At 42.3% G+C, this 252,643-nt stretch overlaps 1 protein-coding gene and 2 long non-coding RNA genes across 9 annotated transcripts; 2 read left to right on the top strand and 1 right to left on the bottom strand.

The window, feature by feature from the left end:
* The first annotated feature begins 66,215 nt into the window (after positions 1-66,215).
* On the top strand, positions 66,216-67,211 carry LOC309544594. Its single transcript, XR_014224857.1, has 2 exons — positions 66,216-67,061; positions 67,096-67,211. It is a non-coding gene; the product is annotated as an uncharacterized lncRNA (long non-coding RNA).
* A 4,597-nt stretch (positions 67,212-71,808) lies between these two features.
* RBM47 (RNA binding motif protein 47) lies at positions 71,809-245,007 on the bottom strand. 7 transcript variants are annotated; one of them, XM_082256127.1, is made up of 6 exons: positions 244,442-245,007; positions 173,531-173,727; positions 87,870-89,032; positions 78,084-78,290; positions 76,849-77,036; positions 71,809-72,916 (listed from the first exon to the last, which is right to left on the bottom strand). In XM_082256127.1, exons 3-6 carry the CDS (start codon positions 88,999-89,001, stop codon positions 72,677-72,679), a joined length of 1,767 nt encoding a protein of 588 aa, XP_082112253.1. In that variant the 5' UTR covers positions 89,002-89,032; positions 173,531-173,727; positions 244,442-245,007; the 3' UTR covers positions 71,809-72,676. The 7 variants fall into 7 exon arrangements, with proteins under 7 accessions (XP_082112253.1, XP_082112254.1, XP_082112252.1 ...); XM_082256128.1 differs by lacking the exon at positions 244,442-245,007 and adding an exon at positions 187,019-187,066; XM_082256126.1 differs by lacking the exons at positions 173,531-173,727; positions 244,442-245,007 and adding exons at positions 152,339-152,433; positions 152,524-152,774 and having other exon boundaries at positions 78,084-78,287.
* LOC309554452 lies at positions 118,992-170,437 on the top strand. Its single transcript, XR_014225235.1, has 3 exons — positions 118,992-119,174; positions 165,494-165,628; positions 170,185-170,437. It is a non-coding gene; the product is annotated as an uncharacterized lncRNA (long non-coding RNA).
* Positions 245,008-252,643: the final 7,636 nt, after the last annotated feature.

The raw sequence follows: 252,643 nt of genomic DNA, 5'->3' as shown, positions 1-252,643 counted from the left end.
CCCTGTCTGCCCCTGTTCACAGCTATGGCAGCAGCAGGACACTTGATCAAAGATCAACTGCATGTGTTCATGCAGAGCCACTGATAGGCTAGCTCTTCCTGTGCACAGATAAGTATTACACAGATTGTGGATTTTTCAACACTCCAGCTTCTGTGATTGGCTCATTGCCTTTCGTAAATCTTAAAGTGGAACTTCTCTTTTTTTAAACTCTTTTTTTTTTTTTTTTTTTTTACATTTTTTCAGTTACTTCCTGGTTTCTTTCCTAGGCAAATTATGTCATACATCCCAGGAGTCTTCAGGAGGGGAGGAGGGGTTTTATCAACTAAGCACACGCTCCTGCATGTATGCATGCTTGAGCTAAGTGTAGATAGATTCCAGGAATTAGATGCTACATAAATCATTTGCCCTTACTCAAGATGGACACAGCCAGAAATGCTAGGGGATTGTTTTTTTGAAGTGATTTCTTAACAAATAGAGCATAAAGACATGGATGGATGGGGGGGTTTGCTTTGAATATTAAAAATAATTGAATAGTGTTTTTGGTTTGTAGTGCTCAGATGCAGTGAAGATCCGCTTTAAGTGAGCTCAAGGGCTACAGCACTAGAAATGTAGCTCCTGAGGTTGTATACAAGTTTACCTGGATGTGGAAATTGGACATTGACAATTTCAATGTCTGCTTTGAATGTTCCTCTGTGCCCTCCTCCGTGTTTCTAAAGGTCCCCGCTTAGAACTCTCTACCTGCTTTGCAATGACGCCAGTAAGTCTAGTTCTGGCTAAATAGAAGAATCAGAAGTGATGCTCACCTCCACGAAATGCAAAAATAAAAACATCCTCTGTATCTCTCAAAGCTGGAATAAATTACATTGAATTCTACTTCTGTATCTTCTTTTATTCAACTACCTGTAGATTTTGTTAGCATGCCACTATATTCTTCATACAGACTGGTCCTCAAAATATATGAATCTTGCTTAGAATGACAGGTGAATTTTTGTCTATTACCACACATGTGACTATAGCTAAAGTAAGATTTTAAGTACATGGCCTACCTCAGTATCTGCAAAAGAGAAGCAAGTGGGCATGCGCAATAAAGCCAACAAAAACCTTGCACTGTATACCTCTTACCTGTATGGGATTTGTTTTTTCTCAACAAAATTGTGATTTTACTGTAAAGTTGAATTCTGGGGAAAATAACAAAATTCCCGCTTTTCTACCATTGTGAGGGTTGAATGCCTGTTTATCCCTAAGGTACCAGTAAAAATTACTTTTACTTACCTAATCCCTCCCTTCTGCAGCCTCCCTCCATACAATAAGACCATAACTATTTGCAGATTTTATTGGCTCAGTGGAGAGAGGATTGGGGATACTCAAAAGCAACAACAAACATTCCCTCTGCTCAGTAGTAAATTCTAGTGAATGTATCTCCAGCCCCTCTCATAGGCAAATAACGAACCTTCAAGCCAAGACAATCTGGTTGGGTTTTCTCTACTGTTTATTGTTTTTTATTGGTTGAGCCAGATGGACTTGTGTCTTTTTTCAACCTGACTAACTATGTAACTATATAAGAACATTCCACAAAATAACTGGCATTTCTGCTAATGCCCAGCGGAATCGCAGATTGGCACATAGAAATTTAGGAATGGCCACAAAGATTCATGTGTCAGTGCAAGGCACACACAATGCATGACAGATTCTGGCATCCAGTGGCCCATTTAGGGCCAGCAGCATCAGCCACTAGTTTCTGGATGATCTTCAGCTCCCCCGTGTGTTCCTGAGTTCCTATTCTTCCTATTTTTGGATTTCGAGTTACCAACCCCGCTTGCCTTTCACCTGTCTTGTCTCCATTCCTGGCTTTGACCCTTGGCTTGTTCCAGAGACTTCGCTTTTGCCTGTTGATCAGTGTATGACTCCCTGGCTTGCTCTTCTGACTCTGCTTACTGCCTTACTCCCGGCTGATATTCAGTGCATGACTTCTGGCCTGGCTCTTGTCTCTGCTCTTGGCTATCTCTTCTGCCAAGTCTCACCTGGTACTCCTGAGGGACTCCTGCCCAGTATTGCATCCTGCTCGTCAGCCGCCATCCAGCAGACATCACCTCAGCCTGTTGCAGCTGGCAACCCCTGCTTCTCTGAGCATAGCACTCCCTGTTACCACCTTCAGGGGCGCTCTGCACTTATCCACAAGGGAAGTACTTTCAGCACTTCGACCTCCGACTAGGTACATGACAGCATGCTTTATAGGTATGTTATAGTTAAGATGGCTGTCACCTTTTTTGTGGGAAAAAAACAACAAACATACTCTATGGCTCTATCAAGAGGGACAATTGCCATTTATACCAGCTAGGCAGAGTTAAGAGCAGAAACGACAGTTCCTAGATTTACAAAGACCCAGGAGCCCCCGAATCTTTACAAGCAGCTGACATGGACTTGAACCACATCAATGATGCAATGTAAATGTCCTAGTGAACAATCAAAAGGTATCTGCATTTCAGAGACACGTGATGAGGCCATGGCTATGCTAATGTTTCTGAAAAGCTTCAAGAAGAATTCCAGGTAATGGTATGGGTATTTTTAAACAGCTTTGACTAATGTAACTATGTCTATACTACACCTGTGGGATCCCTCTAGAAGTTGGAAACCATTGTAGTAGGCACCACTATCACAGTGATCCCCACTGGCTTCTGGGTCCATGCCCTGCTGCATTGTGAACACAGGAGACTGGCCATTCAGAAGACATTTTGCATTTTCTGAAAAAGATTGCAAAGCATTCTCTGATTGGACGAGGTGGAGCTCAAAGGACAATTTGCATTCATTAGGAAAATGCAAAGTGATCTCTGAATGACAACGACAAGAGAAGGGCGCACCAACCTTTGCATTACTACTAAAACAGTTAAATAAAATCCAAAAAGGTAGCATACATTGTACTCACAAACGTATGATTATTGCACGCAGGTAAGAAAATTGGGACCAATCGCCTCCAGGACTAACAGAAATCTCCTATGTTGCTGGATGACGTGATGGTGGCATTTGGTTCCAATTTCCTTACATGTGAGCAATTATCATGCGTTTGTGAGTACAATGTATGCTACCTTTTTTGGATTTTATTAAACTGTTTTAGTGGTAATGCACAAGGTTGGTGCCCCCTTCTCTTGTTCTTTTTCAGTGTATTTGGATACCCTTGGTCCTGAGGGGCAGGGGTGGTGTGTACAAAGTCTACTTACCTTCTCCCATACCACTTGAGCGCAGTTGAGACACTGCTTTTGATCTCTGAATGGCAGCTGTGCCAAACGGCAACATCCTGTGTTCACAGTGCATCAGGACAGCCACCTGGCACGGGACTCGGAAGCAAGTGGAAATCACTGCAATAGTGGTGCTGCTACAGTGATGTCCAGCTTCCATGGGGATCTCACATGTATTGTATACTGTAGTTAATTACATTCATCCAAACTAGACCAATATAACCATGTAAAAAATTCCATACCATTAAACTTGGAATCAGTGGTGGCTGGTGCCTGGTAATTCGGTGGCGGCAAACTAATGCACCCTCCCCCTTCCCTGACCGACAGTTGGTCGGTCGGCGACACATCCCCCCCCCCCCCCCCGAATGGCCTTCTTCCTTACCTCCTCCTTCCTCCTGTCCAAGCCGGGGAGTGCTGGATGGCTGAGCCGATGTGCTTCTCCTACAGCGGTGTGTCTTCTGCCTCTTCCTGGCCACTGGCCAGTAAGATCGCTTCTCCTTTTGGCCAATCGGGAAAGGGGTCTCTCAACCCTCTTCCTGATCGGCTGGGAGGAGAGTCAGTGTGACGATATCAAATATTTTTTCGCTATTGTCATACAATTGGGTGGGCTCAGGGCACAGTGCCCTGCTCCCCGAGCCCACCCTTTTTGAAGCCTATTAGAGCCTCTGGCTCTAATCACGTGCTTCAAAAAAAAAAAATAAATAAATCCTCTATTGGAATCCATGCGTCCAGCGCCCTGCATGTAGATGAGGGGGCCGGACGCATGGATAGGGGGAGCGGCGCCCCTGCACCCCCAATGGACGGGCCTCCACTGCTTGGAATTCTATTTTAGATCTGTGTAGAACATGGACTCCTAATGAACTGTGGAGGCACACAGATATTAGCACAGCAGTCTGAAAGCAGCACACAGGGCCTGCTTTACTAAACCATATGTACATATGCTGTTGCATCGAAGTATCCGCAGAGAAGGCCAAAGCGCCAAAGTGTGTGCTTGTGATGCATGTGGACACCACCACACATTCAGGAGCAATATGACATCTGTTAGCTAGCTTGCATGTTCAAGACTGCCTAAAGTACACACTGATAACACTAAAAGGTGAAAAATGCAATAATCCATGACATGAGGAGGGAACCGCAGTACCATAGATGTAACTTAGTGCTGCACATGCATGTAACATAGCGCACATATTTGTAACTTAGTGCAGATATGTAGAACAGCAGGCTCTGATCAGGGAAACGAGTGTTCACAATTTCATGTTCTGCTGCTTGGGAATCGAGGTTTCAGTCTTTCATTTGCGTGAAGTATGGATCTATTGGAACTTTTTGTCTGTGTGGGGCATGCATATTTCATACCTTAGTGAGCCATTTTGTCACTGGCCACATTGTCATTTTTCTTGTGCTTTCATTTTATGGTAGAATCGTAAAACACACTCATCAATGCACCTTATTACAATAGAAGGCATGAAAACAGCATTATTTGAATGTTTGAGGTTGCAATGTATTCTGTAATCATTGAACACAAATGTACACTACAGCAGGTCAATAAGGGGGTGGATATTCATACGTCTGAATGGTCCTATGATCCCACTTTGTAATTCTGGCAAATATCTTCATAGTGACCTGGTACTCGTTGGTTGGCTTCTACTGATCATGTGGAGCAGGGTCACTCTGGCCTTTTGGCTTGGTGAACCTGAGGGTGCCCTGCCCCCGCCAGGAGTCTTGTGCCCTCTTCGGGAGGGGATCATCTGACACAGTCTAAGTGCACATGTGTGTTCACAGGCACTTTTGTGGTTCACTCATAGGCATTTCCAGGGGGTGTGCCAGGTGTGCCTAGGCACACCCTAATCACTACATGCAGTGCCGATTCCCCCTACTGCCCGAGGCTTCCCCCCGTGTTTGCCCCCCCCCCTCTTCTCCTCTCCTTTGGCTACTGCGGGGGATGTTTCAAGATTGAGAGTGGGGGAAGGGGCAAGTAAATATGTAATTTACCGGCCCCTTCCTTTTCTAAATGAGCACAGTGAACACTCTTGTCCACTGTGTCCATTTATAACTGAAGCATAGTAAACAGCACAGAGCACTTCCTATTCATTTACTGCCCAGTGCAGCTGAGACTGCAGAGAAAGGCGTGTGTGTCTGAGCTTTGGAGTGCACATCTTAATGCAATAGGCTGCTCACCTATGGGTTTACTAATGGTATTTTGCTTTCATGTACCGCGCCGCAGGCTTGTAAATAAAAATATCTTTATAGCGATTTTGTGCGGTTCTTATGCACTTTCTTTCCGTACAATGGCTCATAAGATTGGTTTAGTGTGTTATATTTTCATACACTATGTTAAAATCTTTTTTCCCTCAGCTTGTTCTTTTTTACTTTTCCATTATTCGGGCCTGCAAGCAAAGGAAAGATATTACTAAGAAGAAGGTCATAACATTCAAGGCTTATTCTGGGGATGTTATTGTTGTTTAACTAGGAATAGTTGCCGACTATTATGTGGCTGCACATCTCTGAGATTGCGACCCTTATTTTGCAATTTGCAATTATGGGCATTTTAAAGTACTGTTTAACTAGCTGCCTTGCAAATACATTTCCTCTTCCTGGTTTTATGGGATAGATTTATTGCAGAGAGACTGGCAGATAATCAAACTCTTGCTGGTAAACACTACATTTACATTTTAGCTGCAAGCTGAAACAAAAACACATTGGCATGCTGTAGATGGGAACCTGGATCCACTAACATTGTTGGCATGCAGTGCCCCCTAGTGGCATTAATGTGCACTGCTCCTTGTGGCTGTATATGAGAAAGGGGAAAGAGAAGTCAACATGAGACAGCTGTGACAGAAGCAGGACTATATATTTTATTTACCCTAAACTGGCATAATCTACTATGCATGTGATATTTTGGATTGCAGAGTTACTTTTTCCACTATAGGTGTAACCAATTTAATTGCTGAGTTATTTGTTTCAAGAGGGCTCATTTTTAAGTTTGGTCTAAAATGTGTGGCCGAATCCAACATTTTAGGTGGCAGGTATATTATAATTGTGATGCAGCATCGGCTCAACTAAAATTTCTCAATTTATGGATTATGGGGTTGGTGCCCCTAGGCAATGGTAAAGTGTATATGAACCCAAAAGCAAAAATGTAATATACTGAAACCTACAATCCTTGGATGCAGTGGCTGCATTTGTTTCATTTTTTAGGGCTTTTATTTCTTTTTTGCTTTATTTTCACCCGGTAATACAGCTAGTTAGTCTGTTTTTTTAAAACTTTCTTCACTGGACCAAGTTGTCCAACAAAAGTGGTAGTTATAGGAATGAGACAAACCATTTAACACTGACAGGAGCAAAGGAACAAAAACAGTTTCTGTAACTGCTTAAGGGTCCTTTCACACGGGCTTTCCGCCCCGCAGATTTAGTTTTGCTCAGTGGGGATAGATCCACCAATCCCCACTGAGCAGGCGGATGACAGGTCCATCTCCACTCTGTGTGCAGAGACAGAACTGTCAGACCCCCGCTCTCTTCTATGGAAGATCAGATGAAAACAGACCGCCGTCCTCCAGACGGATGGCAAATAGGGTTTCCAACCGTCTGGATTTCATGAAAAGACAACTGGAGTTAGGCTTTAACAACTTCAGCTCCGAAAGGTTTTACGCCCTTTCCTGTCCAGGACAATTTTTGCAATACGGCACCACCTGTTACTTTAGCTGACAATTGGACGCTCATGGGAGACTCTACATACATAAAATTGATGTCCTTTTTTTCCCTACAAATAGAGTTTTCTTTTGGTGGTATTCGATCACCCCTGCGGTTTTTATTTTTTTGCGCTACAAACAAAAAAAGACAGACAATTTTGAAAAAAAAATCCCAATATTTTTTACTTTCTGCTATAAAACACATCCAATAAAAAAAGTGTAAAAAAAAAATCGAATTTCTTCATCAGTTTAGGCCAATATGTATTCTGCTACATGTTTTTGGTAAAAAAGAAATCCAAATAAGCGTATATTGATTGGTTTGCACAAAAGTTATAGCGACTACAATCTGTGGGATAGATTTATGGAATTTTTATTTTTTCTAAATAGTTTTTACTAGTAATGGTGGTGATCAGGGATTTTTAGTGAGACTTCAACATTGTGGAGGACAAATCTGACACTTTTTGAGGACCAGTGACACCAATACAATGATCAGTGCTAAGAAAATGCACTGTCACTGTATTAATGACACTGGCAGGGAAGGGGTTAGCATCAGGGGCCATCAAAGGGTTAAATGTGTTTCCTGGGAGTGCATTCTTACTATGTGGGGAATGGCTGCATTGCAGGAAGACAGAGATCGGTGTTCCTGCTTTGCAGAAACACAGGATCTCTGTCTTTCATACTAGAAGAACGGCGATCTGCCTTGTTTGTGATTAAGGGCCGCCCAGCCACAGTATATGTATGTGAGGCCACCCCTAAGTGGTTAAAGTGGAAGTAAACTTCCATCTCAGTCTTTTACCTATAGGTGAGCCTATAATAGGCTTACCTATGATAACCTTATGATAAGTTGATTGTGAAGAGTATTGCACTTGAGGTATTGCACTTGAAGTGCAATACTTTTCATAATAAACTTATCATAAGGTTAACATAAGGTTTTACAGTATGGAGCTGTTCATTTACTTTCTATGTGGATTACCTGCTATAAAGCGGACTGATATATAAGGAACGGATTGGAGGGTTTATGGTGGATCTGGTTCTTCTGTGGTCCTCCTCCTTTTTCGTTTGGTTATTCCATGAGGAATTGATTCATCTTTATGAGTCCAGAGGAGAGTTCTTTTTGGCGTGTTTGGCCCTGTAGGGTCTATCCTTCTGGTAAGCGGCCATTGTGTGCAGTGATGGATACACAAGTCGATGGTGGAAGAATTTTTGTCACAGATTTTTTGTCACTTAAAATATTTTTGTCACCAATTTGTTTTTAATTTTTGAACTTTTTCATATCAACTCACTTGATTTTTTTATCATAATTTATAAACTTAAATATAATTTGGTGTTATCACTATACTTTTGATTTTTAAGGTTACTCAGGTCAATATCATAATTTTTAGAGCAGCTTTTTTCTATTTTAAACATATTTGGTGATATCACACTGTAAGTTGCAGCTGCTTGTATGGTATAGCGCAGTTAGATGTATTTTTTAATATAATAGGGCTTTCCTATAGGTAGTGTAAAAATCTCCTAAATGTGCATAGTTTAGGAAATATTTACTGTACATGCAGCCAGTGACATCACTGGCATATGCGCTCTGAAGGAATGACCAGCCCTGTGCTGTAAATGTCATTGCGGCTCTGGCCAATCACAGAGTCACCAGAGAGACCTTGAAGCAAGACAGGTGAAGATGGTAGCACCTGCAGCTCTGACATCTCGGCGCTGGAAAGGCTTCGTTTTAAGGTAAGTTGAACATTATGTGCTAGTAAAAAAAGAAAAGATCCAGCGGTTTACAGCCACTTTCATTTTTTAGTCACTTATGTAAAGTTCTTTCAAATCAGTATAGTAGTCCATCTGACACTTCTGTCTCCAAAGAGAGCTGCTGTCCAAGAGTGTCCCTGTTGTGCCTTCATAGATAGAGGAGACGACCACAGGCCGAAATTGTGTTACTGGCTGGATCACCAGATGAAAATAAAGGGAAAAAGAGGGATGCTGAATTTCTCACCTTTCAGATCCCCTTGGGTTACCGATAGCAACTGCATGCAAAATCTTAACACTTTACTTTCTGGCTCAGTCAATGAACAGTCTAGGGGTTGTTGTTTTTGTTGTTTGATTTTATATTGGGGTGGGAGAAGGGATGAGTGGGATACTCCAACACTTGAACTATTCACAAGGCTGAGGACTTCTGTCTGAGAATGCGGCAAGGCCGCAGCTTCATCCTGCCACTAGAAGAATCTGAGGTAACCTTCTTGAGCACTTATCTTCAGGATACACCCCCTTTCTATCCACCAGCTGACACCCGTCCTCTGACTACTCTACTTTGGAGTGGTCCCCTTCCTGATCAGGTCCTTAGACACGATCCCCTGTACTCACGATATTGCTTTCCAGGTTCTCCAGTGTCTCAACTCCTCCTAGTCAGCTCTTCTGTACCTCTGGGTTCGGCTCCTCACTTCTGGCTCACCAGGCCGACTGCCTGTGACCATACACCAACCACTGCAGAAGAGGAGGCAGCCCCCACCCTCCTTCAGGGACTCTTTTTTACCAACCAAAGACCCTGAGCACATGGGGGTCTGGCTTTTATACCACACCCCACAATGCACCAAGACAACAGTCTGTGCTAATCACTGGGGCTGTATCAAAGCCTGTGTACTCATTGGTCAGGCTTCCTCCACTGTCCAATGTGCCTCCTCATTGGACCAGTGGGGACACTCCCCCAGACCAGATGAATCGCACATTGAGCAGACCTAACTCACAGATCCTGCTAAGCAGAGAGAATATAGAATTTACTTGCTGCTCCTCTGATAGGCAGACAAAGCCAAAAACTATAGTCACTCTCTAGCACCTATCTAGGAGGGTGGTACAAACAGATAACTAAAGCAATCACTACTTCTAAGGACTGGTAAGCTACAATAGGTTACATTTTAGTTTTTTCGGTTTAGATATTCTTTAACCTTTTCCATTTGAGCGGCCATAACACATTTTAAAGGTATCTATAACCGTTAGATGACCCTCACTCACTCTTAACAGCAGTAGTATGAAAATGACTGGGATGACCAGGTACCATCTGCCTGGCAGCTGATAGGAAGGCATTGCTGGTGACAGAAGTTTGTCTGCTGACCTGGTTTATCTCAGCTAGTAGATTATTTGTATCCTGAGATAAGATCAGGTAAATAAATTAGCACCTGGATTTCCTGTGATTATATGAGAAAAGTATTATATGTGTGGATGACTTTAGTTTGACCATAGACACAAAGCAAACTTGTCCCCAACCAAGCCATTTCATTTCTTAAATAATGCAAAAAAAAAAAAAAAAAACATAAGCAGCAGATGATATTTAGTAACAGTTATATTTTTAAAAAACAATGATTAGATTTAAATATATAGGAAGCTGTATATCATTTTCAATAAAACATTAGCTTGACCTGCCCATAACACTTCACCAGTGACATCACCTATCCTTGAGGCTTTCTATGACAAGGGTGAGAAATGAAGTGGCTTGGTATGCAGGAAGGGACTTTTACTAGACAAGATTTGCATATTTTGACATACCGTTTTTAATGACAGTAACCTCTGTTTATAGATTTTTTTCATGCGCTGACTTTAAATGATAAGTATGTGACATATGGGTTTTAAAACTGAGGCATGATGAGCAGGAATGATACAGCTACCCTAAAACTGGGTATACATAGACCAAAAATTGTCTACTTCAGCAGCAACTGGCCGACTTCTGGTTTGTGTGTACTGCTGTCTGTTCAACAGAAGCAGATCTGTTGAATAGTCCTGCTGGAAAAACAGCATGCGATCAGAGCTTGCAGCCAATGGCTGCAAATGCTGATCTGTGTATTCTGGCTGGGGGAGGGGGGGGGGGGTTGGAGGACTTTTGAACTTTCCTCCTGCTAGTTTGAAGTCATGTCTCATGTTCTTAACCACTTGCCTACTGGGCTCTTAAACCCCCTTCCTGCCCGGGCCAATTCTCAGTTTTCAGCACTGTCACACTTTGAATGACAATTGGGCGGTCATGCAACACTGTACAAATTACATTTTTATCAATTTTTTCAAACAAATATAGCTTTCTATTGGTGGTAGTTAATCACTACTGGGGTTTTTATTTTTTCTGAACAAACAAAAAAAGACAGAAAATTTAGAAAAAAATAAATAAATATGAAACTTTGCAAACAGGTAATTTTTCTCCTTTATTGATGTGCGCTGATGAGTCGGCACTGATGGGCCCTGATAGGCACTGATAGGCTGCACTGATGGGCACTGATAGGCTGCACTGATGGGCACTAATAGGTGGCACTGATGGGCACTGATAGGTAGCACTGATGGGCAATGATAGGCACTGGTAGGTGACACTAATAGGCAGCACTGATGATGGGGCACTGATAGGTGGCACTGGTGGGCATTGATAGGTGGCACTGGTGGGCATTGATATAGGTGGCACTGATAAGGCAGCACTGATGGGCACTGATGGGTGGCACTGATGGGTGGCACCAATGGGCACTGATGGGCAGCACTGAAGGGCACTGGTAAGTGGCACTGAAGGGCCCTAATAGGGGGCACTGATAGGTGGCACTGATGGGCACTAATAGGTGGCACTGATGGGCATTGATAGGCACTAGTAGGTGACACTAATAGGCAGCACTGAGGATGGGGCACTGATAGGTGGAAGTGGTGGGCATTGATATGTGGCACTGGTGGGCACTGGTAGGTGGCACTGACCTCCACTGGTAGGTGGCGCTGGGGGGCACTGGTAGATGGCACTAGTGGGCACAGATGCTCCTCTTCTCTTTGGGACCAATGTCCCTCTGACAGCAGCCGGCGATCTGCTGATACACGGGAGGACGTATGTGGACGCCCTCCTGGCAATTAAGGTCCACGCTGTAGCCGTTTTTCAGCTATAGAGCAGACGGGAAGAAGATAAAGTGGGAGTATAATAAGGCTTACCTATAGGTACTGTAAATATATCCTAAACGTGTACCATTTAGGAGACATTTACTGTACATGCAGCCGATGATGTCAACGGCACATGCGCTCTGAAGGAATGGGAACTTGGGCTCCTGCGCATGCATGGGAATGACATCATTGCGGTTCCAGCCAGTCATACAGCCAGAGTCCGCGGACCCAGAAGAAAAAACGGATAGAGATGGAAGAGCCTGCAGCCATGACAGCTTAGCGATGCATACTAGCACATTATAACATTACCTTTTAGGATAACAAAAAAATAAAAAAATTGTGTTGTTTACTACCGTTTTAACCTTGACTTTATACTGAAAATACCGCCCTCTTGAACCCTTAGGGCTTGTTCACCCATGTGGGTGAGGGAGTAAAAAAATGTGGCTGGGCCACAGTTTTACTGCCCGCTGACCACCTTCCTTAACCTAAGACAGCGGCTGGAGAGGGTTGTACATATGCTGTGGCAAAAATGATACCTGCTGTCACAATCAGCGGGCAGTATCGCTGCCAAACACAACCCATTCAAGTAAATGGGAAGTACCACAACCACCTTGCAACTATGTGAGGTTTCCAGGACTGGACACCATATTTTAAATGAGGTCTAACTAAAGATCTATATAGGGGAATTGAGACCTCCTTTCTTCTGCTGCTGATCCCTCCAGTGGAAACTAAAGATCTATATAGAGGAATTAGGATCTTCTTCCTCCTGCTGTTGATCCCTCTAGTGATAACTAAAAATCTATATAGGTAAATTAAGACCTCCTTTCTCTTACTGGTGACTCCTCCAGTGATAACTAAAGATCTTTATAGGGAAATCAAAACGTCCTTCTTCCTGCTGCTGATCCCTCTTGTGATAACTAAAAATCTATATTGGGGAATTGAAATCTCCTTCCTCCTACTGGTGCCCCTTTGGTGATAACTAAAGATCTATAAAGGGGAATTGGAATCTCCTTCCTTCTGCTGGTGGTTTATCTAGTGGTAACTAAAGATCTATATAGAGGAATCAGAACCTCCTTCCTGCTGGTGATTCCTCTAATGATAACTAAAGATCTATACAGGAGAATCATGGAAAAGAGGGAATTCCCCTAGGATTGGGACTTTTTAGGCAACAATTGAAATGTCTTAAACAAGTGATAAATATAATAGATATTTTAATGAAAAAATGCACAAAAAAAGAACATTGAACAAGCAAATATATGCATAAAAACAATTGCAAGCACAGGTATGTGTGCAATATAACCAGAGAAAACTCAACCAAAGGACCAGGAGATCCGACGCGTTTCGGGGTTCTTGAGACCCCTTCGTCAGGGATAACACTGATGTCCTGTCTGTAGGTGTTCAAAAAAGCATAATGTATGAAATTCGAACAGATCATATCTGTGATACAGTACATGCATAACATATTTCAGATGATAATATTTTACTTACATGGTTGGTTTACACAAGGGTTTAGAGCTTGCAAGATAAAAACAAGAAGAAAGCTGTGATCCAAATGCCACCGTATGCCTGAAAGGTTTTTTCTTTTCACTTAAGCTGTTATATAGCCATCATAGGATGGAGGTAAGGGGAGGAGAGATGGATTTGTGATCCTCAAAAAACTCCTAATTCAACGCAGCTGGAGTCCAAATGTAGCTTGGCTTAGCGAGACAAGTCAGACATGAGCCTGTCCGTACTACAAAAAAAACCATAAAAGGAAAGGATGTAGGTACCAGAAAGCACTAGATTCCCTCTTTTCCATTATATACCGGGATGTGGCACATGTATTGAGGCTCTCAGCAGGAACACACTTTTACAGGAGAATCAGGACCTCTTTCTTCCTGCTGGTGGTCCCTCCAGTCATTACCAAAGATTTATATAGAGGAATCAGGATCTCCTTCCTGTTGGTGATCCCGCTACTGATAACTAAAGATCTGTTAAGGGTAATCAGGACCTCCTTCTTCCTGCTAGTGATTCTTTGTAATGATAAATAAATATCTATAATAGTGGAATCAAGACCTCCTTTCTCCTGCTCGTTGATCCTTCTATTGATGTACCCCATCAATTAGAGTACATAGAAAAGGACCTTGTACAGAGCTTTGTGATATGCCATTGGTGACTAGTCTTTGTTTGGAATGAAGCCTATTTACAACCACTTTACAATATCTATCCTTTACCACTTGCCGACTGCCGCACGACTATTTACTGCGGCGGTCAGCCCCTCACAGGTAAAGTCACGTAGTACTACGTAGTTTGTCTCTGAGGCTCTAGGGAGCAAGCGCGCCTCCGGAGGAACGCTCCCGCTCGCTCTCGGACCCCCCCGCACGTGTGACCGGCGGACCCGATGTCCGCCGGTCACTCGCGATTGTCGGTTACACCGGGAGAAAGGCAGACGGCTAATGTAAACACAGCCGCTTGTCATTCTCCCCTGTGTAACAGCACAGATCATACGGTCCTGCTATGTAGGACCGTAGATCTCTGCTGTTACACACACAGCCACATCCAATCACAGTTAAAATCACGCCCCTAGGGACACACTTAACCCCTCTCTCTGCAATAAAGTTAACCCCTTCCCTGCCAGTGTCATTTTTACAGTAACAATGCATATATATAGCACTGATTACTGTAGTAATGACACTGGTACCCCCAAAAGTGTCAAAAATGTCAGTCAAGGGTCCGATCTGTCCGCCGCAATGTCGCAGTACCGCAAAAAAATTGCAGATCGCCGCCATTACTCGTTAAAAAAAAAACAATAAAAATGACAAAAATCTTTCCCTTAGTTAGTAAACGCAATAACTTTTGCGCAAACCAATCAAAATGCGCTTTTTGCGATTTTTTTTACCAAACATATGTAGCAGAAAACAAATTGGCCTAAAATGTTAAAAAATTTTGATTTTTACATTTTTTTGGGGGAATTTCATATAAAAAAATGTGAAAAATATTGTTATTTTTGCAAAATTGTAGCTCTTTTTTTGTTTATAGCGCATGATCAAAAAATCACACAGGTGATCAAATACCACCAAAAGAAAGCTCTGTTTATGGGGAAAAAAAGGACGTCAATTTCATTTGGGTACAGCATCGCACGACCGCGCAATTGTCCATTAAAATCACGCAGTGCCGAATTGCAAAATAGGCCCTGGTCAGGAAGGGGGTAAAATCTTCCGGGGCTTAAGTGGTTAAAGCCTAGTACACACTAGTAGTTTTTTTTTCATTCAACCCAGCAGGGCTGAATGAAAAAAAAAAACCTGACATGTACTAATTTTCCGACGTTATTACAGCGATCTCCCCTGCTGTTCTATTGTGTTCTGACAGGGAGATGGCAAGCCGCTCGGCAGACCTTTTTGGGTCATTCCCCTTCTGGGCTTCTGTCGGACCCACTGCAGTACACAAAGGCCAAATGTTGGCTGGTTTCTATTGAATCGGCCGATACTGCCCAACATTCGGCCCATGTGTACTAGGCTTATATTATTGTTATACCACCCAAAGGTTAAGCCCTCTATTGTACAACTTTTAATGAGATGTTTAGTGAACTGTATCAAATGCTATGCTGAAATCCAATAGGCTACTGCATGTCCACAGCACCACCTCGGTCCAAAATGTGTAATATAGTCAATGTGGACTTCTATCTGTTGCGTAACAGCCAAGGGCAGAGTTTTCTAACCCTCCCAATCACTTTTACTTTTTTATTTTGAAGGAATTAGGTATGGTACTTTTTTAATTTTAGATAGAGGTCCTGTAGATATTTTTGCTATTCTATTCATGCCCATATTGGCCAGCAGACATCCCCTTTCAGAAGAGAGCTTGAGTCCCACCCTTATTCCTAATTCCAAATGCCCTTTGGCATAATTACAATTATTCAAAAAAAAAAAAAAAAACACAGCTTAATTAATTTTGATGGGAACTGAACTTGTAGTGACAAGAACAAGACTATACCAACATTGCAGCTAACTGGAAGTTATCATAAATGTCACTTCTTTATTTCTCACGTCATATAAGCAATAAAAAGCAAATAAAAATGCCACAGGAAAAACAATAATCGTAAGCTGTTGACTTGCCAGAAAGAATATTGTTACAGATCATAAAAACAAAATCTAAAGAGGGCAGGAGAGGCATCCGTTGGAAATGTGACTTTCTACTGGAAGATAATGAGATTATACCAGGGTCTACAGGTAAACCAGACACATTTTGAGCCGTGGCTTTACTGTAGAGCAAATCTGTCAAATGAAATGGAAGCAATATAGAAATTGTATTTATATTTTTAAAGCTGAACTCCGGTATGATATGTTAAAAAAAATATAAAAATTGATTCTGTTACAAGTTTATTGGGAAATCAAGAAATCAATGAAAAAAATCAGTATCCCATTAAAAGGTAAGATAACAAAACCACGTTTGGCTAAGATATTAAACTGCAACCCAGAGATTTCCCCTGCAGTATATCTTTCTGGCCAGGGCCGGATTAAGAGCATCATGGGCTTGGTGCTGAGGATTTTGAAGGGCCTTAAGGGCCGTGCCTTGGCATGCACCCAGAGGAGGAAGGGTGCAGCCATGCATGCCTAATTCCACATGGGATGCTGTCTCTGAAGCCCATAAACACATCCATGCATCGGCAACTGTCCCTCCTTGTCCGGCCTTCGTGCTGTGTGGGGAGGTTCTGAGGGAGCTGCCTGGGGAAGCGAGCATAGAAGCCAGACTTCTGTGTTTACAAGTGACAGAAGAGCGGTAACAGTGAATATGGCCAACCTGGGGCCTATATAAAGGTAGGGGCCTGGAGCTGCAGCTCCAATAGCCCCTACGTTAATCTGGCCCTGTTTCTGGCACAAGATGTCCTCAGCCTGATGCCCAGCACTATTCTATGCACTATCTCTGAGCCCAGGTCATCCTGAACCAACCCCAGCCTGTGAATGGACAGTGAAAGGACAGTGATGAGCTCATCTCTCTGTCACTCTGCTCTCTCTTCCTATCAGCATGCCTTTTGTCAGCACATTAACTAATAGGCTTTTTGTACTCCTTCTTCCCCTCACATTCTAGCCATGCTGTACAGGTACTACACAAGGTTGATATCCGGAAAAAAGTTGGTACTTGCACTGTTTGCATTTGAAAAATAAATTTATTGCTGTATTACATATCTGCATTAATGTGTGTATGTTATATCTGCCTAGAACTCAGCTTTGAAGGATAACTATGCAAAGAGCTAAGATCGGAGTATCATCCTGAAGGAAGTCAATGTCCTAAAACAGTGCTGCAGACAACATCTCTGAGCTGAGTATTGCTTTTGTGTACTTGGATGAGAAAATGTATTCAGTAAAATAAAATGGAAGGCCCATTTATCCATGCAGGCCTGCAAGGCAGGTATCATCTATTTCAGGGGTCCCCAAACTGCAGCCCCTTGCTTGCATTTATCCTGCCCTAAGAGCACTATTCCATCAACTGACACCAACAATGGGGCATAATCCCTGTCACTGCCAACTAACAATGGGGCACTATTACTCCCATTGACACCAATGATGGGGCACAATTCCTTTAATTGATGCCAATGATGGGGTATAATTCTTTCCATTGACAGAAGCGATGGGGCACAGTTCCTTCCATTGACAAGAACGATGGGACACGAGCCCTCCCACTGCATGCCAGAACATTTTCTACTTCTATTGGCACTAATCCGGCCCGCTAAAGTCTGAAGGACAGTAAACTGGCCCTTTGTTTAGAAAGTTTGGAGATCCCTGATCTATTCAAAGGATGCCCAAGAAACATTTGATTATTGTGTACTGCAGTTTTCCAGTCCTTAGATGTGGTGGCTGTGTTTGTTTTTGTACAAAGCCCTAGTAAACCATACAATAAAGAATATGTACTGCATATTCAGGTATCTTGGAATAGAAATAATACATTTCGGTACATGTGAAATGCCTGCCACAGCATAGCGTACAGGTTCTTTGCATGACATTACCCACTTGCCGACCACCCCACGAAGATTTACTGCGGCAGAGCGGCTTGGCTGCGAATAATCACGTAGATCTACGTGATTATGTGCACGCGTGTGCCGCCGAAGCCACGCTCCAGCTGTGATTAGGCACAGCGGGAGCCAGGCCGCAGGAGGAGTGGGCTCAATCGCCGCCGGCCTCCCGCAATCTTCAGAGAAACTGACAGGAGAGCGGCCTGCCTATGTAAACAAAGCAGATGGCTCTCCTGTCAGACAGGCACAATAAGATCGTGTGTCTAAGCTAAGCTGAAACACCGCCCCCCCCCCACAGTTAGCAAGCACAATTTAGGAGCACACTTAACCCCTTGATCACCCCCAGTATTAACCCCTTCCCTGCCCGTGTCATTTATACAGTAACAGTGCATATTATTTAGCACTGATCACTGTTTTGATGTCACTGGTCCCCAAAAAGTGTCATTTAGTGTCACATTTCAGACTCGGGAGCGCGCGGTACGTCTTGCACATGCGTAGAAGTAATTGCAGGGGCGTGAGCGCGCATTGTACCTGTTCTTCTTCACTAGTTAGGGGCTTGCAGGTAGTTTGGACATCGTGAAGTTTCCAAGCCCGGTAGAAGGGTATCTTGTGAAAGTGGCGCCAGCAGCTCCAGGTCCTCTGATTTTAAAAGAATATAGTTCTCTGCTTGAGGGTCCAGAATAAAGCATCTTAAAAGATGGGATCCGCTTGTCTGAGGATTTTCAGCATACAAATCTGGGAGTTTGCTACGGACCCCTCTTGTGGATATCCCTACAGCCACTATTGGTATCTACGTTGAAGGGTGAGTGCGACCCCTAGTGGACAATCGGAATACAAGCACTTGAGGTTTTATCACAACCACTTTTCACCCATTTTTCAAGCACAGCTGTCTTTGAGCTATTTTATTCAACTTTTTACCAATAATTATTGATTTTATTACTATTATTATATTATGTCACTTCACGTTAAATACTTTCACCAGCACTTTGTGTTTTTTTAACTTATCCAGCCATAAGTTTTACCTGCACGGTTTTATTGATTCAATACACCTTTGCACTGGCACTTTATTTTGCACATTTTATAGAGTGACACTCCATGGTCTGGACATACCACTGTTTTACCATATATTTATCAGGTAGCGCTGATTCCAACTACTCCCCCCTTTTTTATAATACTTGACCCTAATTCTTAGGGGTTGGCTGCTTCCTACTTTTTAAATAATACTCTCTGGAATAATCCATAGCGCTGGTCCCCTCCTATTCTACTAGTGTCACATTTGTCTGCTGCAATGTCGCAGTCCCGCTAAAAATCGCTGATCACCGCCATTACTAATAAAAACAACAAAAAATAAATAAAAAGTCCAAAAATCTATCCCATAGTTTGTAAATGCTATAACTTTTGCGCAAACCAATTAATATGCGCTTTTTGGGATTTTTTTTACCAAAAATATGTAGCAGAATACAAATTGGCCTAAACTGATAAAAAAAATTAGATTTTTTATAATTTTTTTATTGGGAATGTTTGGGAACAGTGGATTGGAGGAGTCGGTTGACTACTGCTGCAGTAGTGCACTCACTGCAATGATTTTAAATAACTAACTGCAGTCAGTGCAAAACTGGGGAGTCAGTGGACTACTCCTGCAGTAGTACTCACTCACTGCAATCATTTTAAATCACTACTGCACTACTACAGTGACTGCACTGCAGTAGTGATTTAAAATTTTGCAGCAGTGAGTGGCGCACTACTGTAGCAGTAGTCCACTGACTCCAATCCACTGTCTAGCTTTTTTTCTAGCAGTTTTGCACTCATTGCAGCGCAGCCCAGTCAGTGCAAAACTGCTAGAAAAAAGCTAGACAAAAGCTATACAGTGGAATGGATTGGAGTGGAGTGGACACTAGCACTATACTACTACACTTTTAATACTCCCAGTTAAGTAGAACAATATTATAATGCAGAAAGCATAACATTTCAGCATGTTCGCCAGTTAAACGGCTTCTGTTTTTCATAAATTGCTGCCATTTCACTAAAAACTTGCTCACTTGGTACCGAGGAAGGAGGAGCAGAAAGGTATCTTCTAGTATGAGAAGCAAGTCTTTTGTAGCGTGCCTCATTTTCTTTCCACCACTGAAGAGGATTACCACTTCTGTCAATTACTGGTTCCTTCAAATAGAGATTAAGTTCATCACCCAGGCTCATTATTGCAGATTCAGAAGAATCCTCCGCATGAGGCCACAATAAAACACTGAAAATGTCATCAATTCGACCACGATGAAGAAGATTCTCTTCTGTTCGTTGTTGTCTTTTTGGACATTTTTCTGTTTTTGCAGTATGCTGCTCTTTTAGATTATAAAAATGCTGTTCTGGACTTGTGTTTTCGGCAGGAACCTCCTGTTGAATATTTTCTGTCAGCCATTGTTTTGCCTTGGCCAATACAACATCAGATAAAAAAGCATGGTTCTTGTATCGAGGATTCAAAAGACTTGCCAGCACTACATTTTTAATCTCTTCATGCATCTCAAAACATATATCAATCAAAGCCATCTGGCTTGACAGACCATCATTTGAAAGTTGGAGGGTGTTGTGTGCTATGACACTGAGGTCTGACGTATCAGCAAGCCTCATTTCTTTCCGCATGTTTGCTCCGCTGTCTCGAAGGAGCACAAGCATCAATCGGTCTTTGGTGATTCCCCATTCTTCAAGCATGCCTAGAAACATTTCTCTACTGTACTCCCCAGTGTGGGATCCTTGCATCACTTTTGTATTCAAAACCAATTGCCTTTTTGTCCATCCGCTGTCAATGAAGTGGCATGTAAGATTCATAAGTGACTCTGTTTGTTCTCCTCCTGACCAGCAGTCAGTCGTAAATGAGAGTGAGTTGCCAGCATTTTCTGGTTGCAGCATAGCCTTTAATTTCTCAACAACCTTTTGGTGAATCTTTCCCAGCATTTTGGTTCGATAATACTTCTCACTCTTCAGTCTGTACCTTGGCTCAAGTATGGACATCAACCGCTTAAATCCTGAGTCAGACACCATTGTAAATGGCTGGTTATCAGTGACCATCATCTCTGTGATTACTCTGTCCAGCAGTTGGGATCTTCCATCTGAATCTAGACAGTGACACAGGTTTTTTTTCTGAAACATATCTGTTATTGTTGCCTGGCCCTGGGATAGTGGAGGAGGTATTTCAAAATCACATTGATATTCAATTGGTTTTTTATGTGCTGAATGATATAATTCAATATGATGAACTCTTAGATGGGCCCAAAGATTTGACGTATTTTTGTTTTTTGCAGTTACTGATCCCATGCTTATATTGTTTGTGCATGTGTTTCACACTGCTGCTTTTCCTGGCGATGGTTGAGATGAGAAATAGTCCCAGACCACACTTTTACTTTTTCTGTCTTCATCCATCTCCATTGCAGTTTGAAAGAGAAAAAAAGGTTAAAAATATGGTTAAAAAAATGGCAGGCTGCTGGCACCCTGCCATGCTGTGGGTGGTTTGATGGCACCCTGTTGTGGGGTGGCTGGCTGCTGTCATCCTGTTGGGTCGGTGGCTGATGCCTGGCAGTGTGGGTGGCTTACTGGTACCCTGTTGTGGGTCGGTGGCTGATGCCTGGTAGTGTGGGTGGCTTGGTGTCACCCTGTTGTGGGTGGCTGGCTTGGTGTCACCCTGTTGTGGGTGGCTGGCTTGCTGGAACATTGTGGTGGGTGGCTGGCTTGGTGTCACCCTGTTGTGGGTGGCTGGCTTGCTGGAACACTGTTGTGGGTGGCTGGCTTGGTGTCACCCTGTTGTGGGTGGCTGGCTTGCTGGAACACTTTGGTGGGTGGGTGGCTGGCTTGGTGTCACCTTGTGGGTGGCTGGCTTGAACACTGTGGTGGGTGGCTGGCTTGGTGTCACCCTGTTGTGGGGTGGCTGGCTGCTGTCACCCTGTTGTGAGTCGGTGGCTGACGCCTGGCAGTGCGGGTGGCTGACTGGCACCCTGTTGTGGGTCGGTGGCTGATGCCTGGCAGTGTGGATGGCTTGCTGGCACGATGTTGTGGGTCGGTGGCTGACGCCTGGCAGTGTGGGTGGCTTGCTGGCACCCTGTTTTGAGTGGCTGGCTTGGTGTCACCCTGTTGTTGGTGGCTGGCTTGCTGGAACACTGTGGTGGGTGGTTGGCTTGGTGTCACCCTGTTGTTGGTGGCTGGCTTGCTGGAACACTGTGGTGGGTGGCTGGCTTGGTGTCACCCTGTTGTAGGGTGGCTGGCAGCTGTCACCCTGTCGTGGGTTGGTGGCTGACACCTGGCAGTGTGGGTGGCTGGCTGGCACCCTGTTGTGGGTGAGGGGCTGACCCTTGGCAGTCTGGGTGGCTTGCTGGCACCCTGTTGTTGGTCGGTGGCTGACGTCTGGCAGTGTGGGTGGGTGGCTTGCTGGCACCCTGTTGTGGGTGGCTGGCTTGGTGTCACCCTGTTGTGGGTGACTGGCTTGCTGGAACACTGTGGTGGGTGGCTGGCTTGGTGTCACCCTGTGGGTGGCTGGCTTGCTGAAACCCTGTTGTGGGGTGGGTGGCTGGCTGCTTGCACCCTGCTGTGGGATGGGTGGCTGGATGCTGGCCTGGCACCCTGTTGTGGGTCGATGGCTGGCGGCTGGCACCCTGCTGTGGCTGGCTGGCACCCTGTGGTGGATGGCTGGCTGGCACCCTTTGGTGGGTGGCTGGCTGGCACCCTGTGTGGTGGGTGGCTGGCTCGTACAGGCCCAGGGCCTGTGACTGGCTAGCTGGTACAGGCAGGGCCTGTGGCTGGCTGGTACAGGCCTGTGGGTGAGTGGGTGGCTGGCTGGCTGGCTCCGGGCAGCTGTGGGTGGGTGTATGTGGCCGCGGCGGCTGTGTTAAACACACTGTGAACTGTGACTGTACTGTATGAGAATCACTCACTGTCCCACTCCCGACTCGAGTCCAGACTCCAGTATGTGCCACGGTTGCTGTGTTAAACACACTGTGCACCGTGACTGTAGTGTACACTCATTGTCCCGACTCCAGACGAGGCTGAGGGAGTCGACCTAAGAAGGCAGAAGCTGTCCCAGTGCGTGGCGGCACCTGGCGCAACATACGCGATGACGTCACGACAATATCGGCAATATCGGTAATCGCCAGGGCTGATTCCGATATATCAGGGAAAGTGCATATCGGCCCTCGATATTTCGGCCTTGCCGATAATCGGTCGATCCCTAGCGCAGACCTACACCACCATATGCCAGGCCAGGGAGACCCGGATCTCGGAGGTGAGATGCACACAGATTGTGCAGGCCGAGTCGTGGCCGCAAGAAGAGCCAGTAATCCCTGCAGAGGCAGAACGCACCGCTCCTAAAGTGGCAGTGAGAAATCAATGGGCTCCTGAGAGGAAGGCCTCTAGTGTATCCAGTGAGGAAGAGGGCTGGAGCTTTGACATAGGGTCACCCCGTTTCCAATGTCGGTTTGGATCCCTTGAAGAGGGCATCGATGTGTGGAAGTCCGAGGAAGTGACTGAATGGGACTGGGGAACAGAGAGGAGGAGCAGCTCTGCAAGTCCTAGTTCACTCAATGATGAGACCGAGGGGGCTGTCATTCGTAAGCAGTATGCCAGGAACTTGGGGTTCTGTGAAGCCTATGCCACAAGGGCCCCAGATTTATCCCCACCTTTCACCTTAACCTGGGCCCGGGATCAGAATGAAGCCTATGCCAGTCTAATCAAGAGGGGGGAGACCCTATACACACCGCCTGGGAGAGGAGACAGACAGAGACTTCCCAGGTTCTATCGATGCCAGCGCCTGATCCAGAAGAAGGTGGCCTTGCAATACGGGTTTGAATACCCCTACGCTACTCATGAGATTATGGAGGAGATAGAGGGAGGGATGGTGTGATGAAGCGGTTTGGGATTTCCTTTACATCCCCAAACCATGTCGCAACTGTTGTTGTGGGACACCTTCTTATCTGTGAAGGCTAACTGGAACTTGGGGCGGTCCATCCACAAAGATTGTGTGGAAGTTCACCGCCCAAATGTTAGAATTCAGGATTCTGCGGGAAAAACTGTCCGGATTCCTCATCCTGATTACTATTGTTGAGGATGCAGAGTCACTGTTCTTATCAGGAAGGCTGATTCGTTAGGAGGCTAGTTAGCCTGAATGTTACTCGAGATGTGATGTTATAGTAAAAGGGGCTAGAGTGCCTGAAGAGCTTTTCCTGAGTTCAAAGTTGTTGTTAGGGTCGGAAGCCCTATTTCCAAATCCCGTTTCCCTTCTTTCCTTGCAAGAGGAGTTGGGGACTCAACAAAACAACTACCACTGTGCAGTTTTCTATGAGGAAGAGGGCCAACCCTCTAACCCACAAAGACTTCCTGTTCAAAGAACTTTAGTAGACAATTGGCTTTGTGCTACAGCTCGCTGCAAGAAGCCATATCTACTAGATACTCTATCAAGTCAATGGGCCAGGATCAAAAAATGCTGTTAAAGACATTCAGTGGAGAACATGGGCCAGTGGGCCAGGTTGGCTGAAGGATGGAAGAGGATGCCTTACAAAGATACTTTGCTCAAAGGACACTTTGTGAAGATCCTGTCAGGCCAGTGGGCTGGTTGAAAGAAATTTGTGTGAGTTGCTACCTTGGGAATAGTAGGTTGCTCATTGTCTATACAGAGAAGGAGATGCAAGAATGAAGGACCCCTTGAAGAGATTTGCAGAGACTCACAAGTTAGACAAGTTTGCTCAGGCTCCAGCAAAACAGCTTGTCACTAGGGATGATCGAACGGTTCAGGTCGACCATCGGTTCGACCCGAACATTGACTGTTCGAGGTTTGGCCGAATTCCGAACTTTTTGTTGAAAAAGTTCGGAATTCGGCAACCAGAACCGACCAAAATGCAATGGGACAGGAACTGGGCTTTAAAAGCCCGTGATTAGACCAGAACCATCAGTAAAAGCCAATTAAAGGGGGCAGGAGAATGCTAGGAATGTGATTGGAGTGACTAGGGGGTCCAGAGGCCAATCATTAGTGAATACGCCCCCCAGTATATAAGATAGCCCCGCCAAATCTCTACCATTTTAATACAAGGCTGTGGAAGAGAGTGGAAGCAGTTCTGTTACTTCTGCTCTCAAAGTGTCATTTAGCAATTATTAGTGTGAGGAAAGGGATATCTAGTGTAGTTAGGGTGCTATTTTCCACTATAGTTATATTTAATAATCTAGTTTCTGTAGGGAAAGTGTTAAGTGTAAGGGGACCGTAGTGTAGTGTAGGGTTAACTGACTCTGACTGCTATGGCAGGGTGAAAAAACCCTTCCATGTCAGGGTGACCGCTATAGAGAAAAGATCGTTTCTCTTAGAACACTTATAGAACCGGATAGTGGCTTCGCCCCTGTCACTCTGCTTTTTGTTGCAGGCGTTTATAGGGCTTTTTTGAGGACATGTTTGGAGTCAGGCATGACATCTGTACTACTGTGTAGGGGTATATATACACACACACACACGCATGTATGTATATATACACATACACATATATAGGTGTGAAAGTAGCAGAAACCTATGCTTGCGCTAATGAAATAATTAACATCCATATGGCTTCTCTGCTATAACACCTATATATGTGTATGTGTATAAATACATATAAGTGTGTGTGTATATATACCCCTATACAGAATTTCAGATGTTTTGCCTGCCTCCAAAGACCCCCAAAAAATGCCCCAAAAAAACGCCTGCTGCAAAAACACACCTGGGCATTTTTGTAGCTGGCGTTTTTTGGGCATTTTTGGGTGTCTTTGGAGGCAGGCATAACATCTGTACTTCTGTGTAGGGGTATATATACACACACACATGTATGTATATATAGACATACACATATATAGGTGTGAAAGTAGCAGAAACCTATGCTTGCGCTAATGAAATAATTAACACCCATATGGCTTCTCTACTATAACACCTATATATGTGTATGTGTATAAATACATATAAGTGTGTGTGTATATATACCCCTATACAGAATTTCAGATGTTTTGCCTGCCTCCAAAGACCCCCAAAAAATGCCCAAAAAAAACGCCTGCTGCAAAAACACACCTGGGCTTTTTTTGTAGCTGGCATTTTTTTGGGCATTTTTTGGGTGTCTATGGAGGCAGGCATAACATCTGTACTTCTGTGTAGGGGTATATATACATACACACATGTATGTATATATACACATATATAGGTGTGAAAGTAGCAGAAACCTATGCTTGCGCTAATTAAATAATTAACACCCATATGGCTTCTCTGCTATAACACCTATATATGTGTATAAATACATATAAGTGTGTGTGTATATATACCCCTATACAGTAGTTCAGATGTTATGCCTGCCTCCAAAGACCCCTAAAAAATGCCCCAAAAAAACGCCTGCAACAACACACCTGGGCGTTTTTTTTGGCGCAGGCGTTTTTTTGGGCATTTTTTGGGGGTCTTTGGAGGCAGGCAAAACATCTGAATTTCTGTATAGGGGTATATATAAACACACACTTATATGTATTTATACACATACACACATATAGGTGTTATAGGAGCGAAGACATATGCCTGTTAATTATTTCATTAGCGCAAGCATAGGTTTCTGCTACATTCACACCTATATATGTGTATGTGTATATATACAAACATGTGTGTGTGTGTGTGTATATATACCCCTACACAGAAGTACAGATGTTATGCCTGCCTCCAAAGACGCCCAAAAAATGCCCAAAAAAACGACAGCTACAAAAACGCCCAGGTGTGTTTTTGCAGCAGGCGTTTTTTTTGGGCATTTTTTGGGGGTCTTTGGAGGCAGGCAAAACATCTGAAATTCTGTATAGGGGTATATATACACACACACTTATATGTATTTATACACATACACTTATATAGGTGTTATAGCAGAGAAGCCATATGGGTGTTAATTATTTCATTAGCGCAAGCATAGGTTTCTGCTACTTTCACACCTATATATGTGTATGTGTATATAAACATACATGTGTGTGTGTATATATACCCCTACACAGAAGTACAGATGTTATGCCTGCCTCCAAAGACGCCCAAAAAATGCCCAGAATTTCAGATGTTTTGCCTGCCTCCAAAGACGCCCAAAAAATGCCCAAAAAAACGCCAGCTACAAAAACGCCCAGGTGTGTTTTTGCAGCAGGCGTTTTTTTTGGGCATTTTTTGGGGGTCTTTGGAGGCAGGCAAAACATCTGAAATTCTGTATAGGGGTATATATACACACACACTTATATTATACACTTTTTAGGGGCATTTATTGAGGTTTAGGGCTTCAAATGGTGTTTTTTGATTACCGAAGTTCGGGTCCCATTGATTTCAATGGGGTTCTGAAATCCGGGCCGAACTTTCGGGAAGTTCGGGTGTTCTGGTCGAACCGAACTTTTGAAAAGTTCGATCATCCCTACTTGTCTCTAGAAGAAGATGTGTTGCCTCTGTGTTACAGAAGGAGAGGACACTGTAAACACCAGTCGGTGGACTCTGTATTTCTTGGTTCTAAATTTGTGGGTCTGACTATAATAGGAGAGAGAGTCAGTGCCCTGGTATCTGAGAGGGACTGTGCTTTTTATTTAGTCAAAAATATGATTCTCGGTAGGAATCAATGGTGAAATGTTAAATAGTCAGCTTGGCAGGATCTGTTTGTTGTCTATTACAGGTACACAACAGAACATCGATTCAAGCGCGCCCTTAGAGGGCCTGGAGTGATGAAGATCTCTACGGGAATGTCACAGAGATAATGCTGGTGAGAAGGTCGCCTCTGAGGATATATATATATATATATACATATACATGTGTGAATATTTGTACAGAAGAGTCATATATTTTTCCACGTAATTTATTGTATTCACTGGCCACATATGGGGTATGCCCCATGGCCCTGTACTTATGTTACTTCCCTTTCCCCCCTTTTCCAAGTTTGTGGGATACTCCGTAAAAATTTTTGTACAAAGAATTTTTGTAGGGGCGGCTGTGTGGGCATGGCTTATTTTGGAGGGGGGGGGGGGGTAAGTGTAGCACCCTCCTAGGTTGGTTCTAGTGAGATAGTATGGTTTTGAGCTCTGTCTGCTTACCAGAGGGGCTGCAGGTAAATCTATATTGTTCTCAGCCTACCAGGGAGCAGGATCTGTTAGTGAGGTCTGCTCATTGTGCTCAGTATGCGATTCATTCAGTCTAGAGAGTGTTTCACGCTGGTCCAATAGGGTGGCATGTTGGACAGTGGGATGAAACCTGACGAATGGGCGCATAGGCTTTTGATACAGTCCTGATGATGTGCAGAGGGCGGGTCGCCTCAAAGCATGCTGGGATACTGTATAAAAGCCAGGAGCACATGTGCTCGGGGTCTTTCATTGGAGAGCGGAGTCCCGGAGGGAGGGGCGGCTGTTTCCTCCTCTGTAGAGGTGCCATGCGGTCTCAGTAGGTCGTTCCGAGGACCGGAGGAGTGGTCGACAGGAGCTGAACCCAGAGATCCAGGAAAGCTGACTGAGAGGGGAGACATTGGAGATCCTGTTTCTGCAGTATCATGAGTACAGGAACTCGTGTCAAGGAGCCTGACCTGAGGGGGGCCACCCCTGCTCATAGGATAGCCAGTGAATGGTTGTCAACAGAAAGAGGATGCTAGGGATGCTAGGGAAAGTATCCTGAAGATAAGATATTGTTCATCTAGTTGTCTTGTGAGGGAGGATAAAGAAAGCAAGAGACTTAACCTCTTTCATCTAAAGTGGCAGCATGAATTAACAGCCTGGCTGTTCCATGTCTACAAGTGGAGTTGCGAAGATAGAGGTCCTCAGATATTGTGAATAGTTATATTTTTAGTATCCCACTATTCCCTTCTCCTATCCCCATTACAAAATAAAAAAAAAAAAAAAAAAAAAAAACCAAATACCCCTGGACTGTTTATTGAAGTGAGGACCCAAGAGGAATGTAGGAACTGTATTTATTTATAACTGTGTGTTGGTAACCAGGGGAGCCCGCAGAGTCAATACTCAGCAGTCCCTACGTGGGCAGTGCTACACACAGTAACTCAAAAAAGATATTAGTGGGCGTGAGTGGGCTATTCCCATATAATTAGGGGCGGGACAACTCATAAAGTAAGTGTGATCTTGGCGGGAGTACCCAGAAGTCAGGCTAATTAGGGGTGGGGCCACCTAGAAAGTAGGCATTATCTTGGTGGGACCACACTGCCCCATAAATATTGTGTGCTTCCTGATCTGAAAACCATGTAACCAATACATTGTAAATTTATGTAAATAAATACATTGCATTAATCAGCCGCCATGAAAGAAGAGAACCAAAGGCCACCCATAGCGTGAATAGTGCTAATGCCTGGTTCACACCTATGTGTTTTTTGGTTATTTTTGCTTTTTGCAGAATCGCACTACAGTCCATTTAACATGATTTCCTCTGGGACATCTAATCTATGAGACATCTATGCTTTTTTCTGCCGCTACATTTTTGGAAAGGGTCTGGTACTTTTTTTTTAAGGAAAAATAGTGCTTCTTTTGCTTTTTTGGTTCCATAGACACGGAGAAGCTGCAGAAAACCATGTAATGCATTTTTGGCACTATTTTGCCGCAATTTGCTTTTTTTTAATTTGCCCAACACCAAATTGACCCCCCACAAAAGCATAAAAAGGAAATCGTGGCAAAATTGGGTGTGAAAAAATACACAGCAAAATGCACTGTAGAAAGCACCAATCGCAAACTGAATAGATGTGAGCCGAGCCTAAGTGTGTATTTTTCTAAAAAATGTAGAAGGTTACTCACATTTGTAAAATCAAATTCAGTGCATGCAGTAACAGGCAAACACCCGCCGGCTGCTGGCATTTTTTTTTGTTTGTTTTTGGTTGCTATGGGGCACTCATGCATGCTCGATCCCATGCTGACTATGTGCGTCTATTGACATACACAATCATTTAACTTGATTTCCTCTGGGAGATCTATTCTATGAGACATCTATGCTTTTTTCAACCCCTGTGTTTTTGGAAAGGGTCTGGTACTTTTTTTAAGGAAAAATAGTGCTTTTTTTGCTTTTTTGGTTCCATAGACTTTAATGGAGAAGCTGCAGAAAAGCATGTAGTGCATTTTTGGCACTATTTTGCCACAATTTGCTTTTTTTTAAATCTTCCCAACACCAAATTGACCAACCAAAAAAGCATAAAAACTCATGCATACTGGATCCCAAGCCCGACTGTGTGTGTCTATTGACATACACAATGCTGCTCGCCCCCACCCCCTGCTTCCTCCTCACAGTCTTTGAGTCAATGGCTCCTGCTGCTGCCTCCATGTTCAGTTACTAGAGAGCGAGAACAGTGCTGCTGCTCCTAGGCACAGCTTTGGATTGACAACAGGCTAAGGTAAGTATTTAGGGATGCTGGGGGGAGGGGGGGGCGGTAGAACCTGAAAGTTTTTTACAATAATGCAGTAAAAAAAAGTACAATAAAAGGCAAAACTTTTTTTTTTTTTAGATAGCGTGGAGAGTGGTTAGAACACCTGTCAGTTTTTATTTCTGTCTGTGCCCCCGTTAGGAAGATTCACCCTCTCTATTTGTACTATTGACCATTATCATAGAAAGTAAAAATGAAAATCCCAAATTTTGGATTGTCCCCAAAAAAGTAACAGAAGGGAAATATTCCAATGGGGACACTAGTTCTGGTGATCTGCAGGTCCCCAAGGACTTCTCCTAATTTGTAGGGATTTTCTCTCACTTCCTGTTTGGCTATGGGACAGGAAGTAAAGGGAAATTTGTGGGAATTTGTTAAGGAGCCACATTACTTTTCTGCTTTAATCACGTAGTGTTGTACACAAAGTTGTTTTTTTTTTCTGGATAATCACTAAAGCACATCACTTTGAATTTGAGAGACTTTATATTCAGAGACGGAGTCACTTCTACATTTGCACATATTTGTTATTGTCGCATTGGGGACTTTGTTCAAGTTTTTTATGGTCTTGTTTACAGGTTTTTACTATTGATCATATTTTATATATGCACTCATGTTGTGAATGTAATTTGTTGAGCGCACTAGTTTTTCTTTACATGCATTTTATATTGACAAAGATTACTGGTTGGATTGACAAACTGTACGTTTGCAGTTTTCTATAGGAACAAACTATTGAAAACGCATGTTCAGGGTTGAAAAAGTTTAATAAATCAGGCCCAGAGTGTCATCTTCATAAAAGTTTATGCTGTGTGTATTAGACTGTGTTCTGGCAGTTACATTTCAATTGTCACATGTCACTCATAGATATGTAACATTGCAGGACTGATCGGTTAAGCAGGTTTGGCCACTTGCAATAAATGCAAACAGTGATAAATAGTTCAGTGTCATTCCACAAAACAAATAAGTTTCTCTACTCTTTATTGAATGACATATTCTATTCTTGTCACAATGCACATAAAATGACATCTGCCTAATCATGACATTACCCAACAGGTGACATACCATGAACATTGTGCAGTACGATGTCCCAGTATGAGTTAGATCTTGCTCTTCTAGTAGACCCCAGAATATTAGGGAATTAAATCAAATCTGACAGACAACACACACATCCATTCATAGACATGGGAATGTTTGGTTCAGCTATCTTACCTTATTTTATGATGAAACTTTTCAACATTTTCTTTGTTGACATAACAGGTGAAGCGAAACTTGGCAGGAACAACTAGACTGACATGTGAATGCTTCACTTCCCACCTGCTGCCAGCGTGGCAAGGGAAACTCATTTTCTGCAAGCAATTATTTTAATTTATAACAGTATAGTTTGCCTCAAATTATTTTTAATGTGCTGTCTTATTGTTGATCTTATTTAGATAACTACATGTACAGATTTGTAGGAAGAATTCCCAATCTAATGGGTATCCATATGTCAAACAAGACAGACTGTACAGCTGGCTATACACTTACAGATTTCTCTAATTCAGTCTGGCTTAACGAAGGAAAATCAGTCAAATCCCTATCCATGCTAAACAGAATGAATGGAGGGATCTTACCTGCCAGCTATTGTATACAGACAGCAACAACAACTGCAACTGCCTGAATACTCAAACAGTGAATGTATATGATAGGATGCAGTCATAGTTCTGCTGAGAATTTTAACTGATATAAAGTATTACTAAACCCACAACAGTAAAATCAGTCTGTATATGCAGTAAAGCATTCTTGTTATACTCACTGTGGGACCTAAGGGGTAATCCTCTGCATTGTGTAAAAAGGCTGTTTGATCCTGCCTTCCCTGATCCGCTCCTTCTTTTACTGTCCCCAGCCATCTCCTGATAATACAGAGTTCCTTGGGGGCGCTCTGCACATGCTCAGTTTGGTGTGTATTGTTAGAGAGTTTTTTTTTTTCTTGGGAAGGAGCATGTTATCTGCCCAGGGCCAAGCAATACTGTCCAGATAGAGGGCCAGGGATCCTGCAGCCTCATAGGACATCTAACACTGATTGAAAAAAAAAAAAAACAAGTTCCTAGTTTAGTTACCTTTTTTTTGTGTCCACTTCTTCGTTCCCCTGAGGGCACTATTGACAAAGCCCTGGTTGCACAGATGCACCCTAGGAAGGCAACATTTTATGTGCCTTCAGGGAGATCCCATACTAAGCTGTGAGATCTCAGGAGATCCCACAGTATTCTGATACTGCGCTTCAACTAGTGCAAAAGCTGTATAGCATTAGGGTCATTTGCTCTTGTACCTGGGTGCAGCTGTGTGTAAGAAGCAGGGCTGTGTTCTTCTGTCCTAGAAGCTGTGACAGGCTAAGAGGAGCACTAGGCTGCTGTGTACAGAGAGGCTGGAGGAGCGGGTTGTGTACCTCTCTCCCCTCGCTTCCCTCCTGGCAGCATCAGAGCTGTGCAGCTGTTGGCTGTGTGTGTCTGCCCACTTGCTCCTGCCTACCTTCCCCCCTGGCCATAAAGGCTCTGAACCAATCAAAGGGGGGGGGGGGGAACTTGCTATGCTGAAATTAAGAATTTTGGAAACTGTGGTCCTTAAAGGAGCACAGTGAAATGCAAGTAGAAAGTAGAGGAAGGCTTATGGAGCTGTGGACTTTGATACCCAGGATTCTCTGTGGACAAAAGGAGGAGAATCAGAACTTTTCCTGGGTAAATCTAGACCATTCAGATGTGTGGCCATAGCTTGGACTGTGCATTTCGAAATAGCATCCCAGAGCGGTGTGGGGACCAAGAGAGTGCAAACCTATTGCTCGGGTGTCTATGCCCACACCAGAGACCAAGGGCTGAGTCACAAAGTTGCTGGGTTCTTAGTCCAGAGCTGGGGGAGCTGTTGCCGCGTGTGCCTACCCATAAGGGAGAGCCAGTCAAGACTGGATCGTGAGGACCTGAGACTTCTAGGACAGCAGACTGGCAAGTGCATGCAACAGAACATGTTGCATGCCAAGAGTGGTGAGCTGTATTGTCTGCGCTTATCTCTACACTGACACAATTATTATAATCCAGACTGCTCCTTGTTCAGCAGTACATCAGCCATCCATTACACTCTCTTAAAGGGACATATTCACTTGCACAGAATGGCCCCAACAGTAGCCGGCTAATACTTAAAATTAGGCACCAGGTACTTGTAGTAACCGCCAGGGGTAATCCTTTGTCAGTAATGTATACACCCACTCGCTATTGGAGCTGTAATTGTAGTGTACACACAAGGACTGTGCTAGTTGATGCCTCTTGGCACTATGGCTCCTTCCACCACTTGCTACATGATCACTCTATTGTGTATTGATGTAGTGGCCAGTGGGAGAAACCACAGTGCCCAGCAGGGGATGCAATATTCAGCACAAATGGAAGTGACTAATAGTAACAATGCCATAGCTCTTTAAAGCTTATCACACATTACAATCTGATTGTACGATTGTGACATCGGGTCCGCCGGTCACACGCGCCGGCTTCTTCCGGTACGAGCAGGGGCTGGAGCGCGCCTCCGGCGGCGCGCGCTCGCCCCCTATTCGCTCCCAGGCTAGTGACGTACTGGTACGTCACTTTGCCTGGGAGGGGCTGACCGCCGCCGTATATAGTCGGGCGGCGGTCGGCAAGTGGTTAATTGTACAAAGATTGTAGCATGTATAGTGACCCTAAGAAGGTAATGATTTAAATCACCAGCCACTGAAAAAGTAAAAATATAAAATGTATTTTTTTACAGGGTGCCCATATTTGCTTTTTCTTTTTGTGAAGCAATTCTTAAAGAACTGTAGGCTGGGATTTAAGTTTATGTTTTGATACGCAGGAACAATAAAATAAAATAAATTTGTAGGTATATACATAGTAAGTAGAGTAAAGAGAAAAACAGACATTTCATCTGATTTATCGGATTGTTGGGTTGTTCACATAATCAGTCTCACTGTCTCACTGTTTTTTTTTTTTTAAAAGCCCGTAGCGTGTGAAACACACTCAAAAGACTCCACCCGGTGCATAAAAAAGTGCACACACACAAAGTGAGAACACAAAAAGTGCACAGGGTGTGCGAAAACGAATGGTCTTCCCTCCGAAGGGGTAGGACCCAAAACCTCGATCCCCCGGGGCGCAAGACTCCTGACAGGGATTTAAGGTACTTATGGTCAGTCGGCCGAAACCAAACTGACCCCGTTCTTCAGGGGGACTGCCGAAACAGCCCACCCCAAGTACTAAGTGGGGCTCCCCCGAAGGGAGACCCCATGGGAGAGGGCGAACTAAGCCAAAAGGCCATATCCACCCCCTCCCAAGACTCAAGGCAGGGCCCGAGGACCTACACCCTACAAGTCGTGCAAATAAAAGAAAACAAAGGTGATAGTGCAGGTGACGGACTACAAAGAAAAAGAGACAAACAAACAAAAAGTGGGGGAAAGGGGAGTGGGGAAAGTGCAATGGTGCCATGTGAGGAACCAAGGCAGGCCTTCCAGCCGGAATAAAAAATTCCTCTGGTGCAAGCCAAAAGGCCTGTCCCAAGAGGCAGGTGTGAAAAAGGTGTGCATAGTGCAGTGACCAAGGTGCCGAAAAAACTCACAGCGAGCTGCCCCTCACCAGTGAGAAATTAAGGCACCCCTGGGCTGCCACCCCAGGGGCACTTACACTACGGGCTTTTTCAATCTCAGCCCCCGGCCAGACCGAGTGTAGCCTATCCCCACCAGCAGACATCAGAACCTGGACAGCTTAGAAAGAGCTTACCTACAACTGGGGGCAGGCCCACAAGCAAGCCAGATCAAAACCCAGGAGAGAAAGCCCTCCCCTTGCCATCCTGTTCCTCCGCCCATTACATCCAGGAGCAGTTCCACCAGTCCCCCTCAGACCGGCTTTCCTGCCCCCTTCAAACTGGTTAGGACAGTTCAACCCATTCGAATCAGAAGGCGGCTGGCCCCACATGCTTTCCCAGATGACCTACTCCCCATACCTCAATACTTAGAGCGCTCCGGGTTTCGGTCATACTGGTACTAGCTAAGGCCCATACCAACTGATAAGAACAGATACTACACTTGATCTTAGCCAAAAGGCCGAGAAGTCTCACTGTTTGGCTTACATAAGCTGATCTCATTTAGAAGAGAAAGTGTTATGCAGAGAGGAATTTAAAAAGTAAGAAGCAATGTATGGTAAGTGGCTCACTGCTACTTTTCACTGTGACTTATCATCAATGCAACATTGAACATTTTTGTGGATTTTGTTAACCCCCTGTACTAAAAGTTGACATAAAGTCTAAAAACCTAACATTTTTGGAAAAGCTGCTCTAAATGGTACTATTGTTTTACTTTAAACCAGGATTATGCAAACTGTAGCCCTCCAGCTGTTGCAAAACTACAAGTCCCATCATGCTTCTGCCTCTTGGTGTCTTGCTTGTGGCTGTCAGAGTCTTGCTATGCCTCATGGGATTTGTAGTTCTGCAACAGCTGGAGGGCCACAGTTTGCATATCCCTGATTTAAACAGACACAGGGGCATTTTTTTTTAAAAGGAAACCCTTTGTGATGCTGGCCTCTGACCTGAAAATAGTAGTTGTCTGGTCACCCTGACACCGCCAATCTCAATATTTTGGAGGAGATTTACTAAATATGGAGCACTTAGAATCTGGTGCATCTGTGCATGGTAGGCAATCAGCTTCTAATTTCAGCTTGTAAAATTAAAGTGGTTCTAAAGGCTTCTGTGTACAGCGGCCCCCCAGGCCCCTCAATCCTTACCTGAGCTACCTCCTTCACGATAGTCTCTGCTGTGACAGGACTCTCACACCTCATTGGCTGAGACAGCAGTAGGAGCGGATTGACTCCCACTGCTATCAATCACAGCCAGTGAGCCAATGAGGAGAGAGCGGGGGGCCGAAATGCGGCTCTATTTGTCTTATAGATGCATAGAGCAGGGGCTCGGGAGCGAGTGCATAGTGGTGCCCCCAGAGCAAGCAGCACTAATCGAGAGGGAGGAGCCAGGAGAGACCCGAAAAGAAGAGGATCGGAGCTGCTCAGTGCAAAACCACTGCACAGAGCAGGTAAGTATAACATGCTTGTTATTAAAAAAAAAAAAAAAAAAAAACAAAGCTTTAGAATCACTTTAAGCTTTGACAACAAAATCTATGGAGCATTGCAAAAGATTTAGCGCTCTCCAGTTTTGGTTAAAAAAAAAACCTAGCCTGTTACAGGTATACAGATCAAGACTTTTAACTTCTTTGTGACTTTTCAGATCAGCATATTTGTTCCAGGTAAGTGACTAAAAATATTAAAGGCAGTGGATCAGCATAACAGCTAGGTAAGTAGCATTTTAGCAACAGCTTCATTTCTTTACTTTAATCTAGTGCAGTGCTGCTTATGACCACTAGAGGGGACACTTCATAAGCAATGCAGTCAATAAAGTTCAATATAGAAACATAAAGTGATACGGCAGTCTAGTGACTTTTGTGATTACTGGTTCTTTTTATGCAGTGCAAATGGGATAGGACAACGTGAAAAGATTCATACTAGCTATTCACTAGTGCTGTTGTAAATGATATTTAAAAAAGCTGACAACATTTACCTTACCTATGTCAATACCCATACACACAGCTATGTTATTATAAACCATTTCATTGCAAAAGTAACCACATATACGCTTGATTTCTCCCCAGCACAATTCCTCTTACACCATTCCTCTCTTTCAAACAGCAATTACTTCAAATCCCTTCCCCGTGCACATGGTAAATGCTGCTAAGCAATGCATACCAGTTCACTTGGACACCCCACATACCCCCTTAATCAAAGAGTGGTTAACTTGAATTTCCAGGATAGCAGAAATGAAACACCTTATAAGAATTGTACGCAACACACCTATAAAATTTTCTTCCAAATGGGCCTGCTGGACCCACTTCCAGACAACAGCAAAATATCAAGTGGGAGTCTAATCCGCCTAGGAAATATCTGCAGTATGGACAAAGGCCAGGCCTCAGCCACAGAGGAGAGGCTAAGGAAAGTCATGCTGGGCTTTCACTTTAAATTAAAATGGTATTAAACCCAAAACCAAAAATTTGATATATTGCAGCTTACCAATCATTAGATGTGGTGGTTGCATTCGTTTTCTTTTATTTAGGCTATTTTCCCTCTTTTTTTACCTTGTAATCTGGCCAGTAACACACCTCCTGTATTAGAATGCCCCCACTCTGGGTGAAGAAGTACAAGGGCAACTTTGGGCAGCAACACTGGTTAGATGATAGGAAAACATTGGTGCTGTAACGTTCACCCATATCTTCAAAATAGGTTATGTCACACTTTCCCCCGCAGTAGCCGATTGGTACAATGGTTGCTGTTCTGCTACGACTCTGTAAACCGATCTGTCCCGTCTGACACAGTGTTATTATACTACCACACTGTATTAGTGTACACGAAATAGGCCAAAGGCTACTTGATGGTAGATAAAATACAACTGTAATGGCACTTTTCCACTGCAAGTACCGGCTAGTACCGGCTCGGCTCTACTCGGCCCTGCTTGGCCCTGTTTGCTTTTCCACTGCGGTACCGCATGGTATAGGGTCGGAACGGTTCGGTACGGTACGGTATAGGTTTGCTTTTCCACTAAAGTAGTACTTAAGTTAAGTGGGTGGGATAACAACGGGGTGGGTGTGATTCTCTGACCAATCAGTGGCTAGTAGTGACTGCATGCAAAGGATTGTGGGATATGGTACCAGTTTGGTACCTGTTGGAACCACAATCGAGTAGGTACTGTTTTTTCAGAGCCGTACCGTACCGTACCGTTCGGTTCCATGCAGTGGAAAAGCAAACCTATACCGTACCGTACCGAACCGTTCCGACCCTATACCATGCGGTACCGCAGTGGAAAAGCACAAAAGCGTGCCGAGCCGGTACGGTTCTATGCAGTGGAAAAGCGCCATATGAGTATTATAGTAGAGCAAAATAAATACAATGCCCAAAGCAATGAACAGCCAACTAACTATGTTGAACTAAATGGGGTGTATATTAGTCTATAATATGACAACTAGACTAAGCCACAATAGGACTAACGCAATTCAAACTGGTACATACAGTGTTAATAGAGAACAGCATAATCATAAAAAATATAAATATCACAAAGTGCACTTTGCGCATACACCTCTAATAGTGGGTGGGTGTACGCATTCCTACGAGGGCTACCCCTGAAGATGGCTGTAAAGTACCTGGAGCCTGATTAGTAAGTTTAAGCTGGCTAATGTTGGGGCCCATCTGTATGATGGTGCACATGTTATTGTCTCTATAAACTGTATGCAGTGGAAGACTGTAGGTCTGCCAAGTAAATGACACTCTCTATTAACATTAAACTTCAGCAGCAACTTTAGCAGACAGCAATGGGATAAGCACAGCTGGTTCCAGTCACCACTCCTGGTCCGGAATGCTTGGTGATCTGTTGTCCCCAGTGGCTCAGTCCTCACAAGCAGGTCCCCACAAGGATCTGTTCTCGCTGGTGTAGGCACTCACATGGCAACAGGTCTCTCCAGGTCTGGTCTCAGCACAGCGAAAGACCTTCCTGTGGCTCAGTCCTCCAGCCCTCTCAGGATCAGTCTCTCTGAAGGTGAGCACAGACAGGTAGGAGCAGCAGGTCTATACCCCACAGTCCACAACATAAGAGGCTCTCAGTGGCTCAGTCCTCAGCCTCTATGGCAGCATACAGCTCCAGTCCCCACCACGCTCTCCCCCAGTGTAGGCACGCACAGCAACAAGATGCCCAACAGGATCTCACTGTATGCCCAGACCTCTGGTCAACTGCCCAGGAAACTCTACTGCTCTCCTCCCCTGTTTGCAAGGCAGTCTGGGTAGTCAGGTCCACAGTCCCCATTCACTTGCATTGCAGCGCTCCTTGAGAACTAGAAGTCCCATGATCCATTGTGGCCACCCTGTCCAAGAGGAAGGGGGACGGAGTGGCTGTGCTCTCCTTTTTCACATACTCACTGCTGCTGCCAGAAGGGAGAGGTGCAAGTGCGGCATGAAGTAAACAGACACATACAGGCCACAACTGCGCCACTCTACACCACTCTGCTCACACACACCGGTGGTGGGGGGAGGGGGGTGTAAGTGAGTGGGCGCCTCCAGCTGGCATGCACCCTGCTACACTTAAAAATAATTTATTATGCACCAAATAACTCTTTTTGATAATATCTGATAAAACCAAAGGATGGTTTGCCAGACTGTAATGCTTAAAAATACTTAAGCAATCTACTTCTATGTGCTCTGAATTTGGTTTAGTCCCCTCACTGCACAAAGGTAGCATTCTGTGAAAATATTTTTCCATATGCAAACTTCAGTTTTATGCTCTAAAAAACTGTTCTTTTGTTATATTAGGTTGTATAGTGTGTAATGCAGGGGCTATAAAGCAGCCCATACAACAGCGATTATTTTTTGTTAAGCTATCAGGTTGAACAAAAAAAAAACTGACCTAGCATCAGGTGATACACAGACATTAAACAAATCCTCTTAGATACAGTGTACCTGTTTATCTGCAGTAATTTATTCTGTAGATTGTTCTAAAAACACACAGATCAAAGGATTTTTTTTTCAGCTCTATCAGCAGGGAGTGGGGTCTAATGTCTCACAGTGCAGATCTCAGTGTGGGTAACTCTGAGCCCTGATTGGAGGGAAGGGACACACCTCCCTTCGCACAGTACAGAAAGGACATGCACAGCTCTGGCTGTCAATCATGGGCTGTGTGCTGGAGCTCTCCCCCCTGTTACTTTTTATCTTTTGGTGCCCGGAAAAGCTATCAGAGCTGATAGATAACAAAGGAATAAGGTAGCAGACTCAGAACTTTGGACAGAAACAAGCACACAGTATAGAAGGCTGTTCTTTGTTCACATTTCATGTCTGGGGTTTATAAGCACTTTAATAATCATACTGCAGTATTATTACTGATTTCATTTTAGATTAGTCTATCTTGCTCTGTATGTTCTACTGTTTTAAAAGCCTTGTAAATTGCATATAGAGATGTATTGCCGGTTATGAAATGGGGGGGGGGGGGGGGTTGACCCGAATATACAGACAGTGGGCAGTATGTTTCCCTATTGTTTTACAGGTATGTTTCATGTATGTTTATACACTTTCATTTAATACTTTATGTAAAACCCCCTATATGTTCAATGTTCCAGTTATGTTAACCTGAGTGCGCATATAGACAGTGTTTTTCCCTATCTTACAGGGATCCAGACAAGATCACTTAAGACTGAAATGCCTTTAAGCCCACTTATGTGTGGCTGCAGTTGTCTGACTGATGACTGGTCAGGTCTGTGAGGATCAACAATTTGTGCTTAAGAGTGGTGCATAAGATAGTGGGTTATGCATACTCACACAGTTCTGTCACTGTCCACCAGTGTTCTGCCGTAATGTCCGCCTGTGGCCAGTGATTTTTCTACGTCCGGCTGTCTGAATGTTTGTAGTAGGACTGATCTTTCAACTGGCCCCATATAAAGCCTTGTACACACGCAACTAATTTCCGCCGACCGGTCGTCCGTCTTTTGTCCAGAGTGGTGTCTGTTGGTTGGAATGTGCTCTAGACTGCACACAAATTTTCCCACACGACAGAATTCTACTTCAGAAGTGACGTCATGTGTTGGATTGCTTTGTATGTGTTCTTTCATCTCTGAGCATGCCCAGACTTGCTCATAGGATTTTTCCCCATCGAAATCTGTACTGACTGCACGAAAATCGGACGTGTTTTGACGGCAGACAAAAATTTTATAGCCTGCACACCAGGATTTTTTCGGCCGAAAAGTCAGAGTCGGTTGTCAAGAGCACCATACTAACAAGCCGAAAATCGGCAGATCGGTCGTCGGACGAAAATTCCCGAATTCCCGAAAATTCCCGAAATTTCCACTCGTGTGTACGGGCCTTAAGTTTATGGGGTTCTACTGTGCATGCAGAGGAAGCAGGATCCAGATCCAACATTTGGTGACACTGCTGCTGATCTCCTCTAAGTTGCAGTGATCACACATACCAGCAATCAGCTCCCAATAAAGGAAGTCTATCATCCTTAACTTATTTGCAGCTCTCTTCAGTAGATCATGTGACATATAGGAGCCAAATGAATTATTATGGAATATGGATGAGAGACCTCTTGTGCTGAGAGCTGATTAGTAATATCTGCAAAGATCACTGCAGATTAAATGAGATCTGCATCGCTGTCACTAAATGCCAGGTTCACTTTGGGGGTAGTGTAGAGCCTTTGGATGAGCCAAAATGGCGCCAATATCTGGCACATGCATGGCCTTGGAAGAAAGGTAATAATATTGTGTCACTACTACACATGCACACTAGCTTTGATGTTTACATTTTTACTAGCCCTATCTACAACAGCCAAACCCAGCGGGAAGCGCATCTAGAAAGGTATCTGTAGCAGGTTAGTTTGTGTTGCAGCGGGACATTACCTTGTAATTCCTGGCTCCATCGGCTCACACCACCTCCTAGGAGGCCAGTCACATCTTTCTCCAGGACCCCAATCTTTTCTGACTTCATCTTGAGACACTAGACCTTAGCAGCATACTGTCCTCTCTGTGTGGCCACTTTTGCATTGCTGCTGCACAATTCATACCCCAAATTCCATACCCAACCAGCACTCTCTTCACTTTCCACTGCACAAGTTCTTTGTTAGCACCTCTGAAGACAAGGGAGACACATTCCCACTCATTTAAATTTAAAGTCTTCTGATACACAGATCATAACATTGTGATCTTCCAATCTGACACTTACTACAACAGCAACAATGTTACTCAACTCTGGGAGATTCATTACTTGCTATCTAGTACTCATCCATTAACAGACTTTCCAAGTATTCCCAGGTATTGGGAATCCCTGAGGAAATATGGTCCCTTGTCCATGCTACTCCTAGGATTGGGAACACAATTGAGCTCTACCAATCAATGAACAGAACCACTATCCAATTTTTTGGTTGGATATGAGAATCAAATCCCTGAGTAACTAGCGTAACTAAACCCTGAGATTAGGCCAGGTTTACATATGTACAGCTGCATTTGCCAGCATGGGGTCCGGTGCGTTCATGTTAACCGGTTCAGGTGCGAATCAGTTCCAAATTTTTGCCTGAATTCACACCTGAACTGAACCCAAACACGCACAAGACCCTTTTGGAATGTGGACCATGGCCGCCCCTGACTTGTGTGAACCAGCTCCATTGAGAGCCAGTCGCACTCACATGTCATGCAAATTGGATGCGGGGAAACTTACATCCAATTCGCACATATGTGAACCCAGCCAACACATGTCGGGAGTATAACTGTCACATTGGTTGTGCTCTCAACTAAACTGTCAGTCATCAAACTGGTGGTGTCATATCTGATCACGTGTGCAGAATCAAGGCACTTACAAAATCAAACAGAGGCCAAGATGGCAGCTTTCTTGGCTGAAAACAATAGAAGGGTTCAGTTCTGCTTTAAAGTCCGGTCAACAAATCTTTACAAACACGGCACTGATATTTACTTTTTATTCACGCTGTGCCTCTCTGAAACCTTGGAAAGAGGCGACTGATGGGAAATAAATCAGACTCATTCCCTTGTGTGTATACATTTCATTTTGAGCTTTTAAGCTCTGTACACAGGTAGTAAAGAGACATTGGAAAAGCCCCACTTTCTGGCTGCTTGTGAGAATATATTTATATGCAATATTTCTTTACCTGTCTGAAAACACTTGTTTGTAAGTGATATGTGTAAGTTTTTAAGTGGTGGTAACACTATGTGTAAAGCACCTCCACGAGAAGCCATTCTTTTTCTATATTTTTTACACCTGTAAGGGTAAGGCGTGCATTACAGTAGGCAGATGACACCTTCTGTATGTTCCCTAATATCTTGTGGAGCGCCAAGTGTGGGTCACATAGGAGGCCTACCCCAGGGTGGGTTCTTCTGGGCAACAGCAGGCAATGTACAGGGTCATTCATTCAAACAGGGGTTACACTTTGCCCGAAGGCGTGCCACGAACCAAGTGGGGGCTACAGTCATGTAAGAGTCAAACATTTGGGCAGTTCTCCAACTTAGAGATGACCCACTTGTGTGTAGTATTGAATACAGAATTCCTCCAGGAGACGTTGTGCCATACACTTGAACAGGTGTATGTGTTGCACTGGTAGGAACACACAGAGCCTATGCCCAACCCACCAGTCAGCATACCTTTTACTTCACTGCCAGTAACAGAATGGGGTCCCACCAAGCACATAGCATGGACCTCATACGTGCTCACTTAACTCTTGCCTGTACGTACCTAGTTATCAGGCAATAGATCTCTGTAACTCAGATCCGCTTCTGGAGACCAACAGAGAAAGATTGCTAAGAAGGGAGCTGTAACACCAGACCCCCTGGCCACCGAAGGACCTGCACCTAGCCAGGTACCACGCCAACAACTGGTTGTAGTTTAACTCTTTGTTGTTATTATGTTGCGAGAACCTGTAGTATGCTGTTGCATACTCGGGCCACTTAATAAGTGCCAGGACCCCACATGAACCCCTTGAGTAACTTCAGGGCAGGCATTGTGCAGTTTGAACAACTTTTACTTTTAGTTTAGCATGGCATACATAACTTGGCAAATTGTCCTTTTCCTAACTAACGCTAACAGTGGCTGCCCCAGCGTACCTGCATGGGTAAAGTACTTATGGGGGAAGTCTATAACTGCCACGACTCGACTTGAGAAGTCCAAGGGTTGTGTCTATTCCCGAGAGGCCAGTGCTTCGTGGATAAACTACAAGTCTCAGCAAATCCTGCATGTGTCCTGTTCTTTAGCCCACTACCCGAACCTCTGCCTTTTATATATCACAGGACAGAGGCTAAAAAAGCCAGCGAACGTGAGCAGTGAATGTAAAGCAGAATTACCCCTTCCCCTAACCTGGGCAGCCACACTAGGTTGGCAAAAACGACCACAACAACCTGCCTACATACCTATTTACTGTATATTTGTTCTATTTGTGTAATGCTCAAACATGAGAATTATGAGGTTTTATCACGTAGCTTTATTATCCCTCAGTGAAAATGAACAATGTATGTTGCTCAATTAATTCACTTTCTAAACTGTGTGTAAAAAAAAACCCCAAAGAATCATGTTAAGTCCCAGTTCACACTACCGCGACTTGTCAGGCGACTTGGTTGCCTGACAAGTCAAGGTCCATTCAGTGCTATGGGAACCGTTCTAATAGGAGTGACTCAAGGCCCTTCCGACTTAGAAAATAGTTCCTGTACTACTTTTGACAGAAGTTGGAGCGACTTGCATTGACTTCCATTATGTGAAGTCCGTGCAAGTCGCACCAAAGTCGCGGTGCACGACGACGTGTCGCCATATTGTGAACCGACTCTTCTTTTATTGTTTATTTACTATATTTAATTACTATATTTGCTACTGAAATAAAGGTGGTCATAGACGTAAGGCAAGACATAATACAACCATCATGAGGCTTTTGTTTCCATGGTCTCAGGCATATACACTAATTTGGGGGACTTGAACGAGCGTGATTATGCCAATGAAACAGAGAGGAATAGTGCGGAGAGACGGGTGGGGGGACACAATAGTGATGAAGTTTTCAGACCTGTCTGATTTATATTTTCCATTAGGATTGGTTAATCTGCATTGTCTGTTGCTACTCATAGATGGAGTGTGTAAACAAGGAGAACTGATAACACCATAATGGATCTCCATGTGTGCTGAGCTGAATGCTGTACACAAAAGTGAAACTTGCTAGTTTTCACATGCAAGGCTCTCCACCCAAGGCTTTAGACTCTTTTATGTGGCAATGAATCCTGTTTTGTTGTTGTTACATTGCTCTGCAGACAAAAGTTTATCCAACCAGAAATGTCACTAGGGAGAGCCTTCATTTCTATACAGTGTTTGTAGTATTAGATGTCCCCAGCTGGTGGGACTGTGGATGGAATCGCTGTAACGTATCTTCCCTTTAAAGAGAGGGATATGGGGGGACTGCCATCGCCTACCTCCCTCTGAAAGTGCTAGTTGCTTGACTAGTTCTGCTACATTTTGTTTTCAATAAACTGAATCACTGACCTGGAATAAGTATGAAACTCAGGAAAATCAGAATTCTTTACTTGTATGTTTTAAGTTAGTGACTAAGTATTGAAGCAAGAAGCTCAGCATGGCAGCTAGGTATTCAGCATTTGCAAAGTAAAAAGTCAGTAAAGGCAGCTTCAACGTATCTCTCTGGAAAGGTTTGCTTTGACTTAAATCCTATAATGAGAGATATTTGGGGGCTACCAATGCTGACCACCTTGTAAACATACTAGCTAGCTTGCTTTATTCCTTTCTTGAACAATGAACAACCATACATACAGTTAAGTCTGAACTTCTGATCTGCAAACTCAGTGACTGAAATACTGAAGCCACTAGCATTTCCAGAATTTTTAAATCAGTAATGGCAACCTCCATTTTTGGAAAACCTGATGTAGCACCCTCCTCTAGTTAAAGGGATTGTAAAGACAGAAGGCATTCTATGCACTAAGAAAAAAAGCTCTCCGTGTACAGCAACCCCCCTCAGCCCCCCTAATACTTACCTGAGCCCATCTTTATCCAGCGATGTTGCAGGAGTGTCTCAGTTGCCCAGGACTCCCCTCTTCATTGGCTTAGACAGCAGCGCGGCGCGATTGACTCCCGTTGCTGTCAATCAAAGTCAGTCAGCCAATCAGGAGAAAGAGACAGAGGGCAGGGCCGGGTCACATCACCGTGTCTGAATGGAGTCGGCTCGGGTGCTCCCATAGCAAGCTGCTTGCTGTGGGGGCACTCAGTAGGAGGGAGGGTCCAGGAGTACAGAAGAGGGACCTGAGAAGAGGAGGACCTGGGCCACTCTGTGCAACACTAACTGCACGGAGCAGGTAAGTATAACATGTTTATTATATAAAAAAAAAAAAAAAGAAAAAAGACTTTACAATCACTTTAAGCTGCTAGGTTGAATTTAGTTATTGGTTTCACTGTAGTCAGTGGAGCAGCAATTAATTGTTTTTGTCTGGCTAGGTTTCCTAGTTGGGGTGTTTGATTTCTCTCACCTGCTTCTTAAAGAAGTTTCCAGAATATAGGGCAGGGAGACTCAAATGACCAGCATGAATATTTATGATGCTTTAGCCAATCTCTGGAAGGAGGTGTCCAGAACGTGGCTGAGGAGGTGATAAATGTTTAGGTCTTTCCATTTCTTTCCTTTCCAGGGATGGTACCAGTTCTTTTGGGGCTGTTGCCCCTGGGAGAGGGCTACTGAGACAAGAATTGCAGTCTGTATCCCAGCAGAGGCTGGGCTGAAGACCTGGAAGAGATTGCTAATGGAGTTTGCCCGAGGGCACTGTCCTGAAGTAATTGGTCTGCAGAAGCATCTTTTATCTCCCTCACTGGATCTATCTGAGAAAGCTGGGTGACAGACAGCACCTGGGACATTGTGAGTAAGACTGATTTGGGACTGCGGTGGGTGCTTGCTCCAGTACAGATCTTCTACTAAGAAGTGTGTTCTTATATTGATTGCTATTATCATTTTGGAGTATCCTGTGACACTAAGCCCCCTCTCCAGTTTAAGTTTTTCAGCATTAAATTTTAACTACTTCCCATCTGCGTCATTGGAAAATGATGGATGGGCGGGAACCCTATCATTCTGGGAGGCTGTCATATGACATCCTCCCGATAAGGTGCCTCACGAGGACGCTCTGGGCCATGCTCCGTTGCGATCTGTCACCCGCTGCGTCCAGCAGACACAGCAGATGACTGATCTCTACACCGACCTGCTGCCAGTATCATGTGATCGCTGTGACCAATCACAGCAGATCACATGACAGTTGTAAACAGTGAATGGCTTTCCTTTTGTATACAATTATGTTGCTAGCTGTGATTGGTCACAGTGATTACATGGTACAGACAGGGCCAATCACAGCCCATTTGAACTATGTGATTAGCTGTGACAAATCACAACTAATCACAACAATAGACAGTGTCTACACACTGTCATTCAGTAAAAATATTTGCTTATAGCAGTGAAATTCAATGCTATAAGCAAGTATAGTAGCTAAAAAAAAACCCTGATCAACTCCCCAGAGTGGTACAGTGTTACTATGGTAGCACTGTTATGCTCTGGTCACAGTGTGTAAAAAAAAATAAGAAAAAAGGAAACCTATTTTAAAAAATTGGAAAAAAAACAAATGTAGCAGAATACATTTTTGGCCTAAATTCATGAAGAAGGATTTTCCATTTGCAAAATTTTATAACAGAAACATGTTACAAACAGAAATGCGTTTTTTTTAAAAAAAAGTTTGGCCTTTTTTTTATTATTTAGCAAAAAGTAAAAAACCCAGTGGTGATTAAATACCACCAAAAGAAAGCTCTATTTGTGTGAAGAAATGATAGAAATTTTATTTGGGTACAGTGTTGCTTGATCGTGCAATTGTCATTTAAAGTGCGACAGCACTGAAACCTGAAAATTGGCCTGGGCAGGAAAGGGGTAAAAGTGACCAGTATTGAAGACGTTCCCTAGATGGAGCCGTTATTATGAGTGTGTTTCGGACTGTGTGTGGGACTTGCAGCTAATGTACTAGTGTGGAAGACCTGGGCATATTCTCAGCAGCCCCTTCAGGAGTGAGCACTACACCAAGAACAACTTATTTGCAAAGCTATATCATTTTACAGCCAATCCCTTTTACAAAGCTGCCAACAGTCACAGATTCTGTGGAGCAATAACGCAAATTGTAATACTGCATAACAGTATCTGGTACTGGAATTTTCTGCCACTGTTGGGCAGGCTAAGCTCCTGCCAAACAGTTGGCATAGTTCAGGTTTTAATGTCATCTAGGGAGAAGCAGCTGCACAGGGGTGGAGTGTATGCTCAGGCAAGTAACCACTAAACGTCAATGCTGGGGTTTATTTTACTTCCACTGACAGCAGCAATAGGGCTTATTTTTCCTCTCACTGACACCAGCAAGGAGGCTCTTTTCCTTTTCACTAACACTAACAATGGAGCAGTCAGGTCCATAAATATTGGGACATTGACATAATTCTAATCTTTTTGGCTCTATACACCACCACAATGGATTTGAAATGAAACAAACAAGATGTGCTTTAACTGCAGACTTTCAACTTTAATTTGAGGGTATTTACATCCGGTGAAAGGTGTAGAAATTACAACAGTTTGTATATGTGCCTCCCTCTTTTTAAGGGACCAAAAGTAATGGGACAATTGGCTGCTCAGCTGTTCCATTGCCAGGCGTGTGTTATTCCCTCATTATCCAATTTATAAGGAGCAGATAAAAGGCCCAGAGTTCATTTCAAGTGTGCTATTTGCATTTGAAATCTGTTGCTGTCAACTCCCAATATGAGATCCAAAGAGCTGTCACTATCAGTGAAGCAAGCCATCATTAGGCTGAAAAAACAAAACAAACTCATCAGAGAGATAGCAAAAACATTAGGTGTGGTCAACGCACCGGTGAGCTCAGCAACACCAAAAGACCCGGAAGACCATGGAAAACAATTGTGGTGGATGACCGAAGAATTCTTTCCCTGGTGAAGAAAACACCCTTCACAACAGTTGGACAGATCAAGAACACTCTCCAGGAGGTAGGTGTATGTGTGTCAAAGTCAACAATCAAGAGAAGACTTCACCAGAGTGAATACAGAGGGTTCCCCACAAGATGTAAACCATTGGTGAGCCTCAAAAACAGGAAGGCCAGATTAGAGTTTGCCAAACAACCTCTAAAAAAGCCTTCACAGTTCTGGAACATCATCCTATGGACAGATGAGACCAAGATCAACTTATACCAGAGTGATGGGAAGAGAAGAGTATGGAGAAGGAAAGGAACTGCTCTTGGTAAAGAAACAGCAGAACACTGGTCTTCCCAGTGATTAGCTGTGCAGGGCGTGTCAGCCCAAATCTAACCATTGGAGTACAGACAGGTTGTGCTCCCAAGTAAAATACAAAAAGGAAACTGACCACGCTGAGATGAATGTGCTTCCATGCCATGCAGAGTCAGTTTGAAATAGGAAAACAGAGGGACTAGCTGGATCACCAGGTATTTCACACAAGGGAAGCAATGCAAAGAGAACAGGATATATTTTAATACAATTACATGGTACAACGGACATATATCAGTAATATGAAACTTACCATTGAATGCTATAGACCACAAGGCCATCTTCACAATTGATTGGACCCTGGGCAAACATTTTCCTGGACCATCATTACACAGGACCCCTCTCCCATACTACCCCTATCATTACACAGGACTCCTCCCCATACTACCCCCCCCCCATTTTTTACACAGGATCCCCCTCCCACATTAATACACAGAACCCCCTCCCCCATACTACCCCCATTAATGCACAGGGCCCCTTCCCTCACTACCCCCCTTAATACACACGGCCCCCTCCTCCATACTACCAACACTATTACAAAGGGCCCCTCCCCCATACTACCAACACATGACCCCCCCCTCCTCCCTCCACACCCCTGCATTCCCCCTGCCCCAGCGGTCTCACCTTGATGGTGTCCAGAGGATGTCAGGGGAACCCATGGCACACCTTGCCAACCACTCCGGTAAAAAAGATCTTCAGTAGGTTGATGGTTTGCGGCTTGTAAGACATGGAGGGGGAGAGGGGTTGGTGTGGCTCTGCTTGGGACTGACAAGCGCTCTTCCCAGACAAGGTTTACCTTACCAAGCTGACTAATCACCGCACAGTCTGTAGACACAACACCTAAGCCCCCCCCCCAACATTTAATTCCGCTCTCATCTCCTGAGTGATAACCAAATCCATGTATCAACTATTTTGAGCCCCACAACAATTAATGGGTTTGGGGCAGCTTCCTCTTTTGCCCTGCGTTAGCAACAGCCCAGATAGACCAAACATTTTTATTTATTTTTTTTGGCCCTGTAATGAATTTATACATTTTCTCTGTGCTCTAGACTGAAATATAGCAACGCATAACAAAGCATGTGGAAAAGTTGTTTCACAACAAGCCAAAAACTCTACATTTTGGTAATGTCTAGCTTTCACCATGCCCCTATGCCTTTGGCAGGTGGATGATTTTTTTTCACAAACCCTTCAAAACGTTTCTTTTAAATATTTTGAAATGCTGGCAACTATGACTTTAATATATTATAAAATGAGTTACATTTTTGCTTTTGAGCATTTCTCAGAAAAAAAAAAAACAGAAAAAAAACAAGAACAGATCATTGTGGACTGGTTGAGTCATTAAACATGATAACAGCACAAATAAATGTGGGTGTCAGGCAGTTGGACTGTGACTACATGATCATGGTCACTGCAAACCCAGAGATAAGAACAGGTGCAGCTTTTAACAATTCTGTATGTGCAAAGTGCAAACACAGGTGTGGTGTATTTCCTCAAACACCCTATCAGTTTTGACAGTTCCACAATGTCTAAATAAAAGAGTATTTAAGCAACAGTAACCACTATGACTTAACATCAAATAACTTCTCTGAAGCATGGAGTAAACCTCAAAATTCCTCTGATTCTCTGTAAGCAGGACATCTTTGTTTAAAAATGCGATAATGGAACAGACAGGGATTGCCTATAGCAAAAAAAATCACTGTTGCTCTACTTAAGGGCTAATGCACACTATGAGCGGTGGCTGTCAATTTCAGCATTGGATAAAGGCCAGTCACCACAAGGGCACATAAAATAAATGGTTTCTATGTACCCCATTCACACTACACACTACAACATCAGTGTGATGTGCGGTGTAATGCAGATCTGAAAATTGCAGGCATTTTTTTTGCAGCGAGGTGGATGGCATGTCACTGCACTTGCTGTGGATGAAAATGGCGAATCAACTGCTTTTTTACCAGGCCTATGGTGCCCATGTAACCTTACCGTAAGAGAAACTGTCAGCTTCTTCTGCTAACACCTTGGTTTCAGGGGTATTGGCAGTAGATTTATATGTAGGTGTTTGTATGTCGCCCGTCTCAATCTTGCTACCCTAGGCCATGGCCTATCCTGACTATGCAGAAATTCAGTGCTAGAAAAAAGTAAGAAAACCTGCGTTCAATAAATGAAAAACGGAATGAGAAATATCCTAATAGTAGCAGCTCACACAGGTCGATAGATAAAACCCTAAACAATAAAATAAAAGAAAGTGCAGCGCTCATAGAAAAAAATAATTAATTAATTATGAAAATAAAAAAGAATCATATATGAAAAATTGTGCAAGGTGATCAAATCCGTCCCTTAAAAAATGCAAAAATAACAATAATAAATAAAATCATGAAGAGTCCATATAGACATGTGACAAAGTGATAAAAAATCCAAAAGAGTTTCAATATTGAAAAGTTTTAAAGCAGAAAAAAATGTGTAGGAAGCACCACCAGTCCCAGCTTGCGTGAAGGATAATCTCCAAAGGCAACTCCAATATGTGCAAAACACCACACCAAACACTGAAGGGGATGGCAGCTTACCAGAATCAGATGGCCCCGAACTTAATGGGAAAGGCAAAAGCACTAGATAGATATCCCAGGCATGTAGAAACATCAGGACTATTCAGTCGACCAAATCTCCAAAGGGCGTGAGGATTTCGATAGACGTGGATAGAGAAGAATCATAGGTAATACAGTATGGAACAAATTCATTTATTATAAAAAGATTGCACTTACAAAAATCGTAAATAAATAAAAAGCATATATCGTATGTTAGAGTCCGGATGTAAAATCAAGCTGCAGCATACATAAGCAAAGGACTGGCTGGAGTAGCGTGGTGACGCCACGTCTGGTCCCACCCAACGCGTTTCGTCACAGGATTGACATAGTCAGGGGCGTGGCTATCAGACGTGCAACACGCTATTTATACACGAAAGTCAGGGCGGAAGGAGCTGCTCATCACTCCGTCCTGACACTCTATTTGTGGCCATTGATAAATTAACTCCACATTGGAAAGGGTGCAATATGAAAAGAGAAATCTCTCGTATGGAAACGCAATGGATCCACTGTTTAAAATCTTATGTCCCATATGGTTTAAATATAGAGTGGGACGTGAACTGTTTTATAAATAATAGTTGAGATTAGTGCTGTTAATATTTTTTAATATATAAATATATTTTTTTAATATATAGTTTTTACATGTATTTTTCATTCATTTAAATTTTTTCATGTACAATGATTGTATGTATTCCATCCATTGAGGGGGGGGGGGGGCAATTTTTGTCATTATTATTTATCTCCCTTCGATATTAGTTAGTGCTTTGATTGTATGTATTCTATTTATCGAGGGGGAGGTGCCATTTCTTTGTATATGATACTATTATTATTTACCTCCCTTTTGATATTATTCAGTGCCATATAATTTTTTTTGCCACTAGATGGAGCTTTAATACATTGCTTCAGATACTATGATAATAAATATATTGTTTATGGCATCTACTATCATCCTTATAATTCCTATGTTTTAAGTACCATCAGCCTTTTTTGATTTGAAGGCGTTTCCTCTTTTTCCCCCTTTTTTTCATTTAAATGCGGAGGGTTAGGTATATGCGGGACGTGGCATTTCCGGCCTTACGGGACAGAGCGATGAGCAGCTCCTTCCGCCCTGACTATCGTGTATAAATAGCGTGGTGCACGTCTGGTAGCCATGCCCTTGACGATGTCAATCCTGTGACGAAACGCGTTGGGACCAGACGTGACATCTGACATACGATATATGCTTTTTATCTACGATGTTTGTAAGTGCAATCTTTTTAAAAATAAATTAATTTGTTCCATACTGTATTACGCTATGATTCTTCTCTATCCACGTCTATCGGAATCCTCATGCCCTTTGGAGATTTGGTCAATTATATAGTCCTGATGTTTCTACATGTCTGGGATATCTATCTAGCGCTTTTGGCTTTCCCATTAAGTTGAGGACCATCTGATTCTGGTAAGCTGCCATTCTCTTCAGTGTTTGGTGTGGTGTTTTGCACATATCTCTTAGATTGTAAGCTCTAACAAGCAGGGCCCTCTGATTCCTACTGTATTAAAGTGTATTGTATTTGTACTGTCTACCCTCAAGTGGTAAAGCGCTGCGTAAACTGTTGGCGCTATATAAATCCTATATAATAATAATATTGGAGTTGCCTTTGGAGATTATCCTTCACGCATGCTGGGACTGGTGGTGCTCCCTACACATTTTTTTCTGCTTTAAAACTTTTCAATATTGAACTCTTTTGGATTTTTCATCACTTTTGTCACATGTCTTTATTGACTCTTCATGGTTTTATTTTTTATTGTTATTTTTGCATTTTTATGGCACTGATTTGATCACCTTGCACATTTTTTCATAAATGATTAATTTTTTATTTTCATAATGAATTAATTATTTTTTTCTGTGAGCGCTATATGTTCCTTTATTTTATAAATTCAGTGCTGCCGAAGAGTGAGGCTTAAAGTGATTGTAAACATTTGCATTGAAAAACAACCTATTCACTTTAAAATAGAAATGAAAGGCAAAACATGTCTGTATAGATGTAAAAATACACTATAAATACCCTTTTTACCTTTTTTTACGAATGATCGCATTTTCTCTGTTATCAGCTGCATAAGAGCTAGGGGGAGGAGGAGTAGAAGCACACTGAGTTTCCCAGTGAATGGCTGTGCTGTGGGGGGCATGTCAAAACAAGCTGAGTTCCCAGCATAGCTAGAGAACAGGCCACATAATGTTCTCCTGCTTAGTGTGGTCAGTTTTCAAAAGAAAAGGAGAGGGACGGGCAGGAACACCTGGGAGTTCACATAAAGGAACAATACAGAGAGAATAGGATACCTTCTCATACAAGTACATGATACAGCAGCCACAAATCAGGAACATGAAGTGTTGGGGTAACAAACACTTTAAGGTTCCACAATCTAGAAACTAAGTAATTGTCTTCCTTCTAAAGTTGGCCCTACTGTATGTGAGTGTGTGGGGGACAGGGACTTTAGAATGTGAGTTCCTTTCAGTGACGAGGGCTTATGCAAATGGATTACTGTAATATGTTCTGTGAAGTTCTACATATGTCACCACTACTATAAATACAGAGACTAATAAAATATGTTTTTTACGCTATATGATGACAGGTTGTAATCCTTTAAGTATTGTAGCCTTTCCACGGAGCCTGGGAGTGTACATGAATACCAGTGTCATAGGGTTAACCGTATCTTTATTTCAATGTTATCTAAAAGGCACTGTTTTCCCAATGCAATACAGAACAATCCTACCAAGGTGTAAACTTTTATGTCCAGCCACATTCACACTGACAGTACGTGAACAAGTCAGATTTCTCAACTTTTCTGAGAGACGGTAGGCTGGAAAAATACCAGACCTTTACACATGCTTTCTTTTGCACAGTAATCTATATGAGATCATTAAAAAACTGCAGATTACAGAGACCAATTTTAACTACCTGTCACTGGGCCAGATTGGGGCAAATGATTTACAAGTGGAACACTCTAAAAATACATTGTGCAGTCTAAACATTTTAGAACCTATCAGCAAGCTATTTTAAAGAGAGTGCTTCCTTCTTGACTTGCTTACTTCCTATAAATATAAAATTAAAATACAATATCTTTATTTTTTTCATAAAGTACTTATTGATATTTCCTACATATGGTACAGGGTCTCGTAGACAGATAAACGATACTAATGATCTAAGTGGAAAGCAAAGTCATTTCTTGGTAAAGATAGGGGGGATGGGGTGCCTGTTCAGAGATGGTTGTGTTCCTGACCTGTTGGGTTCAGATACATCTGGATTAAACAGTGGCATGCCTCTTTCACAGTCGGACTCATGAGATGTATAAAGGTAGAAAAAAAAAGCACTATAGTTATTTTTTCGAAGAGCCCACTATAGTATTTTATCCAAGACTGGCTGAAGCGTCAGTGAATAAGTAGTCATTGAGGTTTAATGTGGACATCCTAGTTGAGGGATTAGAAGTGTCCCTTTGGGAGGCTAGGGAAAGAGAAGAGGAAGCTTAAAATAAAAGGAGGAAAAAAGAGCAAAAATAGAAGAAGAAAACAAAAATGGGAAGGTGTGATGGAGAGAAAAATATGGGGCGGGGGCTGATGTTGTGGGGGTATGGGCTAATGGGCTAAGGTAGCCTCTTTCAACCAGGGTGCCCAGGGACCCTGGGGTTGCTTGAAGGTTTTTCGGATTTGCCTTGGCAAAATTCCTAAAATTGCCCAAAAATAGTATACAAGCTGGCGCTTAGATGAAGCCTGCCCTAAAGTAACACAAAGCCACGGGTTTTAATTGTGCACCATTACAACCTTCTAGCTGCCAACATCCTAACAACCGATTGCATCATCAGTTGACAGGGAGGATGTAAGTCGCCTGCATAGCATCCTTGTTTGACCCTCCCCAGATCCTCTCTAATAGCCAACCTCAATGCACTGTTTCATTGGGCAACTAGGTGGCAAATGAGGTTTAATGTTGATAAATGTAAATTTATGCACTTGGGGGCTAAGAATATTCATGCATTATACATACTATGGGGAATAGAACTGGGGGAATCCATAGCAGAGAAGGATCTGGGGGTTCTGGTAGATTATAAGCCTAATAATAGCATGCAATGTCAAGCTGCCGTGTTTCAAAGCAAGCAAAGTCCTTTCTTGTATTAACAGAGGCATGGACTCCAGAGAGAGAGAGATATATATATAATTTTGCCCCTGTACAAATCATTAGTAAGATCTCATCTGGAATATGCAGTTCAGTTTGGGCACCAGTTCTTAAAAAGGATATCGGGGAACTGGAGAACGTGCAGAGAAGGGCAGCCAAACTGATAAGAGCTGTGAAAATTTGGAATAGACTCCCTCCAGAGGTGGTTCTGGCCAGCTCATTAGATTGCTATAAAAAAGCCTGGATTCTTTCCTAGGTGTAAATAATATAAAGTGGGTACTAATATTTATAGGTAAAGTTGATCCAGGGAATATCCGATTGCCTCTTGGGGGATCAGGAAGGAATTTTTTTCCCTGCTGTAGCAAATTGGATCATGCTTTGCTGGGGTTTTTCGTCTTCCTCTGGATCAACTGCGGGTATAGGATTGTGTATATGGGATTGTATGGTTGTGTTTCCTTTACTGTTTTTTGTTTTTTATTGGTTGAGCCAGATGGACTTATGTCTTTTTTCAACCTGACTAACTATGTAAAATTAGCTGCGTGTCCTACTTGTATGGATGTTGCTGCATTATGTAAAACTATTAGAATAGTTATTACATTTTAGAATAGTCTGATAATAGGTGTCTTAGGGGATAAGAGTGATTCAAGTAGGGTTAGAGTTCTAGAGAGTAGGTGGTAAGTCCTGGAGTTATTTATACAAAAGTGTATTTGAAAGTAGGACCGCAAGGCTATATCATTGGCTCAGGTGTTGTCGGTTAGGGTAGACCTATTGCAGCAAGCTTCCTCTGTTGAGCTCTGCATTAGATGATGTCATCAGTCAGAGCCCGGTAGATAAGTGAGTAGAGTAAGTCTTCTTTTGCTGCTGGCTCTTTCTTTACAAGAAGCAGCAGTGATCGCTGTCACTGCATCTGGAGACAGCTCAGATCATCACTGCTGGGAGCTGAGACCTGGGGTCATCAAGTAACTATCCACCTTCTAGATCACCTGTGCTGCCCACCCCTACCTCAGCTTTGCTTTTTAATCCTGTGCCTGCTGAAATGCCATTATCACCATAACCTCCACTATTAGGGGTTCCTAATGGAGTTCTGTCCTTTTAAGGTGTCACCCTACCTTTAAATTCCGTGCCCCCCACACCTCCTTTACCCTTCCAGTTGCCTCTATTTCTGAGAAGGGTGGTCATGGTGAAAGCCCTGACATACATCTGTCAGTGCCAGCAAAGTACCACTAAGTGCCAGGGGAGGGTCTATACACCAAGACCTCCCAGCACAATCAGTGCGGCTACAGAAAATCAGCATCGTCACTTTGCACCCCTAACCCCACCTGTTTCATTATATGTGCAAGGGATAGAGGTCTGATCCTGGAAGGAAGTGCTGCTGCTGAGGAGGAAATCCTGCCCGTGTCTGGGCTCTGTGTACACAGCGTGTGAGGGCTGCGGGTGTGGTAGGTGGGCACCAGTGCTGAAACTGGGGGAGTGGGGGGCAGGGGGAAATGTGCTCCAAGGGTAGACTTGAGATGAGAGCTGCCAGGGGGTGTCAGCATCCAGAAATCCAGGAGAGGGTAATGAGGCGGAGAGAGCTGGGACAGCATGGTTACATCTACAGTACAGCCTGGAGGTCAGCAACCTGTCCAAACCTAGAAAGGAGGACCTGCATTTAGTGGAATCGATGGGCTGTATTTTCCTCCTGCAGCAGCTGAAAGTCAGATTCTCCGCTGGCCTTCAGCTGCTGCAGGAGAGAAATGCAGCCCCCGTCACCCCTTCTCTCCAGTTCTTCTTCCTTCTACTGCACAGCCCCCTTGCATTCTCCTGTGGCCCACCCCCAGAGCTCCATGCTCCCCCCTCTTCTTCTGGTTGCTGTGGGAGATTTTGCAGGATGGAGAGTAGGGAAAAGGGCTGGTTAATATGCCATTTATCTGCCCCTTCTATTTGTGAATGAACACAGAGAGTGATTGGTACCAGTTGTTCACTGTGTTCATTCATAACTGAAGTTTGTTTACTATGCTTCAGTTTGTGAATGAACAGAAAGCTGCTCAGCACAGAGCACTTCCCATTTATTCACTGTCCAGAACAGCTGAGGCTGCAGAAAAAGGGACTAGGAATCTGTCCTCAGTCCCTCTCTCTGTCTGTTTAGACCCCTGATATTTCACCAAAGCCCCAACAGGGCTCCTAAAAATTTTTTAAAGAAATTACTAACAAATAATATTGTAAAAAATAATATAATAAATACAAAAAAAAATATTTACACCAACCTCTGCCCTACTGACACCATCATTTTTTTTAAGGGAGGGGGCGAAATGAGTCTCCTGGGTGACTGGTCTAACTTCACCACTGGGGGTCAGAGGGTCAGAGTCAAGCAAAGTGGAAAAGGAGCCACAGATTGTCCTATAACATTTCAAGGTAGCATCTATGTATGGGTGATTACTGTTCAGGCACTGGATGTGGCTGAATTTGAGTCAAGACAACATTTGTAGAGGTTGACCCAGAAATGCTTGTTTAAGACCCAATTTACACTTGCGAATGGGGCTATTGGCCATTCGCCTTAACCATTGCTTTGGGTTTCGAGTGTAGGGACAGAATTCTTTGGTACTTTTTTGCCTGAAAGCTACCATGTCAAAGGCTTTTTTCGGCATTCCTTGACAAATGAAAACCTTTCTTTTTGCATCATTTAGCCTGGAGGTGTACGTTTAGTGCTTTTGACATGTTCACGTGCCTCCCTCTCAGGGACAAGTCCAGCCTGTGCTTGCAGAATGAATGATGCGAGGAGGGCAAGAATATGGTTCACCAGTATCTTGGCAAAGATCTTAAAGTCCACAATATGGGAGAAAGAGAGAAAAGCCTATAGTTAGAGACCAGAGTGTGGTCCTTCCTCCCTTTAGGAAGGAAAGTAAAATGTGTCTCCAGCAAATGTGGGAAAACTAAGTGTTCTGAGAGAAACTTAATTTCTGAGACAAAATGGGGTTAACAGTTTGTTCAAAGTTCCTTATAGTAATGAACTGGAAAGCCATCAGTGCTTGGACTTCATGTGGTTAAGGACTGAATGTATTTTCCCTTCTGTAAATGCAGATTCCAGGAGGCAGGCACTGCTGTCAGTTACGGATTTGGGGCCATGTCGTGAAAAAAATTCTAGAATAAATCTAGAATGAGTTGTCTTGGTTGCAATGTCAAGCTGTCTTTTGTAGGACATCCAAGGTTGTACAGTTGCTTATCGTATGTCTAAAATTGTTTCACAATATTGCATGTTTTGCATGTTTGAGCATTTACATTGTCCTGTCTATCACAAGTTGCTTCCACTTTCGTGGCTGACTCTCTTGATCTTAGCATTCTGGCTAGAAGTCTACAACCCCTATTACTGTGTTTGTAAAATTAATTCTTTCTAGATTTCTCTTTGTCTTTTCCTTGACTTTCTCTTTTTTCCTGGTGAACTTCAACTGAGTTAGTGTGACCTGAGTGATATAAGCTAGATTTTTGTGTTTGATAGAGCAAGGAATTTGCTACAGACCATGCTGGTATGAGCTTCCCATTACATTACAGGCAATGTGTTGGGTGTGTTGTTGCAGGTGTAATCCTTAAAGCGGAGTTCCGGGCACAAAAACGATATTTTTTTTTTGTGCCCCTCCGCTAGTTCGAGATCACCTGAAAAGGAATTGGATAGTTATTTTTTTTTTTTTGTTTACTCACCTTTTAATTGAAGATCGTAAATAATCACCTCAGAGTACTTCCTCCCTCGGAGCCGCGGCTCACCCCGTCACTTCCTGTCTCGCTATGATTCCTGGGAGCTGAACGTCATCGCTCCCAGGAATCAATGCGACGGCACCGTCCCCGCTCGTCACTTCCGGGCGACGCCGCATTCCCCTGCTAAACAGCTTCTGGGCATGCCCAGAAGCTGTTTAGGAATGCGGCGCCGCACCGGAAGTGACGAGAGGGGCCGGTGCAGGCGCATTCTGGGACAAGAAGACGCAGAAGAAGACACAGAAGAGAACCGCGCCAGCTTCAGCTGCCCACAAGAGAGATGGAAACGCTGTGGAAGAAATTTTATAAGTAAGTATTTCTTCTAAAAGGTAAGTGCGAACCGGGACAGATCAGAGGCTAGCCATTGTGGAATGTGCTAGCCCTGACTGTACCGGGGGTATGTCTATTAAAAAATGACTTCTGTGCCCGGAACTCCGCTTTAAGTAAGTTTTGGATCGTTTGCAATTGGATTAGGTCCCTCAATAGAGACGTATTTAAGTCTGGTACAAACAAAGAACTTATCAGACAAATAATCATCATTTTTTTTTTGTATGCTAGTCTCCATATCAAAAATGAAGAGGTTGCTTAAGTTACAAAAATGTTAGTTCGACAGAATAAAATTTTGGAAGTGATGTAATGTATTGTATTGTATTATATTTTTAGACAAAAACTGATTAAACAGTACAGTCTGGTATCGTATGAGAGATTTTCATGCTTGTCCCATCGGATAATTTTGCAGGACCTGTCCTGATCAGCTCTTGAAAGCTGTGTACTAACGGTCAGATTATTGTACATTCATAGGCATGTGCATTCATAGGCGTGTGCAGGGGGTATGCCAGGTATGCCCGGTGACACCCTAATCACCACATGCGGTACTGATTCCCGCTACTGCTCGGGCTTCCTACTTGCCCTGAAGTGCTTCTGGCTTCCTTCCTCTCTCCTCTCCTCTCCCCCAAGACACTATGGGGATGTTTCAGGATGGAAAATGGGGGAAGGGGCTAAATTTGTCATTTACTTGCGCCTTCCTTTTCTAAATAAACACAGTGAATACACTCACCATGTTTACTATGCTTCAGTTTGTGAATGAACAGGAAGCCGCTCAGCACAGAGCACTTCCCCTTCATTCACTGCCCCATGCAGCTGAGGCTGCATAGAAAGGCATGTGTGTTTAGGCTTTGCGGGGCACACCCTAATGCAACAGGCTGTGCACACATATGAAAGCATAACAGTATATTCAAACAAAAAGATAGTACTTCTAGCTGTCAAAATAGCAGTCTAAATCGGTATTTATAAACAACACTGCTCTGATTATACAAAGATACTACAAAGATACAATGTAACATTGTTACATTTTTATCTTTCTGTTTATTCATCTGCAGATCAAAGGGATAAAGTTTAAAATAACAATATATGTATTGTTATCTTTAGTAATGACAAAGGTATTGCAGAATAAACAGGTTCATAGAAGAAATGTAAAAAGTGAACAGGTGTGAGAGGAAAGTGATTAAACAAAGGTAAAAGCAGCACTTTAGGTAGTTCAGACATATACAGTTTTTTTTTTTTTTAATGAAGAGTACTTATTCTTAAAGAGGAAGTAAACCCTCCTCTGACACTTGTACCTATAGGCAGTGGTGGGATTCAAAAATTTTAGTAACCAGTTCCGACTTTCAGTAAAGGTGTCCGATCTGTCCGCCGAAAATGTCGCAGTCCCGCTAAAAATCGCAGATCGCCGCCATTACTAGTAAAAAAAAAAAAAAAGACATAAATCCTTCCCGTAGTTAGTAGACGTGATAATTTTGCGCAAACCAATCAAAATACGCTTATTGCGATTTTTTTTTTTTTTTTAACCAAAAAGATTTAGCAGAAAACAAATTGGCCTAAAATGATAAAAAAATTGATTTGTGTGAGTTTCACCTCAGGGGTCTCATCATCCCCGTCGGGCAGCAGTAGGTCCCCCAGAACCCCCTGTAGGGAAGGAGCTCCTGGTGGGAGATGGCCACGGAGAAGCCTTAAGGTGAGAAGGGGTCCCTGTCTCCAGGGGAGAAGGGGTCCCTGTCTCCAAGGGAGAAGGGGTCCCTGTCTCCAAGGGAGAAGGGGTCCCTGACTCCAGGGGAGAAGGGATCCCTGTCTCCAAGGGAGAAGGGGTCCCTGACTCCAGGGGAGAAGGGGTCCCTGACTCCAGGGGAGAAGGGGTCCCTGTCTCCAAGGGAGAAGGGGTCACTGTCTCCAAGGGAGAAGGGGTCACTGTCTCCAGGGGAGAAGGGGTCACTGTCTCCAGGGGAGAAGGGGTCCCTGACTCCAAGGGAGAAGGGGTCCCTGACTCCAAGGGAGAAGGGGTTCCTGTCTCCAGGGGAGAAGGGGTCCCTGACTCCAAGGGAGAAGGGGTCCCTGACTCCAGGGGAGAAGGGGTCCCTGTCTCCAAGGGAGAAGGGGTCCCTGACTCCAGGGGAGAAGGGGTCCCTTTTCCCAGGTTAGAAGGGGGTCCCTGTCCCCAGGGGAGATAGTGTGGGGTATGGGATGGTGTGTGGGGGATGGGGTCAGCTCACTCACATTTACCAAGCTGCAGGACACTCATCCACAGTCACCGACCTGGGCTTCTTCCAGCAGCAGCATGGGTGGGCAATCAGCTCCGAGGGCGACCTGTGTATGACAGGGGGGAGGAGGGGGGCTAGCCTTGCAGACATCCCTGCTGTGTCCTCCGGCTCTCTTAGTGCACCTGGCTGTGTGCTTCGGGAGCCGACTGGGGGGGGAGGGAGAGGGGGAGTGAGGTCGGGACTCTGGCTGGGGAGGAGAGGAGACTGTGCTGCTTAGTGGAGCAGGAAGGGGGGGGGGACTCAAGACAAGGAGCAGCCAGCGCGGAGGTGAGCAGGAAGCTTTGCTGTCCACCCCCAGAGACGGCTCTTTAATTAGCAACTGCCTATTTAAAGAGCCGTCTCTGCTGCTGCTCTCGGCTTCCACCGGTTCCACGAACTTGTAAAATGTTAGTAACAGGTTCGGTGGAACCGGTGAGAACCCGCCACTGCCTATAGGTAAGCCTATGATAAGGCTTACCTATAGGTACTGTAAATATCTCCTAAACATGTACCGTTTAGGAGATATTTACCTTAGATGCATCCAGTGACGTCACTGGCGCATGCGCTCTGAAGGAACGGCCACTCGTGCCGTTCCTTCAGAGCCCCGTGCCGTGACTGTCGGCTCCCGCATGCGTGCGCGGGAGTGACGTCACCGTGGCTCCGGCCAATCAGATGGCCGGATGCCGCAATCCCGGAAGACGTGCGACTGGACATGTCGCCCGTCATACAGGTGAGTGAGTGGCATGGCGGAGGCTCATTCTAAGGTAAGTATTTCATAATGAGCTAGTATGCGATGCATACTAGCTCATTATGTGTTTCTCTTGCAGGGTGAAAAAGAAAAAAAAAAAAAAAGAGTTTACAACCTCTTTAAGAGCTTATTTCTAACTACAGCAACCTAAAGCAACTATGTAGACATTTTATACTAGTCTGACCTAGGTAAAGTGAGTTATTATTTTTTCTATTATTTTTGTCTAATGGGCCATACACACTATAAGATTTTCTGAAGACTTTTTCCTTTAGATTTACCAAAACCATATAATATGAGGTCAAACAAACACTTTCAATTTGTATGCAATCTGGCAGGCCCTTGCACTACATAGAAAAGGTAAATCTGAAGGAAAAAGTTTTCAGAAAATCTTATAGTGTGTATGGCCCTTAAGACCCCATTAAGGGAATTTCCTGTCTCTGGAAAAAACAGAGATAAGGAAAACTGGTGTCAGCAAAGCACAGAAGGTGATAAAACCACTATTAGAGGTTCTAAGACTTTGTTCACATGGGTGTACACTGTAGTAGGGCTGCGTTTACCTGCGTGGGGATGTACAGGTGTTCTGTGCATCCCCATGCAGGCTGTTCATTCATGTGAATTGGGACACAGCCGCTGTATCCCAATATACATGAATGGGACTGCCCGCAGGGGGTGCATGCAACACCTGTGCGTTCCTGTGCCGGTAAGCATGGTCCTTGCATGGGTGTAAACTGTAGTATGCCCATGTAAACGAGGCATATACCTTCTCTGCTCCACTAAAAAATGTTTGTATTGTTTGGTTGTCTCTATTTGAGATGTAATCCTATTACTTCCTGTCACCAGACCAAATAGTAAAAACTTAGAAGTTCTAAGCATTCCACATTCAACTAAAAACAGCAAAAAAAAATTTTAGTTGAAGTTATGCCCCATACACACGTGCAGATTATCTGAAGACTTTTGTCTGCAGATTTACCTTTTCTATGTAGTGCAAGGGCCAGCCGGATTGCATACAAATTGAAAGTGTTTAGGTTTGACCTCATATTATATGGTTTTGGTAAGTCTGCAGACAAAAGTCTGCAGATAATCTGCACGTGTGTATGGGGCATAAGGCTTCAAGTCTGCCACAGATTATAGGTGTAGCAGGGCTCTACCAGGAAGCAGAGCCTGTATATATATATATATATATATATAGAGAGAGAGAGAGAGAGAGAGCATGTATAGTCACCCCACTGTATTTATACAGTTGCAAACTAAACATAGAGACAAGGCATCTAAAACATTACCAAACACCCTGATAATATTATTTACTGTAACCAAATGGGGTATGTATATAACTAAACAGTAGCAAGTCCATAGGTGTTTCAGCATACCTAAGCCATACGATAAGGTGTGGTGGCTTTCTTTTTGCACTTTCTTTTTCCTTTATTTTCACTTGGTGATCCTGCCAGTATCACGCTAGCTCAGAGTGACAACACTCTCTCACCTTATTGTATATATGGAGGAGCAGCACTGTCACCCTAGGCTGTTCTCATGATTTGGACTACTGGCTTGCTCATCTCTATAACTTGGAGGGGGTGTTCTGGTTCACAGAATCTGGAAAAGAATACTGGAAAGAATACCATTGTTTGAGCTTCCTGTTTAATTCCTGAATTGCATTTAAAATGCACTGCAGTTGCAATCTGCAGCAGGTGTGAATGTTAACCACTTCTGGACCGGAAGATTTTTCCTCTTAATGACCAGGCCATATTTTGCGATTCGGCACTGCATTACTTTAACGGACAATTGAGCGGTCCTGCAACGCTGCACCCAAATAAAATTGATGTCCTTTTCTTCCCACAAATAGAGCTTTCTTTTGGTGGTATTTGATCACCTCTGCGATTTTAATTTTTTGCGCTATAAACAAAAAAAGAGCGACAATTCTGAAAAAAAAAAAAAAAAAAACTATATTTTTCACTTTCTCAAAAAAAAAGAAAATCAATTTTTTTTTAACATTTTAGGCCAATTTGTTTTCTGCTACATATTTTTATAAAAAAAAAAAATCGCAATAAGCGTATTTTGATTGGTTTGCACAAAAGTTATCGCGTCTACTAACTACAGGAAAGATTTATGTCATTTTTATTGGTTTTTTTTTGTTTACTAGTAATGGTGGCAATCTGCGATTTTTAACGGGACTGCAACGTTTTGGCGGACAGATCGGATCTCTAACTGACATTTTTTACACTTTTGGGGGGACCAGTGACATTACTACAGTAATCAGTGCTAAAAATATGCACTGTTACTGTAATAATGACACTGGCAGGAAAGTGGTTAACATTATGGGTGAACAAGGGGTGAAATGTGAGCCTAGGGGAGTGATTCTAACTGGGGGGGGGGGGGGTTCTGAAATGACCATAGAGACATGTGATGCTCTATAGAAGGATCACATTGGCTCTATGATCATTGCAGGGAGATGAACAGTTGGCTGTGTTTACAACAGCTGACCGTTCTTCTCTCTCAGCAGGGAATTTAGCAAAAAGGAGATACCCCCCTAAGTGGGACTATAACGGGCAACCACTCATATGAATAAAATTAACAATTTTTATTGATACAAATAGTGAAAAACATGTTTTTCTTTACATGTTTTTTACTATTTGTATCAATAAATATTGTTAATTGTATCCATATGAGTGGTTGTCCGTTATAGTCCCACTTAGGGGGGTATCTCCTTTTTGCTAAATTTATCTAATGCAGGGATGAGGGCAATCTAACTCCTAGACTCCCATACAGACCCAACCATCTGTATTCCTCTCAGCAGGGAATGATCGTGGGTGTCAGGCGGCAATTGGAGCCGCCTGACACGCGCATCGGCTTCCCCGCTGACGAGCAGGGGTGGGAGAGCGCCGCTGGTGGCGCCCACTCGCTCGCCCCCCCCCCCCTAGCCTCCTGAGAGCGAGTGACGTATACCTACGTCACATTGCCCAGGAGCGGCTGCCTGCCGCAGTATATCTGCGGTGGGCGGTCGTAAAGTGGTTAAAACGCATTGCAGTTGCAATCTGCAGCAGGTGTGAATGTTAGGTTAATGACACCTAAAATGCAGGTCACAAACGCAATGAGATCCAGTTGTGGAACCTTTTTCAAAATAAATGAATGCTACACTTTTGGTGCAGTCAAGTGGTATTCAGCCCATGCAAAATAAATAGGCTCAAATTACCCTGCACTGCACCGCATGTGAATCGCACAGGAATGTGCAGCGCGTGTGCTTCGGGTGTGAAGTAGTGACGTCATTTTTTTTCTTCTGCCAGTCAGCTGACTGAAACCAATGCCAACACCAACCGTCCCCTGCTGTGAAGGATAGCAATAAAAATAACCCACAGAAAAGTCCAGAGTTTAGAATAAAGACAACAATATGCAGTTTTCAATGTTTTATTTTTCTACACTCTAAAAATACATAGCAAATACAGGTATCAAGCTCACACTGAACTTGAAGGGCTTTTTAAAAAACACAACAAACATGGTAATTCAAGAAGGAATAGAAGAAGACTCCTATCAGACAACACATTATGAAGAAAATAAGGCACATAACATTTCCCCATTCCTTCTGTGCATTTGTTCTTATAAAAAATAAGCTCACATTTCAAGTCTCTATACAGCTTTGTGTGTATAAAAATAAAACATAGCAATATGCATGAAATGGATGAAATGGTTTTTAGCGATAAACATTTTGCACATGACTTGAAGAGTAATGCATGAGTTGCATACATTTCATTTTTCAGGTGCGAGCTGTATTATTATTATTTTTTTCTGTGAACGAGATATTGTTGTAGTCAGTTGTTTTGGGGTTTTAGTGTCTTTTCAACAGACATTTTACCAATTTCTTCCACAAGTGTTTCTGATTAGGAGTAACACACAAAATGCCAGTCCTTGTGCAAAATGTGACATTTCCCCATGTTTAGTCATTCATCCTGAGCAGAAGATACTGCAGCAAGCCCAGAGATTGATGACGTAAGCTATAAGGTAGAACATTTTCTATATGCATATAGTTCAAAGTCACTGGCATGGATGATATTGAATGGAAAAGAGATTCATTTTCCCACATTCATTGTGGCTCTTAGGGAACCTGGTTATCCTCATGCATATTGACATTTGATCATGTCTAACATAGCCCACTGCTAGCATGTCTATTTCCGCAATTTTCTAATAGCCACAGTGTGAAGACAGAGGCGGGTGATGAGTGATAGGAGAAGGAAGCAGTTGCTGATTTGTTACCATGCAAATGTTTTATGATCCCTGCTCAGTAAACCAGAACTTCTCATATTTTTAGGGATTCTTCTGTTGTAGAAAAACTGAATGCATTTAGAGTCAGGCATCATTAAATTTAGAGAGTTAGCTCACCTTTTTAGAAGTAAAGAAAGGGAAAAGAAAGAAGAAAAGGAAAAAAAAAGGTGAACTAACACAATACATCCTTGACCCCTCCTCCCCACCGGTCCTCATGGTCCCTCAAGCCCTCCATGGGTGATGAGCTGTCAGTGCCCATGTAGCTGGTGTTCTTCAGGGATTCTTTCTGTAGGGCTTATGGGACAGACCAGAGCAATTATGATTGCTCAAATCGGTCATGTGCCAGTTCTGACCAATTAGAATCACTCTGACCATCCCAGAAGCCCCACAGAAAGAAGAGGAACCGGAGCGGTGATTTCAAATCCCCGGGCTGCTCTACTGACCGCGTGGGCACTGACAGCTCATCACCAGTAGAGGTAAGAACAGTGGGGACCATGAGGGATGGAGAGGGTGTAGGGCAGTGATGGCGAACCTTGGCACCCCAGATGTTTTGGAACTACATTTCCCATGATGCTCATCTACACTGCAGAGTGCATGAGCATCATAGGAAATGTAGTTCCAAAACATCTGGGATGCCAAGGTTCGCCATCACTGGTGTAGGGTGTTAGTTCACCTTTTCACTTTTTTCTGAAAAGGTGAACTAACCCTTTAAGACATTATGTTGGTTGCAAAAAAGAAACTACTATTTCTCTTACTCCAGCTCTTTCATTTTTAACAGCAGGAGGCCCCATGTTAGACCTTCATGGGACCTAAGAATCAGCAGACTCTACTACATAGCACTGTGTCTGCTGCTTTCCCATGAGGGGAATATTGCATTGCAGGTTTATTTGGAGTCATAAAAGATGTCACACATATAAAAAGGTATACTGCTTGGCCATATGCTTTAACAGCACAAACATTCAGCAAAAAGCTGCTAGTGGTGAAAAATAAATAAAATAAAAAAAAAAGGATATTTCTAAAGCAATCAGTATTTTATTTCAAATACAGCATATTGGCACATGATGTGTTATAAAGGAAAACACCTACAAACAAAAAAATGCTGCATTTGCTCAAAATGTTAAAAACATCTTAAATATTGTTCTAAAAGCCTTTAAACAGGCCACAAGAAAACAAAACACTGCAATAAGATAATGACATACTAACATAACAAAACCTATCTTAGAACATTGAAATAAAATGGTTTTACTTCTGCAACTGGCAAAAACATATATTTGAAATAAAACTATAAAGGAATACATATATATACACAAAGTCTATATTGTACGGAAAGAATGGGACAACCCAACTTGCTCAGCAGTCTGTGGTTGATCTCACTCTATTCTCAGACAAAAGGTAAAAGCCACCAACACCCATAGTATGCCATTAAAGAAGCATTATATAAAAGTAAGTAAATAATCCAGGCCAGAGCTCTTGGAGCATAGCTATATACAGCACAGCAGCAGCAAATCATTAAAACACTAAAGCTCTTATGGTGTAGAACAGGAGTCTCCAAACTACGGCCCATGGGTCACACCCGGCTCGCTACAAGATTGTAAGTGGCTCACAGTTAATGTCAGTGGCATATCCACAATGTGCACTGACTGAGGATTAGGGTCAGCAGAGGTTGCCCATGGTCTCCACTTCTGATGTAGGGGGAATTAGTTTGGGATCATGATGTAAGGAGGGACTCTGATGCAAGGGGGATTTTTTTCAGCCCAGGAATATTTGTAAAATATACAATGTGGACTTGGTACTGAAATGTTTGGAAACCCCTGGACCAAGATAACCTGTATCACAACTGCATGTAGGATGTGACTGGTGTGTAGCAGGCAAGGCTTTATGGATAGCTAAGGATCTGAGCAACCCCTGAGTATTGTACTAACAGTAAATGTCACTGAATCTATAATTATTTAATTTATAATAATTATTTTAAGCAGTGAAGTACAAAGTTATTCCCAAGTCTTATTCAAGTCCTCCCAGTAAAGATGCGCAAAGCACTGAAAGCCATAGTAGCCAGTCAGTTGTCACCTTCCTATAGTTATCTTGGGTGCTATATATATATATACTGTATATATATATATATATATATATATATATATATATATATATATATATATATGACTGATCACTGTACTTAGCAGTCCTTTACTGCCGTTTTTAATATTTTTCTCAATTTTAGATTTTAGGTATGGAGGATTTTAAGTGATTAACAGGTTTATAAAAGAATGTTGGCACTAAAAAATGCATCTGTTGCTCATAATACCCAATCAGATTCAAACTTCTCAGGATAGAAGCCTTGAATCTGACCACCTGCCATTACCAATAGAGACACTTTGCTTTTAATAAATGTGTCCAAAAAGAACACTTTTATACATCTACCCAGTGTGTCTACTTGTGAGTCAGTTTCTGCTGTCTCCCTCATTTGTTTCAGTGTTTTACAAAACAAAATACATAGGTAATAAATAGAATTCCTATAAAGCATCAAATTTGTTGAAAAAATTAATCTGCATATCACGCAGAAATGAGTAATCTCCAGTACTTCAGCCTAGGCTGATATACTGCTAATATTCCACCATGCCAGGTTTAAAAAGGTGGTATAAATGCATTAAATTTCCTCTATGAGGTCTAGGGCCTAGCTTAGCTCTTAAGGTTTGTTTACACTTGTTTTAACCCTTTAAAGAGCAATCTACAATGAATGGCTTTTCAGAGGGCATTTGATAAGTGGCGTGGACGCAGTATTACGCCTTCTCGCTCACTGTTTTAACCCCTAAGAGCCGGAATGTGTATATCCCTGTATGATCCCCTTTGCAACTGACGGGTGGTAGAAATTCAGCTCAACCACCTGTTTTTACTGCCACCACTTCCCCAACTGCAAGTGTTTACTAGGTCTTCTACAAGGAATGCATTTGATAAATGTCAATAATGCCCATTTTTCTATAAAATCACAAAACAAATAGATGTCTCTAATATATAGATTTTATGATTGTACTTAAAGGGGTTTGCTGTATTATATATATATATATATATATATATATATAATAATCTATCATTATAATACATAGATATATTATAACGATATAATATGTATCATTATGCATACAGTGGTTTGTTCAAAGGTTCTGCATAATTTGAATTGTGTTAAGCAAGAATCTAGCTATAGATGGCCATAGAAATGAGATGCATTTGGATCTAACAAAATGATCCAACCACCAGAAGACTCTCTAAGAGCCGGTTCACACTACTCCGACTCAAAGTCGCCCCATGAAGGAGCGACTTTTTAGCGCAGACTTTAGCGCGACTTTGAAGAGACTTGAAAAGACTTTGAAGAGACTTAAATGATAGGCGACTTTGTCTGTGGGGAATGCCTGGCTAATCTTTTTCTTCTTCCTGGAAAGTCTGATCACAGTCGCTTGAAAATAGATAAGGATCCGACTTAGAGGCGACTCCCATTGAAGTCTATGTGCACAAGTCGGATAGAGGTCGCCTTGAAGTAGTACAGGAACCTTTTCTGAAGTCGGAGCGACTTCATTAGTGCATATTAGGAGGGCTCTCATTCATTTACATTGAATTTTTAATGACAAGAGACTTGGGGTGACTTGAGGGCACACAAGTCGCGTCCTAAGTCGGAGTAGTGTGAACCGGCTCTTACACGTACAAACATGGATACTTGTATCCTAAAAGTTTGAATGGCTTTGTGCCTTACCTCGAGGGAAGGAACATTTATCAGCCAAACATTTAATCTCAGCCAATAGACATTTGACCTGCCCACCAAGATATGTCAGCCAGACGTATCAACTGAGGTCTGGGGCTTACCACAACCTCCCGAGCGTAGATCTACTACTGCTTAATGTTTAGGCCCAGAAATGCTCTACCGCTGTGTCAATAAATCAAATAGGATATTACAATCAAGTTCATGGTAATCATTAAAAGTGCTGCGCAGTAAGTGCTACACTAATTAAAATATCCAGGGATAAATAAATCCATTCATAAGATATAGAACAACACACATGATAAATCATCATAAGCAGGTGAGTGTCAGTGATCGGAGTACTCCACAGTGGCAGGTACACTGGAATGGATCCCACTGAGGAGGGTCTGCGCTCGGCCATCCGTCATATACACATATACCATCAGTATATTTCCTGCTGGGATAGATTGGTACGCTCAAGCACCAACTGCATGTGAGTGAATCTATGTTTTTTAATAAACGCTGATTTTATCATACGTTATTTGCACCATGGTTTTATGTTTCTCCCCATACGTGAGAGAGCTGCTGGAGCTATATATCTAGCATTGGGAGCTTGGATTAAAAGAGGAACAAAGGAAACCATCAACCCATCACCCTGTGAGGATATACCAGCTCTTTTAGACCAAGCTTAATTGCAAGGTCACATTTAGGCTCCATTCACACTACCGCGACTTGTCAGGCGACTTGTCAGCCTGACAAGTCGCGGTCCCTCGCGGTCCATTGACTGCTACAGGACCCGTTCTAATAGGAGCGACACCAGCCCAAAATTGTGTTGTTATATATCTTATGAATGAATTTATTTATCACTGGATATTTTAATTAGTATAGCACTTAATGCGCAGTACTTTTAATGATTACCATTTGTTTCTCACACTAATTGATTGGGAGTGATTAGTGCAGGCTGCCTTTTTAAGACATAGTAGCTCACAGGATCATTCTTATACAATCAAATTCATATTGTTTATATAACATTTTGTTTTTGTCCCCCAAAAATGGAACATTGAAAATTGATATCCCACAATATCAAACTGCTGCTTGGATACTCCTATCTAATGACCACACAATACTAAGACTACTTCCACTGACAGCATAGAATACCTTTATTTGAAGTTGCTGAAGTTCAATGTAATACAGCCAGGTATTGACAGAGAACCAACCTTCTTAACCTTCTGTGAATTATTCTGCTAATATTCAACAGAGGATCATTAGCCTTAACCTTGCTCAGCTGATATATTTTTGATATAGTGAACAATATACTGTATGATTTATAGGTCATGGCAGAAACTTTATATTCCTAGTTATCCCCAAGATGTTCCAGTACAGCTTTATAAATAAAGTACCTTTCTAAAATCTCTCTATATATATTTATTTTAAATATGGAATATTTACTCTTTATGCTATAGCTGCTCTTGTACTTTTACATACCTATACATTTCAGTTACATTATTATCAAATATACTACATAACATATATATATAGATAAATCTCTAGTGCAGAATGTTCTAAATATATATATATATATAAAAAACAAATAAAATAAAAACACACCTTCATACCAGTAATGTTGCCTATGTTTATATTGTTAGAGACCTAAGCAACCAAACCATATAATATAAATCTACATGGTTAAAGCATAAAAATGCAGAAATGTATAAACAAACCTATGCATCCATCTTAAAAACTGCCTTTAAAAAAAAAAAAAAAGAATTCACATATATAAAATATTCTTCTAAGAATATATCTTTAGGTTCTTTCTTCATAAATATTTAAAAGTTCCTTCAGTAGCCCTTCCAACTCCTCTAGAGATTGTAGTCTTAATAAGTCTGGTAGAAGTCATGCAACGGGACCTGGAAAGCTGCAGTAGGAAAGGCTTGAGGTATATAGCCAGCATATCCTCCATACATTGCTGCTGCAGCAGCTGCATTCTTTTGTAGTGTGGCTAATGTGGCTGTGGTAGGAGCAGCGATGGGTACGTAGCTTGTGCCGTAGATCCCTGCAGCAGGAATCCTTTGCATATTGTGAGCCATGGTATAGACCGGAGTTATTGGGCGACCCTGAAAGACAGATGGGATCATTAAGGAATAAAAAGGAACAGCTCGGTTTATACTGTCTTTAGGAAAGATAGAACAGAAGTATGAATAAACATGACTAAGGTACAACTATCAACAATTACACTATTATTCTCAAGGTGAAAATGAATGATAACTAAAATGCTGTACGTATCTAATTAGTAAGCTTTCCAGCCTACACAAAGGAAAAACATACACATTTTATGCAGGTAATATCTCCAATTGGAAACTAGCCCACAACTCCACTTTTGCAAAACAACACTGCTAATCCCCGAGACAACATCTGAGAAATCTGCTATCATTTTTTTTTTAAACTGACAATCATCATCAACACTTTTTCAAGTTATAAAATAAATTACTTCCGAAGACGTCATATCTCTGACGAAACGCGTCAAGTTGGTACGCACGTTGCCTCGTTCTGAGCAGACTGCTGAACCGCACACAGAGTTCCCACTTCCGGGTACGGCGTACCTCGCGGTTGTCTACACAGCAGCGTCCTATTACACCAGCCGCGAGGCTGAATAGGAGCTCAGAAGTGGCTGGAGGGGAGACTCAGACATTATTTCTTTTGCAACGTTTTGCATTTAATTCCAGTTGGGCATATGTTTGCTGTGACACCTATTGTGTGGTGCTTTGGAGTGAAAAGTTTTTTACCACTGCAGTGTTTTTTATGGATGTTTTTTATGGAAGTTTTTATATACACCGATGTTCGTGTGAGGTGTTAAATAAAGGTTGTTAACCTTCTACACGATGAGGAGCTTCTTTTTTCTTTCATTTTGAGCCTACACCAGCATTTTAAGGATGCCACTCATCTAAAAACCAAAGTTGGAGCGGTGTACAAGTGCAGTTTGATTCTTGTTGGCGTACGCCACAGGAATCCATGCCATCTGGTAAGTGAGCTACCTTACCATCTAGCACTTTGCGGTGAAGCGGAGGGTCGTGATATCAATACACCAGTATTATTTGCACTCAGAAGACTTTACAGCACTATTGCACTTTTCTTTTAAATCAGCAGTATCACAGACTTTTATTGAAGCAATTCACTATCACTTCGTATTTATTATTGCATATCAAATTTTTACTGCACTTTTAATCAGCAGTATCACAGACTTTCATTGAAGCAATTCATTATCACTTTATATTTATTATTGTATATTTTAATGTCGTAATATTTTGGATTTGGTATTATTCATGCACTTATATATGCACTTTTTGATGTTTTTGATGTATTTGAGATATCGCAATATTTCAAAACCACTATAGCACTTTATTAAGTCCTCACAATAACCTAAGGTTAGCGCAGTTTTTCTCTGTTATTTACTTCATAAAATAAATTAACATGCAATGCAAATAAATATGTTGGTCATGGTCAGTTTCTAATTGTGGCAGATGCACACTCATTTAAAACCCTGAAATAAAACGTGTTGCATGCCCAAATGAATACAGTGCCTAGTCCATCTTCCTAACTGAAAAACATAAAAACAGGAGAGTTTGCCAACCTAACCAATTTATTGTTAAAATCAAAAGTTGCACTCAAAATGAGCTGAAGTGGCAATTGGCGTACCAATGACCCTGTTGACCAACAATCCAATTGAGCAGTAGATACACTGGTCAAAATGTGGGGCTTTGATCCATCTACTGTAGACTGTCAGTAAGATGGCTGAGGATTTGTACAATAACAAGTACCACTGGCCATAGTATCTACTGCTTCCTGAGACTCTCAGTCAGCAGAGCTGTTGGTTACAGGATCTGTACATGGGCCTACCATGCAGATTTCTATCAGTTCTTCTTGTGTCCCACCTTCGCAAGATAAAGAGCCCATATGTGCAATAGGACTTAATGCTGACCCCTAAGTAGATCAATCAATCATATACAACCTGGCAACAATCCTCAGGATTTTTACATTTTGTACACTTCAGAATCCTTAAATGTAATTATTGAATTGATGCCTAGCAAGTGAAACCACCTATCAGCTTCTAATATCTTCTGACAGTCTGCTCCTTAGTCCTCAGCTCTGTTCACCTTCGATTTCCAGACTACATCTCCATTCAGATTCTTTATGAAGCAAAGCAGTAACTAGAATTCCCAATGCAGAAAGTTCACTTTGCTTCCAACATGGATTTGAGAATGGTTTTGAAGTGGTTTGTAAGGGGCAGAGTACACTTGCATTTACTGTTGCTTTTGCCATGCATCTATTTTTCCATGACAACATTGTGTGGTTGACTAGCTTTTGAATCCAATGCTCATGTACACGAACCATAAGCTTGGGAGAAACATGAGAAGCCAAATAATGGTTCAAACCACCAGCAACCACTTACAATACAATTTAAGTTTTTAATGAATTTGTAAATTTAAGCCTCACAATAGATTACTAACATCAAAGGAGCTGCCTGTGAATAGATGCTTATTAAAAAGGTAAAAAACAAACAAGAAAAATGTTTAGGGATAGGAGGGGAGGAGGGTTGGAGCGAATGGAAGAGTGCCAAAAGGGTGAAAAATATGGCTTATTTGATAGTCTTAGGCTACATTCACACCTGAGCGTAGCGTTTTTCGCGCGTTTTTTACCGCGATTTTACCGCGATTTTTGCGGCGTTTTTTACCGCGATTTTACCGCGATTTTTGCCGCGATTTTTGTGCAGGCGTTTTTAGATTGAATAGAGATCAATGGAAAACGCCTGTAATCTGCCCAAAAAGAAGCTCATGTACTTTTTTGAGCGTTGGGCGTTTTGTATACAGCTTCAAAACGCTCAGATGTGAACAGGGGCCATTGAAATGAATAGGATTTGTCTTGTTGGGCGTTTTGAGAGCTGATCCTAGAGCAGAAAAACGCCCCAAAAACGCCCCAAAACGCCTACATGTGAACGGAGCCATTAAGTAGAACTGAACTCTCAAAAAAAGAATACTTAATTTCACTGTAAATAAAACAGGATCTTATTTACGGTTAAAAAAAATATAATTTTCCTATTTATTTGTTCCTTTTTTTCTTACCCTGCCCTATGCCCACCCTGTAGACTCTTTTAATTAACTTCTCATAGACATGTGCATTCTTCAGCAGCAGCTGACTGTCACAGTTTCACTGTAGGAATGTGCCAGCACACTGTGGGTTGCATGCCTGCCTGCTTGTACTCTAACTCAGGAGTATAAAAAAAGTGAGACAATACCTCAGCTAGGTATTGTCACCCTAAGAAAAGAAGTGCTTTGGGATCCACCTTACAGCTAGGATCACTTGTTATTATTTAACTGAAAAAAGGAAATCTTTAAAAAAAAAAAAAAAATAATTACTCTTTTTGCTATTACAGGAATACATGCAGCAACCTATTGGTTTTATTCGTATATATATATCAGTGGCGGATAATCTACATGCGGGGCGCCGGACGCATGGAGTTCAATGGGGCTTTTTTTTTTTTAGCCATGTGATTAGAGCCAGAGGCACTAAAAGGCTAAAAAAAAGGGTGGGCACGGGGTGCAGTGCCCACCCAGTTGTGTAACAATTGCGAATGAAAATTCGCTATTGTCACATGGATCCTCCTCCTGGCCAATCAAGTTTCCCGATTGGCCGAAATTTGAAGCTATGTCATTGGGCATGGAGGAGGAGGGAGGAGACGCTGAAGACTGAAAAAGGAAGAAGCCGAAGTTGCCCCCGCCACCGCCGCACTTGTCCAGATGTCGCGTCCAGGCAGGGTGAGTGAGCAGGGGGGGGGGTCCTGCTGGGGTCCGGGGGGTGTATGGCGCGCGGCCTGATGTGGTCCTTGGGGGGGGGGTGTATGTTGCGGTCCATCTGCCGCCCCCCCCAGCCCATGGAGCACCAGTCGCCACTGATATATATATATATATATATATATATATTACACACACATATCTATATACATATTTACACACACTTATATAAATAGATATACTACAATAATACCACTTACCTGAAATGGTGGAGGTGTTGACACTGAAGGAATGACAGCTGCTGCAGTGGCAGCGCTCACTGGATCCCCCTGCACAGTGATGGGATTAATCATGTGTTCCATGCCATGGATTTTCCCCTCTTCAATTAGCTTGGCAGCTGAGGCCTGAAACATGGAGTACGGACTACTACCAATCGTTGGAATGGCAACTGAAATACACAAAAATTGGTCAGCAACAGCAGTCTTTTATTTAAACAAAATGTAAGACTTCATAACTGAGTATAATAAAAACTGAACTTTTACCTACACCCAGGAGAAGGTATTAATTTACCGATTAAGAAATTGGTTCACAAAGTGACAGCCTTTATTGTGTACAGACTACCGTCACCATAAAAACACTGCACATCTCACATGTCCCTATGCTGAGACAACTTATTGTTATATTGTGTTAGTTTTAGCAGATGAAAAGGCATGAACACGTGATTTGGGAAGTAATAATCAAATAACACAGCATGATTGATGAATCTCAGTTACAAAGATGACAATATATTCAGAATGTCAATGACACAATCTGGGCTGATTGAAGTAGCAGTTTGGCTGTATGTGTGTTGAATGGCATGGAATGGGGAGTTCACTAGTAGCAGGTAAACGTTTCACACAGAAGTGTTTTAAATTTAGAATATTGCCTTTTTCCTTCATGGTGAGGAATACAGTGGGCCTCATCAATAAAGTATTAAATAAAAATGGTCTCTGTTGCCAAGCCTTACTGATGAAAGTCAGATACTATTAGCTAAAATCTAAACTCTTTGAATTCCGTTGTCATGATTCCGGTATCAAGATAATCTTTCAACTTGTGAAAAATTGCTAATTGCATATATTAGGGGCCACACATGGAGAGCCCAGTGTGTACATCACTTGTGTTTAGTAGCCCAGTAATCATTAGGTCTACGCGTCTACGCGAGTAGTTGATACATCTCCTAAGAACTCATTAGCCACAAGTATATATTTTTTATTTATTAAAGTTACTTATAGGGGGCATCTTCTGATCTACAAAACATTTTCTAGAACAATGAATAAAGTTTTGTGAAAGGTGCATTACGATAAAATGCTCAACAATGCACTGGAGGGCCATTTATTAACATGGAGTAAGCATTATAAAGGAGCTATTACTCAGCTTTTATAAACCTCCCACCAGTATATTGCCTCTGATAAAATGTAGTCACCAGTTAGGGTTGAGTTTAGAATTTCAGACTAACCTGTACCGGGCTTAAGAGCAACTGGATTGACCGCTGGTAATTCCAGGTTGGGTACAAGTTCAAAGCCTTTTTCTTGCAGTTTACCCTTCCCTTCATGATATCTGCTATAAATGCCGCGGCCGGCCGAATATCCCCCCAGGTACGTGCCCCTGGGACCGGGGGCTCTGTTGCCAGCTGCGCCTCTCCCTCTGCCTCTTATGCTGCCTGCTTGTAATATCAACACAATACAATCAGAAATCACAGAAGATCACCACTAAAGCCTTTATAAAGTACATAGTGGGAAATGAAATTGAACTTCCATTTTGGTAAATGACATACCAATCAGCACTGAGATTCAAACACATCTCTGACCTGACTTAAACATAAGTAAAAAGAATTTCTCACTTTTAGACCACCTAGCTGCTGGCAATATGTTTTAATAATAGATTGACTAAAAGAAATATTACAGGTCAATAACAAAGCTTTCAGGCATATCATCTCCAAAATGGAAGCACAAAATATGAGAAAATCTGTTTCAGTGTAAGGTTTCAAGGGAAACTTCAGCTAAAATACAAGTTATAGACTTTATCTGGAGGCACATTGTTAGGGATTATCTACTATGAATGGATCGGTTGGGTGAAGAGAGGTGAGAATAGTCTACAACTTAGTATAACCACCTCACGCTGAAAAATCTTTGATATCATGTCAGAATGTAATGTTCTAATGCTTGATTATTTCTCCATGCCAACTGGTTCAAACTGTTTGGTAGGTTGAAAAACTTTGCTTAAAATACCATCATTATCCAAATCACCAATTTATGTGTAATTTGATGGTATTCTTCCAATGATCAGACCCCTGAAGGGCCACGTGTGCTTGGACATGGCTTTTGTAAATCATGGACAGTTCTTGAAGTTACCCTGTCAATGATTTGGGTCAACCCACACACTTTCTGGGTTTCCCTACTGCTCCTTCAATGGGATAGGTTAGCTTCCTGACAAAAAGGAAGGATCCAGAGGTAGAAGCAGGTTTGGTAATTAACAATTCTACATCTGTGCATCTACTGATAGCTTAACCTCTGCTTATTCATTTTTTTTTCCATTTGAATTGTTCAGGTGTAAAACAGGTTAACTGTAAAACTGTCCTAATTTTAAATATTAAAATGGTGCAGGTATGCCATTATCCCACCAACACTTAAAGAATATGTAAACCCAGAATTTCTTATTCCTGATATTTGTTTGTTGTACTATGTACTAGTATGAAAACAGTATCCTGTTCTCTTTGTAAAAATTCTGCCTTCCTATTTAAAGAGAAGTTTGTTCTTTTTTTGTTCAAAAACCATACTTGCCCACTGGCTGCATCTATCACCCACCGGCTCTAAGCCAGCTCTCTGCTTTGCCCTCTGCACTCGCTGAGGCGCGGGACTGTGGGGGAGGAGTGACTGGCTTAGGCTCTCGGTGGTATGCTAAGAGGCTGAGCCAGGTACAGGTCTGGGGTTGTGGGCAGATCCAGCCCAAGTCTGAATCAGCTCTATGGCATCAGCCGACAGAGGGCTTCAGCCCGATGTCTGCTGTAAACGGGTCTCAGAAGTGCACTCCTGTGATCCACAAGAGAAGTACAGCCAAACGAGCTTTGGCTGCACTTCTCCTTTAAAAACTGACCGCACTAGACATGAGAGCACAGCATGGTCAGTTCTCTAGCTGTGCTGGGAACTGAGCCTGCTCTTCTCCAATGACCAGACTTGTCCTAACAACACCCCCCCCCCTTATACCATGCACAGCCATCCACTGTAAAGACCATTGTGCTGCTGTTTTTCCTCTCCTAGTTATACAGCTGAGAACAGAGGGTATGTGATCACTTCTAAAAAAAAGGGGAAAAACAAATATTTTTTATGATTTTATATCTATGTTTTTGTACTTTATTTCTATTTCATAAACGGAATGAGTTCTTTTACAAGCTGAGGGTTTACATATACTTTAAGGATTTCACAGATAGGAGTATGAGCATTAGCTCAGCACACAAATTGGCTATGATATAATTTGGAATTGAATTTAGGGCATAGTTATTACATTCTGTCATAAACAAGTAATTCCATTTATTCTTGTGTTAGTTACAATGTGCGCTCCAGTTGAAGAAAATCTTGTATTTTAGCGATTGTGATTTATGAGTAGTACAGAAGCGTGATGTAAAAGGGACATGCTATGTACAACAAATCAGGGCAGATCCAATGACATGTCAGCAGTAAAGCTGCCAGGTAGTCAGGTGACAAACATATACTGATAAGAGATAAACGAAGTGCACTGTGACCAATAGCAGAATGGAATAATTAGTGTGACCTTGGGTGAGTTTCTTTTATCTTTTGTCGTCACACATGATGAGGAGGCCATGACATTTTGTACTATGCACTCTATGCACCTTTTTAGCCGCCTTAAGAGCAAAGAAAAATGTAAAATGTACTCCTGATACAAGTTCACTGCTTATATAAGGAGAGTCAGTTCTAATTTCCAAGGAAGATAATATTAAATACACGGTCTGCCTTGATAGCTGGGTGGCCACTGGTATGGATTACTAAAGTAGGGAGGCAAAGCCTTCCACAACTAGCTGTGAACAAGCTGGATTTATGAGAATTCCAATTCATTTAACAAAGTGCCACATACAGGACCAATCAGATAACACATTCTTTCTTTAAATTGCACTTAATCAGAAACAAAATGGCTGCCATTTGGCAACAATGATAATTCCTTCTGAAGCTTTGCTAAAATAAGTTCATTGTCTAATAGAAGTGTTTCACTAAGGTTGCCTGCCGTGCTTGGATGCGGCTTGCCGTGGGACGGGCGATTTAGACATCTACACAGATCCACCCATGGGATGGACCATCTGGGAACCCTTTGGTCCCACTGTGTACCTATAGGATTCAAAGCTAGGACCCCTGGAGGCCCTTTAGTGTGGACCCCCATGAGTCTCTCATGCTGGCCCTGCCCCTGATGGCTCTCGGGGTCATTTGGTGTCCACCAATACCTGTAAAGTGCTGATTTATTTCAACTTTTTAACTCAGAATAGATCCCCACAGCCTTATACCCTTTGAACTGAATTTGATGAGAAAATATACAAACGTGAATGGTTGCATCTCCTCTTCATCACCCCTGAGGAAGGGCGTGGTCCCGAAATGCGTAGGGTGTTCAGGAGAACTGGTGCATTACACTGTATTTCCTTTGGAAGGTTCAATATAAATGGCTATGAGACGTATATGTTTTTATAAACAGTGTTTGTGATGTTGAAATATGTTATATCTTTTTATATACTCAATAAACCAAGTCATTTTTATATGGAATGGTGTCTGAGTTGCCGTTTCAAAGTCCCAATCCAAGGGGGATATTTTTGGCTTTGATACATATAGGGATGATGGTAACCAACACCAGGTTCCAGCATTTATGGGAAACTTAGGAGTTCATTAAGGCTGGGTTCACATCAGAAATGTGCGCGCTTTTTGTTGTATGCATGATTTTTTGGATGCTCTATTTAGGCTAAATTAAATGAAAGAATAGGAGTCAATACATCAAAAATGCAGCATGTTTAATGTTTCCCCAAAGCACTACAATGAAATTTGTTGATTTGAAGCTTTATAAAATGCCTCAAAAGGCAAAGCAATGGTTCATTGCTGGTTTCAGCATTGAATGCAACCATTAACCTCTTCAGGTCCGGAAGGTTTACCCCCCCCCCCCCCCCTTCATGACCAGGCCATTTTTTTGTGATACGGCACTTATTTTAACTGACAATTGTGCGGTCGTGCAAAGCTGTACCCCCCAAAAAAAATTTATATCCTTTTTTTACCCCACAAATAGAGCTTTCTTTTGGTGGTATTTGATCACCTAAGCGTTTTTTATTTTTTGCGCTATAAACAAAAAAAACCCGACAATTTTGAAAAATAAAAGCAATGTTTTTTACTTTCTGCTATAAAACATATCCAGTAAAAAAAAATTCTTTCTAAATTTAGGCCAAAATGTCTTCTGCTACATGTTTTTGGTAAAAAAAAAAATCCCAAAAAGCTTATATTGATTGGTTTGCGCAAAAGTTATTGCATCTACAAACTACGGGATATATTTATGGCATTTTTATTTATTTTATTTTTTACTAGTAATGGCGGGGATTAGAGACTTATAGCAGGACTGCGGACAAATAGGACACTAACTGCACTTTTGACACTTTTTTTGGAACCAGTGACACTAATACAGCGATCAGTGCTAAACATTTGCGCTGTTACTGTACTAATGACACTGGCTGGGAAGGGATTAACATCAGAGGCATTTAAAAGGTTAACTGTGTGCCAAACCTGTGTTTGGTTACAGTGTGGGAGGTGCTTGTACTATGGGAAGGTAGAGATGTGTGTTCCTGCTTTGCAGAGACACAGGATCAATGCCTTCCCTACTGATAATGGCAGTCTCCCTTGTTTACATAGGCAGACCACCATTCTGCTTGTGTTCCGAATGATCGGCAGTTCCAAGTGGACAGCTAGTCCACCGGACCTGCTGATTGTCTTCCAGCCTATGCGTGCCACAGCTCCGGAAGTGCAGGATCATGTACTGGGTACATGATCCTGCGCAGGAGGCTTATACTGTATATGTATAGTATATGGTCTGCAAGCAGTTAAATTGTATGAGGTTTACCTTCCAAGCAATACACCCAGAGAAGCCCTTTTACAAAGAACAAAGTAAATGCAAAGCAAGCCAGATTCCTTTCCTGAAACATGACATCTGGCTGATAGTTATTAGCTACTGCTACATTTTTACTCTATTCTTTCTGCTTCAGTATTTTCAGATTTAGATATCCTTATCCCTTTATCCTTCTCTCCACTGTACAACCTTCTCACTGGGCTGGGCATGCTTTACCTCATGAATGTAGGCCACAAAAAGTCACATCAAGTGCTCATGGCTCGGTTTCAAAAAACATACCCACAGGGAACATTGTGTGACAAATCTGTCTATACTGAATACCATTTTATTATTTTTATAAGGTTGCTGGCAGTTATAAATTTGCTGCTACTATTTGGCTAAACATTGGCAGTATGCAATGGTGTTCAACCTACCGGGACATTTCATATACAAAAAGACGTAATGTTTTACCTCCCTTGTAAATGTGGGTCTGAAAAACATGTATTTATATATAACTGTAAACCATAAAAAGAATGCATAAGGGACTGCAAGTTAAAAGAAAGTCATAGTTATTAGTTAAAAAGCAGTGTAAAGCTTCATGTACATGGGGCGTTTGAAAACCTCTCCTGAGCGCTGGAACTTGATAGCTAGTAACTGACGTTCGTTTTGCTGCATTTACATGCCGTGTTTATGCGCGCTTAGCGGCGTTTGTATTTTGGAAGCATTTTTATATTGTAAAATGGTCAGAAATGTATCCCCATTGAAAACACCTATAAAAGAAGCGCTTATAAATGTGAGTTACCGCGTTTAAATGCGTTTGCACGCTGTTACAAGCATTTGGCGTTTCGCATGCCAATAAACTTCCCTCTGAACGCATTTTTTTTTGCTTTAAAAAAAAAAAAAAAATGCCACTAAACTCAAATGCCTCTAAATTACTTTCAATGTCTCAGTGTACATGGACAGATATGATAACATAGAGGAGAGTTCAGGGGCTGCTGAAAAAAAAAGCCCAACTGCCCTTAAACCTCCATTTATCAGTAGCAGTCTACATGAGGCCTCAGCCTCGGTTCACATATGTGCGAGTGCGGGGTTCGCATGTAATGTCGGAGCGCACTGCTCCTTCATCACATGCGATCGGCTTTGCGGTGCGAGTTTAGCCATACACTTTGTATGGCTAAATTCCCAACGCTCCCGCAGCAAACACGCACAGGGACCCTTTTTGGCAGCCGCATCAGGATCGGATCGCACAGCGGTTCACACTTGTGCGATCCGATCCTGTGCGAACTGCAAGATCGCACTGCGATATGCGATCAAACTGGGGGTGTCGTTAAGATTACATTGACACCCCCAGCATATCGCATATGGCAGTGTGAACTGCTGAGGGTGCGTGTGCGATGCGGGAACAGGCTGCGGATTCGCAGCCTTCCCGCATCGCAGAAGTGTGAACCGGACCTTAAACAGGAACCAACACAACAGTTGGTATTACTCAATAGATAAATATGAAAAGATGCCTTGGACTGTATGCCTGAGGCATATTAAAGTGCACCAGATGTAGCCTAAAAGAATACAATAGTGCAGCAGAACAGGAAACAAGCTGTTCTTGCAAGAATTTAGGTTAGTCTTCAAATTCATTGTTTTGTATGCATAGGGTCCCATTGAGCTTTCCTATTTGTTGCTCTGATTAGGAATGAGCAGCTAAATTCTGTGGTTTCTGGCTTTGGCCCACCCTCTCTCGTTCTTTACTATGAGTTTATCACTATAATGAAAGGTGACTTTGGCTATCCACCAAAGAATCTGTGTTCATATTTGCATTCTATTGTAAATCTAGCACAATAGGCCTGATGCGCAGGCACCAGGAGTAGCCAATGGTGGGTAAAGTGAATATATAGCTAAAACTTTTAGGCTGGGTTCACACTATTGTGAATTGGATGTGGGTTTCCCTGCATTCAATTCGCATGTCAGGAGATTGTGACCGGCTCTCTTTGGAGCCGATTCAATATCCCTGTGAGTAGATCATGCCACAGTGGCTCTGAGGAAGAGATCCCAATGAGACTATGGACACCTGTATGGACTACTTCTGATACTCAAGTTCCATGAGTCTGATGTGATTGATTTTCACCTGCATTTGTGAGTAGCCATTTTTATGTTTTAATAATAAAACCTATATTGAGGATAATGCGCTAGGTCGGTGCGCCCTTTTTTGTGTTTTTGTTTGTAGTATTGTTGGACTGCCCCAGTCCTTTAGGGCAGCAAGACCTTAGCCATCCGAGACGCCATTTATAAAGTCCAGTCGGAAAAGCAGTTGGGGAGGCCTCGTTTTCTGAGCGCAGGAGAAAGGTGGTTCATTTACCACATTTTGTTTGGTCCCGTGCGTCATCTGGTCTGTTTCAGGTCCAAATTCAGCCAAAAATTGGGACAGAAATGTGACCTGAAACGGTGAACATGGACACACAGGACGCCTGCTGTGAGCCGCTCTGTGCGGCAGTGTAAACCCAGCCTTAGAGAGGGGAAGGAGTAAGCTAGCCATAGATGGCTCGATGGGCCCTGCTGAACTGGTCGAGATTCTAACTATGTATGGGTAGGCTTATTGCACCCAACTTGATCTACAATGTCGGATCTTTAGGATGTGATTATTTCCTGCAGCTATAGACACTAACAATAATCACTGTGTTCTCCCGACTCCCTATGTCCCCCTGCTGGGAAAACATAACAGCTGATGGGGGAGGGATTTCCCCATCAATACTATGTTGATGGGGGAATACTTAGATTTATTGGTTGCAGGAAAGAAAATGGCGCCATCTATGTTCTGCCTTAGAGCCTCTGTCAAGTTTCCGTTGATTTTTGTGTCCCCTCTTTGTGCAACAGATTCTGTAGGCCACCAATATAAACATGCAATAGCTACAGATACAATCGGAAATGTATAATGCTCTTTTAGTAGAATAAATAATGATTAATTGTGTAGGTCTGCTTTGGCCCTATACACAGGTCATTTGTAAGCAGATGAGGTCATATAGTTTAGTACAAATGAGAACTGCCCTATGTATGAGGAATGTTGGACCACAGAATGTGCAGGTCCTCTAAATCAGGGTTTCTCAACCTTTTTTACAGTCAAGGCACCCTTTAAAATTATGGACAGTCTCAAGGCACCCTTTAAAATTATGAACCCTCTCAAGGCACCCCATTTTAAAATGTAAAAAACTATTCTAATAGATTTACATAATGGGACAGCATCAACCCAGCACGGAGGACAGCCATTGTTAGAGGTGATTTATTCTTTCAAAGCAAATACACTTTTGCACACTAGTACTGACTAGTATTCCAGTATTTTTATCCTCTCCCTCACTCAGCCAATGTGACTCCAGTGTTGACTGGGAGGTGGGATCAAACAAGGAAGCTGTGCAGGCGATCAACACTCTTCTTATCAATACTGATGACATCACTGGTTGTTAGGATGCCGGTAGCTAAAAAGTTATAAAGTCGCACAATAGAAACTGTGGCTTTCTTTAACTAAAAGGCAGGCTTGATCCACCTGCTGGCTTGTATACTTTTTTTTAGGCAATTTTTTTGGTATTTTGCCAAGGCACCCCTGAAGAAACCTCCAGGCACCCCAGTGTGCCTGGCCAACCTGGTTCAAAAAGGATGCTCCAAATAACACATTTTTATTCATTTACATCATATATCCAGCTTGTTTACCAGGAGTTACAAGTTGCATCTAACTATGTCCATCTTTTATTGACATCACAGAGCACTTCATAAGTAATTTAACCTCTTGTTGTAAACTACAATGGGGATGAAATGGCTTATTGTAATCAAATGGAAGTAACATGTTATAATGTAAATCAATGTGCTTGCTAAAGAATATTCAAGGCTGTACAAACATTCTGGAGATTTATATTCTTCTCTTAGATTTGAGATGATCCTTACAAATTTGCAGAAGGAAAGAGGGAAAGAATAGTTAAAGGATAACATTCTGTAGTAACATCATCATCCAGCACACAGATACAGCAAAGAAGTATATTGCCCATCATGCTTAGCCATGTTCTGGAGAAACAGCCAGTACATGGCTCAAGCTGCACAAAGCAGAGGTGTAGAACATTTTTAAAATTCTTGTTCATCATTACAATGAGCAATTGAAGTTACAAGTCAAACTCAGCTGCTGAACTGTTTATGCGTCTATTTTCAAAGGCATGTGTGGTCTGGGAAATTTCAGTTTTTGATTGTGATTTTTAAAGGAATTCTTTACTTAAAGAAATTTGAAAACTGCCATTGTTGGCTTGTTCGTCTAAAAATTCAAATCTGCTGGCTTTCATGCTGATCCAATTGCAGTCACTGAATGGGAACTAATATGGAGATCAGGAACTTGACCTCACTCTGATTTTATTGGCCACATATTTGCACCAGGTTAGTGATTTAGAAGTTCCGAAGACAGAAGATCTCCATAATTTTCTTTGCATGGTTTTCTCTTTGAGTCTCGTGTCCGGTACTAACTAATCCCCCACCTTTCTCATTATATGGCTGCCATAAGGAAGTTAGATTGTGGAAGAGTTTGATGCAAAGATCTGAGGTTCTTAATGGCAGTTGAATGTGCCATGAATTGAAGAAACAAATACAAACCAACTATTACCTCCCTGCACTCTTCCTACACATTAGTATATGTATTTAAACAGTAGAGAGCTTATATAAAATTTAAAAAAATGATAATATTGTGTACTACAAAAAATGACAGCTTGAATCTCATTTGTTTTCCCCACTTACAAATAATTCTTCCAAATGAAACCCGGTGCAACTGTAAAATAACCCACAGCAAAATCAGTTTTGATTTTCAGTACTGTTTAAATACATTTACTGATGCATTACCAGATTGTTTTTATCTCTCAGTGGCTGAAATAGGAGAATCGCCCAACTAAAAAAAGAAAAGCAAGAGATCACTGGCTATGGAGAGATGCCAGAGCTTGGCACTTAAGCATGGAGTTCTCCTTACTGGGTTTCCTTAGTGACATAAAGTTGCTGAAATTCATACAGTACTAAAAATTCAGTTTCTGGTACATATAGCTGTTTATCATGCGTTTTAATAAAAGGGATCAAAAGGAAGTTACCTAATTTCTCAAATAATAACTTAAAAGTTAGATAAAGGAGAAACACTTTTGTTACATTTACCAACCTTTCACAAAGTAATCTCTGTTTGGACCAATCAAGGCATTGTATGGGTATCCATAATAGGCTAATGTGTATGGATCACATGAGTAAACATAATTGGGCTGAGTGACTTCCGTGGCAGTAGGCGTGGGGGTTGTTCCTTTAGCAGCTTTCTGGTATCGTGTGTACTGTTCCTTATCTACTGGTTTAGCTAACGTGACTTCTACGCAAGAGCCTTCCAGTTCAGTCCCATTAAGGTTCCTCATGGCCTGCACTGCATCATCTCGACTGGTAAAATGCACAAAGGCATAATCCCGTATTTTCTTAACCCGTTCCACACATCCAGGATTGTATTGGCCAAACACCTTTTTAATTGTATCCTCAGATGTTTCAATCATAAGGTTCCGCACATAAAGGATTTTGACAGTTTCCATCACATCTTCATCAACATCAATTTCTGGTTCTGCCCAGTCAACAGCAATCTGATGGCCCCATAGCTGGATTCTTCCAGGCATCAATTTCCTTCTGGCCATGGCAGCTGCTCGGTGGCTTTCATATTCTACAAAGGCAAAGCCTCTATTTTTCATCTTATCAGCAGCACTGGCATAGACAATAACATCTAAAACTCCTTCAGTTACTTTAGAGATTTCTTCTAGAATCTCTTCTCTTTTCTTCATCTTTGGAATCCCGCCAATAAAAAGTCGACAGTTATCTACACTGCAACAAACACCTAAGAGCCTTCCAGGCCTGATTTCATAATTATTAAGTTCTCGAACTGCCCTCTTGGCTTCATGTTTCTGTGTGTACATGACAAAAGCATATCCCCGATTCTTTCCATCAAAGTCCATCATCAGGCGCATTTCATAGATACGACCTACACTTTCAAAGACTGGAACAAGCTCATCCTCATAGACGTCACGGGGTATTTTGCCAATGAAAACCTCACAGCCACGTGGGGGGTGAAGCCCTTCCCACCCTGGTGGTGGACCTCCATATTTTCTTTGTCCATTTTCCTGAACCATCACATAACCTGTACGTTCCATAAGTGCAATGAGAGCAGCCTCATTTGGTGAACCGACAACTCCCTCTGTGATCTTTGAGGTTGACATGTTAGAAGAATCGTTACTCATCATTGCAATGGAATCCTCTGCTGTCATTATGCCAAAGTCATGCAATACTTGCTGAAACCTTTTTAAAATAAAAACAGAGAATAAATAAATTAATCAAGGATACTGCTACATAATAAAAACACAGCTTTTGGTATAAATAATTTCTTGCTGCTAAACAGATTTCTGGAGAAAATTAGTCATATAAAAACTTGGCTAAAACAGAACTACAAGAAAAATATATATGAAGAAAGAGCAATACAGTGCGGAAACCAAGAGACACTCCTTATCATGTAGCAGCTTGCACCATAACAGACAGAAATCGTTTACACAATAGATTTTATCTGAAATCAGAAAACTTAAAATGAACTTCATTTATTACAATTAAAGAATCGTTAAAGATAAAGGATGCAGTACATAAGATATTAAAAATATTTACAATACATGTGAATCCCACACACAAACACAAGTTTCCATACTTTATAATAAGTAGAAGCATTTGATATTTTAGTAATAATAAAAGTGTGTAAAAGTAATAACCACTTCACATTATTAGTCATTACAGAATGTGCTAATGTAAGTACTAAGGTACTATTGGATACTCACACAGAAAAGATGGATAGATGAATGGAACATACTGTATTTGTTTACATAAATATTTAAATACATACAGTATCTCACAAAAGTGAGTACACCCCTCACATTTTTGTAAATATTTTATTTGACCTTTTCATGTGACTACACTGAAGAAATTATACTTTGCTACAATGTATAGTGCGTGTACAACTTCTCGAACAGTGTAATTTGCTGTCCCCTAAAAATAACTCAACACACAGCCATTAATGTCTAAACCGCTGGCAACAAAAGTGAGTACACCCCTAGGTAGAAATGTCCAAATTGTCCTCGAAAGTGTCAATATTTTGGGTGGCCACCATTATTTTCAAGCACTGCCTTAACCCTCTTGGGCATGGAGTTCATCAGAGCTTCCCAGGTTGCCACTGGAGTCCACTCCTCCATGAGAACATGGAGCTGGTGGATGTTAGAGACCTTGCGCTCCTCCACCTTCTATTTGAGGATGTCCCACAGATGCTCAATAGGGTTTAGGTCTGGAGACATGCTTGGCCAGTCCATCACCTTTACCCTCAGCTTCTTTAGCAAGGCAGTGGTCATCTTGGAGGTGTGTTTGGGGTCGTTGGAATACTGGCCTGTGGCCCAGTCTCCAAAGGGAGGGGATCAGTACAGTACAGGATGCCCCCCCTCCCCGGCTTACTCACCCACCTGCATGCCCAATGGCATGGCTTCTCCTTTCGGCCAATTGGGAAACGGGACTCTGAACCCGCTTCCTGATTGGCCAGGAGGTGGATCTGTCAGACAATAGCGAATGCTCTGCACCCCAAGCCCACCCTTATTTTTAGCCTATTAGAGCCTCTGGCTCTAATCACATGGCTAAAAAAAAAGCCCCATTGAAGTCCATGCGTCCGGCGCCCCGCGTGTAGATTAGGGGGCCGGACGCAAGGATAGGGGGGGCGACGCCCTTGTGCCCCATATGCACCAGCCGCCACTGATGCAACAATGAAAAAGCTCCTGTGTCCTGATTTTGAGTTCTTTATTGGTTATGCAACTTGCAAGTAGTTGGTTTCTTGCTGCCCTGGAGTATATCCTTATCATGAAGAGCTCAAATAATTACTAAATTCCATTATATCTTTTTATTCAGTAATGCACACTTAACTGCAGAATGAAGGTTAGGTCTGAGCCTTTGAATTGCATGGTTTAGAAGTAATTACTGATTAGGTGAAGGACGTCACCATATTACACTGTGATTTGTACTCTTGGAGTGCTTTAGCAGACGCAGTATTTAGATAAAGGTTGCCGTACAAACAGAGTTTTTTTCAAGTTTAGCTTGTTCTCACCCACCTAGCACTGAAAGTTCTTAGCCACAGTTCCTAATTTTTTTAGTGCCTCCATTTATGACTATATGGGACTCTTATAAACAGGGTTTTTTTTTTTTTTACATAAAGGTTTGTTTTTCTTATAAGCATTAGGGTTCTATTGTATTGGAAATAGTAGAAAAACAATAAATCCTGTCTGTTTTTTTGGTGCCCATTTTCCATTGGAAATTCCTTTTCACCTCCTGTCCTGGAGCTTCAACGTGACGTGATAGGAAAGATCCTCAAAATGGAGAGATTTTCCCTCTTAAGACTGTTGTCACCAGAAAACGTGTTTATATTAGAGGATTTCCCCTAACCTCTTGTCTTTGTGACTGTGTAAAATTATATATTGCCCATCATTTTTTTGTTCTAGTTACAATGGTCACCAGAGTGTAAAGGCCCGTACACACTTGACGGAAATCGGACAAAATATCCTCCGATTTTTCTCTCTCTTGCTCAGCGTTCATAACCGTTTTTAGTTGACAGTGCATAAATGTTCACGAAATTTCTTTTCTTTTTTTGGGACATTTGTTCCTAGACTTCCGGGTCAACTTCAGATCATGCGCGGTTTTTAGTATCCGATTTTTCACGTACGTACTGCATACACATTAAACCAAAATTGGTCGTCTGGGGACGGACGATAAAAATTTTGGTGTTTGTCCCTCCGTTTTTTTTTCATTGAAAATGTCGGCATCAGCTGCTGAAAGTTGGGTACACATTACCCGAAAATCGTACGATTTTACCTCGGACGGGAATTTTCAGCAGATTTTCTACTAGTGTGTACCCACTTAACTGGGATTACAGCTGAGACAAAAAAATTATAGGAAATCTCCCAGGACACAGCCATAAAAACTGACAGAAGTTCTAATCCTTCCCTACTTTATCCAAAATTAGGAAAATAATGCTTTGGCCACACACGCACGCAAACACACACTTTCTATCCCATATTTTGACCAATTCTTGTTGCAGAATCAATGAAAGTTATTTAAAGCAGAACTTTACTCATAACAACTTGATAGAAACAATGTTCTTTAACAGGGAACACGCATTCCACATTAATAATTATGCTACCGAAATTAGTGGGTGTTGTAAGATGCTTCTAGCGTGGCTCTTGGTGCTTCTTCTTGATGGAGGCTGCAATTTTGCTGAAGCCCAAAGTCCCTGAGCAGCAATAAATCTTTAGGCTGTCAGCAGATTGGCCTCTAGTGGCTCTGATTTTCAGCACAATGTCACAGTGTATTAAGGGATATTGAACACTATAGGCACCTATTTTTAAAGTTTTACATAGCTATACCTGCAAAACAGGCCAGCCTGAAGTAATCTAGCAGGACTTAATTTTCTGACTAAAGTTCCACTTTAATGTGGTCATGGTATTCACAGCCCAATTGTTGCCTCAAAAAAAAAATCAGGTTTTAAGGCTTTGGGTGAAAAGTTTCAGATGTGTCATAAAAATGTGACACTACTCTTGATAAAAAAAAAAGGGATCAATGACTTCTCACTAATGCAAAGTTAGATTAGGAAAGAAATAGTAGAAAGTACTTTATACCTGCTTGCTGCAGTTTGTTTTTTTCTATCCATTACAGAAAATGTAAAGGTTGGGATAAATGCTTAAAGTTGGACTTCAGATAATTATACATATAAGATAACAGGCACCATGATATGGCCATTTGTAGCCAGCATGGGTAACAATCTCATGTTGATGAAGTTAGTTGCACACCAACCATCAAAGAGATTACTGTTAATCTGACAGTTACTGCTTCCCTGTAGGATTAGTGGCACCGGTAACAACAGCCTGCTCCCTCTCTCCTCTTTATGGGCTTAAAGAGAAGGTCCAGCCCCCCACGAAAAAATTAAAAGTCAGAAGCTACACATACTATAGCTGCTGACTGTTAATATTAAGACGCTTTAATGTCCTGGAATCCAGCTATGTCGGCACCCCAGCCGATGTTTCCATCGGCTCTCAGGTGCTGCTGCTGCCATCATTGCCTGTAAGGGAAACTGGCAGCGAAGCCTTGCGGCTTCACAGCCCGTTCCCTACTGCGCATGTGCAAAGCGTGCTGCGCTTTCTGAATGGCCTGGCGGCGGAGGAAGGAGGAGGGGGCTGAACTTCTGAGTGATCTCGCCACGGTGAGGACTCCCGGAAGTGGGGATGGGTACCTGTCAAAAGCAAGTACCCGCTCCCCCCTACCCCCCAAAAGGTGCCGGGGGGGGGGGGGCAGCTAGATAGAACATGGACATAAATTTGCTCTCTCTTTCAGGGCTGGTTCAAACAATCACATTTTATGTGCGCTACAATGTAGCATCACAGCGTGCTACAAAACACATGAAAACCAGTTGCCACTATTATCTATGAAGTACTTCACATCAGTGTGCTGTGTTCAGGGGAGGACTGGGCCAGGGGGCAGAGGGGAAATTGTCCCCCGGGCTGCTCTGATGCCCCATAAAAAAGGCTGCACCGCTTCTGCCACAGACACGCCTAAAGGATTTCTGATGAAGGGAAGTAAAAAGTCCCCACTGCTGACCTACTGAGTGTGGGATGAAGACAAGGACAGAGCACAGGCCTCTAAAAGACCCCAAACCCCTCCTCTGCTCTGCACTCAAAAACATTCAAAATGCCAAGTTTGGCTGTTTTGAATGCTGGAAGTTTTTTTAATTTGGCGCCGCCAGTACCCGGAAGTGATGTCATGTCATGACATCACTTCCGGGTACTCGGCGCCGAATTAAAAAAAATGGAGACCCGGTCAGAGCTGACTGCGGCTTTGATTGTGTCTTCTCTTCGGCGGCCCTGCAGGTAGGATGCCCGGGTCTCCCGGTGGGACGGTTGGTCTCCCGTCCGCCTTCCGCGGACGCGAGACGCGGAAGGCGACGGGAGCGGGGGGCGGGGGGGACGTCCCCTTTTACTCCTTGGAATGACAGCCGAGCGGCTTCTCAGCCGCATCGGCTGTCATTACACATGACAGCCGACTGTCGGCTATGGATGCCTGTACCGGGTGGCTCTAGCTGCAGGCATCACTCCGCTACAGCACTTTCCCAAAATATCGGCAATATCGGTAAATCCAAAGGCCGATTCTGATATATCAGGGAAAGTGCATATCGGCCAACGATATATCGGTGTTGCAGATAATCGGTCAATCACTAGTTAAAAGCCTACAAAAAGCAGATATAACATCTTCCATAGCATTATATTTTATTGCAACACACTAAAAACACAATCTGGAGGAAAATGCATGTATGCTTTCCAAGGTGATGGTGTGAATGGGTCCCCTAATGAGTTAGGGGATGGCACTCTGATATAAGGGGATTGATCACTGCAAATTGGCTGGGGACAACAACTTGATTTTGTGGAATGATTTTAATGGTTATTTAGGATAAGACTGGTTGGGAACAATATTTAGCAGAAAATAAATGACTTTCTTTTTTAAGTCTTGGAATCTAATTAAGTGCTGATAGCAACAACTGCTCTTTCTATTCCTCCATTTTTAGCTGTATGTTCTTGTCTGAAGCCTACTATGTTCTATGCCTGAAGTCTATACCTGTATTTCTCAGTAGTGTAAAGGCTGTTTTTCTTTCACCTGCACTATATTCGTCTTTGTTACCATATGTACTGTTTAGGTGAGACTCCACAATCTCCTTGATCTTGATTACTATACAAATAAATGCAGCAGGTTTGGATCACAGGTAGACTGTTGACAGACAGGTTCTACAAGCTTGAGGGCACAATTACTTTTTTAATTTGGTTATTTAAAAAAGGTTGTCATGGTGAGTGCCACATCACCCAAGCCCAGCTCAAAAGAAGGTGAACTTCCAAAGTTAGTAAAACATAATTGCAGCTCTTTGCTTCAGCAGGAATAGAGAATGTGCCAACAGTTTCCACCAATTTAGAATTTTGTCATGACACGAATAAAGTCAGCGAACTGCAGCATTAAAAAAGTTGTTTTTTTTTTTCTTTAAATGTGAGAAGATCTAGTGGACTGACTTGTTTAAATGGAATATCAACTCCTGATGTCCAGCCTGTATCTCCCCAATGGGAGCTCAGACCTCCACCTATAATGCCCTTGCATCTTTGATTGACAGTGACTCTCTCCACCGTGCTCTAACAGGTGCATGCTCCTGTACAGAAAACTGTGAGCTATAACCTCTGTAATGTGCATGGCTGCCAGCCCCAACTCCAAAAAACACTGCAAGCCAGCATGTTAAGTTATAAATAGAAAAATAGATAATATTTAACTTAAGGGGTCTGTTACACTGTAAAGTATTGCATATTAATTATTATTACATATTTACATTTCCTAGGTAAATCACTAGGTCTCTTTTCACATGTTTACCAGGCTAACCTTAGCTGCTTTGCTAATAAAAAAAAGCTTTTTGTTAACAGAACTCAAAAATCAAGCTCAAGTTGAATCTTCGTATTATTATCCTGTGACTTTCAAAGCTTTATTAATCAATTTGTTTTTAGGTGATTATGATGCTTGAAATGTCATTTTAATGCAGTGGATGTAACTTGCAAGTGATAATGTAACTTGATCAATCAGGCCTTTAGGACAGCCATAGATGGTTTGAATCCTGGAACCAGCCGAGATTTGAACAGTATATGGGCAGCCTAAATGTACCCAAGTTGATTGATCAATCAAATGATTGCTGTAAAGCTAACTTACTAAAGCTTACTAAACCCAGGACCCTGCATTCAAAGTGTCTGGTCTCCCACAGTACACAGAAATGTTTTAGTAAATATAGATTGCTAACTATCTTTTCTCATCAGCAATTAGAGCAGCCTCATGACTTCTATAAGTATCCAGCAGAGCAGGACCCTTGCCCTCTGTCTGGGCAGTGCTGATTGGCCCTGTGGTGATCACATTCACTCTCCAAAGAAAAAGAAAAACCCTCTAGCACATCAAACTGAGCATGTGGAGCTTGTCCCCTAGCCTCTGTTCTATCAGGAGATGGTTTGAGGACTGTGGAAGAAGGGGAGGATCAGAGAATCAGAGAAGACAGTATCAAACAGACTTTTTACACAATGCAGTTCCACAGTGGGTATATCAAGCATGCTTTATTGCATATACAGACTGATGTTACTGTTGTGGGTTTAATAACACCTTAAGGCTCATTACTACATGTGGCAGCCCATGCTGCCCCTCATAAAAGCACTTCATAGTTTGACTGGCTGTTTTACCTTCAAAAGCTGGCACAACCATGCCCCAATCGCATTCATTGCATGCAGTCGTGGTGTGCAGCCACATTCATCACCAAACGTGACAGGGGGCATCATTTTGCCACAGCAGCAATGATCTGCAACCCCTCCGGCAGCTGTGTTGGTAAAACCAATCCTGAACCAACTATTTTTACCGCCCCCGATCAAACTATAGTAGTATTAGGACATTCTGTGGAATAAGGAACTAGTAATGTAATTCTGACCTCTGTTTCTTTCAGCTTTCACCTTGCAATTTGTACAATAAAACTAAGCTCCAGTTTTGGTTAAAGTTGTATATTTTGCAGCCTAGAGGTGCAGACGCGAGGCATTCTTTTTTGGTCAGCTTTGTAAAGTGGGAAATTGTGATATGTGACTCACTGCTGAATGTACAGTATGTATGATGAATATGCATTGATGCTGTTTGCCCCACATTCCATCTTGTTGCCAAACAGAGTACTGTTGCCTATATACACAGGCAATCTACCTGTGTATATAGACTACAAGGCTAATCTACATTTATGCTTGTTTTTCTTTACTTCTTAACCATAAAATGACCTCATTTATTTGACAATAAGAGTTTCAGAAGCAAACACCATTAAGAGTCGAATCCTCCATCCTCTCCACCCAGAGGCAAAAAGTACCAGGTTAGACTGGATTTTCCTAACCAACTCGGAAGTGGGATAGTAATGCAGACTGTCAAATTAAAGGACCCGCTACTTTACACTTCAAACGTTATATACTAGGAATAATTAAGGGTAACAAATGCAGCAAGAGAGATAGATAAGAATAGACACAAGATGTATACCTAATAAGAATACATGTAATACCCGAAATTCATCAATAATGACTGACCTGACTGGTCTTATGTCCACATCAAACGTTCATACAACAGGTTTAAAGCCTGATTACAGCAATTTTTTCTTTTACTTTTAGAAAAAATGGGAAAGAATTAATATTCTGAAAGGTCTTTATTTCTGTCTGCGACCCGCGCTGCAGAGATTTACCCTCACTTCCTGTCCCCGTGACACTAGTACAATTATTAGGGAGAGAGATTGTCACCAAGAAAGGAAGGCACAGGCAGCAAGACGAATATTGTCAGAGGCAGACAGTTATTCTTTTTTCGTTCAGCCAACTAACAGTTTCTTCCATCCACACAAAGTCAAAGGAAAAACCCCCCCTGTCGGGACATTGCGGACTGGCTACAGCCGCTGACCAACCAAAGTTTTCCGGCATGCCCCTTTAACAGAAGGCGATCGAATGATCTGTTTCTATCTAGAAGGACAGCAACACACTGATTGAAATTCAGCTGGCCACTGCTGAACCGGCTACATTTCAATCAGTGTATGGCCAGCTTTATGCTTTGTGTCCCCAATGGAGAGATTTGCCATGACTGCCTGTCCTGATCTCAGTAAGGACACACACACCAAATAAAAAGGCTCTAACCCTTCCCTGCTGTATCCAATAGTTAAGCATTTTTTTTTTGTTCAATAAGTTTTATTAGTAAAAGAAACAATAGTAAAGCATTTTAACCAGAGCTGGGCTTTTTTAAATATTAACTTTCAATTATATGTGTTTCATTATCTCTTGAACAATGAATGCCATTTTATTGCAGATAGTAACCTGTATACTTCAAGAATCCAATCAACCAAAATTGTATTAAGAGGCCAACGTTCAAGCAGGAAGGATGGATATAATATATATAGAGCTGTAAGCTTTGAGCATGAATGTATGATGTCAAAATTACCTGTGTAGTTAAAGCTTAGTATCATACTTCAAACTAAACCCAAGGATATGTCAAATGCACAACATATATATATATATATATATATATATATATATATATATATATATATATACTGTACATACATATATATATATATATATATATATATATACACACACATATATATATATATATATACATACACATATATATATATATATATATATACACATACACACACGCACAATAAGACACGCAACACAATATAAATATCATCTAAAATAACATTTTTATAGTTGGATCATGACCTAATTCTAGCCATACACATTAAAATTGTTCTTAAAGTCTAGGCTGTATCTTATTTTTATACCATGCGTAATGTCAAGATATAAAACACATCATATAAAGTATGTGTATAAGCTTACCAACTACTACTTAGGCCTGTACAGTAACAACACTTCATACAATTTTTTTTTTTTTTTATTAAATTACATCTTAGGTGACCTATTACATTTCTGAGATTTCGGAACAACTAAAAGAGAAGTATGGGTTTTGTTTTTATTTAAGAATCATACTTACCTAGGTGAATGCAGCATCGCCTGTTCCCTGGCACCTCTAACACTGAGAACTGAGTGATTGAACACCTCCGATCGCTCAGTTCTCACAGCTCCCTGAGCAGAGAGCTGGTGACTGTTGGTTCTCATAGCTCTCTGAGCAGAGAGCTGGTGACTGTTGGTTCTCACAGCTTCCTGAGCAGAGAGCTGGTGACTGTTGGTTCTCACAGCTTCCTGAGCAGAGAGCTGGTGACTGTTGGTTCTCACAGCTTCCTGAGCAGAGAGCTGGTGACTGTTGGTTCTCACAGCTTCCTGAGAAGAGAGCTGGTGACTGTTGGTTCTCACAGCTTCCTGAGCAGAGAGCTGGTAACTGTTGGTTCTCACAGCTTCCTGAGCAGAGAGCTGGTGACTGTTGGTTCTCACAGCTTCCTGAGAAGAGAGCTGGTGACTGTTGGTTCTCACAGCTCCCTGAGCAGAGAGCTGGTGACTGTTGGTTCTCATAGCTCTCTGAGCAGAGAGCTGGTGACTGTTGGTTCTCACAGCTTCCTGAGCAGAGAGCTGGTAACTGTTGGTTCTCACAGCTTCCTGAGCAGAGAGCTGGTGACTGTTGGTTCTCACAGCTTCCTGAGCAGAGAGCTGGTGACTGTTGGTTCTCACAGCTTCCTGAGAAGAGAGCTGGTGACTGTTGGTTCTCACAGCTTCCTGAGAAGAGAGCTGGTGACTGTTGGTTCTCACAGCTTCCTGAGCAGAGAGCTGGTGACTGTTGGTTCTCCCAGCTTCCTGAGCGGGGAGCTGGTGACTGTTGGTTCTCACAGCTTCCTGAGCAGGGAGCTGGTGACTGTTGGTTCTCACAGCTTCCTGAGCAGAGAGCTGGTGACTGTTGGTTCTCACAGCTCCCTGAGCAGAGAGCTGGTGACTGTTGGTTCTCACAGCTTCCTGAGAAGAGAGCTGGTGACTGTTGGTTCTCACAGCTTCCTGAGCGGGGAGCTGGTGACTGTTGGTTCTCACAGCTCCCTGAGCAGAGAGCTGGTGACTGTTGGTTCTCACAGCTTCCTGAGCAGAGAGCTGGTGACTGTTGGTTCTCACAGCTCCCTGAGAAGAGAGCTGGTGACTGTTGGTTCTCACAGCTCCCTGAGAAGAGAGCTGGTGACTGTTGGTTCTCACAGCTCCCTGAGCGGGGAGCGGATGACTGTTGTTTCTCATAGCTCCCAGGTAGCAAATGATCTCAGCTCCAGGAAAATTTTAAAACTACACATCAAAATTCCCTACCCTCATCACTTCCAGTGATCACAGCAGTGTGTGCAATGCCTATACATCCCTGTACATATACAGTCATAGCAATGGAAGACTGTTGTCCTCCATTTAATCAGGACAACAGTCCTCCATTGCTATGACTGTATATGTACAGGGATGTATAGGCATTGCACACACTGTAGGGAATTTTGACGGGTAGTTTTAAAATTTTCCTGGAGCCGAGATCATTTGCTACCTGGGCATGCACACTGGGACGCAGCAACAGCTGATGAACAACGAGCCTGCAACGGAAGTGACGAGGGTAGGGATATCGGAAGGGGTAGGGAAATCTGACGCAACACCGGCTCATCTCTAGCGGAAACTTTACTGATCATACAAGTTCTCCTAGACTATTTGTTTGCTTTGTCCTGAAGTCTGTGGGTTGGGGATGTTGGTAGTTGTATATAGACACTCTATCCCCTACTGCTGCTGCCTCTAACAGCCAGATAGGTAATCTGTCTTCCTAAAGCTGGGTACACACTATACAACTTTTGTTGTTCAATGTCCTTTAGATTTACCTTCAACTATGTAGTGTAAGGGCCTGCCTGATTGCATACAAAATGAAAATGTTTAGGTTTGACCTCATATTATATGGTTTTGGTAAATCTAAAGGAAAAATCTAAGGAAAAATGTATAGTGTATATCCAGCTTAAGTCTTTAGGAACCTTTGGAAGTTTATACAATAAAACTGCAATATTTAAACCTAGCATAAAGTCTGGCAGCTAGCAAAACTTGTTCAGGAAGCATTAGTTGACTATTTTATGCACAAAGGCTAAAACTATACTTTTACATTTTTTTTAATTTTAGTTTATAATTTTAAGTCATCAGCTTGACCTTTTGCAGCTTTAATGTCCCCTTAGGAGCATGAAAAGTATTTAAAAAAATGATGGCATTTTGTTTGCAGAATATAATCCCCCCCCCCCCCCCCCCATTCATACGCTCACTCCTGACCTTTCCCCACAGGCCTCTCTGTAGAAACCAGGGCTGCTTTTGAAGTTACTGATTAATCCAAGGTACCAATGAGTGACTTGTAGAAATCAAGCATTTAACCAGCAGCTGATTTTAGCATTGGGTGGGGGGAAGGGGGTGCCAATCTTCATATCTGGATTTCTGTCACATCGGCAGAACTGAGCTGCAAAGTGCAGCAATTCAGGACTGACCTCTGATCTAAAATGTTTGTACAACCCTTTATAGGAATTGTGAAATGAAGGTTTTACAGTGATTGTTAAGGAATATAGCTAGCATGAACATTCACTAACCTCTGCACAGGGTTAATGTAATAAAATGATTCCAATGTTTAACTAGGGTGTAGGGTGAAGCAGGAAGAACTTTGCACCTAGCATACTTTGGTTAAATTTATAACATGTAATCATACTTGTTTAAAGGGTACAATAATACTAAATTGAGAATAATATGACCTGTAACAGATACCTAACTGGCTAATGTGCGAAAACTGTTTTAACCCGTTCAAATGCTGCCCACACAATACTGTGAAAAGTCTGCATGTACAGCACTGAAATGATTTAGAACAGAAGTATGCCCGAAGATGTTTTGGGTCATACTTCTCTTCTGGGTCACAGGAGTTCTCTTACTTTTGTTCTGCTGTGACCCAGAATCACAGCCGATCCAGGCTCTGGAAGGGTCCCAACCATATTGTCAGGATCCATCCAGCTGCCTAATTGACAGCTGGCTCCAGCTCTCGGCATGGCTAACACCTGAAGCAAGCTGCGTCCGCTCCTCTCCAGTGAGCGCTGGAGGGGCATAGCACAGAGCAGTGACTGACAGTTTGATAAAACAAAGATTATTCAATTGTTGGAACACTTTTTTATCAAACAATAACATCTACCAGTGGTCACTTAACCACTTAAGGACCGCCCCGCCGCAGATTTACTGCGGCAGGCAGCCCCTCCTGCGCGAACTGCCGTAACTGTACGTCGGTCTCGCGCCAGCAGCTAGGGGCGAGCGCGCACCACCGCCAGCACACTCCAGCCCCCACTCGGCAGCGGGGACTCCGATGCATGGGGCCGGCGACTCCGATTGCCGCTGGGATCCCGCGATCGTTCCCCGCTGCGAGAGAAGGACGGTCTGCTGTTGTAAACAAAGCTGACCGTTCTTCTCTCTGGAATGATCACAGAGTGCCTGTGATCCTTCTATGTAGGATCACAGATCTCTGTGATCATTTCAAAAGCCCAACCCCCATACAGTTAGAAACACTCCCCTAGGCTTACATTTAACCCCTTGATCGCCCACTGGATTAACCCCTTCCCTGCCAGTGTCATTATTACAGTAACTGTGCATATTGTTAGCACTGATTACTGTAGTAATGTCACTGGTCCCCCCAAAAGTGTCAAAAATGTCAGTTAGGGGTCCGATCTGTCTGCCGCAATGTTGCAGTCCTGCTAAAAATTGCAGATCGCCGCCATTACTAGTAAAAGAAAATAAATAAAAATGACTTAAATCTTTCCCGTAGTTAGTAAAACCAATCAAAATACGCTTATTGCGATTTTTTTTACCAAAAATATGTAGCAGAAAACAAAGTGGCCTAAAATGTTAAAAAAACTTTTATTTTTACTTTTTTTTTTTTTTGGGAATGTTATATAGCAGAATGTGAAAAACATTGTTTTTTTTTTTCAGCATTGTCACTATTTTTAGGTTTATAGCGCAAAAAATAAAAATTGCAGAGGTGATCAACTACCCCCAAAAGAAAGCTCTATTTGTGGGAAAAGAAGTACATCAATTGTATTTGGGAACAGTGTTACGCGACCGCGCAATTGTCGGTTAAATTAATGCAGTGCCGTATCGCAAAAAATGGCCTTGTCATTAAGGGGGCAAATTCTTCCGGTCCAGAAGTGGTTAAAGCCTGGTACACACTGGCTGAATATCAACCGGTATTGGCCAGTTCAACAGAAACCAGCCGATATTTAGCCCATGTGTACAGCAACCTGTCCGATAGAAGCTGGCCAAATATCCATGCTGGAAAAACAGCTACCAATAAGCACCTGATCAGTGTTTGCAGCCAATGGCTGCGAGGGATGAACGGTGTGTTCAGTCAGGGAGGTACTGTCAGAACACAATAGCTCATCGGGAGGATCGCTGTACTAACACTGTATAGTTAGTACAGCGTGCACCTCGCTAGCTCCTCAGTTACTTTTTTCATTCAGCCCGCTGGGTTGAACAAAAAATTGCCTGTATGTACCAGGCTTTAGTAATGACAAACCACTATCAAATATTTGTGACAATCTAATTTACTTTAAATTCTTAGCAAATCACCATTGACAATAAAGAAGATAAAATCTTCACCTCCAGTGTAGTGAAGACATCACCAGGTGGTCAGAATTTCTGCAGATTGACCGAGAGAATACTAAGGCCCTTCAACATGGAGACAGCTGCCAGGTCAATAAGCTCTGCTCTCCTGCTCCTCCCAACTGAGGCACCGTTGGTGAGGATACCCAACACAGTTAGAAGGCAATAGCAAGGTGTCAGTGGAGGTGGACAGAGATGTTGAACACAGGAAGTGGTTAATATCTGCATCTCACAATGTTCCAGTTTTTGAGGTTTTTGGGGAGCTCTGCACAAACTTAAAGCGATTACAAAGTCTATTTTTTTTTTTTTTTTTAAATAACAAACATGTTATACTTACCTTCTTTATGCAGTTGGTTTTGCACAGGGCAGCCCGAATCCTCCTTTTCTTGGGTTCCTCTTAGTTGCTTCCTAGCCCCTTCCTCATGACGAGCTTGCTTGCTATGGGGCACCTGAGCCGAGCTGCAGCTCGGTGTGTCCATTCAGACATGGAGCTGTGGTTCGGCCCCATTCCCTCTCTCTCCTGATTGGCTAACTTACTTTGATTGGCAGCTGCAGGAGGCAATGGCCATAGATAAAACATTTTTTTTCGCTCAGCCAGAGGGCTGAAAGGAAAAAAAACACACCGATTTCTCCATCCACATAATCAAGGTGGATAGAGGAATCCTCCTGCTGGGACACTGTATTCTGACAATGGGAACTCTCCGATCTAGAAAAAGGTTCCAACAAGTCTGTTCGACAGAAGTCAGTCAATTGTTACATTGACTTCTGTGGACCAAGAGTGGCCACACATGGATCGGAATTCAGCCAGTCCTTGGTGCCTGAATTTAGATCTATCTTTGGACAACTTTAGTTTGACAGTGCCTGAAGCAAATTAACTACTAATTAAAAAATAGAACTTAAGTCTAGACACTCAGGCCAAATGTTGGGGGACATTGGCTGGTTCAATAAAAACCAGCCAACATTTGGCCCATGTGTATGGCAGGTGGTCCGACAGAAGCTGGACGAGCATGCTGGAAAATCAGCAGCCTACTGGCCCCCGGCCAATAGCTGAGAGCGCTGACCAGAGTGTTCTAGCAGGGCCATCCCCATCAGAACACAGTAGAACAGTAGGGGAGATCACTGTACTAGCATTGGATTGTTAGTACAGTGGTTCCAATCGTAGCTGTCAGGTTTTTTTTCCAGTTCAAAACTAGTGGTGTATACTAGGCTTTAGCCAATACCCTTATCCCCTAGAGAATGCTGCTGTTTTGTATAAATAAACTATCATCCTCAGCTTTTCTATTGGAAAATGTATGTAACAGATGACAATCAGCTAAGCGGGTCACATGTATGAAATCATATCAGTTAAACAGAATTATGTAACAATTGTACCACGTCGTGGACAGTCATATCAGAACACCACAGGAGACGTTTCAATGATCCTCTGAGAAGACATCTGCTGTTTAAAACAAGGTGAAACTGGTGTCACCCTGCTTATAATGCAGGCTGGAACCAGAATGTACTACATAATGGATGCTCATGTCTGCTTACAGTGATTGTAAAATCTCTTTTTTATTTCTTATAAAAATAACAAACATAATATACTTACCTCCTCTGTGCAGTTGGTTTTGCACAGAGTGGCCTGGATCCTCCTCTTCACATGGTCACAGCTGCCTGTGTCCATTCAGACATGGAGCCCTAACCTGGCCCTGCCCCCTAACACTCCTGATTGGTTACCTGACTTTGATTGACAGCAGCAGCAGCCAATGACGCCGCTGCTGTGTCTCAGCCAGTCAGGAGGGGGAATCTCGGATGACACTCGTGGACATCTCTGGACAGAGAGGGGCCTCAGGTAAATGCTAGAGGGGCTGCTGCACGCAGAAGGCTTTTTATCCCAATGCATAGAATGCATTAAGATAAATAACCTTCTGACTTTACAACCCCTTTAAGGGTTTCAGAGTGAGTACTCTATGCACCTTCTTAAAATTCTGATTTTTTTTTTAACCCAAAGGATTTGATTTACTATGGCTGGAGAGTGCACAATCTGGTGCAGCTCTGGGGAGAAGCCAATCAGCTTCCAGGTTTTATTGTCAAAGCTTTAGGCCCCTTTCACACATACGGTCCGTTCAGTTCATCAGTTCAGTCACGTCAAAATGTATCAGTTTTTCATCCGTTTTTCATCCATTTTTCATCCGTTTTTCATCCGTTTTTCGTCAGTTGTCATCCGTTTTTCATCCGTTTTTCGTCAGTTGTTATCCGTTTTTCATCCGTTTTTCATCCGTTGTCATCCATTTTTCATCTGTTTTCATCCGTTGTCATCAGTTTTCATCTGTTTTTCATCAGTTTTCATCTGTTTTTCATCAGTTTTCATCCGTGGTCATCTGTTTTCATCCGTGGTCATCTGTTTTCATCCGTTGTCATCAGTTTTCATCCGTTGTCATCAGTTTTCATCCGTTTTTCATCAGTTTTCATCCGTTGTCATCAGTTTTCATCCGTTGTCATCAGTTTTCATCCGTTGTCATCAGTTTTCATCCGTTTTTCATCCGTTGTCATCCGTTTTTCGTCCGATACGTTTTTTTTGACAGATGAAAAATAGGGCATTCATCCGTTCAAAAAAAACGGACATTGACGGAAGAGTATGAAAACGGATGTTAATGGATGATCATCCGTTGTCATCCGTTTTTATATAGAGATACATTGATGTCCGTTTTTCATCCGTCAACGGATGGATGACAAACGTACAGCATGTGTGAAAGGGGCCTTACTTAATACACTGAAGTTAGAAGCTGATTGGCTACCATGCACAGCTGTTCCAAATTTTGCACTCTCTAGTTTTAGTAAATCAACCCCAGAGTGTATAGTTGCACAAAACTGTAGTAAATATTAGATGCAGTAGCAGTTGATGTTGTAGCCATCAATGCCACCCCCTAGACACTGATTCTTTGAAGAGTGCAGACAAGGGGTTGGTGCAGGAAAAAAGTCAAATTAAACTGTTCTTGTATGACCTAAAATGTTTCCTGAGGCTCAAACTGCTAATGGTCAGGTGCCAATATCCAGTATGTGCCAGCTAGGCACATGTGTGAGGACAGCACAGCTTCCACCATTCCTAGCAGAACAGTCTTCAAAAATAAAAATGTCCAACCTGCTGTGAAGTTGAAAGAGTGAGACGACAACAAACAACTAACAGTCTAGAAGGGCAGAGTCAGGGGAGCCATATAATGGGATTTGACTTGAGAACAATTCATACATTGTCCCACTTAACCCCTTGAATGAAAACAGGTATAGGAGCTCTCTACGAACACGAGCCCTCCTACCAGTAACCCTACAGAAAATCTCAGACTGTTTACCACTGAATGGATTTAATCAAATGAAGGCAGAATTGAAACTAATTAGAAGATTAGAACGTTTACTCCACCTCAGATTAGACAGCCCTCTTATCAGCTTCATTATCTTATCTGTCATAAAGTGCAACAGCATGTAAAAACAACGCCAAAGACAAACATGTCTCACGAGTTACAGGTACCTGGCTAACCTGTTCCACCAAACTGCTTTTTCTATTCATACCTAGGTGGTCATTTGGGAAAAACCTGAGAAAAATGCAGATGTAGACCACAATAACCTACACATACCAAACTAGTGATTCTGTAAAATATCACAACACTTGTTCACGATGCACTACACAGGGAAATGTGTACTTATATAACAATTTTGGATTTTCTACTAAATTAACAATGAATGAATTGCAGTCAGTTTCCTGGGGTGTCCATTTTTGATGTTGTGTCAATGACTACAGCAAAAGCCCAGTCTCAGAATGAGTTGTTGACCAGATAGTATACAAATTTTTATTTTTGGATTGTGATTATTTCCTCTAAAATAAGTATTATTAAAAAGTTCTTGCTGCTCCTCCTTTTTCCATAATTTTAATGAAGAACATTTGGCCAAAATTGTGGTGCCTGAAGGTGAAGAAATCAAGCACACAAACGTCCCTCCCAAATGTATCATCACCTATGGATTTAGTAAATAATGCAATTTAGCATATTTCTTGGGCTCAAGACACCCATTATTTGGATGCAAACACTTTGTGAATTACAATAAATGATAATAATAAAATAAGAAATAAATTCCCTGAGGCTCTGCTCACACCTGAGCGTTTTTCAGCTCGTAAAACGCTCATCTCTGAAGTCCCAAAACGCCCAACAAGCAAAATCCCATTCATTTCAATGGCCCCTGTTCACATATGAGCATTTTGCCGCCTGAAGGAAAACGCTTGAAGCTCAAAAAGTACATGAGCTTCTTTTTTGACAGATAACAAGCGTTTTTGTTAGATGTCAATGCCTGCCTTCAAACACCTGCAAAAAACGCCTAAAAAAACACCTGAAAAAATGCCCAAAAAAACGCCCAAAACCAATACGCTCAGGTGTGAATGGAGCCTGATTGCGCTGTGCCAGCACCATCATGTTTAGGCAGCCCATTCACATCAATGCAATTCAGCACAGTGCAATTTTGGAAAAGTATTCCAGCACGATTTTGGCCCCATATACAAACGTTATCCAAAATAAAAAAACATTAAAAAGAACATTTACTTCTTGGGACATACACCAAGTACAGATTTCTAAGGAAAGTATACACTGCACATTCAGCACCTGCTAAATTACAGAACACCTGTCTCTTTCATTATCCCTGGCTATTAGCATTTTACCTGCCTAGCAACTTACCAATCAATTACAGAAACTAAGATAATAAAGTCAGTTTCAGTAACCTTTATGCATAATGGTTTCTAAAAATAATGTATGTAACAATGTTGCTATGCTTTATGTAATGTTAACCTATATTAGGAAAGGCTTTTATATCACAGCAAAAAAAAAAAAATCTATTCTCTTGATAGGTTAAAAACCACAAGAGACTATACATATAAATTAAATTGCAACACTATCATAACTTCAATATAAATTAAATTGCAACACAATCATAACTTCAAGTTCTGGTTGTACAGCACCTGTAGAACTACAAGTCCCAGCTTGCACTGAATATGTTGGCTCACATAGTGCCACCACCACTACCAGGGATCTGCACATTGGTTGATCATAGATAATGGTGTCTTTACAGCATCAGCACAGAGAAAATACCACAGTAAGACATGGAAAATTGCAGTGTCCCTTCCCTTTAGATTGTAAGCTCACATGAGCAGGTCCCCCTAACCTTCTTATCATTATCTGTATTGTAAAGCATTGCACACCCTGTTGACACCATAAAAATCCTGTTTAGTAACAATACTGTGAAATGAAAAATAGTTTACACGTAAAACATTTTCTTAAAAATACGTCTGGATACGGTCTACTAAAATTTGTAAAAAAATTGTTCAAAGTTGTAAATAAATGACAAAACGTTAATTAACATTCCATGTTAAAACAACAACAGTAATAATGTATCTCACTATATCTGTATCAATACTATTAAAACCATACATAAATGCCAATCTTCCGTTAAGTCAAAATTAAATCTAGGGTAAAAAAAATACCCCACTGCCAATAATAACAAAAACAACAACATCAGTTAAAAAGTTAAAATTGAAGGCTGTAGTGAAGGAAGCGGTTTTGTAAAGCAACACACCTTCTAATGTACAAAGCATTCCCATACCTCTCAAGCCTTGCTGACAGGTCGGTAGTACAATGCACCTTTGGTGGAGGACTCACTGGCAGTCACAAGGTCTGTGGCTCATGCATATGTTTATTGGGCAGCAGCAAAGGATCATTTACATTCCTTGGAAGGTATTTGCTCAGGGCACCTGTAATTAGCCTGTGTGGGTGGAGCTGATAGGGAGGGGGCAGGCTTAACGTTTCTTATTAGCAGTACACTTCAAAAGCACATTAAACATTATCAGGGACATAAGGTTTTGGTCTTGGAATTTAAGTAGAAAAAAGTAAATCACATCGCGGGCATGAAATTTCACAGTTTGGGATTTCGTATACATATTGCCCTTTAAAGGCAGAATAATAAGTGGCCATTACGGAGTGATTTAGGTACAAACAACTTCGCCCTAGAACAAGGCGTTGTGCAAACAGTGTTACCTAGCAGATTAGATAAAGTGCAGGATTGCTTGGCAGTACAGTGATCTGATAAAGAATGGAGAGAACTGGGAAATGGAAGAAAAAAAAATGAATTTGGACTACGAAAAGAGTATCCAAAGCTATTTCTCGTGTGCTGAAATCTAAGGTATATTCAATGTCAGTTCTTCCTCTAATATTTTCATACTGAAGACTTTCTGGCAAGGATGGACAACTATAATATTTGCAAAATCACATTGCATTACAAAATACAGCCATAAAGAGAAGGAGGTCAATATTGGCACCTGCTAGCACCAAAGGCTAAGAGACCTCGGGGAGCCAAAGGTACCAGTTTATTGAGCCCTCTGCAGATAACGTGCCCTCAGTGGGATCAGACTGTTAATGTATGAATGATTACCCTTGCAAGTTTTTATTGTTACACCCGATACTGACCTTTACTAGCTATAGGAACATCATTTCTAATGTGGGACCAAAAACAAGTGATAAGTATACACAGGCATCTCCTTGACCTCTAACCTATCCATTTCACTTGACTTATAGGCTCCATTCACACATAGCGATTTATTAGAGTTTTTCCAAGTGTTTTTGTAGCTTTTTTACAAGCATTCAGGCATTTTTGTTTAGCCAAAAGAAAGCACTAGGCAGGGGAGAGGGAGAGGAAATTAGGGGTAGACATGTACAATTCGGATTGGCCGAAAAATGACTAAAGACCGATTCCGATTCCAATTTTGTTTGAAGAATAGCTGGTTGTCAAAAGAGATGTATGGGTTTTTTTTTTAAATTTACACTTACCCAGGTGGATGCAGCCTCGGTCCGATGCTGCATCTGTCTCCTGGCATCTCTACACTGAGAACCGGGCGATTGAACATCGCTGATCGCTTGGTTCTGACAGCTTCATTAGCAGAGTCTCACAGCTCTCACAGCTCCATGTCAGTCAGCAGCTCTCTGCTCTTCTCCCTCCTCTCTCACTGGAGCACTGAGCTGTGGAGGGGGCAGGAGCGGCCGGCTCAGGCTCTCAGCGGCTCGCTGAGAGGCTGAGTAAGGTGTCAGTCCAGGTATCTAGGTGGATCCAGACTCTGTGGTCATGCTGATGCCGAGCCTGGACCGACTCTGTGATGTCAGCAGAGAGCGGACTTCAGCTGACTTTTCTGCTGAAAACAGGTCACAGGAGTGCAAAATGAACTGCACTCCTGTGATCCATAGGATAAGTAAAGACAAACAAGCTTTGGCTGTACTTCTCCTTTAAGCATTGGGCGGGCAAGCTAGCCGCCGCATCCTTAAGAACCGATGACAGGTGAATGTAAAAAAAAAAAAAACAAAAGCCACCTTGCCTCAAAGCACCCCCCATGTTGAGAGTATGTGGCCCGCTATGGTTCATGAGGGGGGGTCACTCGCTCGCCCCCTCCCCTTTCCTGGCCTGCCAAACTGCATGCTCGAAAAAGTGTATGGTCTGGTATGGATTTTAGGGGACCCAATGCCATTTTGTCTGTAACCGCATGTGTGAATTAGGCCTTAAACACTTTTTTGGATATTGAGTACATATGGAATATGCATGATTGATTCAAGTTGGACTTCTCAACACATAGTATTGGATGCACTTCTATTCAGTGGTGTCACTAGGGTTGGTGTCACCTGGTGCGGTGAAACATGGTGTCAACCCCCATCTCCCTTTGGGCTCTCTCCCATATTAACCCCCCCCCCCCCCACGAGCTCTCTCCTGTTTCAACCCCTCCATCAGGCTCTCTCCTGTCTCACCCCTCTCACCCCCAATGGGCTCTCTCCTGTCTAGTTTTGGGGCAGTCTGTGCTCTGTCACAAATAGGGGTGACACGATCGTGGTCAGATATCACATCCTACTTGATAGTGTCACCCCTGTGGCAGGTATCGCCTGGGTTTGGCCTGAACCACTTGCAACCTCATAGCAACTCCACTGCTTTTACTTAGATTATAGTAATATAGTAATTATAGTAATAGTAATTAAGTACAGTTTGGGATATTGAAGGTGGGCAGAGCCACTGTTTTATGATATTTATGCTTGTTATTATTATTATACAGGATTTATATAGTGTCAACAGTTTGCGCTTTACAGAATGAAGGCAGACAGTACAGTTACTGTACAATTTGGTACAAGAGGAATCAGAGGGCCCTGATCTCATTATTGCATGTCATTCATTTTTGCACATTGCCTTTGATGCACCTTTATTTGGAATATTCAGGGTATTAGTTTATTATAGGTTGCATTATTGCATACATAGTTTATATTATTTTTATGCACATTAATGCATATTTCAGGAGTTTTTTGTCCACATTTTATTGGAAGGTACATTTGATTGTTGATTGCGCTGCACTTTCTGGGGAATATTATTACTGTTTATGCGAGAATGCATATCAGGCCATTATTTAACACTGTGTAGGTTGTAGGAGTTTTGTTTTTGGTTAGGTGGTAACACGAAAAAATATTTGACATTTTCAAGTGGGATGTTGAGCATTGGCAGCCTTCATGGTTTTCCCATTATGGGTTTCCTTTTCCCTTATACCCCCCAATACTTGACCCTAACCTAAAACTAGCAACTACCCCTTCTTAAAGCCAGAGGTGTTTCCTGGACTTCCTCAACACGTGATCACTATGATTGGCTGTCACAAAGATCACGTAATCAGGAGCCCATCCTACCATCTATTGATTGCGAACAGTGACTAGGAACTCTTGGTGACAGCGTGACCACAGTGCTAGGGGCTCTGAGTGAACGCACTACCAGCAAAAAACAGAGACATCAGCTGTACCTAAATAGTATGTGGCAGCTCGCCGTTCTGCCATGCTGCTATATAAATGCACATGGTTGACAGCAACAAGTCAAAGGGCTAAATCACAGAAAAATGTGCATGTATGGCAGATATGTACTGCTTTTTTTTTGTTATTTTATTTTATTTCTTTTAGATTTGCTTTTACATTGTAATACTTCTATTTCGTAGGATAATGAACAATGAATGGGCAAGATAGTGCCTGTATACATTATGGCAGCTGCTGCTCTCCTTTTTTTACCCTAGTTTATCTAATACCATTTATGAACTAGAAAATGGTTGATCAAATGCTGCTTGTATATTGTACACAAATCCATTGCATGTACTGTAACATAAAATAAACAGAAGACCTAATCTCATAGAGGGTGGGAAGAACACTGGCTGTCTATAATAAAAGCTAATCAGTACATAACAACGGTGTGGTCCTTAGACACGCTTAGGCAAAGTAAACAGCACACCTACACAAAACAGCAAAAGAGAGATGAGAAAAAAAGAAATCCTAACTGAAACTCTCACTGCCAGGCTGCAATTTGTCAGTTCAGCGGGCAGAGCAGCCAACCAGCGGGAGAAAGGAAAAGAGGTGTGACCCTAATATGATTGATAGCTTGCAGTCCAGCAAAAATAAACATCAATGATAGCAGGAACTGATAGTAAAGTTGTGGACTCTTTCTTTTTTATTATTTTATCATCATTAGCAGGTAAAGCCCATGTTAATTGAAGGTGGGAAGATCACCCCAAAGGTTGATGCCAGAGGGGTGAAATTATGCGCCACGATTACCCCTTCATTTTTGTATAATGATTTCTTCCTAAGAAATTATTTTCAATGGAATCCCTAATTTTTTAAAAAAGATTTGTCACATTTGAGGCAATTTGTGTCAGCAACAAAATCACTAGCAGCAATAGCTGTTAATGCATCTCTATGGAATGTTACTCGAATTGCAGAGGGAGAGTGATTTACAGCAGAATATAACCCAATGCTGTAGACATATTGTAAGCGACTCTAGCAATTAAAACGCATCACTGGCATTAACCATTTGTAGCCCCAATCATTCTCTGCTAGAAAATCACCTGTCTAACATCAGCCATAAGTCTAAATTTGAAAATGTGAACATATAATATATGCAAGGCAATCTCAAATCTAGTTTACTAGAACCTTCAGGGCCCCAGTGCAAGAAACCATGAAGGGGGGGACATATTTACCGACCCCTCCCTGGTTCTCTATTGTCACACATCCCCTGCAGCAGCCGGCAGGAGAGGGGAGGGAGCACGGGGGGGGGGGACCAGGGGAGCACACAGGGGCCCAGAGACAGCAGAACACAAGTGAACTGGATAGGAGGAGTGGGGGGGGGCAGCATACAGAGGAACCAATCTCCTCCATTTTTCTCTTGAAGCTACAGGAGGAAAAAGGAGGACAGTGATTTCTCTACATGCTGACCCCACCGACCCTCCTATCCAAGTGTACAGGGGAGCTGTACAGGCCCCCTGGAGCATGGGGCCCGGTTGCAATTGCAACCCCTGTAGTTACGCCCCTGATATATAGTGGAATGCTTATCATTTGTAGCGATTTCACTCGTACTGGAAGTTCTCTGCAACTGATGGTAATTGTACCCATTTCTTAACAGAATAGAAAATGATCCTTTTAGCTTGTGTGCACCACCGTAACATGTCCGTAGTGTTCACCAGTGTCAATGACAAAACTTCCCATGCACACATCTAATTGCACTCATAAATATCTGAAACTGATTGGGGGCTATGGTCAACAAGATATTTCCTTGTCAGACCATTTCACTTATAGGATAAGTTCACTTTTTAGAAAAAAATAATAAATACACATATTTTCGCAGGTAAAAAAAAAATGACATTTATTATCATTATTATTTTTTTTTTTTTTGGAGCCTGTAAAGCATTGCACCAGCAGATTGCCAGTGCCATACAGGTCTCCAACAGATCTGCCAGTGTATCTGTGTGCTCGTACATTGTATACAGGCAGGCAGATACAATCTGACAGAGACAGGAAGAGAGATTGGACTACCTTGGCCCTCCACAGAGCTGAGGTAGCTCATTGAAAACTACAAGCCGACAGCTGCAAAGGTTGCCGGACCTTGTAGTTTCCTTTCACAGGATACTGTGAGTAAGTGATGTGGTGAAGCCACGTTTTTTTTAATTTTTTTCTATTGTGACAGCTAGCCAGTGGGGGGAGGGGAGAGGGAGAAGATCCCTGCTAGCTGTTAGATTGGGTAATTGAGGAGGTGCGGGGGACTGAGCTAGTGAGACTGGTAACCTATGTACTATCTAGGGAGAACCTGTCTACTTCCAGTGGTCCCTTCAGAGGTGAGCACTACATAACATAACCCCCCCCCAGAAACACATTTTCTGTCCTTTTGCTTGTTCTAACCAGTTGAACAATACAGACTTTAGACTCCTAACGATTTTTTTTAGCACTCTCATTGACCTAATACACTTGGACTTCTCAACTTGGGTAAATGTCCTCTCCTTGGGATCCCATCTTTGTGATGAATATATGGCTTAAATAATGACTCCACATTTTGATAAAAAAAAAAAAAAAACCTGTGTCCAGCTCCCTGCTACCACTAGCTTTGGACTTTCTACTTTTATTAATGTCAGGGTCCATTTCTATAGCCAAGAGTGCAGATAGAAAAGTTTGTAATACCTTTAAGTGAAAAAGTTGTATACTTTTTTCTATAATTTTATTTCTCTTTGATTATACATGGCAGGGCCCTGAATGGTGTAGGACACCTTATAGGAAACTCCCCTGCAATAACACATTATACCAGTTGATTAAATCTCTAGTAAAATCCTTACAAAAAAAAATAAAAATAAAGTCCAAAGGAGGAACTTGGGATATCATGCATGCTTGCACCATCATTATCATCATCATCATCTAGCCATTATGTTATGCCTATAGCTGGCTTAATAGTTAACTAAACCCAAATTAAAAACTTTTACAAACTGATTTATCTAAAAAGGTTTCACAAACACAGATACATTTCAGTCACAGAAAGGTTTCAGTGGATTATTGGAACGGAGGGTATTTAAAACCAAGTTTACAAAACAGAGTTATTATTTCAAGCACACATTGGACTTCCTACCCAAAAATATCATTGATTATCTTATTTTGTGTAAACTTTTCCATACATTTTTAAAACCTTTACACATGTAGTAGTCAAGACAGAGCACTAGTAGCTCCTTTTTAGGTTGGCCATCGATGGATCAGAATTTGGCCATTGCAGCCCAATTTCGATCCATCTATGGGCAGCCTGTCTTTTTTTTTTTCACTCATTCAGTGCTCCTAGCTATAGCTGGCAGCACTGATAGGTGTATTATTCTGACAGTTGGAATCTCTCCCCACTGTCAGAATACAATAGCTCTGTGGGAGGGATTCCACCATCAACACTGAGTGTGTCAATGGGGGAATGGACATGTTTTTTGCCCTTCAGGTTGAATAAAAAATGCATCATCTATTGCCTGCTTTACGTGTCTGCATTATATATTTTATGTTTAAAGTGGTATTAAACCCAAAAACAAAAATTCATTATATTGCAGCTTAACAATTCTTAGATGTGGTGGCTGCATTTGTTTTCTTTTTTTTTATTTATTTTTTCCTCTATTTTCACCTGATGGTTTGGCCAGTAAATCTGTTATTTTTCAATTTTCTTTAACAGACCAAGCTGTCCAGAAAAAGTGGCATTTAGAGGGTTGAGACAAACCAGGTAACACTTTGGAAAGATTTTATTCATCTATGTAACATCTTTATGCCAAAAGGAAAACACCTGGTGCTTTAACTTCTTAAAGCTAATTCCAGGTATGGATATTTTTTGCATAGTTACATTGGTCCAGCTTAGACCATACCTGGCCGGTCACTGCAGTAGCTGTACCTGTGTAACTATGCACAACTATCCATATCTGTAATTCAGATTTAAAAAGTGTTAGCTTCAGTTCAACTTTAATTAATTACTCAATTATGTACAGTACATGTAAATCTGTTGGTGCACATAACACTACCCTCATCCCAGACTGATGATGGTGCTGTCCATGGTGTCTCCTTTGCTCCTCCATCCAGATTGAGGAAAGTGGAAAAATAGCGCTGGACCCATAGGGTTATATCAGTGGTATTGCTATCCTAAAATATTGATGCTGATGTACATAATCTGGCTCCCAAACCAGCTGCTGACGAGGCCTGTGCTTGCAATCACACTGGAAAAAATAATAATAATAAAGGTCCAGTTCACTTATAGTCTATTCACATTGTTGTCAATCAAGCTCTAATGAAGGGAGTGCTCTTGGACCCCTGAAAAGCCATGGCTAATTTTAGAACTGTCCCCTGACTTTTATTGGAATAAAATTGTAGCTGGACCTCTTAGCAAAAACTTAAATTTCCATTTTTGTACCATTCAGATTGGAGACTCCCTAAAAAAGGATGTGTTTTATTGGCCTAATCACCCGGTTAAAATTTTAAGAGAGAAAAAAAAAAGGAAAACTAATGTTCAAGGATTCGTAAAGATTAGAATGCAATATGTTACATTTTTGTTTTTAGGTTTAACATTGCTATTAGCACAGTGGAATTTTCAGTCAGTAATGTGTATTCAATTTGTTGCTGTTTACTTTGTTCCACCCTTGTGTGTGTTTTTGTCAATCCCGGCCTCACCTTGGTAGGACAGCTCTGGTGCCCAGCATACACCTAGGTACCATGACACTTCACCTGTTGAAAAGAAGGTAGAGCACAACTGACACTGCTTCACATAACAACCAGCTTAGCTACTCCAGTTCAGCTTTAATTGAAATTCAAAACAACCTCAATTCGTTTTATTTGCTGGTTTAAATTAACATCCTGACTGAAAAAAAATGGACTTGAGAAGCAGGATCAGCACAAAGAACCTATGTTTTTGGGTCTGCCTCGTCTATATTTGTTCAGTTGTATCTGACTCTTGGTAATACTATGGGCCAGCTCTCTGGGCACTCATGCCAGTCTCCAAAGACGTTTCTTTGCAAGGTTTTTAATGGGTATGCCTCCAGGTCTTTCCTCAGCCCTCCCCAATAATTCTGCTTGGGAACAGCATACAAAATGTGATAACATATGTGCACAGGGTACCATCGGGCCTCCTGTAGGGGGCCAGGGCACACAGGGGGGCCCGGACAGCAGGGGGATTGGTGCAGCAGGACGGGAGGACAATTACAGAATGAAGCACTGTGTCTGTGCCTCCCCCTTCCAACAGCTAAAAGCTGTGTCCGCTGGCTTTCAGCTGCTGGAGGGAGAGACACAGTGTATCGTTCTGCAATTGTCCGCCCGTACTGCTGAACCGACCCCCTCCCTGGGCTGCCCTACATTTAATTCCCTTTGTGTGCCCAGGGCCCCCCCTTAATTCCCTTTGTGTGCTCAGCCCCCCCCCCCCTACAGCGCTGCTGGCTTTCCTCTCCCACCAGGCGCTGCCAGTACACAGGTGGATGGAGACTGGGGGAAGTGCCAGTAAATATGTCATTTACCAGCCCCTTCCTTTTCTGAATTGGACTCCTGTGTCCATTGATAATAACTAAGCATAGTAAACTGTTTGCTTCAGTTTATGAATGAACAGGAGCCTCTGTCTCCTGGTAATTCATCTTCAGTGCAGCTGAGGATACAGAGAAAGGAACTGAAGAATCTGTGTCCTTAAATCCTTTCTCTGTCTCAAAGGTGAGATGTCAGGGGTCTGTTTAGACCTCTAATATTTCATCTAAGCCCCCTGCTTCAACAGCATTGTAAAAAAAAAAAAAAAATGTAAAAAATAATTTTAACAATGTAGAAAATAAATTGGAAAAAAAAAATGTAATTGTGAAACAAATTGGAAAATAATTTCAAAAAATTGTAATTTTTGTAATTAGGTGGGGGTGCCCTGTCACGTAAGCTTGCGGGGCCCCATGATTTTTTTAGCAACAACCTTGTATGTGCATAGCCAATTTGTACACACATACTAGGGCATATTAACCTACCAGCATGTCTTTAGAGTGTTGGAGGACAATATGGTACCCAGAGGAAACCCATGCAATCACAGGGAGTACATGCAAATCCCATGCATATAGTGTTCCTACAGAGGTTCAAACCAAAGAACTCAGTGGAGCTGCATGCTCTTCTTTAGGTGGGTGGTCCAAAGGTAGTAAAACTGCGACTCATAAGTTTGCTTTAGTGCCGGTTCACATGAGTGCAATGCCAGATATCACATGTGATTCGCACTGCATTGCTGTGCATATCAAATGTGGTCTGTGCGATGCGATTTCACCCATACAAAATGTTTCCCACATCATACCAGTGGGAACCCGGATTTACACTCCCCCCGCCACTATAAATTAGTAAGTGCATGAATACAAAAAGCGGCTGTTAAAAGCTAGAGGAAATCAGCAGGACTGAAATGCAATAAAGTATGAAAAAGGTGTAAACAATCCTATCGTATTAAAAAAAATGATCAAGGTATAAACTTTAGCAAACTAAATGCTATCCAGTCAGGGTTTAGATCTACCTTAACTGTATTAAAGAATCATAGCCATGCCATTTTTTCTATCAAGTCGATCGAGATCTGAGCATCTCAAATGGTGTAAAATTGTTACAGCCTGAAATGTCTGAATGCCAAAATTAAAACAAAGAGAAGCAACCAGCAGTCTGTGGCAAACATACACACTCAGTTATTAGCGCAATGTCGCATCAACCAAAAAAACCAAAGTTTATGGGATGTGCATTTCTACCAAGGTGATGCAGTGGTCGCCACGTCGCCTTGAGGAAGGGATCCTGCACAGCCTGGAAACATTGGCTTATTTGATCGATGCAACATTGCACTAATAAATTCGTGTATACAGTATGTTTGCAAAAGACTGCTGGTGTTGCGTTCTCTTTTTACTACGTGGCGCCATCTACTACTTTCACTACGAGCAGGCAAACACTAAAAGGAGTGCCGTCTTCGTCCTTTGATTCCTGTGAATGTCAAAAATCAAATCATCTCATTACAAACTGTACAAGATGGCTGGAGATCTGACGCAATGTGAAAGCCTCGAGCCTCTGTCATAGTGTACAAAGCTGACACCAGACGTCGGGGAAAGTTCGGTCACGGTGTAAGCTACATGCAGATAAAATCTGAAATGTGTACCTGAAAATCTGTGTCGATGCAATGAAGAGCAAGCTTATTATGCAAAAGAACAGTATATGATGTAAAACAAGCAGACAGATAACTATAATAGGAAGGAAATAAGAGAAACTTCCCTAAAGACCGGGCTTCATCTGTTTCCTTAGTGTTGTTACTATCTCTCCATGTTATATGATGAACGCTAAAGAGGTGACTGAATACAAGTGGAAATTCTGTGAATACCACAACCCAAGCCCCACAGTAAAGGTAGCATATTGCTATGTGAGGTATGTATACTTTAAAGAAACATTCAAGTACACATCTCTAACTATCTAAAAAATCTATCAAAATGGCCTCAGTTATGTAGAGATGCAATTTTACACTGCAACGCTGGTGTGTCCACGTTAGTTGTATCATCCATGTAATTCAGTCTCTGCCACCAATAGAAAAACCAAAAAAGGAAAAAAATCAAGTGATATTAAAGTGCAACTCTAGCCATGGCTTGCCAAGGTGCTACTCAGGACCAAAAAAAATAACCGCGCTAAACACACTGTAAAGGAAAATAAATATATGTGCTAAATGAAATATACACAACTGAAATAAAACTAAAAGGTCAAAGCAGCAGCTGAAGTGGGAACACACCAATTAGAGAATATAAAATAGGAGCCGCGCTAATTTGAGACATGCAAAATAAAAGCATGTGATTAAATGAGACAATCAAATAGTGAATCAAATAATACAAAGGTTGTGCTAGAATGAAGCAATCAAAAATAAATATTAATGATAAATCAATTGATGTACATCCAAATGATATGTAAATAAAGAATACAGTCCAAAAGATTGTGCAAAGTGTAGAAACAGGAATTCCTTCACCGTGATGGATAGCTCTTTAATCTATGAGAACTTAAAGTGGAGTTCCACCCAAAAGTGGAACTTCCGCTTTAGGTATTCTAACCCCCTGACATGCCACATTTGGCATGTCATTTTTTTTGGGGGGGGGAGCGGGTACCTAGTTTTGACAGGTACCCGCTCCCACTTCCGCTCGGAGCGCCGCGGCACCCTGAACGGAAGTTCTCCTCTCCCCCTCCCACCCTGCAATCTTCTGGGACATGTCAGAGGTCCCAGAAGATTGCCGGCCAATCAAGACGCGCAGCGCGACTCGCGCATGCGTAGTGGGTACCCGGCTGTGAAGCCGCAAACTGTCACAGCCGGGTGCCCACAGCAGTGATGCCGGCACCGCCGAGACCAGAGGGAAGAGGATCGAGGCTTCGGGTGGCCGCATCGCTGGACCGTTGGACAGGTGAGTGAAAAGGCTGGAACTCCGCTTTAAGGACCACGCTATGCGCTTACCACAAATCAGATGTAAACGAGCCCAATAGTATATGAAGATAGCCAAGACAGAGATTCATTCACCGCAGTGCTTCCAATCCGTAATGAAAAGTGAGGGTCACACTATGCGCTTACCACAACTTAGATGAATATGAGCCCAACTCAATATATGGAAGGTGAGCTTCTGACCGATCCAATGGAAATGGGATGATCCCTCCAACTGATGCAGCCTAGCAGGAGCGCCAATCAAATGCAGGGCTAAGGCACGAACCGTCCGGATCAACCTCACTCCGGCATCAGCCACAAAGAAAATAGGGGCCACTCAGGAGCTTATGCAGTATCTCACAAAAGTGAGTACACCCCCTCACATGTTTATAAATATTTTATTATATCTTTTCATGTGACAACACTGAAGAAATTACACTTTTCTACAATGTAAAGTAGTGAGTGTACAGCTTGTATAACAGTGTACATTTGCTGTCCCCTCAAAATAACTCAACACACAGCCATTAATGTCTAAACCACTGGAAACAAAAGTGAGTACACCCCTAAGTGAAAATGTCCAAATTGGGCCCAATTAGCCATTTTCCCTCCCCGGTGTCATGTGACTCGTTAGTGTTACAAGGTCTCAGGTGTGAATGGGAAGCAGGTGTGTTAAATTTGGTGTTATCGCTCTCGCTCTCTCATACTGGTCAATGGAAGTTCAACATGGCACCTCATGGCAAAGAACTCTCTGAGGATCTGAAAAAAAGAATTGTTGCTCTACATAAAGATGGCCTAGGCCAGTGGTTCTCAAATCCGGTCCTCGGGACCCACCAACAGGCCAGGTTTGCAAGATAACTAAATTACATCACAGGTGATCTCATTTGCTTCTCAGTGATTGCAGTATTCTAGTCTGCATCCCCCAAGGTAATACTTAAAATCTGGCCTGTTAGTGGGTCCCGAGGACCGGATTTGAGAACCACTGGCCTAGGCTATAAGAAGATTGCCAAGACCCAGAAACTGAGCTGCAGCAGGGTGGCCAGGACCATACAGCAGTTTAACAGGACAGGTTCCACTCAGAACAGGCCTCGCCATGGTCGACCAAAGAAGTCGAGTGCATGTGCTCAGCGTCATATCCAGAGTTTGTCTTTGGGAAATAGACGTATGAGGGCTGCCAGCATTGCTGAAGAGGTTGAAGGGGTGGGGGCTCAGCTTGTCAGTGCTCAGACCATATGCCGCTCACTGCATCAAATTGGACTGCATGGCTGCTGGCCCAGAAGGAAGCCTCTTCTAAAGATGATGCACAAGAAAGCCTGCAAACAGTTTTCTGAAGAGAAGCAGACTAAGGACATAGATCACTGGAACCACGTTCTGTGGTCTGATGAGACCAAGATTGGTTCAGATGGTGTCAAGCGTGTGTGGCGGCAACCAAGTGAGGAGTACAAAGACAAAGACAAGTGTGTCTTGCCTACATACAGTCAAGCATGGTGGTGGGAGTGTAATGTCAAAAAGCAATAATTCTCCTGCGCTCGGGTGGTATGTAACAAAAGATGAATGATCTTATGTTGTCTTTGTAGGCACCGCTTTAGGTCTTGCAGACCCCCCCCCCCCCCCCCCAGGACAAAGCGTATTTGAATACCCTGAAAAACAACAACAAGAGAGGGGCGCATCGACCTCATGCATTACCACTATAAAGGTTTATTAAAATCCGAAAGCAACATACATTGTACTCACAAACAAATGATAATTGCACACATGTAAACACAATGGAAACAATCGTCTCCAAAGTAAATGCATCTGGTGCTCACAAAGCTGTTGTACATCCTTTGTCGTTATTGAGAAATAAACTTATATATTTTTAAATTATTAAAGTTTTGTAACTCATGTTCACCTTTAATGCCTGATACACACATTTTTTTTGTTGCATGCTAGTCTCATATCAAAAGTGAAGAGCTTATTAAAGTGACAAAAACTTTCTTAGGACAGAATAAAAATTTGGAAGTGATGTAATTGTATTGTACTTTCAAACGACAACTGTACTGATTACCGCTTAATGACCGCCCCACATACATATACTGCGACAGGGCATGCGTTAAGAGCGAAAATCACGTACTTGAAAGTGATTTGTTTCTTTGGTGTGCGCCACCAGAGTCCTGCTCCCGCTTTGATTGGTCACAGCGGGAGCCAATCAGCGATGTCCGCCGGAAACCCGGCGATCGTTCCAAGAGAGGCAGAACGGCGGTCTCCTCTAAGATCTAGTTAGTGATTTTGCTTTTTCTGTTATATTTATTTATAATAAAGAACGGCGGTCTGCCTATGTAAACAAGGCAGATTGTTGTTCTGTTAGCAAGGAAGAGAGAGATCTTGTGTTTCTGCTAAGCAGGAACAGGGATCTTTGTCTTCTTTCAGTTAAACCATCCCCACACAGTAAGAAAGCACTCCTAGAGAACACATTTAACCCTTTGATCGCTCCTGATGTTAACCCCTTCCCTGTCAGTGCTATTAGCACTGATCTGATGTATTGGTGTCACTGGTTCCCAAAAAGTGTCAGTTAGGTGTCCGATTTGTCCGCGACAATGTCGCAGTCATGCTAAAAATTGCTGGTCGTCGCTATTACTAGTAAAAAAAAAAAAAAGTCCATACATCTATCACATAGTTTGTAGCCGCTATTACTTTTGCGCAAAATATCAAGATTTTTTTTTCACCAAAAACATGTAGTAGAATACATATTGGCCTAAACTGATGAAGAAATTTAAAATGTAAAATTTTTTTTTATTGGATGTGTTTTATAACAGAAAGTACAAAATATTGGATTTTTTTTTTTTTTTTTCAAAATTGCTTATAGCGCAAAAAAATTAAAAACAGACATGTAGCAGAAAACATATTGCCCTAAATTGAAGAAAATTGATTTTTTCAATTTTTTTTAATTGGATGTTTTATAGCAAAAAGTAGGAAGAATTGTTTGTTTTGTTTTTTTTTATCTTTTTTTATTTATAGGGCAAAAAAAAACGCAGAGGTGATTAAATACCACCAAAGGAAAGATCTATTTGTGGGAAAAAAAGGACATCAATTTTATCTGAGTACAGAGTCGCACGACCGCGCAGTTGTCCGTTAAAGCAATGCAGTGCAGTATAGCAAAAAATGGCCTGGTCGTGAAGGTGGTAAAACCTTCCGGAGCTAAAGTGGTTAAACAAAAATTGTACAATTGTACAATTTTTTTGTTCCATTGGATAATTTCTGACGAACTGTCCTGATTGGCTGTCCAAAGCTCTGTACTAACGATTCGATTATCGTACGATCGATGAAAGCCACATTAGTTGTACGATTTTCTGATTGGGTGTATGAACTATTAGGCTCTGCATGTGATCCCACACAATACAGTTTCCTCTTTGTACATTATGAGTAGAATAGGACAGGTCCGCCTTTTTAAATAATGAACTTCCTTCACCATGATGAAAAACATATTAGGCTGCTGAGCCATAGCAGTGAAAAGCACACACCTGCAAAGCTGCGACAAGCCAAGAATAAACAGAGTCCTACCAATCAAAGTCATTTGTTTAAAGATCCACTCGACTATTGTGAGAATGTCTTTCCATTTCAGCGCAGTGTGGAAACAGAAAATGTTGTAGATCATTGCATCTGTTTATAGTACACCACTTAGACTGTATGCACAACTCCCGAATCACAATAGCACTTGTCTATGTCCCCGCTCCCTGGATAAACACAGAATCAGTGCTCTGGAAAGTGCCAGGTGACAAGCAGGACGTTGGCGTTGGGGGGAGAAAGAAGTCCTGAGATGGGAATGCTGACAAAACAGTACAACATAAGAGAAAGCGTGCATACAGCATAATAGGGTATGGGCCAAATATGTGTCTGCATCGGCTGATTGGACGGAATTTATTTTTAGATTTTCTTTGGAGATAAAATAAAGTCTGATAATGGAAATATCAGCTTTTTAGTTTAATATTGAACAGCAATTATAATTTACACAATGGCCGCCTATAGAGTTCCCTTTGGGGCTCTCCACCCCATTTTTTCTGAACTCTCAGACAAGCTTTATAAATTCTGCCCTTTGAATGGATGTAGAGAAGAAAAGACTGCAGGTAGAGAGATACAACTTAGGTAGGAGAATTTGTTTAATCTCTGTGTATCACCTGAGGCCAGTCACTTCACTATGTGCATTTGGCAGCTACAGTGAATGGTCATATCTGTCATTGGTAATTAGAAGGCCAAATCTGTCCAGACTGGACACAGCTGAGCTGATCAGACATCTGCCCAATGGAAAAGTGTCAGTAGTCCTTATATTTATCCCTGAGGACACTTTAATACATCTTATATACAGTAAGCCACCATTCACAATTAGCATTAGTTTTCCTAGGCAACAGCCCCCCTCATACTTACGTGAGGTCCATCTAGATCCAGCGATGTTGCAGGAGTGTTTCGGCTGCCCGGGACTCCCCTCCTCATTGACTGAGACAGCAATGCGGCTCCATTGGCTCCTGCTGCTTTCTGTCGAAGTCAATTAGCCAATGAGTAGAGAAAGGGGACGGGGCCACGGCTCCTTGTCTGAATAGACACAGGGAGCTGCGGCTCGGCTCGGATGCCCCCATAGCAAGCTGCTTGCTGTGGGGGCACTCAACAGGAGGGAGGGGCCAGGATCACCAAAGAGGGACCAGAGAAAAGAAAGATCTGGGCTCCTCTGTGAAAAAACCACTACACATAGCAGGTAAGAATAACATGTTTGGTAATTTTAAACTAAAAAAAGTGAACCTTTAGTATCGCTTTAAGCATTGTCACACTTCAGGAATCATTCAGGGGTGACTAGAAGCTAACACATGTTTTGGATGCGTGTTAACTCAAGAGTGTACTGTATGTACATCTTATAAAGGTGTTTATGTGAGTTTTCCTGTGTTTTAAAAACTTTTAGGCCTTGTACACACTACTGGGAACACCCGCTGGGTTGAACAAAAAATAAAAACTGACAGCTCAGGTCAGAGCTACTGTACTAACAATCTGATTTTAGTACAGCAATCTCCCCCGCTGAGCTATTGTGTTCTGATGGGGGGGGGGGGGGGCTCTCAGCGCTCTCAACCATTGGATACCGGATGACGGACCGTTTTCGGTCATGACCTTTCGACAGGTCGTCTTTTGCCGTACTGGCTGTCGTACACACGGACCGAATGTGCCGACTTTCGGCCCATTAGTACTAGGCTTTAGGCAGATTTCCTAGTGTGTTTCAATAAATCTCAGCTGACATAGGAAATATATCTGCAGGGGAAGAAACAGGGATTGCCCTAAAATAGGCATATGTCAGATACTGTGATTGCCTATATTTATAGGTATATACTCAACATGACTTGTTTAGGAGACAGTAGCGTGCCACTCCTTAAATTGTGTTTAAACAGTAAATGAACTAAACAAAATAATGATTATAGCTTGCCTTGGGATTTAGCTTTGAAAGCATATTGCACAATGACACAAGTTGGATTATAACAGAACTATTTTAAAGCCATTGCATAAACGGAATTATAGGGGGATCTGTTTTAGTTTAGGTAAACAGAAAGGTTTCCAAGGGGTGAGGTGACGTCCCATTATTAGTAAGTGGCATAGTATAACAGTAAATACCAGAGTGGGGCTGACGGCATGCAGAATACAATGCAACGTCAGCAACAAACCCTGTACAATATAGGTATATTTAACGAAAAAGGTGCAAAGAGAAAAGCAAATAGTAAAAAACCCAGCTGTGTACCTTTAAGATTGCAGTTGGGATAAAAAAGGATCATAAAAAAGGATCAGAACACCATAACAGGCTTTATTCATATCATCGCCTTGTGGCTTACTGCAGTCTTTAACATGTTACTAAAAAGCACTGGCATATGTGCAGGCTCCCTGACACACATATACATATGAGAAAAACAACTTACCTATGCTATAGCACATCACAAACATACAGGTGCTGCATTGCCAAAATTATACAAATATTGCAGGTGCATTGATTGCCTATTCAATATGAATTGGTTGTCTCAGGCTCGGTTCACACTGCCGCGACTTGGGATCTAACTTGTGACAAGTGCAATCCAATGTTAGCCAATGAGAGCTGTCTTAATTAGTCACTCTGATTTTGGAAAAGGTTCCTGGACTACTTTAAGGCCACTTCTATCCAACTTGTGCCCATAGACTTTAATGGAAATCCCCTCTAAGTTGGATCCTCATCTATATTGATGTGATTTAGATCCGACATTACAGGAAGATTACCCAGGCATTACCTGCGGTATAGTCCCTCCCTTGCTTCAAAGTCCTATCAAGTCGCATCAAAGTAGTACTCATGTTGCCAGCAAATCACCAGGAAGTCGCCTGGCAAAGTCGCACCATAAGTTGTATGACTTTCAGGTCGCAGTAGTGTAAACCAAGCCTAAGCGCAAAGCACGAAAAAAGCCCATTAACACACTCTTAACAGTATGAGCGGGACCACAGGACCATTCACACCTATGCACTTGAGCTGTAGCCTACAAAATAATGCATACATGTTGGTTCATACCTGAGTGTTTCCCAAATCACCTCCGCATTTAACATCAAGATTTTCATTAAAGCTCAAAAAAGTACAGAGCTTCTTTGGAGCAGATTTGAGTATTTGTTTCCCCTATGAATTTCATGGGAGCATATAAAGAAACCTCAAATGCACAATTTCTGGCCTTCCCCTAATAACTAGCTTTACATTGTCTAAAGCAAAAACACTTGAGCCTGAAAATGCCCAAAAAACCTGTGTACAAATGCACTTAAAAAAGTTTCAAAAGCACTTAAAGAAGCTAAAGCTCAAGGGTGGGCTTAAGGTTATGGCTTCCCTTTAAAACCCACTAAACAGCTGTGTATAGCTGTAAACCAGCCATAAGGTAAAGAATGGAATCCCAACTTGAAATATACTTTCATGAAACAAATCAATGTGTTTTATTGCAGAAAAATCAACAAATAAGGGGCACACAGTACCACTGTATCTTACAAGCACGAAGGTCTTTCTGTTGAGCAGACAAGGTTGTACTTCTATTTCTTGGGGGAAAATAAGACTATAGTAGACCTTCACTCAAAATGTATAGTACTACTCATCCTCCTCCTCCCCCTTGCCCCTAATTTGAACTGTATTTTTTTTTTTTTTGAGGTGCGGGTACCTTTGATTGACAGGTACCCCTTACACTTTCTCAATTCTCGCCTAGGCAAGAATGACGTCCGCTTGTGACCCCTCTGCTCACAGTCCCCTGCGACACGTCATATGTTTCAAGAGGCTGCAGGACCAGTCCCACAGTACTATCGTGCCATGCGCAGTGGGCAGCCAACTGTGAGACATCAGGAAATCACAGCCAGCTCACAAATCCAGATGGCGGCGGTGGAGAGCTGAAGCCAGGCAAAGAATCAGCTGTGGCAAAGACAGTGCTGGTCTCCATGGGCCAATAAGTGTTTGTTTCCTTTTGAGATGTTTTTGACACACAAATGCATTTTTGCTGCATTTTCTTTCTTTTCTTTCAGAAGATTTTTCACCTTTGGCGCGCTTTCAAAAACTTGACAAAAACTTGCAATCTAATAGAAGTCAATAGGAGCATGGCTTAAAACACATATAAAATGCTTGTAAACTGGGCTTACATTCGCAATGTGGCCAAACCACAACACACCAATGTGAACCCGGCCTTAAACTAGTGTTAAAGCAGAGTTCCACCCATAAGGCACCTTTCAGGGGGGAGGGGGGAACGGGTACCTGTTTTTGACAGGTACCCTTCCCCACTTTCGGAAGACAGCGACACGGTGCCGTTCCTCAGAAGTTCCTCCTTCCCCTGCCGCTGGGCCAATTAGAAAGCGCAGCCGGTTTCCCTTAGAATGAATGGCGGAGGCAGCACCCGGCAGCCGAATCTGAAAATTGGCTGGGGTGCTCACATCTCGGGGCTCCCTGGACAGGTACTGTAAGTGTAAGTGTCTACAGTATTTGTAGTTGCTGACGTTTAATTTTTTTTTCCCCAGCTGGAACAACTCTTTAAGTTCCTCTTTAATATTATTCCAAACATCCCTGTAAAATATAATAAACAGGTCGTTGAAAACGCCCTGTGGGAGGGGCGAAACGCGTCTACGCAGATTCCGGTTCCTCATTGACGTCGCTTAGCGGTGGAACGCACGTGGAGGTTGCGTTCCATGCTCGCTTTGCGTTACAATTCCGGATTGAGTGACTGAACTACTCGTTTCCTTTGTTTACCCGAATGCACTATGTTGCCTACATTATTGTAAGTGCAATTTTAATGTTTTAATTAATAAATAAGGCTTTATTACACTATTGGAATCTTCCCTTCTCCATTTATGAGTGCCAAGCTTCATATTTATTTGGATCAATTCTTTGGACTGTTCACCAAACACATATTTATTCATTCTTATACATTTTTGGACTTTCAATGAACACTTGCTTATCATTAATTTTGATCACATTTGTAATATGCTTCACTGTTTTGCGCTGTGTTTTATGATTAAGTATTGATTACTGATAATTTTTGAACAGCTGCAATGGTGATTATCTATTAGGTTACTCCTAGTGCGGGTTTATTTGAGTTGCAAATAAACAGACACTGGTCCCTTTAAACGAATTTTAAAATTTGCAAATCACATTTTAAATGAAGCAACAGTTTTTTTTTTGTTTTTTTGTTTTTTTTTGTAAAATCCTACCAAATCTGTGGCTTGATAGATAGATAATTTTGTGTATAGATAGAATTTTGCACGTTGCATCAGATTTTGCACAGAATTACAGGAAATGAGTGTGTGGCAGGTGACCGATCAGCTGACAAATGATTGCAACACCAGCCTGTAAGTTATGCTTCTCATGACCTCTCTGGCCAGCACAGAGAACACTGTCATTTGTAGCCATCAGGAAAGCTGATTGTGCGTTCTTGCATTAAATGACCAAGTGCTGAAACAAAGTGAAAAGAACACTGCATTTCCTTTGCTCATTTGATCAGCTCCCTAAAGCAAAGCTTCTAATGGAAACAAAGCTGGCCATAGAAGGGCAGATTGGTTCGGCTGATGTTTCTCATTCTTTAGGGTCTGGAGCCTCATTTGCAACAGACGTGAGGCTCCAATAAAATCATTTTTTTTTTTTTTTACACATTTACTTTTTTTTCTGCTGCAAAACAGGATCAGTAGCTAAGCTAACACCCATAAAATTTAAATAAATTCAACAAATACAATTTCTAGGTTGCTTATCCTTTAATTGACTGCATTTCAGTAGCTATTAAGTAGCAGCGCTACTTGCATTGTCTGGCACAACCACATGGAGAAACTATACATACCACTGGTTCAAGACATTAGAGGATATTCCAGCATGCGGTTATGATCTGAATGCCATCTGACTGCTGGTGATGGCTTATTAGTGGGAACAAAAATGATTAGAATCAAAAATGCTTCTCAACCTTTTTTCAAGTCAAGGCACACTCTAAAATTATGGACAATCTCAAGGCACCCCATTCTAAAATGTGAACAACGAAACTAATATTTTTCCATAATACAGTGGCATCCACACATGTATGACACCCCAACACTAGAGGTGATTTATTCTTACAAAGCAAATACATCTTTGCACAGTGGTACTGACTAGTATTCCAGCGTTTCTCAAACAATGATGCTGTGCAGGCGCCCAAGGTCCTCTTTATCAATCTATGACATCATCGGCTGTTAGGATTCCAGCGGCTGGCCAGCATAGTGCCCAAGGTTGTATTGATGCACAATAAAAACCCGTGGCTTTGTGTAACAAAAAAAAGCAGTCTTGATTTATCGCTGCCTTGATTACAATTTTTGGGCAATTTGGGGCAATTGTTAGGCATTTTGCCAAAGGCACTCCTGAAGAACCCAAACGGCACCCTGGTTGAAAAAGGCTGTTCTAGCCTGTCCACCTGTAATGGCAAACTAGTGGTATCTTTTGGAACTCAGAGATATGACATCCACAGGGACAGCACTTCCAGTGTAAAGCTATGCATTTTACTGCTCTAAAGATGCAACTTGCAGGATTAAAAAAATGAAACACTAAAGTCTAGTACACACAGGTCAAATGTCGGGAAACAAGGCTGGTTCAATAGAAACTGGCCGACATTGGACCCATGTGTATGGGAGCTGGTCCGACAAAAGCTGGCGGTGCGGTCGGCTTCGGTTAGAAGAGTCATGACCGAAAACGTCTGACTACTGGCTCCCTACGAGCCCAATGGGTGAGAACGCTGACTGGAGTGTTCTGGCAGTCCCCCTGTCATTACATAATAGCACAGCAGGGGAGATCGCTGTACTAACATTGGATTGTTAGTACAGCGGCTCTGACCTGAGCTCTCAATTTTTTTTTTTCGTTCAACCCGCTGGGTTAAACGAAAAAAAATAACTAGTAGTGTGTACCAGGCTTTAAACTTAGCAAAGCTAATACTGTACTACAGGTGTAGATTTAAGTGCTGTAAAATGCAATTAGGACCTCAGGTAAACAACAATAAATTAACATACAGTTCTCCTCTAAAATGTTTATCTACATTAGATTACCTGTTCAATGTAAATGTATGAAAACATTCCATCCAGTTTAAACAAAATGTTTATTATTAGTCATCAGTCAGTCAATTGTAATAAAGAAATCTTATTTATGACCATCTCTCCAATAACAAGACTTTATTTCTATCACTGATAAACTGTTCAATTTAAAGTGTATGTACACCCCAACAATAAATGTATGTTATTTTCTCTCTTTTGGTGTTGGTTAACATACCACTGAAGGTTACTATACCATTGAAAGCGTTTTAATATATCGATTCAACAAGTGAAATAAAAAGCCTGCTCATCCAGCTCAGCACAAGTCTGACCACTGAAGGACAGACAGGATGTTCTCTCAGCACAGCCAGAATACTGACCACACTGGGATGGATGTGCTTTTATGCCTAGCATGGCCAGTTTGAAAAAGGAAAGCTGGGAGACTGTCAGGAACACCAGCGATTTCACACAAAGGGAGAAATACAAAGAGAAAAGGATGCTATGTAACACAAATACATGGTACAACAGACACATATCAGAAATATGAAATGTTGAGGTAACATATCCTTGAACTAACATTTTTTTAAGCAGTTACAGCAACAGATTTTTTTTCATTTTTGCTAAAAAGGTTCTACATAAACCAATAAAGGCTGACCATTGTATGCACCCCTATCAGTGGTAAATGGTTTGTCTCAACGCTTTAAGGCTAGCCATAGACAGTCAGATTCGAATGGTGTGTGGGCAGGCTGAATGTACCAAGTTGATCAATCAACTTGGGTACAGCCAGCCTGCCAGATTCACTTGCGATAATCGCCAGTGGCTGCTATATCCGCTAGCAATATTCACTGTCTTCTCCTGGCGGGGACAGCTTCCCCCAGCTGTTTATTGCAGCCTCCAGTAAGCCTCACCACAAGTTCTGTCTGTTTTTGGACACATTCCCAGAGAATGTCCGATGTTCTTGGATCTGATACCCCATACACATCACACTGACACATAGCAAAAAAGTGCACTTATGTTCCACAATGTGCTGCAAAAGACTGTAAAGAGGACTTTCCAGGGCAATGCTAATGCCTCATACACACGCATTGATAGTTGGCCGTGAATTTTCGGCCAACGTCCGATCGGACGATTTTCGGCTTGTTAGTATGATGCTTTCGACAACCGACTCCGACTTTTCGGCCGAATAAAATCTGGTGTGCAGGCTATAAAATTTTTGTTGGCCGTCACCACCACGGCCGATTTTCCGTCAGTCAGTACAGATTTCGCCAGACAAAAATCTGATGAGCAAGGCTGGGCATGCTCAGAGAAGAGAAAACACACGGAAAATAAACCATCACATGACATCACTTCTGAAGTTGATTCTTGTTGGCCGAGAAAATTCGTGTGCAGTCTAGAGCACATTCCAACCAACACAACAACACTGGACAAAAGACGGCCGATCGGTCGGCCGATAATCGTTGCGTGTGTACGAGGCTTAAGCCTCCCACTGATGCTCTAATGTGCACTGCCAGGCTAATGTCCACCAACCACTAAATTATTGGCAATTACAAGTCAGGTAGAAAATGTAAACTTCCCTACAATGCCTGATTGTTTGAATTGGTGGTGAGTCTTGTGAATGTCGGGATGTGTAGGCCCTGCTAGCAGCTTCAGCAAGCACAGTTAATTCATTTTCTTCCTTTTTGAAAGAACTGCTTGTTAACGATTTGTTTCAGGACGCTCCCCACTGATACTGCACAACCTTTGATCAACTGAATAGGGTCATTTGCTTTACTTGGAAATGAGCTTAAGATAACAAATCAAAGCATTTAAATTGAATATATAATAGGTTTTAAACACATGAAGCATTACCTATTGAATTGATTCACAAACCTTATCAGTGCAATGACCAAAAGAAAGCTCTTTCACACGGACACTAAATGCAAAAGAGCCTCCAAAGTTGGAGGGGTGTGTTCTGCCTTTGGTAAAACTGTTCTTCTGAAAGTGGAGCCGGCTGGGGGAACAATAGAAGTCAGTAGGAAAGCAAGGCCTAAACATTGCATGTGGTGTTTGAGCTGCAGAGCTTCCAACTGTCCCAAACTGTCAAACCATCCAATGGCTGGTGTCATAACCAATCACATGTGCAGCATCATGGCAGTTAAAGATCAAACAGAGGCCAAGATGGCAGCTTCCTTGGCTGAAAACATTAGGAGTGTTTACTTAGATTTTAAATCCCTCTTCCCCTTTTTCCTCCTTGGTTGTCCATCTTTTTGGTCTGATGTGTGGGCCTGTATGGAAAATGTACTTTTTAACTAATTAACCACTTAAGCCCCAGGCCTATTTCAGACACTTTTTGTTTACACGTTAAAATCAGTATTTTTTCCTCAAACTACTTAGAACCCCCAAACATTATACATATTTTTTTAGCAAAGACTCTGGAGAATAAAATGGCGGTCATTGCAATATTTTTTGTCACGCGGTATTTGCGCAGCAGTCTTTAAAACTCAATTTTTTTGGAAAAATTACGAAAAATCACATTTCACTGCATTTAAAAAATACTAAACAGTAAAGTTAGCCCATTTTTTTTTTTTTTGTATATTGTGAAAGATGATGCCACGCCAAGTAAATAGATACCCAACATGTTACGATTTAAAATTGCGCACACCTGTGGGATGGCGACAAACTACGGTCAATAGAAATCTCAATAGGCGACGCTTTAAAAAATTTAACGGTTACCAGTTTAGAGTTAGAGTGTAGCTCTTTTTTTTAAATGATTGCTCACTCTCTGGCGATCGGGGCGATACCTCACATGTGTGGTTTGAACAGCGATTTCATTCGCGTCTCGACTTCCATATGTGTTTTCTTTCGTGCACGAGCTAACGGCCAACGGGGGCGGCTAAAAAAAAATTTTTTCCTATTTATTTATTTTTTTTAACTTTATCACAGGTTTTTAAAAAAAAAAAAAATCTGATCACTTTTATTGCTGTCACAAGCAATGTAAATATCCCTTATGACAGCAATATGCAGTGACAGGTACTCTTTATGGAGGGATCGAGGGTTTAAAAGACCCTAGACCCCTCCACTACACTTCCATGAATTCAAAACGCTGCAAACGGAATTTTTGAATACATTCGTTTTTTAAATTTGCCGCCTTTAGCAGCAGAGTAACCCGGACGTGACGTCATGGACGCTGCTTCCGGGTTACGTCATTGGAGACCCGATCAAAGCCGCTTCCGGCTTTGATCAGGACTCCATCCAGCCGGCGGACGTGGTGGCTGGGTGCTCGGGTATCACGGTGGGACGGGAGACCCGGGCAAAGCCACGGAAGGCGGTGGGAGGGGGGGCGTCCCCTCCCGCTCGCCGGGGTAATGACCGAGCGGCTCCCGGGCCGAATCGGTCATTACCGCCGGAAAGCCGACCACCGGCTGTAAACAACATTACTGGGGTTATGTCTCTAGCTAGAGGCATCACCCCGGTATAACACCGCAAAGTTTGCCGACGTAGCCCTACGTCACTTTGCGGTAAGTGGTTGAAGTGGTACTAAAGTCTAAAGGTTTTTTTTTTTATCTCAATGCATTTTCTACATTTAGGTAAAAAACACTCCACTACCTGTCCTACCCACCCCCATCCCTACACACTTACCTGGCTCCTGTCTCAGCTCCAGCACTGCTCCCCTCACTTCCTGCTTTCACAGGAGAACTGAGGGCAGTGGAGTCATAGGCTCCTGCTGCTGTCAGTCAAATCTTGTGAGGAGGGAGCAGGGGCGTAGCTTACCAATGCCGCGTGTGTCTATGAATGCACACATCCCCGCTGAGGAGCACACATGCATGGGTGCACTGATATCAATACTGAAGTAAATGGCAACTATATTCACATATAGTAACAAATAATAACCATAAATATATACACTGCCCAGCCAAAAAAAAAAAAAAACTCGCCACCTGGAATTAACTAAGCAACTGACTAAACTAAGCATGCAGTAAGAATCCTATTGGATAATTACTGCATGTACCCAAATATGGAGGCCAGCTGACTACCTGAATATACTGAATGTCCAGGTTAATCCATCAATGGATTTTTTCATCCCTGATGGCACGGGCATATTCCAAGATGACAATACCAGGATTCATCGGGGTCAAATTATGAAAGAGTGGTTCAGGGAGCATGTGACATTATTTTCACACATGGATTGGCCACCACAGAGTCCAGAATTTAACCCCATTGAGAATCTTTGGGATGTGCTGCAGAAGGGATTTGCACTGTGGTCTGACTCTCACATCATCAATACAAGATCTTGGTGAAAAATGAATGCTACACTGGATGGAAATAAATCTTGTGTCATTGCAGAAGCTTATCGAAACAATTCCACAGCGAATGCGTGCCGTAATCAAAGCTAAAGGCGCTCCAACTAAATATTAGAGTGTGTGACCTTTTTTTTTTTTGGTGGCACCTTTTTTTCTGGCAGGGCAATGTATAATAATGTTCAAAACTGTTAATGTTTAATACAGTACAATGTAATATACTGTATATAAAATAAATCTGTGATTATTTTACTTAACCTCCCTGGCGGTATGATTCTTTCCGATTTTAGGTGCTGAAAGAGGTACCATTATTTTGCATGTAATTCTTAAGGAGGAGCAGCCCAAACCAACTATTTACATATGATTTTTTTTTACTGTGCGTTCTTCTTTATAACATCTCGGGTATGATAAAGTTTGAAACACAAAATCATAAATTATAATATAATAAATAACTATAAATAAGTTAAAGTATGTATATATACATATATATATATATATATACTTATATATACACGTATACATATATTATATATACTGTATATATAGATATACATGTATATCTATATATATATATATATATATATATATATATATATATATATATATATATATATATATATACATAAAAAGTACGGTAAAACTGCAGGAAAGGGCATTGAGGGGCAAACTAATGTGAATTTATTTTATTTTGTAATGTATCAGTGTGTTTGGTGTGTTTTACTATTTGAATTTGCCGCTGATTCCACCCCCCCCTGTGAGCGTCACGTTGCAGGAGACGGAAGCCGGGGCACAGAGAGCATCGGGAGGAAGATCCGCTGCCGCACACCACCGGGATACATCGCTGGATCCCGGGGAAAGGTGAGTACCCTCTCTTCCAGTATCCAGCGATCTTCGTAGCGGTACCCCGAGTGTGGCTCGGGGTTACCGCTTTTGGCACTGAAATGTAACCCCAAGCCACACTCGGGAATACCGCTAGGGAGGTTAATGTGCTCCCCACTCACCACCATCCTCAAATCAGACCAGCACCCACCACCAATAGTACCTCACCATTACAGAAAGGTACCTCAGCTTTTGAAAGATCTTCTCTAACAATCGTTTTTTGCTTTAACTGCGGGGTTCTCTTTTCCTTCTTCCTTAAGTGATATTAAAGGCAGATTTTTTTAAAAAAATAACAAAAATGTCATACTTACCTGCTCTGTGCAGTGGTTTTGCAGAAAGCAGCCCAGATTCTCCTCTTCTCGGGTCCCCTGCCGGTGCTCCTGGCCCCTCCCTCCTGCCGAGTGCCCCCATGGCAAGCAGCTTGCGATGGGGGCACCCAAGCAGGCTCGCTCCCGAGCCACTGCTCTTTGTGTCCATTCACACGTGGCTTGACCCTGCCCTCACTTTCTCCTCATTGGCTCACTGGCTGTGAATGACAGTAGTGGGAGCCAATGGCTGCTGCTGCTATCTCAGCCAATGAGGAGGGAGAGACCTGGGAGAGACGCTGCTCTAGTGCACATCACGGGATCAAAATGGGGCATAAGTAAGTATTGGGGGGGGGGGGGGGGGTGCTGCACAGGTTTCATTCTATGCATGAAGGTAAAAAACATTGAGCCTTTACAACCACGTTTCTCCCTTTCCACTACAGAAGAAAGGTGGTAATGATATACAACACTCCATGTTTCATCATCTGTCTTGTTGATTCAGGAATAGTCTTGTGTTGTTTCCTGATATAACATGCGCATAAAAGCCATATTGTGTAATAATCTTATCAAAAAAGTACACAAAACAAAGAAAAACCTATTGCACTCAGGTTTCATAAGTGCTCACAGCACTATAAATCTTCCTTTGTATCTCACAATACCCACAAATATTCCATCAGATGTGATTTTTCATAAAAATGACTTTTTCAAAGGACTATTGATTTCTCTATATGGCTTTTATTTTTGCATCTTTTATTAGGAAACAAACAATACTATTTCTAAATCAACACAAGGGATAAAAAGGCATAGAGTGTTGGTTTATTACCACCTTTCTGTAGTTGAAAGGGTGGCACAGTGGTGTAGTGGTTAGCACTTTCACCTAGCAGCTAAAGGGTCGCTGGTTCAAATCCCAACCACGACACTATCTGCCTGGAGTTTGCATGTTCTCTCTCTGCCTGCGTGGGTTTCCTCTGGGTACTCCAGTTTCCTCCCACACTCCAAAGACATGCTGGTAGGTTAATTGAATCCTGTATAAAAAAAAAAAAAAAGAAATTGGCCCTACTCTGTATGTATGTGAGTTAGGGACCTTAGATTGTAAGCTCCTTGAGGGCAGGGACTGATGTGAATGTATAATGTATATGTAAAGCGCTGCATAAATTGACAGCGCTATATAAGTACCTGAAAATAATAAAATAAATAAATAAATAATAATAAAGCTGGCCAAACATTGTTCCAATTTAGGTCAATTCCTGTTGGCTCAGCTGCCATTTAAGCAGTGCGGGCACTGCTATGTTTTTACAAATGGCAATTGTTGAATTGCTTTTGTGGAAGAAGCCTCTCAGAAAATTGTCAGCAAAACGGTGCTTGCATCCAATCGGATGCAGGCACTAATCGAGTATTCTGACAGCCTGGCTAGGGAGATTCACCCGTCTGTGCTATTATCATAGGTGGAGGAATCTGTAGGATTTCTTTCCTGCAGGCTGAATAAAATGAAATCTAAACATGAAAAGGAGAAGTGGACTCAATCACAGCAAAAGCGATATCTTTAGAGGAGATATTTCCTAAAGCTGAGTTACCTTAAAGTAATGGGGAGGTACAATTGATGGTGATTGCCGGTCTGATTTGAGGATCATGATAGTGATAGCGAGTGGGGGGCACTTTAAGTGAACTGTGGAGTGAGGGAGTTTTCTTTGATTTTTATTATATCTAATCAGGGCCGGACTGGGAATAAAAACCAGCCCTGGAAATAATTTCATACCAGCCCCATAGCATTATTATACTGACCCAACAGCATAACGTCATTATTTTCCTGTTCCTAAAAGGGAAAACCATGCATTTTAAAGCACATGAGAAGAGTATATTATATGTAGATAAGACAGATATGAAATCACATAGGGTTTTATATATATATATATATATATATATATATATATATATATATGTATATAGATACATACATACTGTACATAAGAGCAAATTCCAGTTAAAAGTGGAGCAATTATCAAGAACAGTCCACTTATTGCGATGGTGATATATTACCAGAATAGAAAATAATCAAAGTCTGCCTTTACATGAGGGTCCGCAGAGTTCCCCCTTGCACTGTAATTGTGAATCCTGAAGAGTGCAGACTCTGAAGTAAAGGGGAACCCCAGGAACTCTGGAAATGTGACCAGAGACCACCTTCCGCAGAAAGAAGGGGGCGGGGGGTTACTGATATAAGGGGGGCCTTTATATCAGTGCCCCCTTACGTTACTGTATTCACTTCCCCCTTACATCACTGACCCCTGCTCAGACTGGTCTGAGAGAGCTGTCACTGACCTCCTCTCAGGTGCACCGTGCAGGGCTCAGTCAGTTGGCTCTGGGTTTATCCTTTAGTCTTCTCTCCACAGTCCACATACATCTGACTTCTCCCATGACCCCCATCCCGGCGGCACTCCCACTCCTGACTCCTCTCCAGACTCCCCCTCAGAGACTGCAGACATGATAAAAGACAAGAAATGGTCATAGGCTGTGCAGACATAGTACAGGAGATGTCAGAGTTTGCAGACATGGTACAGGAGATGTCAGAGGTTGCAGACATGGTACAGGGGATGTCAGAGGTTGCAGACACGGTACAGGGGATGTCAGAGGTTGCAGACATGGTACAGGAGATGTCAGAGGTTGCAGACATGGTACAGGAGATGTCAGAGGTTGCAGACATGGTACAGGAGATGTCAGAGGTTGCAGACATGGTGCAGGAGATGCCAGAGGTTGCGGACATGGTACAGGGGATGTCAGAGGCTGCGGACATGGTACAGGAGATGTCAGAGGCTGCGGACATGGTACAGGGGATGTCAGAGGCTGCGGACATGGTACAGGAGATGTCAGAGGCTGCGGACATGGTACAGGAGATGCCAGAGGTTGCAGACATGGTACAGGGAATGTCAGAGGCTGCGGACATGGTACAGGAGATGTCAGAGGCTGCGGAAATGGTACAGGGGATGTCAGAGGCTGCGGACATGGTACAGGAGATGTCAGAGGCTGCGGACATGGTACAGGAGATGTCAGAGGCTGCGGACATGGTACAGGAGATGTCAGAGGTTGCAGACATGGTACAGGAGATGTCAGAGGCTGCGGAGGGGTCCAGTCTTACCCGCCCCTGGTGTAGAAAGGCATTCTAATATTTTCCCGTTAGGTTTTGTTTATATGCCCCGCATTGTTATTCAGAATGGTATTCTTCCAGAATTAGATAAACAGTTTGAGGACATTAATGCACTGCAGAGATCCTGGGAAAAAACATCTTCATTATAAAGTTCTTAATGTGAATGTGTATGAGATGGAGATGCAAGTGGATAGGATTGCCAATTTGCACATGTTCATTTTTTAATCAATGGAATCAACATTGGCATTTCAACAGTACATAAAAAAAAAATAAATTGGTAGGTTGGCAATAGATAGGACTTCTACATGCACATTTTCCTGTTCAGTATAACATTTTCTTCTTTGCGTTGCCTTTCTAGTCATTCCAGCTTTTTAACATATACTGATTATTTGTCTCTGAAGATTAAGGCCCCTTTCACACAGTCTGTCCGTCGGACGGACTGCGTTTATCTCAGCGGGGGATCGATCCGCCGATCCCTCGCTGAGCAGGAGGATGACAGCTGTGTCTCTGCGCTGTGTGCGGAGACACAACTGTCAGTTTCCCATGCATCTCTATGGGGGAAATCGGATGGGAACAGACCGTTGGTCCGATCCGCTGGACGGATGGAAAATAGGGTTTCCATCCGTCCAGATTTGACGGATCAGATCGGATGTCAGAGGACATGTCTCCGCTGACATCCGATGCCCCATAGAGATGCATGGGGGGGACCGTTCAGATCCGCTAAAAATGGACAGGTGGCTCTGAAAGGTCCGCCGGTGTGAAAGGGGCCTTAAGGGTGACAACTACTTGATTACTATAATCAGGTGGAGGAAATATCATCTAAAACTCTGTCACAACAGGCAGATGAACAAAAGCCATTTTAAAATTACAGTAATGTATCAAATCACTTTTATGCCTTGTAGTTTTCATTTAGTCAAACTACTAATGTCCACATACTGAAAAATAAATAAATGTATTGTTTTGGTATATAAAAATACTGAACAAGTGTATTTAAAAATTGCAACAGTGACTTTGCCCCTCACTAGATCTGTGCCTGCTGTGTCCCGTGAATCTTTGTACCGGGCTGCTTGGCCTTAGGCATCATTATGCAGAGATGATCTGAAAGGCATCAGCATACCTTTGAATACTGACTGTGTCTGACACTGGTTGAGTCAGTCGCAGCCTCGCTCGCACGCTCAGCCAGCCAGCCAGCCAGTTTCCCCGCCGCTGAGCCGCCCCGCCCCCGACCATCGGCGTCGTGACGCCATGCCGCTCACAGCGGCTGACATCACGCGACTAACTATCGGACGGACGGACCGTCACCGCCCCAATCCTTAAAGTGGAGTTGTGGCTGCGCGGCCCACCGGGAGATTTCCCGCTATCCCGGTTGGCCAGTCCAGCCCTGTATCTAATGGACCACAATATATTATTATTAGAAAGAAGTTCAGAACCAACATATGAAGTAACTCAGAATGACCTCAAATGCAAGCTGAATGTAGCTGAAAGCATGCATATGACCATCTAAAACAGGGATCCTCAAACTACGGCCCTCCAGCTGTTGCAGAACTACACATCCCATGAAGCATTGTAAAACTCTGACATTCACAGACATGACTAGGCATGATGGGAATTGTAGTTCCTGAACAACCAGAGGGCCATAGTTTGAAGGCCCCTGATCTAAACAATCCCAAAAGAAGGGTAACCCTAGCACAGACTTCAATATTTTTTTTCGTTTAACCCAGCAGGCTAAATGAAAAAAGAAAATGACAGCTCAGATCGGAGCCACTGTACTAACTATGCAATGTTAGTACAGCAATCTCTTTGCTGATATATTGTATTTTGACGGGGAGGCAGCCCCCCTCCCCCCCTCCAGAACACTCCTGGCAGTGCTCTCAGCCACTGGCTGATCGGGAGCCGATTGGCAGACCTTATTCAGTCATGCCCCTTCAACAGAAGCCGGCCAAACTCTGTCAGACCAGCTGCAGTACACATGGGCCGATGCCGCCTGACATTTGGCTCATGTGTACTAGGCCTAAAAAAGAGTGCATACATGAGAACTGTGCACTGATTTATAATATAGGTGTCAGCTGCAGATCACTGAGGAAGTTCCTGCAGATCCCTAGATGGGGTGAAGGTCCAATCAGCAGGATATAGGCTGAGTTCACACTGGGCGGCTTCAAAATCACCCGACTCGGAAGCTGCCCCGTGCATTGCGACTTCAGCGGGGCTTGAAAATGACTTCTCTAATAGAAGTCAATGCAATTTGCCCCCAAAGTATTTCAGGAACCTTTTTGTAAGTCGGAGCAACTTACAACTCCGACTAGAATGGTTCCATTGCACTGAATGGAGCGCGACTTGTCAGGCGGCTAGGTCGCCTGACAAGTTGCCCCAGTGGGAAGCGGGACTTAATCACAAAAGTCTGACTTGATGGCAAAAACAGACTCCCCTCCCTCCAGGGCTGCTGTTTGAAATCACAAGGGCCCAGTACAGCCTACCTGACAGGGCCCCCTCACTAAAAACAATATTTTTGCTAAGAAGACATTAAAATTATTATTAGCAGACAAAAACACAACATAACCTAAAAAATCTCTGCTAAATCTAAAATTAGTTTGAATAAAGTCTTGGTTCTCATGCACATGGGTGCTGTGGCCTGTACAGTGTGAATTACAATTTTTTTTAACCACTTAAGCCCCGGAGGATTTGGCTGCTAAACGACCAGAGGGTATTTTGCGATTCGGCACTGCGTGACTTTAACGGACAATTGCGCGGTCGTGCGACGCTGTACCTAAACGAATTTGGCGTCCTTTTTTTCCCACAAACAGAGCTTTCTTTTGGCGGTATTTGATCACCTGTGCGATTTTTTGATCACGCGCTATAAACAAAAAAAGAGCGTAAATTTTGCAAAAATAGCAATATTTTTCCCTTTTTTTTATATGAAATTCCCCCCAAAAAAAATGTAAAAATCAAAATTTTTTAATATTTTCGGCCAATTTGTTTTATGCAACCTATGTTTGGTAAAAAAAATCGCAAAAAGCGTATTTTGATTGGTTTGCGCAAAAGTTATTGCGTTTACTAACAAAGGGAAAGATTTTTGTCATTTTTGTTGTTTTTTTTTTTAACGCGTAATGGCGGCGATCTGCGATTTTTTTTGCGGTAATGCGACATTGCGGCGGACAGATCGGGCCCTTGACTGACATTTTTGACACTTTTGGGGTTACCAGTGACATTTCTACAGTAATCAGTGCTATATATATGCACTGTTACTGTAAAAATACACTGGTAGTGAAGGGGTTAACTTTATTTGAGAGGGAGGGGCTGTGTGTGTCCCTAGGGGCGTGATTCTAACTGTGATTGGCTGTGGCTTCAACTGTATGCAGAGTGATCAATGGATCTACATAGTAGATCCATGTGATCATCTCTCATACAGAGAGGAGAATGACAGGCAGCTTGTTTACACAAGCTGCCTGACTTTCTCCCTCTCCCCCGCCGATCGCAGAGTGGCCGGCGGCGATCGGGTCCGCCGGTCACACGCGCGGGGGGGTCCGTGACCACGCGGGAGCGGGAGCGCGCCTCCGGCGGCGCGCGCTCGCTCCCTAAACCCTCACAGGCGAGCGACGTAGACCTACGTCACTTTGCCTGTGAGGGGCTGACCGCCGCCGTAGATAGTCGTGCGGCGGTCGGCAAGTGGTTAATGTGTCTGATGCTGTGTGCAGGCAGCCTATATTATGCTGTTGGGATGCAGCAACTGTACGAACACAGCCATAGGTGCGTAGCCATAGGGCCCTTTCACAAGGGCTTTCTGATCAGGTCCACTTGTCAGTTTTTCAGGCGGACCTGATCGGATGCTCCATGTACCCCTTTGGAGCAGCGGATGTCAGTGGTGACATGTCCGCTGCTCTCCGATCCGATCCTGTCCATAAAATCCACACAGATGGAAACCCTATTTTCCATCTGTCTGGAGGATTGGATAGGATAAGATGAAAACAGACAAGCTGTCTGTTTTCATCTGATCTGCCATAGAGGAGAGCGGGGATCAGACAGCTCCGTATCTGCACAGAGAGCAGAGATGGACCTCTCATCCGCCTGCTCAGCGGGGATCAGCGGATTGAACTCCCGCTGAGCAAAACGGAGTCCGCCGGGCAGAAAGCCCATGTGGAAGGATCCATAGGCCCTAATAGACAGACATGTGGGTGCAGGTGAATGGCCCCAAACACAATCGGGACCAATAACTCATACCTGCACACCTGTCAAATTTGGACCTGTGGCTGTGAATGTACAGCCACTGCGCCCTCATAGAGTCACAGGTGGCTACAGCCACACAAACTGCTTATTCACACTGTATGGGCCAGAGACCCTGTATGAATAAACCTTATTTTTTATATTTATATTTTTTAAACAATGTTTTATTATTTTTTTTAACAATCTTTAATGTAATTTTATTTTTATTTTTTTTACAATTTTTCATTTTTTTTTATAATCTTGCTTAGGATAGGGGGGGGGGGGACTTTGGTGAAATATCTAAACAGACTCTTGAAGTCTCACTTTTGGGGTGGAGAAAGGGACTGGGAATATAAATTCCTCATTCACTTTCTCTGCAGCCTCAGCTGCACTGGACAGTGAATTAACAAAAAGTGCTCTGTACAGAGGCTCCTGTGCATTCACAAACTGAAGCATAGTAAACACACTCCATTTAGGAACATTTTTTTCTTGAGAATTTCATATAAGAAAATGTGAAAAATATTGTTATTTTTTCAAAATTGTCGCTCTTTTTTTGTTTATAGCGCAAAAAATAAAAATCGCACCGGTGATCAAATACCACCAAAAGAAAGCTCTGTTTGTGGGAAAAAAAGGACATCAATTTAGTTTGGGTACAGCGTCGCACGACCGCACAATTGTCCGTTAAAGTCACGCAGTGCCGAATCGCAAAATAGGGCCTGGTTTTTGAGCAGCCATATCTTCCGGGGCTAAAGTGTTTAAGGATTCCACTGTGTGCCTGCAGCTACCAGCAGGAGAAGAGAGAAGTTGGCAGCGCCGCAGATGGGAAGCACACAGGGGAGCCCGGGCAGCACGGGGAAGAAGACAGTGATCGGGCGATGGGAGGCAATTACTGAAAGTGATCCCCTGTATGCCTCTCCCTGCAGCAGCTGAAAGCCAGCTTCTCCTCCTCTCCCTTCAGCCTGGAGCTGCTGCTGCAGAGACAGCCATACTGGGGATTGGTTCCATATATTTCCCCCCACTGTGCTGATCAGCCTCCCTGCTCACATCTGTTTGCCCCTGCTGCCCGGGCCCCTCTGCTGGAGGACCAGTGGTACACACTTATTGGTGGCCCTGCCTGCTTCCCACTTGTGTTCCCAATGTCATTCCCATTCGGTAACATGTTTCATCACACAGGCATGTTTAGTTTAAGATATGAGACTAAAAGACACATTTAACACACATACAGTGTATAAAAAAAAATCACTTCCTTATTTTATGATTTCTCCTAAATATGAAAAACAAGCAGTTTCATTTCCAAGCACAGCTTCCTCTTTGGATCAGCCACACATTGTTTTCCCAGCTCAAAAAGTCTCTATGTATGTTATCTGTTAGAAGCAAGGGTCACGCAAAATATTATATATCACCCTATCTAAGCTTTGTTATTGCATTCTCACCTACCCGAAACAGCAAGCTCATCGATTATTAAATCCCATGTGATAGCAATGTCAAAAAGAGGAAACAAAATCTCAGCAAAAAGTCAAACATAATAAATCTTACAGAAATCCAGCGGTTGGCTTTATGCATATGCCGTTACTAGTCTATGTTGTGCAATCACAAGTTCCCCAAAGCAAGTTCTGAATATAGCTAACTTTTTTCCAATACACTAATACATGGTACATACAGCTGATATTTACCCTCATATCTTATTATAAGGATTACCGCTTAAAGTAAACATACTAGGAAATAAATATAGAGGCTGCTATTACTTACCTTTTCTTCTGAAAATGCTAGCTTCTTGGCTGCTGTCACCGTCCTGGAGCAAATTATCAGATTGCGAGTTATGATTTTGTTCTGATTTTATTTGTTGCATTAAGTGACCCAGAAAATGCTGAAGCCAGACAGTCAGGCAACTGACATTTTCAGAAGAGGTCATCAGTGGCAGCCTCTGTATCTCAGTGCTTTCAGATACTTAAAGACAAAAAATGGTTGTCATCTGTTATTTTTAAACTCAAATGATAAGGTAACACTTCTTAGGTGGTCTATAGGTTAGGCTCGGCTGAGGCTTTTTATCGATTAATAAGGCCATTGCTGGGTTGTATTTTATTGATCATAGGCTATTTTTATGATCTGGGTGTACTGTGAGAATTTGGCACTGGTGTGTTTCAGTGCTGGGAGGTTAGTCCCTGACACACAGGATCTTGACAAAAGAGAAGGTAGAATCAAACAAGTTGTTCGGTTTACATAAGGGTGTTAGAATTAGGGTTACAAGGAGGGTTAGTTTGAGGGGGACTTAGCACCACAAACTACCAGTCCTAATAACTAATGCAAAACGCTGAACTGATGCCTTAAAGCTAAATTACAGGTATGGCTTGTATTAGATTTGTCCAGCTTGGATCATTGTAAGTATGTATATGCTATATCCCCAGTTCATTAGTACTCCCATTCAGCAGATCCCCAGCTCATTAGTACCCCTAGGCAGATCCCCAGCCTTTTGTACCTTCATTCAGCAGATAACCCACTCAGTAGCACTCCCACTTCAGTCGATCTCCCGCTCAGTAGTAATCCCCAGCTCTGCTGATGCCTCGCTCAGTAGTATCCCTAGGTCTTCTGATGCCCTACTGAGTAGTATCCCTAGGTCTTCTAATGCTCCACTCAGTAGTATCCCTAGGTCTTCTGATGCCCCACTCAGTAGTATCCCTAGGTCTTCTGATGCCCCACTCAGTAGTATCCCTAGGTCTTCTGATGCCCCACTCAGTAGTATCCCTAGGACTTCTGATGCCCCACTCAGTAGTACCCCCCAACTCTGCTGATCCTCTGGTTTGCTGATCCTCCCCTCTCTTCTGTCCCTGGTCTACTTCTGGGATCCCTGTGGAGGCTGGATGTCACTGAAGTAGTCTCTGCTGTCATAGTAACCATAGGGGGTTGCTTGCTCAGTATTGGTGCAGTACACATAGCCTTGCATTTTTCTCAATGAATGCAAGACATTTTCTAAATGGACAAGGTGGGGAGTTGGGGCAGTAACGTCATCCCCTCCGCCTTGTCCAATCAGAGAACTCTTTGCATTCATTAGGAAAATGCAAAGCCATCTCTAAATTGCACCCGTGCTGAGTGGCCAGCCTCCTGTGTTCAAAATGTATCAGGCCAGCCCCTCAGCGGAAGATCTGGAAGCAAGTGGAAAAATGTGGCTCAACCTTGTGTCTTTACTGTCCCCCAACTGCAAGTCCTTTAGGGCTAGTTTACACCTGCTTTGATTTTAGCACACATTAAAACACCTACTGCTTCAGCATGCATTTTTGATGGTTCTGAGATTCTTTTTGAAGCTTTAATGAAGCTTACCAAATGCCCAGTGTGTTGATTTTCGACTTCTCTTAAAGGGGCTCAGTAGATCCCCAGTTCGCTAGTTCCCCCATTAAGCAGATCCCCAGTTCGTTAGTACCTCCATTAGGCAGAACCCCAGCTCGTTAGTACCCCTAAGCAGATCCCCAGCCTTTTCATACCTTCATTCAGCAGATAACCCACTCAGTAGCACTCCCACTTCTGTCGATCCACTGCTCAGTAGTATTCCCCAGCTCTGCTGATGCCCCACTCAGTAGTACCCTCAGCTCTGCAGATCCTATGGTTTTCTGATCCTCCCCTCTCTCCAATCCATGGTCAACTTCTGCTACTACCTTATTTCTATTGCTTGCATGCTACGTGTGACATTTGCTAGTTTCTCCCGCTCCAATCCCCCAGCTCTGCTAATACTCTGCTTCTCAGTCCTCTCTCTCTCCAGTCCCCACTCACCTACTGCTATATTGCTCCCATGATGTGCACCACGTGTGACATCTGCTAGTTTCTCCTGCTCTGCTCCCTCAACTCTGCTGATCCTCTGCCGCTCAGTCCTTTCTCCCTGGTCCCCACTCACATTAAGCTATAGCGTTTCCACATTGCGTACCACCTGTGCTGTGCTAAGTGCTCCTCTCCGGTCCAGACCCTGCTCACCTTCCTGCTGCTTCATATTGCACACCAGATGTGAACTCTGCAGTAGACACTTCTGGAATTTACATGAACATAAAGTGACTGTCGATGACGTTTCTAGGTTGTTTGTTGGTTTCCTAGTGCATCCTATCTCATACCTCCAAGATAAGGCGAAGCAAACTCTGAATAAATGCCCCTCAAATGCTGCAGGTGCTTTTAGGGAGAACAAAAAAATAGACTTCTATGGAGGCTTTGGAGATGATTGGAAGCACCAAGAAGACAACATGGGGTATCATTTTTGAAGGAAAACAAAAGCAACAGTGTGTACAGGACTGTATGGTAACTGTTTTATTTAGTTAGAGGTGCTTTGATTGCTTTAAAAAAGCGTTTCCAAGCAAGTGTAAACATGGCCTTGAGCTGTGAACATACATATTGCAACTTAATTTCACAATCTAGTTTAGATCTACCAACAAGTATTTAGTACAAGGGTGTGTCCAATTATATAAAAAAGTAAATCTATTTTGGTCCTCAGTAGAGATGGGCTTGGGCGTGTTCGGGATCCCACCTGACCGATCCCGCCAGGAAGCCGACACTGTACACGGTTAACATAGGTGTGCACAGCCTATTGCATTAGGGTGTGCACCCCAAAGTTTAAATACACATGCATGTGTTTGCCTACATGTATATAGCCCCGGTACATTACTCTCCCTGCCGGCAAAGTGAAATAGAAGTGTGTGGCACTTCTCTTATGGCAGAGCAGGTCCGAGGGAGATCTTTCCCATCTCCTCACTGGCAAACAGAGCGATAATGCTAATGTGCCCTAGGTGATTAGGGTGTGCCCAGGCACACCCGGCACACCCTGTGCGCACGCCTATGACGGTTAATCACAGGCAGCGAGACATTTGATCTGTGCAGCTGTGGACCGGAAATGTCTCACTGCCTGTGATTAGCCGTGTGAGGTGTCGGCTTCCTGGCGGGATCGGTCAGGTGGGATTCCGAACACGACTGACCCCATTCCTAGTCCTTTTATTACATAATTTTGGTAAAAGCTAAAGTTGATTGTACAGGGATTGTTGAGTTGATTGTACAGCTAGATTATAATGTGTATGGCCCACTTAAAGCCTAGTACACATTATCAGTTTTTTTTTGTTCAACCCAGTGGGTTGAATGAAAAAAAACCCCCCAAAAGAGCTCTGGACCGAACTTTTCTAACCAGTGGTCTGTTCTTGTGGGGGGGTCCCTGCAAAAGACATTACAGACAGTGTGGGGTGCAGTAACAGTTGACACGTTTCATGCTGTGACCACTCATAACCTCTTACCATATCGTGTCAGAACACATTAGCACAGTAGGGGAGATTGCTGTACTAACATTGCATAGTTAGTACAGCAGCTCCTCCTGAGCTGTTAGTTTTTTTGTTTTTTTTTCAGCCCTGCTGGTAGTATGTACTAAGCTTTAGTCTGAACACGGTGTGCTAGAGTTATCTGTATCTGTCATTTATTCTTCATACTAATCACCATAAAGTAAAAAAGTACACCCCCACTGTTCTGCCATCAGTCTGCAACAGCTCCTTATTTTTAACACACAACTTATTTATTTGTCACTTTTCAGGCAATACAGTGAGGAATTTGAATGGGCTGCTGTGCCTGCATTTCATGCAGGAAAAAGGTTCCTGCATCTTTTTTAAAATGCAGCCGGAGGGAAATCGCATTGTGCTTTTCCACATTTATTTTTTTTTTTTAATATAACTGTAAAGAAGGGCATTTTTGGAAACAGTAATTATCTATAGTTTCTATTTATATTTGCAGATTCCTTCAAATTTTCTATTGTGACCTGTGAGATTTTAAATATGAGCACAGCTGAGTCATTTATTGATTCATAAATACAATAATATTTATAAAATAATGAAAAGTTTATAAATAACACAGCTGATTCTATAAAATACAGCTTGTGCCTAGGCTCACATACAGTTGTCTGAAACCTGTTTTAGGCTACGTTCACATGTTAGCCTAGCGGACCGCAGCAGAATCACAGCGATTCTGCTCGCGATCCGGAAATCATTGCAAATCGCGGGACGCCTGTGCGTTGCCGTTGATTTGCAATGGCACCCCAAACGCTGTGCGATCTTGCCGCGATTTGCGCCTGCCGAATCGCGGTAACATCTCGCAAACAAAATTGCAGGTCGCATGACACCCAAAAAAAGTATTATGCATTATGTGACCCGCGATTTTGTTTGCGCGATGGTACCGCGATTCGGCAGATGGAAATTGCTGCAACATCGCACAGCGTTTGGGGTGCCATTGCAAATCAACGGCAACGCACAAGCGTCCCGCGATTTGCAATGATTTCCGGATCGCGGGCAGAATCGCGGTGATTCTGCCGCGGTCCGCTACGCTAACATGTGAACGTAGCCTAAAGTCAAAGGCAAAAGGTAATGGAATAAAGGTGGGGTTGTGCTTTAGCCCCGGGTCACACTGGTGTGACTTTGTATGCGACTTGCAACATACTTTTAAGGCCCCTTTCACACTTGTGCGACTTCTCATGCAATTTGGGGCTGCAAAGTCGCATGGCAAGTCGTACTCCATGATTTCTAATAAGTACTGTTCATATCTGTACGACTTAAAGTGGCAATGACTTCAAAGTAGTCCCTGCACTACTTTGGGCCAATTCTAATGCTTTATGACTATGAGGCCATAGACTTGCTTCAAGTCCAGTCAAAATCGTGTCAAAATCGCATCAAAAAAACGTTTAGGTGTGAAAGGGGCCTAAAAAGGTTCCTGCACTGTTTTTATGCAACTTCAATGCGACTTAGAGCCCCATAGATTCTAATGTAGCGTGAGCCCCGGTTCACACTTATGCGAGTGCGGGGTTCGCATTTAATGTCGGAGCGCACTGCTCCTTCATTACATGCGATCGGCTGTGCGGTGCGAGTTTAGCCATACACTTTGTATGGCTAAATTCGCACCGCACCCGCAGCAAACACGCACAGGACCCTTTTTTGCAGCCGCATCAGGATCGGATCGCACAGCGGTTCACACTTGTGCGATCCGATCCTGTGCGAACTGCAAGATCACACTGCGATATGCGATCAAACTGGGGGTGTCGTTAAGATTACATTGACACCCCCAGCGTATCGCATATGGCAGTGTGAACTGCCGGGGGTGCGTGTGCGATGCGGGAACAGGCTTCGGATTCGCAGCCTTCCCGCATCGCATAAGTGTGAACCGTACCTGAAAGTCACAAGCAAGTCACCCTTGAAATCGCAGCAGTGTGAACCGAGGCTTACATACATACAGCATTAAGTTGTAACTAAAGCCAAAACTTTTTTTTCAGTTTTGGATAGTTTTAGAACACCCATCAGGTTTTTGTTGCTGTCTGTGCCCCCATTAGGGAGATTGACCTTCTTTATTTGCCCTGTTTACTGTTATAATTAAAAGTAAAAGAAAATTCAAAATTTTGAGTTGACACCAGAATAGTAACAGAGGGGAAATCTTCTAATGGGGACACTGATTCTGGCGACACCCCAGAGGGATTTCCCTTCACTTTCTGTTTTGGCTATGGGGCAGGAAGTGAAGGGAAATCTCCTCTATGGGACATAGATGGCAAACAAAAAAATCAAACTGAAAGGGGTTAAAAAGTTCCCTTACTGAAGTTTTGCTTTTAGTTCTACTTTAGGCCTACACTCACACGGCCGCACATGGGTGGCCAGGGGCAGCCACTGGCAAGGATCAGTAGATTCTTGCTGGCAGGTCTGAACACTGCATGCAAATACTATGCACGAACTGAAGCAACAGTCAGTGGCGGCTGTCAGATTTGTACGCTGTACAAAATAATGGCTGGTGCCCATTATTCACATTACAGTTACATGCCAATGCATCCATGGCCTGACAGCGTTTTTGCAGTATTCTGCCCGCAGATAATTGGACAGTTTGTATGAAGCCACAGCAGAGATTGCAGCTGCATCCTGAGATGGTCTTTAGATACCTCTGAATTCTGCAATCTATCTGCACCACATCGCCCATGGGAATGTAGCAACACCAAAGACACATAGACAGGTCGTTCTCTATATTAGAACAATCACAAACACCCAGCAGTATCATTTTAGCACCTCTATCAGCATGATGGATAGAGCAGATAAAGTCAAACTAGTAAGGAAATATGTGGATTTCAAGATAACAAGTCACCATTGTACCTTTTCTTTTATAAGGATATGAAGGTGTGTCATTACACACAACGTTTTTTTATATATCTTATCTGTTACATAAAAACTCAGATTTACTATATGTGTTCATTCTCAATAGTGCCACTTCCGGTCTGAAAAATCTCAGCAACCATCTATTCCCACGTGGCATTGCCTTTGGCTTGCAGCACAGAGGCTAAGTAGTTAACATTTCTGCCTTGCAGTACTAAGGTCCTTGGTCTGAATCCCAACCACGACACTACCTGCCTGGAGTGTGGGTTTCCCCTGCATACTCTGGTTTCCTCCCGCACTCCTAAGACATGCTGATGGGTTAATTGGTTCTTGTATAAATTGGCCCCAATATTTGTATGTATGCATTTACGCTAGAGAGTCCTTAAATTGTAAGCTCTTGAGGGCAGGGACTGATGTGAATGTACAATATGTGCACTGTGCAAATTGATGGCTCTATACAAATACTTGTAATAAGTCACACAGGTTACGGGTATTCACAGTCAGCAATGAACAACTGAACAATTTTAGAACTGTTAGCACTTGGTAAAGCGGAGTGACAGTTGCAAGGACCTTCCAGTCACTGTAAGCTATGTAGTGCTGCCATCCATCCTATAACATACATGGCTGCAGAAAGAAGACATGATACCGATATATTACAAGACAATAATGAATGATAGTCAGCTAAAATCTACTTACACAACACTTTGTTCCATGTCTTTGGATAAAGCTGAATTATGTGTCGAACGTCTTCTTTTTATAGTCATATGGGAATTATAGAAGAAAAGATTTCACTGTTAAAGAGCAGCAGTGGGAGAAAGTCAGTAAACTCCCACCTTTGTTTCAGAGGACCGTCTCCCGCCCCTCTCTGCCCCCCTTCTAACCTGATTATCCAAGGTGAAGGTATCAGCTCCAGATAAGACCAGAAGGAAATGGTGTCAGCTGGCAGAGGACAGGGGTCTCTTCCAATGTACCTGTGGCTGCTCTCTATTTAGGTCTTCATAGACATTGTTCTCATGCAAACAACAGGACAATGTGTCTGCAGTTGGAGAAAGGGGAAGCAGTCAGGGCTCTCCGCATTGTTTCCAAAATCAGGAATTGTTGAATTGAAACTAACCCTGAGGCCAAGAGGGCAAGTATGTTTTGTACATGGCCTTGAACAGCACATTTCACTCAGAACTCAGAGGGAGATACAGACATAAAAGTATCAGTTTGGCTGATGTCACAGCGGAACATCTTTAACCCTCCACAGGCAAAGTCACTAACAAATATAACCGTGTGCAGAGAGATAGATTTCCTACTTCGAGGCTGAGATTTATACTATGATGCATTTTTTTTGTCATTTGAGTCCTATTGGAGAGATTTCCCCTTGGGATTCTTTAACGCCTGTCCAACGTACTTTAACGGAGAGCACAGCAATGCACCATACATGCAATAGCACTTTGCAGTGCCATTCATTTTCAACGGCACCCCAATGCATTACCATGCTCTGTAGCCCACCACAGCACACAGTAATGCAATACTGTTGTAGTGCGCTGCATTGGAAAGATTTGAAAACAAACAAAATACAACCCGATACTGTAAGGTTGGTCTTTAGGTAGGAAGTATTAATGGAGAAACATCAGCAATAAATCTAAGTGCCCATAATGAAAAATAAAGAAAAATAATTAAAAACCACAAAAATCCCTTAGCGGGAACGTGGGGGAACGCAGTTCCGGCACCTCCAGCACTGAATGTATGTAATGGGAAGAGGTTCAGGGTCCATTGATGCTAGCTGCTAGGGGATCTATTGTTGCTTGAGGGGATGTAAATTTTACGGGGTGGGGGGGGGGGTTATTGTTGCTAAGGAGGTCCATTGTTGTTGGTGGGGGATCTACTGTTCCTGGGAGTCAGTTGGTGCTGGGAGGGATCTAGTGATGCTGGCTGCAGGGAAATCTGTTGTTGCTGCTGGGGGTCTATTTTTGCTGGCAGGGAGGGGTATTTTATTGGGGGTGGTCCATTGTTGCTGAGGGATCTATTGTTGCTGGCTGCAGAGGATCGATTTTACTGTTTTTTTTTTTTTGTTATCATTAACAGATTTCATACAAATTACTTAGTATCATAAATGTTACTTGGTTCTGTATTCTCTAAAAGGGCCGGTACTTGGAGGGGGTAGGGTGTGGAACCAAGAAATGGTGCAGGGAGGTGGGTAGAGGGCGGAGACAAGGGGTGACTCAGAAAGGGGAGTTCCTGCACCTATTGTCTGAGAAAAAAAGGCCTGCTTAACCCAACATGTTTCCCCAGATCAATGGTCTCCAAACTGCGGCCCGTGGGCCAAATGAGGCCCTTTGCTTCCTTTTATCTGGCGCTTGGGGAATTATTTTATCAACTGATACCAACAATGGGGAAAAATTCCCCCTCAATGACACCAGTGAAGGGGAACTATTCTTCCCAATGACACCAACAACAGGACACAATTCCTACAAATTACACAAACAGTTTGGCCCAATGACACCAATGATGGGGTATAATTCCTCCCAATGACAACAATCAAGGGGCTATGGTTGCCACCTGTCCAGGATTCACCCAGACAGTTAAGGTTTTGAATTATGGGTCCGGGTTTCAGTCTGCCCGAAACCCGGACACATTATTCAGATCGGGCTGTGGTTCTCGAAGTAACCAAGATAGTCACAAACAAATTTGTTGCCGTCTGGGAACTGCGGGCCGCTGTCTGGGGGCAGGTTTGGCATCACTGAAGGGTGGGGCAATGTCAGGAAGAGCAATTTAACCACACCCACTGTTCACTGCATTACTACTCTCCTTGGGGCACTCAAATGTGTCCCAGGCCTTTTAAAATACTATAGCGTTTACTGCGAAAAACAAAAATTGCCCTGTGTCGCTAAAGTGTTCTGGTTTGGCTTGAAGAAAAGGTGGCAACCCTACATGGGGCTCAATACCTCCCAAAGAAACCAACAATTGGGTCCAATGACACCAACAGTGGGGCACAATTCCTCCCAATGACACCAATCATGGGGCACAATACCTCCCAATGACACCAATAATTCGGTCCAATGATGAGGCATAATTCCTTCCACTAACACCAAAGATGCAACATTTTTTTTTCAACTAATGTCGGGACCTTTTCTACTCCCAATGGCCACAGTTCGGCCCCCCTAAAATCTGAAGGACAGTAAACTGGCCCCTTGTTTAGAAAGTTTGGAGACCCCTGGTCTAGATGATGAAGAAAGGCTTCATCAGGGGTATACAGTCCATAAAGTGTATTTAAAGAAAGCACATTATTATTTTTCATTATGGGCACTTAGATATATTGGGGCAATGTGGATTTAGTTGTAGGAGGTAAAGGGAGAGTGTTGTAGACTGGTGGTGATAGTGTATTGATAGAAGTGTATTCTTTTCCCAGGCTGGAAGGGTACTGCGGAATATTTGATTTTGATGAGCAGCTAAGCCTTTTAGCAACCACAGTAACCCTCAGTATCAATCCATGTCTTGGAGTTGTGGTATGTGGCCAGGATACTGACACTACCCTATACACATCACCACTCAGACAGAAAGATTGACCAACGGCAGCTAAAGACTTACTTGCTGTCTGGTTGTTATCTCCCTATAATGAATGCAGTTGTATATCTGTTCCACTGTTTTGTACTTTTGCATCAATTCCGCAATGTCCTATAGGGTATACACCTGGCATTCTTATTACTTCCTTTCATTTTCTACAATATGAAGTTTCAGGCTGTGTTCACACTTATTCGAATTTGATGAGGGTTTCTCCGCATCCAATTTGCATGACAGGAGAGTGTGACCGGCTATCAATGGAGCTGGTTCTCACACCTCCAGGGCGGCCGCTGTCTGCATTAGGAAAGGGTCCGATGCATCTTTGGCGCTGTTTCAGGTCCAAATTCAGGAAAAAATTCTGACCTTATTTGTACCTGAAACAGAGAACAGGGACGCACTGGACCCCTGCTGTAAGCCGCGGCCTCAGCTAGTGTGAAGCCGGCCTTAGACAGTTATAATAAAGTGAAGTGAAGTTTTAGATCATAGTGGGTTTGGTGTGCTCCTGCTGATGTTTTTCTATTGGAAAGAATTGTGCTCGTCCATTCCGATGCACTGACAGCCCATCCAAATGAACAGGCTACCAGAAGTCAAAGCACATTATTGCACAAGTGGACAGATGTGAAAGGGCCCCCTGAAGACCTTCCATGAAAATTGAAAATCTGCTTTACTAAAAGTCCCAGAAGTATATTGGCAGTGTGCCATGTATTTTAACCTTGGCACGCTGAGCCCAGGACAACTTCTGCTATCACCTCTATGGCATGTTTGAAGATTGTACAGAATCAAGCCAAACTCTCATGAGGGGATTTTATAGCGATATATAGAGAATTTATAAAGCAGAACTAAACTGAATCGAAACACCACAAACTGAAAACACTATTTCGCACTATTAAAGCAAACTTACCCATCCATCCATTTTTACATGCTTTATTTTGTTCAGAAATACCTTTTGAAAACACCCCCCTAGCATTTCCAGTATTGGCCATCTTAAAGTAAAGGCAGATGATATCTGTAACACTTACTTCCTGGAATCCACCTGTCCTTAGCTTAGGCATGCAGATAGTTCCACTTTAGGTATAAATAACCAAACATCATTTCTTTCAGACATTCTATGTATAAACCTTGATAAAGTCAGACACATCTGTGAAAATCACTGGCTCGTGATGTTGCTGTACTGCGGCACTGTGTATCCATATAAGTAGGACAAGCTGTATCTTTCCTTTGATTTCAATCTCCGTATAGCATATACTGTATAGTCATCTATATATTATAATTCCAAAAACTAATAGGACTGTTTGCTACCAAAATAGGCACTCCCATCTTTTTTTAGGAAACTGACACAGATATACTGCAGTATAAATAAATAACAGACTAAAGGACTTTATGTATTTACCTTAGTGACACATAGGTGGAGAAATATTATATTACATAATATTACATAAGGAGAAATGTTATTTTACGTACATTCTCGTAGCTTGTAAGGTACCCTCTCCCAATGCTGTCCTAATACTGACATCAGTGGAATTGCATTTGTCCTCTTTCAGTTTCTTGCTGTATTGCAGACCGGACTATCTGTAAATGCTAAATTGCCGGCCTGTCATACTGATTTGCTGTCTTCACTACTTTTCACTTTGCAAAGGAAGTTGCACTTTGACAGGGAATTTTACTCAGAGCTTAGTGAATGAGATGAAGCTCTGCTGACATAATTATCCAATCATGTGTGAGCAAGAAATGCTGTTTTTATTTTCCCTGCATGGGATTGGGTATTCTTTGCAAAGTGAAATTTCCCTTCAAATGTTAACAGACTATTTGCCTTTAGTAAATCAATCCCACTTATTCAGAACAAATACAAGGATCAGGAGTTCCTGACTTCATTCTACAAGCTGCCTGCTTGTTCTGGTTCTGTGATCTAAAGGGGGAGTATAGCCTTAGCTATTTTGGCTATGCTTTTCCTATGGATCACAGCAGTGCAGTTCGTTCTGCACTCCCATGACCCATTTTCAATCGATAGCGGGTTTAAATCCCACTGTCAGCTGATGCCACCAACCTATTCCAGGCTCTAAAAAGATCCTGACCATTTGCCTGGAGCAGCAGCTGGCACAGTATCTCGGGGAGCCGGTGAGAGCCTGAGCCAGCCGCTCCCTCCCCCTCTCCACAGCTCAGCGCTCCAGTGAGCACTGGAGAAGCAGAGAAGAGAGCCAGTGATTGACAGTCACCACCCTCTGCAGCCTGAAGACTGAGAGCTGAGGGATCAGCAGTGTTTGATCACTCAGTCTTAGATCCCGTTCACACTGGGGCGACGCTACTTGCCGGGGCGACCTCACAGGTCGCGGTGTGCAGCTCGCACCGCGACCTCGGAGCGGCCGGCACGGACTTCATAACATTGAAGTCAATGCAGGTCGCTCCGGGTCGCCCCAAAGAAGCTCCGGACCCTTTTTCAAAGTCGGAGCGACTTGTGTCGCTCCTATTAGAACGGGTCCACAGCTTCTCTATGGCAGGCGACCTACGGCGACCTGTCAGGCGACCAGGTCGTCTGACAGGTCGCCCCAGTGTGAACGGGGTCTTAAAGGCTGTAGGGGACAAATGCAGCTGGGATAGGTGCTGAAGCCATCTAGGTGAGTATGGTTGAATATTTTATTAGAAAGACTTATTTCTCTTTTAAGCTGGCCATACAGTAATAATTTTTCCCATTCAACCAGTCTACACACTTGAGGTGAATGGGGGAATCATTCACGCCGTGCTAATATTCTGACAGCAGGGAGAATTTCCGCGCCATCACAATGCAATGATCACTGTTGCTGGCTATATCTAGTGGGACTGATCATTCGGGAAAAAAACAGACAGGCTGGTTGTACACAAGCCTGCCCATACATGGATTGAAATTCAACCAATCCCTGCTCAACCAGTTGAATTTTGACCCATGTATGGCCGCCCTTAGAAAATACTGAGGCCAGACACAGCCAAATAAATAGCATTTCCAGAAGGAGGTCAGCAACTGCAGCCTACACCTAAAACCAAAAATGTAATAAATTGCAGCTTACTGATCATTAGATGTGATTGCTGCATTCATTTTCTTTTCCCCCCTCTGTTTTCACCTGATGATCTGGCTAGTAATACATCTCCTATATTAGAGTGCCCCCAGTGTGGATGAAGGAGCAACAGAGACATCTTTGGACAACGGCATTGTTAATCTTGGGGACAGCAGAGTGTTAGATGTACTAGCTAGCTTTAATACTGCTTTACTAAAGGATTCGTTAATTTGGGTCCTTAAGCACTAGATTAAAGATGCAGACTGCATGACATGGGTTTAATACGGTCACAGCAGCCAATTTACTAACCAAAGAATAAATAACATCACATTAACATAACAATAAGAATAACATTTAACAATGAACTTCTAACAATGTCCATCAACAAGGGGTCTTTGGGTGTCCTTAAGGCACAATTTTAACTGTAATCGTCCATGTCCTCTGCCGCGCCCCAACCAGCTCGGAAACATTACGACATCACACATACTTCCAATATTTTTCCCCCGGGGGACCAAGCTCCTGGGAGGACCACCACAAACCAAATGGGGAGCGCCATACCCTAGATGGGCCCAACCCTTAGGTAAAATGTAAGTAATCACTGACCCCCCCCCCCCCAAAGACCCCCTGACCCACCAACTTCTGTGACAAAATGCGCAACAGACATAATCATGTATTTTTTTTTTTATTCTTTATTTATTTATTTTTTTTTATTTTTTTTATTTTTTTACTGAAAGTCGAAAACACAAAAATGATTCCCACAACCCGTATTTCTCAGCAACCTTTAACATAAGGGCGGGTGGGAAGGAAGTTACTTCTCCTGAATTCTTTGGACTGAACCCAAAACCACCTATCTGCATTGACCCTCACATCTGCTCCCTGCCTCCAATCAGGTAAAGACTACTCCCCTTCCAACCCCTCTGACCTAGCTGACCCTTCCCTGACCCTGTTCCTCCTTGAGTCATGCCTTCCCTTTGTCCATTTTCTCCTCCGGGCCTCACTTTTCCACTTCTGAACCGGAAGGAATTGCCCCCTTAATGACCAGGCCATTTTTGCAATTCCGCACTGTATTACTTTAACGGACAATTGCGCGGTCATGCGACGCTGTACCTAAATAAAATTTATGTTGTTTTTTTCCCACAAATATAGCTTTCTTTTGGTGGTATTTGATCACCTCTGCGATTTTTATTTTTTTGTGCTATAAACAATTCTGAAAAAAAAACTATATTTTTTCACATTCTGCTATATAACATTGCCCAAAAAACTATTTAAAAATCAAAATTTTTTAACATTTCAGGCCAATTTGTTTCTGCTACATATTTTTGGTAAAAAAAAAAATCGCAATAAGTGTATTTTGATTGGTTTGCGCAAAAGTTATTGCGTCTTCTAACTACGGGAAAGATTTATGTCATTTTTATTGTTTTTTTTTTACTAGTAATGGTGGCGATCTGCGATTTTTAGCGGGACTGCGACATTGCAGCGGACAGCTCGGACCCTTAACATATTTGACACTTTTGGGGGGGGGACCAGTGACATTACTACAGAAATCAGTGCTAAAAATATGCACTGTTACTGTAATAATGACACTGGCAGGGAAGGGGTTAACACAGTCGGTGATCATGGGGTAAATGTAAGCCTAGGGGAGTGTTTCTAACTGTATGGGGGTTGGGCTTTTGAAATGATCACAGAGACCTGTGATCCTACTTAGAAGGATCACAGGCGCTCTGTGATCATTCCAGAGAGAAGAACGGTCAGCTGTGTTTACAATAGCTGACCGTCCTTCTCTCTCAGCTGGGAGTGATCGTGGGTGCCTAGCGGCAATCAGAGCTGCCGGCCCCGTGCATCGGAGTCCCCTAGCTGCAGGCACACGACCGACGTACAGCTACATCGGTTCACGCAGGAGGGGCTGCCTGCCGCAGTATATCTGCGGCGGGCGGTCCGGAAGAGGTTAAAGGGTAACTCCACTTTTGTCGGTAAAAAATAGCGAATAAAGAAATAACAATACAGCGTATACAATTTGCAAAACAAATCATATTGTAATTGAATGTTATTAAAAATGACCTTTCTTTTTCAATCTGCAGCTGTTGTAATTTTCTGAAAATGCAAAGCAATATGGCTACCTGGAGCTGTTCTGTACACAGAATGTATACTGACCACATCCCAGAAACATCACTTCCTGCTTGTGTGATTGGCAAACCAATTTTCCCAGAAGTCTGCTTAAGATAAAAGTCAGATTTATGGCATCCCCTGCAACAAAAATGTCATTTTTGGAGAGATACTCCCAACAGGAACACGTGCAAAGGGATGCAGGCCCAGCAGTTTCCCTCATTAGAGCCCTGCAGCTGCCACAGCTGATAGATAATTATGAAACCACTCCAATTTGACCCACTCAGCACAGAGGCACAGAAGAAACAAACAATGATTTCTTCAGGATAACAAAAGGTAGGAATCTGCAACAACGTTTGTTAAAATCCTTGTAATGTACAGAGATCATCCAGAGGGGAATGGTTTTTTCTCAGCAAAAGTGGAGTTACGCTATAAATTTTGGAACCCTCATTGTGGACCTGATCTGCTAAAAACAAACTGCAGACTAAATGCAGATAGATAAACACTGAAGTAAACATAGTACCTGGCAGCTTTGGAGAAGTGTTTTTGCAACAGACCTAAATGCTATCTTACTTTATACACAAGCTAAATAATGGCAGATTGAGCCAGAAATATTAGTACATGATGGCGTTTGATTATTCCATTCCATCTGATTGTTTCATTTAGACAGAACAACGTGGATCCTGGATACTGGAATAGCATGATCTCTCCATACAGCAACATGCACCACCTTATACGACCTGACAGGTAAACCTCCCAACATTTACTACTATTGTGACTATAGCTCAGTGCTAAAGACATATGGGCTTATTTAATAAAGTAAGGAGCAAAGTACAAGCTGCAGGAACTAAGAACAACCGAGAACTGCTATTTATTGTTCTATTTGCTGTAAAATGAGGAAAGGCGACATCTGGCTAGTTTCAATAGAATGCTGTACTTTATACATCATTGTCATTGTTCTTTACATCACATTTCCAGGTAAGCTTGTTGCTATGATATATTGGATGTCATGACCTACAGCCACTCCTTTATGCACTCACTTTAAGAACTCCACATATTAGCACAATTTCACCCAGCAGGTAAAGACAACCAGAGCTGCTGTTAGAAATCACAGGGCCCCGTACAGCCTACCTGATGCCCCCCGAGCTCAGCGATGGCCGGCCAGAGCAGCCCCTAAATCTGGTCATGTGTGTCTCTCACCAAGCAACTGACAGCCGACGGAAGGGAGAATGGGAGAAATTGGCTTTTAGTTGCTGGCTGAAACACACAGCGGGCATTGTTCCTTCTCTGCTCCACCGATCCTCCTGCTGTTCAGGCCCCCTGTGTGCCTGGGCCCCCTACAGGAGGACCAGTGCCCCCCCCCCCCCCTATCAGCAGCCCTGAAGACAACCCATGAACTGCAGATGCCAGCCATGCAACATTACTACTATGCTAAAGTCAAGAGTCCACTCAGTTTCCTTTAGAAAAGTGAATATTTTGCTTTCTTATAGGTAACACCTAGAATTATGTCTTAGCAATTTAGCTTTTCTCTTAAAGCGGTAGTATCCCGCTTTTTGACACTTTTACCTACAGGTAAGCCTATAATAAGGCTTACCTGTAGGTACAAATAATATCTCCTAAACCGGCACGGTTTAGGAGATATTTGCAGTGCATGCAGCCGCTCGCACGAGCGGTGCATGCGCTCTGAAGGTCCGGGGGGACCTTCAGTTTTGCTTGCCGGGAGCTTGCCGGAAAATCACTCCCGCGCACATGCGTGGGAGTGACGTCATCGCGGCTCTGGCCAATCACAGCGTCGGAGCCGCCGAACCCGGAAGAGTCGCCGAGGGATCATGGCAGCGCCCGCAGCGATGTCCGGGGGTCCGTGTCGGGGCTTAGTTCTAAGGTAAGTAACACATAATGGGCTAGTATGAGATGCATACTAGCTCATTATGCCTTTGTCTTGCAGGTTTTTTTTTTTTCCCCTGAAATAAGCATTGCACTTTCTGTGCCTAGCAAATCTTTTTCTATGCTCTCTTAGCTGTATCTCTATAGTGTGGGTCTCAGGCACCGCTGCTCCTGACTGCTGTTCTCAGTAAAATAATCATGGCCATACATGCTTTGATATGATCAATGTGAGATTTGATCAAAACTATTGAATCCTCAAACAACTGAATAGCCATAACTCAATGGAATTTGATCAAACTGAGTCAATCGGCCAGAGTGGAATATTATTGATAGTTTTGAATCAGTCCGCAACATTGAGTTACAGTACTTTGTTCATGAATACAATTTTATTTGAAAGGATCAGATTATGAGATTACAATCTTAAAGTGTAACTCCAGCCAAAAGGGAAAGTTCTGCTTTAAGGACTAGTCCCCCGCTCCTTTTGCACAATTGGCACTTTTGAGGAACAGGAGGAGGAACAAGTACCCGATTTTGACAGGTACCTGCTTCCCACTTCGGTTCCGAGTGCCACGGTGCTTGGAATTGGAAGTTATTCTTCCTCCCTCCCCCTGCAATCTTCTGGGATACTGACAGGTCCCAGAAGACTGCATCCACCATTCACAATGCGCATTGGGCACCCGGCTGTGCATAGTATAGATTCCGGCGCCGCCGAGGAGGACAGAGGATGAAGACGGCTGTGCTAAGTTCCCTGCTGGACTGAGAAACAGGTGAGTGGCTGTTTTCTAAAAGTCAGCAGCTACAGTTTTTGTAGCTACTGACTTTTATTTTTTTGACAGGTGTCTGGAACTCGGCTTTAAATTATTATCATATCTACCAAATGAAATCCACTTTCATGTGTGTGACATATCGATTGAGTGGATTGTCAACTATAGATCGAATATTCCTATCGAACGAGATCAATCAGAAAATAAATTGATCATTTATTGAAATGTGTATGGCCACCATAAAAGTGAGATTCGGGTATGTGATTACTGTGCTCCTTACTGTTGTCTTTACTGGAAAATAAGCCGTACCTAAGGACCTACAATGCAAGGATCTCCCCTGCTTCTACCTCATTTATTCCATGGATCTGTGCTTCCAGCCCCTATCCACCTGTCATCATAACAACAGTCATAAGGGAGCAGCTCTGACATAAGGAAGCAAAGCCCTGCCTCTTTCAAGAAGAGCAAGTTGTGGAATCTGGAGCTCATTGGTAGCGCCAAACAGTGGGTTTACTCCAAGCCAGGAGTGTCTTCTAAGGGCTTTTTCTGCCCACTTCTTTTTTAAAACAAAGCAAAAGTTTACATATAAGGTCTTACCACACAGGGGTTCTCCCCATCAATGCTCTCTTTGCAATTTCACTGCTCAGGCCTCCTGCTTTGGTCCTCAAAACCGTCAAAAACACAGTCCCAGTGCTCGTGCACAAAATGCTGTACCATTGTCAGCTTGACTGTTTCTCTTGCAGCTCCCTCTGCTACGTCCTCAAAGTCTCGAGCCTTTGTCTGTCCTGACCTGGACAGTATGATGTGATGTGCACCTCACAGCTCCCTTTACATTGACCCCTTCGGGAGGGTGGGGACACGGACTTCTAATTCTGGTGCTAACATGAATAGCGCACACACCTGCATCATTAGTGCGTCCCTAAAACCCTGGCCCAGACCGCCATTTTAAATAGTGGCAGGGGCTTGACCTGTCACAACCTCCACACAAAGACCAAAGTGCCGAACAAGGTAAGTCACCTACATGGTAGGTCAGTAATAAAGACAATATCATCTGCAGGGAGATCAACAGCAATGCTGATGACTAGTCTTTTGCTTTCTGCTTTCTTTTTTGGGTTTAGCTTTTACTGTACAGGTCTCAGAATCCTTTCCTTAAAGCTACACTCCAAGCATATCTGCAAACATCATTTAATGCAGTTATATATTCTATTAAACATAAAACATTTTTTGTACATAAAACTAGCACAAGTATATAAATCATTCTTTATATCAGCTTCCTGCAATCCCTCACATAGAAGGACTCTGATTGCAGGTAAGCAAAGGACAGCGTTTTCAGTCAATCAAACTCTCCTGCATACATGAGCTGAAAGAAAAAATGCTGAGTGTAGAGACAGCAAAGTTTTTGGCTTATCAGTGTATTGCTGCTCCTTCATTATCCAATCAGCAAAATGTTGGTGGGGAGGTGACACAATGGAATGAACTCTAAAGCCTGGTACACACTATTCGTTTTTTTTCTTTTGTGCATTCCCGCTGGTTGCGCACAGAACCCAATCAGCTTCTAAATGTAGTTTGTTCAATTAGGCTTTGACAATAAAACCTGGAAGCTGATCGCTTACCATGCACAGCTACAGAAGATTTTGTCTGCACCAGTTTTAGTAAATCCCCCCCCCCCCCTAATATGTTGCTTGCCCACAGCCTGTTTTAACCTTGTAAAATTGGTAACACCATGCAGCAACCGCATAGTGCCGTACACAACAGGGGGGATCATTTTTGCTGTGGTGCGTGAACACCCCCGTCCGCTGCCATTGCAACTTAAAGTGATTGTAAAAGCTTTTTTTTTTAAATAACAAACATGTTATACTTACCTCCTCTGAACAGTTGGTTTTGCATAGAGCAGCTCAGATCCTCCTCTTCTCGGGTCCCTCTTCACTGCTTCTTGCCCCTCCCTCCTGACGAGTGCCCCCACGGCAAGCAGCTTCCTATGGGGGCACCTGAGCCGAGCTGAATGTGTGTTCATTCAGACATGGATTGGCTAACTGACTTTGATTGACAGCCACGGGAGCCAATGGTGCCGCTGCTGTGTCCGGTTTCCGGATGGCCAAGGGACTCGTGGGCATTGCTGGACAGAGATGGGCTCAGGTAAGTATTAGGGGGTGCTGAGGGGGGGGGGGGGCTGCTTCACACAGAAGGCTTTTTATCTTAATGCATATAATGCAATAAGATTAAACCATTCTGCCTCTACAACTCCTTTAAGGGAGGGAGGTTTGGGGTGGTAAAAAACACAGCACAACTCCATGTGTTTACTGCCCCAACCACAAGTCTAAAGGAGCCCTGATAGAGACCGTGGTGTGGTTGTGCTGTTTGGCAAAGGTGTATGAATCATTAGGTGGGTGAGAGGAATAATAAGGCCTTTTGACAGATAAGAAAATTCACATATGTGTACTTCAACTGTGCTGTTCAGCTTTAACCACATACTAGTTGAAGGATCCACTTGAAATGATTAAATTGACCTGTTTATATTTCAACTGGAGAACAGTGGCTGAGCACTTCTGCCTAGCAGCACTAGAGTCGTCCGTTCAAATCCCAACCATGGCACTACCTGCCTGGAGTATGCATGTTCTCCCTGTGCCTGCGTTGGTTTCCTCCCACACTCCAAAGACATGCTGGTAGGTTAACTGACTCCTGTCTAAATTAGCTCTGGTATGCAGGGCTGCTGTTAGAAATCACGGGGCCCCATACAGCCTACCTAGCAGGACCCCCCCCCCCCTCTAAATATATAAAGAAGACAATATTTTCACTAAAAACACAATAAAATAAATCAAAAATCATAATTAGTGGACACAAACATAACAGAGAACCTGTGTGAATTAGCCCTCTTTAATAGTTTTTTACATTTTAAAATGAAAAATTATATATTTTTTAAAAATGTTAAAACATTTTTACAATAATTCTATTTTACAATTTAAAAAAAAATATTACGTTTAATTATTATTTATTTTTTACATTCTGCTTTTTTTTTTTCAGGACAGGGAAGCCTGCAGTGCTGCAAGAATGGGGGGGGGGGGAACAGTGAAAGGGGGGGGGCACACAGGGAGGGGGGGTCAGAAGCAGGCAAAACAGGGAGGGGGATCGGTGTCGGAGAAGCAAATACAGGAACGATGCCCTGTGTCTGTCTTTCCCCGCAGCAGCTGAAAGCTGGCAGGAGGAGGAGAAACTGTCTTTCAGCTGCTGCAGAGAGCCGCACAGGTCTTCCTTCTGTAATTGCCCCTGCGCCCGATCGCACTGATTCCCTTTGCTGTTGGGGCCCCCATGTGTGCCTGGGCCCCCTACAGGAGGACTGATGGTCCCCCCCATCAGTGGCCCTGCTGGTATGTATATGTATTAATGTGAGTTAGGGACCTTAGATTGTAAGCTCCTTGAGGGCAGGGATTGATGTGAAAGTACAATATATTTTTAAAGTGCTGCATAACTAGTCGATGCTATATAAGTACTAATAATAAATAAATAAATCTAAAAATTTACAAAAATGGATATTTGCTATGTGACAGATTACCATTAGTATATATTAAATACAATCTTGCAGCTAGAATAATACTAAGTGGCTTGGTAGTTCTGATACTTCTTGTGGCATTATAAAAAAACTGCCTCTCTCTAGCCCCAGAAGATTTTACCCCCTCAATGAGCAGGCCATTTTTTGCGATATGGCACTGCGTTACTTTTTTTTTTTAAATGTATCTGTATTGCACATAAAGAATAATGTACAAAGTGGCATAAACAATGAAAAATAGAACTAACAATGATCAAACATCAGTGTATGTAATATACATAGCATCCATTTATTGTGTACAAGGCAATAATAAAGACACTTATCCTTCATTTGATCACATGTGAAGTGTAGAGGGATTCAAGGTATCGAGGAACAGTATTATATCTGAATATCATGAATTAGATTGAGATAGTAGAATTATGTTCGGTTCATATGCTTGTTTAATGACTTAAGTGCTAACAGTGTCCTCTGAGCTCACCCACAGATTCCAAACTTTGTGAAACCTATGGAGGCATCCTCTAGCCTCGTATGTTAATTTGTATAATGGGATAGCCTGATTGATAAGAGTAAGCCAGAAGGCTATAGTGGGAGCGGTTGTGGATTTCAATTAGATAATAATGGATTTTGTAGCATAAAACATGACTAAGCGTATATGGAGCTACGTGTTTTTAGAAAGATATTCATCGCCAATATATCCAAAGAGACATCGTAAAGGATTACAAATATTAGGTACCTGGGCCACAGAGCTAATGAAGGCAATGACTTCTGACCAGAACACTCTTACTGGCTGACATTCCCACATCATATGAAAAAATGTGCCCTCTACCAGGGAACATCTAGAGCACACTAAGGATGGCAAACTATGCAGGTGAAAAAGGAAACATGGAGTGTAGTATGATCTATATAAAAGTGAAGTCTGTATAACCTTATCTCTAGCTGACATGACCGCAGGGACCTGTATCGGGAGAATTTCCTGCCAGATATCTTCTGTTAGATCCGGGATATCTGAGCGCCATTTAAGTTCTGTACAAGTAAGCCTGTCAGTGGAGGAATGTAACAGAGACGTATAATAGGTAGATATTAGTTTGGAATGAGAGGGGTCATTCAACAGTCTCTCTCTAAGGGGGAGGGTTGGATAGGGATGTCACGAAGAACGAATTGTGCCGCAACAGTGTGCCATAGTTGGAGACATCTAAAGTAAGCTGTGGAAGGGAGACCAAAGTCACTACGAAATGCGACAAACAGGTGAGAGATCAGTTTTATACCCTTTTTGAACCAGAATGCACCATCTGTCCTTTTATAAAATTCTTGTAAACATTGGTTATTCCATAAAGGAGCAATAGGGGAGAACACTGCATTTGCCCCCGTTGGGAGCAGCTTGGACAATTTAAAGATCTACAGTGTCATGGCTAAGATTTTTGTGCCATCCCTACCCCTCATGATTGGCAATGAATCAAGTTCTGGAGGTAAGAATGGCAGCCTCTAAGGCTGTGGCAGCCTTATTAGCTTCTGGATAGAATCACCAGTGAGCATCAGCTAGTTCAGAAGCAATACAATATGTCTGCAGGTTAGGGAGTGCTAGGCCTCCCTCTGTAATCGGCAGTTGCAGTGTATCTTTAGCGATTCTAACAGCCTTACCTCCAAAAATAAAAGGATAGAGTCAATTTCTTGAAATTTACGCTTAGGTATATATACCCGAGAATTGTTCATTACATAGAGAAATTGTGGCAAAAATATCAATTTAAAGATATTTATCTTGCCCAAGAGAGTTAGGGGTAAAGTAGACCATGTTTTTAAAGTGCTTTTAAGTCTGTTAACCAGCAGATCCAGATTATTTTTAAGATACAGGGAAATAGACTGTTAAACTATAACACCTAAATAACAGAAAGTTGTAACAACTTTTAATGGGCACATTGGTGGCAGAGAGATCTAGGCCTCTTGATCTAATTGAAACAGGAGTGATTTTTCCCAGTTGATTTAGGATCCTGAGTAATGACAGAAACCCTGGATGATAGTAAGTAAACTATTGAGAGAAGATTGAGGGTCAGCAAGAAATATGAGCATATCATCCGCATAAAAGGGATACCTTTTCCTCCATGCCACCAATCAGGCACTGTGTTACTTTAACTGACAATTGCGCGGTGATGTCCTTTTTTTTCCCCACAAATAGAGCTTTCTTTTGGAGTTATTTGATCACCTCTGTGGTTTTTATTTTTTGCGCTATAAACAAAAAAGAGCGACAATTCGGAAAAAAAAAACAATATTTTTCACTTCCTGCTATATAACATTCCCCCCAAAAATTTAGGCCAATATGTATTCTGCTATATATTTTTTGGTTAAAAATATCCCAATAAGTGTATATTGATTGGTTTGTGCAAAAGTTATCGTGTCTACAAACTATGGGATATTTTTATGGCCTTTTTTTTTACTAGTAATGGCGGCAATCAGCGATTTTTAGCGGGACTGCGACATTGTGGCGGACAAATCAGACACTTTTGACATTTGTTTTGGGGACCAGGGACATTATAACAGTAATCAGTGCTATAAATATGCACTATTCCTGTACTAATGACACTGGCAGGGAAGGGGTTAACATCAGGGGCGATAAAAGGGTTAAATGTGTGCCTAGGGGGTGCTTGCTAACTGTGTGGGGGTTGCTCTGATTTGGGGAAGACAGAGATTCTTGTTCCTGCTTAGCAGGAACACAAGATCTCTATCTTCTCCACTGCCAGAAAGGCAATCTGCCTTGTTTACATAGGCAGACCGCCGTTCTGCCTCTCTCGGTGGACAGCGAACATTGGGTCAACTGGACCCGCTGATTGGCTCCTCCTGATTGGCGAGCGATCACACCTCCGGCCGCGTGCGCACGCCCCCTAGTGGCTTTTGCACAAAATGACGTTCATGTACGTGATTTTGCACAATAGAGCAGACCTGCCACATTACATGTACATTAGGCGGTTGGCAAGTGGCTAGAGAAGGGGTGGCTGCATAGGGTCCTTGAAACGGTGGTGCTTAGAAACTGAAAACAAAATAGCTTGCACTTTACAGTCTCAGTCAACCAGAAAAAAGGGTAAGTTGATAACTATAAGACTGGCTATTAAAGGATGCCTCCTTTTTCAAGTATCACTTGTGATTATCGGGCAGTTTCGCATCACAACAACTTAGAAGAACTTTGTAAAGTTGGAAAATCTCCCTGCAAGTGGGTCTCAATCTTTTTATCTTCTATTTAGAAGAAGGAAGGTTCGGGAACAGTGTCCAGGTGTGGCTATTACCATATGACGAGATCATGATTTAGATCCCATATGACGAGATCATGATTTAGATCCCATATGACGAGATCATGATTTAGATCCCGGAGCTAGAACAAGTTGAGCTATAAAAGGCATCTATTACCATGACTGTCTAAGTATTTAGCTAGCAGAGCAGTCATGTGAAATAGATTAAAGCCTGAAGGAAAATTAGAACCAAACATTAGGTAGGCTTTGTCCCCTGAGTTGGTTGGTAAAGTTTGATTTTTAATCAGGATGTACCTTTGACTGCACCGCTTAAAATAGATATATATCCAGAAGATACATATTTAAACACAATTGCCTTTGTGCACGATACGTGTGTGTTTTTCTTGTCTTCATACAGTTGGAAGTGTGTATTTCCAGTAATGATTATTTCCCTCACCAGGTTACTTAGAACAAGTCTGGCAATGGAATGCCCTTCAAACTCATGGTCGATTGCTTCTAGTAAATGTTTCACCAGACACTAAACAACCCCAGTGTTCCACCCTCAGTGCAAACATTGTATGAAGGAGAAAAATAATATGCAGGAACAGAGTCTTGGAGGTGGCAGATACAGTGTGAGAGCCTGTAGACCTTCTGTTACGAAATTCATTACTATGTTATCAGGCATGTAAATTTATATTAGTAACAACCAATTATTCTTCTGCCTATTATTTTTTTTAAGGAACATATTTCTTAATGTCTCTACTGAAAAAAATGAAACAAATTAAATAAACATAATGAAGCACAGGCCGACAATGAGCCAATAAAAGTTATTTTAGCTCCTTGATGCTGATAATTGTAACATGATTTAAACTCCCCCAACTTACAAGGGAGATATACTATATGTCCTATCGGATGTGAAGTTCATGTACATCCATAACTAAGAAAAAGAAGAGTTTACTGGATGAATGACTTTAACAAAGAACATATTTGACAAAAGAAAGCACAAAACAATGATGAGATGATGAAATAAGATTCAATGCCTAAATCTGGCTATTATTAACACATGATTGTAAGACAACTAGACCCTGAATAGTCCAGGTGTAATTGAAATATTTGACCGCAAAAGTCAATCAAAAAGTAGATCCGTGGTTTGAAATGTTTTTGTGGTTTTCTCCTGTGATGCTCATATAATTTGCTCCAATTGATTATTTACATCTTTAGACAAAAAAAAAACATATTTTTAAATATCTAAATGATTTAGTAAAGAAAACTTCAGACTTTGGCATGTCTACAATTTGCAAAAAAAGTAAGTAAGTCCAATGTAAAAATAATACCAAAAACATCAGCTTATCCAAAAACATCCCAAGCCTTATGGTGCAAAAAACATAGGAGTTTATGGATATTGAATGTACAACACAGGGACATGGACACCTCATACAATGTAAAGACATTTCCTAGTAGTAGAGGGAGATATGTATGAATTCCAAAACCTCAAAAATCATACTATTCTCTAATACATGATCTATTTATTGTGACCACGCCCAGAAAATGTATTACACATTATGATTGCCCACGCTTTGTGAAATGATTATCCTATTATTAAAAGGTACCAAGAAAGACGAAATATCTAAAGCTACCCTCAGAAATATAATTGTAGTCTTACATCCAAGCAAAAACACCTTATTTTAAATTGGCAGAAACACCATATAATAGAAGATCATTAAGGACAAACTTTATTAGCAATAATAAGTATATTAAATATCAGTTAAATATTAAATTATTAAATATAAATACAATTGATGTGTGGTTGTTTGTGAACTGAGTAATTGTTTGTTCTATGTTTCTATTACCACGTCTAGCTACTGTGAACCCATGTCTACTTTTGGTATAACATAATTATCAGTTGTTTCTTGTAGGCTCTGCGTAGCCTTTAAGATTATGTTATGACATACCTTTCCATTACGTGGTAATGTGTTTTGTACCTAATATTCTTAATGAATATTATCAATCAATTATCTCCCAAGCTACCCCAGTTAAAGAGGAAGTAAACCCTCCTCTGCAACTTGTACCTATAGGTAAGCCTATATTAAGGCTTACCTATAGGTACTGTAAATATCTCCTAAACATGTGCCGTTCCTTCAGAGCCCCGTGCCGTTACCGTCGGCTCCTGCGTGCATACGCGGGAGTGACGTCATTGCGGCTCCAGCCAATCAGATGGCCGGATGCCGCAAACCCGGAAGAAGGGCGACACAACATGTCTCCCATGAGAGAGGTGAGCGGTCGGCACTTCGGGGCTTCGTTCTTAGGTAAGTATTTTTTTTAATTTGGAGGTTTACAACCTCTTTAAGGAAAATGTTCATCTCTTAAGGATAAGATTTTTGTCTGTTTGTCACCTATCAAAATATACAATTTAAAATGAGTTCAATAAAGTGCATGTGACTAAGGCTGGCCATATATTATACATGTGTCTTGTACAATTTTGATTTACAAAAAAACATATAATATGAGGTCAAACCTAAACACTTTCAATTTGTTTGTAATCAGCCAGACTCTTTCCCTACATAGTTGAAGGTAAATCTAAAGGAAATTGAACAAGAAAATTATATAATGTATGGCCAGCTTAAATCATTCTTTCTCTATTTTTTTACCATGGACTAACCCCAACAACAGTTTTCTCTAAAATTATTACACTTGCAGTTCATAGTTCATTAGCATGATCAGTAGGTTGTAGAGCATTTTAAATAAATTATTACAGAAAGGGTTTATAAAAATGAAGAAATTAAAAAAATATATTAATAATGGTCAGGGAAAAAAAAACACAGACAGTAAAATTTGACCCTTTACATTGGAGGTCAATGTAAAAGTGACTCTAAATTGGTGGTCATTGTAGGCAGCAGATCAATGGGCCAAAGCTCTCTTTTCAAGGAAACCCTAGCATATGAACTATATAAATATAAAAAAAATGTGAAAGCTCATTCTATGCTACAAATATGTTAAAAAAAAAAACAAAAAAAAAAAAAACCCACAACAGAACCCTAGAGGAATAGCGAAGAAAAAAGATATAGTGACTCTTTTGAGGAGCAAGTGATAACTAGCTAGACCCTTGACTCCTAAAATCCTTGGAAACAATGGTCATTTTTTCCAGCTTGGTAAGGAGAATTCAGTACTAAAGTATTCTTTTACTTCTAGCATCTTTCAAAAATAAATTGCTATATATATATACAGTACATATTTTACATTTTTTAATATTCATTATATATACATAGAGGAATGCGGAATATATTTAGCAGGAGATTAGTCACCTTAACCTTTTGTGCTATTGTTAGACCATAAAGAAAAGGTGTGCCTGGTAGTAACGAAATCACGTGAAGAATAGATGCTAAAGTAATGCACATTTAATTCTGGACCTACACCTAGAATGACAAGTTGAAATGTCTTTTCACCTATATGATGACAGTCCAGAAGCTGTACACACAGTGCCAGGACCTCCCAGTTTCTGCACTGAATCTGTCAAAGGTCACATCTACATTCCAGGCTTAAATGAACAGAAACCTATTCACATTACCTGGAATCAACCAAGGCCTGATCCAAAGGTTTAACCAGTCCTTTGGCTCTTGGTCACATACTGATTAAAGCATTAATGACTTAATAGGTGATCCAGTTTTCAGGCTACGCGGCACAGGAGAGTATGAGACAAGCAGATAAATGTTATAAAACTTATAAGAACCTGGAACAGGGATAATAAAAGGAGGCAATGCTAGAATTCCATGGCTCTCGGTTTTAGTAAAATAACTTAATTTTCATACCTGTTGGCTGGTGGATAACAGGAGAGGAGACTGAGATCTTGTGCTTTCAGACTGATTCTGTCAAGTGGGCCGAGTTTCAATACGCAGACCTCAAGGACACCGAGGACTCTAGTGTTTGTTTAATGTTGGCTTAGGAGGTGCTGTCACCACGCAGCTCTACCTGACAGACCTTTGTACTCCCTGTTCATCTGGGATGCCTGAAAAATAAAGTTATGGCTGCTTAGAAGTATTAGGCAATGTATATACATATAAAAGATTATTTACTCTAATGCATATAATGAGATTTTTACCTGGAATGGACGAAACACATCTGCAAGTGTATTTGGAAAAGCAGGAGCACTTTTGCTCTGTGACTATCGCTGCGCCCTGCCACCCTAGGCCACAACCTGTGTTGGCTTTGGGAAATCTTGTCCTGGGTACTTTAGTAGCAAGTCAACATCCCTAGCAGTGCCTACAGAATTGGTACAGTGCTCTCTATACCCATTAAACATGAGTTTACGTCACTGCACTTTGCACAAAATTAGAGCCCTTTTTAATAAGCTTTCTGAATAACGATGTGCACTACTGAGTCCATTATAATTAGTTTTCTTTAGTAGGGCAGCACTGATGGTGTAAGTACACAGAGCAACCAGTCTAGTTTAGAGTAGTCAGCGTATTTTGGAAATAGTCCTTTTTAGAGCCCATTCACACAGGGGCGACACGACTTGCCGGGGCGACCTGTGAAGTCGCGGTGCACAGCGTGCACCGCGACCTCGGCGCGACATGCACGGACTTCATATCATTGAAGTCAATGCAAGTCACCTCCAGGTCGCCCCAAAGTAGTAGAGGACCCTTTTTCTAAGTCGGAGCGACTTGTGTCGTTCCTATTAGAACGGGTCCTGTGCTAATCAATGGCAGGCGACCCACCGCGACTTGTCAGGCGACCAAGTCGCACTAGTGTGAATGGGGATTTACCGTTTTATTATTTATCTTTTTAATAGATAGCTATTATACCTTATATGCGATATAAGAGACAGCCAAAGAGTAGAGTTTACACTGTACGGTTAAATGGCCTAAAATCAAGAACAAATATAGCTTCATCAGTCCTTGATGTGGTGGCTGCATTTGTTTTCTTTTCAGATTTTTATATATTTTTTATGTGATCCTACCAGTAACAAACTACCTAAGATGCCAACACTTACTCACCATGCTGTACCTATGGAGGAACAGATTTGACACCTCAGGGCAGGGCTACAGGAAACCTTCCCTTTACTTTTTCTTATTATTAACAAGGGATTAGGGGAGGTTCAACAGTTTTTTTTTTTTTTTTTTTGCACATTAAACTAAAAGATTTCAATGGTATACTATTTTACCAAAAGTATTGGGACACCGCACATGAGCTTTAATGGCATCCCAGGATTAGTCTATAGTCCAAATCATTTGATGGAGGGGGATTTTGTTGTGGGGTTGTTTTTTAGGAGTTGGGCTTGGCCCCTTAGTTCAGGACTCTGTGCAGACCAGTCAAGTTCCTCCACCCCAAACTTGCTGATCCATGTCTTTATAGATCTTGCTTTGTGCACTGAACCAAATCATTTGGTGGAGGGGGGATTATGGTGTGGGGACGATTTTAAGGGGTTGGGCTTGGCCCCTTAGTTCCAGAGAAGGGAACTCTTAAGGCGTCAACATTCCAAGACATTCTGGACAATTTCATGCTCCCAGCTATGCAGGAACAGTTTGGGGTCGGTCCTTCCTGTTCCAACATGGCTGTACACCAGTGTACAAAGCAAGGTCCATAAAGACATGGATGAGCGAGTTTGGGGTGGAGGAACTTGACTGGCCTGCACAGAGTCCTGACCACAACCCAACAGAACACCTTTGGGATGAATTGGAGTGCAGACTAAGAGCCAGGCCTTCTATCCAACATCAATGCCTGTCCTCACAAATGCGCTTCCAGAAGAATTGTCAAACATTCCCATAGACACACTCCTAAACCTTGTGGACAGCCTTCCCAGAAGAGTTGAAGCTGTTATAGCGGCAAAGGGTGGGCCAACTCAATATTGAACCCTACAGACAAAGACTGGGGTGCCATTAAAGTTCATGTATGTGTAAAGGCAGGCGTCTCACTACTTTTGGTAATATTGTGTATATGTAACAGAGCAAATTAAAAAAAAGTAACACACATTCGGTTTTAGGGTTTGCATGCATTTTAACTTTTGAACACGACTGTTTCTAATGGTGATAGAGGTTTTTTTGCGCTAGTAGAATATCAAATTAGGTGGATATAAATGCATTCCCTTAACTCGAGGGCAAGTTTGGTGATTTGAAGATATGTCACATTGAAAGGTATCAGTGATCCCCCCAACACACCCGAGGCTTCCACCTCATCATCAATGGTCAGCTTTGCCATGTGCCGAACAGTTGCTGCATCCAATCAGATGCAATGAGCACCTCTTCTCAGAAAGGCAGAACCATCTGTACTGTGTAACAGCTGTCCCAACAGATTCCTTTCAAATGACTCCAAATATGGGTTTATTACATCAGTAACTGCACATTGCTAGAAATAATTGTAATACGATTTGGAAATGAATATATGATTTTACATTTTGACCACAGATACACTTTAAATAAATACAATAACTCTCCAAATAAATTAAGTGTATCGAATAATACATGTCCACATTTACTAAATGATATATATTAATAAACTAAAGATAATATTTTCTGCTAGGAAATATATATTCCCTTTAAACCCACAGAAACGCTGATTCTTTAATAGCTACCTGTACTTGTTTATCGGAAGAGAGGAAATATTTATTCATCCTAATTTACTGTCACATTGTGCGGAAGTAAGAAGAACTCATGGATGTGAGTCAGCTGAGGTCAATGAGTTTTTTTTTGGGTAAAAATAGAATTTTGATAATAGGTTTGCTGAATCCTCACTTCTTCCCCTGAATTTTATCAGTAAATGCAGAGTACTTTCCTTTTGTTGATTACTTATTTACATTGTATTTTGCACAGACCACTAAAACATTGCAATAACATTTGCTGTTTTTAATAACAATTTCATTGCAAATCTCAGTTGTTTTGTACAAAAAAATGTACATGCTAGCTAGAGAAAAAATAAGATTTGTGTACAGACTGAATTAAAGTTAAAGTTTTAATTACACTGCATTTGAGCACCACAAACCAAAAACACTAACGCACAAAAACACACAACTTTGTTTTACAGGAGGCAGTTTCAGCATGTGCATACATTCAAATCATACACAGATTACTGCAGGCTCTGTGCACACCAATGTGACACCACTGACACCATGCAATGCAGTGCAGTGCCATAGGGTCCCCCATACTTGACAGTACCAGGTAGGTCTTCTAATGATACAGTGTGCAGGGCTGCTGTTAGAAATCACGGGCCCTGTACAGCCTACTTGACAGTCCCCCCCCCCCCCCCCCCCCCGAACATATCAAAACAATCTTTCCACCTAAAATACACTAAAATCATTCTTGGCAGACACAAACATAAAATAACATACCATTTCTGCTAAATGTAAAAGATAAAAATGGATTCAATTAATAAAATGTTTTGTGCGTAAAAGAGGCTCATTCACATAGGTATTGTGCCCTGCACAGTGTGAATTTTTTCTTTTAATGTGGCTATTGCTGTGTGCAGGCAGCCTTTACTACACTATGGGGATGCAGCAGCTTCAGGTCCTTATTTGACAGGCATGTGGATGCCGATATATGGCCCTCGAACATTGACAGTATGCATTTGGTGCCACTCACCCAAACTTGCACACCTATAAAATTAGGACCTGCAGCTTTGTTCATCCAGCAGCTGCATCCTCATAAAGTAACAGACGGCCCCCTGCCGCACAAACATCTCATTCACACTGTATGGGCCAGAAAGGAGGTCTTGGGCTAGAATTGTTGCTCTCGCTCTAATGTTCGCGGGGATACCTCACATGTGTGGATTGAATGCCGTTTACATATGTGGGCATGACGTACGTATGCGTTCACTTCTGCGTGCGAGCACGCTGGGATGAGGGCACTTTAAATTTATTTTATTTTTATTTTTTTATTTTTACACTTTCCCTATAATTTTCGTTTTTTTTTGGTGATCATTTTTTTTCCCTATTACAACACCCCTTGTAATAGGAATAGTGCATGATAGGTCCTCTTTATGGAGAGATCTGGAGTCAATAAGACCTCAGATCCCTCCTACAGGCTGGAAAGCCTGAAATAAAAAACAAAAAAAAAAAGGATCTCGACTCACAATGCGCATTAGCTTGCATATACACAGACCAGACATACTTTTATGATCACTGAGAGGTTCAATGAATAACATTGATCATCTAGTTACAATGGCATCTGAAAGTTGATGGGACATATTAGGCAGCACGTAAACATGTTGTCCTTGAAGTTGATGTTTTGAAAGCAGAAAAAAAGGACATTGCAGTTTGTCGTGTATGGGGCTGTGTAGCCGCAGACCGGTCAGGGTGACCATGCTGACCCGTATCCACAGTTAAAAGCATCTACAATGGGCAGGTGAGCATCAGAACTGGACCACAGGAACAATGGAAGAAGGTGGCTGAATTATGCTATCTTTTACATCATGTGGATGGCAAGGTGAGTTTGCATCATGTACTTGGGGAAGAGATGGCACCAGGATGCAGTATGGGAAGAAGGCAAGCCGGCGAAGACAGTGTGATGCTTTGGGCAATGTTCTGCTGGGAAACGTTGGTTTGAGTCCTGTCATTCATGTGGATGTTACTTTGACATGTACCACCTCCCCAAACATTGTTGCTGACCCCTATACCCCTTCTTGAAAATAGTATTTCCTGATGGCAGTGGCCTTTTTCAGCAGGATATTGCAGCCTGTCACACTGCAAAAATGTTCTAGAATGGTTTGAAGAACACAACAACGAGATTGAGGTGTTCACTTGGCCTCCAAATTCTACAGATCCTAATCCAACCAAGCATCTGTGGGATGTGCTAGAAAGACAAGTCCAATCAAAGGAGGCCAACCTACATAACTCAAAGAATCTGCTACTGATGGCTTTGTGCCAGATACCACAGCATACCTTCAAAGGCCTAGAGGCGTCCATGCCTCGACAGGCCAGGGCTGGTGTCAGAAGGGGGATTTACTCAATATCAGGTGGGTGGTCATATAGTTATCGCTGATTGGTGCAGCAAGCAAGTAAAAGGTCGAAGGGGACAGGAGGAAAATTGTTGGCTGAACAGTGACTGCTTCCACTTTAAAGGGTAACTCCACTTTGAGTTGGGAAAAAAAAATGGAAATAAAGAAAAAATAATATAGTGTATACAATCGCTACACAAATCATATTGTAATTGAACGTTATTAAAAATGACCTTTCCTTTTCAATCTGCCGCTGCTGTAATTTTCTGAAAAGGCAATGCAATATGGCTACCTGGAGGTGTTTTGTACACAGAATGTATACTGACCACACCCCAGAAACATAATTTCCTGCTTGTGTGATTGGCTCACAGATTTTTCCCAGAAGTCTGCTTAAGATACAAATCAGATTTCTGGCATCCCATGCAACAAAAGTGTCATTTTTTGTTAGATGTTCTCAATAGGAACACGTCTAAAGGGATGCAGGCCCAGCAGATTTCCTCATTAGTGCTCTTCAGCTGCACAGCTGATTGATAATTATGAAACCATTCCCATTAGACCCACTCAGCACAGAGAAACAAACAGTGATTTCTAAAGAACAACAAAAGATAGGAATCTGCAACAGGTTGGTATAATCCTTGCAATGTACATAGATTACCCAGAAGGGAGTGTGGAGTTACACTTTAAGCTCAACAGTTCTAAAACAGATAACCACTAGAGGGAGTATTTACAAATCTGTAAACAAACTACAACAATCACAATATGGAACAAGTAAAAAGTGTGAAAATCATTCAAAAACATAGTTTAAGGTAAATGATTCTCAAAATATGCATATACCAAGAATGTACTAGAATCTTGTTTTATGTTCAAGTAGAAGTAAACCCTAACTTAACATAACAGACATAACATTTTCTTTTTCCAAAAGACATAACATTTTCTAAGCACTGCATATCAGTGATATTTTTATTTTTATTTCAGAAAATTCAGCTTTCACCCTTTTTCATATTTTCTTGTATCTCAATGCTGCAGATCTTCTGTGGCCTTTGTGCAGCCACATATTTCTTCTAAACCTGATTGGGCATTTTAAGTGAACACAGTCCAGATAGAAAATGGTTCAGTCAGGGCCAGGACAATGGTGAGCAGAAGGGACGGCTGCCCTGGGCGCAGTGTATTGTAGGGATAGGCACGCCCCAAGTTCCTCCTTCTATAAGGCTGACAGGAGTAGTGACAGTGGCATCACTACTTCTGTCAGCCCAGCTTGGAAGCGGCAAGTAGAGGTGGAAAGAGCTGGGAGGAGGTGCAGGCTGTGCTCTCTCTTCCCTGCCTTCTCATAAGCTTGCACGTAATGAAGGGGGGGGGTGCAATCAGGCACTCTTTGCCCTGGCACTGGATGATCTTGTCCCAGCACAGGGCTCAGCACATCAGATGATCAGTACATTACACACAAACACTCCAGAGTACACAGATACCTTCTCATGTTGGACATCTTCAGCATTTTAGGACTGACAACTGTATTTGGTTTATTGATCCTAAAGTGTGCCAAAAGCACTGCACTTTAAAACATTAATGCATCTACAGTAACAGCAGCTGCATGGATAGGCCTGGTGGTTTGCCTTCTCGCTTCTAAATAAAGTGTAAAGGACAAGTTCATATTTAGTGAAGTTGTCCTTTAAATGCCCCTCCTCTTTAGAAGTTGCCATGCAGCCTCAGGTGGTCGACCTGAGGACCTGAGAGTTAGAGAAGATGACTAGAAGGGAGACACTGGAAAGGATCTGATTTGGCATACAGTGAGTACAGATCTGTGCCACGGGGTCTGTCCTGAGAGGGCCATCCTTTCAGGTAGAGGAGTAAGTGGACGGGTGTCAGTCAAGGGGATGCTAGAGATTGTTCTGAAGATAATGTAGTGCATCAAGTCTGCTGCTGGAGAGAGCAAGAAGACCTAACCTCTTCCATACAAGTGGCAGTATGTTTAAAGCAGTGAGACTGCTTCCACAAGTAACCTGGCGAGGATAAGTGAGAGTTTTCCTTATCAACTGTAAATAGTTCAAGTTGGAGTAGCCCATTATTCCTTTCTCCCATCCAAGTTCCACAATAAATACCAAAAACCAAAACCCCTCGACTGTTTATTGGGTAACAAGCCATTCGGAGTAAGGAAGGATGAGTGAACTGTCCAAAAGTGACTGTCTGCAGGTAATCAGAGGAGGCCCAAGAAGTCCTCACACAGCAATCCCTACAGTGATAGTGCTACAAAAAGAAAAGAAAGCCAGCAATTATTGGTTGTTAAGGAACGGAGCTGCTGCGTCCTTAACAACCAATGACATTTCAGCTGTCAACAGGGGGCGCATCTGGCCAGCGAACAAGAAGCCACCTAGCTCGGCGCTCCTGCTTTCCTGAGGTGTTCAGCGGCGAACACAGCAACTTTAGAAGAGCGGATTGTGGCATCTAAACTGTCTCCTGGGATCCTCTTTCACCAGCGTGACATGTCCGAAAGTTCTCCAAACCTCCCCAGCGGCTTACCGGCTTCTATGCCTCTGCTGGCCAGCCAGGGAGACAGGTAACATGGCGCTGGCTGCATGCCTGGAGATATAACCTGCCCTTCTCCCCCCTCTACCCTCTCCACACGAAGTCCTGCCAAATTTAGGCAGAGGAGGGAGGAGGAGACAAACTATCCACTAGTTTGTAGACGTTATAAATTTTGCGCAAACCAATCAAAATACGCTTATTGGGATTTTTTTACCAAAAATATGTAGCAGAATACAAATTGGCCTAAACTGATGAAGAAATTAGATTTTTTACATCTTATTTATTGGGTATGTTTTATAGCAGAAAGTAAAAAATATTGCTTTTTTTTTTTTTTTTTTCAAAATTGTTGCTTTTATTGTTTAGAGTGCAAAAAATAAAAGCTGCACAAGTGATCAAATAACACCAAAAGAAAGCTCTATTTGTGGGGAAAAAAGGACATACATTTTATTCAGGTACATCGTTTCATGACTGCACAATAGTCAGGTAACGTAACGCAATGTTGTATCGCAAAAAATGTCCTGGTCATGAAGGGGGGGTAAACCTTCCGGGGCTGAAGTGGTTTAAAGTAAGTATATAGGTACAGTTTATAAGGTGAAGGGGACATTTAACCACTTAAGGACCGATTTACTGTGGCAGGCAGCCCCTCCTGCGTGAACCAACGTAACTGTACGTCGGTCACGTGCCTGCAGCTAGTGGGCGAGTGCGCTCCGCCGCGCTCCCGCCCCCACTCGGCAGCGGGGACTCCGATGCATGGGGCCGGCGGCAACGATTGCCGTCTGACACCCACGATCGTTCCCCACTGAGAGAGAAGGACGGTCAGCTGTTGTAAACACAGCTGACCATTCTTCTCTCTGGAATGATCACAGAGCCCCTGTGATCCTTCTATGTAGGATCACAGGTCTCTATGATAATTTCAAAAGCCCAACCCCCATACAGATAGAAACACGCCCCTAGGTACACATTTAACCCCTTGATCACCCACAGTGTTAACCCCCTTCCATGCCAGTGTCATTAGTACAGTAACAGTGCATATTTTTAGCACTGATTACTGTAGTAATGTCACTGGTCCCCCCCAAAAGTGTCAAAAATGTAAGTTTGGGGTCCGATCTGTCCACCGCAATGTCGCAGTCCCGCAAAAAAAATCGCAGATCGCCACCATTATTAGTAAAAAAAGAAAAAAACAATAAAAATGACATCAATTTTTCCCGTTGTTAGTAGACGCGATAACTGTTGCGCAAACCAATCAAAATACGCTTATTGTGATTATTTTTACCAAAAATATGTAACAGAAAACAAATTGGCCTGAAATGTTAAAACATTTTGATTTTTAAATTTTTTTTGGGGAATGTTATATAGCAGAATGTGAAAAATATATTTTTTTTTTTTTCAGAATTGTCACAAAAATTAGCACAAAAAATAAAAATTGCACAGGTGATCAAATACCACCAAAAGAAATTCTATTTGTGGTTAAAAAAAAGGACATCAATTTTATTTAGGTATAGCATCGCACAACTGCGCAATTGTTCGTTAAAGTAACGCAGTGCCGAATCGCAAAAAATGGCCTGGTCATTAAGGGGGCAAATCCTTCCGGTCCAGAAGTGGTTAAAGGGCAACTGCACTGCAGCAGTTAAAGTTATCCCATAAAGATCTGTTTTGATGAACTGATTTATATTTCAATAAAAAAAACTCTTCCACAAAATAGTTGTGCATTTTTGCAGTCTGCACCTATAGAAAAGGATTGCACCAGAAAGCAGGCTGGAATCATACTGTGGCCCTATTTAAAGGATCCAGTTGGGCAGTGGCGTAGCGTGGGTTGTCAGCACCCGGGGCAAGGCAAGTAATTTGCGCCCCCTAACCCGACTTTGAGGTCACAAAAGTGTGTAAGGGGCCTTCAGTAATCAAGGTATAGTGTGCCCCCTTTCAATGCAGAGTGACCAGCGTGCCCCCTTTCAATGCAGAGAGATCAGCGTGCCCCCTTTCAATGCACAGGGACCAGCGTGCCCCCCTTCAATGCAGAGAGATCATCGTGCCCCCTTTCAATGCAGAATGACCAGCGTGCCCCCTTTCAATGCAGAGAGACCAGCGTGCCCCCTTTCAATGCAGAATGACCAGCATGAGGCGGCATAGGCGAGGCTTGCAACGCCACCCCACCCTACACTAATGGACAGGTGAGGCACAGTCCATCCCTGCCCCGACCCGCCATTTTCAGCCATAGGGCGGCCGCACTGGACTTATCCGAGCCTAAAGATGGAGGCAGCTGCAGACAGTGTGTGAACTGTGTATGTCAGAGTCAGACAGACAGAGTGACACTGTGGATGCGCCCCCCAAGATGTTGCGCCCGGTGCGCCCGACCCCCCTGCACCCCCCACGCTACGCCACTGCAGTTGGGTGCACATCTTTGCACAACTCTGCTTACATACAGTAAAGAATTTCCGTCAGTACTAAATAAACTTAACTTAGGAGGCTCTTGAAGAGGCAATCAGTCATTCTCTCCTACTGCTTACTGTAGGTAAAGGCAACAGAGAAATGGAAGTGCTAAGAAAGCATTATACTGATTTATCAAGGAAAATACTTACTGGCCTACATGATAAAACAAGTATGTTCGAATTATTAATATTTAATTTAAATACAGCCCCAATTTAAAAAAAGTTGGGATGCTGTGCAAACTTTACATAAAAACAAAGAGCAATGATTTGCAAATTTACCTTTTTTCTTAAAATGTTACATTTTCTCAGTTTAAACATTTGATAGGTTTTCTATTTTCTTTTGTGAATAAAATTTGGGTTTATGTGATTTGCAAATCTCTGTTTTTATGTAGATTTTACACAGCGTCACAACTTTTTGGAATTGGGGTTGTAGTTACCCACTTGACCTGCAGAAGATTTACCCCCTTCATGACCAGGCCATTTTTTGCTTTTTGGCACTGAGTTACTTTAACTGATGAATGCGCAGTCATGCAACACTGTACCCAAATTAAATTTATATCATTTTTTTTTTTTTACACAAATAGAGGTTTTTTTTTCCGTAGTATTTTATCACCACTGGGTTTTTTTTTTTTTTGCGCTATAAACGAAAAAAACATCGAAAATTTTGAAAGTGAAAAAACAATATTTTTTACTTTCTACTATAAAACATATCCAATAAAAATTTTTTAAAAATCAAATTTCTTCATAAATTTAGGCCAATATGTATTCTGCTACATATTTTTAGTTAAAAAAAAATCCCAATAAGCGTATATTGACTGGTTTGTGTGAGCATTATAGCCAGTGCTGGGAAAAGGTCATCTAGAGCCCAGGGTGAAACCCCCCCCCCCCCAAGATGAACAAGCGAAAATCCCCCCACAAAAACACTGAGCACTAATCTGCAAGCTTACCCCCTGTGCATAGACCCCCCCCCCCTCCCAGTACAAATCCACCCCTCCTGAAATCCCCCCACTGAGCACAAATCTTTGCCCCCATCCCCTAATTCCCCCCCCCCCCCCGACCAAAAAAAAAATCACTCCTCCAAGCACACATCTTCTACCCCTTAAGCTTTCCCTCCTAGTAAACATCTTCTCCTCTCTCAGCACAAGTTCCCCCTAGTCCCCCCTCCTAACATGAATCTTCCTTCCCCCTTCCCCCCCTCCCCATACAGATTCCCTCTAAATCACCACTCTTAGCACTCCACCCTCCAAATTTTCCCAACTAGAACAATACATACACCCTGCTCCCCCAAAAGTCCCCCTCCCACAGAAATCAGGGCTGAGGCTCCCCCCCCGCCCCTGCCCCATGTGACAGTGCTGGGCCAATGACCAAGCAAAAGAGCAGTACAGGGAGTGAATCACATACCTCTCCATACCAGGCCATACCAGATATTTTCTTCACTTTCAGTAAAGGTAACAGAGTGCTGAGAAAGTAAAGGAAAGTTGAGTATGTGCTGCTGGGGAAGGTGGCAGCACGGGAAACCCATTATTTACTGTAAGGGCCTGGCATTAAGGCTTAACAAAGGTTTGCGTTAGGGACCTGGCGTGATGTGCCTCTTTGTATCATAACTGTTTCTGCATAATCAAAGTAACTCCTGGTTCAGGGGATAATTTGGTAAAATTTTTATAAAGAGACCATTCGTAGGGAAGCAGCTCTTGTAGCACAGCAAACTTTAAGATTATTACAAATGTTAGTACATAGGATGCATATAGGTACATTAATACTGTTGAATACATTGTACTCACAGGAAAGCAACTCTATGCAAAATAACATAAACTATGCATCTATAACACACAGATTGTGTAACATAGGCTAAGTGATATTCTGCCAATACAATTACTGGTTGAATATTCTATTGTACACACATGACCAGCCAAGAAAAATGAACCTATGAAGTAGGCCCTTTGGTCTCACTATGAAGAATTCGATCCTTATACAGTAGAAATAAATAAATAAAAAACTTTTCTCTTTGACAAACACCCTACAGCACATGTGTCGAACACAAGGCCCGCCGGCCGAATCCGACCTTCCAGGACATTTCGTGTGGCCCTCACACCTCTCCTGCAGCTGCGACAGCCCCTTGTCTCCACCCCACCTTCTCCCAGCAGTCAGCAGCAGAGAGGGGGGTCAGAACTCCTCCTATAGATCCTGCCCCTCTCAACACCCACTTGTCTCCAACTCCTCTGGTCTGAGCATTCAGCAGACACTGGCAGTTAACTCCAGCTCTCCTCTGGTCCTCCTCCAGACCCTGCACCCTCTGCTTCCCAGCTCTGCCCCCAGTTTATTCCCAGCAGCAGCACATGGTAAGGGGGGGTTCACTGTGATGTAAGGGAGGGTGGGGGATTCTTGACTTCTGATGTAAGGTGGAGGGGGGGGGGGGGTTGGGATGCTCTGGACATCTAGTCTACTAGTAACTACTAGTGAACAAGCACACTGTGAGTCGTGTCAAACACGTCTACCATCCATTTAGCTGTACCTTGCATCCTCATTTAATAAAGCCTTTCATCGCGAGCCATTGCTTGGTGTGCGGCCATTTCTCTTGTATCCTGTTTGCGCTGGCGAACCGAGGTCCTGCACCCAAGACCGGCTGTGAAGTTTCAACTGCCTGAGTGGTATACATCTCTTTCTCTGTGTCTGGACATCTAGTCTTACAGATACAACTGGCCCTCAAACCATAATGCTGATGCGGCCTGTGATGAAATTGAGTTTGACTCCCCTGCCCTACAGATTCAAATGGTATTAAACTCAAAACAAAAAATGTAATATATTGCAGCTTACTAATTCTTAGGTGTCACCTTTGAACAGTAGCATGGTCTGGGGGGAAGGGAGTGTTAGATGTACTAGCAGATTTAGATATACTAATAAGTTAAAGCCAAATTCCAGCTCACACTTTGTAAGCAGTTACAACAAACATATACAGTAAAGTTTTTACAGAAATAAATAAATAAAAGCTGATGTTTCTAAGCACCCCTGTCAGTGGTAAATAGTTTGCCTTAATCCTCTAACTGCTACATCTACAGGACAGCATGTCCTGTTGAAAAACAACAGACTTACTGCAGATCACCAGGTAAAAATAAAAGCCTAAAAAAGAAAACGAATGCAGGCACTACGTCTAAGAATTGGTAAGCTGCAATGTAATAAAGGTTTGATTTTGACCCATTTTACTCTCGTTTGATTCAATCATTTTCTGTTTATCTAACTGAGTCATACAATCAGTAACTAGGTGTGCATCGATCGATTGATGAGAACAATGCTGTGTACTACAATGTATCCATAGTGTATAGCTGTAAGTAACACTGGCTGCAAAGTTTTAGTCTAGAAAACAGGCACCACTAATTTTGCATTAGTAAAAATAAACCCGTATCATAAAAGTTACATTAAGATGTATACCTGTGATCCAGAAACTGCATAAACTGACAGGTGGTTTCCATTGCTCATACACTGCTTTTAATATCTACGTAAAGTTTAGCCGTGTGAGTAATGACAGGCAGGTATGTCACATGACACAAGATATGTCACATGACAGTATCATCTGTCATATATTCCTAGTCACCAGGAACTGGCTGATCTGCCTGATAAAAACAGGAACAGTATCAGACTTTACCATAAGTAAATCATTTCCACATTCTCTAATTCAGAGTTATTTGGGAACATCTAATACAGTATATTGGCTCCCAGTGTTGTTTTATTTTATAATATGCAAGAAGAAGAGTTGTAAAATATATATAAATAAAATAATCTTATTTATAATTATATCAGAAAGAAGCAATATGCGTCCAGCTTGTATTGCAAAACTGGAAAATAATAAAAAAAAAGGATGAGAAAAAGTCATCAGTTCTAAATATCTGCCAAATAGGACAGATCTGCAAGCTAACACGTTTGGGGAAATATGGTCCAGACAGCAAAGAGGATCTGAAAATATAATCACATATGTATGCAATGTCTGGGTCACAAAGTCTGACAAAAGCTAAAAAAATATAGGCAACAAGTCACAAAAAAATCTTTTTGACTGATTGAATCGAATAACTTGGTAAAACATATTCTGCTCTAAATGAAAGAATTGCCCCAGACTCTCACACGTTGATGTAGTCATACACACCCATATTGGGGAGAAGGTTTAAAAGCAATCCTGGAGTACAAGTGATAATAAATTAGAGCCCACGCAATATGCAGTAATCAATAGAAACCAATCAGACTTCATCTAATTACTGTTCTAATGGTGATTAACATGTGTATGCACTATTGATCTCTGCACTTCCTTAAAGCTGAACTCCGAACATAAAACCTTTCATTTGCATATATTCCTTAGTAAACACAACACACTTTGTGTGCACCTTTGTTTTGTTATTTTTGCTTTTTTGTTTTTGTTTTGTCTTTGCAAATATAGATATTGCCTTGGTAAATAGAGCTGTGCTCTTACACAAACATAAACTGTGATAAATTAAATCAAACTAAACATAACAATTATTTACTAGTAAAGAAACCGTCCTTAGTGGATGATCATAGATTAGTGTTGACCACTAATGCAAGCAATACCTAAATATAGTATATAGCACTGCAGGGCTGGGGGGCCAACAAGGGGGGTGGGGACCCAGAAAGTAGAGGGAATCAGCAATGCACATAGTGAATAGGGTGTGCCCAGGCACACCTGGCACACCCCCTGCACACGCCTATAGTCTAAGGCCTGTTACCCCAACACAAGTGCCTCTCCAGGTACATGGACATCGCTGGGACATGAGTTTTTCAGTTCCTCACATATGCCACTTCAGTTGTGGACAGCAAATCGACCATTTCTCCAGGTCTCCTGTGGGGACAACTAGCTATAATAGACGCTGAACTCCAAGAAAAATACTGTAGGCCCTTTTCACACTTGTATGACCTGAAAGTCACATGACTTTGACATGACTTGAAGCAATGCCTGTTTAATCTTGAGTTTCTAGTTTATACTTTGCTCCCCCCTAGAAGAAACAAGCTTTTACCCTTTGAAGTAAAAACAGTAGGGGGGGGGGGGGGCGAGCCAGGGGGGCTCATTGCCAGGATAGTTTTTTTGTTTTCATTTGATATCAGTTTTAGGATGACTTCAGAGTACCAATTTGTTGTCTTCAGAGCACTTTCTCCCTTGGCTGCTCTTCTTGTCTTAACTACATTGGGGAGGATCACAAAGCACTGTCAATGGTGCCATACACCCCCAAGATGAAGTAACCCCAACAAGGTTTACAAGGCAACTTTTTATTTGCTGTCTCCTCCAGACACTGCTACACTTTTCCATACCACACCATGAACATTAGCATGTTCTTCCTTGATCAGGAAAACCCATCAATCATAGAGAGAGAAGGCAACACTGGGGACTACCATACTCTTAAGAACCCCCTAAGAGCCCATTCACACTGCCGCGACTTGTCAGGCGACTTGTTAGCCTGACAAGTCGCGCTATGTCGCGGTCCATTGAGTAGTACAGGACCGGTTCTAATAGGAGCGACACAAGTTGCTCCGACTTAGAAAAAGGGTCCTGTACTACTTTGGGGCGACCTCGGAGTGACTTGCATAGACTTCAATTATGTGAAGTCCCTGCAAGTCGCGCCGAAGTCGCGGTGCACAGTGGTGTACGTGACTTCACAGGTCGCCCCCTGAAGTCGTGCCGCTTCATTGTGAACCGGCACTTAATGGTTCATTTAGCCCCAAGTGCCTAAGCCCCCGTTCACACTAAGGCGACCTGTGAGGCGACCTGGTCGCCTCACAGGTCGCCGTAGGTCGCCTCCCATAGGGAAGCTGCGGACCCGTTCTAATAGGAGCGACACAAGTCGCTCCGACTTAGAAAAAGGGTCCGGAGCTTCTTTGGGGCGACCAGGAGGCGACCGCCATAGACTTCAATGTTATGAAGTCCGTGGCGGCCGCTCCGAGGTCGTGGCGCGCTGCTCGCTCGCGACCTCGGAGGTCGCCACCCGAAGTCGGATCGCTTGCATGTGAACGGGGGCTTAAGGTCACCAGAAAGAGAAAACAAAACAAGAAACAATTAACACAATTTGTAAATATTGAGACAGGTCAACACTGTTCTACTAGATCATTACAGAACTAACCCATGCTTTACATTCCATTGAACCTTAACAGCATTTAACAGAGTTGACATGTATTTAGGGGGGCACTTATACTGACCATGACTGAACTATACTGGAGTTTGACTTCCCCCCTTCCCACCTTCCCGCTGGTCTGCACTCACACTGTGCTTTAAATGAAGTGGTCTCATGCATACATTATCACCTCTGCCAACGTAACCCAAGTGATCCTTGCTTCTGTGCTTAGTGCTTTATGGAGAGGTATGGTTTGCACTCTCAGTGAAGTGAACCATACTGGACCACAAGTGAACCATGCCTGGGACCACCTCTTCCAAGTAGTCCTGGGCACATTCCCGGGCAATTTTTAGAGCACTCACGCTACACAAACGAACCAGACCAAGGGGGAGAACCATATCCAGGCAGGGTTAAAATGCAAAACTGCCAGTGTTGGTGCACCCTAAATGGTGTTCAGATAGTTTCCTCACAAGTAACATCTGTCTAATTTCAGTGGGCTTGTTGGTATCTATCTTCATGGCCAGTCCTGTGTCTGAACAACATGTACCATCACATTTCTCAAACACAAATTATGGTTAAACAAGGTTTTTTGAAGACTTATTACATGTGACTCCAATACGTTCTTACCCAAACAAGCCACTGTTTGTAAAAGTATAAATGTAAGAGGATTACCAGATCAGTTTACATAATCAGAAAGCTTTCAGTGAGAACATATGGAAAACAAAAATGGTCAAATCACACCAACGATCCAGTTACCAGACTTACGCAGTGTAAAAAGTAGTGACAAGCAGTTACCTAATGCAGCTAATAGTAGTGCTGAGAAACCAATGACAGACATTTTATGGTTAGTTGGTATGTTTTGTGTACCTTTTGTGTACAGGCTTTAGAATAGGGGATTTAACTGTGGGTGTAGATTTCATCAATCAGCTCTTGCAACATTGCCTGTCATTTTTTAATTTTGAGGGGCTCTACAATTTATTCATGATTCTAATGGAAAAAAATACTATTCAGAGACCCTCAATAAATTATTGCAGGTGTAGGCAGGTTGCTGTGGATATCCCATTCTTACATTCACCAGAAACAGTTGTAACCCCCTTCTTGTATGGTAGTCTTGCCCCTGCATCTAAGCATGGCATTAGGTCAGTCCATAACATAAAGCAGTCAATCACAAAAACATTGAGGGCCAGGTAAGATTCAACATTTCCACATCTACTACAAGCAACCTGCAAAGGTTGGCCAAGGTCAAAGCATTTAAATGTAATAAGACAAGCATCTACCAATTAAGTATTCTTTAAATAGCATGTATTCTGAAATTAAGCACACACAGAATAAAAATAACTCAATTATCTTCTACTTTAAGAAATCGGAATAACTTTTCTGTAATATCTATGCAAATGAGTATATAATCAATCAATAATTCAAAAAGCATTCCAAATTTAACATATGGCCATACATAGTTTGTGAGCGTTGTGTATGGAATTGAATAAATTCTGCCTAATTAGTGGATTGCATTTGTACCTGTGTAGTTTGACTTCTTAGCAACCAGAAATGAATTTATAGAGCAAAATGAAAATCTACTTCTCTTCCATTTTAGAATTTTTATCTGTGACATACAGCAGTAGTGGCGTCAGGGAATGCAAAGCACTGGTGATGTCTGATTTGCTAAAACAGTTTATTATAATCAGAGTCCAGAATAACAAGGGATGTGCAGACCCCCAGAAACACAGGTCTGGTTAGGTCAGCAGTGTAACTGATAGAAGAATCTACATCATACACATAGGCTTACATATGGTTAGAAAATTTAACAAAATGTATATATTGTTATAAATCTGAGGCCAGGGGAACTTGTCAGGAAGAAATAGGGGGGCGCCACTGCTGACGTCTTTTTGAAGAAGCATGCTCCAAGCTGTCATCCTTTTTACTCACTCACTTCTCAGCAGGGTCCTGAAACAAGCATGTTCTGACAATGACGATTTTAAAGTGTTACTAATCCCACATCATAAAAATATATCAATAATTGGTGTATAACATTCTGTTCATACTCACTATGAGATTTGTTTTCTGTATTTTCCAAAAAATGGGCTGATCCTGCTGTTTATCTCCCCCTTCTGTCCATGTCCCCAATGCAGCTAGGAAATTTGTACAGAAGTGTTGGCAGCTCTACACATGCTGTTTCCAGTGAGTTTCTATGCTGAGCATTTCCTCCCTATCACAAATCTGGTAAAGGACAGCCCACTCCCTCCCTCCTCCTCCATGCTCACTAACCAGCCAAACATAATGGGGGAGGGATATTACATCTTGATTAATGGAGGCTTCACCCTCCTCATATTCACAGGCAGGAGGGGCGTGACACAGCCTTCTGACTGGAAGAAATCCATCCACAGCATGTTACTGCCAAAAAAATGATAAAGATTTGATTTCAAATATATATTTGTATGACAATTTAAAACAGTTTATTGATATTAATTATTTATTTTTACTCCATATTCCAAAGGCAGTTTTTTTTATTTTAGAACATGTGACCAGCAGCAGAGGACTAGAAGCTCCTCCTGCTTATGTTTTCCTGCAGACAGTCTGGGAAAGATCTGTGTCATGTGACAGCTGTATATTGATTCGGAAAAAGGTACTTCGATTTTTTTTTTTTTTTTTTTAATAAAAAAAATGACAGTGACATCATCCATATACAGAAATAGAAGGGACAATGTAAATAAAGCTTATTCCAGATGAGACTTACCAAGGATGACAGCCCAAAAGCATGCACCTCCAGAACAAGTAAACGATAACTGCCATCCACAGTATAAGGAATATAAAATAGAATTCTATAGAATCAAGTCAGATGTGCGCATGCAGAGGAGGCTTAGGGCCTGACTGGTAGGATTTTGAAGAAAAAGCTGTGTGGTGATAGTAAGGATGCACGAAGAAGATGTAATTGGACCATGGACAGGTGAACACAGAACTGCTGGGTTTGGGGATCTGGGCCATTACAGGTAAATGTACAGTATCCTTTAATGTAAAACTGTAGAGAAAACTTCTATTGTTTTTCATTTTTGTTAGAGTATGGGAGGGTTATAGCCCCTGTCAGTTTTTTTTTGCCATCTGCGTCCCATGGGGAAGATTTCCCTTCACTTCATGTCCCATAGCCACAACAGGAATTAGGAGGATATCTCTTCAAAGTTAATGGAAATCCTTGGTAGTCACCAGGGTCACCAAAACTAATATCAACATTAAGAAATTTCCCCTCTATTCCTTTTCTGGTGACCACTCAAAATTTGTGATTTTCACTTTTACTTTTGGTGATAATGGTCTCCTGGACAAAAAGAGAGGGTGATTCTCCCTTATGGGGGCACAAACAGCAATAAAAACTTGACAGGTGTACTAATCCCTCTCCACTCAATCTAAAACTAAAAATAGGTTTTGCTTTCAGTTATACATTAACCTAAAGCTGCTTTCACACAGCTCCGTTGTAAAAACTTGTGAATAACGCCTATGCGTTTTTTATGCATTTCTAGTGTGTTTTCTGGTTGCCTGACTCCCAGCATGCTCCTGTGAAATGTGGACATGTCAGTCTGCACATCAGACAGTTCTTACTTTGCCTGCATTCCTTTCCAACTGATTATGGAACTTCCTGGTATGAGGAAACACGTGACACTCTCCCCTACATTCCACAATTCAGCACTCCCTGCCTGTGCATTCAATAACCAGTTTCAAGCAGAGGAAAACGTATCCCTGCTGTTTGCATTTTGGAATGTTTAAACACACATAGAAATTGCAGGGGGGCTTCAGTGATATATCAGGTGGCAGGGGAACACCAGCAAGGTAACAGCAGGTACCTAAGCGACAATGCAGAAGGGTAAGGAAGTTGTGAGGAACTTGGTTCCTCTATGATTTCCTGCCATCACAGGGAGACAGGTGTCTGATTGGGCGCATGACTTCAGTGACATTCTTGGGTCAGGTAGAGTCTATTTAAGACTCCGGCTCATGGGTTTGGTGTCCTTTATGCAAGTGGCTAGTGTAGGGACAGGTCCTCCATCTGGCAGGGACAGTGCTTAGAGGTAGGGAAAGGGGCCGGAGGAGTAGGGATAGTGCAGGGCCTACAATCATCTCCACTTCAGGAATCCTCCCCTTTGTGTGTGGACCGGCCGGGCCGCATTCCCGTTCCTCATTGCAGACGCTGTTGACATCATCCAAGACTACAGACCACTGTTAAGCCTGGTACACAAGGGGCACAATTCGGCCAGTTCAACAGAACCCCAAGTGTACAGCAGCCTGTCCGACAGAAGCCAGCTGAAAAACAGCTTCCGATCAGTGTTTCGCAGCCAATGGCTGCAAGCGCTGACCGGTGTGTTCTGGCGGAGGAGGGAAGATGGTCTTAACACAATAGCTTAGTGGAAAGATCTAGATTGTAAGCTCTAACGAGCAGGGCCCTCTAAATCCTCCTGTATTGAATTGTATTGTAACTGTATTGTCTTCCTTTATATTGTAAAGCGCTGCGCAAACTGTTGGCGCTATATAAATCCTGTATAATAATAATATACTAACATTGTATAGATAGTATAGCGAGCTCCTCGTGTGCTCCTCAGTGTGTACACCGCATTACTGTTCATAAGAGGCTCTGGACAGCTGTGCCTACCTGCTGAGCCTAGTTGTATTTTGCTGGAACTTTCTACGATGTACTGCTATTGTCTATCTTGGACTCAATGTGTTTACTGCCCACCACACCACGCTGCACCTTGTCTACATTTCCCTTACAGATTTTTTAGTACAGTGGGGTACACACTAGTAGAAAATCTGGCGAAAATTCCCGTCCGAGGTAAAATCTTACGATTTTTCGGCTAGTGTGTACACAACTTTCAGCAGCCGATGTCGACATTTTCAACAAAAAAAAAAAAACGGAGGAACAAACGCCAAGATTAAAAATACCAATTTTCGTTTAATGTGTATGCAGTACGTCCGCGAAAAATCACATAGGAAAGACCACGCATGATCTGAAGTTACTGACGACCCGGAAGTCTAGGAACAAACGTCCCAATAAAAAAAATCGGACGAGAAATGTCGTGAACATTATGCACTGTCAACTAAAAACGGTTATGACCGCTGAGAGAGAAAAATCGGAGGATATTTCATCCGATTTTCATCAAGTGTGTACAAGAGAAGAAAATCTGTTTTAAGTACATGTTTATTATAAGGATTTTCTTAAATTTTGGTTTATATTTTTTTCCAGTATGCAGTTTGTTGGAGTCATTGTTAAAAAACAGTAGCGTATATATTCTTCTTACAGTTTTAAACAGAAAGGCAAGCTGTTCCAATGCAACGTGTCCTTGTGTGTGCATAGACATTGTGCAATCTCTAATACTTGGCAAACACATAAGCCTCACCAGCATTTTGAAAAACCTGTTTCTTTTGTAAGCATGCATTAATTCCCAGTAAAAATACACTCCCTCCCCGAGTCCTCTCAGCTTCCTACCAAGGCTTCAACTTTGCACTGATTCAGACTATTTTTACTGCATTCCCTCATTGCAGATAGCAACAGCGATTATATAGTGAAAACAGTTAGCATTTCAGAATGACCTTTAATGAAAACCTCAAAGTTAAAAACAACTACTCCCCAACATTTGCAGACACAAAAATAAATGCCAACTGCTAATACTGCAAACCAACTGCCTACAAGAAAAATATCACTCATTACCACCATACTGTTTATGTATGATAATATGTCATACCCTTGTTCTCTGGTTTATTTCTGTATCAGCTAAAAGTCTTAGGAATGCCTTACCAGCCTCAAAGTATGGTAAAAAAAAGTCAGCAGTCCAAATTTTGTTGCTCTGTCCCAGGAAGGAGGTCTAAAGCTAGCCATACGCTAGTAGACTTTTAAACAGACATTTGTACAAAATTTCTCAATACATTGGATGACTTAACGAATGTCTTTCGAAAGTACTTCAAAACTTTGTTTGCTTTAACATTTGGTTTTGGAATAATTGTAAATTCCCAAATGAAAACTGCATTCACTGATAGAAATGTGTTTGTTTCAGAAAAAATTTCCATCCTGCTCCTTCAATTTTTCTTACCACTGCAGTGAAAAAAGAACATTGATTTGGCTCACTAATGATTAGAAGATCAAATGAATGTTCTTAAAAAATCTCAAATTACATGACATTTTTCTACTGTTTGGCCAACTTTAGCCACTGACTTTACAGGGACAGATAGGTAGCATGATCCAACCACGCTTCAGGATAAAATTTCTACAAAGTCCTTTAAAAGCGGGCACAATCAGCCAAGCATACATATTTATAAAAATGGGGCAAAGCTGGCATGAGACTGGCTGCAGGGAAGAGGGGGAAGCGGCAACAACAGATGTGCCATGGGTGCCTATGGGTGAGGTCCCCACAGTCGGGCATTCCCAGCTATTGTCAAGTGCTCTCTCCTCTCCCCTGCAGCCGTCACAAGGGACCACGTGTCCGGACCGGAGAGAGAGCTAAGAAAAGGTAAGTATAATATATCAATTTTTTCTAAAGGATAGTCAGCATAGGTGTTAGGAGGGGGATCGTAATATCAAACAAATAGATGAACTAAAAGCTGAAATGTAAAGTTAAAAACGGAATGTTTTTTGGCCCCAACACTTTAAAGGTGAAATCTTGAGCAAACAAATCCTAATATTTATGGGCAGCCTTAACCAGCTTTTTAACAGGGTCAGATATGGGGTTGGTCAGACGTTAAGGACATGGGCAACCCTGGGGATTTAGTAACCAGAACAACCACCAGCACTTTATGAATGGCAGCATTATAAATACACTTTGTAAAGAGGTGTGTACTTCTAACAGCTATCATTGAAGAATGGCGAACCTAAAAGATGTGACTACAAGTTGGATAGTGATTATAAGTAATCCATTAATTCTGAGAATATCTAGTTCATCAAAACTAATGTTAGAAGAAATACACGCAACGTACAATGTGGACCACCCAGGCAGTGAAGAAGTTAAGTCCCTAAACTTTACTCTGTTGAAATTCCTTAGTGTATTACTGCATAGCACTGAGTGGTGTGACAAGGATCAAGTGATTAAAAATCATTTCATTTAACTCTCTTTGTCAATCTCCCCATAAGAGATTTCACCTTCTCTGCTGTGCTCCTGCCATGCAGTGCATGTACAATATTTGTTTGGTTATACTGTGTATGGCAGCTCTCTCAGTATTAAATATTCATCCAGACCAAATTGAATACCTGTACAAAACAACAAGGGGGCATGTATGAAAACAGATGTTAACCACTTGCCAACCAGCAGTCGTAGTCATACAGCGGGAGGACGGCTCTGTTACACGAAACGACGTACATGTACGTAGTTTTGTGTAGCAGTTTGTGGGGGCGCGCGCACGCCTCCGGAAGCAAACGCTGATTGGCTAGAGGGGGAGCCAATCACCGGGTCTGGCGGAGGCAATGTCCGCCGGGCACCCGCGATCGCTCCCCATTGAGACAGAACAGAGGTCTCCTGATGTAAACACGGCAGACCGCTGTTCTGTCAGGGATGAACACAGGGATCCTGTGTCCCTCCTATTTAGGAACACAGTTCTCTGTGTTCATCCAGTGAATATAACCCCCACACAGCTAGAAAGCATCCCCTAGGCACACGTTTAATCCTTTGATCGCTCCTGGTGTTAACCCCTTCCCTGCCAGTGTCATTAGTATAGTAACAGTGCACATTTTTAGCTCTGATTACTGTAGTAATGTCACTGGTCCCCCCAAAAGTGTCAAAAGTGTCAGTTTAGGGGTCCGATCTGTCTGCCGCAATGTCACAGTTCCGCAAAAAATTACTGATTATTATTATTATTATTATACAAGATTTATATAGAACCAACAGTTTGTGCAGCGCTTTACAATGTGAGGGAAGACAATACAGTTACAGTACAATTCAATACAGGAGGAACTGGACGGCCCTGCTCATTAGAGCTTACAATCTAGAAGGGAGGGTCAAGTGAAACAAAAGGCTAAAAATGACATAAATCTTTCCCCCTAATTTGTAGATGCGATACCTTTTGCGTAAACCAATCAATATACACTTATTGGTATTTTTGTTACTGAAAATATGTAGCAGAATACATATTGGCTTAAAATGATAAAAAAATTAGATTTTTTTTTATTCTTTTTATTGGGAATGTTTTATAGCAGAAAGTAAAAAATATATATATTTTTTTTTTTTAGAATTGTCGCTCTTTTTTTGTTTATAGTGCAAAAAATTAAAAATCGCAGGGGTGATCAAATACCACCAAAAGAAAGCTCTATTTGTGGGGAAAAAAAGACATCAATTTTTGTCGCACAACCGCGCAATTGTCAGTTAAAATAACGCAGTGCCGAATCGCAAAAAATGGCCTGGTCATTAAGGGGGTAAAGCCTTCCAGTCCTTAAGTGGTTAAGTCTCTGACATATTTCTAGAACTGCTCATAGGATTAAAGTCAATTTCTGATTTGTTCCCATAAGAAATGTTAGTTTTTCCTGCCTCCCAGTTTTCGGAAATATTTACTAGAGAAATTATAGAGATCTTTAAAGCCCCTCCCCCCCCCCCCCCCCCCCCTTACACTGGGGCTGTATCCACTCTGCATGGTTTAAATGCTCATTTATTTTTGTCTATAAAAAGCAGTTGTACTTACCTGATCCTCCACTCCATAGCAAATGGCATTCACCTACACTTCAGCAATGGACTGTTCCTCAGCATCCTCATGACCAATGCGAGCCCTGCATTGGCCTTGATGATGTCAGGGGCATCCGAATGCCTGAGTATAGAGGTGAAGAGACTGCGAGAATCAGTTTTGCAGTGTGGAGGAGTCTGCGGGAGTGGAGTATTGAGTAAGTAAAACTGCTTTTCCCCATCCCCTAGACTTAGACAAGCATTTAGCTCTTGCAGTGTGACAGCAAGGGTGGATTATTTCCTTTCCCCAGAGTTCAGTGTTAAAGTCTATGTAAACCCTAACAGTAAACTTTTCTTCCCTTCTTATTTGCTCCCTTCTGGTCTGTTGAACATACCATTAAAAGCATTAGGTTTTACCTGTTCCGTAAGTGCAAACAATACCTTTTGATCCTGTAATAAATCTACTAATCGTACATATCAGTCTGTTGCTGCACTTTTATCAGTTACATGGTTCCTAGTTCTCTCCTACTGAACACCTCCCTCATATGTTATGGAGAAGAGGAGAGGGGGTGTTTGCAGTTCTGTCCTGGGGGGACAACGCTGCTACTCCATAGATACAGTATGGTGGGTGAGCCTAGATGGATGGGGGAGTTTTCTTTGAATGTTAAAAATGACTTTGAATTAAATAGTGTTTTTGGTTTGTGGTGCTCAGATGCAGTGAAGATCCACTGAAGTGCTAAAAATAGTTACTGAAGTCCATTCCCCCCTCCCCCCCCCCTCTTTTTTTTTTTGTTACCTCTCTCTATTTCTTCTTTCTTCTTCATTATGTATTTATTTTTGTCTACTCTGTTTCCTGGTCCACCCGCCACAGAGGTGGTTTTGTACACACAGGCTACCCTCGCCACTAAGACTCGCTCTCATTGGGACAACCCTTTAATGAATGTACTGTTTATAATATGTTGGTTAATTGTAAAAACGACTTGTGACTGTGTTCACTGTCACTGGGAGTGAGGGACAGATACTTGGGGGACGCTGAGAGAATGGTTTAGTTGGCATCAGATGGGAGAGTGATATTTGTCAACGGTGTCTCTCAAGAAATGTGGAGATTTGATCCCACTTTGCACTGAGACCTGTGGCCTGTTGTCATGGAGTCTGTGACACCTAGATGTGTATTCCATGTGTTTCAATGTAGTAGAAGGACAGACTGCCATTGGCAGTCTTGTCCTATTGTCTATCTATTGAGCTGGGGTGTGGATTGTGTTAAGTCTGCCTGTCCCATTGTTAAATGTTAATGACCTCACATTGTTCTGTCCAGAGGGCCAGATAATTAGTTCAGGTTAATTCTGTTTCTGTATGCAATTTCATCTGAATAGGATAATGTAATCAGGCAACCCCTGACCTGTGTGTAGCAATTTGATCAGGATTGGGATGTGCTCATGTGTGTATAAATTGAGTGTGAAACTGTTCAATAAAGGAGAAGGTTCCAAAACTTGTACGAGCTAAGTTGTTGGCTAGCTTGGTATGAGGGCGGGTGGAAAAATCTGGGATATATGTTCATGACTGCAAGGAAGTCTTATACTGACAGAAGACCCCAAGTACAGTGTGGGTCGGCAGTTCCGTTACAGGACTATACTCCGTTTAATCAACCTTTACTCCTTTCAGTGTACTTTAAAGTGGACAAACTTGTTCTACGTTGTGTGAAAAAACACATTTGGTATGTGTTGTATTTTATAAAACTTATATAAAAATATTGAAAAGAGGGTTCATGCATGGACTAAAATATTTGTATGTAAGATGTTGGTTTCTTTTCTATTATGATGTTGCTATACACGTCAATGTACTTTATGGAGTAAACACCTTCAAAATAATAAAACCTAATGTTAAAAAAAAATAGTTTCGATGAAAATAGTTGAGCTGTCCCTTTGAAGGTCAGCCAAAAAAGATTGTGAACCATTGAACCACCATAAAGACATTAATCAAAGTGCAAAAATATGTGAAAATGCAATGTTGTCCAATAATTTCTCCACCTTATATAAATTCCATGTGACATAAAATAAATAATATTTGTATATAAAAAAAAACAAAGATAAATAGAAAGAAAGCGCAGCTATTAAAAAGTCCATATATCAGGTGGCCAAAAAAGAATCCCACTATAAATATTAGTGATATCTTACTGATAATAAAGATAAAAAAAACACAAAAGTGAAAAAATGCAGTAACTCTCAAAAACATAGTCTATGTGTTGAGTGAAACTCTAGTGCTAACACAATCCACTGGGCAGACTTGGGGGGGATTTACCAAAACTGGTGCACTCGGAATCTGGTGCAGCTGAGCATAGTAGCCAATCAGCTTCTAACTTAGTTTTGTTCAATTAGGCTTTGGCAATAAAACATGGAAGCTGATTGGTTTCTATCTAGAGTTGCACCAGATTTTGCACTCTCCAGTTTTAGTAAATAGCCCCCAGTGCAGACTTCAGTGCTCCAATATGACAAGTACACACCACCTCCTTACCAGATAATTTGACCTCCTAATGCTGAGGTCAAACGGTACTTGTAGATAAAACCATGCAACAAGGTCACCAGGCAGCAGTAAGGATAGATGTCTTCACTCCACAACATTCAGGCGTCAGATTGCGGCAGCATTTTAATCCCTTAGTCCCTTAGGATGATGTTGCCAGCGCCCCCACCGATCACAATACTGTTTATGGCCCCAGATGACATGGAGGAAATTAGAAGAACTATAGAGCATTAACTTTTATAAAAATGCTTTATTTAATTAAAAAGATACTCACAAAGATCATAAGAGAAGCAGCATGTAAAAGTGAAAGAACGCCGCTTGGCCAAATGCACGTGCAAAATGACTTCACAACCAAGGTCCTGCCCGACTGGTTTTGTAACACCAGATGTCTTCAGGGGCCTCTAACATAAAAATATTTACTAGTCCTGTTCCTGGGACCAAACATTGTAAGGCCTTCCTCGGACGCCTTTGTTCCTGACAGGAAAGATCGTACCTTTAGAAAAACATGACTACGTACAAGATTTTAGGCGTATTTAGACACATCAAGTGCTTTGGCATTCATTGATTCCATTGTCCAGGATAATAATTTATCCTTTCCATTGAAACGAATGAATGCTCAAGCACTAAATTCACCTAGCGTTTAGGTGCGTTCATCGTCTTTTTTTCCCCCAAACACTTCTCTCCTAAATGCGCAGGTGGTGCAGTTTTTATTTTTTTTCTGCCTCTAAATGCTCCTCTTCTAATACACCTGTAAATGCCTATGTGTACATGGCCACAAAGGCTAACATAGAGGTGCCTTTACATGCTAAAAAATAAATTCAAACTTCTGCAAAAGAGATGTTTTTATGCCCTTTGTGCATGAGGCTTAACCACTTGCCAACCAGCCACCATATAGGTTCCCGCGAATCGTCCTACCTGTATGGTGGTCTACAGGAGTGATCCTGGGGGGGCGCGCTCACCAGCGGGAAAGCCGAATCTACGGGGCCAGCGGCCGTAATTGCCGCTGGGCACCCGCAAACACTCCCTGTGAAGAGAGATTGGCCCTCTTTCTCTCAGGAATCAATACAGAGCTCCTGTGTTCCTCCTTCCTTTTACAAGCCCATTCCCCTCACAGCTAGAAACCCCCCCCCTAGGCTCACATTTAACCCTTTGATTGCCCCTGGCTTAACTCCTTCCCTGCCAGTGTCATTATTACAGAAACAGTGCATATTTTAACACTGATTACTGTAATAATGTCACTGCCCCCCCAAAAGTGTCAAAAATGTCAGTTAGGGATCCAATCTGTCCGCCACAATGTCGCAGTCCTGATAAAAATCGCTAATCGCCACCATTACTAGTAAAAAAATAAATAAATAAATAAAAATGACATGAATGAAAGAAATTAATCTTTCCCCTAGTTTGTAGATGTGATAACTTTTCCACAAACCAATCGAAATTCACTTATTGGGATTTTTTTTTTTTTTTACCAAAAATATGTAACAGAATACAAATTGGTCTAAAATTTTGATTTTTAATTTTTTTTTTTTTATTGGGAATGTTATATAGCAGAAAGTGAAAAATATATATATATATTTTTTTTTTCAGAATTGTCACCATTTTTATTATTTATAGCGCAAAAAATAAAAATCGCACATGTGATCAAATACCACCAAAAGAAAGCTCTATTTGTGGGAAAAAGGACATCCATTTTTTTTCTTTTTTTTTTTTGGGTACAGTGTCGCAGGACCGCGCAATTGTCCGTTAAAGTAACGCAGTGCCGAATCGCAAAAAATGGCCTAGTCATTAAGGGGGAAAAGCTTCCAGTTAAAGATCACATGGTAACCCTTTGCTCCACCTGTATGTGACTATGCGTGTTGATATTATTCCAACAGAATACAGTAATCTTAGGCCTCATGTACACTGCTGCTCCGCAACGTGAGTATAGGAACATTTGGTGTTTTTTTGCCAAAGCCCCTGAACTCAAGTCAATAAAAGTCTAGGTGTCTATATACACATAGGCTTTTATCAGAGTTTAGGAGCAGCAGAGTTTAGGGGCACTTAAACGACCCTCTCTTGAGTGCAGCAAAAACCCTGTACCAATTTTTTGCTACCTTTAGCATTTTTCTACTGGTAGGAGAGTTACATTTATGGGTGGCCAGTGTACATGATGTAGCCTAACCCACTTATAAGCCTGTCACATACAGCAGGTTGAACAGAAAAAAAACAAAAAAAAAACGGACAGATAGCTGTACTAACACAAGTGATGTTAGTACAGCAATCTCCCCTGCTATGCTATTGTGTTCTGACAGAGGTCAGCACTCATAGCCATTGGCTGATGCTGGTTTTCCAGGATGCCCGTTGGACAGAAGCGGGTCATGAGACTGGCTTCTGATGGACAGGGAACTGTACACAAAGGTCGAATGTCGGCCGGTTTCTACTTTACTGGCTGATTTCGGCTGATATTCAGCCCATGTGTACCCGGTGTTAACTGACAGTCTCAGCCAAGGTACAATATGCTGAAACAAATGCTGAAACAGCCTTACAGAGGTCATTTATGGTTAAATATTATGAACGTTTTATTTACCATCTATATTAAGATTCGTTTTGAGAGAAAGTTTTCATAATGTTCCTACTTTTTGTTTCCAAAATTATTGAACAAATAAATAGAAGGAAGTGTTTTCATTACTTTAGTTAATGGCTGAGAAAGTAAACATTTGGATTAAAGGAAAAAAGCAAATAAGATTATAAAAGCTTGTGTATGGTTCAACCTCCCCATCCCAATTTAGGTAGTAAAAAGACATAAAAATGACTTATGAACACCAGCAGCAGCTCTCTTAGCAGAATATATAGCAAGTCTTTTAGGACACCTACTGTAGATGATCAGCTCTGGTGCAGGCTTTGGCAATGCCCTGTCCCTCTAGTACTGATCACAGTGGACCAGACTCAGGTCGATGACACAAGACCCATCAGCTCTGGGTGATACCAAAATGTTCACATGGTAAATATGTAGCAGAAAATGGCTTGGCCCTTGCAGGGTTTGGCATAGGACAGGCATCACACAGCCTATGTGTGTGCCAGAAGAGGACTGTCTGCCAGGGCCATCTTACTGAATGGGCATTCTGCGCAGTTGCCGGGGGGCCCCACCTGCCCAGTGACCCAGCCAAACACTAGTCCCGATTTCCGTTTTCATCCCGCCGCCAAACTTAGCAGGTGGCAAGCGCTTGTTAGCCTTGCACTGCTGTCAGGCCACTTGGGCCATGGAGGAGGAGCCCACAACTGCAGGAATGGCTGTCTGCCTCCAGACACAGGACAGTCGAGTCTGACTCCCGTCAGTGTGTGTGCTCACTGGACCCAACCGCAAAACTTGGAAGCTGTCATGAATCTGGCACTGCTGTACCAATAAATATTGCCTTATCGATAATTTGCCTTGTTATTCTCGTGGGTGATTGTGTAGACCGGGCCCCAGTGCACTGCATTGCCCAGGGCCCTTTAATACCCTTAAGATGGCACTACTGTCTGCTCTTGATTTATGAGAGTTAATGCTTTCCAGTCCTTAGATGTGGTGGGTGCATTTATTTTCTGAGAGGAGGATGTGTTTTGTGGGCCAAATCATGAGACCAGCCTACTGTGACAATGCTGCTCCCTCCCTCCATAGACTCAGTGGAGCTCTGAGCATAGCCACCCTAGGACAAGAAGTGTTACTGGCAGTATCACAAGGTGAATATAAAACAAGACTTCTGAAAACCAGTTTTGGATGACATTTGAAGGCCAATAAAAAACTATTTAAAGAAAAAAACTTGTTTGGGTTTAGATACCTTAAGAGGATCTTGGTATGAAATTCCCAGCTATATTATGATAAATGGCTGTGACTGTTTTGTCTGCTATAAAAACCCATGGTGAATTCTGACGTATGACTCATTTCATAGACAAGTATTGGAAGAGGACCTCTAACCCTCTCAACACAATGAGAGTACAATGGTATACAGTCCAGAACTACTTTCTGAAGTTTTGCTAATGCACAGTTTTCTCCTTGGCCTTTGAAGATCTATATAATGCATTCAACTACCACAAGTGCATTCAAATTCTCATTTTCTCACCCATAATCACAAAAGTGAAAAGAACCAACATAATGTTTAAATAAAAAACTACCTGTGAAAAGATTTAGCAGCAGAACAGAAATGGGGTGTAGGAGTTAAGAAGAGTAGTGTCGAGATTCTTTGTAGCCTAAAGTGATTGCTAACAATCACCTTAGAAAAGATTCCATTAAGTTTAAAATAGAAATGAAATGCAAAATATTTGTGTATAAACATAAAAAAAACATACTGTATATACTCGAGTATAAGCCGACTGAAAAAGCCCCCCTCGGCTTATACTCGAGTCACAGTCTCACTTACCTGTTCTCCGGTGCAGTGCTCGGTGACATGTTGGCGCCGGGCAGCGCCATTTTTAAATGTAAGGCACTTAACCGAAAGGTAAGTGAGACTCCTCCGCAGCCCCTGCATCTCCTCAGGAGATGCAGTGCTGCGGGCATGGTACAGGACATTCTCCTTTACCATGCACACAGCACTGCATCTCCTGTACTATGCCCGCAGCCCTGCATCTCCTGTACCATCTCCTGTGCCATGCCTGTACCATCTCCTGTACCATGCCTGTACCTTGCCTGTACCATATCCTGTACCATCTCCTGTACCATCTCCTGTGCCATGCCTGTACCATCTCCTGTACCATGCCTGTACCATCTCCTGTACATTGCCTGTACCATATCCTGTACCATGCCTGTACCATCTCCTGTACCATGCCTGTACCATCTCCTGTACCATGCCTGTACCATTTCCTGTGCCATGCCTGTACCATCTCCTGTGCCATGCCTGTACCATCTCCTGTACCATCTCCTGTACCATGCCTGAACCATCTCCTGTACCATCCCCTGTACCATGCCTGTACCATCTCCTTTACCATGTTCGCAGCCCCTGCACCATGCCCGCAGCCCCTGTTTCGGGTCTCGTGGTGGTCCAGTTGGGTCCAGTAGCTGCTGCATTTCCCACCCTAGGCTTATACTTGAGTCAATACGTTTTCCCAGTTTTTTGTGGTAAAAATAGGTGCCTCGGCTTATATTTGCGTCGACTTATACTCGAGTATATACAATAAATACTTTTTTCCTCTGTTCTCAGCAGCATAAGAGCTTGGGGAAGGAGAAACCGTAGTACATTGAGTTTCCAAGCGAAAGGCCGTGGGGGTGGGGGGGGCATGTGGTGTCAGGACAAGTCTGATCATTGGAGGAGAGCACACTGAGTTCCCAGCATAGCTAGAGAATTGACCGCACTGTGCTTTCCTGATTAGTGTGGTCAGTTTTTAATAGGAAAGCAGAGGGACTGGCAGGGATTTCCCACTAAGGACGCCATACAAAGAGAACAGGATACATTTTCATACAAGTACATGGTACAGCAGGCAAGTATCAGGGATATGAAATATTGGATTTACATATTCTTTAAGTACCAAGCCGCATTCTATTTTATTAACAGCTTCTTCTCTTGATAAGTGAACTTTAAAACACAGGGCACCTCTCCACAGTAACCACATGCACACCAGTCAGATAACTTGGTTGGCACCAAAGGAGCAGAGTGTATACACTGTCACATGTGCCCAGGGTGACACTAAGCATAAAGTGCTCCCCTACCCTGCGCATGATTCCATTAAGATCCCAGTCTTCTCATAATCACTATTACAGAAATTTACCAGATTCAAATGGAATGAAATATAAAGAAAAACATTATGCAATACGATTCAGTTTGCACTCTATCAATTTACAGACATTCCTACAACTCACACTGGCAGTTAGGGAAGCTGACATTTTAAAGTTAAATTTCTGAAAGCAGGCCAAATTGTTCTTCTTTTATTTGTGTATTTTCTCACGAGGCATTAAAATATACATTTCAGCCAGACAAAGGGGACAATGATGGGGAGGGGGACACCTATATTTTACACCTCCTGTATAATGGGCAGTGAAAGCTCCCAAGGATGGGTGTGATCTGATTACACAGTGTGACATCAAGACTCAATCTTGTAATAAGGGATTCAGTTCTGGAATGTTGTTTTCCTGCGCATGGTATTCTCATGTAATCCATTGCTCTAAGGATTACAAGTGTCAGTTTTAGCTGTGTTGCTTCCACAGGGGATAGAAACATCCCTATGCACATAGGTGTGCGCAGCCTATTGCATTTGGGCGTGCACCCTAAAGCTCAAACACAGAGTAACAGAGGCAGTGGCAAATGAAAAGCACATGTGAACGGGTCCTTTTTTTTTTTTTAAATTGTTTTTTTTATTTATTTTCTATTTTTTAATTTATTACATTTTAACTGTCCCTTTGGGGGGGCTTTGGTGAAATATCAGGGTTCTAAACAGACCCCTGATGTCTTACATTTCAGACTGAAAAAGGGACTGAGGACAGGATGGAGATGCAGATACTAGAACCGATCCCCCTACAGGGCAGCCAGAGAAGGAGAAGCCGGCAGCACTGCAATGTGAAGAACAAAAGGATCGATATCTGCAATAAAGCAGTATAGCTGGTCCTCCACTTTGGCAGGTTCCTGGGCCCCCCTTTTGAACTAATGGTGCATGGGCCTGGTACAGGATGGCAGGCTGTACTGCCTTATCATTGCCCCTGGCACACAGGGTGATTAGGGTGTGCCCAGGAAAACAAAGCACACCCCTTGCGCACTTCTATGCCTATGTATCAAATATGGCACTGAGGGTGAATGCTCTGAACATTGGCATTCATACACAATCCACAGTGCACACAGATTTATCACACATTGATAATCTTTTTAAACCTGATGAGCTCTAATGAACAAAGACCCATAGGAAGTGGTACAAATGCAGAGAAATGTGTTGTAATACAAGCAAACAAGCTGCATACACAGTACATACTATATACCAGGGCTTTTTTTTCCTCAGAGAATAGGTTCAGATACTCCCCCCTTCCAAGTCACCCCTTGTCTCCACCCTCATCCACCTCCAAGCACTGTCCCTAGGTTCCACCCCCTGCCCAACTCCCTTTACCGCCCCTTATAGAGAATACAGAACCAAGTATAATTTTGTGGTGCTTAGAAAATTGTATGGAATTTGTTAATGATAGCAAGAAAAGCAGTAAAATAAACCCCCTGCAGCCAGCAACAATAGATCCCCCCAGCAATAATAGACCCCCACAACAAAATACGCTTCCAGCAACAATAGATTTACCCCAGCAACAACAGATCACATTCAGCCAGCAACAATAGACCCCCCTCAGCAACAATAGACCCCCCTAGCAACAACAGACCATCCACGACAAAATTACCAACCAGCAACAATAGAATCCCCACAACAAAATATCCCCCAGCAGCAACAAATCTCCCAGCAGCCAGTATCAATAGATCCTCCAGCACCTAGCAACTATAGACCCCTCCCTCAACAGAAGATACCCCCTAGCAAGAAAGTGACTCCCCAGCAAACTATTACCCTCAGCAACAATATATCCCCATCAGCAACATTAGATCCCACACCAACAATAGATCCCCCAGCCAGCATCAATAGACCATCCAGCACATTCCCGGCACCCCTTTCCATTACATACATATAGCATTAGAGGTGCCGGAACTGCCTTCCCCCACGTCCCACGTGAAAAAAAAAAGTCCTGCTGTACACACACACACATATGCTGTCTAAATTGGCTCTAGTATGTGTATGTGTGAATGTGAGTTAAGGACCTTAGATTGCAAGCACCTTAAGGGCAAGGACTGATGTGAATGTACAATATATATGTAAAGGACTGCATAAATAGATGGCACTATATACGTCGCTGCATTACATCAACAAATAAAATATACGTTGGAATGCCATACTGGCACCTCTTGGCACACCCCTGTGAGTGGCTGTAGGAGGGTGTCTATTGACAGTCCCATACAGTGCAGCTCCCTATTTTGCACATGACACAGCAAGATCCCACTCACTCATCACTCTGGCTTCCCTGGAAACCCCAACCCAGAACACTTCCCCTTTGACAGTTTCAGAGGAGCCGAAGCAATGAGCCAGTTAGATCTCTCCACATTGCTGGCATGGCAGAGCAGCAATGTATGTGGCTGTCATTAGACAACCTCATGCATCTGCACAGCCGCTGTGTTGCCACAGTGAAAGTTTGCCCAGCAAGTGCTCTTTCTGTGGGGAAGAAAGAAGCCCATAAAGCCCAAGTAAGTGATCATTATATCACAGGTTGCATGTATTGCGTTATGGCATTTATTAGAGCACTGCGCCCCGAGCCCACCCAGTTGTGTGACAATAGCGAATAAAAATTCGCTATTGTCATACGGATCCTCCTCCTGGTCAATTTGGAAGCTGGTTCTGAGACCCGTTTCCTGATTGACCGAAAGGAGAAGCCATGCCATTGGGCATGAAGGAGAAGACGCAGAAGACGGGGGAAAAGCCACCGCCGCCGCTGTCGCCATTCGCCTGCTGCAGATGGGTGAGTGAGCCGGGGGGGGGTCTTGCAATGTACTGTCATGTCATGCTATACTGTGGGTCCTGTACAGTAATGCTAACACCCCCCCCCCCCGGTCCATGGAGCACCAGCCGCCACTGATAATGGTTAATGCTAGACCTACCTGTATTCTCCACAACTCCACCAAGAAATTAGTTGCGACATGGGATCCATGGATACGATTCTTATCCATACCCTAATGAAACTCTGACTGACTCCTCCTTATTTCCTTTACTTTTCCCTGATCTACTCCCCTTTTTCCTACCTTTTTCTTCTTTCTCACAATTTCTCCTCTTTTCTTACCTGATTTCTTCAATAATTACATAATATTTTGATGGAACATATAGTTGTATACTAACGATACGAATAGGAATGTACAGCGGGTGTTCCGCTTTATCTTTTTTTTTACTTTCTCTTTTCTCATACTCTTATATACTGTTTTGTTACCCCGACTGATAATTCTTTTGAGATTACTCATTGCTGGCATATTACCGTTTGGAGATTCTATGTTTACAAACAACTTGAAGAAAATACATTCCTGTACTTGTATTTCATCTTATACCTGTTTGCACTATTGTTCAAAAAAATGTGCCTTTTTGATATTATCTTATTACCTCAATAAAAAAATTGAAATATAAAAAAACTGTTTCAGAAAAGCAATTCAAATTAGATTATAAATATCAAATAACTGTTTTACAGCTCCCTATAAGTCTTTATTGAACATCAAATGTCTATTTTTTGTGCAATAATATGGTGTCAAAGTTGATCAAAGCGGAGTTCCGGCCACAAAAAAGTTTTTTCAATAAAAATACCCCGGGACAGTCAGGGCTAGTACATTCCACAATGATAGCCTCTGTACTGTCCCGGGTCGCACTTACCTTTTAGAAGAAATACTTAACTTGAAAATGTCTTCTCTAGAGCTGCCATCTCAGATGTGGGCAGCTGAAGCCAGCGTGTCCTCTTCTCCCAGAATGCCCTGCACCGGCCCCGATCGTCACTTCCGGTGCGGGCGCGTCATCCCTCCACAGCTTCTGGGCATGCCCAGAAGCTGTTTAGCAGGGAATGACGCGCCCGCACTGGAACTGACGAGCGGGGCCAGTGCAGGCGCATTGATTCCTGGGAGCGATGACGTTCAGATCCCAGGAATCAATGCAAAGAGGAAGTGACGGCGCGGGCTGCTGCCGCAGAGGGAGAAAGTGGAAGAAAGGTGAGTATATTTTTCTTCAATAACAAGGTAAGTAAACAAAAAAAAAAATCGTAACTATCCATTTATTTTTCAGGTGACCAAAAGCAAGTGGATGGCCCAAAATCGACTATGTCGATTTTGTGGCCGGAAATCCTCTTTAACACTAGCTTTCACTTTGTTCAGACGGCATCTGCATCCAAGGCTCCTTTTTTACTTTACAGGTATTAGCAATTACATTTGATAAATTTAATAATGATTTATATTTAAAAAAAAATTTTTTGTGAGTTTCTTAGTGAATGTAATGAGTCAGCATATTATATCCCACCCCCATAGTGTTTACCAATAGGAGAACATGGAAGAGGAGGGATGGATGGAAAGTGTCATTAACCACTGTCTATATACCCACATGTGTGACTCTATAGTCATGTGGGCTGCACACATAAGAAATAGTAGTAAATGAAAACCTTAGATGGGAACTGAAGCTGGAGCATGCTCAGTAGATGACAACAGCTGGTCTACACAATCTCAGCATGCAATGGGGACACAGAGAAGATGAGATGGACAGCTGAAGGCAGGATCAACCAGGTATATTTCCCTCTACACAAAAGGAATGCTTTAGTGGCTTTGTGAGTGTAGCATCTCTGTTATATAGCATGTAATGAGAGATTTTCTTTGTCTGGGTTTAATGACATTTTAAGGGAATATCTTGGGGGCCCCAAGTCACTTTAACTAAAATGAACCATCTCTTTGCATGCAATGCTCTGCAGCTACATATAACTTACATATTACTTTTACATTATCAAAACTTTAGAATGAAAATGACACTAAACAATGTGTTTGTTCTCCAAAAATAATATAAACCCGTTCACTCCCTAATGGCTCTATAATCAAGTATTTTCATTACTGTGTTTTTTTTGCCTATTTGTAACGTCCTCTGTGAGCGCCTGTGCATCTCCTTTATCCCTCCACTTCCGTTTGTTTGGAAAAAGCAGTGTACATCAGTTGCTGTCACACTACTCATCCCATAGTGCCTAGTTCATCTTGTGAGTGTTGCTATGTTCCTATTTACAGTGGGACCATGTAGTATGGATGTAGTCACCCCCAAACAAGAAGTTGGATCACAGCAGGCATTTGGATATTTGAAGGAGGCTGAGAGAAATAGAAGGTCTTTTTTTCAAGTTAAGAATACGTACAGTACTTAGATAGTTTTTTTTTTTTTTTTTTCTTTTAAGCCAGAGGTTAGTGTTTAATCTTTCTGGAGTTCTTCTGTATTTTAATCCTTTAATAGCGTTCAAAGTACTCTACAGAAAACTCAGGATTTTTAGCAAGGACTATAAAAAGTATGACAATGCTATAAAATTGTTTGTGAGCACAGGTGGTGGAGCCTGTATGCCGTTGTGCCTAGGTCAACAAGATCTATTAATATAGCCATTGTCATAGCAAAGTCTCCTACCTCTCATAGGCAGCTCACAAGCAGCACCAAACATTCATTTCTAGTTTTCTAGTTGTATTAATATTATATACATACCTGTATATAATTGTAGAATATAGAATGGGGTGGCAAAACTTTCTGGTCTCGTTCACACGGGGCATATGAATCCATGCCCCATGTGGGGGCTGTGTGTGCAGGCAGTCCCATTGCTGTCAACTGGGACGCAGTGGAAGCACAGACATAGCTGCTGCTTCTGATGTGGCATCTGCAAGGGTGCAGGTGCGGGTGCATGGTCTACAATGCATCCTTGGTGCGTTCAGAACACCTATGCATCCCCATATAAGCCTCATATAAGCCTCGTTTTAATGAGGCATTAAAGCATAAATGAGATCTCCCCCTTTCTATTACTTAACAATGCTTTACACCCATATGTTATGATTTGTGATTGATTTTTGCTATGACATGTCTTAAAATAATTTTTTCTGCACTTAAAGCGGAGTTCCACTCAAAAGTGGATCTTCCGTTTATCTGTCTCCTCACCCCCTCCGGTGCCACATTTGGCAGCTTTCAGGGTAGATGGGGGTAGCGGGTATCTGTTTTTGACAGGTACCCTGTCCCCACTTCCGTTGGACCTCCCCAAGGTGAGGTATGTCAGAGGTTCGGCCCTTCCTCTTCCCTCTGCTTTCAGGCCAGGTACGAGCACAGCAGTGAGCTTCGCGCAACATGCAGTAGGGACCCGGCTGTGAAGCCGTAAGTTGGCAATGATGGTGGCAGCCCCCAACAGCTGACATTGCTGGATTCCAGGACAGGTAAGTGTCCTAATATTAAAAGTCAGCAGCTACAGTATGTGTAGCTGTTGACTTTCAATTTTTTGAGGGGGGGGGGGGGGTGGATCTCCGCTTTAAAGTGTTACTAAACCCTTGACCCTGAATTCACTATATCAGGTCTCCCACAGTACACAGAACATGGGAATGCAATTATTTTAGTAAATATAAACTGCTAAATACCTTTTCCCATCAGCAGTATATAGCAGTCTTGTGACTCCTATCAGTGTCTGTCTGGGCACTGGTTAACTGCTTAACTGCTTTTGGACCGCCCACCGCACATTTACTGCAGCAAGGCGGCCAGGCTGCGCGAATCAAAGTACCATTACGGCGCATCTTCTTCCTGGTCTTAGGTGCACGCAGGTGACCTGCTCCAGCTGTGATCGGACACAGCGGGATCCAATCAGCAGGTCTGGTGGACGCGATGTCCACCTGGACCCGCCAATCTTTCCCGAGAGACAGAACAGTGGTCTACCTATGTAAACAATGCAGATTGACATTCTATCAGGGGAGAAGATAGAGATCGTATGTTCCTGCTAAACAGGAACATGGATCTTTGTCTTTCCCCAGTCAGACCATCCCCCACACAGTTAGCATGCACCCCCTAGGAACACATTTAACCCTTTGTTCATCTCTGATGTTAACGCCTTCCCTGCCAGTGTCATTAGTACAGTAACAGTACAGTAACAGTGCACATTTTTAACACTGATCACTGTAATAATATCACTGGTCCCCAAAAAAGGTGTCAGTTAGGTGTCCGATTACTAGTAAAGTAGTAGTGCGTAGATGCAATAACTTTTGCGCAAACCAATCAAATAATGCTTATTGGGATTTTTTTTTTTACCAAAAATATGTAGCAGAATACATATTGGCCTAATTAATGAAGAAATTATATTTTTTTATTGGATGTGTTTTATAGTAAAAAGTAAAAAAAAAAAAAAATATATATATTTTTTTTCAAAATTGTTGGTCTTTTTTTGTTTATAGCACAGAACATATGTCCATAGGGCTAACGTGTTTCGAGGGAGAACCAGGATGGCTCTGAGGAAGAGGGTTCTCCTCAAAACGCGTTAGACCTATGGACACCTTCAAGTTTTGCTGTCATTATTAAGCATCACGGTCCTGTGGTCTCTGGACAGTTGAAGGAACTCTCTTTTTTGCTTGTACATAGCGTATTCTTGTGAGTAGACTGCATGATGTGGTTTTAACAATTTGTCAATAAATATTTTATGGTATTGCACTAGGTCGGTGCGCCCTTCTCTTGTTTTTTGCTTTAAATTTGGTGTATTACATTAGAGAGAGCGCTGGCTGCATGACTGTTTCCAAATGCATCACAGTACAGTACCTTGGTGGGAACGGGTACTCTTGAAAATAATGCATCTTCACTATTTCTATTGATTTTCCCAGCACAGAAAGATGCAGCAGAAGAATGCATCCAAGGACAAGGAATCCCAGCACGATGCAAAAGCATTATTTTAAAAGACGGATCACAAGGTTAGAGCTCAGCAGTGATAAATCTCCAGCTGCTAATCGCTCACTTGAATTTTCTCCTGATTCATTCTGCCCACATTTTTTTCTAAAAACGACAAGGCTCGGGGCTGCAAAACTATTTCATGTTTTGGGAACTCTCGACTTAGAGCTGAACTTCGCCTGTGCATTCCTCGCAGCAACACTAAACGGGGTCACTTGGGTTGAAGCAGATGAGGAACTAAAAGAGCATGGCCCACTGCTTGGAAACTATGTAAAGTTCAGGCTGGGAAGCAAAGGGTTAATATGGAGATCTCAGTGCTCCATTGACTTCAGTGTGTCACTGAACCCTCCTGTCTTAAGAACACAAAGCTCACATTGTGCAGAGTATGATACTGAGAAGATGGCCCTGATCTTGGCAAGGTCTAGGTGTACTCAAAACCCAGCTATTAAAGAAATACCAAAACAAAAAGATATTCATGCTACCTGATAATTGTCAAGTGGGCTTTCCCAGAGCAAAAATTTCACTTTGAAAAGGCCATTACCAGAACCTCACTTATTTAAAGGACAATTACACACTGAAAAAAAATGTTTCACTTAAAGGCTTTTCCCACAAAAAAAAAAAAGAAACTTCATATAATGGTGAATAATCAGCCCACTTAGTGTGCTAAGTATAAAAGTCTCAGCATGGCACGTGGCAGAGGTTTTTTTAGCATGACAAAGCATAGAAGAGTTATGTGATGTAACCCATAGCAACCAATCAGGAAAAACCTTTTACTGACGAAATCTAGTTGTTACATGGTAAAGAAACCTGAGAAAATTGCTGACTTTGTTTTGCAAATTCTAGCTGTATGTGGTTTGGAAGAAGTATGCAAGTCTATGAGTTTAGGAAATGCTAAACCAAAACTGAGCAAAGCTAACCAGGACAGCAGGAGGTGCTGGAGTCAAGGCTGTAGATAAGGGCCACCAGTCCTTCTGTATGGGGTCCAGGCAGCAGGGTTAATCGATGTAAGCAGGGAAGAGGATCATTGCAGCAGAGCGGCAATTACTGGAACCAATCCCCTGTATGGATCTCTCTGCAGCAGCTGAAAGCTGGCTTCTTCTCATCTCTTTCCCGCTGGCTTTCAGCTGCTGCAGAGAGAGCTATACAAAGTATTGGATCCACACCGATCACCATCCCTGTCAGTGGCGGCTGGTTCTCCGTGGGCCGGGAAGGGCGACAGACGGACCGCACCATACCCCCCCCCCCCCCCGGACCACAGCGAGACAGGAGAGAGATTGGAGACAGAAGAGAGGGGAGACAGGAAACAGGACAGAACTCCCCTCACCCTGCCTGGATGCAGCAGGCGGCAGCGGCTTCTTCCCCCTGTCTTCTGCGTCTCCCCCCTCCTCCTCCATGCCCAATGTCATGGCTTCTCCTTTCGGCCAATTGGGAAATGGGTCTCAAATCCCGCTTCCTGATTGGCCAGGAGGAGGATCCGTGTGACAATAGCAAATTTCCATTCGCTATTGTCACACAACTGGGTGGGCTCGGAGCGCAGTGCTCTGCCCCCCGAGCCCACCCTTTTTTTTTAGCAAGTGAGAGCCTCTGGCTCTAGTCACATGGTAAAAAAAAAAAAAGACCCATTTAACACCATGTGTCCGGTGCCCCGCATGTAGATTAGGGGGCCTTACGCATGGATATGGGGGGCGGCGCCCCATATACACCAGCCGCCACTGCTCCCTGTACACCATACATTTCCCCCCTGCCGTCCAGGCCCCCCTCTGTGCCCCCACCCTCGCAGTGCTTCCGGCTTCACTCGTCTCCTTCCCACTGGTAGCTGCAAGCACACAACAGGATCCCTCAAGATTACGAGTGGGGAAAGGGTCCAGTAAATAAGTTATATTTACAAGCCCATTCTTCCCCTGAATGAACACAATGAGTGATCAGTACCGATCACTCACTTTGTTCATTCATAACTGAAGCATTGGCTGCACGGGGCCCCATGTGAGGTTGTCTGTATGGGGCCCCATGTCAGGTTGTCTGTATGGGGCCCCATGTCAGGTTGATCTGTATGGGGCCCCATGTCAGGTTGTCTGTATGGGGCCCTATGTCAGGTTGTCTGTATGGGGCCCTATGTCAGGTTGTCTGTATGGGGCCCTATGTCAGGTTGTCTATATGGGGCCCCATGTCAGGTTGTCTGTATGGGGCCCCCTGGTTTATAACAGCAGGCTTGGCTGTAGTTACTAACCTCAGATCAGGAGCTTCTGAATATCACATGAACAAAAACATACCAGGCTGAGATAACTTAATATTTGATATAGATAAACATTTTTGTCTTCATGACATCTACTCATGTACATTATGTGGGAAAATATAATTATAATATAATAATTCGTTTTTATGGGAAGCAACTACATTTTTGCTTTAGGCTTCATTCACACGACCCCCCCCCCCCCCCTACAAACACATATGCACATAAATGACTACACTCAAATGTAAAATGTTCTATTTATTTTACCGCTCTGTACTCATCACTGTATTACTGATCGTTACACAGATTTCTGCATTGTTCCATAGACAACAATGTACCTGTGTTCAGATCAGTAAAAACCATGGCGATTATATACTCCGGAGTACAAAAGGCCTTACTTCCCAGAAAACTGCTCATTATACACATGAAAATTTGTCTTCTCCCACCTAAAGCCAAACACTTTCCTAAAGTGACACATCTCTTTAAGGAAAAATATTGCAAAGCTACATATAATAAACTGAACTGCCAACAGCATTGTTCTGACAGGGTGACCTTGACACAGACTTGAAAGCATGTTGCAACAAAGAAGAGCAACCTATAGAGCAGAAAAGGAAAGAAGAGATCAGACCTAAACAAATAAATGGTAAAGTCATGCTGTCATTTTTTACCGCATAGCAGTATTTTTTACTGTTTATGGAAAAAAAATGATCTGAATGACCTGAATTTCAACATGTTAGATGAAGGCGGAAACACACAAGGATCTGATCTACTGCACTTGTATCATCAGTTAAAAATGTTCCTTGTAATGCAGATGCATTGACGTACGCTTTGTGCGTGATTTCAGGCATACTGTATTAAAACCGTATTAAACCGGAAAGCAAACATTTATTATACTGCAGCTTACCAATTCTTAGATGGCTGCATTCATTTTTAGGCTTTCTTTCTTTTAATTTCATCTGGTGATCTGGCCAGTAAGTCTGTTGTTTTTCAAAAAAACAAGCTCTCTTCCAGATGTATCAGGTTACAGGGATGAGACAAACCATGAAAGGGGTACATACAATGATTAGCTTTTATTTATTCATGTAAAACCTTTATCCCATAAGGAAAAAACTGTTTGCCGTAACCGCTTATAATGTGTGAGCTGGTGTTTGGCTTCAGTTTGTTAGTGTAGTTAAATCTGCCAGTACATTTAACACTCTTCTACCCCCCAGACTGACATGCTGCTTTCTGTTGGGCCTCTACTGCTCATTCCTCCAGAGTTGTATCTCACTAATAAAGGAGATGTGTTACTGGCCAGATTGCCAGGTGAAAACAGAGGGGGAAAAAAGAAAACTGATGCAGCCATCTTATCTAATGATTGGTAAAATGCAATATATTAAAAAAAATACAGAAAATTATTCAGCGCTTAATCAAAAACCTGACCATGGGAGCAGCTGGACACTTAAACAAGGTAATTTTACATTTTTGGTTCTGGGTTGCTTTAGGCCCTGTGCACACCTGAGCATATTTCAGCTTGTAAAACGCTCATCTCTGAAGGCTCAAAACGCCCAACAAGCAAAATCCCATTCATTTCAATGGCCCCTGTTCACATCTGAGCATTTTGTCTCCAGAAGAAAAACGCCTGAAACTCAAAAAAGTACATGAGCTTATTTTTTGGCCGATTACAATCATTTTTGTTAGATGTCAATGCCTGCCTCCAAACACCTGCAAGAAAATGCCTGAAAAAAGCCCAAAAAAAAAAAAAAAAACGCCTGAAAACGATACGCTCAGGTGTGAATGGAGCCTTAAGGCAGCCCATTCATTATGAATGGGTCCTCAGTGTATAGTTTGTGCTGTTGTTTTTAATTATTGTATATGTGTGTTGTGCTGCCATTGAAAAAAATATTTTCTATGTGCCGTAAACGCACATACTGTATACCCGCACATTGACATGTGTTGAAGTATTGTGCACTACTGCAACAAAGAAATGTGAATCGGCCTCATCTCATAACCATAGCTGCCAACCTTAAGGCTCCGTTCACATGTAGGCGTTTTGAGGCGTTTTTGGGGAGTTTTTCTGCTCTATGATCAGCTCTCAAAACGCCCAACAAGACAAATCCTATTCATTTCAATGGCCCCTGTTCACATCTGAGCGTTTTGACGCTGTGAGCAAATCGCCCAACGCTCAAAAAAGTACATGAGCTTCTTTTTGGGCAGATTACAGGCGTTTTCCATTGGTTTGTATTCAATCTAAAAACGCCTGCACAAAAAACGCCTGTAAATCGCGGTAAAAATCGCGGTAAAATCGCGGTAAAAACGCGCAAAAACGCTAGGTGTGAATGTAGCCTAACAGATTTCCTGGGTACAGCTATGTCTGTTATTTTATTATATTTACAGCTCAGTGCAGTTCATATTTTATAGTATGTTACATTTAATTATGATTCATTTAAAAAGAGTTTTCAGTTTGTGGTGCTCAGATACAGCTAAGTTCCACTTCAAAGTGTATTTTCACTTTTACAACCAAATTGTTACATGCTCTGATTCATATAGCATAACTTACAAAAAAATGAAAAATTGCTGATTACCATTTAAATGCTCTCTTCTCATAACACCAGCACTGAAAAATCCTACTTAGCTTTCTTTGTTTATGAGTGTCTGGGGAGCTGTGTTTGCCATAATGAACACTATCTGTACTGAGCTGGCAGATCTCATTATTAGGTGTAAACTAGATTTGAACACTGCCTGTTAGAACAAAGGCTTAAAGAAGAATTCCAGGTAGGGGTAATTTCAGAGGTGTAACTAGAACCTTCAGGGTCCTGGTGCAAGAAACCATGAAGGACTCCCTGGACCCCTGTCCAGGGCCCTTCCCTTCAAGCCTGGGGCTCTTTCCACTGATCTTGGGGCCCTTTACTCTCGTTGCGGGGGCCCTTTATTAAGGTCCCACAGCGGGACCCTTTCACAAGTTCTGCAGTGGGCCCCCTTCCAGCAGTCTTGGGGCCTCCGGTGGGGGAATACCAGTTGCAAGTGTGACCTTGATCCTGGAAGTGTGCGATCCTGGAAGTTCACCCACTGGTTTCAGTAGTTTTTATTTTTTAGCATTTTAATTGTATTATTTTTTTTTTTTTTTACAATGTCACTGACTATGACTCTGTCCATTCAGAAAAGGAGCTTGTAAATTACATATTTACCGACACCCTTCCTGGTTCTCTATTGTGACACATCCCCTGCAGCGGCCGGAAGGAGAGGGGAGGGAGCACAGTGTTGGGGGGGGGGGGGGGAATCAGGGGAGCACACAGGGGCCCAGAGACAGCAGAACACAAGTGAACTGGATAAGAGGAGTGGGGGGGGGCAGCATACAGAGGAACCAATCTCCTCCATTTTCTTCCTGCAGCTACAGCATGGAGCATGGGGCCGGTTGAAATTGCAACCCCTGCAACCCCTGTAGTTATGCCCCTGGATAACTTATACATAGTTACATTGGGTCAGCTTAGGAGAGGTGGAGAGTGTAATGCCACCGCCCCACCTCTCCACCATGTCCAATCAAAGAACGCTTTGCATTGATTGAGAAAATGCAAAGCATTCTCTGAATGGCGCCCCTGCCAAGTGGTCAACCTCCTGCCTTAGGAATACAGCAGGGCAGCTGCTCAAAGTCCTGAAAGCAAACGGAGATTATTGCAGTAGCAGTGTTTACTTCAGTGATGTTTAGCTGCCAGACACATCATCCATGTATGGTATATGCATATTTACATTGGTCCAATTTGGACCAATATAACTATGTCTAAAATATCCATACCTGGAATTCTTTAATGATTTAGAAGCTGGGCTTTTTGCATTGTACATATCTCCAAACTTTCCAAGATGGGAAAGAGGGACACCAATTAGCTAAAGGTATGAAGGGAAAAGGACACCCCCCCCCCCCCTCGCCACGCCTCATCACATGGAGAACCAATACACAACATATTTTATTAAACCCACAAGGTTGCTTTTTTTTTTTTATTCCATTATCATTCCTTTATTCCGGCTTTGAAATTTACAAATGTAGCAATTTAGAATTTGGATGAAAGGTTTAACACTATAGAACAGTTTTTGTTTGCTAATTAGTGCATTCTTTTTCCATCAGACTAAAACTTTGTTCCAAAAGAGGGCCAGTCTCTTCTTATGCATTGTACTGTATGGTATTGAGGGCAGACTCTCTGGGGTTGATTTACTAAAGGCAAATAGACTGTGCCCTTTGCAAAGAGCAGTTGTACTCTGCAAGTGCAGTTGCCCCAGAGCTTAGTGAATAAGCAGAAGCTCTGCTGGCTTCCATCGTCCAATCATGTGCAAGCAAAAATGTTGTCTGCTGCTGTCAATCAAATCCTGTGAGCAGAGAATGGGGGCGGGGCGGGGCGGGCCAAGCCACGCTGTGTGTGTCTATGAATGCATTCAGTTCAGCTCAGGAGCAAGCTCATATGTCGGCCCCCCATAGAAGGGGAGTAGAGAACTGACAGGGGACCCCAGAAGAGGAGGTTTGGGGCTGCTCTGTGCAAGATCATTGCACAGAGCAGGTAAGTATAACATGTTTTTTTATTTATCCTTTAAAACCACTTTAAGCACATTTAGGCCTGTCAAACATTTGTGGATAATTAGATCCCATTGGTCAGAATATTAATTTGGTCTGGCCATTAGAATACATGAATGCGCAAATACTAGACATGTCTAGAACTTAGAGGTGTCTACGCACATTTGGGTGCATCTTTGAAAACCAACTCTGTCCTGATTTTTAGCTTTGCATTGTGTTCTATAAAAATATTTTTTCAGTTTGTATGACCTACAGGCAGTTATGTATATGTAAAAGTACAATTTTTTTCAATGAAAATATAGACTGGAAACCCCACAATGCCTCAAGCAGCCACACCTCCGCAATCTTTTTACATCAATCATTTTACATAACAGAATGTAATTTCAACAATTTTTTCCTTGTTCAACAATTATTTATAGCCTGGTGCATTATTTGGTGCACCACATCAAGGTTTGGCTTTAATAAATTTACAATTAAATACATTTATATATTAGTATATGTTGTAATACATTACAGAAAGCAAAGTCCAGTAACCTATGTCAACAAATTTATTAATCATTTATCACAAATTTTATAACATTTTGGTTACTGAACTTTTGACATTGGTATCTGAATGTATATACAGTGGGTACGGAAAGTATTCAGACCCCCTTAAATTTTTCACTCTTTGTTATATTGCAGCCATTTGCTAAAATCATTTAAGTTCATTCTTCTTCCTCATGAATGTACACATAGCTCCCCACACTGACAGAAAAACACAGAATTGTTGACATTGTTGCAGATTTATTAAAAAAGAAAAACTGAAATATCACATGGTCCTAAGTATTCAGACCCTTTGCTCAGTATTTAGTAGAAGCCCCCTTTTGATCTAATACAGCCAGGAGTCTTTTTGGGAAAGATGCAACAAGTCTTTCACACCTGGATTTGGGGATCCTCTGCCATTCCTCCTTGCAGATCTTCTCCAGTTCTGTCAGGTTGGATGGTAAACGTTGGTGGACAGCCATTTTTAGGTCTCTCCAGAGATGCTCAATTGGGTTTAAGTCAGGGCTCTGGCTGGGCCATTCAAGAACAGTTGTTGTGAAGCCACTCCTTCATTATTTTAGCTGTGTGCTTAGGGTCATTGTCTTGTTGGAAGGTAAACCTTCGGCCCAGTCTGAGGTCCAGAGCACTCTGGAGAAGGTTTTTGTCCAGGATATCCCTGTACTTGGCCGCATTCATCTTTCCCTCGATTGCAACCAGTCGTCCTGTCCCTGCAGCTGAAAAACACCCCCACAGCATGATGCTGCCACCACCATGCTTCACTGTTGGGACTGTATTGGACAGGTGATGAGCAGTGCCTGGTTTTCTCCACACATACCGCTTAGAATTAAGGCCAAAAAGTTCTATTTTGGTCTCATCAGACGAGAGAATCTTATTTCTCACCATCTTGGAGTCCTTCAGGTGTTTTTTTTAGCAAACTCCATGCGGGCTTTCATGTGTCTTACACTGAGGAGAGGCTTCCGTCGGGCCACTCTGCCATAAAGCCCTGACTGGTGGAGGGCTGCAGTGATGGTTGACTTTCTACAACTTTCTCCCATCTCCTGACTGCATCTCTGGAGCTCAGCCACAGTGATCTTTGGGTTCTTCTTTACCTCTCTCACCAAGGCTCTTCTCCCCCGATAGCTCAGTTTGGCCAGACAGCCAGCTCTAGGAAGGGTTCTGGTCGTCCCAAACGTCTTCCATTTGAGGATTATGGAGGCCACTGTGCTCTTAGGAACCTTAAGTGCAGCAGAAATCTTTTTGTAACCTTGGCCAGATCTGTGCCTTGCCACAATTCTGTCTCTGAGCTCTTCAGGCAGTTCCTTTGACCTCATGATTCTCATTTGCTCTGACATGCATTGTGATCTGGAAGGTCTTATATAGACAGGTGTGTGGCTTTCCTAATCAAGTCCAATCAGTATAATCAAACACAGCTGGACTCAAATGAAGGTGTAGAACCATCTCAAGGAAGATCAGAAGAAATGGAAAGCACCTGAGTTAAATATATGAGTGTCACAGCAAAGGGTCTGAATACTTAGGACCATGTGATATTTCAGTTTTTCTTTTTTAATAAATCTGCAACAATGTCAACAATTCTGTGTTTTCCTGTCAGTATGGGGAACTGTGTGTACATTCATGAGGAAGAAGAATGAACTTAAATGATTTTAGCAAATGGCTGCAATATAACAAAGAGTGAAAAATTTAAGGGGGTCTGAATACTTTACGTACCCACTGTATATTATTATTATAATATATTGAATACACCCAGTTAGGCCAAATTAGATTTAACTTGTTATGCTATTGTATGAGGCAATATTAAAATTAGTAGAATGGCTAATATCTACAAAGAAATTGTGCAGTGCCAGATATTTTCTTCTTTTCTTCTATAAAAGCTTTAATTATAACCAAAGCTAACAAAACATAGCTGCCTTTGCCATGTTTAAAAGTGCCTGTACACCATTGTTTGTCTAATTATTGTACATACCAGAAGGTGCTGATGGGGACCCTACGACAAAAATTAAACACGTAAAAAATGGAAAAAATTGTGTTCCCTTTTATTCTTTACAGCAGCATTTATCATGAAACTGTGCCTGTCTATGCATTTGGAAGAGAAGAAAAAGTCAACAAAACCCTGCCCTACTACATCTTTCCAGAAGGGACTGGAGTTTTGCTCTCTTTGGTTGTCTTTTTTGCAGGTTGTTCCAGATTGGGTGTCCAATTTTATGGGGCCTACCAAAGAGTTTATTGTCCAGTGGAGGAAGGACTTTCTGGGAACTCCATTATGCAGCACTTTTCTCCAGCTGTCTCTTTGGCATGGCACCTTCTGGCACCTACAACAGGCAAGCAAGAGCAGCAACCGGTCTGTTTGTTGAAACTGCTTTACTAAATGTAATTCCAGGAGGATCTATAGTTCGAATATTGGGCAAGGATAAAAGTCCTATTAGATTATATTCAAGAAACAATGGAGGTGTATGAAGCTGCAAGGTTGACAGGTTGGGAAAACCTTGAAGTGATCAGGCTATGGCAGTGCAATAAAAGCTCCTGTTAAATCCATATCCTTCATAAATGTATTTAGCTTGGAAGTAGTACGCTCAATATTTACTTCCTAATAGTACACTTGACTAGACATTTGTAAAGTGTCTTATTTCAAACAAGACTCTTACAAATACCTGGGTTTGTTTGTACAAAGTCAAAGGGGTCTTACCTAGAATTTGCTAAAATGCTAAATTGGTTCAGTATCTAAAATTAGGGTCAAGTTCATTTCTGTATTGTTCCTCAGTAATCCTTGTCCCATGGGGCTAAAACATATTACAATCATTTCTTCCATGTTTTCTAAATCCAGATAAACATTTTCTAACAGATTTATAGTCATAGTTATGTCATGCAAATTAGTGGCCTCACATATATTAGTCCTTGCAAAAAAGTTGCGCATCATTTTCATAAATGTCCATTAGCAGCAATTTCTGTTACCTTTTTAGATGCTTCCCTTACATACATTCAGGTGATCAACTCAATGCTCTTCTTTACATTGTATGAACACCAAAGTTAGAGCCGGTTCACATTAGCGCGACACGACTCCTTACTACTTCGGGGGCGACTTGTGCATTACATTGCACCACGACTTCGGAGCGACTTGCAGGGACTTCACATAATGGAAGTCTATGCAAGTCGCTCCGAGGTCGCCCCGAAATAGTACAGGACCCTTTTTCTAAGTTGGAGCGACTTGTGTCGCTCCTATTAGAACGGGTCCTGTAGCGGTCAATGGACCACGAGGGAGCGCGACTTGTCAGCCTGACAAGTCGCGCTAATGTGAACCGGCTCTAAAGGGAGCTTATGTTTTGTTTATATTGAGTATTCAGCATCTGTAACCTTTGCATTGTCTAGTGGACATAAACTGTGAATGTGCTTTTATTGTTTTAAATTTTTTTTTTTTAATGTATATTATTATTTTGAGATTAACTCAAGATATGGGACCATGTTATTTACAGTATATAGGATCTACTGTAATATTATGGTATTTAAAACACTCTCTATAGGTTGGTGTTTTGGGGTTTCAAACATGTCTAGGGGACCTTGTGGGCTCCTCATGTATACGTTTTGAAAGGCCTATGTGTTAGATTTCACATAGGCCTTTTATGACACAGTCTATCATAGTATTATATTCAAAACTGATTATTCTGTTAATTTACAAAGCAGCCCCATTTCTACCCATGGTTGAAAGAAAGAAATTTGCTCTGTGTATGTCCTGTTTTAGACAGGATTTAGAAGTCATTGCCATTTATTTTTCCTTAATCTCACTTCAGAGTTCAGGTTTGTGTCAGGAGGCAAGTTTGAAGAGTAACTGAATTATGTAACATATAAACTTTATATACTGAACCGGCCGAACTTTGATCCATCTATGGCCAGCTTAAAGGTATGTGTGTGTCAGGGTGCATAAATAGTTCCCTGCCAGATTTCCAGACAGCAAGGAGAACCAAACATGCAAATCAAGCTCATCTGGTTGACGTTACCTTTTAGGAACACCACTAGAAAATAGGATCTTTTTTATGTTAAAGTAGCTGTACAACATTGGAGACAGCGAAAGAAACAAGGATTGTTTGCATATATTCTGTATATAGTACATTATGTTTTTTATGAGTTATTTCAAAGAAGAATTAAAAGAGGGAACTCCAGCCCCCCACCAAAAAAATTAAAGTCTGCAGCTGTAAATACTGTAGCTGCTGACTTTTAATATTAGAACACTTACCTGTCCATCGATTCCACAATGTCGGCATCTCAGCCCATTTTTCAATTGGCTCTCGGCTGCCGCCACCATCATCCCAACTAAGTTCATAGCTGGTTCCCTACTGAGCATGCAGGAAGCATGTGGTGGCGGCAGTGGAAGGAGGGGGAGCTGAACTTCTTGGGGACCTTGCCGCTGCAAGGTCTCTAGGAAGTGGGGACAGGTACCTATCAAAAACAGGTACCAGCCCCCCCCCCCCTGAAAGGTGCCAAATGTGGCAGCGGGGGGGGGGGGGGGGGAGTTTGGGGAAGCAAACAATCAAAGCTTCCCCTTTTGCGTGGAGCTACGCTTTATTAGGTAGCTTTACTAGGTTTATTCTTACTATACTTACTTTCGCAAAGTTGCCAAAATGTTGAATACTTAATTCCAATATATTTCCTTTGTATTTGTTCTTACTGGTTACTAAATGACATCTCCTCTAGCTGAGCATATGCAACCATATTTGAAAGGTTTATTTCACATTTTGATAATCTTGTTTAGTAATAAGGTTAGTAAGTAAAACCTGTGGCCCTTAGCTGCTACACAAACATTTTCTTCTCTATTACAGTTGGACAAACTCCACAAGACGTTATCTGTCAAGTTTCCATATAACAGTCATTTGCTTTATTTTTCTCATACCAGGCTCTGCATGATACCAGCAACAGCCCTCCATGGATTTTCCCATTTAGTGCTGGAAATACTAACACGTTCAGTGCCCCTAATAAGACAATCTAGGAAAAGAAATAGTGGTATGTATATATATATATATATATATATATATATATATATATATATATATATATATATACACACACCAAATAACATATGTACAGCATGGGAAAAGAGACACCAGTACGTACCAGATAAAACAAGTACAGCATGAAAGTCAGGGCATAATACAATAGTGAACTCAGTATTTACTTTAAATGATTTGACACTGTTATATATGATGAGACATACATTTTATCTTATGTACTTTTTCTGCTGCAGCTCTTTTTCAGCAATGAGACCTGAACTGAATTACGGCTGATGCTGAACTTACATGGTCTGAGCAGGTGTCCAATATTTGTCTGTTTCCCAATGGTACCATTAGCTTTATTTGGCTTTTACCAGCACTTGTGATTGTGTCGCTATAGTAGGCTTCATTTATTAAGTTGTCTTATTAAAGAACAGTGCAGTATCCTAGTCAAATGTATTGGGGATTAAAAGTTTTATTCTAACAGATTGCTGAAAGGAAATGCAAACAGTTCCTATGTGGAGGGTACACCTACCCTTTCCTTCTACAAGGCTGCCAATCAGATCGGCTTCTGTCCATCTACAATCCCTATAGAAGCCTATGGGGCTGAACTGCACAGGTGTTGATGTCGGATCAAGAAGCCAGTGGAAGGACTGCTGCGGGTCACTGGTCACTGCGGGTGCTGCGGGGAACATTGCTGCGGGTCTTAAAAGAGAAGTATGGGTTTTAGTTTTTTTTTAAGGATCATACTTACCTATGTGGATGCAGCATCACGGCTCTCTGCTCTGGCCCCCCTGAGCTCACTGGAGTGTTGGGCTGTGGAGGGGGCGGGAGCCCGCTGTCTGCTAAAAACGGTTCACAGGAGTGCAGAACGAACTGCACTCCTGTGATACAGAGGACAGGTGCAGCCAAACGAGCTTTGGCTGTACTTCTTGGAATTCAATTTTGCTAAGTATAGTGATTTTAGGAAGGATTGGGGGGCTAGGCCTACTTAGGGGGATAGTGGCAAAAAAAGTAAGGAAAGTTTGTGGGATAGTTTCCTTACCCTCCAATAAGTAAGATAGATGTTAGACTAAGTGCCTGTTCACTTATAGTGCAGTGACTGGTGTTTTTCCACACTGGAAGAATGTCGGTCACCACTAGTAGGATATGCAGAATAAAAAAGTTTTCTATGTGACTTGTTTTCACTGAGCTGGGGTGCAGTGAACTACAATAAAGTGCTGCATCTTATCACCCCTGCGGTTTAGTGTGTGTGGTCAGTGTGAATTAGCCCTTAATTATGAAAAGTCCTACGGTTAATGAAACAAATTCTGTCAAGAGTTTCCTCAAGACTTCAAAAAGTTGAACAGTGTTTGCTGACTTCCAGGCAAACAGACAACTACACAATTGCAGTAACAAAATGTGAAAAAGTCCACGCTATCTAAATATATGAAGCTGCACGCAAAAGGTATACATAAACATTATACCCCAAAAAAAAAACATATAAATGATATTTGCAGCGCTGGATGATAAAAGATATTTAAATGATATGTGAATCTATATCTTCCACCATAAACATAAAAGTGTCAATGGATCAAAGAATAAAAGTTCATGCAATGATGAATCACAATCTAATATATCACATGTGTGACCAGTGAAAAAATACTGGTGGCTTCTGCTAACGCCTTCACCCAGGGCTGCTGTTAGAAATCACGGGGCCCCGTACAGCCTACATGAACCCCCCCCCCCCCGAATTTTTTAAAGACAATATTAACACTAAAAATACATTAAAATAATTATTAGCGGACACAAATATAACAGGAAACCTGTGTGAATTAGCCTTTTTTAATTCTTTTTTACATTATAAAAAAAAATTATATATAAATATATATTTTTTTTTAAATGTGGAAAATGTTTACATTTTATTTTACGATTTTTTAAAATTATTTATTACAATGTTTTATTATTATTATTATTATTTTTTTTTACAGGGCAGGGAGGCCTGCAGTGCTGTGGGGGGGGGGGCTCAGTGAAAGGGGGAGGGCACACAGGGAGAGGGGGGAGCAGAAGCAGGCAGAACAGGGAGGGGGATCTGTGTAAGAGAACCAATTACAGGGATGATGCCCTGTGTCTGTGTCTCACCCCGCAGCAGCTGAAAGATGGCAGGAGAGGGAAAAACTGGCTTTCAGCTGTTGCAGAGAGTCGCACAGGGCTTCCTTCTGTACTTGCCCCCCCTGCCCGACTGCACTGATTCCCTGTGCTGTTGGGGCCCCCCTGTGTGCTTGGGCCCCCTATAGGAGGACTGGTGGTCCCCCTCTATCAGCGGCAATCAGGGCCGGCCTTAGGTGTTCAGGCGCCCTGTGCGAGCTAATCCTGTGGCACCCCCCCCCCCGCACACGTGACCCCCCCACCGCACATTTTCTTGCACTTTTTTGCACTTTATTTGACTTTTCTTTTTTATGATCACTAATAACTTAGCCCCCCTTACATTAGAGACCCCTCACAGAGCCCCCCTTACATCAAATACCCCCCTTACATTAGAGTCCCACACAGAGCCCCCCCTTACATCAGAGACTCCCCACCCAGAGCCCCCCTTACATCAGAGAATCCCCACACAGAGCCCCCCTTACATCAAATACCCCTTTACATTAGAGATCCCCACAGAGCCCCCCCTTACATCAAAGACCCCCCTTACATTAGAGTCCCACACAGAGCCCCCCCCCCTTACATCAGAGACTCCCCACACAGAGCCCCCCTTACATCAGAAAATCCCCACACAGAGCCCCCCTTACATCAGAGAATCCCCACACAGAGCCCCCCTTACATCAGAGACCCCCACACTGAACTTCCAGGCCGCGATCACAGCTTACCTTCCGCTGTGCGGCCTGATCATCTGCGAGCTGTGATGGCCGCGCGGCGCCCCTGTTGCTCATGGCGCCCTGTGCGGCCGCACAGCTCGCACACCCCAAAGGCCGGCCCTGGCGGCAATGCCTTCACCATACATGAAGAAACACCCACTGTGTTTATCCCCCGCCTGTAGGAAGACTGCAAGCTTACCATGGCAAAAAACTGTCTAAAGATAGAACAGCAATATGCACTTGTGAAATATCCTTTATGATCTATCTTTTAACACCACTGTTAAAAACGAAAACTGTACTTCTCCACTCTACCAGGGGTTTCTGATGGAGATTTACTAAAACTGCTGCACACAGAATCTGGTGCAGTTCTGCATAGTGACCAATCAATTTTCAGGTTTTATTGCCAAAAGTTAATTGAACAAGCTGACGATAGAAGCTGATTGGTTACACACACACACACACACAGCTACACTGAATTCTGTGTGCATTACTTTTAGTAAATCTCCCCCTGTAACAGCATTCAAATCCACAAGGAACCACCAGATGCAAGAGAAATTCTCAGTATTGCAGTATTTAAAGTGTTTGTAACCCTAAAAAAAAAAAAAAATGAGCTCCTGTTTCCTTAAAGGGGATTGAACAGCACAGTGCTTTTGCTGTCTAACCTGCCCCTCTCTAAGCTGTAAAAAACCTGGCTGATCCTGCCAGTTCCTATGTACCCTCTGTGTACTGACTACGATAATGATGGCTGCTGAACCCTGATTACCATGGTCAGTATATGTGTCTCTGTCATCTGCAGCTCTCCTCTGTACCTCTCACCCCTCCCTACCTGCCTGTCAGCTCTGTGTGTCTAAGCCTCCGCTCCCCTCCTGCCACTCTTAGTAGTAAAAAAAAAATAATAATTGTCTCTGGCACAGGCCCTTTTTTTTTTAGGCCAGTCACATGACTTCTGGCTACTCTGATCCAGGGCTACAGCGAAGGGGGCAGAGCGGCTACATGACTTCCCTGGCAGACGTCAAAGGGAGATCTTGGCCCCTCCCACTGTAGTCCTGGATCTGTGTAGCAGAGCAGCCGGGAATCACGTGACTGGCCTGAATATAGCTGAAAAAAAGATATTAAAACCTTTACAAAAACACTTACAGAGTGCATTATGCCTGGATAAAATAGAGGGGCTGCCAGTGAATCGTTTGAAAGGTAACAACCACTTTAATGATGATCTGAAATACATATACAGATTAAAAACAGCCACATAAAACTAGATGACAAATGCCACTTGGTAGACTTAGATAAAAAGCCAGCAGTCCAGCTTGGAGTGGTGGCTGCACCCCTAGCAATTCTGCTTTGCTCTGTTCAACATCGTTTTGTGCAACCGCGTGTCATTAGGAGCCTCTATATTCTGTGTACACCAGCTATGTTTATGCAGCCTGTAGCTATTTTGTCAAGATGAGAACTAAAAAAAAAGGCCGCCATTTTCTTACAACATTACTCCCTCATTCCCTACCGCTGGCTCACTACAGCCAGAACGGAGAGCTTCCGGCACACTAAACTGCCACAGTCTAGTTTGTGGGCAGTGTGAACTAGCCCCTAATTATTAAAAATCCTACGTTTAATTAAACAAATTCTGTCAAGAGTTTTCTCAACACTTCATAAAGTTGAGCAGTGTTTGCTGAATTCCAGGTAAACAGACAACTACACAATTGAAGTACAAATATGCAAACTGTCTTGTGATCTTTTTCTCAAACACAGCTAAGTTACAGACCCACCCTCAGACTGCTTACTGGTCAATAATGGAAAATAACCACAACGATGAACCAATCACTCTGCTCACTCCTGCTGTCAGTTAAGCAGGCCATACATGGATCAAAATTTGGCCGATTCCTGCTCAACCGGGTGAATTTCAATCCATGTATGGCCATTCCCGTTTATGAAAAGTCGATCTATCTTTTTATGAATGGGCTTGTTGGCTTATATGTTCTCTTGATCAGTGCATGCAGCCAATGGACTGCAGCCCAGATCAGTATATTCTGATGGCAGGGAATGTCAGAATACAGTGACAAAGTGGCGAAAATGTCTCCATCCAGCTCGAACGTGTGGATGGAAAATCAGTTCAGTTTTTTTTTTTTCTTTTTCTTCAGTCAGCTGGCCATGTATGGCCAGCTTAAATTCATTCCATTTGACTGACAGTATAGTACAAATGAAAGTATTCCTGATTGGCTGATAACACGTGAGCCCCCTTGCCCATTCTAAAGAAGCTAAAATCAAGTCTAATTCAGGTAGTTACACTAGCTATATTTATTGGTACTTTTTTTTTTTTTTTAAAGTGGACCTATCAGTAATGTTAAAAATCTGCATGAATGCATTCCTGACATGCCACACTATACAGCAACAGCATAAAAGGCGCACTGTTTAATATTAACAGACTATGCCACTGCTGACTTCCTTTGACTAATGATCACACTTTATGTAAATGCAAACTACATCATGCACACTGTTCTATGGAAGTATTTTTGTCATATAGATGCAATGTAAAAAGCAGTCCCTGAGTTCCAGTCAAATGAATCTTGGTATTGCTACTCCAACACTTGCAGTTCTTGTGACGACCTGTCAGTGGAACAGAAGTGAGTGTAATGGGCCATACACACTATAAGATTTTCTGAAGACTATTTCCTTTAGACTTACCAAAACCATATAATATGAGGTCAAACCTAAACACTTTCAATTTGTATGCAATCTGGCAGGCCCTTGCACTACAAAGAAAAGGTAAATCTGAAGGAAATCTAACCACAAAAGTTGGATAGTGTGTATCCAGCTTAAGGCAGCCTATAGATGAGTCAGGTTTTTTTGTTTAACCAGCGGGTTGAACGAAACAATCAAACTCAATTCCTCCATCGACAAACTTGATGTGGATGGCGGAATCCTACCATTGAGCCATTGTATTCTGATAGCGTCAGAATACACCGATCAGCGTTGCAGGATTTAGCCTGCAGGGCTGATTGAGCGGGGAAAATCTGGCAGGGCACTTGTACAGGAATCGATTGGGTCTGCAACTTCTATACAACCTCCCTGCCAATACATGGATCAATATTTAGCCAGCCATACACTGTTACATTTTTTCATTCAGCCTTTTCTACCAGATCTCTCCTGTGTTTGAATGCCACACACCATGTTACAATGCATCGCAGCACAATATACTGTAAGTAATTTGGCTAGCTGTATATTAAACAAACAAGAAAATTCACATCAACGCAATTCATTAAAAAATGCATGTCTAACATGGTGGTAGAGGTGCCCAGATACTCCACATTGATATCATCCTTCCACCCCAATCTATGTTGGTGCTGTTGCAAGAGTTTTATCTGTGCTTGAATTTAGTAAGCTGAAAGTTTCCTTGATATAGTAGTGTAAGTTAGTGGTTGAGAGCCCAACATGTCACATCTTCTACTCTCAGAGGGATAAGGCTAAGTATTACAGCCTCTTGGACACAATTTGGAGGTGCTGCTTCCTTAAAGTGCTGGAGATGATGCAGCCACAGCTTCAGCTCGGGTGAGGTATTCTCACTCACTGTCTTCTGCATATCCTCTACAGTCCATCAGATCATCTTTCAGTTTGAGCAAAAGCATAAGTGCCTGTTTTACAGTTTCAGACTGAGCAGAGGTAGACATGTTAGTTAGAACCTCAACAGTTAATGAGACCCGCTCCAAGGTCAGAATGAGAAGATACCTCTGCATAAGGTCACATACAGATGGTTTGTGTCTTGGCATTCTTCTGTAGCATCTCTTTACGTTGGTAGACATGTTCTTTTCATGATGAATGAATTATCCGAAAAGGAATTAACGTAACATAACGAATATAACAGAACTAAATTATGTATTTTACGAATGAAAATGAAACAAAGCAAATTTTTCCATTGTGCACAAGTCTAATCCTGACTATGTATTGTAGCAAGTTTTGGGTTTATTCCGAAGTGCTGTACTCATTTGACTAATGCCTCGTACACACGCATCGATTAATGGCCGTGAATTTTCGGGTTGTTAGTATGATGCTTCCGACAACCGACTTCCGACTTTTCGGCCGAAAAAAATCTGGTGTGCAGGCTATAAAATTTTTGTTGGCCGTCAACACAACGGCCGATTTTCCGTCAGTCAGTACAGATTTCGGCAGACAAAAATCTGATGAGCAAGACTGGGCATGCTCAGAGAAGAAAAAACACACGGAAAGTAAACAAGCACATGACATCACTTCTGAAGTAGATTTTTGCTGGCCGAGAAAATTTGTGTGCAGTCTAGGCACATTCCAACCAACAAAACACCACTCTGGACAAAAGTCGGACGTTCGGTCGACCGATAATCGTTGCGTGTGTACGAAGCATTAGTCTTTAATATGTAGTTGTTTTATTTTTTCCACACATTGTGATTTTTTCCACACCTTTGTGTTTTCTGAACAAAATAAAACACGAATAAAATATAACTAAACAAACAAAATTCATGTTCATTTAAGTACATTTACTGCATGTCAATGTGCTCTAAAAGCAGTGGTGGTACATATGGGGGTACATATGGTGTCAATCCAGCCCAAACAACACTGTTCTTTTAGGCTAAAATATTCTATGTACAATATGCCAACTGCTATTCTAGAGACTGCACATTAAATATCAAAATGTAAAATGTTTAAGTGATCAACGTCTTAGGAACCTGACTCATTTAACTTCCCACCCCTGCTCTACTGCTCATGTGTATGATACTACAGGGTTCAATGATTTTCATTTCCTCCTCTGCTCTGTGTAATAGATAAGGCACAAGGATGCAGCACTTATTTTAAAAGGCATTTGACCTCTTCGCCTTTAATGTAATTTATCCCTTGTGCAATGGAAATGAAGGAAACCCAAATATACATTATAACACATATTCTCAGAGCACTGGAACTTAAATTGTAGGGCCCTGATTCCCGAAGGTAGCAAGCTCTCCAGACTTTTGCTATGGGCATTTCACAATTGTGATGCCATTCTATGATATAGAAAACGTAAACAGAGTAGGCAGGTGCCTACAAGTGAAATGCACAAGCATAAACAGCTCTGCACTACAAGCTCCCAAATTCTGATTGAGCACATGTCTCCATAATTGTAACATCCAATGACCCCGACACCCGGGAGCAGGAAAGCAGGGATTTTAGAACTAAATAAAAACGTTCTTACAATGTTTAACTAAAGTTGCAATGGTAGATAATTTTTATAGTCAAGTTTGTTGGCTTATTGCTGTGTTATTACAATGTGTAAGAAAATAAAAATAAGACATGTATTCCATTGGGCTGGCTTTACACTTGAGCTGCTTATAGTATTTTTCGGAGTGTTTTTTATGCACATTTGTAGACGTTTTTCAGGCTTGAGCAATTTTGTTTTAGCCAATGGAAAGCTAGTCATTAGGAGACTGCGTGAAAAAAATGTTGAAGTCTAGAGGGATCAAAAATGCGCAACTCTGAAGGAAAAAACAAAGCAAAGATCTTAGGTGTGGAGCCATGGTTAATATTGGACACTTGGAGTTTAAAGTAGTTCAGAACTTTGTCACTTACCAGTAATGAACTAGTCACTCACTTTGGAGGGAGTGTCAAACATATTGGTGGTTCCTTTACCCTGGATCTGTAACCTGCTTGGGTAAATCTATAGGCTAAATGTAATCTTTGTCTCTCAGACATCACTGTATCTCACATACTTCCTGCAAATAACGTTGAATAAATGGAACTCTTATATTGCAGGACTTCTGTTCTTAGAGCTTTCAGGCCTCAGCAAGGACTGTATTTCCATCTCTGCGCGATAGCACACCAAGAAAGGTGAGATGGAGCTCCAGTAATAAGGATTTTTGTAGGCACCTTGGGGTTGATTAACTAAAACTAGAGAGTCCAAAATCTGATTCAGCTTTGCATGGTAGCCAGCCAGCTACTAACTTCAGCTTGTTTAATTAAGCTTTGTCAAAAAAACCTGGAAGCTGGTTGGTTTCTATGCAGAGCTGCACCAGATTTTGCACTCTCCAGTTTAGGTAAACCAACCCCCTTGCGTGATTTTTCCAGTTCAAGTTGAGAGAGGGGTTTGTGAATAGTTAAGGTATTCCACAAGGCAGGTGACTGAGTGCCTCATGAAGATATTACTCCTCATAAATTGATAGGTATTTTATGCTAAATGAAAAATGATGTCTTTCTCCATTTTTTTTAAATGAGGAAAAAATGAAATAAGGAAATAAGTGCATTTATCATTGTTGGAAAGCAGAAGTGCAACAACATTGTGTTGGCCATACCAACCAAACAAACTCCACTAGTAATTTTTCCAGAACAGGAACATAAAAGGAAAATCTGATATATAATATGATACCAAAGTGACAAACTCTTTTGGGCACTGAACTACATAAAAATATCTGAAAGAAGGTTTATGTTGCCCATAGTAAACAATCATCTCCCATTTAATGTGCTTTAAAACCCCATCAAAGAATTCCTATTAGCACCCTTTTGGTCTTCTAAGTATATCATTGAAAGTGTTTTGTTATATCTGTTCGATAAGTGAAAGGCAGGCCATACATGATTCATTTTATTTTGTTCAACTAGCAATTGAACCGAGCAGGTTCCCCCATCCACACATTCAATGTGGATGGAAGAATCCTCCTGCTGTGCTATTGTATTCTGCTGGTGGGTATTTATCCTGAAAAGCCCATGAAGCACTGACTGATCTAGTGGAGTTCACTTTGGCTGAGAATTATGGAACCTTGTTAGTTATTAAGTTATTAAGCTTGAATGATGATCTGAAAAATCCACCTAGTGATAGAGAAGCAGGCTGTCCCCTACAGAGACCTTCAGAAATGACAATAAGGAATTCTGAGTGAAGAAAAAGAGATGCAGCTGAGAGATGAACCCCAAACTAGTGTGCTTCGGCTATGGATCTGTAGAGCACTCATCTTCTAGCTCAAGGTGCTGCACCACATGTTTAGGTGAGCGTCAAATGCAGAATCCAGTGCTCAGAGGTTGACAGTAAAGGCTGGTCCCTCATTTTCCAAAAGCTGGGAAATTACTGATCTGAAGCTGCAAAAAGATGCCCCAGTGACTCTGCAATAGGTTGATAAAAATGATAAGGTTTGCTTCACTCAGAGCAAAGAAAAGATCTCTGTTCTACTGAAAACACTATCAAAGAACTGAGGCTTGTAAAGGGGATGTACGGGGTTATTCTGGGCTGTCCCTACAGCCTTGCTTTGGTAGTGTCCAATTCTCCTGAGGGTGGCAATATAACCTAGTGTATCAGTGTGTTGTAAATATTAAACAACAACAATATCTCTCCTGCGCTCAAGTGGTATGCGGGAAGGTGAATCTTCTAGGTGGTTTTATGACACAAATGAAGTGGTCTTGCTGCCCCCCTCAGAACCAAGGGTATCCAAAAGGCACTACAAGAAAACAACAAGAGAAGGGCGCACCGACCTTGTGCATTACCACTTAAAAGTTTATTAAAATCAAAGAAGGGTAGCGTACAATATACTCACAAATGTAGCATATGAACAAGCATATAGGAAATGGGCACCACTCGCTTCCAGGCCACTTTTCTACTGCTGGATAGCGTGATGGCGTCCTCAAAACCTCATGTGGCCTCGCGTTTCGAGGGAGGACCCTCTTCCTCAGAGCCAAAATCGCTACAATTTGTTTTTCATTTTCTTTCTTTTAATTTTGCCTTGACATACATTTTATTGCTCTATATTGCCCTTGAAACCTGAAAGGGAGAAGTTGAGCTGGTTGCTGCATGCAACACTGACCATTCTGTCTTCAGGTATGAATAACTGATAAAAATGTTAGGACATAAAGATTCTATGATCGGGAAACAAAAAGTATGAGGATGTATTCAGGATGATACTTTCCAAAGCAGTAGAAAAGCTAATATTTGGTACATGCCATTGCAATCTACAGCCATATCACAACAATGCACCACCCCAATGAAGGAAAACTCACACTATTTTCCCTTCAAAGAAAGAATGGAGTCTGATACAAGCTTAGCCTCTAGCATTCACTTCAGAGAATACAAACGGGGCAGTAGAGCCCTGATACAGATAATTGTTCCTGGAGAACTAAGAAAGTTCACTCACCAGAGAAGAAGAAACTGAAGTGCTTTGCATTATTTAACCAAAGACCAAAAGATCACCCCCAACAACTGATAAACCTCATTTAATAAAGAGAAATACAAGAGTAAAGGTACCAACTGCCAATCAGATATTTGCACACCTTATTTTTGGCACAATATTTCAATATCCTGGAGAGTGACAGTTCATAATGGTAACAAATTACTCTGTGTTCCCAATGGAGACGCTCCTCTCATTTCCTGTCCTGGTGACTACTCCTCACCAGTTTAAGAACTGAATATATTTTTTTAAACAGGGGCACAGAAAGCAGAAAAAAAACCTTTACAAACCTAACTCTTCCCAACTCTATTGAAATGACAAAGATGCAGGGAAACAATTTCACTTTAATTGTCACTTAATTAGGAGTTAACATACAACCTCCCCTATTAACTTCCCTGAGTATGAATCTTTCAATGGCCAATCAGACATTAGCTTTAAATATATAGCTATACATTCCTATTCTAAAATCTGTACACACACAAATGCTTTCTGATAATTGGAATCATCCACAATGTTACGTATGGGTAGCCTAATGCTACTGTATATGAAGTTTGATGGCTGCACTGATAAAGGAGCTTTTTTCAGCTTACACACAAATATGGTAATGACCTTCCCATAGGCACAGACTTACATTGGTATTCATAGAGAAATTAAGCAAGCCAAGAGTTTCCAACATATGGGTGAATGATTTTATCTTCTATGATTGCTTACGCTTAAAAGATGCAGAAAGTGAACCTTCTTGGGTTTAACCTAAAGTGTTCTTGGGTTCAGATACACTTTAAGGGCCGATTCACACCATGAATCGCACAGGAATGCGCAGTGCATTTCTGTGCGGTGCGATTCATGTGCGCTCCAGGTTCAGTGTAATTTCAGCCCATTCATTTGAATGTGCTGAAATGGTGCCACACCAAAAGTAGTGCATACACTACTTTACAAAAACGCACAGCAACCCGTTCGCATGGTACTACCATGTGATGCAGGAAAACGCAGTGCATTTGAAACTTGCAGTGCAGTGCATTTTGAATGCAGTGCGGGAACACACATGCAGGTTTCCCACGCCATGGCCTGGTCTTAGCTGGCCCAAAAACAGGTGCTTAGCCAAAAAATTAACAAGATAAAAATGAATAGCTTATTAGAAGATAAAATTAAAAAATGCCTTTGTTGCAATGTTTACTTGTCATTGAATATATGACGTTGACCTAATATGGCTATGTGTCCATATTAGGTCAATGATGTCAAGAGCATCCCTGCGCCTTTGTGTATCTGCAGCTGTGGGTTGGGAATGCCCTAGCTGCAGCTGATTGAGCGGCAGGGCAAGGAGTAACAGCTTCCTTCAGGGTTTAGTCCGAGCACAAGTTCAGACCAAACCCAAGCTTATCCCTACTGGCCACCACTATCACTATTTCTGGCTGTGGCCATCTTAAGTAAGGGCAGATGATTCATGTAGCATTTACTTCTTGGAATACATCTGCCCTTAGCTCAGGCAAGCAGGTGTGAGGGTTTTCTTAGCTGAAAAAGCCCAAAAACCTAGGCCTAGGCCAAAAACCAGGAAGCAACTGAAGCCATGCAAAACAAAGTTTAAGCTCGGTTCACACCAGTTCTACTTCAGCACGACTTCCATGCAGTGAGATTTCATGTGCAGCTTGCTGATATCTGTGCGACTTCATTTAACAGATGTCAATCCAAGTCGCACTGCAATCGCAAAGGATTAGTGCAGGGACTTTTTTCAAAGTCGCTACGACTTTAGTCACAGCAATTTGAACGGTCTGTCAGGTCACATGACAAGTCGCACTGGTGGAACCAGGGCTTAAAAAAGTAAAATATACTTTCCTATATATATATATATATATATATATATATATATATATACTAAGGCTAGCAGCATAAGGATTCAAATTAGTTAATGTTGGCTGAGAGAGTTTAATTCTGCTTTAACTTCTATAGGGATTGCACTCTAATTATCCAATGCTGGAATTAATCACAGTCGATAGTCGTATGTAGTCATCACAATGGTAGTGATTTGGCATCATTATTCATGCTAATCCATTATGAAATATTTTTTGGAAGTATGGCTCACACACTAAAAGTTTTTAAAGTGATTGTAAAGTCTCATGTTTTTTTTTTTTTAAATAACAAACATGTTATACTTACCTCCTCTGTGCAGTTGTTTTGCACAGAGCAGCCAGGCTCCTCATCCTCTCGGGCCCCTCTTTGCTGCTCCTGGCCCCTCCCTCCTGTCGAGTGCCACCACTGCAAGCAGCTTGCTATGGGGGCACCCCAGCTGAGCTGCAGCTCCCTGTGTCACATTCAGACATGGAGCTGCCATTCGGCTCCACTCTCTCCTAAATGGTCAACTGACTTTGATTGACAGCAGCAAAAGCCAATGGCGCCGCTGCTGTGTCTCAGCCAATCAGGAAGGAGAGTCCTGGATGACCGATGTACTCATGAATATTGCTGGATAGAGATTTGCTCAGGTAAGTACTAGGAGGGCTGGCCAGGCTGCTACACACAGAAGGCTTTTTATCTTAATGCATAGAATACGATTAGGATAAAACAGCCTCTGTCTTTACTGCTCCTTTAACCGCTTGCCGACCGCCGCAAGTAAATTTACTGCGGCGGTCAGCCCCTGCCAGGCAGAGTGACGTTAATTAACGTCACTAGCCTGGGAGGGTCTGGGGAGCGAGCGCACTCCGCCGGAGGCGCGCTCCCGCTCCTGCGCGGTCACGGACCCCCCGCGCGTGTGACCGGCGGACCCGATGTCCGCCGCTCACTCGGCGATCGTCGGGGGAGAGGGAGAAAGTCAGGCAGCTAGTGTAAACAAGCTGCCTGTCATTCTCCTCGGTGTTAAAACACTGATCAGACAGATCTACTATGTAGATCTGTTGATCAGTGTCCTTTCACCTCAAGCCACAGCCAATCACAGTAGAAAGCACGCCCCTAGGGACACACACAGCCCCTCCCTCCCAAATAAAGTTAACCCCTTCACTACCAGTGTATTTTTACAGTAACAGTGCATATATATAGCACTAATTACTGTAGAAATGTCACTGGTAACCCCAAAAGTGTCAAAAATTTCAGTCAAGGGTCCGATCTGTCCGCCGCAATGTCGCAGTACTGCAAAAAAAATTGCAGCTCGCCGCCATTACGCATTAAAAAAAAAACAACAAAAATGACAGAAATCTTTCCCTTTGTTAGTAAACGCGATAACTTTTGCGCAAACCAATAAAAATAAGCTTTTTGCGATTTTTTTTACCAAACATAGGTAGGATAAAACAAATTGGCTGAAAATGTTAAAAAATTTTGATTTTTACATTTTTTTTGGGGGGAATTTCATATAAAAAAATGTGAAAAATATTGTTATTTTTGCAAAATTTACGCTCTTTTTTTGTTTATAGCGCAAAAAGTAAAAATCGCACAGGTGATCAAATACCACCAAAAGAAAGCTCTGTTTGTGGGAAAAAAAGGACGTCAAATTCCTTTAGGTACAGCGTTGCACGACCGCGCAATTGTCCGTTAAAATCACGCAGTGCCGAATCGCAAAATACTCCCTGGTCGTTTAGCAGGAAAATCCTCCGGGGCTTAAGTGGTTAAATATCACCTGGTAATTTATGGTAGTGGTATATAGATACACACATTGGTGGTTACCATTTTACCAGCTCTCATAACCACATCAGGCTTTCTTTAGGGGGCAGAATGACCGAAACGGGGGCAGCAACAACCACATAGACCAGGGGTCTCCAAACTATGGCCCTCCAGTTGTCCAGGAACTACAATTCCCATCAAGCCTAGTCATGTCCATGAATATCAGAACTTTACTATGCCTCATGGGACGTGTAGTTCTGCAACAGCTGGAGGGCCGTAGTTTGGAGATCCCTGACATCCCTGACCAACAAAAAAAGCTAATTCATTTTAGTGCGATTAAGACACAATTAGGACAAAAGTACCACTGAGCACTAGTGTGTGCCAAGCTCTAATGAGCAGGGCCCTCTAGTTCCTCCTGTTTTGAACTGTATTGTAACTGTATTGTCTTCCTTCACATTGTAAAGCGCTGCGCAAAGTGTTGGCACTATATAAATCCTGTATAATAATAATAATAATAATAATTAAGGGGTACGTAAACTTACAATCAACTTCTTCAATTAACTTACAATTCAATTGCTTCCTTTTGGTTTGTTAAATATACCACTGAAAGTGTGGTGTATTATTTGCTCCAAAAGTGCAAAACTCTGCTCTCTGTCTGTCTTGCACTCTCATCAGTTACAATGTTTCCATCTCTGACTACAGAACACTTCCCCCTATGTTATAGATAGGAGGAGGAGTTGGCCTGTAGTCCTCACACATTTCTTGTCCTAGAGTGAAAATGTTACCCCTCCATAGGTACAGTGTTACGAGTGAGTGTTGTCATCCTAGGACAGGAAGTGTGTTACTGGCAGCATCAGCAGGTGAAAATAAAGGAAAAAAACACCTGTTACAGAAAACAAAGGCAGCCACCACATCTTAGAACTGGCAATGCAGGCCATTCAGGGGTCTAATTCCAAACAATTTGTCAATCAACATTTTTTGTGTGTTTTGTAATCCGATGGTTCCACCATTGATTTTGGAATTCGACCAGCCAAGCTTCCATTTCACTTCATGTTACAGAAAAGAAAATTTGTGGCCAGGAATCTTCTTTTCTTTCAAGTCACAGTTATGTGCATTTGTTTTTGATTATATTTCTCATTTGATTCTCCCATTAATAATTAGAAGTTCGTTTGATTTTTAAAAAAATGTACAACATGCCCGATCACTCGAATTCGAAGGCGGCACGAAAATCAGCCGTTGCAACCCCACTTATGGTCGAAAATTAAAGGGTGATTTACAAACTAAAAATCATTCGGAATTCGACATGTGTATTGCCAAAATAAGCTGCAACATATGACAGTGTTGTTCTTGTATTTAGAAAAGTTTGAAATTCAATGCAGTTTTGCACACTGATTCTGGAGGACAATGACTGGCATACAATAGGGGAGTTCAAGGTGAAATAATAAAAAAAAATATATATATATATTTCTATAATAAAAGGTGATAACAGTATCATTTTAAGTATACAGATCAATGGGTGCTATCATGTTACAGCTTACCGCTACTAAAAATTAGGGAGTTTTCAGGGACTCAAACTTTTAGTTAAACTGTTACATTTTCTAAGCGATGACTACACAAATTTAGAACTCATGTTTGTAAAAGGAATAGCAAATTACCAGGTGACAGGTGACAAGTAAAGTCAAACTAGTTCATACCAACTGGGGATTCAGCCCTCCTGATAGGTATTCTTGGGACTGACGCAGATTTAAAAAGTCTCTGTCGTGTCCCCTAACAGATCGTCATGGAAAGTGCGCAGTCTGGATCACAACAGATTGGTGTTACACTGAGGTCATAGCAACCTGTGGACTGCAGAGAAGAACCTTTCGGAGAGTTTGCCAATCTCTGCCAACAATACTACAAACACATAGTACTAATGGTTGTAACATAAACAGTAATTAATCCTGCTTCTTCTCTAAAGATAAAAATTATATGGTGAACATATGTTCAATAATGTATAATAACCCAATGCAGAAAAAAAGTCTTTGCTGGCCTGACTACAGAGAACTAAAATGCTATTGGTTGCCATAGGTTGTCATGCTTTGCACACTGTTGCTGCACACTGTTAAACTTTATTAAAGTCTATCCAAACCCAAGAACAAAAATGTGTAGTATTGCAGCTTACCAGTCCATAGATGTGGTGGATGCATTACTTCACATATTTTTTACTTTATTTTAACCTGCTATCAAATCAGAGACACTTAAAGCGATTATAAAGTCTCAAAGTTTTTCACCTTAATGTATTCTATGCATCAGGGTAAAAAAAACTTCTTTGCTGCACCCCCCCCTCCTCAGACCCCCCCCCTTTTTTTTTGTTACCTGAGCTTATTCATTCCAGTGCTGTGGACGAGCCCAGTGGTTCCAGCCGCAGGCTCTCATCTCATTGGACCAGATGATAGCAGCAGGAGCCATTGGCTCCCGCTGCTGTCAATCAAATCCAGTGACAGGGGAGCGGGGGGGGGGGGGGCACAGCAGCAGTGGACGCAGGACTCAGGAGTGCGCCTGCACGGGTGCCCCCCAGGGAAAGCAGCTTTCTGTGGTGGCACCCGATGAAGAGGAGGAGCCAGGAGTGCCACCGGGGGGGGCACCCCAAAAGAGGAGGATCCCTTGCACAGAGCAGGTAAGTATACCACGTTTGTTATTTTTATTTTAAAAAATTCGAACTTTTACAACTACTTTAAGCTCGTTAAAGATGGATAAAAATTCAGTTTAGCAGAGTTGGCCAAATTTTGATCTATGTGTGGCTGCTTCTGTTTGAGTAGAGACAATCGAATGATCGATGGGCTGTTATTACATTTTCGTTCAGTTAGCACCTGTAGCCAATCGGCTGCAGCACTGATCAGTGTATTCTGACAGCAGAGGAGTCCCTGCTGTCAGAATCCAAAAGCATAGCAAAAGCAAGATTCCACCATCCACCTTACCTGTGTGGTTGGGGGAATCTGTTTTTTTTTTTTTTAAACAGCCCACTGGTTGATCAAAAAAAAAAGAACCATGTGTGGCCAGCTTTATTGTTAGAGTTTACATACAAAGCCTCAAAGCAACCAATTCAGTAATTGTTTATGTTACTACTGGAGAGCTCAAAGCATATGGTAAGCAAGGTCAAGGTCTAGCATATAATTCTGCATGGTGCGTAGGGTGGGAGCTATGACAAGTGTCCTTGTCTAGCAAACGTTCTTATCACGCAGCATGTATAGGATTCTCGTGTTACTCTTTCACAGCTGTAAAACAATACTGAACAAAATTAATGTTTAACTTTCATTATTGTTTTAGCCAACCAATAAAAGACAAGCCAAGCCATCTTACCTATCTTAAAATATATTCCATAAAACTTACCTGGTCTTAGGTCGTTCGCCCAGTTTCAGCGATCTGCTGTGGGAAAAGTGCTGTTGAGCTGGGAGATGTCTCAGTGTGACTGTAAAGCTACTGCATCTCCTATATTGTCTCAGGAGAGAGAGAACAACATACACCTCCTGTTAGCAGCCAAGCCCTTCAGACTTCACTCCAGGCTTCACCCTCTGTCAGTTTTTCCCCTTTCTGAGCCCTGGAAAAATGCACAGCCCGAGAAACTCGCAATTAGCAGGTCCTCACTAATCTCAAATCCTCACTGGCCAAAAGCTGCACATTCCAATATTTTAAATAGAGGCTCAGAGTCAGAAGGATATTTCTTAATGAAAAAAAAAATCCTGACTAGACACAAAACATTAAAGGTATGCAAACCCTCCCAGAGATTAAAAAAAAAAAAAAAGAAAGCCCCCTTCGCTTGAGTTAAATAAAGCAAGAGGATGAAGTAATATTGGTGGTGAGAAGCACAAGGGGTTGGCTGGGGCTGTCTTATCAGTTCCCTCTGCTCACTCGCAGTGAAAAGCCTGTCTCTAACTGGTATACTCCCTGCCCTTAAACTCACCAAACCAGAATCTTACTCCCGACTAACACAAGCAACTTCCCGCACATCCAAACTGAAACTTTATCCAGCTCAGTGAGCCCTTACTGGCCATGGGCCAGTACAGCATTCCTCTCCAGATACCTTTACTACAAAAGAAAAACTGCTCCCTGCAATTCATGTGGGTTCACCTTCGCCGGTGACACCGTATACCTCCGAGGGGGAGTTCCACTTTACAATTTCTGTGAGAAACTGCTTTTGCTCTTTAGATGAAAGACAGTTTTGTTTTTTCCTTTTTTCTTGCACCTGTTTCATTTTTTCCTTTCTGAGTGTTTATTAAAGTCCAACAAAAAAAATGTTTTCTTTTTTTTCAAATAACCCCCGGGGTGGTCGCTCCTAATGCTATTCATAATGGTATATGTATCACATGTAGGTATTATAACTCATGAATGTTTGAATAAATCACTTTGTTGTCCCCAGCGATTGCGCTCCCATCATTAGTGTGGGCATCTGAAACTCACGCGTTCCTCCTTCTAGGATACAATGCTGCTGGCTACCCAGCATGCACCTCCTGATCTTGCGCATGCGCATATAGTACAAAGAGCAGCACGATGCTACCAGCGGTGGATGCCCATTGAGTCCTGGGATTGATGATACTCATATACCAGGAGCCAATGGCCAGGTGGACATGACGTACCTTGCCATGGCGAAGTACAGCAGAAGCGGGGTATTCAGCAAAATATAAGGTATATACATTACTGAAAGAAAAAAAAAGTCTCCAAATAGATGTCAGAAACTGATCACAAATGCGGGGGGATGGGGTGTAAAAAATGCTTAGAACTCCGCTTTAAATACAGAGTACAGTTTGAACCGCTTTCACAAGTAGAATATAAACCTACAGTATATGTGAGAGAGCAATATCCTGTTCGGGGAGGGCCATTTCTCATACCTTACAAACAGGATATTGCACTAAACCTGAAGGGAAATAAGACCAGATATCCTTTGCTAAGTGGAAGAGTAGGATTGATAATAAAGTGTTATTAAAGTCTGATTTTTTAAAATAAAATTTAAATAACAAGCATGTTATACTCACCTGCTCTGTACAGCTTCCTGTTTATTAACAAACTGAACCATAGTAAAGACAGTTTACTATGCTTCCGATATTAATGAACAAAGTGCGTGATCAGTACCAATCACTCACTGTTCATTCTGTGTCATTTACCGGCCCTTTCCCCCGATCTCCATCCTGTTACATCACAGCAGCCATTGGAGTGGTGAGAGGGGGAGCCAGCAGTGCTGGAGCGGGAGGGAAATGACAGGGGGGACCTAGGCAGCAGAAAGCAAGGAGAGGAGGAGCGGAGAGGGTGGCATTTACTAGAACCGATTGCCATTGGCTGTATTTTCAACTGATACAGATGATCAGTTCTAGCAAATGCTGCCCCTGCCCCCCTTCCTGTGTCTAGGTCTGACTTCAAGGTAGAAGGCGGAAACCCCTCGGGTCCAGACCCCAACTTCCCTGTGATCAGGGGTAGTCCAACTCAAAGAGCAGCCGGTGATGTTTTAGCTCGGCTCCCTGTAAATGCAGCTCAGCGGCTCAGCCAGGTCAGTCAAGTCCAATACAACCTCCCAAATCCCTGCCAGTGTCAGCACTGCAAACAGTTGACCATCTCAATTTGGCGCCGCCCCCAAGTTAGCACTTGAGGTATGTGCCCCCCCCCCCCCTAGTTTTGAACCTGGACCTAAAGACAAAATTCGGGTCATGAGGAGACCCTCTACCCATTACCCAACCAGCCTGGAATGCAGTCCTAGTTATCTGGCACTGTGCATATGAGATAGTAATAGGAGACAGAGACACTGTCATAAGGATTCAGCAATACACTCAAGAAGCTATGGGCATCTGCAGTTAAACTATTAAAACATTAAAACTCTTCTGTTCTGGTATTAATAGCAAGGACAGGACATGTGGCTGAAACCTCTCTCTCTCTCTGTCTCTGTCTCTGTCTTTCCCTCTCTCTCTCTCTCTCCATTTCCTCCTTCCAGGATCTTTCTCAACATCCTCAGAGTCATAAAGTGACATAAACAATTAAACATACTAGCAGCTGACAATAAAGGGCAGCAGATCCCTACATGTTTGGAGACATTCCATTTAACTTCCTTATAGGTATTAAACATAAAAGCAAAAATGTATTATATTGCGGCTTAATTTTCTTAGATGTGATGGCTGCATTTATTTTCTTTTTTTAGGTTTTCTTCTATATTTCACCTGGTGATCCAGCTAATAAGTCTGTTTTTCAAAAGAACAAGCTCTGCAGTAGAATGTATTAGTTACAGAGATGAGACAAACAATTTAACCTTAGCAATTATTTATTTATGTTTAAACTTTATTCCAAAAGGAAAAAAACTGTTTACTGTAACAGGAATCACTAAATGACAGACTGTGATCTGGGTCACTGTCCCTTCCGGACCTCCGTGGTCCTGTGACATAGCTGCCGGTCCTTTACCCCCCTCCTATCCTCAGAGTACAGCAAAGAGCAGCACAGTTCAGTCCTTTACCCCCCCCCCCCCCCTTATTCTCATAGTACAGCAAAGAGCCGCACAGTTCAGCACAGTTGTGCCTCTGTCACAGGACAGAGGGTGGGAGTTGCTTCAGTTAACCTTTCAAGTTGACCAACAGATGACTGGTAGCTAAGACACAGGGCAGTCTCCTGCCATGTGAAAACAGAAGGGAAAAAGCCTAAGAAAAGAAAACTCATGTAGCCACCACATCTAAGGAACGGGTGAGCTACAATATATTACAATTTTGGTTTTGTGTTCAATATTGCTTTAAAGTAGAACTGGAGGCAAAACATGTTTTCATTTTGGATAGAGTAAGTGAGGGCTATAACCCCTGTTGGGTACTTTTTTGACCTCCGAGTCCCATTGAGGAAACTTCCTTCAACTTCCTGGCCCATAGACAAACCAAGAAGTTGGAGGAAATCCCTCTAAGGGAGGATTTACACCAGCAGAAGTGCCAAATGCATATCTGCTGGAATGCACTGGGGGGCACAATGCTAAAGCACCAATCCCATCACATTACAGTTTTTTTTTTTTGGTATAAAGTTACATTTCAATAAAGTGTATCTACGGTGAAAATATAAAATCATGTTTTCATTTTCACATTGTATTTTCATTTTTTCTAGCCTACCCTACAGGCAGTCCCGGAGTTACAAACATCTGACATACAGTGCCCTGAAAAAGTATTCATACCCCTTGAAATTTTCCACATTTTGTTATGTTACAACCAAAAACGTAAATGTATTTTGTGTGATAGACCAACACAAATTGGCACATAATTGTGAAATGAAAGGAAAATGATAACTGGATTTCAAAATATTTTACAAATAAATATGTGAAAAGTGTGGTGTGAATTTGTATTCAGCCCCTTTATTCTGATAACCCTAACTAAAAGTTAGTGGAATCTATTGCCTCTAGAAGTCACCTAATTAGTAAATAGAGTCCACCTATGTGTAATTTAATCTCAGCATAAATACAGCTGTTGTGTGAAGCCCTCAGAGGTTTGTTAGAGAACCTTAGTAAACAAACAGAATCATGAAGGCCAAAGAACACGCCAGACAGGTCAGGGATAAAGTTGTGAAGAAGTTTCAAGCAGGGTTCGTTTATGAAAAATGATCCCAAGCTTTGATCATCTCATGGAGCAGTGTTCAGTCCATCATCTGAAAATGGAAAGAGTATGGCACAACCGCAAACCTACCAAGACATGGCTGTCCTCCTAAACTGGCAGGCGAGGCAAGCAGAGCATTAGTCAGAGAAGCAGTTAGGAGGCCCATGGTAACTCTGGAGGAGCTGCAGAGATCCACAGCTCAGGTGGGAGAAGCTGTCCACAGGACAACTATTAGTCATGCACTCCACAAATCTGGCCTTTATGGAAGAGGCAAGAAGAAAGCCATTGTTGAAAGAAAGCCATAAGAAGTCCTGCTTGCAGTTTGCAAAGCCATGTGGGGGACACAGCAAACATGTGGAAGAAGGTGCTCTGATCAGATGAGACCAAAATGGAACTTTGTGGCATAAAAGCAAAATTCTATGTGTGGCGGAAAACTAACACTGCACATCACCTTGAATGTGGGGATGCTTTTTTTCAGCAGGAAAAGGGAAGCTGGTCAGAGTTGATGGGAAGATGGATGGAGCCAAATACAGGTCAATCTTAGAACAAAACCTTTTGGAGTCTGCAAAAGACTTGAGACTGGGGCGGAGGTTAACCTTCCAGCAGGACAACAACCCTAAACATACAGCCAGAGCTACAATGGAATGGTTTAGATCAGGGATCCTCAAACTACGGCAGAATTGTAGCTCCTGAACAACTGGAGGGCCAAAATTTGAAGACCCCTGGTGTAGATCAAAGCATATTCATGTATTAGAATGACCCAGTCAAAGTCCAGACCTAAATCCAATTGAGAATCTGTGGCAAGATTTGAAAATTGTTGTTCACAGACGCTCTCCATCCAATCTGACAGAGCTTAAGCTATTTTGCAAAAAAGAATGGGCAAAAATGTCACCCTCTAGATGTGCAAAGCTGGTAGAGGCATCCCCAAAAAGACTTGCTGCTGTATTTGCAGCGAAAGGTGGTTTTACAAAGTATTGACTCTGGGGGGCTGAATACAAATGCACGCCACACTTTTCAGATATTTATTTGTAAATGCTTTTGAAAAACATTTATAATTTTCCTTCTACTTCCCAATTATGTGCCACTTTGTGTTGGTCTATCACATAAAATCCCAATAAAATACATTTATGTTTTTGGTTGTAACATGACAAAATGTGGAAAGTTTCAAGGGGTATGAATACTTTTTAAAGGCACTGTACGACCCATACTTACAAACAGAAGGAGACAACAGGAAGTAAAAGGAAATCTACTTCTAGGAAGGGAAATTCACTCCTGTAAGAGTTTCCATGGGAAAAAAGGTGTCCACTGTGCTTTATCACCAATCCTTGTTTCCACAACAACCCAAAATTTTTACAATTGTTACAGGGACAGAAAGTGAGGTGAAATCTTCTGAACTGGGGTACAGACAACAAAAAACCATTACAGAGGTGTTAACCCTTCCCTGTGCTATCCAAAAAACGTAAAAAAAAAAGTGTTTTGGCTACAATTACACTTAAAGTGATACTAAACGCAACAACAGTAAAATCAGTTGTATATGCAGTAAAGCATGCTTGTTATAATCACTGTGGAACCCAAGGGGTTAATCCTGAGCATTGTGTAGAAAGGTTTGATCCTGTTTTCTCTGATCCTCCCCTTATTCCACTGTCCCCAATCCATCTGCTGATAGAACAGAATCTTGCAGGCACTCTGCACATGCTCAGTTTGGTGTGTATTGCTAGAGATTTTTTTCTCTGCAGGGTGCATATGATTAGCACTGCCCAAACAGAGGGTCAGGAGTCCTGTAGCCTCATAGGACAATCAGAGGAGAATGAAAACTCCTCCTACAAGCTTTAACCAGTGCTCGAAAGGACACTGATAGAAGTCACAAGACTGCTATATACTGCTGATGAGAAAAGGTATTGAGCATTTTTTTTTTTTTTTTTTACTAAAATAATTGCATTTCCATGTTCTGTGTACTGTAGGAGATCAGCTACAGTAAGTGCAGGATCCTGGGTTTAGTAACACTTTAACAACTATTACAACTTACATACAAATTTAACTTAAGAACAAACCTACAGAACCTTTCTTGTTTGTAACCCTGAGACTGCCAGGATTATGAACAATCTTGAAGTTTGTAAACTTACTTTGTGAAGAGTCAGCCACCTTTACTTCCTTGAATTCTGTGACAAACATTCACAATTCCTGTGAGTAGACACTGCTGTATCACACATTTCACACAGCCTGCCTTCTGAATTACAAAGGAGGAGTTTCAGAAGGTGGAATTAGTACAGGACTCACAGCTTGCAGGCAGCAAGGTACCATGGGATATGTAGTCCTTATCTTACTAAGATCTTAATTTGAAAGAAAACTATTTAGGAAAATCTGCAGAGCATGCAGGGAATCCAGGAAGTTGTGGAAAGAGATGGCCAGCAGAAAGGTAGAACGCACAACAGGAAAGGAGATTTTTCAAGAAAAACTTTATTGGATTGTCAGAAATATCTATTGTTTGTATTGCTATTACTGTGCTAATGTTATAAAATGAAAGCATATGCTGTGATCATGTAAGTTCTATTCATGCAGTGGTGTTGGGATGTAGTGGTTTCCGCTGCTGCCCACTGCACCAGAAAAAACAAGTAGTACATATAGCATACCTCACAACCGCCCCGGATTCGTCAGGAATGCCCCCCGGTTTGCCAAAAATCTGGGCTGAATTCTGCAGGGGAGCTCATTTCCGGCACTTGACTCCACTAATCCCCCTGTCAGGTGTGCACCAGGCCATGCTGCAGCTGTCAAGGTTGAGACTTGCTCAGTGCCCAGCAGCACAGTCCCCTACCTACTCACCAGCCCACCCTCTCTACAGGCCTGCAGAATTGGAAAGGAGGGAGGCTAGGACTGCTCCACCTTCTCCCCATGTCACCCTGTGAATTTTTGAAACAGTGATCTGGAGATCATCCAGCCTCGGATGAGTGGACACAGACTGTGACTGAACTCACCCCTCCCTCTCTTTCTTTCTTCCTTCCACATAATATAGTGATTCTTCCATGTACCACAGTGATCCTTCCTGCCTTCCATGTGCCATAGTGATCCTTCCTGCCTTCCATGTGCTATAGTGATCCTACCTTCCTGTCTTCCATGTACCATAGTGATCCTTCCTGCCTCCCATGTACTATATTGATTCTTCCTGCCTTCCACATGCTATAGTGATCCTTCCTGCCTTCCATGTACCATAGTGATCCCTCCTGGCTCCCCTGTACCGTAATGGTCCTTCCTGCCTTCCATATGCCATAGTGATTCTTCCTGCCTTCCATATCCCACGGTGATCCTTCCTACCTTCCATGTACCATAGTTATCCTTCCTGCCTTCCATGTGCCGTAGTGATCCCTCTTTTCTGCCTTCCATGTGCCATAGTGATCCTTCCTTTCTACCTTCAATGTGCAATATTGATCTTTACTGCCTTCCAGGTGTCATAGTGATCCTTCCAGCTTTACGTGTACCATAGTGATCCTTCCTGCCTTCCAGGCTTCATAGTAATCCTACCTACCTTCCATGTACCATGATGATTCTTCTGGACTTCCATATAACATAGTAATCCTTCCTGCTTTCCATGTGCCATAGTTATCCTTCCCCCCTTCCACGTACCATAGTGATTCCTCCTTCCTTTCTTCCTTGTACCATAGTGATAATTCCTGCCTTCCATGTGTCATAGTGATCCTTCCTGCCTTTCATGTACCACAGTGATCCTTCCTGCCTTCAAAGTGCCATAGTGATTCTTCCTGCTTTCTATATACCATAGTCATTCTTCCTTTATTTCATGTACCATAGTTATCCCTACTGCCTTCCAGGTGCCATAGTGAGTCTTCCTGCTTTCTATATACCATAGTCATCCTTCCTTTATTTCATGTACCATAGTTATCCCTACTGCCTTCCAGGTGTCATAGTGATCCTTCCTGCTTCCCATGTACCATTGTGATCCTTCATGTCTTCAGGCTTCATAGTGATCCTTCCTGCCTTCCAT

This window comes from Pelophylax lessonae (assembly GCF_965119305.1).
Source record: "Pelophylax lessonae genome assembly, chromosome: 1".
NCBI classification, from domain to species: Eukaryota; Metazoa; Chordata; class Amphibia; order Anura; family Ranidae; genus Pelophylax; species Pelophylax lessonae.
The sequence above is the reverse complement of the archived record's forward strand: the minus strand, read 5'-3'. Positions and strand labels throughout refer to the sequence as shown.

Bases quoted from the DNA above. Each gene is read 5' to 3' on its own strand.
- RBM47 (XM_082256125.1), bottom strand. From the start codon at position 152,406: ATGACTATAAAAAGAAGACGTTCGACACATAATTCAGCTTTATCCAAA. The intron at 78,291-87,869 runs GTTGGTAAATGT...TGATATTACAAG, and splicing joins CAGAGATTACTTTGTGAAAG to CAGGCAGCATAAGAGGCAGA. The intron at 72,917-76,848 runs GTAAGTGGTATT...TCTGTCTTTCAG, and splicing joins CAACACCTCCACCATTTCAG to GGTCGCCCAATAACTCCGGT.